At 40.3% G+C, this 259,135-nt stretch overlaps 11 protein-coding genes and 1 long non-coding RNA gene across 23 annotated transcripts; 9 read left to right on the top strand and 3 right to left on the bottom strand.

Moving 5' to 3' along the window:
- Positions 1-3,332: 3,332 nt before the first annotated feature.
- On the bottom strand, positions 3,333-20,865 carry mfsd11 (major facilitator superfamily domain containing 11). 2 transcript variants are annotated; one of them, XM_066704802.1, is made up of 14 exons: positions 20,131-20,865; positions 19,678-19,818; positions 17,287-17,342; positions 15,197-15,304; positions 14,577-14,656; positions 13,776-13,872; positions 13,058-13,116; positions 12,541-12,700; positions 11,701-11,741; positions 11,368-11,433; positions 10,014-10,139; positions 8,838-9,012; positions 7,385-7,520; positions 3,333-6,956 (listed from the first exon to the last, which is right to left on the bottom strand). In XM_066704802.1, exons 2-14 carry the CDS (start codon positions 19,771-19,773, stop codon positions 6,795-6,797), a joined length of 1,362 nt encoding a protein of 453 aa, XP_066560899.1. In that variant the 5' UTR covers positions 19,774-19,818; positions 20,131-20,865; the 3' UTR covers positions 3,333-6,794. The 2 variants fall into 2 exon arrangements, with proteins under 2 accessions (XP_066560899.1, XP_066560898.1); XM_066704801.1 differs by having other exon boundaries at positions 19,678-19,821; positions 20,131-20,861.
- Positions 20,866-21,086: 221 nt separating this feature from the next.
- Positions 21,087-25,024, top strand: srsf2b (serine and arginine rich splicing factor 2b). Of its 4 annotated transcripts, XM_066704807.1 has the most exons (5): positions 21,087-21,677; positions 22,037-22,335; positions 22,886-23,122; positions 23,653-23,775; positions 24,433-25,024. In XM_066704807.1, exons 1-2 carry the CDS (start codon positions 21,322-21,324, stop codon positions 22,326-22,328), a joined length of 648 nt encoding a protein of 215 aa, XP_066560904.1. In that variant the 5' UTR covers positions 21,087-21,321; the 3' UTR covers positions 22,329-22,335; positions 22,886-23,122; positions 23,653-23,775; positions 24,433-25,024. The 4 variants fall into 4 exon arrangements, with proteins under 4 accessions (XP_066560904.1, XP_066560903.1, XP_066560902.1 ...); XM_066704806.1 differs by having other exon boundaries at positions 22,886-23,775; XM_066704805.1 differs by lacking the exon at positions 22,886-23,122 and having other exon boundaries at positions 21,088-21,677.
- mettl23 (methyltransferase 23, arginine) lies at positions 24,642-30,982 on the bottom strand. Of its 2 annotated transcripts, none has more exons than XM_066704803.1 (5): positions 30,583-30,976; positions 29,210-29,314; positions 28,508-28,745; positions 27,607-27,691; positions 24,642-26,766 (listed from the first exon to the last, which is right to left on the bottom strand). In XM_066704803.1, the coding sequence occupies exons 1-5, from the start codon at positions 30,682-30,684 to the stop codon at positions 26,592-26,594; spliced, it is 705 nt and encodes a 234-aa protein (XP_066560900.1). In that variant the 5' UTR covers positions 30,685-30,976; the 3' UTR covers positions 24,642-26,591. The 2 variants fall into 2 exon arrangements, with proteins under 2 accessions (XP_066560900.1, XP_066560901.1); XM_066704804.1 differs by having other exon boundaries at positions 26,676-26,761; positions 30,583-30,982.
- A 468-nt stretch (positions 30,983-31,450) lies between these two features.
- On the top strand, positions 31,451-43,633 carry jmjd6 (jumonji domain containing 6, arginine demethylase and lysine hydroxylase). Its single transcript, XM_066704809.1, has 6 exons — positions 31,451-31,827; positions 33,784-34,172; positions 34,986-35,272; positions 36,006-36,141; positions 36,893-37,031; positions 41,250-43,633. The coding sequence occupies exons 1-6, from the start codon at positions 31,699-31,701 to the stop codon at positions 41,379-41,381; spliced, it is 1,212 nt and encodes a 403-aa protein (XP_066560906.1). The 5' UTR covers positions 31,451-31,698; the 3' UTR covers positions 41,382-43,633.
- Positions 43,634-46,893: 3,260 nt separating this feature from the next.
- On the top strand, positions 46,894-94,481 carry mxra7 (matrix-remodelling associated 7). 5 transcript variants are annotated; one of them, XM_066704813.1, is made up of 5 exons: positions 46,896-47,527; positions 72,168-72,228; positions 75,472-75,589; positions 78,440-78,510; positions 79,461-80,575. In XM_066704813.1, the coding sequence occupies exons 1-4, from the start codon at positions 47,114-47,116 to the stop codon at positions 78,471-78,473; spliced, it is 627 nt and encodes a 208-aa protein (XP_066560910.1). In that variant the 5' UTR covers positions 46,896-47,113; the 3' UTR covers positions 78,474-78,510; positions 79,461-80,575. The 5 variants fall into 5 exon arrangements, with proteins under 5 accessions (XP_066560908.1, XP_066560910.1, XP_066560909.1 ...); XM_066704812.1 differs by lacking the exon at positions 79,461-80,575 and adding an exon at positions 86,339-86,903 and having other exon boundaries at positions 46,897-47,527; XM_066704811.1 differs by lacking the exons at positions 78,440-78,510; positions 79,461-80,575 and adding an exon at positions 93,642-94,481 and having other exon boundaries at positions 46,894-47,527.
- Positions 94,482-96,304: 1,823 nt separating this feature from the next.
- On the top strand, positions 96,305-128,358 carry LOC136750058 (alpha-N-acetylgalactosaminide alpha-2,6-sialyltransferase 2). The gene is made up of 9 exons (XM_066704816.1): positions 96,305-96,537; positions 110,497-110,986; positions 121,379-121,541; positions 121,783-121,951; positions 123,395-123,533; positions 124,943-125,046; positions 126,558-126,641; positions 126,740-126,839; positions 127,416-128,358. Exons 1-9 carry the CDS (start codon positions 96,428-96,430, stop codon positions 127,611-127,613), a joined length of 1,557 nt encoding a protein of 518 aa, XP_066560913.1. The 5' UTR covers positions 96,305-96,427; the 3' UTR covers positions 127,614-128,358.
- A 4,339-nt stretch (positions 128,359-132,697) lies between these two features.
- Positions 132,698-157,680, top strand: LOC136750059 (alpha-N-acetylgalactosaminide alpha-2,6-sialyltransferase 2). Its single transcript, XM_066704817.1, has 9 exons — positions 132,698-132,850; positions 136,941-137,442; positions 143,792-143,954; positions 144,196-144,364; positions 148,414-148,552; positions 149,974-150,077; positions 155,797-155,880; positions 156,000-156,099; positions 156,273-157,680. The coding sequence occupies exons 1-9, from the start codon at positions 132,741-132,743 to the stop codon at positions 156,483-156,485; spliced, it is 1,584 nt and encodes a 527-aa protein (XP_066560914.1). The 5' UTR covers positions 132,698-132,740; the 3' UTR covers positions 156,486-157,680.
- A 16,083-nt stretch (positions 157,681-173,763) lies between these two features.
- st6galnac2 (ST6 (alpha-N-acetyl-neuraminyl-2,3-beta-galactosyl-1,3)-N-acetylgalactosaminide alpha-2,6-sialyltransferase 2) lies at positions 173,764-206,354 on the top strand. Of its 2 annotated transcripts, none has more exons than XM_066704818.1 (9): positions 173,764-174,253; positions 189,059-189,122; positions 192,072-192,240; positions 193,776-193,938; positions 194,546-194,684; positions 195,919-196,022; positions 203,289-203,372; positions 203,880-203,976; positions 205,139-206,354. In XM_066704818.1, the coding sequence occupies exons 1-9, from the start codon at positions 174,129-174,131 to the stop codon at positions 205,334-205,336; spliced, it is 1,143 nt and encodes a 380-aa protein (XP_066560915.1). In that variant the 5' UTR covers positions 173,764-174,128; the 3' UTR covers positions 205,337-206,354. The 2 variants fall into 2 exon arrangements, with proteins under 2 accessions (XP_066560915.1, XP_066560918.1); XM_066704821.1 differs by lacking the exon at positions 173,764-174,253 and adding an exon at positions 174,551-174,653.
- Positions 206,355-228,046: 21,692 nt separating this feature from the next.
- Positions 228,047-236,001, bottom strand: LOC136750061 (uncharacterized). 2 transcript variants are annotated; one of them, XM_066704822.1, is made up of 8 exons: positions 235,761-236,001; positions 234,519-234,626; positions 233,915-234,022; positions 233,311-233,418; positions 232,706-232,813; positions 232,107-232,214; positions 231,504-231,611; positions 228,047-230,439 (listed from the first exon to the last, which is right to left on the bottom strand). In XM_066704822.1, the coding sequence occupies exons 1-8, from the start codon at positions 235,831-235,833 to the stop codon at positions 230,423-230,425; spliced, it is 738 nt and encodes a 245-aa protein (XP_066560919.1). In that variant the 5' UTR covers positions 235,834-236,001; the 3' UTR covers positions 228,047-230,422. The 2 variants fall into 2 exon arrangements, with proteins under 2 accessions (XP_066560919.1, XP_066560920.1); XM_066704823.1 differs by lacking the exon at positions 234,519-234,626 and having other exon boundaries at positions 235,761-236,000.
- Positions 236,002-238,418: 2,417 nt separating this feature from the next.
- Positions 238,419-242,464, top strand: LOC136750580 (uncharacterized). Its single transcript, XR_010816897.1, has 3 exons — positions 238,419-239,514; positions 241,428-241,517; positions 241,779-242,464. It is a non-coding gene; the product is annotated as an uncharacterized LOC136750580 (long non-coding RNA).
- A 5,932-nt stretch (positions 242,465-248,396) lies between these two features.
- Positions 248,397-251,644, top strand: LOC136750063 (ficolin-1-like). The gene is made up of 5 exons (XM_066704825.1): positions 248,397-248,483; positions 248,607-248,738; positions 249,494-249,547; positions 251,078-251,107; positions 251,558-251,644. Exons 1-5 carry the CDS (start codon positions 248,402-248,404, stop codon positions 251,620-251,622), a joined length of 363 nt encoding a protein of 120 aa, XP_066560922.1. The 5' UTR covers positions 248,397-248,401; the 3' UTR covers positions 251,623-251,644.
- LOC136750062 (ficolin-1-like) lies at positions 251,603-255,272 on the top strand. Its single transcript, XM_066704824.1, is given in 5 exon segments — positions 251,603-251,685; positions 252,512-252,632; positions 253,152-253,261; positions 253,263-253,293; positions 254,708-255,272. Coding segments are annotated over 5 exon segments (537 nt in total). The 5' UTR covers positions 251,603-251,658; the 3' UTR covers positions 254,956-255,272.
- The last annotated feature ends 3,863 nt before the right edge of the window (positions 255,273-259,135 follow it).

Genomic DNA, 259,135 nt, shown 5'->3' on the forward strand with positions numbered 1-259,135 from the left:
CATTTCGTGACAGAGACAATGTGGAAACTATGCACAAGCAAATGCTCACTGAAATGCAAGAAGTCCATCAGCCCACTGCAGTCACACCGCCAGGCTCTACCTCAGCAAGCTCTGCCTCTGAATTTTTTCAAAGGCAGGAGAGTTAGTGAGCCAAAGAAGAAACAGACTGAAGGGGAAAAATATCAACATGCTGTTGTATCTAAACAAAAACCTATAAATGGGGAAAGAATCAAGGTAGAGGTTGACAATTACTTTATGTAGCCTACATTTCAAGTGTTAACCTCAAGTGTATCCTGTCTGGTGCTGTAAGAAGTTTATATGTTAAAAATTAAAAGCTAAATTAAAAGATAAAGATAAATTTATGTGTTCCTAGAAATCAGAGCAGCACTTATTCTTCTTAAGAGATTTTTATTTTATGTTGATAGCCTACCCTGTAGTGAAATCTGATTAGCCCAAATTTTCAGTTGAAGTGATGTGAAGAATAACACCTGAAAAGGGTAATAATATAATTGAACATTTGTTGAATGTTATTGAACATTATATGCTTTATAATTGTTACTGTTATTAAACAGAAACAAAAAGAGAAGTCTGATCATTGGCAGTTTATTTAATACTAATGCAAAGGCTTCCAAATATAATTTTTGATATCTGCAGTTACCCATTTTCACTGTAGAAATCACAAAGATTTCCCCTTTTTATGTACATAAGAAGACTTTTAAAAGTATCGGTATTGGGATACTAGCCTTTGTATTACTTGATACCAGATCGAAAAGAAAATCAGTGGTATCGCCCATCCCTAGCCCTCTCTCATTTGATTGGTTCATTTACTTTCAAAACGAAACAAACCTTATCTACTGCAGAACAATGCACAATACTTCATATTTGATTTCATAAAACCTATTGCTTTAATATTAAAATGGAATACAATAGAAATTATGTTTTGAATGTCAATTACTGTGAAGAAATTGATTAACAACATAATTTTATCAAGTGTGCAAAGCAAATAAAGAGTTAATCAGTTAATTATCATAATGTTGATGTCTTTATTGTTGTTAATTGCTTATGCATATTCTTTTATTAATATTTCTATGCAGACACTTTATTAAGGGTGATTTACAATTGTTTCAAGATATCACATTATTTTACATGCAGTTTACATTTACAGTTTATTTTTTCAGATAACGTTGAACTTGCAGTGTACATAAATGTAGATGAGAGAAATATATACTGTATATTATATGTACAGGCAGTCAAACCTATTTGTGCTATGTTTTCAGTACGTTTTCGATATTCCACGCCTGTCATTCCATAGAAAGCAGCTGTCATTTCATGTCATTCCATTTTTATGTTTTATATGAGGTTATTTTAAAGAAAGCACATTTAGGATTTTAGGATTCCTGCATGGGATTTGGAGATATAGACCACCCTTGTAGTCTATGGGCATTCTGTTTTGTCATTCGTTTTAGTCTGTCCCAAATGTGGCCTCCGTCCTGACCAGTGATGTTCCCCACAATAAACTAACAATAAAGTTACATCAACATTTATTTGTGTTCTAGGTAAGTTGGTATTGTGATTTTATTTTTATTTAATTATTTAAATATCAGCTACAGCCATTTAGAAATAATAATAACACAAGCTTTTAAATCAATAGAACTGTTACTTTATTGTTACATACTGCACTCTGGCCATAAATAAATAATTACAAATAATAATATACATATATATATATACACACACATTATATATATATATATATATATATATATGTGTGTTTGCTTGGAGATTGTAGAACCTGCCTCTGAAATAACTGGAAAAGTCATTGAGATAGCAATTAGAACTTTAATCAAGCCGGCTTGGAAGCACCACGGCAAGGAAATTCCTTCAGTGAGAACTTAATGTTTACAAACATGAGTGCAGCTTTATAGGAAAATTATGTAGAATCTTGTGGCCGTTCATCCAATCAAAGGCTTCAAAAGATGCAAGCTCTGGGAAGTTTGTAGGCTGCCCTTCCCAAGGGAGGAGGTCATCATGGAGGCAGATGTCTGGTCCTGTTACAGCATACAAACGGTACGATCTTGTGGTTTTCTTAACAACGAGGTAACATCTTTAGCTTTGAGAGGAGAAACAGGAAATCCACATACAGACAAATCCATGGGTGGATACATTTGGAAAACCCCATGGGCGATACATTCAGACAAACCCATTTCTCTTATCATACAAAAACAGAAGTCAAATTGGAAAGGAGAATAACTTCAATAGGATGCATCTTTAACAACCACTTTGTTGGTTTTGCTAGGCTATATAAAGCTAATTTGCTCAGTCTGTATACACGCCATTTCTAATGCTAACATCAATATAAAACATTATATAATTACCACAAAACACTTTCTTCAACTTTCCTATACAGAACATAGTACATAACTTGTACATAGTACATAACTTGTACTCCAAGTACTTTTTAAATGAGCTACTTTTTACTTTTACTTGAGTAGTTTTTTATACCAGTACTTTTACTTCTACTTGAGTAAAATATCATCAAAGTAACAGTACTTCTACTTGAGTAGGATTTTTCAGTACTCTTTCCACCTCTGTGTAAGGGTACATCTCAGAGCACATCTTTCAAAAGACTAGTCTTGTAACAGATAGTCCAGTCTACCAACTATTATTCTGTTTCCATTTCTATTCACTGGTATGTTAACATTTGGTACCAGTCTTTATAGATAGGCTTCAAAAGGATTTGTGTGACTGCCAAAGATAGGTATACCTGAAGAACAAGTTCCCTAAAACAAACACAAAAAACACAAAAAAGGGAATTGGTCTTGATTAAGATGAAGCATTACTCTGCCTGAAACTCTCATGTAAATAAAAGCGATGCACTGTCAGTTCAAATCATAAGCGTGATTTATTTGTACTAAAATATATTTGTAGCCACAAAAAAGATAAAACACTCAATACAATAATTAAAAAAATACTAAAATCTAGGACAGTGACACTCATATACAGTACATTCAGGTATCATATCAGATGCATACCAATATAAAAAGACAAGTCGCAGTTCACAATATTCCCCGTGTCCAATACTTTCCAAAGTGATGTACATTCTTTACTAAAGCACTGTGAGCCTGTACTCAGATTAAGACTGTTGGAAATTGAATGAAAGCTTGCTTTTGCATTCAAACTTTCCAAGTCTAGTAATTCACTAGGATGGAAAAAATGAAGAAAAAAGTAGGCTACAAATTACTAAGGGTGTAAAATCATTTAAAAAATAAGGGAATTAATCAAATAAAAAAAGGCAGTAGGCGCAACAACAGATGGAGAAACAAACAAATGAGAAAAGTATTTCATATTTTATTTGCTGTATATTACTCTGTTCCATTTTTACAAACGCATAGATCCTTAGTTTGATTTAGCTTTTCTCCCACTTCCTGAATCACCAGTACAACACAACATGAAAAGACAATGGATTGCATCGATTGAATCCCATGGAGATGCTGACCCCATCTTAAAAAAATAAAAATAACTCTTACGCTGTTGATCATTGACAATATCACAGTGGGCTTAATAGCAACAACACTAGTATTCTTTTACAGCTTCTCTCCATGTATGGCTGAACTTTTTGTTGTGTGCTGATAATGGACTTTGTGAAAGCCAAAAACCTTTCAGAATCTAAACATCTGCAACTCCTTGCCAAACCAAAGGAAACTGTTGTATCACCATCACTCTCTTCTTCAATGATCACAATTTATACAACTATTAACATTTATTTTTTTAGGGGGGAGTTTTCACTCAATGTGATCCATGCTCAGTGGGTACAAGAGTCATAATTTCCCCATCACCTCCACACTTTGGCTCAATCGTACAATTAGTATAATATAGGGTCCCTAGCAGGTCATATAATATGCACACCATGTCCTGCAATACACACAGTCACTGTCTACTCCAGGGGAAGGGGGAGGGTCTCATTCAGACGGTCACAGATCATCACAGATCACTCAGTTTCAGTTTCAATCAGATTTCTTTGCAAATAGGCTTGTTTTGTTCAGAACAACCTACAGTATATATTATTAGTTAAGATCCAATTATGTGAAATCGTTGTGTATTAGTACACTGTAAACAGTTTTCCATCTTGACATTTTGAGCTCTTTTGACATTTTGTTGCTTTACCAAAGGGTGTATGGTCTTGTTTTGATCAGTAGACTGTCTGGTTCCAGAATATATCATAATTGTCAATATTTTCTGAGATTTTGTATTCCTACTCAGACCAAGAATCCTCCACCCCCATTTCAGAATGCGGAAGAGAGGTATAAAAACAAAAATGTTCACATCGTTGAAAGCCGAGAGTCTCAGCTTTCACGGGATACCAAACACTTGGCAAACAACACAACAATGAAGAGTACACATGAGATTAAAGTACACGGATTTGATGCCCTTTTAAAAGGTACCAGATGGGCTTTTCAGCTTAAGGGGTTACATTTTGATAAACAAAACAATTCCATGATTTTTTTATCTCCAATTGTTTATTTGTTCTATGCTTTAATTTCAGAGTACATTAAGACATTAAACTGTGTAAATTTAAATAAAAACTGGAAAAATTGAGTTGTTCTAAAACTTTTGACAGGTAGTGTAGTTCTAAATTGAAGTGGCACTTTTCTCCCTCCCCCCCACACACACAATGAAGGCATGTTAAAACCATGGGCATTAGCAAATAGCCATAGTAAAACTGTTAAAAGTGCAAAGATCATAATTTGGTACATTTTCCAAAGGAGATAAATGGCCACCAGTGTTTTCACCATCAAAACCCTCAATGGCTCAATTCAGAAGCAGCATTCGTTCAAAGTTCACATCCTTCATAGTTAAAATAATAATATAAAAATTCAACTATATTTCAGATCTGATCCAAGATACAACTAACAGCAAAAATAAGCAATCTGCTTTCATCTGTCAGACTAGCTGTCGATATTCCAAAGCTATATTACCCCTTTTTGACTTTTTGACATAAATCAATCATGCAGCAAAACTACACTTATCAAATTGTGAAGCTCTTCTGCTCACTGACAAATTCTTATTGAAATTGGCAACTTTATGCATCCCTTGAATTTATACTAAGCCATGACATCATTTTGTTTTCATCAAATGGGAGCACTAAAAGATATGAAAAAGCAGCACTTGGACCCATGAGAACAGAGACCAGCTTGGATGACCTCTGACCTCTGCCTTGGCTGTCCAGGGACTGGTCTGAATGGGAATGGAAGGGGAGGAGGTGGTGGAGGGATCTGTGAGTTTAGGCAATTGAATTAAAATAGATTTTCCTCATATTTACCATTTGGAATAACTGAGGCCTAAGATCCACAGCTACCTATCAAGATCAGACATTCAGAACAAGTAGAGTCTGGATTCTAGAATGAACGAATGTTACGGTTGTATTCTAACTTCCTAATGAATTAATCTGTGAATTTGGCTATATTGCTAGTGTTAGTCCACAGCAATTGCATCAGCTATTGGATAAATATAGAATTAATAGTGAGAGACACCAGTGACCATTCTGTTCTTGGCACATTCATCTTAAGTACAACTGACATTTAATCTCCCCAAAACTGAAAGACTGAATGTTTTTGGAGCCTTATAGAAAATCAATGATTTTTGTTGTTGGTCTGTGGATAAGCTTTAGATAAAAAATAAAACAATGAACAGGAACAGCAGGTGTGATGATTACTAAGCAACTGTTCTTACATCCTATTGTGGTTTCCAACTGAAAACACAGTGAGCAGATGAAAATCATGAACACTGAACACTGAACTGAACACTTGTAAACCCCCAAACTTGGGAATAAAACCATGAAAACAAACAAATAAAAATCCCTTCTCTTTTTCACTTTCGCAGTTCCCCTCCAACAACTGCTAAAATCTCAATTACCCGTATTGAGAACGTGCATCAAAACTGGCTCAGATTACATATGCGGATGAAAAGAACATCATCCAAGATTTTCATATGAATGATATAGATGTGTATATATATATATATATATATATATATATATATATATATATCGGTTCCTCTATTTGGGTGTGCACGTTTCAAATGTGAGCCCAGAAATTTGAGAAATCTGTACTTTAAGTGCAAAATTCGCATTAATTTGTGAAATCGGTTTTCATTTACTGTACAAGCAGATGCGATGACAAATCAGTCTGTATTTACATGTTTGGAATCCAGTTTCATTCCCTTTCAGTTTTGCCTGTTTGGGTTTGATTCTGAGCTGGGTAGAATTGTGATAAAAGTTGACTACCTCCAGAACTAACATTCTCTAACGGCCTAGCAATTTCAGTCAAACAAGGAAACTGTAAATGATTTCGCTGTGAAAGCATGAAAGCGAATCAGTCACTTGGGCAAGATTTGACTCTGCGACCAAAGTGAAACAAACAAACAAAACAAAAAGAAAACAACCACATATTCCATCTTGACCCACTGTGAGTTAGTCTGTGATGCATGGACAAACTCTGGTTTGGTGATTTGTGTTTTTAGTGAAGCTGATGTCTACTTTTAGGTAGCTCTGGGTTCCAGTGTGCGTTTTTGCTGGCCGTGTGTGCAAACAATTGCTAGGGGAACTTGGAAGGGTGAATGGCGGTGAGATGGTGGGAAGGGAGAAGGAGGGGGGGTTGGGGAACTCCACAACCCCGAGTGCTGTGTCAGTCATGAGCAGTGGGGACGCATGGGCGAACTCCCTGCCCACCCCTGGAACACTCAGTTAATGTTCTCCACTCCCAGCGAGCGGGGATCTCTGTGGCCACTCCCTCTAGTCAGATGCTGTCGTAGTCGGAGTCTCGCCTAATTGACACAGCCAGCCGTTCAGCCAGGAAGAAGTTCAGGGTCCCGAAGAAGCCTGTGATTACCATGATGAGGAGCTGCCACTGCAAGAGGAGGTAGTTGCTGTAGAAGAAGGCCACCGCCGCACTGATGGACTGCAAATACATCAAAACAGGCCTGCGTTTAGAACAGGGCAGCCAATGCCACCTTCCTTGGTGTATGATTCACCTACAGCCTGCAGATAACTTTCCCTAAATTACTATTTACACTTCAAAAGCAATAATTTTTTTTTTAGGTGGGGAAAAGTAATTAACAGATAAATCTGATTTCAAGCCCAGGCTGAGGTAATTGCCTGCATCCTTATTTATGCTGTGTATTAAAAAGCAAACTTGTTAAAATTGAGCATTGTAGTTTTAGCAGAGATCCCCTATCCAAGACAAACAAATACACTGCAGGTTATTTTTGTGTGCGTGTCTTTTTCCTTCCTTCTGTGGGGGTACACACACCTCAAAAACACCAAATAAATACAATTTGACCCGTTTAAAAGTGCAGCACTGAACCCTGTTTAGTGTGAGAGGATCACCTGGATGAATTTGAAAATGGCGAAGGCTGGGGCGCTGTCTTCCGGGAACATGAATCCCACAATGCTCAGCAGTTGGGTGTTGAAGCAGCTGTCTCCCAAGCCCAGCAGGAAACTGCACAGCAGAGCTACCTGCACACTGAAGCACAGCACACAACACCACTGACTTCCCTCAGCAAAACCAGAGCATAATGACGGACGCTTCAATAAAGGTGGGAAAGTTCCACAAGTCCCAGTGAGGAGGAGAGCAAACACCATTGATATTGCGAATCCAGGCTTCATCAAGAGGGATGAGAGGAGCCTTGGTTTAAACATGGTTTAACTGTTGTTGTATCATAGAATTACAGTGGTTTCCTATGGTTTTAACATGCCTTCACTGTACTTTGGCTCACTCTACCATGAGTAAACCAGGGTCTACCATAGTAAAAGTGCCTTAGAAAAAAAGATTATGGTAATAACTAGGTATTCCCATGGCCCACTAGTAAAGCACAGTGAAGGCAGGGGAAACCCATAGGAAACCACTGTTAAACTATGGCAAAATCACAAGTATACAGTTCCCAGGGTAAACCTGCATGGAAAAGCCTCTGAAACACAGTCAAAACCAGGCACTAACTGTAACTCAAGCCCAGAATCCCCCACAGCCTCAAGTGTAACACCCATCAGATGATTTGATACAGCTGGATCTGCTAAGATCTGAACCTGCAGGACCATGGGAGGACACAGGGAGCACTACTGTATGGTGCCTGCAGGAAAACCGAAACACACTTTGCTCCACTTGCTTAAAACTGGCAAAAGCAGAGCCAGGACTGGAGACCAGTGGGCTCCTGGTTGCAGGACAGTGGTTCCCAGCCTTGGTCCTGGAAGGCCCCTTCATCTGGTGGTTTTGCCTTCCAGCTCTAAATGGGACACTTAACTGAACCAGTACATGTCTCATCTCAAGCTACTCCATTGTTTTCAGCTTTTAAACAGGTGGTGGTCATTCAGGTCAGTAGGTGACAACGGGGCAGGAACGAAAACCAGCAAACACAGGGAGTCCAGGATCAGGGCTAGGAACCAATTCTATAGTGTGGAGACTTTTACTGGATGTGCCACTCAAGAGCGTTTTACTATTATTATGTTTTTTGCTGATTCTTGGAATATGGGTGATTTCGCATTATAAACTTCAAGGGAACTTTGACAATCTGAAATGAAATGTGGAATACGCACACTTACACACACACTACCTGACAAAATTTAAATTGGAATCTCGAATGCTGGATAAGCAGACATCCTTACCCAGGGCAGCTTACAGCTGACACAGGAATACACATTTTACAAAACAGTTTACAATCAGTTAACCTCAGCGGAGAAGCAAGGAGAGTGAAGGCGATTGAACATACAAGAGTAAGCAAAGATGAAGAAAGGGAGCAGCAAGTGAAAGTTAGAATACACATTTACTGGAGGAAACGTCAGTTACCTGGGTGTAATGAAGGCCTGCAACTGGGTTCCCTCCTCAGGGGCGATCGGCGCGTCACTGGCAATGTTCAGGAAGATCAGGTAAAATGCCAGGTAGTGGGTGACCAGTCCCAGTAGTACCACGGGATTCCTTCCGAAACGGTTACGCTTATTGAGCATGCCGAAGAAGCCCCCTCCTGATTGCACAAAGACACAGGTCAGGGAGGGAGGTGGAGGTTTACCACCAAGGATAGGTTAAAATATTTATTTTATATATAGAAGGCAAAGCAACAGGGATCATAAGAGAGGAGGTTATATTATTATTATTTTTTTTATTTCTTGGCAGACACCCTTATCCAGGGAGACTTACAACATAAGTGCAATACAAAGTGCAAGAATACAGTTAAGTACAAGGCATCAAATATTACAAATTCAAATTTACATTAAACAAAGCAATTCAAGATATAGTACATTTTACAACTTCCAATTTATACAGTTAAGTACCGTCCTACATCTTGGAAAGTAAAGCTAAGTGCCGTCAAGATGTAGGGTCACAGTCAAGGGTTATGGGAAAGGGAGCAAGGAGGAAATCAATCAATAACGCAAGAAACATGATAAAATGCTATGAAGTGCTATCTAACGGGGATTAACAGGACTAATATTACAAGTACTGTCTGAAAAGATGAGTCTTGAGTAAGCGCTATATCCCAGTTTAGAACCCAGCGACACCCTACACAAATTGCTGTGGTCCGGTTTATCTCTGGGCTACTCTATTTTAGGTTGTATACTATAATTAAAGTTTTTTGTCATCAGGAGAGGGTCCCTTCTCAGACTAAGGGCTAGACCAAATCAAAACTTTGTCTCACCCACGTATTGCAAATTACTAAATCATACCCCAGTGCATTATGATTTATAAACAGCATAAAGTGACTTCTAACAATAAATAAATGAAACCACAAGAGGATACAGATTTACAACTTTGTACTTCTCAGGTAGGTTAAATTTCTGATTTGGTCTAGCCCTAAGTCTGAGAAGGGACCCTCTCCTGATGACAAAAAACTTCAATGGTACCCCATGAACTGCCTAATCACCTCTGTAGTGATAAACACTTGAATCTATTCCCAACACTGGATTGTGGTAATTCCAGTTTCCCATAGGCCACCCTCAAATAGTTTAACAGCAGTCTCCCCTCACTTACCTAGGATCTCTCCAATGCCAATGAAAATGCCAGACAGCCCAATCAGACCCTTGGCATCGTCACCAAAGCGGGTCATGGCACCAATGCAGGTGCCATAGACACCACTGTAGAACGTCAGCTCCAGGCCTGTAGGGGTCAGAGTGGAAGAGTCTCTGATCAGGACCCTACAGAGCAGTGATCCAAGATCATGCAGGTTTTACAGGTCTAAATCAGCAGTTCCCAATCCTTGTCCTTGGTTTGTGTTCCAATACAGGAAATCCTCCAGGAAACCACTTCTCACAATCATTCATTACTGAAGACCTTGACCACTTGTGTCATGTTACTAATTGAGTCAAATATATGGATCGATTTAGCAGAGGGTTTTTTAAAACAAAACATGAAGACAAGACGACACTGTGGCTTTTCAGAGTATATATGGGGTGTGTGTGTGTGTGTGTGTGTGTGTGTGTGTGTTTCTCCACCCAAACACCCACGCCTGTGGAGAAAATAGGCATTTGTCTAGTCTTATCGGATACAGTCCCTTAACTATACAATCCACACTCTCTCAGTCTTACATCACAGATATCACAGCCATATTGCACATTTCTTTTTGTTATGCAGTTTGATTCTTTGTCTCTTTTTCTAACCAATGATGAACATACAGAATGTTAACACACAAAGCCATTCTTTGCTTATCTACCAGACTGTTTTCACTAAAGCTATACGAAAATAGCTAGTCTGTAATGAGCCTGATGGGAAGGAAGGGCTCTGTTCTTTGTGGTTGAACAGCGAAACTGAAACAACAGTTTGTCTGGTGTGTGCGAGAGCTGCCAGCGGATTAATTTCTGCAGTCTGTGGGGCATTCAGGGGTAGCAAAATATGGGAAAATCTAAACTGTACTCAGGCTGGAAAGAATACCGAATAGCATTTCGGAGGAGAAAAACAATCTCCACCTTCTCCTGTGAAGGGAATATTGAAGCGGTGTAAACTGCTGAAGCCAATCGTAAATAAAACAGTGCAATGATATTGTAGGTCCTGCTGTCAACACAGATGTCATCTCCACAGTAGTCAAGACAGAAAGGTCAGTTAGGATTGAAGCAGAGGGATTTACGTTCTTGAGAAAATGATATATACTATGAAATATAAGTTTGGATTAAAAAAAAAATGGAATTAGATGCACGATTTAATTAATAGTTTAGTGTCATATTCAATCATGTTTAATTTCCTGGGCTGCTTATCATTAAGTACAGTATATTACTGCTGTGCCAGAATCAGATTCAGCACTATATTCCATGCGGCACATTATGGTACATCTGCAAAAAGAAAGGGGTTTAAACAGGGAAATCAAGAGAGCTCCTGGTGCCCAGTATCTCACCTGTGTATGCAATGGAGATACTAAGGAGCATCATCTCTTTGGTGAAGCACAGCTGAAGGGCTTTCTCTGGAAAAGGGAGAAAAGGACAGGCATTGACAATTGCCAAAGCACACCACTGGTACAGTGATGATTACAGGTGCTGCAGTTCAAGAGCAGTATCAAAATCATTACCAAGATACCGAGTTCCAGCAGCAAAAATAAATAAATCTACAGGATTCCTTCAATCTATTTAGTAGTGTCACTTCATTCCGAAACTGACGATTTAAGGAAAACCTATATATACCAAATCTATATATTTCACCATAGTGATCAATACAATTAGAGATTACTCACTGAATGCCTCCAGGGCTGGGGAGCGTACTCCTGGTGGTGTCCTAAGGAGAGAAATCTCAGTGTTATTTTGTACTGATAATGTTGTCTTCTTTTCTGAATTAAATGTGGGGTTACATTCAATTTTATTTTAAATGGGTGAAGTATATCTCCCTCTAAATATATAAACCCTCAAATCAAATCAGTGAAGAATCTGGAATATCTGATGCCTGGATCTAGCCAGAGTTGATTCATTTTACTAATGCGATCCCATAGTTTGCACAACATATACCTGAAGATTGCAAATTCACCCTTATATATAGAATTAAAATAGTGTAATTTATAATTAGTGTAATGGATCAGTCAAATTTAAATTATAGTCTAGGTATAAGTGGTGTAATGCTTTCCAAATTCCATAAACATATGATCCTTTGGAGCAGGGGTGGCCAACTCTGTTCCTGGAGGTTCCTGCAGGTTTTCCAGGTCTCTCTAAATTACCAATCATTGGATACTTTGAACCCAGGGACATTTTGCAGAGTTAAGACCCACAATTGGTTCAATTAAGTTAACAATCTGGACAGAACAAAAACCTGTAGACCCTGAGGTTCTCCAGGACCAGGGTTAGCCACCCCTGCTCTAGACTAGTACAGGCTAATTTTGCTTACTGACAATTACAATATACCATATCCTGGTTTACATTACTTTTTTTTATTACCCATCACGTCATTGTAAATCTACCATGCAATCATAACTGAACAAAATAGCATGAGAATCATCAGTCGGACTCAAAATTGATGGAGTAATTGGGTTCCTATTACAAGTGCAGTGTCAGGAAGTTGTGGCGGCCATCTCTTTGGGACTCACGGTGCAGTGCTCTGGATATCGGCAGACTCTGCCTGCAGGAGAGATTCAGATGCTTCAGAAGGAGTGGCCTCAGGTTCGGGACTCCTGATGAGGAAGAAGAGGAAGCTGCCAACCAGGCTGATCACCGTCAGGGAGATGAAGACTGTTCGCCGGTCCCTGTCTGAGTCACAGCGGGAAGAGGTGGAGAAAGGGAGGGGAGACAGTGAGAAGTGCGCCCAATCCCAAACTGGGAATGAGACTGTGCTTGACCAAAATCTTTAACCTATTTGCAATTCCTAAATTACTTGTTCTTCTCTCTTAAATACTTTAGTTTGATCTACTTCACTGGGATTTGACCTGGAAAAAAAATATACATCATGTCAGCTGGTTTCCATCAGTAATTAAATTAAACATTAAATTGGATCAAAACTAGAATACAATATGCTCCAGTTGCCCTGGATAAGGATGTCTGCCAAGAAATAAATACATAATAATAACAATAATGATCATTAAATGCAAAAGATAGGCAAAAACTCACCTGAAATGTGAACTTTGCCGTGCCAAGCAAAATATATATACAAATTCCCAAAGAATAAGCTGCAAAAAGAAGGTGGAATTTACTTTTTTTTTAAGCAAGTTCATTATTGGGGTATAGGTTTAACAGAAGTCACTGTGGAAATATTCCACTGAAAAACATCTGACTATGGGAATTTTAGAACGCATTAGAAAAGGCACTCTTGCAGCAGTGGGTACAATCGATATACATTGGAGAAAAGATGATAATTGTCCAGTACATTTGTTTTATTTTTATGTACTTGATATGCATGTTGCATCAGCCTTCTTTTCACTATATAAATAGATTGTACCATATTTCAAATTATACATGTATGTGAGCCCATTTCTATTGCACTGTAATTGTTAAATGGGGGTGGGGTGGGGACAAGAAATCCCCCCGTCTTGTTAAGTGACTACTGTACAATGTCCCCCATTATGATAAAATGCAAAAAGATACATTAAGCCTGTGATTATTTAAAATAGTGAGTTATGTACAAATTTGTACACATACTTAAATTAAACAGTTTATTGCATGCTCGAGATTCAGGTTGATTCAAAATAAGCAGTTTTCAGTAACACTGTAGTGCTACATTGTAAATACTGTCCCTAGAGGTCATTAAGGGTATGCAAGTGCTCTGTAGCCACGTATGAGTTGGAACTTTGTATAGTGATCAGGGAATGGAGGCAGGTTCTGGGTTTACCTGAACTGCAACAAAGCCCAGAAGATCCCACTGTTTCTGCCAATGGTGTCATCTGTAGAGTTGATGGTCAGAAGGTTGCCCTGGGCTGTCCATAAGACTGAATCAGATAGGGAGGGAAAGAGAGAGAGAGAGAGAGAAAGAGAGAGTGTGTGTGAGAGGTACTGGTTTGCTACTGTAGATTTAAATCACACACACACATACTGTAACTGCTTTACACAGCAAACTACAGCAGTTAAAAACACAAGCATACCCTCAAACCGTACTCTGATCTAGTCCTTAATTCGCTACATCATCTACTAGATTTTGCTGCCCTGTATACAGTAATTCTGTTTTCTAGATTTCTGCTTATTCTGCCTTGGATAAGGTTTTCAGCAAGAGTAAATGTTTAAAAAACAACTGACCCTAATTTGGAAACAAAGTACACCCAAAAAACAGAATTTTCCTATACTTAAAAGCAGAAAATGCAGTCTGTTTAATATTATTAAAGCTATGCAGCCAATATTATAAGGTGGGGCACTGAACCTTTATAATTTGTTCATAACCAGTTAGTTCAGTCGCTTATTAAAACATTAGTAGAACAAACCAGGTAATACCAACATCCCTCTTACATACAGAGAGAGATATCAACAGTTACCCTTGGTTAGATAATTAGGCCTCAGAGTATCAACCAAGCCTGGGGTTAGATTTTGATGTGGCATGTATGTGGAATCCCTCTTCTACAGGTCAGAACTCAGGAATACAATGATTCAGATCTAACCCCTGCAGAAGACTTGGGCATAAACATTTGTTGCCTTCCCCTACCTGCTGCTGCTATGCCAACCACTACAGAGGCCGTGTAGAAAGACCAGGTCAAAGGATAGATGAACACTGCAATATAACCACTGATGAGAGAAGAGAACAAGCACAGTCAGGATATACCCATTACAAGGCTGCTTATCTTCTAGGGAAGAGATAAATGGGGTCATGGGTGGAGGCACTATACTAAACAGATTAGCAATAATGCTGGGGACTCAAGGAAATTTAAGAGAGATACAGTGTAATAGTGTTTTTTAATTGTGCCATAAACTGAAGTCATGTTAAACCCATAGGAAACCACTCAACAAACTTAGGTACAACCACATTAAAACAATGGGAAAAGTAAATAAAATCTGTGGGAAATTTACCAGGGAAACTTGCATGAAGGTATACAAACATACACTGCTGTGGCATCTCCAGATGACTATCGATTCATTTCATAAAAAAGATGGCAGTTCCTGGTCACCTGAGAGTGAAAGAAATCCTGCAGCCCAGCACTTATCGCGATCAGCAAATCTGAACAGGAGGATTCATCTGCATTTCATATTGGCTTATTCAAGGGAACATTCAAACCCTGGAAAAGAGAAGGTCTGTAGACAGCACAGACACCGCACAGTACTGCTCACCTGTACACCAGACCGCTTATGAACATCGACAGTTGTGGTCCAATTACAGCCACTACAGACGGTGCAATGAGGTTCGAGGCCGAGAACACCCCATATATAATGGCCATGCTGTTAAAAGACAAAGAGACCAGAAAATAATTACTAATTACATTCAGTTATTAGGCAGGCAGTTACCCAAAGCCACTTATAGAAAATAAGAATATGGGTTAAGTATATCAGAAACTGCTCCTGCAAAGTAATTTACCGTAAACACTAATTATTGTACCTCTAATAGTTAAAGCAGTTAACTCTCACAGATTGAAGCCAGAGCCTCCTGATTTACAAGCCCCTTAAACAAAAGTACTGGGCCACCACAGCCTGGTACACCAAGTCTCAGTTGTTGTGTTGTTTCAGTGACTCACAAATGTCATCTGAAAAGCAGGAATTCTACATGAATAGTTTCAGTTCCCCAGTAGGAAATACAGTGCCACACCAAAATGAAACCAGAACAAGTCTAGGTCTTTGTCTAAGGGCTAGACCAAATCAAGTCCATTTAAACTGCAATCTCTCAATTTATAATTGGGTGAAACACATATGGTTTTGATTAAAGAATAATTTGAGAATATACTGCAATTTTAAATGTTTTTATTTGGATGCAATACATACAGCTTTAAACTGAATATATTATCACGGTATATCTCCATACACACATGCATTTTCCCTTTAGCACTAACAGCGCAAGACTGTACTTTGCAATTGGCTGGTAAGTCAAAATTTGATTTTGTCTGGCCAAGTCTATGACATGACGTCTAAATCTGTCCAAATTCCTGGACAGTCCACTACTCTAGGGTTTTTACTTTTTTCCAAAGCTGTCTCAAGATTGAAGAGGCAGTTCCATTGCTACATGTTAGACTGATATATAGAGCATGTATAGATGCATTGATATGGAGAGTTTTTACCGACTGAAAGCATGTGACCTTCACATAAATACATAAGGCTGTGTAGAATACTGCAATTTCTTAACTCGTGGCTTTTAAATGAAATAAAAGCCTGCTGTGAAGGACAGACCTGTCCTGGCTCAGCTGCTGGTGGGTGTGGAGTTGCTGCCAGTGCTACTGGCAGCTGGGTCTCAGCCAATATCCTAAACTGGTTGGTCATGTGTTGCTGTTAGTGAATCAGACTGCACTCACACTATTTAATCATCTCCTTCTTTTGCAGACAATCACACCTGCAACACAACCAACCAGGTTACGGTTTCATTTCTTTCATTTGGAATGCTGTCGGTTGAAGACTGCCTCGCTAGTGGGGTGTTCTCTGGTTGGTGTTGATTTTTTTTTTTTTCCTTTTTGCATATTGCAAAACCTTGTAGTAATCGAATAATAAAGTGCATGTTTTCATGCATGTCGTGTGTTGGTTTAATTTTCCGTTTTGAACAGCTCGCCTAACATATGCACTCTTGTACCATAGGCTGATTTAATGAAGACATACAAGACCCCTTTTCAAAAGAGTGGAATATCTCCATTAAGTTCATTTAATAAAGGGAATTGTGGGGAATTTCTTTAAACAGATTAATACAAAGTCTAAGCATAATTCAAAGAGTTTCCTACACACTTCAATATTGACTGAACTCTCATAACTTTTATTAAATTAAGTTTTTTGTTCCTCTGACACTAAAATGGCCCCCAAAATCCCATAACATTTGGGCTCCCACAGTGTGAGCTGCGATAACATCAAGTTCAGATATATATTTCTTACTGGAGTTAACAATTACCCGGTTTAATAATATCACTTTAAAGGGGATATATGGGTCACAGCACGTGTTTTTGCTTGCTCCATTTTGTGCTTGGTGGTTGCTCACATGAATATGATAGTATGCCATAGGACATATAAAGAGAAAAGATGAAGCCTTTACCTAGGATGGTATCGGGGATTGCCTTAAAGACGTCCTGTCCTGTGCACTTCCTTTAACACACAACTGTCTTCCTAATCTTTAAAATCACAATGGCAGGCTGGGCTATACCGGCATAGAAAGATAAAAAGAAGTCCAAGGTCCTGTTTAAAATGTCTTGTCTCGACACTTGAATGGGAACAAAGTATACTGAAATGCATACCTTGTATATCCACTGCCATGGAAGTCAGTGCTGTTAAAATTCTTTATCACGGTTTGCTGCAAAGATAAGATGAACAACATCACACACACAAACAAAGGAATAAAAACTAGGATTCAGTTGTACTTAAAAGTGCAGAAAGCTATCCTTTTGAAGAAATGTCAAGAGCAATTCTGAACTTTTTCAAAATTAACAGAAAACAAACTTAGAATAAACTTAAAAAAGCACTGCTTAAGAAGACAAGGATATTGGCAACTGATAAAAGGACAATGTATTGATATATTCCAGCTCCACCACCAAGTGAGATGTGCAAACGATCTATACTGTACTGGCACGTCAAACGTAGGGGGCCCAGACAAAACAACAGTTCGTGATTAAAAGGGATAGATACTAATGGTTTACTTTTACATTGTGTATATTCTTCTTTAAATCTGAAGCGCTCAATTGGTTAATTGATTGATTGAATGAATGAGATCCAGACAGTTATTCAAGAGTAAACTAGACCCCCTGCAACATACAAAGTTTTTTCTGGCTTCATACCACCCCATGCACCAATTTCCCTTCATTATTGTTATTATATTTCTTAGCAGAGGCCCTTATCCAGGGCATATTTGACATACAATTTCCCATTTATACAGACGGGTTTTCACTGGAACAATCTAAGTAAAGTATCTTGCTCAACAAAGAAACAACAGGGACTGGACCCAAAATCCTCCACTCAGGAGTCCAGAGCCCTAACCACTACTCCACACTGCTGCACTGTTCATGCAGTACAGCGGATAAACTATGCTGGATTAAATCAAAACTTTGACCCTAATAGAAAACTACAAACCTGTATATCATAGCGGTTACATTTATGATTAGAACAATGTGCCATCTAACTAAAAATGAAGCCACAACTGAGTACAGTTCTGTAGTTTTCTATTAGCGGATGGGTCAAAGTTTTGATTTAATCCGGCCCTATGTCAGGAGAAAGATAGTTATGCTTCCAAAACAGACAAACTTTAAAACAGTAGCAAGTTTTTCTCCTTTACAGCTATCATACATAGCCTTACTAAAGTAAACTCACAAATCAGCTTTGCCTTCAGCACAAAGAAAACCACAGGGGGCCTAATCAGCCCCCTATTGACAAACAAAAGGTGAAACCACAGAACCAGTCCAGTCTGCCTCCTTCTGTTTCTGTCATGCAAATTCAATTATGGATAACTCTTTACCAATTTACATATGACTGGGCACAACAATTATCCAGACTATGCCCTGTGGTAAAACCTGGTTGGAAAGGATGCAAGTCATCATTAGAAGCATCATCTGAACATTAAACCTCTCTGCAGTGGTTAGTGTCCAGACCCAATTTAGCTCGCAGTGGAAAAATGACACATTAGACCTGCACTGCCTAATGAGGAATGAAGTCTATCGAAGCAGTGGAAAATATAACATGTGGGAACAACTTCCCAAAAAATGTGAAGCAATATCATAGCCCCAATAATGGATTTTTATATGTGTTAATACATAAAAGGTAACAGGGTCATATGAAACATTTGCTGAAACCCCAATAAGAAGTAAATCCTTTTTCAGAAAATAAATTAAATTGGAGCAGAAGATTCATTCCTATAAGCAATTATAGTCCTTTGAGAGTAGCAGAGTATGGTGACTAGTATGGTTCCAATGAAGAGATAAAATATAATGATTACCTCACAATGTACAGACTACAATCAATGCCATTGTTAAATTTAAGGTATATGTCCCAAAGACCCATTCATGTTGATCACTATTGTGCAAACTGAATGCGTTTGACACAAAGTTAATGTGAAGATGACATCCAACCTCAGAGACCGAAAAGACTACAAAAAGTCAACCCTGGCAAATTATTGATAGTGTCATTTTCCTGAGGACTGTAATACAGTGTATACCCCAAATTCAGCTGAGTAAAGAGATAAGGCATTGAGGCCTGATTTCACAAAGTAGGTAAAAGATGTTGCCTACTTATGAAGAGAAGCAGCAGTTTTAACAGTTTCTTACATGTTACAGTTTATTCAAAATATGGTACTTTATTTATTTATAGTAAAATAAACAGGTTGTGAGACTGTTACAGAAATCAAAATACACTCATATTCTGGCTTTACTCATTGGTAAATCTAATTTGGGAAAATCATGCCCTTACTCACAGAATGAGTAAAACATACATGGAAACAGGATTCATTATAAATACCTCTTAAGTTAGCTCGCCATTCTTTCCTATCTGAGAAGAACTTGAACTCCCAGCACATTTTGAGGAGTGTTTTCATCATCACTAGATTTTATATAATATAATATAATATAATAATATTTTGAGATCCCATCTTTCTTCACATTAAAAAAATATATAATAAAAAAATAAAATGGTCCAAAGCTTACCTCTACATTCCCGCAGGTCTGAAAGGCAGTAAACATAAACATAAACCCGAAACCTAGGATTATAATGTTTAGGAGGGTTTTGCCTTCAGGAGACATGTCTGCGGTTGTCCTTGTACCCAACACGAAGGCGTTTCACAAAACCTACTAAATAAAAACAAAAAGAGGAAAGTAAAGTGTTTTTTTCCCCCCTGGTTACATTATAAGTTTGCAATTGTACTACTAATCATTATGAAATGTATCTAGCAGGAAACATGAATTAGAGAAAGACCAAGTTATTCAGCATACACTAATTAATAACGTACATTACCTTAATACTTAGGATCGTGTGTATTAGTCAGTAAACGAAATATGAATCTCTTCCTATAATTAACCTCTACAATTAAGACTGAAGTATCAAATGGCTAAATCGCCTTCGTCATTTTGAAGATGGTATGCGGCTGCGGAAAGGCTTACCTTGTGATGAACTCTTGAGTGAATATGAATGTGCGTTTTATTGACGGTTAGTTTCTCGTACTGCTGGTAACCATACTGAAGTCCCAGCCACAGTCCAAAGTCAACAATACAAAAAAAAAAAAAATCAGATGATGAAGCTTTATTTACAGTTCTCCGTCCAACATTGAAGCGGTAACTCCCCAGCAATAAAGTATTTCATTCGGGGTATGACTGAGCCTGGCGTGTCATGTGAGCTGGTCAGCTGACCTCGCAGGCAGCACAGCAGCGCGGCTTTCGGGATATGAAGTTTTGACTCGGTCATGTTGTGTCCAATGCACAATAAATAAAAGATATGGAAAAGCGCTTGTTTAACCATTACACTATCTGCCGAATTGCGTTAGGCAGAACTCTCTGACACAATGCGGTATATTAATGGATGTTTCATAGTCCAAACCTCTCGAAAGGTGATGCAATTTCTTACAAGATATGTCATATGCTTTGCTTAGTGCTTTGGGATATTTTAAAACGAATATGCCCACTCTAGTACAAAACTGAGTACTGTGGATTATGAAAACATCAAGTTCGACTAAAATACCACGCGTAGCAGATAAACAAAGAGGAATTATATATAATGGCTTTTTAAAATGGCATGTTTATTGGATAAACTAATTTTAACTCATACTGATAGATTACAAAATATTTATAAAGACAATATGCTGCTACAAAAGCAATACAATTGCGATTACTTCCATGATACTGTTTCTGGCGTAAACAACTATTCATTTCCGGGGTCACATCAACGATATATTGGGTCACATCCGGGTTAGTCTTTACACATTTTGTAAAACTCGTTAAAAAACATGTATTTTTATTTTTAAAATATTTTGCACCGTGCAGTACATACTCTTTGTCATACTGTATGAATATTGGTTTATTTGGGTAGAAATATTATTTTTAAACGTTGAAGGAATCTCTATAAATAGCAGCTTTTAGGCGCTCACTCCGCCATTTTGTGTGGAGAGGCAGCCGTGTGCTGCATTGTTGATTTGTGCGCAGCGTGCATTTAGAATGTTATACTGTGTATGTAATTAAAATTTAAATTAAGTAACTAGAGTGAAGGGATTGCTTAGTAGATTAATTAAACATTCTGAGATTTACTGATAGTTGAAGTTTTATTTTTTCTTTGTTTGGTTTACACCGTCTGACGAGAAAATGAGTTACGGTAGGCCGCCACCCGATGTTGAGGGCATGACTTCACTCAAAGTGGACAACTTGACTTATCGGACATCGCCAGAGACGCTGCGGAGGGTCTTCGAGAAGTACGGCCGCGTCGGAGACGTGTACATCCCCCGTGACCGGTACACGAAGGAGAGCCGAGGGTTCGCCTTTGTTCGCTTCCACGACAAGCGGGATGCCGAAGACGCGATGGATGCCATGGACGGAGCTGTGCTGGACGGGCGGGAACTGAGGGTGCAGATGGCCCGCTACGGGCGTCCCCCGGAGTCTCATCACGGGCGCCGCGGAGGCCCACCCCGGAGGTACGGGGGATACGGCAGGCGAAGCAGAAGGTAATGCTGCTGCTGCTGAGATAGTTAGGGGGTTTAATAAATAGATTATGGTAGGGACTCGTGGCTAGAACAGAAACTAAAAGCAGGCGGAGCCGCGCTGGCGCTGAGAGTCGGTGTAAACGCGTAAAATAAACCCGTCGTGTTTCTTCTGACTTCAGTTGAAACTTTAACGCTGCGCGCTGTTAGTGCGCCAGCCCTCTGTCCGCCGGAGCCGCCGCGGATCTTGTTGCCTGGTGGCCGCCCTGCGCTAATAAGATAAGTGATCTCGGCAGCGTCTTCCTGCGCTCCCCGGTGCCCGAATGAACGGAGAGGGAGCCGAGGCCGCGGTTGGGTAGGTTAATATTCTCCCGTTTCCACAGCCCTCGACGACGACGACGCAGCCGCTCTAGGAGCCGGAGCCGATCCAGGTCCCGCAGCCGTTCCCGCTACAGCAGGTCGAGGTCCCGCTCCTACTCCCGGTCCCGCTCCCGTTCCAAGTCCAGGACCCCCAGAAGGAGCAAGTCCAAGTCTGTGTCCAGGTCCCGCTCCAGGTCGAAGTCCCGCTCCCGGTCCAGAAGCCGCACGCCGCCCTCCAACAGAGAGTCCAAGTCCAGATCGAGGTCGAAGAGTCTCCCCAAGTCCCCGGAGGAGGAAGGCGCGGTGTCTTCGTGAATGCACGGTAAATACTGCTGCGGGACTCCCGCCGGCACAGCCAGGAGGGGATGTTTGAGTTTTAATTATAGTGAAGGATCAGCATTAACAAATGTTCCACGCTCAGTAAGTAGCATGATGAAAGGGGGTAGCATTGGCAAAACTTTAATGTTTTAAGCATGACTGACAGTCACAACTTGCAGCAAACCTCTCCAACCTTTTGCACTCAAGTATTTTTCATAGTTACGCAACGGAAATTGAACTGACAAGTAACTTGTGGAATCGGGCCGTTTGTTTCCTCCCGAGATTGATGCAGGGTTGATCGGATGGCTGTTTGCCCAGTGAGCAACAGGTTGGAGAAAAGCTGATTATAGCAACTTTAGTGTTTTTAAATTAGACTTTGGGATATAATGGAATTTACATCAGGTCTGATGTAAATTTGAGGTTTGAAAGTGTTCCATTTCAGAAGACTAGTGGGGGGAGGGGGAAATTGTTAATTGCAGGAGTGATATTTTGCAGTATAAAGACTGGTTCGGAAGTAAAATATTCACCAAAAATGTGGAATTTTCTCCTCCAAGCTGCTGTTTCCTGTTTGCAAAAAAGGAGTTTGGGGCAGTTTGTGCAGTTAGAGGTTGTGTGATCCGCCCAGGGGCCGCCTCCTGCTGTTGGGGTATGCTTTGGAGCAGGTCGGTCACAGTCAGTAATGAGGTGGTGTTGAGGTACGTCTGCAGGACAATGGACAGAAGCCTTGCATTGTCCTCCAGGTCATGCGCTCATGACTGTGGGCTCACAGAATAAAGCAGGAGAGAAAAAAGGTTTGTCTGCCTACTTGTTCATGTCAGGGATGAATAATAGGTCAAATGAAGAGTTCTTGTGTGCCTTAAAGGTAGCACTAGGACTTCTTCAAACTAATTTAGCTGTTATATCAACCCCCATGCTCTTTCCAATGGCAAGCTCTTCATGTAACTCCCCATAAAGGAGATTACATAAGGAGCTACAAATCCTGTCTTTTAAGACTGCCCTCGTCATCTATCCTACAAATGTAGGATTGCTTGTGACAGTTTGACACCATGACAATTGTCATTAATGCAGTTTGCAGGAAATCCCAGTTAGATGTAGTTTATACCACATGTGGCATGACTAATCGCTCATTTGTGCACATGGAGGTAATTCAAGCTTTCAGTCTTTTGCCTCTTTTTGTCAATGTATCTTGGGCCCTAAGAGCATTTTAACTTGTATATTGTACATTAGTAACTTTTAATGCATCAAAATAAAGGTAGCTTAGCTGGAGGCTTTTCTATTGCTGTTGTCTTTTGCTCACGCTCTTCTCTCTCTCACTCTCTAGATTTTTCAGATGAGTGACAGACCCAACTGAGGACACCCCGTCGAAAGTATAGGCCTCAAAGACTGAGGACCACACACACACACCCCCCCTTCCCCCCCACAAGAGAAATTTGCTGGCTAAAAGGTTATTATTGTAACTTAGTCCCAAGGTTTTTAAATGCTTTTCTTTTGATTTAAGTTGCCTAGAAAATAAGGCTGATTTTTATTTTGTGCCATCTTTTCCAATTTCTTGTAATTCATTGAATAGGAAGAACTTCAGATACTTTATGGGCTTGTGTAAGTGAGGTAAAGCAAATTGTTTTTCTGTTTTAACATGATGTGGTGCTGAGGGTTTTGTTTTCCTCCATTTTGTATAGAATTTTTTCTTTGTAAAATTTTCACCTACAATTTTGGGGGATTTATCAAACTATAATTGGAAGTATAGCCCAGAGTATATAAAATGGTCTGGAAATTGCAAGTTTTGACATTGCAAAATTTCAATTGGTTCATATACAGAAATGAAATGTGCTAAACTCGGCAGGGTATTTTAGGGCAGAATTTAAATTAAATGCAATAAAGGACTAGTAATCTGGAACAAGTGCTTGACTAACTTTTTTTTTTTTTTTTTTTTTTTTTAATAAAACCAGTTTAAATTTACGATTAGCCCTGTTAAGCTAACATTTAAAAAGGCTGACCCAGCACTGATTTTGTTTTCATTTACTTGCAAGTTTTTTTTTTGTAAATGACAGTTTCATCTTATTGTGATTCTAATCTTTTCTCTTGTGTATTTTTTGTGCACTAGGCGCAGTTGTGTAGCAGTTGAGTATTGCTGGTTAGCTGTTAAGGTGGCGTGTTGCAGTGCAGAGTGCTTGGCTGTTTCCAGTTTTCTCCTGATTGCTCCTGTGTAACGATGCCTTGGCGTGCCGATGCATAAAATGGCTGCCGCAGATTTTCCTTTTGTAAAATGCCGGTCTGCTGCATTTCCTGACATGAAGGCCACACAATTACATGTTTTTCTTTTTCTTTTTTAATTGGAGCATACAGTGAGCACATCTTGCCGTTCTTATACACACCTTATGGGTTTTCAGTAATTGTAACTTCTGTTAAACTGAGAATGTAATTGCATTCTGTAGATCGCTCTTGGTGCATTCCTTTGCAATTCTTTCGCTTTAAACATTCTGTACTTATAACCACTGTTATGTGAATGCTATTAAAGTTTTTTTTTTTTTTGGTGTAACCCTCGTTTACCTGCTTTTTTTCAAGTTGCCTATTTTGAAATTCAGCTCTTCAGAACACCAAATTTTAAATGTTTCTGCATGTTTAAATCAAAATGGATGCTATATCGAAACTAGTATACCAGGAATACAATGATTTTAATAAAGGGGGTGGCTACATTTGCAGTTTGACTGGGTATAATTTGGATCTGGTGTACTAATTTATAAATCAAAAGTATCAATTTAGTGTGTAAAGCTTTCAATCTGTACTTAAAAGTAGAAATTGAATGCAGTTTCAGAGGTGTCCCAACTTTTTCTGAAAATTGGAGATGACCTAACTGAACAGTCCCACACATCTACAAAAAGCAATTGTAAGTCTAATCTTGGGTGGAGATTCACATCTTCACAGATAAAATACAATCAAAAACTTGGGTTTTCAGAAGGGTCTGCTTTCAGTCTGAGCCACTAAACTTTTAAAATGTATCCAACTTTAAAGCCATTGGAAAGGTTTAATGGTTTGTTAATTTCTGTAACTCAAGGATACAGCCTACCCTATAACAAAGCAAGTCCTGTGCCTAAGGTTTTGGTTTTTAGCATTTAATCTAAAATCTTACAAGTAGGCTAATTCATCTTTGGTACTTTGGAATAGTGTTTGTTTCCATGGTTTGTACCTTAACTGGAAGCTCCTCTTGAAATGAAAACTAGGAGCTATAAGTGTATTCCACAACCTGGAAAACCAAAGTCCTTAAAATTGAAATGTAGGCACCTATAATACTGCAGCATTCCAATATTAATACATTGTGCATTACATTAAGCTCTTTTAATTCCTTAGCAGAAGTAGAATTCCAAAGATGAGTTTCATAATAAAGGCAAATCCTCACACAGCTTCATTTAACTTCAAGGAGTATAGCCCTGAAAAGAAAGTCCAAACCTGGAATTTTAAAGTTGTTTACACAATCAGATATGTAGTTTTAAAACAAACTGGTTCACTGGTTAAAAAAATAACTTCTAAAGCTGTCCAATAGGACTATGAAAGTAAGGAAAAACACTGAGAGGAACAAAGACTTGAGGAACAGTAGGACATAACATGCTTGTAGCATTCAAATGGAAAGTGAAAGTTGAATTGCCAAGTTTTTTTTCTTTTCTTAATATACAGCAACACCTCATTCTGTTATCTGGAAAATGCTGTTGTATCCTTGGTCACTGTACCAGTCTTATGCTGGTAGGATAATATTCCAAATGGTAAGAGTGAAGAGTGAATACCCCTGTATTTCCAGAAAATTCAAAACACCTGTAAACGTTTGTATCAGAACATATACATATACAAGTCTGGTTTCCCATTTTATACCTGGTCAGGAAGTGGCAGTGAAATGTAATGTGACCAGTTACTGTCAACCTGAATTGAACTAGGGTAGCCATAGAGGGACATGTATACTGAGACTGGTTGCTTTTTTTTTTTTTTTAGATCTGTATAGAATCTTGAGGGCAGGCATGTGTATTTTTTGAAAGTTCAAAGTCAATTTTGCACATTTAACCTATTCACCCAACTTTCTACATCCCTGGTTTATATATAGCCCATCCACAGTCTCCTAAAAGTTGATAATTGCTGTGAAAATATTGTTATAGCCTTGCACATCAACAATACAGACCTTTACTTACACTTAGAAAATAGAGGTATTTGCTTACTCTTACAAGATACATTATACATTTTTGTTGTTAATATAGATATATACACATGTAAATGTCTTTACACTGTCCCCCCCGCACTCTCCTTCATTGTGATGATCATCATTTGAACAGTGTGACTGCCAGGCAGGGCCGATCCAGCCAGGCCCCCTTTATCAGCGGAGAATGTGTCTAGAGGAATGTGAACACACTGCATGTTCCACTTGTGCAGAAGGGCTTCTATGGACCAGTCTGCACTACAATATGGAGAAGAGAAGACTAAGTCCATATTCTTAAGTACAATGTAGGCATTAGTTATTAAATGATCCCTGCAGCCCTACAAGGCAATGAATGCAGCATGTAATCGATCACAAGCCTAGCTGTAATGTGAAGATATTGTATAATCATTAGTGTGACCATTTGGTACTACAGTCAGTTGTTCAGCAAGTAAGGATGGGGTTTTAAAACTTGCCCTTAAACTGAAATAAATGTCAATTGAGCATTACACCTTTGCTGAAGTAACTGGTGCCAAATTACTGCGTACAACAAACGGGTAGTACCGATCAAATTTTCTTTACCAATACTAGCCTGAGTGAACAACTGAATGTTGTTACAGGTTTGAGAGGTACTGAGGACTTCTATACAATTCATTTTAATAAAACAAAATGAATTGTGATGTGGGCATGGTACCCTTATTAAGTCATTTAGCATGAATAACTGCAAATACAAAATAATACAAGTGAATATTCAACAATACAGACACTGCATGGTGCAAGTTAAGTCATTATTATTGCTATGCTGGGTGATTTAGAAGGCCATTAAAAAGTGTCAAATTGTCATCCTAGGTATAAATGGTAAGTGACCAGGAAAAGATGCCTGGGGAGGTGCAGTGTTCCTCTTCCCAGTAGAAAGTTTTATAATGTGTTATACTAATATCACAAGGGTCTGACAGGAGTCGTGGACAGAATGCCATTGAGATCTTCTTTTGCTTTCCCTGCAGAATTGAGATCTGCATACTGGAGCTTACTAGCAATTGCAGTATTTGGCAAAATAATGTGTGTAGACAGTTTCTGTCTGTGTCTTACATCAATACTCACCTTCTCTCCTGGTAGGTTGTCCAGAATTGTACTTGAGGGTTTTTCCTCAGGAAGAAGGAGATGGTCACAAGGATATCTTCAAAATCTGCCCCACAAACAAACACACACACTGTTAATAAAGGAGTGGAGTTAGCTTGGCTTTTACTCTTCCTTAATAATGATAAATTACTAGGGGCTAAAACTGCTATACAGCCATTCAGTTCACACTACATGTCCTATATGGGGAAAAAGCAATGACAAATTCCGATAGTGTGAAATGTATTGCTGCTTGGCATTGAGGAAGTGATGTAATATACCATGTAAATAGTGATTAGGGATTTTTCATGTTAAGCCTTAAATGGAAAATCTGTCCTGCACATAGATTATTATTATTATTATTATTATTATTATTATTGTTATTTATTTATTAGCAAACACCCTTGTCCTTACAAAATACAAGAGCAATGCAAAGTGCAATACAGTGCAGTTCAAGGCATAATGCAATTTACAAATTCCAATTTACACAAGTGTATACGAGATATACAGTAAATAATATATAAGTCTTACATCCTAGATTGTAAAAGATGTTAAGTCACAGGTAAGAGCTAAGGGAAAGGGGGCATAGGGGAAATCAAAATAAACAATGCAAATAATCCATGCAAATGTAAAAATTCCCCTCAGTTATGTTTGTGTATTACTTATATATATATACAAAATAAACTGTTGGCATATATGTATTTTATGCATTTGATTATGTAGCACATATATATATAAAAAAGTATACATGCTAATGGTATTTTAATATGTTCTTACCTAGACATTTAACAGTTTAAAACATCTTTTAAAAAGCATTTTTTTCCATGAAAGAAAAAAAAAGAAATTTAAAAAAGAAGAGATGTTCCTATTTAAAAGCGAGGCTTGCCTTCTGGTTCATAGAAGACATCCGACCCGAGAATGAAGTGGAGTGTGGGAAGGAGCAGCATGTTGGGGGAGATCCTGCCCCAGGTGAGCCCCAGGACAGGGATGGAGGACAGGCCATTGACCTCACAGCTTCGCTGGCAGTTCTCCAGGCACTTTGGCAGCTCCGCGCTGTCTGAGAGAAGCACCTGAGCTCCACATTTGGCCGCCACCACACCAGGCAAGCTCACCCCAGCGCCTATCTACAAAAACACATCTTTAATTTTCCTTTTCTGCCGGTGTAAACATGTTTAGTGCTGGTCTGATGTACGTCGTTCATTAACGGTGCCACTTGAAGCATATTCTAAGAACAATCCATATGGCAACCACAGTGCTTGGATACAACACAGTCTTAATAATATAGCAAGCAGGACACAAATGGCAAGTTCTTGTCTATGGAACAGTGCCGTTGTAATTTAGCCTTACCCATTTAAATTAGTAACTTAAAGCATAGCATTTGGCATGACTGAAACTGGAAAAGCTGCAGCTCTGAGAGAAAGCCCCAAAGCCCAACAAGCCTAATTGGTTCAATTAATAAATTGGTTCAAATTAGTACTTGAGAGTTTAGGTGGAACCAAAATCAGAAGACACTGCAAGAGCAAGGCTGACCACCCATGACGGGGTTTCTAATGTGATCTTCCTAATGGGAACTTTCAGTTGCGTTCACCTCCAGGATAGTCTTTCCTCTGAGCTCCTCCCAGTGCCACCACACATACTGAGCCAGGACTACCGCACAGGGCCACACGTACATGCCATACTGGCCATCCAACACCTGGAACACACAAGCAGGTAGAAAGAGCAGCTATTAAAACAAAAAGAGCACCTAATGGCAACATAGGCCCTTTCCCACACAGCTTCCGTTGTAGTCACTGTGTGCTGTACAAGCTGACCTACATGCCTCAAACTGACTCAAATCACTGGCATAATTACTGGCATAAATCACCTACAGCCTAACAGGTTTGGATGCTAAATTTAGACAGTTTTTCATCAATCGCAGCTTGTATCTTGTAGCACACACAGTGCATCATGAAATTTGACGAAAAAGATTATTAAGTGAAATATAGTGACATATACATACAAAAAAGTGGTATAACATTAGTGCTGTCTACAGTTCCCTAGTTTTGATCATTTTTAGATAGGGTAATACATTTTAGGAATTCTCATAAAAAGAAAGATGGAAAAGTATTTGGAGGTAAAAACTATCTGGGCCTGGAGGGGGCAATAACTTGTTTGTATCAAGTACTTAATTGTACCATTATTTGCTCAATTAAATCAATTAAACATTGTTTGGAGCTTTAAGGAGGTGTGGGGGTTAAAGAGACTGACACATGTTTTGGAACATCTTGTCTCAGCCTATAAATATAATTCGGGCGTGACGTTTATAATCAGGTACATACATTATTTATTTCACGCCAGACATTTCATTAATTCCGTCGTGTAATTACCCGGGACTCGTCGATACAGAACGGGATTTGAAAATGTTCTTGTAATTGAAACTATATTGCAACGGCCGTTTAATTACCGTGTGGGCCAATTTGAAAAGATAAAAAGAACCCCCAAATATCGTCATTGTCCCTTCATCACTTGCCCATCATTCGCATCTATCCGTATTTTTTAAAGTAGCCATTTATCTCATCATTACAATACTTTGAATGGACTGCGTGTCGGAGTAATCAAGCTGCTCAAGGTTCCTTTAAGAATTGGATCAGAAATGATTCTAAGTTAGGATCATGCATGATTAAGACGTGATCAATCACAACGTTTAAAATACAAAAAACTGCAAATGATACATTTAAATGAAAAGGTAATCCAAATACCATGGCCTTTATTCCCACACATCCTCATGGGCTACTTTATATTATGATCACAGTCCTGGCAAGGTTATCAAGCCTCACAATGATTTATGTCGGTTGCTGGAGAACTTTAAAATCCCTGTATGTCCCAACGCGTCCCGGAATTACCGAACCAGGTGGCACCCTATCAGTTTTGCAAGGGACACTTAAAATAGGATTTAAAAGGGGAAAAGCTTAACACAGAAACCTCTGGTATGGAAACGGTCAATGCTTGGCGTTCGCTTTTGCCTTCTTCCTCTTCAAACGTAAATTCTTTCAGAGCAATGTTGAGATCCTCGGTCTCACTCATTTTATTGCACTTAAATCTAACATTCACCAAATCCAACAGGCTATAACACCCTCGGCGAATCGGGCTTGGGTGTTAGCGCTGAGCACCGCCATTGCAGATACTTAAAAACTGCAACTTGCGCTGAAGTCCATGTGCCGCTGGTGGTTAAAGTTCACTTCCGCGATCTGTTAACTCCGCCCACTGCCGTCGTCATAGCACGGGCGCGTGGAGCACGTGGGCTGCGAAAATATACTTAAACCTAACAAATCTGTAACTAAATCAATCTTGCTATATTTAATAATACAGTTACGTGTAACATTTAAGTTAATTGCCTTCCGGATGAGATTATATGAACACTATAATTCAGATTAGAAAATACTGTTATGAACTTGTAGCACACCCTGTTTTCACATTACATATACTGATATATAAGCTATAAATGTTATGATTAAATAGTTGTTGGTAGGAACTTTAGCTAAATAAATGATTAACGACGCAAACATCTAGTACTTCTGAGGTGTGTGTTCCTCAAGAAAACACACCACCGACGCCGAAATAAATACTTTTGCTTCTCCCAATATGGCGAGACCAAGCGCTGCACATTTAGCCGACTCTTATTCTGTTAAAGGGCATTTCCGTGACAACCAACCTTCAAACAGAAGGCAGGGCGAGCGCCCTCCAGACAGACCGGGTGCGATGGTCGACAGCCAATCATGTTTGCCGAACGGGGTACACACTAGCCGGTATCGACCAATCAGCGTCGTTGTGTAGTGCGGAAGGCGGGGAAAGAGCAGTAGTTTGGTTTCAACACAGAACCCGAGAGCAGTGGCGTGAAATTTCTAGAAATGAAATCTCTCCCGTTTTAACAGTAGTGCGATATCACAGCCGAGCAACTGTGTTAGTTAAACACCACAGAAAAGTGTCCATAAATACTGTAACTTCACGAAAGACTGTTCGGTCACCATTGTTTTCTTCCCAACACTGCGTCACTGAAACATTACTTGCCTTAGCCTACCTATTTTGGCGGTGCGAAGAATGAACCATAAAAGTAAGAAGCGGATTAAAGAAGCGAAAAGAAGCGCCAGACCCGAACTGAAGGACTCAGTAGACTGGACGAAACATGACTACTCCGAGCATTTCGATTTGTCACACCGGACAGTCAAGGTAACCCCCCCTGCCATGCTGTTTCTGCATTGGGATGTAACCACCTACTATACACACAGACTTGAGCTCTTTTTTTTGGGCAACACTTTCTCCGGACACATACAACCAGACACAGTAGTAATATCGTCATCTGGCCTGAGTTTTACTAGCATACCCTTATTTTTGAAGTTCACATGTACCCTACTGTATTGCATTGCGGATAAAAAAATGAATAAAAAAAGTTTCTTGCCGCGTCCTCTAGCTATATCGTGTTGCATCCTGCGATTGCTTTTCCAGTCCCACACATGAGAGGGTCTGTCTGATGTGGCAGGAGCGCCGTGTCTGCACTTGACCATCAAATTACTACAGCCGCCTAATTGACATACGTAACCAATCCATTCTCAGTTAACTGTGGTGTGTGATACGCAACTCTGTTTGGTGTAATGTATACACATGTCATCGGAAGCATGGGAAGACAAATGTCTGTGGTAATTGTTTCAGATCAAATAATCCGGAAAGTTATTGCGCATGTGAACATTTGCGTTTTACGTGGGTCAATCACAGACCTCCACTAGCAGAAACGTGGCCTAGAAATCAACGTTTCACGGGTTGGCTTTGTCAAAGATTTAACTGTAATAGGCCCGTTTATTTATTTCATTGAAGAGTTTATTACCTGCAATCTAGATCCATGCACGTAGAATTTCAACCTGTTCATTATCACAATATGAATTAATATTAATATTAAGTAGACCATTTAATGTATACTTTAAACCTATTTATTATTATTATTGTTGTTATTGTTAATAGTAGTAGTACTAATAGTAGTAGTAGTAGCAGCAGCAGCAATAGATAAGTGTCATGCTGTCTATTTTTTTAGGAAGAAGATTAGGTTTAGATGTGGAGTAATTCACCTCTTAGCTTATTTAACTTCTAGGTGAAAGAAACCACTCCACTGTTTTTACAGTACCAGTATTAACTTTATTGGTAGTTCAGACAGCATTATTAACTTATGAGCAATCATTCAGGATACGTATCCAGGATACAGGATGCTTATATGCAGTGTTTCTTAAATAATAAAGCTTTGTCATTTTATTTTATAGTTTATTTATTTTTGTAACTTAAATCTGCACAGTGTGCAACCTTCTTCCTGATGCTGTGCTGTGCAACAGGGCTTTTCTGACAGAGGGAGAGTTTCCTGTGAAGAGTCTTGTGAGAGCTTGCTCACGTTTTGCACGTACACTTGCCAGTCTCCTTGTGGGGGCGGCTATTAATACACTACAGCAGAAGAGCTGAAGCTTTGGGAGCAGAGCAGCACAGCACTTATTTTTATATTACATTGTTTATTTTTTGAAAAACACTTACTCTTAATAATTTTTGCTGCTGACTTTCAGAAATCAACATGCATTCATACGCGTTTAGATTAAACAATCAAATTAGGGCCTAGACCAAATAAAAAACGTGGACCAACAGGCGAAGTTGAAATTACAAAACTGATGGGGTACTGGTTCTAGTCAAGGTCTACGATTAGTTTTTTTCCCCCAGTTGGGTTTGCTTATTCCCATTTCCTTGCAGTGATACAGCCCCTAGGTGAACAAAGTGAGGGCAGATGAAATGTTCTCTGACCCTACTGTCTATCATGATCCTCAATTCACACCTGAGCTCTTCATCAGCAGACATTAGCTAGTCTGGCTGTTGCAGGACTGAGCTGTACCGGAATAATTTCTGCTGAGACACAACTTTAAAGTGACCTGTGTTCTCTGGGCCTGAGAGTCCATGTAGGCCTAGCGTTTCTTCCACTAACTCATAAATCATCTGGCACTGCTATGGTGTCTCCTGCCTCATTTAGCAACACACAATATTAAAAGACTGTATGACTGTGTTTTTCAATTCGGACCAATGTAGTCATATTTTTAAAAAGTACGTCACTCCTAGTGCCCTCCTAATGACACCGCTCTAACTGTAATGCATTGATTCCAGGACAATGTGGAGCGGTCTGATAGCCTGCAGCTGAGCCCGGAGGACTTCATTGAGCGCTATGAGAAGCCTTACAAACCAGTCGTGCTGCTCAATTGCCAGCACAACTGGCCCGCCCGGGAGAAGTGGACCCTGGAGAGACTGAAGCGCAAATACCGCAACCAGAAGTTCAAGTGCGGCGAGGACAATGACGGCTACTCAGTCAAGATGAAGATGAAGTACTACGTGGAGTATCTGGAGAGCACGCGCGACGACAGCCCCCTCTACATCTTCGACAGCAGCTTCGGGGAGCACGCCAAGCGCCGCAAGTTGCTGGAGGACTATGAGGTGCCTATCTTCTTCCAAGATGACCTTTTCCAGTATGCGGGGGAGAAACGCAGGCCTCCTTACAGGTAAGATCAGTCGCAGTGATCACATGTGAAGTTTTAGGTGTTAAATGAGGTTGAGATATTTTTGCTGGAGCATGGTGGTGGTATTTTCCAAGATGTTGTTCACGGTTTAAGAAACCCTAACATATAGTGCTCTACATATAACATACACTGCTCTACAACATTAATAGGGTAACAGCATCAGTGCAACACTTAATCTATGCATTACAATTAAAAGCAACTAAAGGTATAGGAGAAGATCAGAAATGGTCAGAAAGGTGGTATTCACCTTCAAAAGTCGATACTCACAGGAAGCTCCTTCTATCACTGTTGGGCAAGAGAGGAGAGAGAGCGCTAAAATGGTTCCATCATTCCATCCATTGTTCACTTCTGCCTTTAATGTTATTGTCTTAATTCATTCCCACTGCATGGCTGTGTTAGTCTCTTATCTATACCCCCTTTCACACTAGCATCCTCTTCCTGGGTCGAGCATCCCTACCCAGGTTACCACACAGTGTCAAGGGGGTTGGCCATGCGGCTTTCACACTACAATTTTAATAAGCAGGTAAGATCTACGATCACTGAAGAAAGGACACAGTGTGCTCTGTCCAAGTCATCGCTGGCTGACCCTCCTCCTGAGTCAATCCACTCACCCGTGTGTGTGCTTTCGGAAAATCAGAACCTTGGTGGCCCAAATTATGTCAATGACCCAAGTTGGTGTGCTAGTGTGAAAGGTACTGGTGGTGAGGCTGCCCTCTAAACGCTGTTCGAGAGCGTGCAGTAAACTGTCCTGCCCAAGCTCCCGCAGCTACAGCCTGTGTTGTGTCCATCCGGCAGGTGGTTCGTGATGGGCCCAGCACGCTCTGGCACCGGCATCCACATTGATCCCCTGGGCACCAGCGCCTGGAACGCCCTGGTCCACGGCCACAAACGCTGGTGCCTGTTCCCCACCCACACGCCCCGTGAGCTCATCAAGGTCACCCGCGAAGATGGAGGCAACCAGCAGGACGAGGCCATCACCTGGTTCACTGTCATCTACCCCCGCACACAGCAATCCAACTGGCCACCTGAGTTCAAACCGCTGGAGATTCTACAGAAGCCCGGGGAGACGGTCTTCGTCCCAGGTCAGCTCTGCTTCTCACTTGTCCTATTTTCTGTTGATGCCTGGCTATGTCCCTCACTGTATTATTTCAGTGTTAATCCAGAAGCTATGACCAAAGAGCATACAGTGCAATAAATCCCCCTGAGCTTGATTAAGTCTGTCTGTCTTAAATCTTTTCCTGCAGTCAGGCTGCCACATAGCACTACATAGGTATTCAGATTGGCCACAGCACACCTCAGGTTGTCTACCATTCAGAGGGCAGTTGTTGCTGTGAATGGGGTTTTATGCTAAATCACTGCCTTGCTTGTGATGTGAAGTGCTATTCAATGCCAGTATTGTGAGTGTGTAGAATATATGTTAAGTTTGTTGTTAACGTGGGTGGAAGTGTCTTAGCTGCTGGAGCTGTGTGGAATTTAACCTCATATCTTAGCTGCTCAGTCTTATTGTCTGCTAGGAACTTAGGCCAATAATTTGAAGTATGCTTTGACAGGTATTGAATGGGCTGGATGTGCTGCTGTGCATATCTTAAGAAAATGAGAGGATAATCACCAATCACCTAAAATAAGTCCCAAGGTCATGCATTTCATATCAGTTTCACATATTTATTTTTCACTTAGAAATTTATATAAAGTCAGTTTTCTGCCTGTTTTCAGTCATGTCTTATGGGAAATGCCACTCATAGCCTAATCAATTATAATATTATACTGACTGAGTAATAATATGTTATACCTCTTCTCATTGCCTTTGACATACAGGTGGTTGGTGGCATGTGGTTCTCAATCTGGACACAACTATCGCTGTCACTCAGAACTTCGCCAGCACCACTAATTTCCCCATCGTGTGGCACAAGACCGTGAGAGGCAGGCCCAAACTCTCCAGAAAGTGGTACAGGTACAGATCATCTTTCACTTTAAAGATGTTTCCAGCAAGGAAGGTTGTACTATTAAACTAATAAACTTGCCACTGGTATGAGTGCTACAGTTGTGGGTAGGGCATGTGGCGTGAAGTGTTATTATCATCATGATCATGTGGTAGTAGTTGGATATTCAAAATTTTTGCTGTCCGTGGGGATGTCTGGAACCTGTCCCTCACAGAAAACAGGGGATAAGTGTATGTTCAACCGTATCATGTGGGGATTCTGAAAAGCAATTCAATTTTATATTATATTTAAACTTGGTAGATTATTTATAATTCTGCATTCCCTACCCATCTTATCTCTTAAGTTGGTGAGTTTAAAATGTATTTATTATTTTTAAAATACAACAATCCAACTAACCAGGATTGTTCTGAAGAGGTTTTGTTTTCATTCAAAAAGTTACACACATGCAGGCATGCTGCAAGTTAATTCCTCAATCAAGCCACTTGCTCTGCATCTCTGCAGAGTGCAATTTAAAGAGCAATCCCTCTCAATGAGAAGTAGTTATTAATACAATAATTTGCCATCAGTTCTCTGCGAATATACTGTGAAATGGATGTGGATTCACAATATGCAACATAGCTTTCCGGGCAGGTGGGGACCGCAGAAATAACTGTTGAAATCTACCAAACTAACTTATTTTATTGGCTTTATATGAGACATTTGCCACAAGTAGACATTCAATGTAGCAGCTTCCTGAGTCTCCCCTGTGTTGCTATGACCCAGGATTCTGAAGCAAGAGCATCCTGAGCTGGCGGCACTGGCAGATGCCGTAGACCTGCAGGAGTCGACGGGCATCGCTTCAGACAGCTCGAGCGACTCGTCTTCCTCATCATCCTCCAGCTCCTCGGACTCGGACTCGGAGGTCAGTCTGCACGGTGCCCCGCCCACCATCACCCAGTTTGTCTCTGCCCAGTGCCGAATGGCAGGCACAGTAGGGTAGTATTGCATGTTATAGCGAACATTCGATACTTTTTGGATATTAAAAAAAACTAAATGGTTCGATACTTCTGCCTAATGTATGAAACGTCATCATGATTGATAGAATCTAGTCAGTTTAGTAGTTTCTCTGAATTAGCTGGAGCTTTTTATTCAGGTGCTTAACTTTTCTATGCATATTATTATTTATATTGTAGACATTTAGTTTATAGTGTTTATACAATCATATAAGTGTAGATAACAGTATAATAATATGTGTGCTTATATGTATTTAAACATTACTGTAAACATTTATTCAACATAGATAGACAACAGTGTTAAAATCCATATCAAAGTTAGAAATCACAGCAGACTCCTTCCATAACTCTGCTGAGCTAATGACAACTGGAAAATAAATGAAAAAATACCACCTAGTTTTCTAGCACAATTCCTCAGTAGTCGACCACCAATACAATGGGGACCAGGACTTTACCTGAGAAATGTGTACACCTTAGCCTCATCAACCTTAAACTTACAATCTGAGACCCTTTTCCTATACACACAGAGTTCTTCTGTAAAATCAGAACTGTTAAACCTTGAATAAAATGTATTTAGTTACTCTGCAAGATTAATATCGGCTTTATCAATTTTCCTAATTTTCTGCATCCCTACCAGAGACTTACCCCCTATTCACACTCTGTTTGTTTCAAACAAACTCGCTTCAGTTCGTTGCTGTGATACAATGTATCAGTGTGCTTGTGTTCACATTGCAGTAATCAAGTGAGCTTGGTTTATTTTGTATAGATAAAACATTGGAACCAAACAAACCTAGTGTGAATAAGCCCTTAATCCCCTTCCCAGACCACATGTGAATTACCTTTATTCAACTCACTCTCCACTTTCTTTCTTAGTTCTGCCACCTGTATCCCTCTTTTTACACTTTTGTGGACCACCTGACTGAATATTGTCCCCCTGATAAAAAGTAATCATCTTCTGGTTAAGAACACTTTATATTTAAGATATTTAGTAATCCAGGGTTTATTCATGGGGTATCGCCATATTTTCACAGAAAGTAATATAACCTGTAACTGTATCAATCAGATCATCTAAATCAGCACAAAGAGTCTTTAAAAATGTCCCAGTCCGTGCATTCGGTCCAGACCAGAACGCTGATGCTAGCATGCAGCTCAACCATTTAATTTTTTAGAGACTGAACATTAGTGAGTGAAGTGTCAGAAATAAAAAATACTTATTGCCATAAGAGAACTTCAGACTTCAAACCAAATAATCAAAGACCACGTGGAACGTTACCTGACTTGTCAAACCACGTAATAGTGTTATATTAGTAGTTCAGTATATAATGAAGGATGTGTAAGGGGTTTCTAAAATTCTTAGCAGACACCAGTCAATATGTAATAAGTTGATAAAAGCAAGTACAGTATTCCCAGTACAGAATTTTAGTACCCCCCCAGAGATGAACAATGGGGCGTAAGTAAGTGGGTAAACCATGTTGAAATCAAATCATACATATGGAATTAACAGATGCGTGAGTTTATTTATTGCTATTGTAGTTGCGTGTGGTTTGTGACTGGAAAGTTATCACCCTTTATTGGTGATTGGTGGTCAATCAATTCCCTGTGACCACATTTCTTCTTTTTTCACTGATTTATAGATACTCAAAAAAAGCAAATAACCATACACATCACCAACTAAAATAATTATGAAGTATCCCACTAATACAAAGAAAATGGTATGAACTCATCCATTACATTATAAAGGAATTAAAAACATATAGACAGTAACAATATAGTATAAAGAGAGGAATAAAAGCAAAATACGAGAGTTGATTATCTGATCTAATCTTGTGTTTTCTTCTGGAGGCTATAAGCTACTGTAGACTCTCTAATCATTTTTTTTTATGAAGCTGTGGAGGTGAGCTGGTGCCATATACACCATATGCAAGACTTAATCTGTATTAACACTAGAAGCACTGAGCCGGTCAATTTGACCTATTTGCATATTAAAATTTGAATTACTCTGTGTTCCTAAATACACTGCGCATACCCGTTCGTGACTTTTCCTAAATATATGTATTAAACATGCCTACAGTGTTTTTGCTGGATAAACGCGAAAATAAATAAGTTATAGACACATTTACCTAGAATAGCCAAAACTGGGTTATTTTGACTGGTCATTTACATAATAATTCAAATATAACGCATAATCCTGCCTTCCCTTTACAATAGAGTCAGTCTGGCGCTCAAGTGGTGATCTCTACCTGTCTACAGTCTTTCATGTGCTTGAAAAACACATGCATTGTACAGCATTACAGGTGTTTTCTTACAAATGTAGACAGATTGAGTGGATACAGTGATTACCCACAAATAAACATGGATTGGAAACGGAGATTGAGGAGAGCTCGTTTAGACATGCCGTGATGTGAACATGACTGATTCAGGGGCATCAGTGATACTGGCAATGACAGATCAGTTGTGGGTTTGTGCCAGTGCTGTGAAAACACTGCGAGTGAAATGCAGGTCCAAATGGCACCGAGTGCTTTTACTCCACTGATCAATACGCGATGCTACTGCACAGTACAGAGTGCAATAGCGCAGCACATCACACGCAAAATAATGATTCATGGACATTATCAGCAGAGGAGCATTTATTGTGAAGCTATATATTCGTGGAGTAAAAGTGTTGACCTGGAGAGGCTGTCAAAATGCAGTGTGAGGTACGAGCTCATGCAGGGAAAGTGGAGAAACTGTCCTGTGTGGACTGTACGAGCTCAGGTATGCAGCCTAAATATAGTAAATTGCTTCTTGAAATACAAAGCTACAGTGAATAAAAGCAGTGTATGTTGAAAACGTTTACTTTAGTGTACAATTATGTTTTGATAAATGCAATAGTTATTTGTGAACTATAAAATATTGCTTTTGAGTATTATTCCAATATTTAAGTTTCATTCTCTTATTGTATGCCATTTTTGAGCTTTTTGCTCATTGTAGGCTATATAGTTATTCATGTTTTGACTGCAGTGTGTGAGTTTAGTGCGTTGTTATTTATAGCAATATTAATGTTTTATGATCAAATTTCAATTTAAATACTACATTTGTGCTATGTAAATGTTGGATTTGAAGTTCATGAATAAAACTTCTGAGTTATATACGATGGTTTGCCTTTGATTGTCATATTGCAGCTGTTAAAGAGCTATCGGTGACCGGTACAGTGACTGGCTATGGCGCTTGAAGGTACTTCTAATTGAAATGTCGTCAATTCTAGAGTTAAGGAGCAACTTTCATATGAATGCCAGTACTGCCACAGCTCTGTGTACTGTGTTGACTAGGAAAAAGTCATCAGTAGCGGTGTGTGTTTAATGACATCTTGTGGCTTTAAGTGTGCTCTTCATAAAACAGAGGCTGTGTTGTATGGTCTTCTGAAGAGATGTCAATAAGATTGTTGTGCACAGTGTAAGAAAGGCACCTCTTTATCCTGCTAAATCAACCCATTGGCTTCTGGGTTATTGCATCAGATTTAAACATTGATTGAAACTTGTAATGCAATTAAGATTTCTAAATGGAATTTCAGCATTTAGAAAATTAATTAATTTATTTGTTTATCCTCAAGTTATGGAAAATTAGTATCCGCATAATGGCGAGATTTGCCTATTAGAAACTAAGTCAAAGGGAGTCATAAATCAATGCTATGGTTTGGTACTCTCAAGAAGCACCCAGGGATCTAGATGGTACCCAAGTAAATTAGAGTTCTAGCTGAGTGTCAGTGTATTACTCTAATAGGACAAACTAGGATATTATACAAGCTCCAGTCTGCTTGACAGGAAGTAAAACTTAATCCCTTTATCTGTCTTACACTCTCTCTGTTGAGGTTCTGTACTACCTTAACCTGATTGGTTTCATGAAATGTATTCCATTAGCATATAAGAAGTGCATTACCACTCATGTATAAAGAAAATGATTATTGCTTTTGATGCAGTTTATTGTTTACATGTTTAAGCAGTGTCCGCTTTCATTCTAGTTTCAAATGTATTTTGTTCTTCAAAATGAAGTCAGCCTCCAGTAGGTTTCCACTGCAGCAGGAGTGTCAGGGGAAATGTTTGTACAGCAGCAGCAATGCTGAGTGACTGACGGCCGGTTTGTTTTTGCAGTGTGAGTCGGGCTCAGAGGGAGATGCCATGACACACCGCAGAAAAAAGAGGAGAACCTGCAGCATGATGGGAAACGGCGACTCCACCACTCAGGACGACTGCGTGAACAAAGAGCGCAGCTCGTCCCGGTGACACCCCCCCGCTACCACCAGGAGGCACAGTGAGAGCGGGATGTGTCGTCTCTGTCTCCCTGAGAGAAAGCAGTCTCAACCTGCTGCTCACTGCAGACTGCAAAGCACACGGTTTTAAACTTTTGCTTCTTAGTCTTTTAATGAGAGGTTTGCCTAGAAACTATGGTCCTGTTTGTATGACAGAACCCACGGTTTGTTGGTGTTTCAGCCCTGATGATGATTCAAATCAGTGCTTTTTTTTTTTTTTTTTCTTGACACAATTTTTTATATTGAAAACAAAACAAAAAATGTGAGTGATATCTTTTTTTTTTTTTTTTTTTTTTTTCTCCCACAAAACAAACTTCCAACCTGAACATGTTGAGGATGAATTGTTAGTGGCTTTTACAAAGCTATTTACGAACGTAGCGCATGTTGCTCTAAGAGTGAGTAGTGTCTTTGAAGGACATGTCTCCTGTCAGTGTTCCTGTGGTGAATATCTTACAAGTACGACTGAAACGGATGGCAGATAATCCTGGGGTTAAGCCGCCTGCTCTGTACTATAGTGCCATCTAATCTCCACAAGATGAGCTTCTAGGATTCGTGGGGGGTTAGCAAGATGCATAGAAAAAATACATTATCAAATCACAGCCATTTGTTTAGGCCAATGGTTTTCAGTCCTTTCCTGGAGTACCCCCTGCCCTGCTGGTTTTTGTTCCAACAGAGGTCTTAATTGCTTAATTGAATCATTAATTGACCTAACAAAGCAATATACCATTCAATTAAGTTATTAAGACGTAGGTTGGAACAAAAACCAGCAGAGCAGGGTGTACTCCAGGACCGGTTTGAAAACCCCTGGTTTAGGCAATTATTTGAAATGGGATGATTTAGCAAGGTTTGCCCCCATGCAGAACTTGCCAAGTTACTCTGCAAATTGAAAAATTACAGATGGATCAGTAATTCTGTGAATGACTTTTTGGAAGGGAGGGATGCAATTGTAGCTGATAAACAAGCAATGAGTTTTCTCTTCAAGTGTTTGCTTTGCATATCATTTTTGTTTGTTGGCTTTTTTAAATATTTTCAAAGCATTTTTCTTGAATGCACTTGGAGTGGTTAAGTCTAAATTGTCAGCAATTTTAAAATACCAACTCTGTAGACATCCTGCAAGCTTGAACCTAAATATTTTTTGCAGAGACCTGGAACATTTTCTTCATATGTAACTGAACTAAACTGCTGCCATCCATTCAGTTTGCTTGTCCTCTGAGCAGATAAAGCACTGGTGATTTGGCAATGTAATGCCAACCGTCTGTCCACAGTTATCCTCCTGCATTTCCATTCAAAGCACATTTGGAATTCCTCAGTTTTCTGGATATGAGTATTCTAAATAAGTATTCTGAAGTATGTGTATACAAGAATACACATGTGATTCTTGTATACATTATAGTGGGACATATTGGGAACATTCTTCATGTTTGTTGGACATTACAGTTGCCCCAGTCTCATTCTGGCCACACAATGCAAGTTTATTGTTAAGTAAAAGTCACTTAAGATGCATGAGATGGTATGGTTACAAAAATCTCAACTGGTGGATTTCAGTTTTGTATCATAGAAGAGTTGTAGCCAGCTATACAATACAAATGCATGCCTCAATAGTAGTAATTGTATTCCGTTTCCAGTTGCAATACTGTATATGTGAAAGTGAAAGGTCATTCAAAACTGAATTAATTACAGGGTTCGAAGATCTGGAGCACCTGTTCGTGATGTCTTTGGCCAATCACGTTGGAAAGACAAGTTCACACCACCCCCACTCGTAGCCAGGTGTTAATTTAACCTAGTTTCATTTGCTGATTCAAAGCTATCTTAACATTCCTCATTTTATTCAGAATACTAAAATTAAGAAGACTGGGGATTCTATTCCCAATACTGTAATGCATATTTAAAATGCTGAGTAATGATGATTAATTTGGGAACACAAGCTTGTGTGTAACCATACTGAATATGCAGAGTTATCAGTGCTGACTACACAGGAGGGCAGCAGGCACACTGGTCCACATCTGAAAATCAGTTCTTAAGCCAAACCCTTTTCCTATACGAATAACCAAAACTGTGGACTTCTTTACCCAGGTGTGACTGGTTGATGTGCAGATCATGACTGAATTAAGTCACGTTTTCTCACATTGATCAGTATGTAAAAGACTCTTATGAAATTAATCATGAAATTAAGTTAAATTTAAATATTCAATACTAATAATTTAATTTAAAAAAAGTATATATATATATATATTTTACTTTGGTTAGTTGTAGCCATTTGTAATTATATATATATATATATATATATATATATATATATATATATATATATATATATATACGTCTTTAGTGGTCTGTAAAAATCGGTTTGCAGAAAAGGTTTCCAGTTTCAAGCCAGGATTTTGTCTAAATCAAGGACTAGAACACTTAAAGGAAAGTGAATGCAGATGCTTTCTATGTAGTTGTGCTGCACTATTAGCCATAAACCATACATTTGTATACTTCCCCCCTCACATCTTAAAGTTTCACATTTCATAATTTAAATATATTTTTTGTTTGTGTTCATTAAGTAACTTTTGAAGGCAAAAATCAGAACTGTCTTGAGGAAATGAATACTTAACATTGAGAGAGAACTCTTGTGACTTGCATATATTTTTGGTTAGCCCCATTACGGCATTGGATGGCATCTGTGTAGTATAGTGCACTGCAAGTGGTTTAGTATTCTTATCAACTGTAAAAGATGTAGCAACATCATGAACATAATGTGTAGAATCCACCATTTTAGAGATACTTGCTAGACTCACTCACAACATCACAAAGTAAAGACCTTGAATTATTTGATAAGATGTTTTGGCATCCTTGTGCTTGGGAGCAATGTGTGAGGAATGTATTGAAGTACCTTGACTTGCCTGAGGCTGGGAACAATATCAGGACAATATTCCATCTGTCAATAAGGACACAAGTTTTCTCAGCCTTTGCAAAGAATGAGAGAGTCTTTGCCCTTAATCTACAAGTATACTTATGCATATTCAAGTATGACTTCATAAATACTGTTGAATTTTGCTAAAAGGACAAGAAGCACAAAGGCATGCAATCCTTTGTCTAGCACAGTTAAAGTTGAACTGTAATTTTTATTATTTTGTAATAATCGTTCTGAAAAGATCCTTCCCCACGCAACAGATTTTATAATGGTGGAATTACCTCACACACAGGGTGAAATGTGACATTCCTTGATCGTATTCAGTTCGCATAAAGAATAAAAGTCTGAAGGTGGATCATGTAATCATGTGATACATTTGTAAGAGCCCACATTCGTTTAATGTTCTTTCTGGAAAAGGAGGGATACATAGAAGTGTGTTTATTCCTGAACTTATCTCTCAGTTTTTTGAGAGCTGTAATCTCTTTGCATTGCAGAATCTGTCAGCTCTTAACTTCAGTCACAACCCTTAACAATAATGTTTGCTTACTCTGCATATCAAAAAGGATTAGTTCCTTTCAAGAAATGTTGTGTGTTTATTAGCTGAATCAAAAAAAAAATCGAACCTTAACATGACTGTTCGGAAATCAGTCTCAGTAAATACTTATTAAATGATTTGAAATTATGCTATAATGAGGACCTGCAGCACACCCAATTAGGTTTCTTTATCCCTGATTTATTATTTCTTTCTTCCTTTCTGGAATTTGAGCTGCACATTCACTTGTTGGTATAGGGTTTAATGAGTGATAAGAGGGAAGTATTGTCTAATGAAATTCTAAGTATTCCAAAAAGGAACGAATTCTGCTAGAAAACAATTAATTAAACCAGTCTGCCTATTTTATTATCAGTGAAAAACATTTGATGCATTTCTCGATTGTTTGTTGGTTTGTTTGTTTGTTTTGTATGATGTAAACTCTGATCTATTTAAAGTGAATTTACCTTTTTCACCAGTCTTGACCCTTTATGTATTACTCCTGAATGAAAATGCACAGTGTCATTTCCCAGGCTTCAGAGTAGTTTGCTTTTTCAGTTCAGCACTCTTCTCACCTAATATAGCCAAATCTGAAATGTTAAAGAAAATTTAACTTTCTTCTAGGATGGTGGGGTTAAATGTTTTACTCTTCACTATGATTTGATGACTTTTAAGAGCATTTATTACTTTGTTAAATACTGTATAACAAAGAAAACACTGACAGTTTGTCCCATGTAGAATTGTGTGTTCTGGTTAAAAGTTCTGCCTCTCCCCTTTGGAAATAAGTGCCTGTTTGATGTTGAACCTGTGGAAATTCCTCCTTAAAGAAGCGGTATGGAGAGAGGGGAAATTAAAAAAAAAAAAAAGTCAAACTGATTTCTATGATGCCGATTGAGTTAAAGCAATATTCTCTAAACATGTACTCATTTTTTTTGAGAGAACTGATAACAAATACTACTACAAATGACAGGGGCAGGTATGTTCAAAATAAATATTTTGTATTCATTGATGTGGGAGCTCTATTGGGGGGGGGGTGCATGTGTGTGCCCGTGAGTGAGTGAGTATGTGTGTGTGTGTTTGTGTGTGTTGAGAGTGGGGTTCATTCTGCCAAAAGGTCTTGGAGTAACGGGCTGGAGTGAATGGACAAGTGGGCCCAGATTAAACTTTTCTCATGCTGTAGTAGGACAGATGGTGAGACAGTGACATGGACATGTGTAAATGGTTTGAGATTAAAGCATCAGAGTTTTGGTGTAGCAGAGTGCCATTTTGTTTTCTGTGACAGGTCAGCCATCTTGTAGGTATTGCACTGTAGGTGGTTTTGGGTCATGGCGCTGCATACACAACCATACATGCCTGGCACTGGAGTGTGTAAGTTGTGATCTGCCTTGGGTACCTGTTTCCTGGTATAAATGAGTTGTCAAATGTAGACCTTGGAAGTTGTATATGATTGTTGATAGGAACTGGAGTAAATTAATCAATAAATATTGTAATTGACAAATAAAGCTTTTTTAATAAATATATATATTTGCAATAATTTATTTCTCCAAATTTAAAGGAAACAATTACCCTTTTTTCATGTGGGACATATCAGCACAAATTAACACCTTCAACTGCCTGAAGGTTTCTTTTTTTATGTATATACTTTCAGATTCAGAAGACTTTTCAAACAAATACTACATATACCTGCATACTACTTCCTCAAATCAAAAGATAACACCTGACCTTTCCAACTGGAAAAGCTACTTTACTTATTTTGGGAGCTGACCTCTATCATTAGAAAATAAGTGAAATACACACAATTTAAAGCACACATGAACCACCACATCGTTTATTTCCACACGGATGGGGTTACGTCATGTTGTATCGGTTCCGTTACACTACCTGGAGTCGTGGTGCAAGTGGGAAAGGCAAGGGCTCTTTAAAAGAAAGGTCTTGTTCGTGTAGCGCACATTGTCGCAGTTCTGCGCGGCTCCAACAGTGGGATCTGCGCAGAACTGCGGACATCTGCGCTAGAGAAGGCGACCATGGCCATGTCCATCTGGGAGAGGGCGGGGCTTAGGCGATGACGCGGTGCTGTGGAAGCGGCGCGGGTCGGAGGGAGCGCGTCGGTGCGCGGAGTCGGGGGATGCGGCGCACAGTCGGCACTGACCGCTACGCACAGCCCGCCTGAGCACCGGGACACTGCACAGGGTGCTGCGCGGAGAGGAAAAGGGCGTGAAAACAAGCAAACGCAATTCGGAAGAACTGACTAAATCGCATTGAACTACTGAAAATAACCATGGATGTAGACCTGGGCATAGACATGTACTTAGCAGTGCCTGCAATCTTTTTCACGCTTCTGGCCGTAATTGTCGCCTCTGCGTTGGTTAAAATGTGGTCTGCCGCTCCAGCCGCCGACAGAGGAATGACCACACCGGGAGACGCGGCGGCGGCGCAGGCGACGGAGGGCGAGAAAAGCGGAGACCCGGGGGAGTCCACACGGGGAGAAGAGGAACCGGTGGAGTTAAGCCAAGAGACCGACACAAAGGCAGAAGAGTTTAAAATGAAGCAAGAGCAGGGAAAAGAGCAGGTAGAGGCGGCCGCGGCTCCGGTGGTGGAGGAGATCGGAGCCGCGGATGGAGAGACGGTGGAGGAGGACGAAGAGCCGAGCCCCCCGGAGAGGGAGGACAACCCCGAGATAACGGACAGACAGGTAAGGGGAATGAGCACAAGACCTAACGTGGCAGGTGGACATGATTGTTTATTGGTCGTTTAATTAAAGATTGCCTACGTATATTATGCGTAAAAAGTTGATAAAACACAGTCGTACTTTAAAACCTCTATTTGATCAGTCTAAGACTTAACCAGAGCCTAATTACAAGCTGTTGATACATTGGTGGGTGTTATTTCTGCATCTGCCGTCTCCGTAAGCAGTGCACCAGTATGTTGCACACAGCATAACAATGCACCCTTCATCAATGATTTATACCCGTTTGATAACACTTGGCAATGCGCATATTGTAACATTGACACGACAAGTGGGAGCAGCGGAAATTCACACTGCTTCCAGAATAATCCGCCTTGTGCTGCGTTTAAATACAGTACATTGACTAATTGTTTCCAGTCGTGGGCAAGAGAGGTGACCTTGCACAGCATGCCATGTTTTCAATGTGTATCATCTCTAATGTAAGATTCAGGAAAAGCGCATTATCCGTTTTTTCCCCACTGTGATTTAATGCACTTTTTTGGTAGATATTTGATGCGCTTGGATCACACTCGCTGCATCTGACACAAAGAGGCGCATGTATTGGCACAACTGTTGTTTTGAAGATGTGGAATAGTTTTAGTAATATAATTTAGAATTGCATTTCGTTTTTTACTGGTATTGTTGTTTATTTAGAAAATATCAGTAGCAGTTCAATCTTAATGCAAGTCATTGTCTTCATGAGATGCGCGTATAGCAGCAGCGATCTGCGTGTTTCATGAAGTTTATCTGGCCGAGCATTTAGAAACTCCTTTGTACCGCAATGGTCGGTGTATTATTTCTAAATCACCCTTAAGAGTCGTCCGGATTTCACAGTCCTCTACATATTTTAACCCAGAGATAAATGCATGGTAAAGACAATGACCTGGCAAACGAAACGTCCCGTTTTATACTTACTGACTCAGCTATACCTTGATATCAGTGAATCTTAAAATTAGATGCATTTTTCCAATTCAGGAAACACCACCATGTGCTGAAATATATGGTTTTAAAATCGGATTTAGGTGTCCCTGGTGTTAGTATTTATAACATTAGTAGTTTGCCCACCCCCCAGATAAACAAACAAAAAATCCCACAGGCCAATGTTATTTGAATGCTGCCCCTTTATTAACCAGGGCACTGTGATCCTGCAGCCCAGACACAAGGATTACACTGACTGTTCACACCAGGGAATCTGAGAACTGTCTCTAGTTGTCACAGTGTTTATGGAGCAATCGGGCACTGCTGTGTCCTGTACATCATTATGAATGTACTTTCAGTGTTTATCAGCCAATCTGCCTTAGGGCTGCCCGTCTGTGCTAGGCTGAGGACATTCTCAGCTGGCGATGAGAGAGGCCAGAGGCTCTGTGATTGCCCTACTTAGCACAGTGCCCTCAGTGGGAGCAATGTGAGACATGAAGGGTGGAATGGGGTGCATTTCTGCAGCTGCTCCGCATGACAGCATCACAAACGGAGACACTGTGAAGAGGTATCACAGGCCCAGTGGACAGCTGGCTGCATTTAATCTCTCCAGAGATCTCCAGGTGCGAGTTTAGGGCTTTAACATCCCTTGACGAGAGTCTCTATTTTCTCGGCTGCATTAGCTTGGAGCATTTGGACGCCTGTATGAGTCTACCCCGACAAAATAACGAAGAAGAATAAATTTATAAAAATGAACGTGGTCCAAACATTTTAGCAATCGGAGATTATTAACAATTTGCATTTTGCTCAAGTCCCTTACTGTATTTACCTGTATCAGAAATAGGCTCTGTTTTCAAACAATCCCCTTGACAAATGCACACTGGTACAGCCAGGGAAACTTGGCATTCTATTCACTGTTCAGCCTATACGAGTGGGGCAACTGGAGTACCTGAATAGTTACAGTCAGTCAGGTATTGGAATATACAGGTACAGTGCCTTGTGAAATGCCCGTTGGCATTTTTCCTATTTTGTTCCCTTACAACCTGGAATTAAAATTGTTTTTTTGGGGGTTTGTATAATTTGATTTACACAACATGCCTACCACTTTGAAGATGCAAAATATTTTTTATTGTGATACAAACAAGAAATAAGACAAGAAAAACAGAAAACTTGAGCGTGCATAACTATTCACCCCCCAAAGTCAATACTTTGTAGAGCCACCTTTTGCAGCAATTACAGCTGCAAGTCTCTTGGGGTATGTCTCTATAAGCTTGGCACATCTAGCCACTGGGATTTTTGCCCATTCTCCAGAAATGCTCCAACTCCTTCAAGTTGGATGGGCTCCGCTGGTGTACAGCAATCTTTAAGTCATACCACAGATTCTCAATTGGATTGAGGTCTGGGCTTTGACTAGGCCATTCCAAGACATTTAAATGTTTCCCCTTAAAACCATTGCTTTTGCAGTATGCTTAGGGTCATTGTCCTGCTGGAAGGTGAACCTCCGTCCCAGTCTCAAATCTCTGGAAGACTGAAATGGGTTTCGTTCAAGAATTTCCCTGTATTTAGCGCCAGTTTCCCAGTCCCTGCCGATTTAAAGAAAAAAAAAAAAAACATCCCCACAGCATGATGCGGCGTTCTCAGGGTAATGATAGAGTTTTCCTTGATGACCAAAAAGCTCAATTTTAGTACCAGAATACCTTCTTCCATATGTTTGGGGAGTCTCCCACTTGCCTTTTGGTGAGCAGCAAACGTGTTTGCTTTTTTTTCTTTAAGCAATGGCTTTTTTCTGGCCACTATTCCGTAAAGCCCAGCTCTGTGGAGTGTACGGCTTAAAGTGGTCCTATGGACAGATACTCCAATCTGCTGCTCCTTCAGGGTTATCTTTGTTGAAAAACCCTGCGGTGCTGTGATGCTTTCAGTGATAGTGTTCTCAGTAATCTAGAACTCTTGCGTCTTACCTGCCAAAGCCTAAGCAATGATTAGTAGACAATGACTTGGATGTGATAATATCTTGAAGCTGCAGAGCCACATCATTTACTGATTCTGTTACATATATTCTGGTACTTTCTAGTCCTGACCTGCACTGTAGTTTAGTCAAGAGGTTGTTTTCATTTTCCACAATCATTGAGGGTGGGAATATGTGTCAATAATGGTTCAGAAATACTGCTAGTTGAACACTAAATCCTGTTGCTTTGCCCATGAAGAGGTGAATTCCATTATTATTAATTCTTGTAACTAAGCCTGTAGCATTGGGTTTACTGGATAAACCATCAAAACAGTTACATTCAAAATATATTGAAAAGCCCTTTCATTCAGGGCAGCCAGGGTCTTGCACTGATCTTCCAAAATCTATTGCTTACTATGTAAAATAATAAATGCTGTAAAGCATTTAGATCTATGCCATGCATTTAAGTTTTTGCATTTTTGTAAGCCATGAAAAAGCACTGTTTTTGCATTTTTTTCGCTCCTTTTATTTGATCAGCTTTGCAAGTCAAAATTAAAACCTGAGAAGTACCATAAACTTTGCTGGAAGTCAGTGTAATGAATCCCAGGACTGGAGTGATATAACAAAAATGTGATTCTCATCAGAATTCCAAAATCAACATTAATTTATTTTGGTCCTGAATACAGCAAATGCACATATTCTAACAGCACATCACCATACAGAAGTGGACTTTGCAGGAGTGTGTGTATTGTATGGTTTTATAGAACTGCGTTTAACTTTGTATACCATTTTTGGCCAACGCCTGAGTGTCAAAACAGATGATGTCTTCATAGTACAGTTGTGTGGCATTGATGTATACATGACCCCTGACTTCTAATACCCAGGGGTTAATATGTGCATGTAGAGTGCTCCCCCCTGGAACAGAGACAGCACAGTTTTTATTCCTTAAGCCTCCACAGTTTTGTGGTGTGTAATGAGAACCACATTTCCTGCTTTCCTTTTCTGCTGAGTTGCAGAAGAGGACTCTGCCAAGCTGTGGAGCCCTGGGGCATAGAGCACACTGGCAAACACACGTCACCAAATTCCACAGGTCAAGGCGATGGCGAAAACCGCTCTACCGGCCCAGTAATACCGATTGTGTGCAGGGTTTTGTCTGTTGTGTAGATCCTAGTGCCACAAAACAGTACTGGGGATAAATCTGTGAAATTCTTTTCCCTCCATACAGGGTTAATTTTTGTCATTTGTTTTACATGACGTTAAATGTAGCCCGCTAATATCATCCATCTACATGACAGTCCTGTGTCTTGGATGTGAATAGCAGTGTTTTTCGTGTTGTTCAAGTGAATTTTTCAGGTGGTGCCGTGGATATGTTTAAAAGAGTCTGTTTTTGTGACCCATGAAAATCCCAAAGGCTGAAGGAATATCACAGCTCAGGCAGGTCTGTGGAGCAGGGCTGTTACCTATCCTGAAATGGGCCCCTGTAGAAAGGGTAAATCTTATGAATATCAATTATACTAGAATTTAGCCATATCATTATCAACATGTCTCTAGATTTATTTTAGGTTTTCATATATTTGGTTCATGTTGCTGGCTGTTCAGTTTTTTGGCGTGTGACCCTGAATAGGGTACTGTGGGCTGTGGTTAAACCCTGTGACTTTTAAACACAACCTCAAACACTCTGGGGTCTTCTGTATATCAGTAGAGAGTTATTTGTCACCGGGAGCAATGGGATCTTGTGAAGGCCTGGGATGAATTCCAGCACCTGCTCCTCCAGTAATAACAGGCCTCTGAGCCTTGTCCCATGGAATGCTGGGTATCTGTGCACACTTTCATGAGCAAACTCTTTATCTAACTTCTAAAGTGGTAAACTATGCGTTGTGCATCTGTGCTCTGTCATGTTTTGAAGCTGGTTATCTTTGCCTCCACAAACCTACAAGAACGCATAAGCTTTCAAAAATGTAAACCATGCGGACAGCACTTTCCAAACCATTTTGAGACCGTCCTGGTAAGAGAGCACAGTCAGGATTAAATAGTATTTGCACCTGACTTGAATTAATGGGATTCACTGATAATGTGCTTTTTTTTTTTTTTTCAAATCTAGACAGGAATATAAGAAGTGTGTATATGTATTAATATACATTCCACAGCAGGAAAAAACATTTGCGTTCTACTGCCCTTCTTTGAGGAAGTAATAAAAGACCACATGAATGCAGATTTTTACATGGATGGATATTTTCAGTGTATATAGTAAATTTGTTTACACTCTTAGTTTCAGATATTTTCCTGTTTAGTCTGTACTGAGTCACAGTGAAATATTGAAATATTTGGAGTTTGAAATTAAATACAGTATAAAAACGTGGCTTCATCTTCTAACATCCAGCATAGTAGATGGCCCCTTCGATCCCCTTTCATTCCCCCCTCTAACCAAAGAAGAAAAGTACTTTCTTAATGACTATCTCCCAATCAATCATACTGCTCAGTGCTCTGTTTAGGTCTTTCACAATCATATTTTAAGAGGTGGAACACTCAGGAAATAGCAACTGATACTTATTCATTTAGGTGCAAGTGACTAGATTGTCTTTATAAGGTCAGTAATATAACAGAGCTCTATACCTGTGTGTAAAAGTCTATTAAACAGAGCATTAAATCACTTGGGAATAGACACCTTACCTTCCTAGCTTCAATGTAATATTTTCAGCAGTCCACATCCCCCCCTTCCCCAAGTCAATTTTCTAAATTATGACTGCTCTTTAAAGGGGATCGACAAAGCCTGCCTGAATGATTAGTGTACTTTCTGTTATGCCAGTTAAGTAATTGAAGATGGCTGGAAAATTGGAGACCATTTATTTCAGTTCTGCTTTTCTCCCTTTCCATGTCCCCAGCATGTTATGACTGTCCTCCATCTCCATAAAATGCTCCGCAGGGACTTCAAGACTATTTTGTGATCCATTTTTCAAGCTGAGCAGTCTAGCCTGCTCAATTCACTGCAGCATCTGTCAGGATCCAATTTATGGCTTTGCTTTTTTCATCGTGCAAATGCCTAGTCTGGGTTTTTGAACTCTGGACTTGCATACTGACGGCTCAGATGGGCTTGCTGGCTTGGCTGTGGTGCACAATTTGCTAGGGATATTGACTGTAGACTGGTTTTTGTCACCTCACACTGAGGGCTCTGGGTCTCCATTTGCTTCACACAGGATTATACTGCACATTCTTTGGATTGTTGATCGAATTGCTGCCGCATGAAATCAATCCATCAGATAGTGAGCCCAATCTATATTTGGTCGTCTGTCAGAGCAAGAAGCAGGGTTTTGGAAAAAAAAAAAGCCCAACAAGTCAACTACCAGTCCTGTTCCCCTGCCAAGAATTTGGCACAATTGGCCCTTTTTAAGTGCTTCAACACTTAACACACAATGGAAGAACTGCTAGCCCAATTTTGTCTTCATTTTATCCCACTTATGTCCAGTCTTTCCTTTTTTTATTTTTAAGGTTTAGCATTTGAGGGTGGTCGTGGTACCCATATGTATCTTTACATTCTGACATCTTTCAGAAAACCAGGTGCAAATTTTGTGCATTGCATCCGTCTGTGGAAGTCTGAAAAAAGTATGGAGTTTTGATGTTGACAGTGTATGGACCCTGCATATTACACACACACACACGCACACACACACAAACTTTAAAAGGATCTCACTGACAGGCTAAAGTGTTGTGCCCTAACCCCCCTCCCAGGAAGCTGTATTAACTTATTGCATTCTGTTGCATCATTTCAGGAATGGAATGGGAGGCAGGCCATAAATGGTAATGCATTTTCGGTTAAAAAAAAAAAAAAAAATTCTGCCAAACCTCCCTGCTCTCCTCCAGGGCACATCATAAAATTCAGCAAGTCTAGTATACTTAATGTGTTTTTTCCTGAGACAGGATTTAAAATAATTTACATTGCATCATATGTTGGTTACACTGGTATCTGACCAGTGTGCATGTAGTACTGTTTTATTTATGTATTGATTTAATGTATTGATTTAACCTTAGCTAAAATAATACACACCGGCCAACTCAATTCTTCAAACTGTGCTATGCATTCCTTAAGAATGTACACACAAGAAATTGATCTCCGTTTGTTCCTAAGTCTATCTTCATCCCAAGACTCGCATCTGCATCAGCGATACCTGCTCCAGATGTTAAATGAAATGCTCTTCTAAAACGGTTGGAGGCACACCTGCAGGAAAAATAAGCACATTTCTTAAACCCACCAGAATGTGTGTTTAATATGTTTCCTGGCATTTTTTTCTCCCGCTTGAAAGTTAACTTTGGTAGATTGAGTACATAACAGAAGCAATAAGTTAATTAAACCAAAAATAATTCCCATGGAGATTTTTCAGTGCTTAAAATAACACACATAAAAAATGATAATTCGCCACTTGGCCCCATGACAAGTTAAGGGGTAGTTTAGGTTTTAAAGTTGACATGATGTTCAGGAACTCGTAACCTATATGGGTGCCTTGGTTCTTTAGTTTGCTTGTGTTCAGTGGCAGAGTGTACAGCTCTAGCTGCAGTTTATTTTTGTTGTGGTTTATACATATCTGTATACATGGGCACTAACAGGAAAACCACGGCAAATTCCTGTTCCTTTAATTCTCCCAAGATTAAACTTCAATGTTTGCTCTTTTGGGGTTTTTATTTATTATTTCCTCTCCCATTCAGCTTTCCTTCCCCCATTTAATTTAATCTGGGAACAGGACATTTTTGTCTTTGGTGGGCTTCCAATTTGAAACGGACAACCAGAGCTCACTGCTATAGCTCTTGCACTATCATGAGGACAGACGCACACCTTCCGAATTGTGTTACACCGATTTACCAGTTTTCTTTTCACACTTTGAGCCCACTGTATCAACAGAGCAATAGCTTCTTGGGATTGGATGGGGGGGGGGACTAATACAGTAGTCACTGATAACAATGTAGCCTTGCACACCCAGGCTAAGTGATAGAGGTCGCAGTTGTGTACTAAGATGAGCAGTCCCTGGCCAATGTAAAGCCCACCCAGTACAGACAGCACTTGGCCTGTTGCTCAAGTGAAGAATCCAAATCCCAAACAGTGGTGACACTGCCCTGGAACCAGCTCTGTCTGGAGCATAGGGCCCAATCTGCTCTCCGAGCGGAGGCTTTTGCTGGTTGTGTCACTCGATGAAGTTTGGAGCTGCACTAGATCATTCGACTGCTTCCCAGAAAATAGGCTCTGTTTATGCAAATCTATCTGTGTCTGTTATCTGAGGTCTGGCTCCTAGTTATCTGTGTAGTGTATGTAGAGTAGGTATATCTGTGAGAGGAGCAATGAGGGGCTGAGCATTTCCATAACTATCCAGAGAATATAGTTCAGTGAAGATGATATAAAGAGATCCTGGTTTGATCCTGATAATAGTGGAAGCAACAATGTAAACATAATCGTCAAAGGCAACAGTCAGGGGGACTTCCATCTTCTATGGTTTTCTAAAACCCAAAAGATCATGTTTTGGTACCGACTGACTGCTCATGTTTTTCTGTTCACTTAGGTGAAGTATTAAAATGAGAGCATATATAAAGAGTATAGGAATTTTGGAGAAAAGATGCCAATTTCTGTATTTCCCTGTCCTACTACTCTCTGTAATGGAATCTGCGTATCTCTGTGCTGTTTGCTCCCGTTGCTGTTGACCTCTTGCCGTTGGAATTTCCCTTTGGAGCAGTGTGCTGGCCTCTACTGTTAGTGTTCTCAAGGCTGGAGCTCCTAGAGAAGGAGGGAGAGGGAAATGGACTCACAGCTCCCTCTACACAGACTGCCTTAACCCTGGCCTGCCCAAGATTGTGTGACCATGATTCACCCTGTGCATTGTAGTAGTTACTGAGGTTGAACGTTGGGAGCTGGACTGGCTACAGCTACCCTTCTGCCACCTCTGTGAAAGAGGGCATCCCATGAGTTGGACAGCTCAGGGGTCCACATTGGAGTAGTCACGACAGGATAATATGAGACTGTAATTTAGAAGATGGTGAGGAGATGCTTGTACGAGAGAACTTTCCCAATCTCCTTAGAAAAAAACCATGCAGATTCCTTTTCTAGATAATGTGTTGGTTCTGCAGGTTTTCCAAATAGGAGGTTAATGGTAACACCATTTTCCACCTCAGGCAAATGCAGAAATTAAGTCTTAAGCAAGTAGGTACACCGCTGTAACTACAGGCTTACTTATTCTCTGTTATGGGGCTTCAGCCTCTTATCACAGAAACAGATGTCAGAAAGATAAATGCAGCTGCTTTACTCTTCACGGAGCAAAACAACAAGCAAAAAGCGAACTGTAAATGTCCCATCACTGAACTCGCAGCCTCAATGATGATGTTGGTTTATTTTTTTTGACAGAATGCACAGATCCAGGGCAAGACTTCTGACTTTAAGTTTTGTCATATAAAAGTGTTGCACAAACTACGACAAAATCTTGAAATCAATAGACAAGTAAAAGGAAAAGCTGCTGTATTTTGTAATTAAGCCATTCAATACTTCAGATGTCTTATGCACCTTAATTAACCCTGAATTGCTCAAACCCACTATGAAGGTCAGTTAAAGGGAAGCCTAGAAAATGTAACTTTCATTGGAATGGATTGGGAACTCCTGTAAGTCCAGTAGGTTGCCATGCCTTAAAGGTGCCTGATGCATGAATACATAAAATGTGCCTGTTACTGATCCAATACAGTCTTCCTCTGGGGAACTTGCCCAACCCAGGATCAGGCTTTCTGCTATATTAGGTCTGAGACCAGAGATGGAAAAACTTTTTTTTACCATGAGTCAGTGAAGTGTACCCCAGGTGCCTGTGCCAGGGTGGCTGTGTTTCCTTTTTTGAAAGGTTACCCTTCCCTCTAGTGACACCAGAAAAACAAAAAACAACAGGAGCTCTTTGTGCTCATGTTACATAAGGCTATGTTGTCTGCACGCACTTCATAACATGAACTGACGCACTGTGGGCTTCTCCGAGAGTCAGACTGTTTTCCTGCTGTGCCTGTGCCTGTGCTGTGTTCCTGCAGTTCCTCCAGAGAGCTGTCTGGGGCAGTGTGAGTTGGCAAGCCTGACAACCATATTTCCAAACCCGCCAGCTGATTTACAGACATTTAACTGAAGACAACAATCAGAAATGATGGTAACCGCTTCAGTTTAGGGCTTGCTAATGCCACTTATTTGTAATTATTTGAAGCTATTTGTATACATGTCTTGTCAGTGCAGAACTATACATTGATAAAGTTGAAGACTGTTTTTTTGTTTCTGCCACAGTAGTTAAAGAGCATGGAGAAGTAACTGAAGGCTTAATGGAGAACTTGGCAGGACCACCAGAGAGTAAAGAAACTTCAGGAAATGCCAACGATGTGATTTAGGGATAAAATACCCATATTTTAAATTCAGCCATCTCAAAATATGCTCTGCAGTCTATTTTTTAATGTATACTAAGTTTGTTTATATTTCTCTCTTATCTTCCAAAAAATGTAAAAATAAATATATTCAGTGTCGCCAAGTACTCTTTCACAATAGTATGATGGCTGTTTTGGCTGGCTTCCTTCAGGGGCAGGGAATCATAAGCTGTTACTAATACATTGTCTGCAGCAATAGTGGGTTGTGGAGAGCAAGCAAACCAATTTTGTTTTGAGAGAGAGATGATCAGATCAGTACAAGGAAAATATTTTTAATTTGCTGTTGCTGTTGTTGAGTGACACGGAATCCCACGATTCCCAGTGATTAATAAAGCAATGACAAGGCCACAATTAAGCTCCTTTTGCATTCACTTAGTGATCACTTAATGCCAGCCTCTTGGATGTCTGCACAGGTCTGCACAAGGACAGGCTACCAGATACTGAAGTGTTAGTGTCTGCTCGGTTTTGTGCATGTCCTAGACGACCTAGGCATTGAAGAAGATGGCATTGAGCTCCTATAGGGGACTAAGTTTACATTCTGGCACCTGAATGGCTTTCTAATGCTGAACAAATTCTATGACTGTAAATTCACACCTGTGCTGCAGATATTACATTTTGGAGCCCATTGCTTTGAGGGTATAAAACTGGGGAGTCATTGAACTACAGAGCCATGGGTAGTGGCCTTCTGAGGCCTCTGGAGTGATGGTAGGTATTTCTCCACAGCAGAAGTGACTTCTGCGTTTCTAATTCTTTAAACATTTGAGCTCTAAAATGAAATGAAGCAAATAAACACTTCAGGGTCTTAATACTAACAAGGAAATTGGGTTGGGAATGTCACTTTCTTCTCTGGAAAGCTTGTAAGACTCACTTGATCGCCCTGTGATAGAAGGGACCCTGTTTTGCCAGTTGTTTATGGATGTCGGTGACCATCACAGCTGCTGGAGAAGATGCAGTGTGAGATAAACCGATGCCTTGGAGATTTCTAACCCCATCCCATTGACATACACCACACACTGCAAAAATGCACTGTATGCCAGTTTTGTGTACTGTGCCTTCGTGCCATGGCTGCTGACTCTGCCCTTGACAGAGATACCTCGCTGTAGCCATTGTAGTACCCTGTCACTGGGACAGCTTAGCAGAGGGCTGACGCCACACACATGGTTCTCAGATGTGCATTCAGGAGCCTGCAGACCGAGGCAGGCAGACAGCCCCTCAAGGCTGAGCCCATGTGGAATTCAATTAACTGTAAGGAAGCGCATTGAGTGGCTACATTTATACTGTTAAATGTTCTGGAAAGCCCATGTATTGAAAGAACAGGGTTTACTGTTTAAGTGCCATAAACAAAGTAAAATGTCTTTGGCCTCTTGCCTCCTGGTCTCATGAAAATGATCTCGGGTTCAGTTATTTTATTTATTTATTTATTTATTTATTTATTTACCAAGTAGATAATTTAGTAGTAAAAACAAAAGGTTTTTTGGAACAAAACCAGAAGATCCTGTACATCCTCCCAAGAATTCCCATCAAGAGTTCTGCCGTAAAACTGATAATTTTAGTGGCCCTTGTTTTTCAGACATCTTTCTAAAGAATGTGGGGACCTGAGATGCAGTGCTAATGCAGCTTTTCTTGGCTCTGCTCTTGCCCTTGTGCTCCTCCATGGCAGCAGCAGAGAAGTTGTCTTTGCAGCAGGAGAGTTCCAGACTCTTGTCAGACGCCAGTGTGGGAAGCAGGCCAAGCTGTCCAGCTGTTCTGCACTGGCAGGGCTGATTTCTGTGATCAACACGCAAGTAAAAACATCAGAAATAACCCGTTTCTAATGGGACTCCAAAATAATTATTGTCCCTAAAATAAGGTAACCCTAAAACAAGCCTGCTCTAATCACTATCATTGTACACCCACACATGGCTTTTGATACAAGCCAAACACACTGACCTAACGAGTTCTTGGCATAACAGAAAAGAATAGCAAGAAAGCGAGTGACTTGGATGACGATGATGTTAATGAAGAAATGGGTAAGAAGTGAAATAAATAGAAAAAGCAGCTGATTTAAAATAGCCCTTTAGTTGTGTGCAACAGACTTGTTTTTCTTGTTTTTTCAATCCTGCTGATTCAACTGTAGGCAATACCTCTGAGGCATACAGCTCCTAAGTGCAATGGGGGTTGCTGAAAGACGCAAAGTGTGCAGCAGTGCTACAGGGGCAGTGAAGGATGGTATGCCAACTCAGCCCATTTCTCAGCCGCTGATGTTTCGCAGAGCCAGGGCAGAGGGAACAAGCTTAAGTAATTTCTTTCCTCAAAAGGTGGACATCCACAGTGCAGGGAGTCTGAGTCTCTTCAGTCGTGGATAGAGGAGTTGAGGAGCAGGAGGTTAAATACATGCATTTCAAATGAAAAGAAGGACTCATTCTTTTAATAAGATGTCACTGCAAGAGACTGAACCTGACTCTCTGGCCTCCCCCAAGAATCTGTCTGCTTTTATTCTGACAGATTAGTTACTAGGAACCCAATGAATAGGGACAAAATGCATTTCACTTGTTAGTTACCTTTATTGTGATCTTACAAATTATATACACAATTTGTGTCCAGACTTAATACATTTTCTCACCTTCACTTTGTGGTTGCTATGCTCATTCGCTATTCTGTCATAAACAACCTTTTGAAAAGGCTTTTCACAAGTGATTAAGTGCGCTAAAATCTAATACCTGTTTTTTTAATGTAGTACCCTTCATGCTGTAGCATCCCAGAGCTTCAAACTCTAGTTAACAGCAAGGTATTTCGGCACATTAAAAAAAACGGAATAACGGAAGGAAATCAATTCCTTTAAAAAAAATCCACATGACTAATCTGTAGAAAAATGTAAATGGACTCTAAGACCAATTTAGGAAATCTTAAGGATGTGGAGTCACTGCAAGATAATTAATCATAATCAACCCTGTGTAAGCTGATTTAATGGTTTGAATCATGTCCTTTTTAAAGTCCATTACATAGTAGTAGTTTTTATGCTGCTATGGCTGTCCCTGGGATGAATACCAGGACAAAGGCACATTTTAAATTACTTTTAACTGTAAGTCACAAATAGTTGGGCATTACAGGCAATGTTTGTTGAGGATGGGCTGTTTTTGATGCTTGCACTATTTTATTCAGTTGACCAGTTCAGTTTTATTTAATATTTTATTCAGTGTGATGCACTGATGGACAGTGTATCCATCCAGACATCCCTGCTTCCATTTGGTATTTTACCCTGTGAAAATAGTATTTGAAACATTCCTACCAATACCAGCTAGGTCCTTAGGTGTAGAGCACATGAGGTGAATGACTGGCTAATTAAATTGCAATTATATTCTGTTTTTTATAATTAGACATGGAAGAAAACTTTGATCTTCGTTTCCCTAATCAAATAAATCCACAGTAACTAAAGTTTTACCAACCAGGGACAAATGCCCATGAATAGGAGTGCCATTCTACATGTCCGACAGTTATTTACTTATAAATCTATAAACTAAACTATAAGTACAAAAGCTATTACTAAACACGTAAAAAATCTATATGCAAAAAGAATAAAAATGCAAGACATCACTTACTAAAAAAAAATTAACACAAAATGTATGTATACAACATTTATAATTGACTGTTAAAAAGCTGTCATATTTAACAGCTGTTTATGTTTTAGGAGGAACGTATTAGTACTATTCACCATTCTTAATGGGAGGAGGACATGTAAAAGATGGTGAGGTTCATATCCATCCAGTGCTTATATAAGCAAAAAGCTGCTAAAACAATCTAATTAAAAACGTCTAAATAAATTAGTGCGTGTAATTTTCGTCACTTATTTTTATATTAAATGCAACAGAGTTTCGTCCAGGCATGTTCGTTTATGGTTGAATTGAAGATGCTTGGACATCCCTGCATGTTTTGACATATTTGTGATTCTTGCATGAAATGGATGTGCATCGTGGTTGACTATTCCCTTGAAGGATGGGCCTAGTGTGCTTGTTGAATGGCCAGCTCCTTACTAGGCTGACGCATGCTTGTCTGAACTGGTCATCTGATATCAAAGGCACTCCTGTTGGATGAGGCTAGATAACCGAGTGGCTGTTCTGGTCTGCTGGTTCCATGGTCATAGTCTTGGCAGCAGGTCTTGACATTTCTCTCTGAAGGCCTTTTCTTCCCCCAACGAAGAGATGAGGCATTCGTTCAGTATCTCCCTGGTGCAATGCTGTTGTAACAAGTTTCTCCGCTCTCAAAGACGATGTTGGTTCTCCCAGCAGAGCCTGGGGAAGCCAGACAGCTGCCCGCCTCCGTGTTGATCTTGTGACTGGCTCTGTGACGTCAGTGGTGCATGCAGGGCTAACGCTCCCATGTCCCTTAACCTTACACTACGAAAGGGAAATTACTTTTAAAATGTTTTAAAACATTGCTGTCCCAATCACATGCCACGCTGCCATGCCAACTTACAGATATAGAGGAAATCTGGCCACACTATTCAAGTCTCAACCTCTCCTGCTCCTCCTTAATCTTCATATTTGTTTTCTATTTTTAAGTGTCCAAAAGTTGGCTTTCCCCAGGCTTTTATGCCACTATTGAGCCCCTTCCCTTCCACTTTCTTCTCCAAACTAGAGAACTGGAGAAGCCAGCACTTTACATAGTCTCCACACTACTACCTGATCTGGTTACAATAATTTGTTATAATACTAGTTTATTGTAACAATACACTACAAGTTACAATATTTTGCTGCAAATCTGAGTAATGATGGATCTCAGCTTTTAAATACACTTGTGTATTCCTCAATAACACCAGGGCAGGAATAGCTTACTGAAGCTGGAACCACTTAGTGCAGTACAGTGTCTTAGGCACTGCTTCAAAGATCACAGCAGGCAAGCCAGACACACTTCAGAGATTCACCAGCAAGAAATTAATTTTATATATATATACAGTACTGTGTAAAAGTTTTAGGCAGGTGTGAAAAAATGCTGTAAAGTTAGAATGCTTTCAAAAAGACATGTTAATAGATTGTTTACCAATTAACTAAATGCAAAGTGAGTGAACAGAAGGAAAATCTACATCAAATCAATATTTGGTGTGACCACCTTTTGCCTTCAAAACAGCATCAATTCTTCTAGGTACAGTTGCACACAGTTTCTGAAGGAACTCAGCAGGTAGGTTGGCCCAAACATCTTGGAGAACTAACCACAGTTCTTCTGTGGATTTAGGCAGCCTCAGTTGCTTCTCTCTCTTCATGTAATCCCAGACAGACTCGATGATGTTGAGATCAGGGCTCTGTGGGGGCCATACCATCACTTCCAGGACTCCTAGTTCTTCTTTATGCTGAAGATAGTTCTTAGTGACTGTCCCTGTATGTTTGGGGTCGTTGTCATGCTGCAGGATAAATTTGGGGCCAATCAGTTGCCTCACTGATGGTATTGCATGATGGATAAGTATCTGCCTGTACTTCTCAGCATTGAGACCATTCATTCTGACCAATTCCCCAACTTCATTTGCAGAAATGCAGCCCCAGACTTGCAAGGAACCTCCACCATGCTTCACTGCTGCCTTCAGAAACTCATGTACTGCTCTCCAGCCCTTTGGCTGGAACTGCCTTCTGCTACAGCCAAATATTTCACATTTTGACTCATCAGTCCAGACCACCTGCTGCCATTTTTCTGCACCCCAGTTCCTGTGTTTTTGTGCATAGTTGAGTCGCTTGGCCTCTGGAGGAGGTATGGCTTTTTGGCCGCATGTCTTCCATGAAGGACACTTCTGACCAGACTTCTCTAGACAGTAGGATGAGTGTACCAGGGTCCCACTGTTTTCTGCCAATTCTGAGGTGATGGCACTGCTGGACATCTTCCGATTGCAAAGGGAAGTAAGCATGACGTGTCCTTCATCTTCTGCAGTAAGTTTCCTTGGCCAACCACTGCATGTACGGTCTTCAGCAACCTCACCTTGTTAGATGTTAGCCAAACGGCTGTTCCTCACCTAGTTTTATTCCTCCTACACAGCTGTTTCTGTTTCAGTTAATGATTGTTTTTCAACCTACATATTGAATTGATGATCATTAGCACCTGTTTGGTATAATTGTTTAATCATACACCTGACTGTATGCCCACAAAATCCCTGACCTTGTGCAAGTGTACCTAGAAGAATTGATGCTGTTTTGAAGGCAAAGGGTGATCACACCAAATATGGATTTGATTTAGATTTTTATTCTGTTCACTCATTTGGTCAATTTATAAATATAATCTATTTTTGAAAGCATTCTTACTTTACAGCATTTTTTCACACCTTCCTAAAATCTTTGCACAGTACTGTGTATATGTGTGTGTGTATATATAATATACACACACGCATATACACATACAGTGCATCCGGAAAGTATTCACAGCGCTTCAGTTTTTCCACATTGTTATGTTACAGGCTTATTCCAAAATAGATTTTAAATTCATTATTTTCCTCAAAATTCTACAAACAATACCCCATAATGACAATGTGAAAGAAGTTTGTTTGAAATCTTTGCAAATTTATTAAAAATAAAAAACAAAAAAAGTAGTGTATAAGTATTCACAGCCTTTGCCATGAAACTCAAAATTGAGCTCAGGTGCATCCTGTTTCCACTGATCATCCTTGAGATGTTTCTACTTGATGGAGTCCATCTGTGGTAAATTCAGTTGATTGGACATGATTTGGAAAGGCACATCTGTCTATATAAGGTCCCACAGTTAACAGTGCATGTCGGAGCACAAACCAAGCCATGAAGTCCAAGGAATTGTCTGTAGACCTCCGAGACAGGATTGTATCGAGACACAGATCTGGGGAAGGGTACAGAAAAATGTCTGCAGCATTGAAGGTCCCAATGAGCACAGTGGCCTCCATCATCCATAAATGGAAGAAGTTTGGAACCACTAGGACTCTTCCTAGAGCTGGCCGCCTGGCCAAACTGAGCGATCGGGGGAGAAGGGCCTTAGTCAGGGAGGTGACCAAGAACCCCATGAAACTCTGACAGAGCTCCAGCGTGTCTCTGTGGAGAGAGGAGAACCTTCCAGAAGAACAACCATCTCTGCAGCACTCCACCAATCAGGCCTGTATGGTAGAGTGGCCAGACGGAAGCCACTCCTCAGTAGAAGGCACATGAGTTTGCCAAAAGGCACCTGAAGGACTCTCGGACCATGAGGAACAAAACTCTCTGTTCTGATGAAACAAAGATTGAACTCATGTCTGGAGGAAACCAGGCACCGCTCATCACCTGGCCAATACCATCCCTACAGTGAAGCTGGTGGTGGCAGCATCATGCTGTGGGGATGTTTTTCAGCGGCAGGAACTGGGAGACTAGTCAGGATCGAGGGAAAGATGAATGCAGCAATGTACAGATCCTTGATGAAAACCTGCTCCAGAGTGCTCTGGACCTCAGACTGGGGCGAAGGTTCATCTTCCAACAGGACAACGACCCTAAGCGCACAGCCAAGATAACAAAGGAGTGGCTACAGGACAGGACAACTCTGTGAATGTCCTTGAGTGGCCCAGCCAGAGCCCAGATTTGAACCCGATTGAACATCTCTGGAGAGATCTGAAAATGGCTGTGCACCGACGCTCCTCATCCAACCTGATGGAGCTTGAGAGGTCCTGCAAAGAAGAATGGGAGAAACTGCCCAAAAATAGGTGTGCCAAGCTTGTAGCATCATACTCAAAAAGACTTGAGGCTGTAATTGGTGCCAAAGGTGCTTCAACAAAGTATTGAGCAAAGGCTGTGAATACTTGTGTAAATGTGCTTTTTTTGTTTTTTATTTTTAATAAATTTGCAAAGATTTCAAACAAACTTCTTTCACGTTGTCATTATGAGGTATTGTTTGTAGAATTTTGAGGAAAATAATTAATCAATTTTGGAATAAGGCTGTAACATAACAAAATGTGGAAAAAGTGAAGCGCTGTTAATACTTTCCGGATGCACTGTATATATACACGTATGTATGTATGTATGTGTGTATGTGTGTGTGTGTATATACACTCGCCTAAAGGATTATTAGGAACACCTGTTCAATTTCTCATTAATGCAATTATCTAACCAACCAATCACATGGCAGTTGCTTCAATGCATTTAGGGGTGTGGTCCTGGTCAAGACAATCTCCTGAACTCCAAACTGAATGTCTGAATGGGAAAGAAAGGTGATTTAAGCAATTTTGAGCATGGCATGGTTGTTGGTGCCAGACGGGCCGGTCTGAGTATTTCACAATCTGCTCAGTTACTGGGATTTTCACGCACAACCATTTCTAGGGTTTACAAAGAATGGTGTGAAAAGGGAAAAACATCCAGTATGCGGCAGTCCTGTGGGCGAAAATGCCTTGTTGATGCTAGAGGTCAGAGGAGAATGGGCCGACTGATTCAAGCTGATAGAAGAGCAACTTTGACTGAAATAACCACTCGTTACAACCGAGGTATGCAGCAAAGCATTTGTGAAGCCACAACACGTACAACCTTGAGGCGGATGGGCTACAACAGCAGAAGACCCCACCGGGTACCACTCATCTCCACTACAAATAGGAAAAAGAGGCTACAATTTGCACAAGCTCACCAAAACTGGACAGTTGAAGACTGGAAAAATGTTGCCTGGTCTGATGAGTCTCGATTTCTGTTGAGACATTCAGATGGTAGAGTCAGAATTTGGCGTAAACAGAATGAGAACATGGATCCATCATGCCTTGTTACCACTGTGCAGGCTGGTGGTGGTGGTGTAATGGTGTGGGGGATGTTTTCTTGGCACACTTTAGGCCCCTTAGTGCCAATTGGGCATCGTTTAAATGCCACGGCCTACCTGAGCATTGTTTCTGACCATGTCCATCCCTTTATGACCACCATGTACCCATCCTCTGATGGCTACTTCCAGCAGGATAATGCACCATGTCACAAAGGTCGAATCATTTCAAATTGGTTTCTTGAATATGACAATGAGTTCACTGTACTAAACTGGCCCCCACAGTCACCAGATCTCAACCCAATAGAGCATCTTTGGGATGTGGTGGAACGGGAGCTTCGTGCCCTGGATGTGCATCCCACAAATCTCCATCAACTGCAAGATGCTATCCTATCAATATGGGCCAACATTTCTAAAGAATGCTTTCAGCACCTTGTTGAATCAATGCCACGTAGCATTAAGGCAGTTCTGAAGGCGAAAGGGGGTCAAACACAGTATTAGTATGGTGTTCCTAATAATCCTTTAGGTGAGTGTGTATGTGTGTGTATATGTACATATATATATATATATGTGTATATATATATATATATATATATATATATATATATATATATATATATATGTATGTATGTATGTATGTGTGTGTGTGTGTGTGTATATATACATACATACATACAGCTCTGGCAAGTGCAGAAATCAATGTGAAGTTGTCTCAATTTTTTCTAGAGCTATAGATAGATAGATAGATAGGTAGTCATTCATTTAATTTATTAGTATTATTTATTTATTATTTATTCTGGTCATTAGAGGTAAAAGGTGTAAATGGCTGTTATGCCTGTGAGTAGGGGCTTCAGCACACACGTGAGAGATTCTGATCCACTCGGACGTGGAGTTAACAGAGCATAGGGCTCTCCAGAATAAGAGAAGGCTGCAGTCCGTTTTCACCCTCCACAAATGTGGCTGTGTTGTGTATTTGGCTATGGATTGGTGTCTGCAGCATTTTGCGGGGTCTGAGCCTTTACTGTATCTGTACACTGCAGTTCAGAATTGAGTTGAAACTCCTTTGCCATGCCGGAACAGTCGTACGCCCGCAAACCTCATTGGCATCGGATTCCTGGTTAACTGGGCTTTCAGCTCAGCTTGATCAAGACCAGCTTAACTATTTCACAACCCTTTATGCTTCATGTACAGTCTCGATTTTAGAAGGGATAGAGTGCCCACACAACCCCCCCTCCCAATATCTTCTACTCCTGTACAGTAAAACTACTTTAACAGTCCGACAACCTCCCAACCACATGGCAACAATTTGTTAGTTTTGTAATCCACTTTCCAGGATGCAGAAAACACTAGGGCTAAAGTCAAGGCCTTTGTTTCTGAATTTTACTTGTGAAAGTCCTTGTTGAATGGGTTTACTGTCTGTGACTGTTTCAGTCTTCTGTCTTTTGGGAAAATGTATTAAAGCCCATGCAATCTCTGAACTTAACATTTGTTTCATTTTAAAATATTGGTGTATATTTCTTCTTCTCTGTAAATATTTGGTCTCAAGATGCTCCATTTTTATTAACATCCCAGTTTTTGTTTTTCTTCATACAAACACAGCAATATTCCACCTTCAGAATAAGCCATATAGCTCTGCAAGAGAGAGACAAAGCGTCTCTCTGTGTGTCTCGGGTGTCCCAGGGGAGTGGTATCGCTTATCTAAACTGCTGTCTTAATAAAGAGGAAGGAGCAGAAGATAGTAATTCTGAGAAGAGATCAGAGATCAGAGATCAGAGATTCGGTGTTGCATTTCGCTGAGAACTGAAGAAGTTGTCCAACAGACTCGTGCCTTATTCTGTTTTGCCTCCACTAGGAAATGGTGTTTGATTTTTACTCCAACCCCTGGGATATAAAAACCTGCACACATGCTCAAAAAACATATGCATGTCACCAGAGTGTTTTGTTCTGTTTTTCTTTCTTGACCTCAGAGAAAACAATGTTGACACTTTTATAGGTTTAAAAAGTCTGTTTATAAAGTTGATGACAAACAAATCTATTGGCGCACATTTACAAATTTGAAAGTATAGGTGCAATGTACCATTTCTTAATAGCATGCAGTTAATTTGTGATAATGTTAATGTTTTTAATGTTTATACTTCATTCAATGTTCCAAATTATTAAGCATTTCAAAATGAAACCCGTACAGTGTTATCAAAACTAATATTGGAGAATGTGTACTTATTGTGGGATTTTGATGTAATATTCTGTTTATGGGAGATTGTCAGTGGGGCTTTGGTATGTGGAGACGTTACTGTGTGATATTGTTCTAGATTCCTTAAAACAACCATCCTGAAAGACTGGAAACTGTTTTAAGTACAGTGAGGAAACCCTGTAGTAGGTTTGCTTATGGATGTCTAAAAGAGTTTCAGATGTCCACTTTAAAACATATCTAAACCAAGACCTTGACTTAAGGCCTAGTTTTTGGATCCTGGACACCGGATTATAAAACTGCAGCAAACTGTTACTTATTGGTTGGTAGCATTACAGTATTGATGTCGTCTCTTACTAATAGTGTGTGTTTCTCCCTCCTTGTGGTATTATGTCAACATTGATTGTAGGGTTGGGCGATATGACTTAAAAATAATATCTCGATTTTTAGAAGTTTGGGCGATACACGATATATATCTCTATTTCTTGTTTTTATCCAATCAAGCCACAAAATAAGACCAAAGACATTCAAACTACAAGTATTTCGTTAATCCTTCAATAAGCAAAACTAACAAATACTACATGCAGGCTGTCATGGTAAATAAATGCAGAATGCAACACATTATTGGGCAAGTGTTGTGTGATTACTATTACATGTGTTATGTTGTTATGGGATATATATACACACATGCATATACATAAGTTTAAAAATAGCTGGCGTTACAATAGTGTTAATAAATCTGAAATGCGGGTGCCTTATCCCAGGGATTTTATATAGAACAATTATCCGGTCAAGGAAGGAAGGACAGCAGCTCCCGTCTAAAAACTGTCCATATTCACCGATGTCTCCAAAATGATTTATTAGAGAAAGTGAACATCATAATGCTTACGCGTTTCGACTTCTCTTCCTCAGAGCACATGTATACACACACACAGCATGATTTACTGTCGCATAACAGTAACACGTCATGTGATCACGCAACACATGCGCAGTAAAGGTACCGATTCAGGGAGATTCACCACAGCCGGGTCTATAGCGGCGCATTAACATCTGCTGGACAGACATTTCTCCTGTGACTGTCGCGTCTCGATTCTACTTACAAATACAGCACGATGTTAATACAAAATAGTTATAATACAACTGTTGAACCACTTCACCATCTTAATAAAAATACAATTATACTTTCTGCATGTGTGCATTGCTTTCCAATTCATTAAAATGCAAACAAACGTTTATTAATTTTATACAAATGATATCAGTCTAAATTAGCGGGGGTGGCGGTGCCTGCAGATCGAGTTCAGCCCGGCGACGAGAGCGGGACGGAGCGTGTGCGCTTGCGCATTAAAGTGTCTCTTGGTTGTGCTGGTTATTGAGTCACTTCTCTCTCCTCATGTCTGTCTGTTTCTGATGCTCATTTCTTCCCGCATCCGACACGTGTGCAAGAACCGAGAAGAACGCAAAGCGTCCTAATGACGAAAAATACTGCCGTAAAGATTTGCGACACCACGATATAAGCGATATAGCATAATATGAAACGATAGACGTTTTTCTATCGTCATAAGATATATATCGTGATATCGCACAGCCCTAATTGATTGTGTACCTTGAGATTTTGTCGCTGATTTAGATCTCACACCTCAGATTCTTTGATCAATGTCTTTTTTCACAGTAGGGGCCACTAGTACTTCCACAATTTTTCCACATCATCAATGGGAATCAAAGCCAGCTTCTGTCCACAGTCCTCGGTGTCTCGGGCTAACCCTCTGAAACCCAGGCTGCTGTTGTGTTCGAACAAATGTCTAATTAGGTAATCGGCCTATTGTCTTATTTAAGCACGGCATTCTTTCCATACTGTACTCATTTACTGGATATTGTTTTAGGCCAGCATGTCACAAAGAGATGGTCTGATGGGAGTTGGGTATGTCTGTCTTTTTTTCTTTCAATATTATTTTGTCCAATTGTGTTGGATTCTTCCCCACCCTGAGCTCGACGTTGGTGTTTTTCTCAGTGCCCATATCCTGCTGATAACATGGCCTCATAAATCTGTATGGGGATGTTTGGCAAACACTCTTCTCTTTAATGGGGCGGGGCGTGCACTTGTTCTCATTGTACATAGTTTCTTAGCAACATGGAAAGTAGTGTGTAAAAATGTATGTGTGTATCAAAGAAAATGGTCATGATTCAGCAAAAACAGCTTGGTTTCCAACAGACCAAACTGAGGTGTTATTTTGTTTTTTTGCTCTCACTTACTAGAAGTTCTCATTCAACCGAACAAACTGTGGAAGGAAGCTAGAGCTGGAAGTCTTGTGTGTTGTCACAGTGCCTTGTCTTGTGGTTTGAAGTCATTTGGTTTGTGTCAGGGTCAGGTTGTTGCAGAATTGCCGGGGGGGGGAGTGCTTGCTCTTTGTCTGGGTGTCAGAGACAGGCAGGACGTGGAGAGGGTGTGAGGGGTGAAGTGTGTGTGCATGTGTGCTAGAACAGATGGCTGCATGTGTCATCTGTCTGTCACAAGTCTTGCCTCAGGGACAAAGACCTTATTTAAGTTAATTTCATCAGGAAGTACTGGCTGAGATTAACCATGTGTGTTGTGCAGGAAACTGACATTTATCCTAATTAAAAACTGTGTTTGTGTTGAGAGAGGCCAGACTTTTGGATTTAGCAATGACTAGTGTCACAGGTGCTTGCTTCTGTAATAGTCATGACAACTGCTCACCATTGGGCTAGAAATAAAATGAGCCACAAAGAAAATGATCAGTATTTGTAGTAAATGGCCAGTCTTACACTGTGTTTCAAATCAAGAAACCTCACACATTTGTTTATCAAACAAGTTAGGGCTCAGGTAACTGTTAATCACTTAAGTATTTTGAAGAGGATCTTGAAAACTGAGAACAAACAGAGTTGGGTAATACCAGCTGCAATTGGCACTGTGGAAACCAGAAAATGCATTGAATTTGGTACAGCATTCAAAACAGGTAAGAAATTATTCAATACAAATGAATAAAAAGTCTGTCATCTCAAGGCACTTTCATTGCAATTTTTTTTTTTTTTTTTTTTAATTGAGTTTTCAGATTTTGAAGTAATAATATACAGCTCTGGAAAAAATTGAGACCACTTAACATTGATTTCTGAACTTGGAGTGGTCTCTTAATATTTTCCAGAACTGTGTATCTATTTTTTATGCTGAACTATTTGGTAACCTCGCTTGTGGTAGTGCTGACTTAAAAATTGATGCATAGATGCAACCCTGTGATTAAGTGAAAGGTCCAGCCACAACCGAAATGTTTAATCCTGGCAGTGAACTTCTAGTGGCCAATGCACCTCCGGTATATCATTATATCCTTGTGCTCCTTATACCCACTTCTGTCATCCCTGGCAACTGAGAAAGTTGAGAGCTCACCTGGCAGACATCCCCCCCCTTCCCCGATGCCCTCTGACCCACTGCTGCTGTTCTGTTTCAGGGATTCCCCACTGAGGCAGAGAAGACTGTGCCCCACAAAACTGAACAGGAGTTTGACTACGGTATGTATTCTCACACCACAGTCTGTCCATAATAATCATAATAAGAATACTCGTTCATGTTAAAGCAGGCAAGCTAAACAGTTGTCACTCCAGGCACAAAGTAAAGTCACTTTAATTTCACATCGCCATTGCTCTGCTGCAAAGACAACATTAACAAGCATCTCTCAGGTTGAGATCTTGCAGGCAGGTGCTATGGTTTGTGCTTGACCTTTTGTTCAGCTCACAGAAGTCTTTCGGAGCTCATTTGTGCCCTCGCACAGCTTGTAACCTGGGCTACAAGGTGTAACACAATTTAGAACACGTCAATAACCAATAAAATGCAGATGGCCTGATTTTCATTACAGTTCTTTGCACCCATGTCATAATTTATGCCTGCTCTCTATGTTCCCAGGGCTTGCGTCTGTCTGAAATCGTGCATGTACACTTCATCAATCTCAGTTAGTCATATCTCGTTTTAACAAATTGTCATTTCTCTAATACTGATCTGGGATATTGTGAGCAGCCACTTGGAGGGGCTTTATCGTTGCCATGGTTGCTGGAGCTAATTTTCATCCGTCTAATGCAGATGTTGCTCACTAGACAGAACATTTTGGAAATCCAACACTGGAGCGATATGTTGCTTGTTACTTTTTATGACAAACATGTAATCCGTGGTTACAAAACCCCAAGTTTAAAATGCTTCCATACATTTTGATTTCAACTTAAGAGCTTTGTTCATGATTGCTACCCCTGGAGAGGTCTGTTTCTTCCATTTCCCTATACACTTTTTTTTGTGTGCAGTCATTCTAATTCCAACTGAACAAACCTAGTTGCCTGGGGGTGACAATTTAAAGACCTTTTCATACAATAAAATGAATCAACCAGCACGGAAGGGTTCATTGTACCACAGGGGCTGTTTTTACTGCACTGTTACCTACATTTAGTTCAGTTTTTTATTAATGTGAAGCCTCCTTCATCTCTGCCATGTGACTCTATATGAAGTATAATTGAATGTTTTTTTTAAGTGTCTTTGCTTTTTATAGTCTGATGAAAAGCGCAAAATCCAAGTACTACAGTTTTATGTTTCAGACAGTTTAGGAAAATGTCTGTACTTGTTCTGTGCATCAGTGTCGGCTTAGATAAGAACATCCTAATTTCGATGTTGTATGGTTTCCATTCAATTAACCAAAAAAGTAAACTCGCACACTGATGGTTGGATCCTAAGTAAGTCCCATCCAAAACAATGTAATTATTCCTTTCTGACCCAAAGCAATCTTCCTGCTTTTATATTAGGGCCATCGGACTTCTGTCTTGCTATAATGGAGATCACTGATCACCTTCTAAAATCAGTTTGATTTAAAAAGCACGGTTATGAAACTACAGCAGTTGTTACCCTTTAATGAATCTTTGCTTAATTTGTTTAGCACAATCCTAAAGCAAAAATTCACTCAAGTAAAAAAAATAATAATAATAACTTTTAATTTCTACAAACATACAGAACAGTTCCACTTCTTGTCAGCACAGAATGAATGGCAAAGAAAAGTCCAATCTTCTATTGCTTGAATATTTTTCTCTTACTGAAACAGATCCACACCCATATCCTAGGAAGACTTTGCATACTGAATAGTACAGAGCAGGAGATGCTTGTTTTCATAGCAGACAGTTAATGTGTATTCAGTAATCATGACCTCAGGAAGCAGATTGGAAACAGATTGTCTTTAAAGACCCATCACTGCCCTGGTCAATGGCAGCAGGCAGATACTGTTAAAGCTGTGCCTTCAGATTAATTCATTCTTACAGCTAACCTGTGGTCAGACTTAACCTGTTCAGCACATGTTTGAGACCCCTCATGAGGAAAACGTCTGCACCACAGTGTATACAAAGTAAATACTTGTACAGTAGAACCAGTAGAGTCCAATTTAATTATCATATGAAGACCCAACAACTTAGAAAACATTGCTTTCCTAATGACCAAGAACTACCGGTGGTTACAAGTACTCTACAGGTTTCTCTGCGATTCTGCCACTAGATTTGGGTCCTTTCAAAAGATGTCAGTACTATGTCCAGTTATCGATTAATTGTCTATAGGTTTAAATGCTAGACTTATTCAGGATAATGCAGTAGGTAATGTGTTGACAGGCAAGCAGTTTTTAGTGTTCCATTGTGATTCGGCAGACTGTAATATCCTGAACACTGCCCTCAAACGTGCTATAGAAATTACTGTAATTAATATTAGAGGAAGCAGCAGTAATGTTTACAAGTTGAGTGCAAATTTGTTAGATTCGATCAACATTTAATGGATTAATCATACACTTATGTTGTTTGCCTCATGGTTTTCATTTCAGTTGTTATACTCCTCCTTAAATATAAAGGTCATGCTGCATTTTGTGGTGGACTACATTTGTTTTTAAAGACTAACTATTATTAAATCGTATAGTATTTGCGTTATTGGCATTCTGTGTGTTTGTTCAATAACATTTTAATTGTCCCCATTTTATTCTGGGTGCACAAAATCAACATAAGTGAAAATGTAATGCATTTCTGTATTAATTTCTGAAATGACAGTTTTTAACTCAGTTAATAGATTTTAGTTTAGTTGGACATGAGTTGCAACCAGCCATATGACCCAGGTATGGAATGATTCATAGAATTTTACACCTTTTAATAGCAGTAATAAAATCAGAAACCTTTGTATTTATTTATTTTCTCCCTCTTCCCAAAACAGCACTACATATGTAGGAAATGTTTATTTAACTCCCTGAAAATCCTACATCCTACTATGATAAGATCTTTAGCATCTCACTTAAAACAAATGATATACGTCTTCATTGCTCTGACCAGTCAATGCATTCTGCATGATGTTCAAATGTGACAAAATTAGAAGCTGGTGGCAAAGCACTTTCTAAAACCTTTCATATCTTTTAAAATATTTCCATGAAAGGGTAAATGTAAGATGAAGGCTGTATCTGTCACATCTTAGTTTGCCTCTTTTGATGAACCACACCTTTTAAAAAATAAACTATATTAATGGAACACAAATATGTGGATCCCCCAGAAAAGGGTAACATACCCAGTTGAGAATTCAGGGCAGTAGTTTGCAGAAAACAATATTTCATAAAAAATCCACAATGCCTTAAAATGTCTTATTTGGAAAGCCATGTACTCTGAATTCTGCTGGTTATACTACAGATACTATGTCAGTACAGTACAGTCTCTTTTGAGTGGTAGTACATGGTTTACATTGTGTATTGGCCTGCTCACCAGATGCTGTAACTGCAGATGTGGAGGAGATGGACATGTCTCTGAAGTACAGCCCAGGGAAGCTAAGAGCCAGCCAGTATGAAACCATGATGACCAAAGAGGAGCTGGAGGAGGAACAGAGGTATGTAGAGCAACACCGCTGCTCAGATGCTGCCCCAGCCCCAGCTTGCATTACACTAGAGATCAGTGTATTTATTGATCTAGAAAAACTCAACTCAACTACACACTAAAGCAGTGAACAATTATGCCAGTAAAACCCACTGCACCCAAGCTCTTATGAAGGAGAGCCTTATGGCAGCTCTCCCCATCCCCTGAATCAAGAAGGAGACCCAAGGCATTTTATAAGGATGTCTCAAGGGCATGTTGATTATGGGGGAACGAATAAGAAGTGCCATTGAAACGAGGGAACCATCTAAGTCACAAGGAATGAGGTGGGGATATACTGAGCTTTTCTACAGGGCACTCTGAGCAGGAGGGGGGTATTGGTTCATGTTTGACCCTCTTACCACTTCATTGGCCGTATTGTTAAAGCTATTCAATCCCAGCTCCCAGCTTTCATTGGACAACCAAAAAGACTCCTTCAAAGTGCCAAATGGGATTCTTATATTCTGAAATATGATTTGTGATTTCTTTATAATTTAAGGATGTTATATATAGTAAAATAGAAACATTTGTAGAGAGAGAAAATGAAGGTAATTGCCAACTGTGCTTAATAGTCTGATATAAGATGGAAATAATAGCCACCAGTGCATGTTGAATTCTGTAAAAGATCTATCCACCATTGTATTTTTATTAATAGGGACAAGCACAGGCACACCATATAGTTTCTAGTGTGCAGACATGAGCTCGTGCTTCGTGAGTCACAGACGTGCTTCTCTAGAACTGGCAAAAACAGGGTGTCACAAGACTTAAGAGATTTTCTGCAGGATGTTACAGACCACACTGCGATCGGAACTGATCATGTGTGCTTATTCAAGGTTGTGTCTGAAGAATGATTTATCTTCCATCTCCAGTATCGTTTGCAACAAAACTAAATCATTTCTCTTTCCAGCGAAATACATACACGGTTTCATTTAGATATGACAATATACAATGACAGTCTGAAAACACAGTTCAGTGCAGTGACCCATATCTTGGCTAATTTGGCCTTTCGCACTGTAATATTTCAGTTGTCTTAATTCACTTGGAACTAGTTTAGCCATCCACCCAGCCTAATATGAGGTACTTTGTACAAGGGTGGGGGAGATTTGCAGGTTGTAGCCTTTTTCATGTTTCAGATTACTCCAGTAATTTCTCTGTTTTAGATTAAATCGTTATGGGGGGACTGTTTTTTTTTTAGCTGTCCAGTAGGTGGCCCCAGACCACCTACCCAGGGTGCTGGAGAGGCGGTGCGGTGTGCAGTATGGTTGTGAGCAGGTCATATTGAAAAGTTCGTCCAGCAGAAGCATCATCTTAAGGGGATTGTACAGAGTGCTCTCACTGGAGCTCTGTGGCTTCAACAGAACCCCCTAACTGAACTGAGAACTAGAACTGAGTCAAGCCTAAAAATGCACTGTTTCAGAATGGAAAAGCTGGGACTATGTTTACTGTGTTCCCATGGAGAGAAAGTGAGCCAGCAGAGTCACTTGTTTTTTTTTTTTTTAGTTGCACATCTTTCAACACGTGATCAGGAACTCTGTCTTGTTCTCTGTTTCTTTGTGGATGAGCCCCACAAAGGCTACAATGAAAATTAAATGGCATCATTAGGGCATGTAATCAGGCAACGAGTTCAGAGCCCCACTATTGCCTGCTTTCCTTCTGTAGAAATCGCCAAATACTCAGCACATGGCTCTGAATGAGTTGACACCAATAGACATGCATGTTGACCTGTATGAAGCTTGGCCATGCAACTGTCAAGAAATGAGGTGACATGAGTTGTGTTCTTGCTGTTGTCTTAAAATTTTGATGGCAGTCATTCACTGCTGAGTTTGTTCTTAATTCTTTTTTTTTCTGGTTTCTTCTTCCTTGTCCAATTTGTGAGTATCACGAAAAGATCATATTATAAAAGCTTGAAAGCTACCCTCTCTAATACATTCTTAATGATTTCCTTCTTGATTTCCTGATTTGTTCTGCACCCCCGACCCCCTGAGTCAATTTTGCTACATATTGTGTAAAAGGGCACTGCTCTCATTTAATAAATATGCAAGTGCATCTGTCTCGAACCGTCCTTGTATGCACTTTGCGTGGGCAGCCCAATCGCAGCCACAGAAGCCACTTTGTTTTTAACCATACTCCTGAAGACACGCATAAATGTTAAACCGTGCTGGTGTGGCACTGCCAGTCGAAAAAACACAGGAGGGTGAGGGAGTGTCATCTGAATGCGTTTTATTGTCATAGGACAGAAAGTATTAAGATGTTTCAAAATAAAATACTTAAAGTGGGTTAAATAAGTATGGGTTATCTTCAATATAGCCACATTTGTAGAGTGTAATGGCACCCCTGCTGTGGCCTGCGTTGTCAGAGTGGGTGGCCAGCATCACCACTTCTCTCCGGAGGAGTCGTGCGTCTTGATATTGGAATATTGGTGGCCTTGGAACTTGGTACCAAGTTACTGCCTTGCCAGATGGCCCTGACCTTTTTGCAAGGTGGTAGCTTACATAACTGGGGAATGGGAGATCAGAATTAAATTCCCAAAGCCCAGGGCCAACCCTCTCTGTGTCCCCATCTTGCAGATATTTTTCAAAATTGCACCCCAGGACATGATATTTAGCAAAACTGACACGAGATAAAATATATTTTCGATGTGTGTGTTTTAAACATATATATTGTTTTTTTTTAAACACTCCAAAACAGGCTTGTTTTATGCATCATGCAACTGCCTTCCCAGAGAATGACCAAAGATAGGCAACCCCTCCCACACTTCTCTCCTGATCCTCCCCACACCTCCCTACGCTGACTGTGTAATGGCTTTTCCGTGCCTTTATCGTTGCAGGATAGAGTTCACAACTGATTTTACCTCTCTTTAAACAACAAGGACATGCAGTGTCTGTTAGAGAGCCCTTGGTAAGGTATACATTTCACTTTACCCCCCCACCACACACACCACCCCACCATAATTCCCTAACAGATCCAGCCTAACACCTCCCCCTTATGCACCGATCTCATTTCCATATTGACCACTGTTACTGTGCTGACTGATCTCCCAGGGGTATTACCCTGAGGTGTCACCATCTAACTGGATTGTGTGGGAATCGATTACACTGGTGTGCTTGAGCACTTCCACTTCGTACATACTCTGTACATGAGTAGAAATTGTTCAGTGATGAATCTGGTCTTCATCCAGGTTCCTGCCACCCCTATATCCACCTCCTATTTCAATTACAGTTGATCACTTAGGCTTATTAAATGCTTACATTTTCTTAATGATATATTTTAACTCTTAAAGGGTTCATTTGCAGTATTATATTAAATATGATTCGATCTTTTTATTTTTATTTTATAAATTGCATTCTGGAGGGGAATTTGAAATGATTTATAAATGTACCATGTATATAAATGAGTCCTGAATGTACTAAACTCATCACAGCAAATAACCATGTGACTGCCAGTGCAGATGCCAGCATTCAACTCAAAACAGCCCTTTAAGAAAGTATACCTTCTCTATTATTATTAATAATATTATATTATTGCTGTGAAGCTGAAGGAAATTTGAAAAAAGATATGCTTGAATCAAAACGATTGCTGCATCTGCAAATCGAGTCGGTCAGTTTCCTGTGATGCTTTTGGTACTGTCAGGGGGAGAAAGTTTCAAGAGCCTCCGAACTGACGGGCATGTTTTACATTTAATGTGTTCATTTAAAAGTCGATTAATGTTCAGTCATGTGCATGATCCTGACAAGTCCTCAGTAATTTCATATTATAGTGATAGGTTTAGGTGACTCCTTTTAATCAGAATTAGTATAGGGTTAAGAAGTGTAAGTGTACTGCCAGTGAATGGGGTTTATTTTTTTCAGGATCTCTCGGTTATAGGCTTCACAGTGTGCTGGCCAGATGCCTCCGGATCCAACAGGCTTGAATGATTTGAGATGTAGGCCTACACACACAATCTGATTGACTACTCATGGACTCATGCCTATGTATCTATTTTTAAATTAGCCTCCTTTTTCCCCATGGTTTCATCAGGAAGAATGTCTCTTTTGTTACATTATCTATTTTACTGCCCACTTACTTGCCAAACCTCACTCGGACCCCTTGTCCCAAAACAAAACCAAGAAGGCTCCAGGCAGATGTTACTTGAATGACACAGGACTTGATTCCGCACATAAAACTGCTAAATAAATGTAGCAATAAATTCTTCATTGTGAACTACTGTACCATGGGGTGCATTTAACAATGGGTAGTTATAGAAAGGGCTATAACCATTTATCAACGGAGCAAAAGCAGCACAATAAGAATTATTTGAACTTTAGAAAGCTACTATTTTGGTATTCCTAACAGATAGAAATATATTCTGCCTGTGTATGGTATACCACTGTATAGCTGGACCCTTTCTTATGAATTTGTCAAATGCCCCATTCAGTAGTTTAAGCTGGTGTGGAACACTGCTGAAGTCATTTTACTGTCATACTGGAATACTCAGTTAGACAGCACCTGAACTGACCGCGTTAACCTAATGCTCCCTCAAGTGGCTGCTGCCAGAGATGACATCAGAACTAAAACCTGCAGAGTAGCAGCATCATTGGCTTCAGCACCAGCTTCTGTAATCTTGATTTAAAGTTAATGTGCAAAGGGGAAGAAATCCAGGAGAGCTGGTGACTCATCAATTCATTGTCATTCTAATAAAGCAACTGCAACAAAGCAACAATTATTTAATGTTGTGTAACACTACTGAAAAATCATGACTTTTTTTTTTTCTGCACCCTTTAACATTTTTCTTAGTTTTCGGTTTATTAGTTGAATCCATTGAAAATATGACCTGTACTGATAGTTGTTCTATAGGTCTTGCAATGATGAGTTAGTTTTGTTTGTTTTAAATTCTAATAAGGAATTCATTGTATTTATAATGTTGGATTGTGTTTTGTTTCTGTATAACGTTAAATACTCAAAATACAGAAAAGATTTCAGGCAACTTGGGAATGGTGTATGATTTAAGTAAAAGAACATGATTGGATAGATAAATACCTCTGACAAGAAACTGGTTTGTCTGCTGCTTTGAGGAAGAAGAGCCATTGATTTCAATCAAGACTGATACTATGCTTAACCTCCAGAGGGCACAATTGGATTGAGATTACACTGTTACTGGTTCATTATACCTACAGAAACCACAAACATTACTGACATGAGCTAAAGACACAGTCATCCTGTACATTAAACTGGCACTGTTCCGGTTCAGCACCCACACGAGAATGACTACATTTTGTGTTTAGTTTGTGTCCAAAATGTATATAACACTTGCACACGATGGCAATAAAGGTTGATATCTTGGGTCACTTGTATTAAACTGTCTGAAAAATAGCTGTCAGATTCTCCAGGCGTGCTCTTTTTAACCACGAGAAGCCTGATCTGCTTTGTTTTGCTACGTGTATTCCATGATGCAGCTGATATTCGATCTCATGCAGTTTCATCTTCATGGGAGTTTCTTGCCTTACTGTTGGTTTGGTTTGTTTCAAAGCCAATATCAACACTGTTTGTAAATCCTGCTATCATAGCATCTAAATGGGGTGAGTAATGCCTCAAAAAGACAACCACCTTTCCTGGAAATGTTGTCCGAGGGATACAAAGCTTTCATAACAACTCCTTGATATCTCAAACATTGAGCAAGACTCCTACAACCTGCTTTAGGTTGTCAAGCATTCAGAGAATGAATTACCTCTTTCTTTTGATGTGCTGTGACATTCTTAGTGTTATTTTTAGTCTGTCTTATTGAAGCAAACATGAAGAGAACAAAACGTATGAATATAGATAGTAATAATATTAATGATAAAAACAGAACCAAACGGAAAACCATTGGAAAACGAGAAGTGTTCAGTACTTGCACTATGCCGACATACAGAATTATGAATGATGTTATTGTTGCAGAACATCTGTGTAAATCAGTATGAACACACTGGATCCACTGAACTAAGGAGTCGCAGTCAGTGATCTAATTGCTGATTGGAATAATGGAAAAAGTAAACCATGTTTATACAATATTTAAAGATGCAGTCAACGCTCTAAGGTAAACTGAACAGTATTTCATGAAAACCTAATTATCAACATAAAATATACCAGACATAGTATGGTTTTAGTCAACATTATGAAATAGCCTTTTTCACCACCATGGCCCCAGAAGGAGTCCGCTCCGGGTCCAAGTATCTTGCCCATCACTCTCCTAGTTTCACTACTGTTGTCCGGAATTATCCCTTTAGAATTGCATCCGGCTTAAGTTTTAGCATGGAGACAATATAAAACAATGCGTCACAAACTTTCCAAACAGTAGACATTTTTCTGCAGGATATGTGCATAAACTCATTGAGGACTCTCCCCTCCCCTGGTGATCATTAGGGATGGTATAGCTATGGATAACTTGCTAGCGTCTCGGTATACACTCACCTAAAGGATTATTAGGAACACCTGTTCAATTTCTCATTAATGCAATTATCTAACCAACCAATCACATGGCAGTTGCTTCAATGCATTTAGGGGTGTGGTCCTGGTCAAGACAATCTTCTGAACTCCAAACTGAATGTCTGAATGGGAAAGAAAGGTGATTTAAGCAATTTTGAGCGTGGCATGGTTGTTGGTGCCAGACGGGCCGGTCTGAGTATTTCACAATCTGCTCAGTTACTGGGATTTTCACGCACAACCATGTCTAGGGTTTACAAAGAATGGTGTGAAAAGGGAAAAACATCCAGTATGCGGCAGTCCTGTGGGCGAAAATGCCTTGTTGATGCTAGAGGTCAGAGGAGAATGGGCCGACTGATTCAAGCTGATAGAAGAGCAACTTTGACTGAAATAACCACTCGTTACAACCGAGGTATGCAGCAAAGCATTTGTGAAGCCACAACACGTACAACCTTGAGGCGGATGGGCTACAACAGCAGAAGACCCCACCGGGTACCACTCATCTCCACTACAAATAGGAAAAAGAGGCTACAATTTGCACAAGCTCACCAAAATTGGACAGTTGAAGACTGGAAAAATGTTGCCTGGTCTGATGAGTCTCGATTTCTGTTGAGACATTCAGATGGTAGAGTCAGAATTTGGTGTAAACAGAATGAGAACATGGATCCATCATGCCTTGTTACCACTGTGAGGGCTGGTGGTGGTGGTGTAATGGTGTGGGGGATGTTTTCTTGGCACACTTTAGGCTCCTTAGTGCCAATTGGGCATTGTTTAAATGCCACGGCCTTCTTGAGCATTGTTTCTGACCATGTCCATCCCTTTATGACCACCATGTACCCATCCTCTGATGGCTACTTCCAGCAGGATAATGCACCATGTCACAAAGGTCGAATCATTTCAAATTGGTTTCTTGAACATGACAATGAATTCACTGTACTAAACTGGCCCCCACAGTCACCAGATCTCAACCCAATAGAGCATCTTTGGGATGTGGTGGAACGGGAGCTTCATGCCCTGGATGTGCATCCCACAAATCTCCATCAACTGCAAGATGCTATCCTATCAATATGGGCCAACATTTCTAAAGAATGCTTTCAGCACCTTGTTGAATCAATGCCACGTAGAATTAAGGCAGTTCTGAAGGCGAAAGGGGGTCAAACACAGTATTAGTATGGTGTTCCTAATAATCCTTTAGGTGAGTGTAGAATTAACTCGGTGAAGTCTGGGAGCATGCATAAGAAGAGGGTTGGGAGTGGCCACCTATGGTATTGGTAGGTAATTGTTTATTATGGAAATGTGTGTATATGTAAGTTACATATTGAAGTAATTATTACTGTGGTTTGATTTCATATGCATAATTAATTAAAACCTTTTTCTAAATGGCACACTTCTCTAGAACACCATGCTAATAAAACAGCTTTGTATAACACTATCTACTGCAATGTCACTCATTTTGTTGGATTCAGTCTTTGCTCATATATGGCATATGCATTTGTAGTGGGTAAATAGAGCTGGGTTTGCTATGAGCAGGATTTTATCAAACAAACAAACTGATTTATTTTATTCCATCAAAATATCATCCAATGCTGTGAGCTGGTCTGGCTACCATTACATTGTGTGTGGAAATTGCAATTAACCCTCAGTAGTGAAATGTTTTACCTGAATTTTGTTAACTTAACAGCTCCTCTAATTAAGGTTTTTCTTTTAAATTATTATTTGTATTTCCTATTTTTACTTATCAGTTGTGTTCTGTAATATATTCTCTTTTGTTGATTTGGTTTACTGAAATATTCAAGGGGTGGTGGGGGGGTTGTACAGGGGAAGGATTTGAGTGTTGTGCAGGGATTAGGCATTCAAGCCTGTGCTGCACTGAATTGCTCCCCTGGTTCACAAGCTATTGTTCATTTTTTCCTGGAATAAAGAAACTAATATGGTTCATGACAATCCAACTCAACAGCATTCACAATGGCTGTGGGGCAAAAAAAAACATGTTAAAAAAATTCCAGAATGTGAAATCCGGACATCACAGACTATACAGATCTTCTCTTGTGAGGCTGTGGTGCTTTCTCCCTATACATTTTCTTCATTCGTACTGGACTATCCTACCAGCTTTGGGGAAACTAACATACTCTGCTAACCCTTTTGGTTCCTTACGCTCCCCATCCCCCCACCCCCATGCTAACTCTTCTGTCTAACTCAGCCGGGAGCAAAGGGAAGTGCCTGATCTGAACACTTCTCAAACGCACACACACAGAGCTGCAGACTGGCATTAGCGTTTCTCCATTAACCTCTTCCTTGGTGCCACTCTGCATTGCTGGTCTTCAATGGTTTTTGCTTGGCTGCTGCTTCCCCTGCATGATTATTGATTGCCAGCTGCCTCGTGTGCAGAAGCTTTCTCATGGTAAGTTGGCTTTCGTTATTTTTGTACTTATGGAGTGGTTTAAAAGGCATTTCCCTGCTATTTCATCCATGGCCATTTTTGTTGTTTTTATTTAGACCAGCATGACTTGAGGTTTCAATGATTCCGTTCTGTTCTGATTTTAAGTTTTGGTATGCTGATTGTGTTTTGGCCACGCGCTAACAAGTGCGGCCTGGGGATTGGGGGGTTGGGTACACTCTGGCAAAGGGGGGGAGTTGGGGGAAGCACTATCAAAGTGGCCAATTGGCTAAGTGCGATCCATGGGGGATGGAGAAGGTGGGGAGAGGTGCTGGTAAACTGCAGTCCTTGGAGGAGCGCTGGCAAAGTGTGGTCCTAGCAGGGCGGGTGGGGGAATGCTGGCAAGGTGTGGTAATTTTTTTTTTTTTTAAGTAAATTTCAGGCATTCTCTTGCTACCTCATTTGCATTTAAAGTGACCCCAAGTTTGAGAATCGCTGCCTTAGCCTATATTATCCGCTACTGGACACCTATCCAAGATGCTTTAATCTATAGCTTATTTTTTTCCATATCAAGCCTGCAAAATGTAAGATTCAATTCTGACATCTTTTCTATGGTCGACTACTTGGTCTTTTTTCATCTTTTGGTATCCCTTCAATAAATTCCTTTGTCCATCTTTGATCTGTTTTTCTTGCAGTGTGTCCAGCCCATTGCCATTTTAATATTTGTACTCTTTCAATTGTCACATTTTGGTTTATTCTCATATCCATTGATTTATTGTTCTATTCTTGTTATTCCAAGCATTTTTCCAACAGTATACTACTCAGCCATCCACTAGCACAAAATCGTAAGATTTAGGTATGTGTTTTACATTTGACAAAAATAAACCCACCACAGAGTACAAGGTTTGTAGTTTTCTAATAGCAGATGGGTCAAAGTTTTGTTATCTGTCCCAAGGAATCCTACCAGCTTTTGTCAGTAATAAAAATCTAAAATTATCACAATTTGGTCTTGGTTTAATTGTTTATTTGAAAGTGTTCTAGAATAATTTCAACTCTAATTATATTGTAAACAAATGCTGCCTAGTGCTAATCAAGGAACAATATAAATTCAGACAAAGCTTAAACATTGCATTGTCTGAATAAATTATTTTAACATTCTATTCTCGCGTAGCAACCATTGATTTATTTGTATTTGTGTTCTAATGTTCTAATTTCTCACCAGGTTGTAAGCAATGAACATGATGGATGGGTTTTCACTCACTTTACTGTCCTTATATTAAAAGGCTTTAGTGCTGTCTCGCGTGACTGATGTAAGCTATTAAACAGCACTGCATTGCGGCCTCAGCACTTAAAGGACTCTTTAAGGCTCACTTGTTGTGCTCGTGTTAGGAAAAAGTATTTTTGTCAACCTTCTCTAAATTTTTTGTTTAGTTTTAAAATAACATTGTATTTCACACTTTGACTACACAGAGTAAGCCCACATAAAATTGCAGTGAGGGTGAATGCAGATTGAAAATGTACAAATGGAGGTCAAGAATGTGAATGCAAATTTTAGAGTAACAGTTCTATAAAGGGTGTGAATACTTCTGACCAGAACTGTACATATTTATTGATCCTTTGTATAAGTTGTCTTTATTTTCTGGTTTCTTTTAAAGTAGCATTTAAGGGTTTATCCTTACTAGCAGGACAATGAAGCATTCATTCGTTCAAGCTGGCCGGGCCAATATTCTTTTTGCCCACAAACTGGTTCCAATACTCTTTTAAAACAATACCTGAAAAGTAAGAACTTTTGGATAAAATTAATTGGTAATATTGCTGTTTTAATTTGGAATGATTGTAGTGCAGGAAGATTGTTTAAAACATGAGTACATAGTTGGTGTGTTTCAACAAGTTTTGTGTTTTGTTTTTCAGAGCAGAGGAGTAAAATGAAGAACGCCACCCTTTTTTTTGTAAAGAGCAAAGCGAAAACCCTAAGAAGAAGCCGAAGACCTCCACTACGCAATATTCTCCATACCTCTTCCATTTGTTTTGGGCTCAATTGATGGAAATGTTACTGACTTCCTCTGAGGGACAGAAACACAAGACCCTGATTCACACTTTCTGAAAAAAAAAAGAAAAAATAGCAAACCCCCCATGAAGGGATCAACTCACCTGGCCTTTTGGATGTTTCAAAAGTCCAGTCTGTGTTAGTAAATATATGCATGTCTTCCCATCAGGCTAGCTTGTGATTTCTTACTTTCTCGTAATCCCCGCTGCTTTCCCCCAGTTAACACTTCCTGTAGCATGCAGAAGCATAGACGAAGCTCTGAGCACATCGGGGCATGCTTTGCCATGCTTTTATCATTCTGTGTATTGTTAAATAGGATAGAGTGAAATAGGATATTTGTATGATAACAGAAAAGCTGAGATATATATATTTTTTTTTTTTTTCTAGAAACTTTTGCAAGTGTTCTGAATAAAGACATTTAAAAATTAATCTGTGTTTTGTAAACTTTTGAACTAATGTCCTGGATCTTTTGTTTTCCTTCAATGTTTTTTTCTTACTATTATCATATGTCTGCTTTAAGAGTAATGTTGGCTGCATTTTCCACAAACAATGTTCTTTACTCACTACAAAACCGCATTTGTGTAAGAGTAAATGTAATCATTGTGCCATTATATAGACTTTGCACTCTTGAAGAAGGCGGACAGTTTTTCCTTTGTGGGGGGGGTGGACACACAGGCTGTGTGGTGGCGTTCAGCAGTGTTACAGGTTTAACTTTGTGTACAATTTGTCAATCAACATTGTTAGATTTGTAGAGGCCTTTGTTTTCAGATAGTGTGCACAAAAAACTCCCAAAGAAAGAAGGCTATGCTAGGATTTTTTTAAAATAGCTCATGAGAAATAAATTGTTAATGAATCATTGAACATGACTGGTGAAACTCGTTTTGAACCCTTTACACAGTAGGAATGTCATTCTCTTACTGAATCCTAAGTGACCTAAGTGTGCAGTTTGGAACTCTTTTGTAAACTGTAGTGTTTTTTGGAACAGTTGTAGGGGGGGAGAGGACACCTGTGTTTTTCATTATTATTTGTTATTTATTTCTTAGCAGACACCCTTATCCCTTATGTGGGTTACCATAAGGCCCTGTGGGATGTGGTGAGCAAGAGTGAAAACCACTGGTCTGGGTTACTGTCATATCTAGATCAAAATGAATTGTGAAATGCATTTATAACACAGAAGAGCCCAGGGCAAAATGTCCCACCTTATTTGACAATCATTGTGTGGTGAAGCAGGGAATTGCCCTGACCACAAAACAAACAACTAACACCCTTAACCCAAACATAATTTTCTAATTATATCCTGTTCCAAGTTGTTGTCAGAGCAATTCTTTAACAGGCTGCTGTTGATTTTTGGGGCCTGCTTTTCATTCTTGTGATAATAATGAGAAGCCTCATTACACACACATGTCCAGGTCACCCATAACTAACTGGAATGATAGAGGGCCTGTTTGTGCTCATCTGCAGGGTTTTAACTTCAACCTAGCAGTCCACGTGTGGCAGTTGAGTGTAAATAGTTACTATTGCCACTGAAATTAAGTTCAGGGTGATGTGGTTTGTGCTTGGGGTTTACATTTGTAATCGATTTCGACTTTGCCAGGAAGTGTACAGGGCTACAGGGCTAAACGCTGTTCAGTTGTCAGTTGCAGCAGCATGAAGAACGTGGAGGTAACCGGCCCAATCTTTAGCACTATCACCACATTAGGCTTTGAAATGTCTTTGTGGATGCGCTAATGATCAAAGTGAATGACTGCAAAGAAGATAAACATAGTATTGCCTGAATGTGTGTGTTTAAGACCAAGATCTTCTGTATCAAGTTTATAAAAGCCAATGGTAATGACCTTTCATCGGCTTAGTGTCACATCTAAAGGTTGGGATCGTTACAAATCTTAAAAGTGATTGCCCTGAAGCAGATTTGGAACTAACAACGGCATTCAGTTGGCTAAGTTGTTTATTACTTTTACAACATACCACGTTTTTCTTCTTTATTTTATGGTTGTTTAATCAAGGTTAAATGATAAATGTTCAGATTATCATCTGTGATATAAGTGTAAATTGCAATGTAAAGCATGTACTAGTTTCATTTAAACGGGACTTTTAACTAAATAAGGGATCCGTTTCTGGAGTCTTGTGCTTTTTTGGACTGAGTTAAAGGAAACTTCACTCATCCAGTCATTTTATTGTTTTATTTATGATAGTTTTTTTGTGTTAAACGTTTATGTAGAGCATGTCCACTCTTATCATGATTCCTCTGCATTTTACAGTGATTCGCCTTGTTTCCCATCCAAGTGCAGCGAATTCATTATAAAAGCATGGCAAAGCGACTGAAAGACAGAGTTGAGGGACATTAGTGGAAAATATCAAGGAAGACTAATGGTGGGGTGATCAATGAAGTCTGTGTGTACACTTGTACACTGTAACTTCAATAGTTAATCCTGTTGAAACCCTCCTTACTTGTCCATCCTGCAGCAGGTGAAATATTGGGAAATCTTATCTTGGGGTTTGATTATATCACCCACACCAAATGTAACCCAGTATAGGAAGAGAAAAGGGATTGTGGATGGTGAACTTCTAAAGCTGTAGACACAGAGTTGAAAATTAAACCTGTGCAGATCTTGAGGAGGTACACGTTGCTGTTATTGCTGAGAATGGGTGGCTCAAATAAGCCAGTTTAAGACCCATTCAAACAGATTTGCTTACCATGTAATGGAAGAGAAGTTAACGTCCTTGGTTGTGCGTAAAGGTCAGTAATTACACATGTTTTGTGTTAAATATTTGCTCCCAAGTATGGATATAATTTAAATTGTCATACGTTGCGTTTGTCTATAAGTAAAGCTTATAATGAAGCCATGATATTTTACATTGTTTTTGTAGTCTGAAGGTGGGTTTTGTTAGCTAAGTTAGAACTGTTTGTTCCCTTTAGTGTAAGTTGATGGGTTTTTTGAGAATGCTTCAAGCATTTTTGAGATCTCTAAATGTGAAAAGGGAGTGATATACTGGTTTGCTTCTGATACGTATTTTGTTTCCCTTCAGTTCCCAAATTATATTGAACACCGCTGCAAAATGTTGCTCACGGTGAATGAAATCTTGTGCACATTACATCAGCAACATTTAAGCATGTATGAAAGCAAGTGGTCCCTGGGACTTCCTAACTCTGCCTTCATTTTCTTCTGAGTGGATGTGGTGCCTGAAAATGCAGCTTCTGCAGAGGGATTTTTTTTTTCTTCCATTACCATGAAACATTGTTTTTATACACTCACCTAAAGGATTATTAGGAACACCATACTAATACTGTGTTTGACCCCCTTTCGCCTTCAGAACTGCCTTAATTCTACGTGGCATTGATTCAACAAGGTGCTGAAAGCATTCTTTAGAAATGTTGGCCCATATTGATAGGATAGCATCTTGCAGTTGATGGAGATTTGTGGGATGCACATCCAGGGCACGAAGCTCCCGTTCCACCACATCCCAAAGATGCTCTATTGGGTTGAGATCTGGTGACTGTGGGGGCCAGTTTAGTACAGTGAACTCATTGTCATGTTCAAGAAACCAATTTGAAATGATTCGACCTTTGTGACATGGTGCATTATCCTGCTGGAAGTAGCCATCAGAGGATGGGTACATGGTGGTCATAAAGGGATGGACATGGTCAGAAACAATGCTCAGGTAGGCCGTGGCATTTAAACGATGCCCAATTGGCACTAAGGGGCCTAAAGTGTGCCAAGAAAACATCCCCCACACCATTACACCACCACCACCAGCCTGCACAGTGGTAACAAGGCATGATGGATCCATGTTCTCATTCTGTTTACGCCAAATTCTGACTCTACCATCTGAATGTCTCAACAGAAATCGAGACTCATCAGACCAGGCAACATTTTTCCAGTCTTCAACTGTCCAATTTTGGTGAGCTTGTGCAAATTGTAGCCTCTTTTTCCTATTTGTAGTGGAGATGAGTGGTACCCGGTGGGGTCTTCTGCTGTTGTAGCCCATCCGCCTCAAGGTTGTACATGTTGTGGCTTCACGAATGCTTTGCTGCATACCTCGGTTGTAACGAGTGGTTATTTCAGTCAAAGTTGCTCTTCTATCAGCTTGAATCAGTCGGCCCATTCTCCTCTGACCTCTAGCATCAACAAGGCATTTTCGCCCACAGGACTGCCGCATACTGGATGTTTTTCCCTTTTCACACCATTCTTTGTAAACCCTAGAAATGGTTGTGCGTGAAAATCCCAGTAACTGAGCAGATTGTGAAATACTCAGACCGGCCCGTCTGGCACCAACAACCATGCCACGCTCAAAATTGCTTAAATCACCTTTCTTTCCCATTCAGACATTCATTGGCTTTGTGGTTGTGTTTTGTGTGGCCACACACTACAATATCTCATTCAGAGTGTTAAAAATGTATATTAAAATCACAAAAGCTACCATAAAAATAAATGTTTTAGATAATCTGAAGACTTAAAATCAAAATAAACTGTGCTCGTGGTTTCTCCAGTAATAATTCCAGCCTGAATACATTTTGGTCCTTAAAGATCATTTTTACATTTTGCCTTGTTCTTATTTCCATTAGTATCGGGAGTTATTCATCCCAATTCTCCCTTTACTGATCCTGTTAGACTGGCATGCTATTCATACTTACAGTGGGGGGAAAAAGTATTTGATCCCCTGCTGATTTTGTACGTTTCCCCACTGACAAAGAAATGATCAGTCTATAATTTTAATGGTAGGTGTATTTTAACAGTGAGAGACAGAATAACAACAAAAAAATCCAGAAAAATGCATTTAAAAAAAGTTATAAATTGATTTGCATGTTAATGAGGGAAATAAGTATTTGACCCCTTCGACTTAGTACTTGGTGGCAAAACCCTTGTTGGCAATCACAGAGGTCAGACGTTTCTTGTAGTTGGCCACCAGGTTTGCACACATCTCAGGAGGGATTTTGTCCCACTCCTCTTTGCAGATCCTCTCCAAGTCATTAAGGTTTCGAGGCTGACGTTTGGCAACTCAAACCTTCAGCTCCCTCCACAGATTTTCTATGGGATTAAGGTCTGGAGACTGGCTAGGCCACTCCAGGACCTTAATGTGCTTCTTCTTGAGCCACTCCTTTGTTGCCTTGGCTGTGTGTTTTGGGTCATTGTCATGCTGGAATACCCATCCACGACCCATTTTCAATGCCCTGGCTGAGGGAAGGAGGTTCTCACCCAAGATTTGACGGTACATGGCCCCGTCCATCGTCCCTTTGATGCGGTGCAGTTGTCCTGTCCCCTTAGCAGAAAAACACCCCCAAAGCATAATGTTTCCACCTCCATGTTTGACGGTGGGGATGGTGTTCTTGGGGTCATTCCTCCTCCTCCAAACACAGCGAGTTGAGTTGATGCCAAAGAGCTCGATTTTGGTCTCATCTGACCACAACACTTTCACCCAGTTCTCCTCTGAATCATTCAGATGTTCATTGGCAAACTTCAGATGGGCCTGTACATGTGCTTTCTTGAGCAGGGGGACCTTGCAGGCGCTGCAGGATTTCAGTCCTTCACGGCGTAGTGTGTTACCAATTGTTTTCTTGGTGACTATGGTCCCAGCTGCCTTGAGATCATTAACAAGATCCTCCCGTGTAGTTCTGGGCTGATTCCTCACCGTTCTCATGATCATTGACACTCCACGAGGTGAGATCTTGCATGGAGCCCCAGACCGAGGGAGACTGACAGTTATTTTGTGTTTCTTCCATTTGCGAATAATCGCACCAACTGTTGTCACCTTCTCACCAAGCTGCTTGGCGATGGTCTTGTAGCCCATTCCAGCCTTGAGTAGGTCTACAATCTTGTCCCTGACATCCTTGGACAGCTCTTTGGTCTTGGCCATGGTGGAGAGTTTGGAATCTGATTGATTGATTGATTCTGTGGACAGGTGTCTTTTATACAGGTAAGGAGCTGAGATTAGGAGCACTCCCTTTAAGAGAGTGCTCCTAATCTCAGCTCGTTACCTGTATAAAAGACACCTGGGAGCCAGAAATCTTGCTGATTGATAGGGGATCAAATACTTATTTCCCTCATTAACATGCAAATCAATGTATAACTTTTTTGAAATGCGTTTTTCTGGATTTATTTGTTGTTATTCTGTCTCTCACTGTTAAAAGACACCTACCATTAAAATTATAGACTGATCATTTCTTTGTCAGTGGGCAAACATACAAAATCAGCAGGGGATCAAATCCCCTCACTGTATGTGCTTAATGTCTTTAATAAAAATAATTATGGTAATCCTTACAACTGGGCCATACCCAAAGGATTACAATTAACAGCACAATTTAATTAAATGATGCATGATCCTTAACTTTCAATGACTGGCAGCTATCCTTTAAAAAAAAAACATTTTCGAGATGCATAGTGAAGGGTCAGGAAATGTCCTTGTGCAGGTTTACCTTGATCAGTTTACCCTAGGAGTTCTGCTCTTTAACTATGCTTGTTCCATAGTTGTGCCGTGGTGCAGCTTGTTACCGAAGAGATTTGTAACAAGATGTTATTCTCACAACTACCCGCTAGGTTAAGGAATTGGGATCATATCCACTCCCATCGTGTACAAGGCTGTATTCAGATGTGTTAACCCGTGTTTTCAACATGGAAATGTATGAAATAACTTATGTTGTGGGGGACATATTTGCCTTTTGTTAAAGGTCACTGTTCACATTGCCTTTAGTTCATTTTTGCAGAGCTGGCTGAATCAAATAGAGTTGTGCAACCCTCAATCCTCACCAATTACCCGGAAACACAGCCTCGATGTTGTTGAAGAGAAAACAATACTATCAAATGTAAACTGAGAGAAAAAGAGGAAATCACTAAGAAATCATGTTAATCATGTTAGGCAGGGTAGGAATTCTAAAATGCTGGCACTGCTGTGCAAATAAGGCATTCAAGACATCTATTCCAATGGAGTGGAATTTCTCACTGAAACGGGTTTTCTTAACCGCAAATACCCAGATTCCCCTCCTTGTGATGCTGTAAATTCTCCTTGATTGAAACCATCAAACAGAGCCTGTGGAAATGTATGTGTAGGACCACATCTGCCTGCTCCGTAATCTGGAGAATGAATCGCCATGACTCCATTCCCAGCTGACTCAATGTAAGGGTTTACAGTGGAGCTTGAAGTGGCTCAGGTTGCTGGTGTGTGTGTTTTCAGAGTTCAGCGGGAGCAGCTGGCAGCCATCTTCAGGCTGCTCAAGGAGAACCAGGACACCTTCGGGGAGATGACCGAGGGAGATGTGGAGGAACAGCTGAAGCTCTACTCCATTTAGAAGTCATCATGGTGCTCGGCTTCTGCTTTAACCATGGGGATGATACAGGCTAGGGAACACTGCGAACTCCTTCCAGTCCACGTTGAGCATTCTCAACCAGCCTAAACCCCCAAATTCTGTGTCTTGACATCAGGATGCTGATTACAGTCTGCTGTGCTAAAGGTCTGTGCTTTTTGATTGGATTGAAATTGAATCTTGTCTGCTTTTTCACAAACCCCCCCCCCCGCAGGTTAGAGCAGTGATGAATAATAAAAGTATGACAAAGCTACAGAGGTGAGGTAAATTAGTGTAAAGTGTAGAGGGAAGATGTCTGATCTGTGCTCAGACCACAATGGATGCTGAAAATAAGATGAAACAAAGACAAACTTTGACCCAAATGAAATCATATGCATGCATGCATCCTGATTTTGTTTTATTTATTTTTTATAAAAAAATCAACAAAAGGTAAATGGGTAAAAAGTATCAAAGCAGTCTTTTGATTTGACCAGTTAAGATCCTCAGAAGCAGGAACAAGCAGAGTATCCTTTTATTAGTTCTGAGTGCTGTTCCATGAATTAAGACTTTTCTCTGCTCACACTAAACTTCACTGCATCGTGAAGCATCTGCAAGGGGTGTCTGTACTGAGGCAGAATTAGAAAAAAAAAAAAAAAAAACTAAATGTGGGCTACACTTTATTTTTAATTACCTATAAGTTTTTGACAAAAGTTGTTATTTTTTTCATTAACTGATACAATAAAGAGAATAATTGCACAAAGGTCTTGCTTGTAGTTTTAATTTGTTAATTTAATTTGTTTTTCTGAATGTTCTCCCTAAAGTAAAATACTGATCTGTATGGGCCTTCCCACATTTATTATGATAGAATGAGTAAAAATAACAACTAGGGTGCTAAATTAATGGTTGGTTGTTTTGTTGTATTTCCATATAACTGCAACGCATGTATTTACGTTGCAGAGGCCTGTGGCCGATTCAAAAGCTCATCTTATCTTTCACATAGATACTGAGACTCTGAATCTCAGCCAGATCATTAAGCTTTTCTAGGTATCTGTTCAAGGCACATGGCTTAAGACCAAAAGTCCTGGGATCCTTTGTGAAAGGAAGTTGCCCTTCAACTGAAACAATGAGCATGTTAATTCATTAAGCATTACCCTGTTGCTTAGTTGAATATGGACACAGTAAAAGGGTAATCCTGTTCAATATTCATTTTTATGATTAAACCCAACAAACTGCTGGTCAATATTTTATTTGCCAATTATTATTAATTTGTGTCGGATCAAATCAGTAAGACATAAATATCTCTAATAATCTACTATGGTATAAGTCTTCATTGAATGTTATAAGAATTAATGTTTATCATTGGAATTAAGAAACAGTATTTAGTTTTGCAAAACTGTCATGCTTCATTTAAACATCCACGTTTTTATTTTAAAAGAGGATTTTGAATCCCATCCTTTGTCCCAGTGATGGTCACCCAGACAAAAGGAAACTCAAAACTGCAGAACCTGAAAAGATGAAGATTGAAAGAAAAAAACTAAAAACATGAGTTGATTTAATTTAATAATCGTTGCACATTAAAAACTTGTAACATTTTTAATATTTGCCCATGCATTAATACAGCATGTACACACATTAACTGTGCCCACAAATAAGTCTCATGTTTTATGGTTTAAAGATATTCTGCCTCTTCCATTCTGATGGATGTTTATTTTGATTTTTTGTATTTGATTAACACAACAGCAACCACGGGTGCAAACAGCACAAAATGCAACACACACACACACACAAACTGCAAACCAGCTGACCAAAATACTTTTAAAAGCAGAGTTCATGGGACAAATATAAATGATGACATTGCATTATTCACTTGACTAGTAATCTCGTTGCTCGTTTATTTTCACTATGCGTGCATTGTAGCCTTTGAAATACACTCTGAGATGCATAGAAAAGTGAGCACCCTTAATTAGCGTCCTGTTAGTTAACATAATTTCGCACTCCCTTATCACAATGTAACTGAAATGACGTGATGTTGCTGTCATGCCTGGCACTTCTGATTGATGAAATGGAGCAGGAGTGCGGACACTACTGCGTGCGCAGCACAGCGAAGTCACAGAAACACTTGGGCTGCGGTTGTGAGCAGATTGATAGCGCCGTGTTAGTTAAGAAGCCACAGTGATTATTGAAATCATCTTAATGTATAACATTGTAATTGTCAGGTTTGAAATATAGATATTATACAAATATTTTTAATGTGACCGTTTTGCAAATGGTCCATGTCTGCTTTGCAGTTTTATTTTTCCATAATAGGTTTATTTTTCATTTCTAAAAGTATTATTTTGTACTTGCTCACCACACACACACACACACACACACACACAGGCTTTGCTCTGGTGGCCCTAGCGCTTCCTCTATATTCGGCTGTATTGGACAGTATATATTGGCTAATTTGCCTAGTATGAAGATCAAAGCGTGCTTGTGTAGCAGGTCTCTGCGAATTGTTAATTATTAAAGAGTTATGGTAGCAACGGTGTTTCCCTCCTCCGACTGGGCGTTTATTTCACGTCGGAGCAAAGGTGACCTCGCCTCTTGAGTAGTCAGTGTTATCTAAACCTACTGATCCTACTGATATCTAAGCCCCGCTGATCATTGACATTTTGCTGTCGTTTTTTATATTTTAATGATGGATCTGTCCTTAAAGAAACTTTTCTTCCTCGTCGTGGTGGGAACAATGTCCTGCATTTTCTGCTATGGCTTCTTCTCCACAGAGCCGGTGCTTAAGATCATTAGGTGAGTTATGATTTAGGCTGCTGAATAGATGGTAGACCAATTAACGGCATTGTAACAAAGGGTAATGGGAATATCTGATGGGATACATTCAACGACATGAAGTAAATGCCGTTTAAAGTTTTTAAAACATTTAAATATCTATTACTTGTATTACTCCAAACTAAATAAATGTCACTTTTAAAATTTGTTAGTACACAGTAAATTCGCCAGTGTTGAAACAACTCCAACAGTGTTAATTTTAACACTGAAAAATTGTTAATATAATCTTCACTCCCCAGAGTCAAATGAACGCTTTCATCAGAGTAGGAGTGAAGAGTTAGAAACAAACTAAAACCACTCTTATATGTGTTTTTGTATTTATTATTTTATGTAAAATTGCACTACTCTCACCAGTGTTAATTACACTTAACAGTATGGGCTATTCAACACTTACAGTGTTTACTCTAAAATGTAACTCTCCTCGGTGTTAAAACATCGTCATTTTGTTTCTACATTAAATTGTACCCCTGTTGACTCTGCTTTTATAGATGGCGTTACCACAGGATTTGCTTCTATACACTCTGGATGATCAGATGCGTTCATGCCCAGCAGGCAAAATACATTAGAAACAACGTTGTTTCAACGTCATATTTCAACGTTGAATATACATTGAAAATTGATTGGATTTGCAAATGGAATCGACGTGGAATTTTCAACGGTGAATCGACGTAGGATCAACTTCGAATAATCTACATTAATTCCAGGTTAGATAGGCAACGTTGAAATTTCATTGAAAATTGATTGTATTTGCAAATGGAATCGACGTTGAATCATCAATTTTCAATGCATATTCAACGTTGTTTCTAATGTAATCTAATGTATACAACATTTAGTTGCAAATTGGTTGGATTTGCAAATAGAATCAATGTCGAATTGTCAACGTTCCTTCAACACCAATTTAATCAGCAAATGCAAACAACCACAGAAAGAGAGAGTGATGACAGAGAGTTAATCTGGGGGGAGTAGATAAGAAACCAACTAAAATACACTTTCTTTGTGTTAACTATACAAAAACAGTAGAAGAAAAAAAATTGTACAACTCCAAACATCGTTTTTTTGTTGGCTGAAATTACTTTATTTTCATGTACCCTGCACATATTGTGTAGAAAATAACACAAAATGTGTCATAGTACTATTAATACATTATTTATGTAGAATTTCTACACTGTATATTAAACCTGAAAAACAGATTTTAAAAATGCTATAAAAAATCATTTTTATACACACCTACAGCTTATCCAATATGTTTTATACAGGTCTCCAGTTTAATTAAAGTTGAAGTAAAAAAAAAAAAAAAAAAAAAATACTATGCACCGACATTTTTCAAATTTCATCAACGGTCACTGATAAAATATTTTAATTGTAGTTACTATTTTGATAATACATTTGATTAATGAAGGTTGGCTTTGGGGGGCCGCACCAAACATCCTTGAGGGCTGCATTTGGCCCCTGAGCCGCACTTTGGGATCCCTTGGCTGTGAAGCGCCACCACAAACAGATCATCAGACAAAGATTTAGGTGGGGGGTTAAGTTAGGGTAGAACATTCGGACAACACAATTATATTCGTGGGTAAAGACACATTTTACCCACAAACAGTAATTCCTTTACAATAATTAACATGTATACAATTATTAAGAAAAAACTATTTCAGGAAACTACCACAGTGCATTGTGGGTTTGGTAAGTTATTTGGTTTTACACCAGTACAGTAAAATCAACACTCTTTAGACACCCAGCATTAACACTGACTCTCAAGATGGTTTAACGCTCAAAGTATCAATAAAAATATAATCTTTTTAGTGTTGAACCAACACTATTATTAACACTGGGATTTCAACACAACATAAGTATCAAACAAATAACAAAACAGTAACAATACTAAGGAGAAATAAAAGAAAAGAAAAGCAAGTGTCTTATTAATATGATGCGGGTTGGTCTGTATTGTTGAAATATTAACGCTCAGCTTGTGAAGTATATGATTATATTAAGGTACAAGAAACAGTTACACTAGTTTACGTTGTAGTTATTAGCTTGGGCATTGATCACGGTTCGTGTATTGACGGAAATAAAACTGCATAGTAAACAACATGTATAAGCCTATTTATTTGCATCTCAAATACATAAAAACATACATACATAGTTACATATCCTACATACATGCATACATCAGCGTAAAGCACAGAGCTATTGTAATCTCTGTAATTTAAGTATATCTTTTCAAACCAAACCCTGTGTTTTTCAGCATCTTCCAGTGCAGAAGAAAAAACACCTGTTAACTGCAATGATCTCAGCGATGTCACGACTTTCCGCTCGATTTTATGACAGGCGAGTCGGCTACTGTCAGTACACAAAGAACACACGAAACAATTAATGTGAACTGATAGACAAATAAGCCATTAACTAAAATAAATAAATTAAACTAACCGACAGATTAAAGCACTGCACTAAACACACAAATCCTGTAACTGCGGCAGAACTCTTCCTGCGACGTCGTGCTCGTGTTTCTGCACTCACTGATGCCAGTCTCTGGAAATCAATATTACAATCTTGATCGGTACTTGACCATCTCATTTTAACAACTGTGTATTGTTCTAGTGTAAAATGTCATAGATAAATCTATAGATTTGAACATGTTTGTCTGAATGTAAAAAAGGCTGCTAGTTCGTCACTGTAATGTTATCATCATTATTTATTCCCTTCCTAAACTAAGAATTATTAACAAATCACATTATTCAATTTAGCTGACCACTTTTTCCACAAACGAAGTTAGAAACCCCATTCAACTGACACAATGCGCAGGAAAATAATTGCCTACAAATGACAGGTCCTTGCGTGTGGACGCAGAGCCTCAGCTCAGAAAAGCGGCGCATTTTTCCAGCACAACACGAGGTTGAGCCGCCTTTGAACAGGAACTTGTGACCGAAACGAGAAACGCACCGGCTTGAAAATAATATAGTCGCAGCAATTCTGAGTGTTACTGATGAACCAACAGGTCGGCGTATGTAATGCTAACTATTGTCACACATGTCAGATGTTATATACCAATAAATCATGCGAAATATAATATCTATATAGAGGCAAACGTGTTACCCCTCACACTGGGTTCGTTTCAAACGCAATCGGCTCGCTGTTTGCTGTGACACAGTGTATCCGTCTGCGCTGCTGCTCGCTGTCTTGTGTACAAACTGCGCAGCTCGTCACTCGGACTCGTGTTCTTGATTCACCTTTACATTTACATTTTACATGATTAGTGCATATAAGAAATGGCAGCATGACGCGACAATAACATACATATGACTACATTGTATTGTTTACTTTATATTTCCTATACACGTGTGTAAATTTGATGTTGTAAATTGCATTATGCTTAGAACTGTAGTGTAGTTTTGCACTTTGTATTGCCCTGGATAAGGGCGTCTGCCAATAAAAAATTAAAATAATAAAGACGGCAATACTACATGTAGTCTAACACATTTGACTACTTCTGATACAACCAAATAATACACGGGTGTGTTCACGTTGTGCAGAATGTGTGCAGATCTGACCAGCAAAGCAATTCATTAATTCAACAGTGTGAATAGTGAGGCATCCAGCTGTCTATTAAACACACTGTATGCAGTAATACAGACACAACAATAGGCTGCTATACTTGTGAAAATTATAATCAGTGTTGCGCTGCCGAATGGTGATTGTTTTGCCTATATAAAATTATAGACATTCAAAATGTGCCCATCTGCTGCAAATGTCACATTGTACCTTAAGTTAACCATTTTTAGTCATCTGAGCCAGTACTGTATGTTTTCAGAATGATCTTACTTGATATCAGGATTGTAGATTACCAGAACTTCCACACTGGACACATTTCCTGAGGGTAGACTAATACACAGAAATAGATGCAATATTTTCGTTGAAATGTAATACACACAAGTGTAAATGTAATGATAACGTGCAATTGAGTGTCTTATAGTGTTAAATTTAAATTTAAAAAATTGTACAAACGATCAAAAGTAAGGACAATGTGTGGTGTAGCCATCAGTAAGGTCTTAGTAAATAGTTTACCAATGGGCACAACACGTGTATAGACGAATGAAGCCAATGTTACACATTAGACTAGTAATGATAGAAACGTCTCCCCTCAGTGAAAATAGTTTGTAAATCTGCCTCTTTTAACAACGTCAAAAATTAGGACGAATCAATTCAATTATAGGCATTTCTGCAGCAAGTCATCAGTGTTTATATAGACCTATCGCTAGCGCCTAGCAATAACGGTATAACTAAGACCTAAACGTGTACTGGTATCACCAAAGTTTGGCTACTTGGACAACCCGACCCAAAACAACTAAATAACAATGACAGAATTTAAATATCATGCTTTTGCAATTATAAATATATGCTTTAAAAATTAAGTTTAAATATATTAACCGTTTAACAAAAACAAATGCAGCAAACCAATGCTGTCCAGGTAGCACGGATATATGGGCGTTCTCCAAAATCCTAACAAAAATGACGCAAATACCATGTGCGCATTAGCATTAAGTAGGAAAACTTGACGGGTAGGATGTTTCGACTGAACACCGGCAGTCTGTTTTCTGTGTGAATGCATCCTTGCCGGCAATTCAAACCCAGTGTGAATGGGGGGCAATGGGGGGGAAAAATCAGGCAAAAGTTCCAGCATTTCAGTGTGAATAGGGCTATACAAAGAGGACTAAAATGCAATGCTGTATTCAATTTAATATGCGCGCTGTTGATATGGGTCTGCTCCTCAGTGTCCACACCGGAATTCTGTTCACAGCATCCTGGGAGGATCGGCTCTCCTGTCGGGCTGGGTTGGCTCATTACAACATTATGAAAAGCTGCAGCCGGAGCTGGCAAACATCCTTATCCAGGGCGGCTTACAGTTATCTTTCAAGTCAGAAGCACTGCCCAAGGGGCAGGGGTTTCTGCGCACTTCCGTAGGAACCCGATCGAAAACGTCATTCTATCAAAGCTGCCATTGGCCCCTGCGCTCGTCACTCAGAACAGATCCCTTGCACGTCCTGTTCTATAAAACGTAACGTCAGCGCAGGTTCGTCCTTGTCACGGTCTCCCTTGTTTCTACCTTAGTTCACCACCAGAGGTCTCCCTCTCCCGAATACTAGTTTAGTGCTTCTCCTTTCCTTTATCCAGTCAAACCAGTCTTTCCACATTCTTCCCTACCAGGTGCACCTGTTCTGTCCTCCTCTCCTATCATTGGTCAATCCTTCATTCACCTCGTTCAATCCCTCTCTCCTTCACAGTACTTAAACCCCTCTGTTTCCTAGATTCATCGCGAAGTCTTGCATTCTCTCCTGGATCATTTCTAAGCCTTGTTTCTTGATTGCCTTCCTGTGTATTTTTGACCTCTTGCTTCCTTCTCTCATTTAGCCCTTTCGGATCTCCCTACTAGCCTGTTCGTTTGATCGTTTGACCTGGACTGTCCCTGTTTATGCTCTCTCGTTTTGCCCTTATTGTATTATCTGCTTCAACTATAAAAGCCTGCACTTGGATCCTTTCCTTTTGGTCCTAGAGGACGTCACAGTCCTCTTTTGCCATTTCGCTGGACCTGAGGACGCGAGCTCTCAGTGTCTGTGTTTGCAATAGACATTCAAACTGCGTATTTAATCTTGCTGGCTTCAATTCATAGTGTTGTTGTTCTTCCACTGTCTTTCGCTACACATCATCATCAGTCTGTTTAATTATTAATCCCGATTATGTTCCGTTTTGGTTTTGGTTCACAAGAAGAGCCTTTTAAAAATAATAGTCTTATCTATATAGTGCCATATATATTCTGACTGCTTGCTGTGTTGGTTTTTTGTCCATAGGGTTTTTTCCTCCACAGCAGGAGCACTAGCAGCGGCAGTAAAATCTGAGGCCTGGCTGCCCAACCTAAGCCTCAGTGTGTCATAATAGATCTTGTCTGCGTGACGGCACTACAGCCCGCGGCTGCAGCTGTAGGAGATCTCGCTCTCTCAGCTTGCAGGAATTGAGCTCTGCTATGCCTCCTTGTCCGTGTGTGCAGGCCTCAGTTTTAGACCCCGCTTCGGCTTGTGGCCTACAACCCTCAGCCCCCTCCGCCCCCTCGGCCCCCATACCCTGCATCACCTGGTGTCCCCAGAAACCTCAGCACACATGGAGACTACAGGCCTGCGTGGCACATGCATCCTACACCTGGTGTTTTGAATATACAGGGTTCTGTCCAGCAACAACAAAGTTGCGTCTGGTTGGTGTTGCAGTGCCCTCGTGTTAATAAACATTGCCATAAACAAGTGGAGATGCACTTACAGTGGCGAGCCCGCTAGGCGTTCCACTTGTCGCTGTGCCTTGCGATCTCCCACTATGGCTAGGGACTGCACCTGCCTTGGCCAAGTATGTATTGCTGCAGACCCGGAGACATTGGAATGTGGAAGGAGTAACTGTCAATCATTTTGTATGCAGCCAATCACTTCACTGGAAATGCTTGTCAATCACGTTTTATGCGGCTAATCATCTGCAGAAGATATTTGTGAGTCATTTTTGATGCAAGAAGATGCTTTTCTGTCATTTTGTATGCGGCCAATCGTCTTTCTCGTATATAAATATAAGGCTGCAGGAAAAACAAAGAGGAGGGAGGAAACAAATATGTCATGGGCCCCATTCCTCCTACCTGGTTTAAGTAATTCAGGCTAATCAGCCGGATTCGGTTAATATGATAATTTAAGTCAAACTATCTCCTATGATAATTTACTCAGCTGGACATTAAACTTGCTTTGAGGAAAGGAAAAAGACACTTCTGTCAAATGATACTGAAAGTTATCTGGCTAACTTGGTTAGCATCTATGAGGAACGGGGTCCTGGTGTGTTTCTAAGAATTGCGTTGTTGGGGTAAAATTGCCCCCTATGTATTGTACATACACTTTCCAGTAAGTTACTAGTTAAAACTTGCTCTTATAAGGGTTTCTTTGTTCTTATTAGGATTTCTCTGCTCAGACTTATCTCTTTGGCAGATAGAGATCATTTCTACTGCCGTGGACATTCTTTAGTTTTAACGAACCGAAACTATATAACGTGTTCTTATCAGCATAGTGTGTGCTGTGTCCTTGGTACCAGTGCTTCCATGTCTGGATTAAATATTGTCTCCCTAATTATAAAGAATACCTCATGAATTATTGCTTCACGTGTCTCGGAACTGCCCCTGGACATATGCCAAGAAAATATTATCCAGGTTCGGGACGGCCCCGAAACTCCTTTGAAATATTGCTTGTAAAAGGCTGTGTGAAACTTTCAATAAACGAAGATAAACAAACACATTTTATGTCAGTGACTTTACTTCCCGGGACTGTCTCCTGCTGAGAGTCTACACTGTTACTGGAAGTGCTCGGGGTGCCTGATTCACTAGGATCCAAAGGGTTGCTTCAACTGAAGCATTGTAACTTAACATGCGTTGATGTTAGTAGATGGGTTTTAATAACTTGTATATTATTTTTCCAATAATTTGCAATATATATATTCTTAAAAGCAATCGAAGTTAGCTTTAAGCAAGGCTAGTTTGATAGGACAAACAAAACGATGTGACGTTATGGTTAAAATTACATTTTGACGAGTTGAGTTTTGAAAAGCATATTGACCCTCACTGTAAACACTTTACATGAAAGTAAAATTATCTAAGTATAAGTACACTCTAGAGAGCTCCAAGTGTAGGTCCTGTAGGCTAATCTCGCATCCCAAACCAGACCTACTTGTTAATATATAATGCAAACATGTCAGCCCTTGTGCCAAATCACTTCTGACATCAGAAATAAACACTGTGCAAACAGAGAGCTTAACTCGCATTAATGGTAATGGTAATGAGTTTGAATTGTATACTGTAACTAATAATAAATGTAAATATAGAAAATAGTTTTTGCAAACTATAAACCCAGATGGCCAATATTAACACAGAAATTAGAGGACTGATTTCACATTAATGAAGAACGTCATACTTTTATTAACTGAAGATTAAAACATTACAGTTCACATAATACTGTATATGTAAAGTGAATCTGGCACATGAGCTAAACTTAATACGTTCACGTATATTAACCATAAGGTTTAATTTGGAATAGACAATTTGCCTAAAACCCAGCTAATACAGGGAACATATGTAATGATGTGCATTTACATGATGTATTTCCATGCTAAACTCATCAAAGTAACATTCACATAATACATAATACAAAACGAATTTTTAAAAAGTGAGTCATGTAATGTGCATCTTTACCATAATTGTATATCATATTACATTAAATATTATCAAGTTACATACATCACTGGCAACTGACATTCAATTTCACGGAGTGTAAACATGTCATTTGATCTGACACGAGGAAGATTATTTATCTCCCTCTTCCTTGAAGCGCTTACAAAGAAATTAAGAAGGTGATTGTCCACATAAAAAATGACAAGCATTTTCTGCAGGTGATTGGTCGCATAAAAAGTGACAAGCATTTTCTGCAAAGAGATTGGCTGCATACAAAATGATTGACAGTTACTCCTCCCACATTGTAATGTCTCTGGGTCTGCAGCAATACCCTACTCGCCTTGGCAGCTGCTCCCCCTGTGGTGCGCACCCCCGCCCAAGCACATGAACAACAGGAAAGAGCAGCAGAGCGAAGCCCACAGGCTCTGCCCAACCTCCCACCAGCGCAACAGGTGCCGACCCCCCCCACACCATGACGCTCCACCGCCAGCCAACAACACGCTGCTGGAGTCTGAGGGGAGTCTGTCTACCCCATCCCTGAATGAGGGCAGTAGACATGTCACCTGGGAGGAGGACCGCCTGACTCTGGGTCCGCATGCAGACTCAGAGCTTGAGGCAGAGCTCATGGAGGAGGAGCTGGTCTCACCCACCCATCCTCCTCCGTTGAGCAAGGACATTCCTCCTGCGGGACAGGACTGGGAGTTCTGGGTGGTGATTCAGAGGGCTGTGGAGTGTCTCCAACTCCCCTGTCCCTCTGATCCTGCCCCACACGGGCCCTCCCGCTGCTGCCTGACCTCCTCGATGAACTGAAGGCCACCTGGGACCATCTGGCAACAGCCCCCGCCCTAGGCAGGAGAGGGGAGGCTTATGCCAGGACCCAGGGTGCGGCAGAAGTGGGACTTCCAGCGGGTCAACTCCACCATCACATTGCTCGTCTCCCTACCTCCCTGTCTGTGGAGCCACGCGACCTGGCCTGCCCCAAGAGGCAGTGTCGCTTCATGGAGACGCTGCTCCAAAGGGCAGGAGCCCAAGCAGCTCGCCTCAGGAACTGTATTTGGCCCAGCTGGCTGAGCCCTCGGAGCATGATGACACATCATCAACCCTACCCCCTATCTCGGAGATAGCGATGGCGGATGACCAGCTGGTGACGGTGTTGCGTCAAGGGGCAAGGGTGACTGGGTGCGCTTTTCCACCGACCAAAGAGCCGGTGCTAGTTCGGAGCCGGTGCCTAATTTGGAACCATTTTTTGCTTTTCCACCGCAAAAGAACTGGCTCGGTGCCGCACGAAGCCACTTTTTCTGGCACCAAAAACTTGCTGGTCTGGAACCTAAGAACCAGTGACATCAGGGGCCGGGGGCGGGTAAAGACGTCTCCACAAAAAGTGATTTGCCGGAGTGCAGCCGCTATGTTTAAAATGCCAGCAGAGACGCGAGCAGTCAGGAGAGTTTTGATTAAAAATGAGCAAAATCAGCAGCAAACAGCGGTCTGTCAGAGAGACACTACAGTAACAATATGGTCTCACCAGGTCAATAACTAGTTAGGAGTCGGCAAATGGCAGCAATGAGAGATGACTGAGCGCAGCTTCCGTGACAGGAAAGACGTGTTACAGCGATATTATTATCATGATGAGAGTTAATGCGATGATATAGATTGAACAGAAATGTTGTTTGTTAATTAACTGGTCATTAACTGGTCCGGTGTGACGCCGAATCCAGCGCCCCTACGAGTCACGTGTCCTGGGTTGGTTTGCGCATGATTAATAATGTATGAATAAATTAATTTTCTTAGCACAGGGCAAATTACAAAAAACATACATATTGTACAGTAAGAGAAGATCAAATACACAGTAAGATCTGTTACAGTGATGCGCTTTGTGCTCACACGCCAGCAGTGCTGACAATGGATTATTATTATTATTATTATAATTATTATTATTATTATTGTGTATTTGTTAGCAGACGCTCTTATCCAGGGCGACTTTCAACACATAAGAGCATTGCTGCATGTCTGGCAACAGGGACAATGCAACAATGATTTGGGACCATCATCACAGACTTCATCAATAAGCACAATTTCCCATCAAACCATTAACATCACCTGAGATCATCCGACAGTTTATTGATCTGCCACGACTGCGCCGCAAATACCCGAAAACAGCCACATCCATAATCAATAGGCTAGCCTATAATCATTGTGTTTTAAACAAGAATAAAAGTAAAAATACGCCACAAAAATGAATGAAAATGTATCCACTCATACAAAGTATATTCATAATGAACTGTGTGCGCGGTGACGAATGCATGTTAACTCTAACTTGTATTTTATTCAATACAGTAAAAGTGTTTGAAATAGCGAATCGGTGTAAATCCCTTAATGCATGATTAAAAATCAATACAATATCTTAGCATATTCGTATAGTTTGCTTGTCTACATGTGATCTCGCGTTTTTTATTTTGCTTTTGACAATGAGTTTGATTGTGAGGTTAAATAGGGTTTAAAGTCGTAGTCCTCGGTGCTGATTATTATTGCTGTGTTTCTCCACTTCTACTCCACGCTTGGGAACACCCACACCAGTGACGTCAGCGTTCGGTTCCCAAACCGGTGGAAAAGCGGGCTGGTTCCCAAAAACATCAGCTGGTTCCCAGGCCGAGCACCGGCTCCGGCTCCAGCACCAACTCCTTGTCGGTGGAAAAGTGCTATGGGTGATCTCTGGCAGTCATTGTGGCGGTGCGCCGCCAGCTCTGGCTATCCCAGACACGATGGATTCTTGAGGCAGACAGGACCTGCCTCATGGACGCCCCCATCTTGCCCGACTTCGCTTTTGGCCCCTCTGTGGAGGAGATGCTCTCACACACCCTCCAAAAGAGAGAGCAGTCCCTGCAGCTGGCCCGGGTTTACCCCATTGCACCCCAGGCCCAGCAGTATAGGCAGCCTGCGGTAGTTCACCGATGTGGAGGCCCCCACGATCACGGCTCCCAGGCCACAGCCCCGCCCTCCTGCCAACCTCCGCCAGTGTCTCTCTGATAGGCAAGCACCCCCCCAGGCTCCGCCTCCTCCCCCGCCTCCCCCACCACCTGAGCCGCGAAGCGGCCAGCAAACTCTGACCCACCCTTACACCCCCCAGCAACTCTCAAATTGGCAACTCTGCACCCAAAACTCTTGGGTGCTCCAAATTATATCAGCTACTCCCTAAAGTTTCGAACACATCCACCCCCCTTCCAAGTGAGGGACCAGTTGCAGTGTGTGGTGCTTTGCGTCAAAATCACCACTCACCTGGAGAACTGAGCAATCCATGAAGTGCCCCCGCCGGGGCAGCACGAGGGATTCTATTTCCCATACTTCCTAGTGCCCAAGAAAGATAGCAGTTTCTGTCCCATCTTGGATCTGAGGCACCTGAACCACCACCTCAAGGTGTTGTGCTTCAAGATGCTCAACCTGCATACCATGTCCCAGGCCATCAAGCCCGGCGACTGGTTCACCACGGTGGATCTGAAAGATGCATACTTTCACATACCAATTGCTAAGGTACAAAGAAAGTTTCTCTGCTTCGCCTTCAAAGGACGAGCATTTGAGTTTGCTGTTCTCCCCTTCGGCCTGCTGCTAGCCCCACGCACTTTTGCCAAGTGCATGGACGTCATGTTAGCCCCCTAACATGGCTGGTTTGTTCTCACTCGAGGGAACAGGTTCAGAGCCACACGAACCTGATTCTAGGCTGCTTCTCCGAATTGGGCCTCCAGGTCAATCAAGAGAAGAGCCACTTGACGCCAACTCTGACTGCTCCTTGATTCTGTTGCAATGCTTGCCACGTTGGTGCCAGAGAGAGTTGCCTCCATACACACGTGTCTCTCCCTCGTCTGACTGAGAGCTTGTGTCAGGGTATCCCTTTGCCAGAAGCTGCTGGGCCTCCTAGCGGCTGCATCACAGACCCTACCCTTTCGGCCTCCTCCAATTGAGGCTGCTGCAGTGTTGGTTCAGGTCTCTCAGGATACACCCTTGCCGTGATCGAGCACGCAGAGTCACAGTCACTCCGGCGTGCTGGAAGGCGCTCCGTTGGTGGCAGAAACCTCACAATTTGACCCTTGGTGTGCCCCTGGGCCCAGTCTGTCAATGAGCAGTCATGAAAACAGATGCCTCCAAACAAGGTTGGGGAGTAGTCTGCAATGGATGTGTGGATGTGGTGTCCAAGGCAGGTGGATGGAGCTAGCACGGGCCCTCCATATCAATGTCCTGGAGTTACAAGCAGTGCTCCTTGGACAGTGTTATTTCCTGCCAGTCCTATGGGACAGACGTGCTGGTTCAGATGGACAACACAGTGGTGGTTGCCTAAATCAACAGGCAAGGAGGTCTCCGGTTGCGCATACTATACTGTCTAGCACCCTGTCTGCTTCTGTGAGCTCAGCCATGGTTCCGCTCCATCAGAGCAGTTCACCTCCCCGGCCTGTCCAGCACGGTGGCGGACCTCCTCTCTTGGGGAGGCCCTCTGGTTTCTGAATGGTGCCTCCACCCGCATATGATACAGCAACTGTGTAGCTGGTTCGGCAGAGCGGAAGTGGATCTCTTAGCTTCAACTAAGCTTAAGTGAGTCCACTCACTGCCCACTAGAGTTCTCCATCCAAGATCGGTCAGAAACCCTTAGGGAATCAATGCACTATCCCACGTGTGGTCACGCTGTCTCTTTTACATGTTCCCCCTTCTCCTGGTGGTCCTGTGCCCCGCGGTGTATATAGTTAGTTTGTGTGACATTTTAAGTTGTCAGCACAGTGGAGCTCTCCACTCTGTACTGTTCAGTTGAGTAGGATGCTCCTGTGCTCCAGACTGACAGCATGAATGTTCCTGCTGCCATGAAATACTGTACATATTGTTGGCTGTGTATTATTGTTGTTTTTCAGTGGGTCTGTGGCCCCGCTCCTGTTGGATTGGATCAGGGGTCCAATGCCATGATAATGCGCGGAGGCCACACAAGTTGCTTGATTGCCTGTGCCAAATATTGTGCAAGTAGATTACAGCCTCGCTCCTAGCTGCACTAGTAGAGCAGCTGGCCTCGCAATTGTAAGCGGAGGGCGTAAGAGTTAACCTGTGTAGCCCCGCTTTGTATATGCTGATTCTAGACCAGTGGTTTTCAAACCGGTCCTGGTGTACCCCCTGCCCTGCTGTTTTTTGTTCCAACCAAGGTCTTAATTGCTTAATTGAATCCTTAATTGAACTAACAACACGATATACTGTTAAATTAATTAATTAAGTAATTAAGTTCCTCGGGTGGAACAAAAACCAGCAGGGCACCAGGACCGGTTTCAAAACCACTGTTCTAGACAGATCCCAGTAAGAGCTTGACTGTGGTCCTCGCTCCTGGGTGGCCCAGGTGTGGCCTTGTGGGGCCCCTGGGATTACTTTCTGGAGTTGTTGCAAGGCCCCCTAGCAGTCACCTCAGGACAGGCTCCCTTATCACTTTAAAACAGAATTTTACTGTAAAGATACATGTAGTAATATAATCCTTATCTATGGGGATCTTAGGACAGGTAGTTATAAAGTTTGTGTTGCCAGCTAACAAGCACAGAAATCTTATGAAGTATTTTGATTTAGCTTTGGGATAGATCCTATAGCATGCAAATATTCATGGATCTTTCCAGTGGGAGAAAACCTAATTAATAAATGTAACCTTTCACTTTTTTCCCTTCCTTCAACACAAGGGACCGAGTTTCCCTGACTTGGTCAGCAGTTTCTTCCACAGAAAAGACAGGTGAACCAGCTCCTGTTATAAAGAACCAGGATGCTGCACAGAAAGGCCAGGAACACAAGCAGGACACACAGCCTGGCATGTTGTCACAAGCAAATGAGAAGCCCAATCATGGTCCTAATGCAAAGCTCCAAGATAACCCTCCTAAAGTGGTAACAACTTTAACTGCAAAGGACAAACCAAGTACACCAGCAAAGCCCAAACCTAAAACAACCAAAGCCTCTACTGCCTCTCCTAGGACCACCAAAGCCAAAACCACTAAAGCTGCCACAACAACAAATTCCAAAAATAAACCAAAAACAACTGCAAACACCATTCAGAAAGTGCTTCCTGTGCTCGTGACCCCTACACTTGTGCCGCCCATGAATAAAAATGACTTTAAGAAGATGCCAGAATGGGATTTTGAGGATATCTACCTTAGGGAACCCCAGCCAAGACAGACGGTGAGAAACCTCCCTTCAATTTTTAAAATTACACAACTGTACTCCATGATGGAGACAGGCACACTGCTACTTGTGCTATGTGATTGCGTCCCAGTGCACAAAAGAGCATTGCAGTTGATAAAAGGCAAAACAGTTATTAAAAAAAAAAAATACATATTCACAAAGATTTAGACATTACTGCTTGAGGAAACTGATAACAAACATGCTTCCTCTATATTGCATAAAGTCAGTGTGTTTCTTCTGCTATAAGCAAAATTCAGGGTCTTTAAGTGTCCAGTCTACAGGCTGCTGCAGTGTTAGCCTGTCTCCTCAGCAGAAGACACTTTGTCATTTTGTCACTTCCAGGCTGCTGTCTGTCTGGAGTTATGGCATCATCATCATGGAGTTAATGTGTTGCAAATTAAATACAGTCATTACTGTTATATTACAGGAATCAAATGGGAGTTATTGGCTGGATCTAGTTTGTTTGAAAACTGGTCTCCATTATGCAACTGGAATTGTTGATCTTGGATCAAAACTCTTTAAAACAGCAGAGGTGTGATGCCATCCTGGTTGTTAAATTTAAGAAATTTAGTGGAATTTTACTGTAAAGATACATGTAGTAATATAATCCTTATCTCTGGGGATGTTAGGACAGGTAGTTGCCAGAAACACTCCCATCTTCACCTTCTGCTTATAATGCTCAACTTGTATATCTTGGCAACTTGAAATAAGACAACCGTTAAATGACCAGTGTTGTCAAAAGTAAAAATGCACTAGTAACCCAAAATCAATACAAAGTTTAATTAAATAATTGTATAATAAATTATACATAGTTTTATTTTATTGATATTTCATGCAATTATCACCCCCTATGAAGCAATGTGCAACTTGTTAAACTACAGAGCACGAGGTAGGTCTTGTACACCAGTGATTCAGTCAAACCGATTGAGCCACGTGTTCACAGACATGTTTCATCTAACCACCCACATCTCACACCTGTCAAATTCAGTACATTTTCCCAACACATACAGTACTGTGCAAATGTTTTAGGCAGATGTGAAAAAATGCTGTAAAATAAGAATGCTTTCATAAATAGACATGCTAATATATTTTGTTAATTGATAAATATAAAGTGAGAGAACAAAAGAAAAATCTATATCAAATCCATATTTGGTGTGACCACCCTTTGCCTTCAAAACAGCATCAATTCTTCTAGGTACACTTGCACACAGTTTTTGAAGGAACTCGGCAGGTAGGTTGGCCCAAACATCTTGGAGAACTAACTACAGTTCTTCTGTGGATTTAGGCAGCCTCAGTTGCTTCTCTTTCTTCATGTTATCCCAGACAGACTCGATGATGTTGAGATCAGTGCTCTGTGGGGGCCATACCATCACTTCCAGGACTCCTAGTTTTTGATGTAGATTTTTCTTCTGTTCACTCATTTGCATTGATAAATATAATCTATTAACATGTCTATTTTTGAAAGCATTCTTACTTTACAGCATTTTTTCACACCTGCCTAAAACTATTGCACAGTACTGTATATAACCACTGCTATACGAATGTGCACATTAATTTGAGATTCACAGTCACATGTAGTCTGCTGCAATTCTTTACAATCTGATTTTGTTTAGCTTTAACGTCAACCTACCATTACATTGATAGATACCAACAGTTTTTAACACATTGGTGTCACTACATTGCATACAGTGTCCTTTTACAATTTTGACTTGTATATTTATTACTATCACATTCATTTAATTTGTTGTCCAATATCATAAAGTGGTTCTCCAGTGTATTAGCTGCGCATAGATTTTAATGCTTACAATGCAGAATGAAAGCTAGAACATTTCCAACAAATTCAAAGACATCTACATCTAACACTTAACCTGAACCCATCATTGGTGACAGTGAGGCAAAGGGACATAGTGACTATTCTCTCAGGGATCAGTCCCTGTAAGACGCCTGGGCCAGATGGCCTAAAGGGAAGAGTCCTCAAAGAATGTGATGCACAGCTTGGACATGTATTCGCCCAACTTTTTCAATTGGTTTTAAATACATGACTTGTTCCTCGAACATGGAGATCTTCTACCATAATACCTGTTCCAAAAAAACAAGTGCTAAATGTTTGAATGAGTATAGACCTGTAGCTTTAATTTCTATGCTATGCAAATGCATGGAAATAGTTATTTGTAATCAGCTGACCATAAATGTAGCTGATAAGATGGATCCATTACAATTTGCCTATGAATCAAAACGTAGAATAGAGGATGCTACTTTGACATTCTTAGATTTAACTTTTCACCATTTAGATAACTCAGGCACTTCTGCGCAATCGGTCACAGGCTGTTAAGGTGAATGTCTTTTTATCAGATGAATATGTTGTAAATACAGGGGTTCCTCAGGGATGTGTCTTGTCTCCGGTTCTCTTCTCAATCTACATAAATGAGATGATGTGTAATAATAGTGAATGTACCATGATTAAATATGCAGATGATATGGCACTAGTGGCTTGTCTCAAATATGCATCTTCATTATTGCAGTAACTTCAGTGGGTTGATACTTTGAGTGCTTGGTGTGCTGAAAGATTTCTAGAATTAAATGTTTAGAAAACAAAATAATTGTGCTGCTGTGGATGGAGGAAAATGTTAGGCTCATCACATCAGGCATTAACATGTGTCCATTTACAAGTTAAATTAATTAATAAATAAATACAGCAGATCTGGGTTTCCCTCTAAAACATTAAGGACTGGTTTAATAAAAGTCCATTGCATATTGTATCTGGATGATTAATCGTGAAACGTGTGTATTTTGTTTCAACTGTAACTTGCCCTAGTTAAGGACGTCTACTAAATAAATTATAAATAATACGGCAAAAAGTATTGTTTGCAGTTACAAATCTGCAGAAAGAGTACTACATTAAGGGAGTCACGCTGTGCCGTTTAAAATGCATATATACTAGCACAAATGATGACGATAATAATAACAATACATATTTGCTATTTAGTATTATTGTTGCACATGGAAACGTATTCTTATGGGGACGTGTCTGAATATAATGTTGTCTATATTCGTTTAGCTCTTCCTAATATCTCTTAACAGAAACGTATATTTATTACGCTGTTTACAATCATGTAAAGCAGAAAGAATAAAACAGACACAGAAGTCCTCTCCACATCAGGCTGTGTCGCTCGTAGTGTTGTTCTCTGTGTGTGTTTTTAAAACGAAACCCAAACGAAACCCACAATCGCTGCTCCTCCATAAGAGGGACGGACTTCACAGCGGCCTGCTTTTACAGAAACAGCTCTGGGACGTGTCCGGCACGGCACGGCACGGACGCTTAAGCCAGGGGAACCGAGGCATTGGTACTGTGCTGGACCAAAACCTTCTGTTCACTGAAAATTTAGATTTTGTTTTAATATACACTCACCTAAAGGATTATTAGGAACACCATACTAATACTGTGTTTGACCCCCTTTTGCCTTCAGAACTGCCTTAATGCTACGTGGCATTGATTCAACAAGGTGCTGAAAGCATTCTTTAGAAATGTTGGCCCATATTGATAGGATAGCATCTTGCAGTTGATGGAGATTTGTGGGATGCACATCCAGGGCACGAAGCTCCCGTTCCACCACATCCCAAAGATGCTCTATTGGGTTGAGATCTGGTGACTGTGGGGGCCAGTTTAGTACAGTGAACTCATTGTCATGTTCAAGAAACCAATTTGAAATGATTCGACCTTTGTGACATGGTGCATTATCCTGCTGGAAGTAGCCATCAGAGGATGGGTACATGGTGGTCATAAAGGGATGGACATGGTCAGAAACAATGCTCAGGTAGGCCGTGGCATTTAAACGATGCCCAATTGGCACTAAGGGGCCTAAAGTGTGCCAAGTAAACATCCCCCACACCATTACACCACCACCACCAGCCTGCACAGTGGTAACAAGGCATGATGGATCCATGTTCTCATTCTGTTTACGCCAAATTCTGACTCTACCATCTGAATGTCTCAACAGAAATCGAGACTCATCAGACCAGGCAACATTTTTCCAGTCTTCAACTGTCCAATTTTGGTGAGCTTATGCAAATTGTAGCCTCTTTTTCCTATTTGTAGTGGAGATGAGTGGTACCCGGTGGGGTCTTCTGCTGTTGTAGCCCATCCGCCTCAAGGTTGTACGTGTTGTGGCTTCACGAATGCTTTGCTGCATACCTCGGTTGTAACGAGTGGTTATTTCAGTCAAAGTTGCTCTTCTATCAGCTTGAATCAGTCGGCCCATTCTCCTCTGACCTCTAGCATCAACAAGGAATTTTCGCCCACAGGACTGCCGCATACTGGATGTTTTTCCCTTTTCACACCATTCTTTGTAAACCCTAGAAATGGTTGTGCGTGAAAATCCCAGTAACTGAGCAGATTGTGAAATACTCAGACTGGCCCGTCTGGCACCAACAACCATGCCACGCTCAAAATTGCTTAAATCACCTTTCTTTCCCATTCAGACATCCAGTTTGGAGTTCAGGAGATTGTCTTGACCAGGACCACACCCCTAAATGCATTGAAGCAACTGCCATGTGATTGGTTGGTTAGATAATTGCATTAATGAGAAATTGAATAGGTGTTCCTAATAATCCTTTAGGTGAGTGTATATTATATAAGAACGCACAACAGCGACTCTTTCTACTTTCTACTAGGAAATTAAGAAGTTTTGATGTTGGCAAGGACCTTTTTAAAGTCTGTCTATAGATCTCTAATTGAGAGTATTCAAACCTTTAACATAGTATCATGGTATGGCAACCTTTCCGCTATAAAACAAAATTGGAAAGAGTTGTCAAACCAGGCAAGTCAAATAATAGGTATTACAGAGCTACAATTAGCAGATCTGTATCATCAAGCAGTCAGAAGGAAAGCTATTCACATTTCTAATGACAATACACATCCTATTAACTCATCATTTCAATTACTGTGATCAGGTCAACAATATGAAGTTCTTCTTGGATGAAAAATATGTTCAAAAAAATAGTTTATTCCATCTGCAATTTTAATCCTTAATGAGGAAAAAGAGATGAGAACCTGAGAAGTGTGGGGATACTCTGTGTGGGAATTTGTGTGTGTATGTGTCCTGTAGGGGTGAATATATGTGTAGGTGTGTGTTGTTTGTATGGTAGAGTATGTGTACAGGTATGTGCCTCCTGTATGGGAGAATATATGTAGGGGTGTACTGCTTGTATGTGAGTAAAGGATGTTGCTGGTTAACAATGAGTTACTGCTGTGCTTTTAGCTTGTAACATGGTGTATTATGTTTTTATTTATTAATCCTGTGTGACTACTGTTGTGTGTTTTTTGGTGTTATTGTGCCAAGGTGTAAGCTAAAAAATTAATTTCCGTTTTTATGTATTATTAAATGGACAATTAAGTTTTATTATTATTATTATTATTATTATTGATTGGAAACACAAAAGTGTAATGCAAGAACATTTACAACAACTATAAAGACCTGTACCATACTGCTTTTGAACATGGGTTTCATCAAGTTACCAAACATAAGTAGTAAACTATCTATGTCACTACAAGAGTTTACAGATCCAAATCTACCAGGCCAAATTTGTGGAGTGCTTGGGATATTGTTGTCACATATACACTTTGACCAGGCCTGGCCATAAAAGCCTGCAGGTTTCACAAAATTGCCATTGGCCTCTTGGTAGTCTCTCAGATCAGTCTGCTTCTTGCTCAGTCATCCAGTTTGGAAGGACAGCCTGGCCTGAACTAGGCAGAGTTTTGGTGGTGATATGCACCTTCCACTTCTTAATAATCAGCTCGACCATACTCCAAGGGATAATCCTATACCTATCCCCGATGTGTGCCTTTCAACAACTTTGTCCCAGAGTTCTTTTGAATGCCCTTTGGTGCTCACCATTGAGTCTTTGCTTTGAAATGCACTGCCCAACAGAGGGAACCTACAGGAACTGCTGATTGTATCCTGATGAACTGCTGAATTTATCCTGAAATCATGTGAATCACTAGAATGTAACGCAAGTTACAGGCCACTTAACGTGGGGTGTCAATTTCAAGGCAATTGGTTATACCTGAGCTAATTCAATCAATCAATCAATCAATCAATCAATCAATCAATCAATTTTTATGTGTATAGCGCCCTTTGCACGGTAACCACAGAGCGCTTTACAGACTGGTAAACCTACAACAAATGTACAGCAAAATAAAATAATACATAAATACAATAAAGTAAAATAAATATAGACCTGCAAACAGTTTACATGATCTAAAATAAAGTAAGTGAACATTTAAATAAATAAACCATTTATGTAGGCATGTAGGAGAAAATGAATCTCTGGGGGTCCACGGCTTAGGGCCTAGGCCTAATGGTTGCCTCCCCTCCAGGCAGTATAGTTATTACAGCAGCAAGGAGATGAGAAAGTTATTGATCGGTACTGCTGGCTGTGGTCTTCCCTCTGGAGGGGGCCTCTCACCGGCCATTGGGGGTGAGGGGGTTGGATCATCAACATCCTTTGGTTGATGGTCCCGGAGGAGGGTTGTGCCTCGTCAGACTTCCATGGTGGGGAATGAGGTGCCTCATTGGACCCTCAGAGGGGGCTGTTGCTGGAAGACAAGAAGACAGTTGTGCTCAGATACTGGTCATGCAGTGCAGGACATTTCCAAAGACAGTTGTGCAATTGCATGTCCATGGCACACTGGCGGCACTATGGGCTAGAAAAAACAGAGACTAAAGAGATGAGTCTTCAGTCACGATTTAAAGGCTAAGACAGAGGGGACAATATAATTGTGTGTCGTCTGTGTAACTGTGAAAGTTAGTATTATGTAGTTGAATGATATGACCTAAAGGGAGCATGTACAATGAAAAAAGTATAAGTCCGAGGACTGAGCCATGTGGGACTCCGTACTTAACCTCAGTTATGTTTGAGTGGTTCTCGTTAATCTGTACATATTGGAGTCTGTTTAACAGATATGATTTAAACCATGACAGTAAATTGTGAGACAGGCCAACAAGTGGTGTATCAAGATTTTGTGGTCGATTATGTCAAAAGCCGCACTTAAGTCTAATAAAATAATAACACTGGCGTGCCCTAAGTCGGAGGACTGAAACACGTCATTCAATACTTTTAACAGGGCCATTTCTGTGCTATGGCCGGAATAGAAGCCTGATTTAATTTTTTCATAAAGATGATTCTCAGTTAAAAAAGCTTGCAATTGGTTTGCAACTACTTTCTCTAGAACCTTAAAAAGGAAGGGAAGGTTTGAGATAGGTCGATAGTGTTTAGGCTGATTAGGGTCGGCGCTGGATTTCTTAAGAAGTGGTTTAATTACAGCTATTTTAAACAATTCAGGAACAGATTCTGAGAATAAAGAGACATTAATAATATTATGTATTATGTGAATAATTAATTGCAGAGATTGTTTTAGCAGTTTAGTGGGTATAGGGTCTAGTGCGCAGGTTGTAGTTTTCATTTTAGTAATTACAGATACCAATTCCTGGTGATTCACTGCGTTAAATGAGTCCAAGGTAGGTAGGGGCTGTGAAGGACTGCATGCGTCGGCTATAGTATCTGTGTATGTTTCCTGTTCTATCTGTTTTCTAATGCCGTTAACTTTGCTATTGAAATGATCCATGAAGTCATTGCTGATGATTGTCTGATTCTACTCCAGGCAGCTCAAATGTAATAAGGCAGTGGTCAGAAATTGTCTGGTTTTGGGGTGATATTATTAGGTTGTGAGGGGGTCATCTTTAATGTTAATATGTATGTTATAGTCCCCCAAAATAATGAGTTTATCATAGTGTATGGCTAAGTCCGATAAGAGATCGCTAAATTCGGTCATAAAAAGAAATAGGGGCCTGGTGGCCTATAAACAGCTATAAACTGAAGAGGTGGATTAAGCCTAAATTCTACCAGGTGAATTTCAAAAGATGTGAAGCTGTGTAATGTGGCTCAGTAGAGATGCAGGTCTGTGCGGTAGATGGTGGCTAGGCCTCCCCCACAGCCTTTTGTACGGGCCTTCTGGCAGTAAGAGAAGTCAATAGGAGAGGCTTCTACTAATGGAATAGTGTCGTCTGGTCTTAGTCATGGTGAGCACATCTATGTGTGTCAGTTATGGTGTCATTTATTAAGGCTGCTTTGCTAGGTAGTGAGCAGATGTTTAAGACAGCAAGCTTATACATGGGAGGAGTAATGTTAACAGGGAATTTCTGTTGTGTAGTTTTAACTTTTATTAGATTGTTGAAACGAGGGCCCCGAGAGGAAGGAATACATCTAAACCTATGAAAAATTATTGTTTTAATAGGATAACTATTTATTTTGTTTGTATAAGATTTAATTTCAGGATTATGTACTTTATTGGATGCCCCCAGGCAGGGATCTAGGATCGGGGTCAGGCTATGCTGGAAGTTACAGGCAGACTGCAGTGTAGGACGGCGAGCCTGCAGCCTGAGCGGTACTCTGAAGAGTTATGTTTTTAAACAACTAGCTAAATTATTAGATAACATTAGCGCTCCTCTCCAGCTCGGATGGAGCCCATCTCTTCTGTATAAGCCATGCCAATCCCAATTGTTCACAAAAGCTAAATTATTTGATGCACACCAGCTTGTCAACCAGCTAAATACAGAGGGCCTCATCCCCTCTGTGTAATGTTGGTAGCGGGCCAGAGACAATTATATTCTGACGTCGTGTTTTCGCTGTCTTGCATAGTGATGCAAAGTTTCTTTTTAAAATCTCTGATTGTCTAAGTCTAATATCGTTAGTGCCAGAAACTTCACTGCTGGGCAGTTAGTTTAATTTAGCTTCGATGTCAGAGACTCTGGCTCCCGGGAGGCATTTTACTTCTACTACTGGTGACACAATCTTTATATTTCTATGCTGTCTCAATAATGAGCCCCTTCTCCGCAGACGCGCCGCCGAGGGTTCAAATCTGTTCGCGGCCCGGATGGGAGACCAGTGCGCCTGAGCGCTAGCTCTTGATTTCGCGCTTCCAGAGCCACTCTTTACCGAGACCCAGCAGCCTGCTGAGACTGCGCAGCCGCCGGTGTGGCCTCTCGCTGCTACAGAGCATGGATCCGTGTTTCTACAGACCAAGTCCAGACAATTTTCGCCCTCTTTTATTTTTCTAAGAGTATCTACGTGCCCCTCCAACACGTGTACTCATTCCACCAACTCCTTATTAACTACGCATTTTGTGCAAGTAAAATTATCATTATGGTCGGTGGATCTAACCATGGTAAACATGCTGCACGACAAACAGTAAATGGCGTTAGAAAAAGACATATTAGCAGTGCTGCCCTTCTGTGTGCGCTGTTGTTTTTGCTGCCCTTGAGTGCGGTACATCCACGGCACAGGCGCTCTGCACGGCGCTGTCGATGTTGCTCTTGCTTCACTTCAGACGTGCAGTGGGCTACACCGGTCACGTCCGCTTGCTCGCTCTCTCAGGATTGCTATTATATGGGATGTGGATACTTATACAACCAGGCTTTTTCAGTTTTTCAATGTTTTACTAGAATATTTTTTCACTTGGAAGTTGTGGGGGGGAAAAAACGAAATTATTTATTGCAGTTTAATATGTATAGTCGATGAGTAATCATGATTATGGCTTACACAACTGGAGTGTTGGGACAGCATAGTACTGGAATATAAAAGTTACTCTTTAACTTCACAAAGTGAATTCGCCTATTCATACAAACCAGCACAGGCAAGTGGTGCGATTCAGATGAAGCAAATTATAATAATGACTCGAGTTGATGTGGGGAAGAGAGATCTGGTGCTTTTGTAGTTTTTCCACTGTGTTTCCGGGAAGTAATGACAATACATGCTATAACCCTGAAAGAGCATACATGCCGGCTATTGACATCCACCATTATTTGGTGAGTCTTCAATCTTTAAATGTAAAAATGTGCTTATATGAATATGAATCAAACTGGAAAAGTGCTTTATATCTTACTCATGCACAATATGTAAGTAGGGGAAAACTACCAAATCAGTTCAGGGCTGGCTATGCATTTCTCTATACAGATTCCAGAGCTCTAACAAATTATGTCTTCATGAAATCTTGGTGCGGTGCCACTTAAATGTCAGAAGCATTGAAGGGGAGGTAAACAATCTAAACAAATTGTTAATGTAAACTGTGTGTGGGATTTCTGTAATTTATAGATATCAAACCCCAGATCTCCAAGCTGTGCATTTCAAATCTATTATGCCACCTTTCAGAGAGTGACATTGAATAGATTTTGTTTCTGTTTGAAATGATTTTCAGCTGGGGGCTCAATGGAGGTGTAACTTTAATTGTGTTGGAAGAGTCCACCAGTCCAGAAGGATGTGCCAGTGTAGAATGGGCCTTTAATCACTATTTGTACTCACCTCAGTTGCCCTATATGTCCTGCTCTGTTTCAGACCTGCCCAGAGTCAATCATGGCCTCCGAAGACCCTGAGTTTAAGAAGGCTTTTGTTCCAGACATTCAAATCTTTATGCAAAAGGAGCACTTCAGCAGGAGTGAATGGAACCGGTTGGTCCACTTCAACAATCCCTTCGGCTTCATGGGAGGGAACTATACCCGTAAGTGAGCAGAGGCCTCCTCTGATACTGTACACCCTCCTGCTAATTATTATTTTATTTTAGACATATCCTCCACTCAATTAAACTGCAAGAAAACCAAGATCATTGGGGAAAGTGCCGTGTGAAAGCAGATTAATTCTGGTCTGCTGCAAACGGAATACACACACATTCCACAGTGCATCGTTTGAGAAGGCAAATCTACAACATTTGTCCTTTTCTTCTCTTTTGAATTACCCTGCAGAAGTGAAGGAGGCCATAGAACTGATCCCCAAACTGAAAGACTATCAGCTCCTGCCTGTTCCCAAAACCGACCCCCAAGGCTGTATCCGCTGCGCCGTCGTCGGGAATGGAGGGATTCTCAATGGCTCCAGGAAGGGTGAAGAAATCGATTCTCATGATTATGTATTTCGGTGAGTTGTTTATTCTCCCTGAGCTCCTCCCAGATGAAGAGTCAATACTTTAACATTGTTGGCTCCAGTGGCAACCCCTTTCCTGACTTTCCTCAGCCATTTTTAAATAGAAGGATTGGTCTCTGCCCTACCAATAATCTCTTTCCAGATTTTAACCCTTTAATCTCCTACAGTGACTGCTATAAAAAGGTACAAAAGAGATTTGGGTGATCATTACTTGTATATAGACAACGATTGTAATGTATGGAATGGAATGGGGTCACAAACTGCTCATACTATTAATATTGAGATCAAATGATCTTGGTATGCTTACAAATCAATTATTAATAAAAGCACAGACTAGTTAATGAGAAGCATAAGAATGTGAGAGAGGTTGTGAACACATGGAGACCATTGGGCCCATCTGGATTGTATGGTTTTCACTGGCCAATTGACACCTTGCAGAAATTCAGTTTCAAATACATGGTTGGGAAACAACCTGTTTTTCTAAAGAAAGGCCTCCTATTAATTAGATTAGGCCTCCAATGCCAATATTTGCCAATCGTGGGTCTATCTGTTGGCTCTTTTGCTTTGAGACCTGAAACATACGAGCTGGATATCTTAGTTGGTTTGAATGTGAAAGTGTTTAAGAGCACCAGTGTATTTCACTGTATGTGCCATCAAAATCAGGCTCTTCCATAATGCCAGCTGTATGCCAGCTGCACACCAGCTTTCCCAAGGGAAGTGAGAAGACAGAGTCACAGGAATAAGCTGGAGGCAGGATCTGTAACTACTGTGAAGCCCGGACTCTCCCGTTACTGTTACCTCTACTTTTGTCCGAAGGGAGGCAGAAAAACCAGGCTGTACTCCACGGGTTCAGGGATTAGTTGGGAAAAGTTTATTTACTTGTTTTCTTCTTCACAGTACTATTTTCTTCTCAGGTCTCCTACTGTGACCTGACAGAACCCAACCTTTACTGCGCCCACTCTTCAGGGCGGGTCCCAACAATCCCAGCTCCTAATATCTTACACTTCACAATTTACAGATCTAATAACCAAACAAAATGTGGCGTGTGGGCCAACCAAAGTTTTATACTAAATAACTACAACACAAAACACCAGCTGGTCCACTGACTACACAGTTAAAACAAACCAAACTGTCAGCTCAAAACAACTTCCTTGCTACCGGCCCAACACTCTCCTTTTGTCCTCTGCCCCACCCCTATTTATATATGTCAGGTTGCTGGGGTTGATTGACCTTAATTGCTCAATCACCCCAACCACCTGCAGTCCATAAGCAGACAGGGAATGACAATTAACCCCCTCCCTGTCACACTCCTCCTTCCCCAGTGTTCCACATCCCAGGTATTTTTTTATTTTTTTTTAATTCTTTATTATTTATTTTTTTTAACCTCCGCTTCTGTCACACTACACTAAGATCACCTGCCTGTTACAATTTTTCCAGGATGAATGGTGCTGTAATCAAAGGCTATGAAGACGACGTTGGAAAGAAAACTTCAGTTTACATCCACACCGCCCACTCCTTGACCACCTCCTTGTATTTATTTAAGAAGGCTGGCTTTGACAGTATACCACATGATGAGGTATTTTTTTGTTGTGGTTCCCCAAATGCTCATGCAGGAAAAACTGTACTTTTTTGCCACAGAAGTGCAATTCAAAGACATTTACCCTGTTTCACAGGTGATTCCATAAAGTGGTTAAAGATCACATTAATCTTGACTCATTAAACACAAAATAGGTTAATTTAGTAAATTGAGAGCTTGGTTCCAGTGTAAGCCAGACCCTGATATTTTCCAGTAAGGATAGACACTGTTTCAGCCAAATGTGTCAGTTTACCAACTGATGGTATAATAATATTGTTGAGTCACATTTAATCTAAATCTGTGGTTCCCAATCCTGGGGTCATGACTCCATTTGAGATTAAAAACAAATGTCGTCCCAAAACCTCTAGGCTAGCTGACTTTATTCATTGATAATTCTTAAATTAATAATACATTAGTGATACTCTAAAATGTTTTTAAATGTTTTAATTTACGAATTTAAACATGCATTATAATGCTACATTTATGATATATATATATATATATATTTATTTATCTGTGGTCCATTTTGGGCTTGCAAAATATTGCCACTATGTAAAACTGGGGTCATGAAAAGGATTAGGTTGTTAAGCCCTGGTCTGAATAAAGATGTTTAAAGGCATTGCTTTATAATGTGTAAGGACCCACAGAGCGCTTCACATATGAGAACAATTAATACAAGGTGTAAAAATAAACCATTAGGCATGGAGGACAGAAAACCAACTAATAAGTCCATGTTTATCACCTAATAATGTAGATTTTCATCAAGGTAAGCATACTGTCATCTGTCTACATGAGCAGGAAGAAATTTTCCACACTCTGTCTTTAATACAATTAATATAATTAATTAATTAAGTAACAGCAGAGTCCCTGACCTCCTTCCGGCGATTACTTAAGATGCACCTTTTCAGACTCTACTTGTAATTTAGTCATTTATTATCCTGTAAGATTACACTTTACAATGTTTTATCATACTACTTGCCTTGCGTTACTAGCACTCATATTGTTTGATTTCCCCTATGCTCCCTTTTCCTTGGCCCTTGACTGTGACCTAACATCTTGTCTGCACTCAGCTTTTACAATCCAGGATGTAAGACCTCATATATTGTACACACTTGTGTAATTTGGAATTCGTAAAATGTATTATTCTTTGAATTGAATCGACCAATTTTTTTGTGTTATTAAGAGCTCATGAACTAGAGATCCCACCCCTGATCAGCTCCATGCCACAAATATGATTGTGTTCCAACATTGAGTTTGACATTCTTAAGGGTCCATCTGACGATTGGCTGAAGTAAAAGACAGTTGAGCTTCACTAAAGTTTCTGTGGAATTTCGGACAGCCTATTTTTGATGCAATAGACATTTCTATTACACTACCACTGACAGTCTTGTGTACTTTCTTTTCTAAAGGGCATCAAGTATGTCATGATCCCAGAGGGCATGCGAGATTTTCAGTGGCTCACAGGCCTGTTACGGAACACATCTGTTGCCTTTGGGCCCTACAGGAATCGGCGGTAAGTTTCCCACTTTCATGTTAACAATAAAAGGTTAAGAGGATGTAAGATATTCAAGTATGTAACATATTCACCAGGATACACAAGTTGCTCAGGTACATTTTTTGGCCCACAGAATGGGTCAGGCAGCTAGAACAATGAAGAGCATACAGCGCCAATTTAAATACAACCTTTGTTAATTTCCTGGTTCCTGAAGATGAGCAATCATTTACCTCATCTTGGACACTCCCAGCAGGATTTTTTTTCCCCATCGTCATCATCATCATTACATAGGCTACATTTACAATGTTTCCATTGTCTAAGTTGGATCGGGTCCCCTCTTTCCTGAACACACAACAAAACGGACAGACAGGTGGATATATACAGACCGAGCAACTGACCAAACAGGTAAACACAGTGGATGGTCATCCTGTTTCCTAAAATCCAAAGCTATGCACACTCGGGTGCGTCATTCCTGCCAATGAGTCCATTGTCGGGTCTAACAAGTATGCTGGGACACACTACACGATTTTAAGCCCGATTTGAGCCCGATTTGGCCCTCATGACAGGCAGCTGGTCGGGTGCGTCCCGCTGCCGCTGGTCATGCAGTGAGAGACGGGCTGGTGCGTCGCTCCTCCGATCCGATCGTAAGCTGGTCGGAGCCGCTGAGTTTTTTAAACCCGTTTCATGTTTACGACTCGATCGGCGCCGATCGTGGAGAGTGACGTCATCAGCAGCCAATGAGCTGAGCTGACTGAAGAAGAGAAAAGAATCAGGAGAATAAACATGACAGAAGAATAAGATTGTCATACGTATTTATTAAAATACTTCAAATACCAATGGTTGTTTCGGCGCAGGTTATTTTAAAATACTCTAATACAGGGAAAATAATATTTTCAAATACCAATTAGTATCTGTAATTGACCAGGTCTGCACTAAATATCGACCCTCCAATGCGCTGCTCACACTGTGGGATGGACAGAGCCGGTGTGTCGCTCAGTGCGGCTCTCACAGTGCGGCTCTCATGGCCATATGTGTCCCTGTAGCGATCGGTGTGCGCTTCTTCACAGCGCAAAATACAGCAATTCGGTGCAAAATAGTCGTTAAGTGTGAGCTGCGCACTGTTCACAAAATCGGGTCCGATTGTAGAAATAATGTAGTATGACCCCAGCATAAGCAAGAGTTGGGAAGCAACAGTAATGTATCAGGAATCTATTTTATCTAAGTGAATAAAACCTGAAAACAACTAATACGTGTGATGAATAACTGTGCATCTCAGCCCCTTCATTTTTATATGCAGCCTGAGATGTTGGTTGTTCAGTAGGAGAATGGGATATACAAGAGTGTTTTTAAACCTCAAACTAGCAGCACATTACAAATCTCCCTTTCAGACCTCTCCAGACTGTACTGTACTTTTTACATTACCAAACACTGACTAAACAAGGTGAATGATTAGAGGGAACATTTTGTTGCTATTGTTGCATTATTGTTGCATTATCAGTTTTGTTTTACTTTGTGGCTTGTCTTTATAGGCCATGGAAAGAATATGCTGGTCAGTTCGATATCAACAGGTTCTATGTGCTACACCCTGATTTCCTCCGATATGTCAAAAACAGGTAAGAATTACAAAGGAGAGCTTTGGAAAAACGTTAGCCGCCAGTGATTCCGATCCCAGGTCAGCGGTCTTAAATCTTTTCTCTGTTTCACACCTCAGGTTCATGAAGTCCAAGCAGCTCGAGGGTCCACACTGGCACATCTTCAGGCCAACCAATGGGGCATTCACCCTGTTCTTAGCCCTGCATGTCTGCGATGTTGTAAGCCACCTTGCTCCTCTACTGCTTTCCAGAAAACTGAAAAATAGTCTATAAACTAGATTAGTGTTTCCCTATGCTGAGCTTTGGACCCATTGTTTTATAGTTCAGTGTTTTTTCTGCTCTCTATTAGAGCTACAGAACCTGATTAAGACCAGAGGCGCAGCTTGTGAACAGGCAAGGCAGGCAACTGCCTGGGGCCCCAGGCCATTAGGGGGCCCCCAAGGTTATTTATAACATAGCCTTATTCATGGTAGAGTGTAGTGACACACACTTAAGTGTATTAAATCCACAATAAACCCACATAAAGGTGTGGTACAACCACAGAAAAAGCATGTTAAAAGTTTCACAGGTTTGCTGTATGGATATTAAATGATGAACATACAGTGGTGTGCTATTGTCACTGTGCTGAAAGTCAAGTTAACCCCTGGTGTGCACAAACACATGTAGTCTACAATTATTTTTGGGTGCACCTTCACCAAGCCAAGCCCTCCCCATGCCATGAAAGTCTATACTGCTCTCCTGCTTGACAACCCATTCTATCAGCCCAGTTTCTCACTGTTTTTTTCTTGCTCTCAGGTGGATGCCTATGGATTCATCACAGAAGACCACAACAAGTATCCCAACTACTATTGTGAAAAGGCAAAAACCAGAGTGATTTTCTACATCAATCATGACTATAATCTGGAAATCAAAACTTGGAAGAAACTGCATGACACCAAGATCTTGAAACTTTACCAGCGGAAAGACGAGCCTCAGCAGCACCAAAAACCTTAAATAAGAAGAGACTTTTATTTATTTAACTAGATAGTGGATAAACTGAACTACCACTTGGATAATTATTTAATTTAATTTTAATCATTATTTATTTTCATGTTGTTAGAGAAGGAAGCATGGTTTGAATATAGGTCTATAGAACCATATAGTACTATATGTACTAAATGGGTAGGTTGAAAAAGTAAAGACGGCTCAACGATTACCTCACCAAACAAACTTGAGAAAGCACAAACCCTTGCTTGACAAAAGCCAAAGCAGTCTTGCTAGTAGCACTTGGTTGTTATTTTTACCACCATTGTACAGAAGGAAACATGCTCCATAAACTATGAAAACCTGTCTGGACCAGCAGGCTCCTTTTCACTCTAGTTGGTAGAACTGAATATTATTCTCCACAGCAAAGTGGTCTGCAAATCTGTGTATTGTGGAGTTAACCTGATATAAATTACCTGCTAATCTCAGATGTGTCACGTGCCTGTTTGTGTGAATACTGACCTTTGTTTCCCCAAATACTCAACTCTTATATTGGTGCAGCCTCAGTTGCCACCAGTGTTTAAGCTTTTTCATCTGTATGAAGTTCAGTGATCGATTCTATGTTCTGTGGTCACCCCTTGACCAGACGTTTGTACATTTCCACCACCTAGTGGCCCAGGTTATTATGTCATGAGCCATGTCCTCTCCTTTGAAATTGCTTTATATTTTCTTATCATATTGTCTGATAAATTAAGTAATAAACTGATTAACTGAATGAATCAAGACCCTAATTTTTAATACATATTTTAAAAATACAGGAAGCTGTAGAAATAACGGAAGGGGTTGACTGAAAGACTGTTCAGCATACTTCAATCTGCCCAATTCAGATCAGATTAACATTGTGACTTAATGTTTTGAATAAATACGATTACTACTACAAATAATAAAACTATAACTGGACATTGTTTTGGTTTACTGACTTCACAGAAGTTCAATTAGAAATTGATTTGGCCTCTTTGACTGACATCAATATCTGTGTCCATCAATTTAGAAAATAAACCTGAAACTTAGATGGTGGAAAAACAAAAGACTGACACAATACAGCAAGCCATCCCACCCAGATTAACTGGGTGGATTGGGGGGGGCTGCCTTCCAGGAAGTGGTTTGTGCTGGTCACAGTGAAGGCCCTAATAGGCTAGAATTCATTTGAAAGGATGATCCCAGCTAACGTTGTAGCAACTTTGCAATGAGGTGAGTACTGAACTTTGTAGCAACACGAATTTGTAGACTCCTGGGTATGATGCCAAAATATTGAAAAGTGTTTTTTGTATACTTACAGCCCTGAGGTGACAAATGGCAAATTTAATATCCAAATTAACAGAATTAAATGAATACAATTCCTTTAATACCAAAATGAAACCAAACTATTACCTCACACTGCTTTACAATCTTAAATGTATGGATATAGGTGGACAGTTGATTTCAGGGCACATAGAGTATACAAGCTGCATGCATAAACCTAACGTTAGTGCCAATGAGGCTGCGAATCATTCACAGGAATAAGTGACTCATTGTGGTTTCTATTATTTCACATGACTAATTAAGCATATGAAGGCTTAGACTTAGACCATTAGGTCTCTTAGTAATAGCCCCGGGTCTTTTGATTCAATTCCGATTATTTCCCATAACGGCATTTCTGCGCGATTATATTATACTGACGTGCGAAAACTTAATACGAAAACACCGTCAGCCCCCCCATCCCCACACACACACTCATACCGGAGAGATCACCGTCAGCCCCCCCATCCCCACACACACACTCATACCGGAGAGATCACCGTCAGCCCCCCCATCCCCACACACACACTCATACCGGAGAGATCACCGTCAGCCCCCCCATCCCCACACACACACTCATACCGGAGAGATCACCGTCAGCCCCCCCATCCCCACACACACACTCATACCGGAGAGATCACCGTCAGCCCCCCCATCCCCACACACACACTCATACCGGAGAGATCACCGTCAGCCCCCCCATCCCCACACACACACTCATACCGGAGAGATCACCGTCAGCCCCCCCATCCCCACACACACACTCATACCGGAGAGATCACCGTCAGCCCCCCCATCCCCACACACACACTCATACCGGAGAGATCACCGTCAGCCCCCCCATCCCCACACACACACTCATACCGGAGAGATCACCGTCAGCCCCCCCATCCCCACACACACACTCATACCGGAGAGATCACCGTCAGCCCCCCCATCCCCACACACACACTCATACCGGAGAGATCACCGTCAGCCCCCCCATCCCCACACACACACTCATACCGGAGAGATCACCGTCAGCCCCCCCATCCCCACACACACACTCATACCGGAGAGATCACCGTCAGCCCCCCCATCCCCAAACACACACTCATACCGGAGAGATCACCGTCAGCCCCCCCATCCCCACACACACACTCATACCGGAGAGATCACCGTCAGCCCCCCCATCCCCACACACACACTCATACCGGAGAGATCACCGTCAGCCCCCCCATCCCCACACACACACTCATACCGGAGAGATCACCGTCAGCCCCCCCATCCCCACACACACACTCATACCGGAGAGATCACCGTCAGCCCCCCCATCCCCACACACACACTCATACCGGAGAGATCACCGTCAGCCCCCCCATCCCCACACACACACTCATACCGGAGAGATCACCGTCAGCCCCCCCATCCCCACACACACACTCATACCGGAGAGATCACCGTCAGCCCCCCCATCCCCACACACACACTCATACCGGAGAGATCACCGTCAGCCCCCCCATCCCCACACACACACTCATACCGGAGAGATCACCGTCAGCCCCCCCATCCCCACACACACACTCATACCGGAGAGATCACCGTCAGCCCCCCCATCCCCACACACACACTCATACCGGAGAGATCACCGTCAGCCCCCCCATCCCCACACACACACTCATACCGGAGAGATCACCGTCAGCCCCCCCATCCCCACACACACACTCATACCGGAGAGATCACCGTCAGCCCCCCCATCCCCACACACACACTCATACCGGAGAGATCACCGTCAGCCCCCCCATCCCCACACACACACTCATACCGGAGAGATCACCGTCAGCCCCCCCATCCCCACACACACACTCATACCGGAGAGATCACCGTCAGCCCCCCCATCCCCACACACACACTCATACCGGAGAGATCACCGTCAGCCCCGGTGACCTGAAGTCTAGCGACGCCCCTGGATTCTCATGATCATCTACTGCTTTACATGAAAACGAACTCCGAAGCATTGCGCGCTGAACCGAGTCCAGACATTAATATGAGACATGTTCCAGGGTAAACAGTGACTGAGCTCAAGGACAGACAATTTTGAAATAGTATTAATTTCAGCAGAGATTCAGCTAAAAACTACAGTAATAATTGTACATAAAAAATAACAAAACTATGGAAGAAACCTGTACAATTGTGCAGAAGCAAGCAAACAAACAAAAAGTTATATGCAAAATGATCACCTTTCGTTTTAAGTCTTGTCGAGATGTGGGAGCGACCTCAAATAATACATATATATATATATATATATATATATATATATATATATATATAATTATTTTTCTTGTATTATAGGGAAAAAACATATAGAATAGCATGTAATTATTTTGAAAATCTACAGGAATAAGCAGACCTATAGTTATGAATAATCACCCAAATACAAGTAAAAACCGATATATTATGCTTTCTGATGTCCTGTACCGATGCGGAAAGTAGTAATGCGGAACCTTCCCTTGGGCAATATTCTTAGTTATATTTCACATAATTTAGGGCAAAAAACACTATTTTTTGTAAATTGAAAGATGTTTCCAAATGTTTTAAATATATTTAATTTCCTTTAACCTTATTGATGTAAACTTCATTTGAATTAACAATTATTACAATAGTTTACCCACATTTTGTAACATTTTTAGAATGTGTTAATTACCTTAATTTGTTCTGGTTATAAAAGTTATAAAACGGACATACAAATGATGAACAGCACTGTGGAGTAGTGGTTAGATCTCTGGACTCCTGAGGAAGGCCGTGCAATTTAAATATTGAAGATTCCTCAGTGGTTCTATTTAGAACCTTTGGGTTCTCCTTGAGTTTATTTTCGTTAAAGGGTTCGTTTAACCACAGCGACGTCCGTCGTCTACACAAGGGATAATTTAAGAACCCTTTTTAAGATACATCATGATTCTTTAACAATCCTTGTTTGCAAGGAATCTTGGTAAAAAGTTCTAATAAGAACCTTTAAGGGTTCCTCCACAGTCAACCACGGGCATCATAAAAGGTTCTTATTAGAACCTTTACTTCTTCGATTGTGGGTTCAGTCCAAACACACTCTGGATACATACATCCATACACAATATATATCAGGAAAAAAAAAAAAAGGAAAAGCGTGGATACAAAACTAACCTCACCTGAACCTCTTAATCTTGTTTTCAATCTCCATAAATACATTGTTGCTATCGAACCAGCCTCGCAAATGAAGTGGAGGGACGCAAGATGATTGCGCAAAATGAAACATTCCTAATGGAAAGAATAACAAATAAATTCCAGTATTGCACAACTGTGTGTTTATTGGGCGTGGATGAACGGTTCAGGTTTTACAATTTACAGCATTGATTAGGTGCTAAAGCTCACGTTCTTCCATAATTAAATCAATGTTTGGTTATTCTAAACCCACCGAAGTGAGCACCCTTGTAAGGAAAATATGAAGACTGTGTCTTTCCACGCAGTAAGAGCAGAGTTTATTCCTCAAATGATGTTTCCATGTATTTGTGTGACAAGATTAGAAGCCAGGTCCACACCCAGTATATTAACCCGAAGAATGGTCCAATAATTTTGGTAAAAGTAGACCTGACCTGCAGTTTAAATAGCATGTCCTGTATTTGAAAGTTTTTATATTAAATGCGTAATGAGATCACTGTGATTGATTTATTGTTTTGACGATAATGACAAAATAGGAAGTCACCATTATGGGCGTTAACTCTCATTTGAACAAACTAACGAGACCTCGGCTCCACAGTAGTCAGTGCAATGCACCATGTCCAGGTGATAATTAATATACTTTTTTGAATGATGGATCGCTGCGTCCGGAAACTTTTCCTCTTCATCGTGGTGGGAGCAGTAGTCTTCATTTTCTGCTATGACTTCTTCTCCACAGAGCCGGTGCATAAAATCATCCGGTAAATTACGGTTTAGGCAGCTGAATAGATGAGATGGACTTTATAAACCAACTAATGGCAGGATGGATGTGTTGAGGGTAATGGGAATATTTAATGGCATACATTCAATGTCATGAAGCAAATGCCATTTAATGTTGTTGGAAAATGAAATGCATTGTAGAAACGTTTGAAAATATGTATTGTATTACTTTTACTTGACACAACGATAATAATAATAATAAAACAGTAACTTTAAAAATTGGTAGTAACAAACGAAACCGTGACAATACTATTGAAATAAAACTTAATAAGATACGGATTGATCGGAAAGTGACGAAATATGAACACTCCGCTTCTGCGGTATTTTATTATTATTATTATTATTATTATTATTATTATTATTATTATTATTATTATTATTATTAAGGTAGGTCTATCTGGGAAGACCTGAGTTTTTCAGCATCTTTCCAAGACAAAGCACCAAATTGGGAACATCCCCACAAGAATGTGTTTTTTATTATGTAGTGTTGAAATCACCAAGCAGTGATTGTTTGTTTTATGGCTGCAACTATTTCAGATACATGATTCAATACATTGTTCTAACTCATATGGTAAAATGAATGGAATATTATTACTCCTTTCCAAAATTATCAATTGAATATAAAATATTGATTTGCTAGATACAGCTGTCATCTGATTGGCTAGGTATAGGATTATGGTTGCTATAGTTTCTTGCGAATTACCCACCTATTTAACCTCGAATTCAGAGAATGATGCCGCGAACTTTTTTATTGTTTAAAAGTGATTCAAATTCTAATAATATTTTCGTTTTACTTGTAGAAACTGTAGGTAAGTTCCTTGTACATCACTTACATATACAGTCCCACGGGCTTAACCCTTCAGTTAATCAGGCTACAATATATAACCAACAATTTAATTTTCAAGTTGGATCAAACAGTGATATTTGGGAATCTAATTCGAAAACGGTTACATTCAAAGTCATGGTAATTTTTTTGTTAAAATAATAACTCGATATATATATAGATGTATATCTCGCTGATGTCATTTAACCAGATAGCTCTCGGTTAGTTAATTTTAATTCCTGACAGATACTGAACTGTACTTTTCTACAGTCGTGTAATAGATTAATTGTATTAGATAAGACATACATTTCACAAATGTTTAAATAACAGTATGTACAACTTGATCGTCAACTTGATGTAGTGTATACAGGAAATCTGTCTTTTGATTTGTATGTGTAGACTACTCAAATGTGGTCGATCATCGATTGATAATGTGCAGAATGACACTAGAGTGAAAAGACTTCCAGCATTAAATACGAAATAAATAAATACAATTAAAAACAAGAGTTGATTTATCATTTTAATTACATTTTTCGGTACAACTTATCCTCCATAGCTGGAAGCCCTGAGGCACAATGACGTTGAAAGTTGTTTTGGCACAGAAGTGAATTGAAGGAGTGGTAATTAGGGGACCAATCAACGAAGTTGCTGGACACCTATTATTATTATTATTATTATTATTATTATTATTATTATTATTATTATTATTATTACACCGTTATATTCAAAAGCCTATACAAACCAAACCGCTTGATGAAAAGTCATGAAACTTCATACAGTGATAGACGGCTATGTAGAGCAGAGGTTTTCAACCTGTGGGGTCCGCCCCCTAGCGGGGCGCCAGCACCTGTTAATTCAGAGGAATAAACTCGAGTGAAACAGCTGCGAATGTGAGCTAGCAAATCTATATTCATCCACTAGAGGGGGCAATGTGATTATTCCCCCAGCTAATCAGGCGATCTTTACATATCATCGTTGGCTACGGTTACTGCACAGTTGCTGTGATGGAGTTCGAGAAAAAATAACTAAAAATGGACGGCTGGCTTGTAAAAACGAATACCAGTGATTGTAAAATTTAAACCGACTGACAAAAAAGAGGAAGAGTTCCCAACTGAGCCCGTACGTCAAACTGATGCCGAACCCTTCACGTCAACAGGGCTATCCACACAGAGGGGATTAATTGCAAAAAACAAAGGCCTGGATGCATCAAAATGACGAAAGTATGACAAACAGTACATCAAATACAGATCCACGTGCATCACATTAAATAACGAACCACGTCCACTGTGTGTTGTATGTTCTGAGGTGCTTGCAAATGACAGTTTGAAACCTGTGAAACTGAGAAGACACTTACAAATCAAACACCCAACATTAAAAGACTTTTTCCGCTGTAAAGAATCAAGCGTAACAAATCAAAAACAAACTATGACCAGCCAAACCACTGTGGCAGTCAAACCGCTTACTGCTTCATATGAGGTGGCGTATTTATTTAGTTGCCAAGGCCAAAAAGCCTCATACAATTGCAGAGAGCCTCATTCGTCCAGCAGCAATGGCCATCTGTAGAACTATGTTTGGTGATAAGTGTGCCAGTGACATTGAACAATATCAGCCGCCGTATCACTGAGATGGCAACCGACGTCAAATGTCAATTAATTGAGAGAATAAAGGACAGAAAAGTTTTTCATTGCAATTAGATGAGTTGACAGACTCTCAAACTCCTCCCAACTACGTGTATTTGTCCGCTACCGCTGTGAGAGAAAATTGCTTGAGGATCTGTTATTTTGCTCAGCACTGGAAAAAACATGCACAGGGAGAGATATTGAAAAACTCAGTGGCAAACTGGATGAACTTGGTCTTTGTTGGGACAATGTGTTAGTGTGTGCACAGCCATGCTAGCTATGAGCCATGTTAGGGAAAAATAAAGGACTCGCTGCTTTGGTTCATGATGTAGCTCCGCATGTTCATTTCACCCACTGCATGATTCACAGGGAGGCACTTGCAGCAAAAACTCTTCCTGCTGAGTTGAATGCAGTGCTTCAAACAGCAACACAAATTGTAAATTTCATCCAGACTTGTCCCATAAAATCGACTGTTTGCCCTGTTGTGCAAAGAAATGGGGTCAGAATATGAATCCTTACTTTTGCATACAGAGATAAGGTGCTACAGCAGATATTTTCATTGCATGATGAACTATGAATTTTTCTGTTTGATTGTGCATCTTCCTTTGATAATTATTTTACTGACCCCAAAGTGGCTTGCAGATCTTGCATACCTGTCTGACATTTTTGATAGACTTAATAGCTTTAATTAGTCTCTGCAGGGCTCGAATTCATACCTACTAACAATGTCTGACAAAATTGTGAGGTTTGTGAGGAAACTGGAGCGATGGAGAGGGCAGGTTGATGGGGGTAATGTGTACATGTTCCCAACCTTGGATGAATGGCGCATGTCCTAAAAGGTTGAAAATCCCTGAAGTAGAGCTGTGCCATATGGAATATGGAGGCCATATGTCACATGGCATGGTGTCCATCTTGGATTTAATGCCAAGTTTGGATAATTTTCAAACATCTTCTTCTCTGAAACCACATGTCCGATTTCTGTGAAATTTTGTACACATGCCCTTGGCTAGGTCCTCCATCACATTTGTTAATGGTAATATGATTGATGAAACAAGACAGCCACCATGAGCCAATCAAATTTCAGCAATGGTTAAATTGCATAAAGTGTCATAAACAGCAGTACTGAAGTACAGTAGAATGTGTTAGTCTCAATGGTACTGTGTAAATGTGTACTTGGCCCCCTGTATTTGGGAGTTGTGATACTGAGAAGGAGAGGAGTGGCATTGTGGGAAAGAGGAGCCAAACTGATTCTTTTCTCATTTGCTATAATTATTGAATGACTAAAATACATAAAACCGCAAACAAAAAAGGTTTTGCACTGTTCTTGGAGTGGCCACACAGGGCTTTATTCAATTATCTAAATGAATTGAACTGCTCTGCACTGCACAAGGACTGAAGAGGGATAACACAAATTAAAAGGTCCAAAGTGCACTTCAATAAAATCTAAAATGAACAAAACTACAATGAATATTTACTATGATTATGATGATGATGATTATTTATTAGCACATGCCTTACACAGAGTGGCTTACAATTTGTAAGAAATATTTTAAAAACCTTACAAAGTGCAGTAAAAACAATCCTAATAATAATGTAATCTTTCATTTTCTTCCCTTCCTTCAACACAAGGGGCCGAGATTCCCAGACTTGGTCTGCTGTTTTTCCCTCAGGAATGAGAGGCAAACCAGTTCCTTTTATTAAGTACCAGGATGCTGCACAGAAAGGTCCAGAACACAAGCAGGACACACAATTGGGAATGTTGGCACAAGGACTCACAGAGGAGAAATCCAGTAATGCAAAGCTCAAAGATAACTCTCCTAAACCGGTCAGAACTGCTATGGGCAAGCCAAGTACCCCAGAAAAGCCCCAACCTAAAATAACCAAAGCCTCTACTGCCAAGAAGGTTACTAATGAGAAGGCCCGACCTGTCTCTCCTAGAACTACTAAAGCTGCCACAACAAAAATAATTTCCAAAAATAAACCAAAGTCAACTGCAAAAGCCAATCAGAAAGAACTTCCTGTGGTCGTGACCCCTACACTTGTGCCACCAATGGATAAACAAGACTTTAAGAAGATGCCAGACTGGGATTTTGAGGATATCTACCTTAGGGAACCCCAGCCAAGACAGACGGTGAGAAACCTCCCATCAGTTTTAAAAATAACACGAGATAGGTACACTGCACAAGAGAGCATTGCAGTCAGTTTAAACACAAAGCATTCCCTTAAATCTAAAATTTGCAAAGCTTCAGACATTAGTGCTTGAGAGAACTGACAACAAACTTGCTTTCTCTCAATTGAAAAACATTTGTCAAAGTTACAAAGTTACAAAGGTACAAATGACTTACAATGATGATATCAGATACTTGGAGTTAACCCAAACCAGAGCTTTGGAATATTATAAAGTGGCATAGGTCAGTGTGTGTTACTTCTGCAATAAGCAAAATGCAGGGTCTATGCCCTTTTGTCACTTCCAGACTGCTGTTTGTCTGCATTTATGGCCTCGTCATTATGGAGTTACAAATGTGTTCGAAATGGACTACTATATTTACTTTTATAATATTTATTTTAAATTCCAAAAATTAAATTCCATTAAAGTTGTTACATTGATGAAGAAATGAAGTGGAATTTTACAGTACAGATGCATGTAGTGCAATCATCCTTATCTGTATATTTTTATTTTTAATTATTATTATTGCAATACATTATTTTACAATGGGTAATTCTAATGAGTATTTCTGGCAACACAAGCATTTGCCCTCTGGTTATAATACTCGTTCTGCATATGATGGCATCTTGAAATAGACACGACTCTTAAATGATAAAATCATGGACAAAGCAGTGTTGTTTTCAGTAGGAAATTCCAGTTAAATGTATGCACATTATGCAATCATGGTAAGGGTTCATAAGGGTTTTGCAGAAATAAATTAGTCTTACTGTTTCTTCTCACCAGTTTTTGATGTAGGCCTACCTAATACAATATATATATATATATATATATATATTGTGAAGCCCGGACTCTCCCGTTACTGTTACCTCTACTTTTGTCCGAAGGGAGGCAGAAAAACCAGGCTGTACTCCACGGGTTCAGGGATTAGTTGGGAAAAGTTTATTTACTTGTTTTCTTCTTCACAGTACTATTTTCTTCTCAGGTCTCCTACTGTGACCTGACAGAACCCAACCTTTACTGCGCCCACTCTTCAGGGCGGGTCCCAACAATCCCAGCTCCTAATATCTTACACTTCACAATTTACAGATCTAATAACCAAAAAAAATGTGGCGTGTGGGCCAACCAAAGTTTTATACTAAATAACTACAACACAAAACACCAGCTGGTCCACTGACTACACAGTTAAAACAAACCAAACCGTCAGCTCAAAACAACTTCCTTGCTACCGGCCCAACACTCTCCCTTTGTCCTCTGCCCCACCCCTATTTATATATGTCAGGTTGCTGGGGTTGATTGACCTTAATTGCTCAATCACCCCAACCACCTGCAGTCCATAAGCAGACAGGGAATGACAATTAACCCCCTCCCTGTCACACTCCTCCTTCCCCAGTGTTCCACATCCCCGGTATTTTTTATTTTTTTATTTATTTTTTTAACCTCCGCTTCTGTCACACATCCTCCTACTCAGCTCCAAAACCACCGGTTTGAGCGACCTACAAACCCCTGAAATGTACCCGCGACAAACCATCCGCATTAGCATTACACCTACCGCTACGGTGTTCAATTGTGAACTTGAAGGGCTGCAATGCCAGAAACCACCTAGTGACCCTAGCATTGCGGTCCTTGTGATCCTTCATCCATATAAGCGGAGAGTGATCAGTAACCAGGGAAAATTCCCGCCCCAGCAAGTAGTATTTCAGGGAGTTCAGCGCCCATTTTATAGCCAGGCATTCCCTTTCTACCACGGCATATCGTGTTTCACTTGGTAGAAGTTTACGACTGAGGTACATTACATTACGTTTAGTGAAATCTGGTACCGTCAACACCGGTTCACTACACAAAATTGTAATGATCATACAGAAGGCTGCTTCCGTTTCCACTGTCCACTGCACCTTAACTGGGGCCATCTTCTTAGTCAGATCCATCAACGGGGCTGCTATGGTCGAAAACTCGTGTGGTTATGTACCAGGCCTTACCAAGCCTCTCGATCAGCTCATCTACCCTTGGCATGGGGTAGGCATCGAATTTTGATACTGCATTTAACTGCCGGAAGTCGTTACAAAATCGCCACATACCATTGGGTTTTGCAACCATCAAATAAGGACTACACCATGGCTATGCGACTCTTCTATAACGTCTAAGGCTTTCATTAATTCTATTTCCTTATAGACTTCAGCTTTCTGAGCGGCCGGAACCCGGTATGGTCTTATTTTTACCCTCACGCCAGGGGCCGTTATAATATCATGTGCTATGGCATTAGTTCTACCAGGTGTCGATGAAAATACATCGCGACGTCGACGTATCAATTCGTGAACTTCTTGGACCTGTTTAGGTGTCAACTCTGGACCAATGTTTACGGGACCGGTCTCCTCTCGATTGTCGCTGCCCCCTTTTATTTGTATCTGGGTGGGACAGCAGTTAACTTGTCCTGACCCCCCTAATAGCCCTTCTCTGTCTATCCATGGTTTTAATAGATTGACATGGTAAAGCTGTTCCTTCTTACGCTTATCAGGTTGTCGGACCTTGTAATTTACTGGCCCCACAGCCTCAATAACTTCGTACGGCCCTTGCCAATGGGCGAAGAGTTTACTTTCTGGCGTGGGGACCAACACCAACACCCTATCTCCTGGCTGAAACTGACGGATTTTAGCAGTTTTATTGTACTGCTGTGCTTGTCGCCCTTGGGCTTGTTTCAAGTGTTTGGTGACTATGGGGGTGATTCTATCAATGCGGTCTTGCATCTGGAGGATGTGGTCTATTAAGTTCTTACCTTCGTTACTTTGCTCCTCCCATGCTTCCCTGGCAATGTCCAAGATACCCCGTGGTTGACGCCCATATAACAACTCAAACGGTGAAAATCCTGTGGAAGATTGGGGAACTTCCCGAACAGCAAACATGAGGTAGGGCAAGAGCAAATCCCAGTCCTTTCCGTCTTTGGATATCACCTTTTTAAGCATTGACTTTAGAGTTTTATTAAAACGTTCAACCAACCCATCCGTCTGCGGATGGTAGACTGAGGTTTTGATGGGTTTGATTTGCAACATTTTGCACAAGTCTTGCATTAGTCTACTCACGAAGGGGGTCCCTTGATCCATCAGGATCTCTTTGGGGATCCCCACTCTAGCGAATACCTGAATGAGTTTTTTGCAATAGCCTTCGAGGCCATAGTCCTCAATGGAATGGCCTCGGGGTACCTAGTGGCATAATCGAGGATTACCAGGACATACTCATGGCCCCTGGCCGATTTATTCAGTGGACCCACTAAATCCATGGCCACCCTTTCAAAAGGGATCTCTATTATGGGCATGGGTTGCAGTGGGGCTCTAAGATGAGGTCTGGGGCTGGCTCTCTGGCATTCCGGACAGGATTTACAGAAATTTTCTACCTCCTTGTTAATCCCCACCCAGTAAAACCGTTGAGTTATGCGTTGCAGTGTTTTCTCGCTTCCCAAATGTGCCCCAAACAGATGATTGTGAGCTAACCTAAGCACCCTTAAACGATATGCCCAAGGTACTAGCAGTTGTTCAACATGACTACCGTTGATTATAGTGACCCGATATAATAAGTCATTTTTAACTATAAAATGTTCATGTGGATTCACAATTGCATTCTCCACCGGTACATCGTTTATGGTTACAACCTTCTCCCGAACATGTACTAAAGTTGGATCCTGTGATTGCTCCCGCCCAAAATTCCTGGTTGAGGGTTGGAAAGTATCATACCAGGTTTCTGTCCCGTTTTCCCCAAGGTCAATCACTTCCTCCCCCGTTTAGTCTAAAATCTCTCTGGGGGAGCACTGGGTGCTTACCCCTTTCCCCGTTCTTTTCCCCATTTCCAGCAACAACACTCTATTACTCAGAGATCCCTTTCGTTTCTCACAACGTCGCTGTCAACGTGTTTTATACACTTTTTTGAGCCGTGGCCCCTCGAATATTGCCTCCATAAATGGAAACACGGTGAACAAGCTCTCCGCAGTAGCTCTTTCTACAATGTCAGTGGAAGCTGGGTCATCTAATTGCCCCATTGACTGCACCACTTCCTTAACGCTTTATGTCCCCATGTATGCAAGTGATCCCTACTGTGAGATGTTTATCTACTTGGTTGGCAGTGACTAGATCCGAAGTTACCAGCGTCATTGAGCTGCCAGTATCTATGAGAGCTGTCACCTTATTTCCATTTACCCCCACTTCTGCTAAACACGGAGGTTCTCCTGGAATGGCAATACTTCCACAAAACTGTTGCCCTGTATTACATTGCATCAACTCCTCAGTTTGGGGGCAATTTCTGGCAATGTGGCCCATATTATTACATTTGTAACATCTGTAATAAGTGTAATCCACCCCTTCCCTCATATGTGTTAACCCTGCCCCTGGTCCCTGCCATTGTCCCTTCACAGCCACCTGCCGCCCGTCATTCCTCTTGGTAAGTGGCTTACCCATCTTCATGTGGGGAGGTTGTCTTCCTCCCGTTGGATCTGGGGTTCTGGGCGTATGACCTGGTGGAGTGGTTGAGCGAACCAATTCCTCAGCCGCTAGTTGCCGCTCCACTAATGAGATAAACTCATCGAGGGTGGCTGGGTTCCCCTGGCCTACCCACTTCCTCAGGCTGGCCGGTAGGGCACGGAGATAGCGATCCATCACCAGGACCTCCACCACCTTGTGACTGCTGTGGACATCTGGAGATAGCCACCTACTGGCTAAATGTATCAAGTCGAACAGCTGAGAACGAGGTGGACGTGCGGTATCATAGGTCCAGGCGTGAAACTTTTGGGCTCTTAACGCAGATGTGACTCCCGCCCGGGCCTGGATCTCCGCCTTTAGGGTGTCGTATTCATCAGCATCCGAAGGTGTCAGGTCGGAGTAGGCCTTCTGGGCATCTCCAACAAGGAAGGGGGCGAGTATGCCAGCCCACTTGTCCCTTCGCCAGGCTTCTCGAGTTGCAGTCCTCTCAAAGGCTAGAAGATAGGCCTCCACATCATCCCCAGCAGTCATTTTATTCAGTACATGTGTTGACCGGATGGAAGTATGCAAAGAAGCTGGGGCAGCGGCCATTTGTTCCAGGCGACGGAACATGGCTTCTCGTTCAGCCTTTGCTGCCTGTAGCTCCTCTGTGTGAATCCGATTGGTCTTCTGTTGCACGGCTGTGGCGTTCGTCAGCGCATGTACCAGGGCCTCAAGGTTCGCCATGTCTTCTTCTGAGCGTTCTAGGCTGGAGGGTACTGTATGGTATATCTACAGTTTTACAGACCCACTTCTGACACCATATGTGAAGCCCGGACTCTCCCGTTACTGTTACCTCTACTTTTGTCCGAAGGGAGGCAGAAAAACCAGGCTGTACTCCACGGGTTCAGGGATTAGTTTATTTACTTGTTTTCTTCTTCACAGTACTATTTTCTTCTCAGGTCTCCTACTGTGACCTGACAGAACCCAACCTTTACTGCGCCCACTCTTCAGGGCGGGTCCCAACAATCCCAGCTCCTAATATCTTACACTTCGCAATTTACAGATCTAATAACCAAAAAAAATGTGGCGTGTGGGCCAACCAAAGTTTTATACTAAATAACTACAACACAAAACACCAGCTGGTCCACTGACTACACAGTTAAAACAAACCAAACCGTCAGCTCAAAACAACTTCCTTGCTACCGGCCCAACACTCTCCCTTTGTCCTCTGCCCCACCCCTATTTATATATGTCAGGTTGCTGGGGTTGATTGACCTTAATTGCTCAATCACCCCAACCACCTGCAGTCCATAAGCAGACAGGGAATGACAATTAACCCCCTCCCTGTCACACTCCTCCTTCCCCAGTGTTCCACATCCCAGGTATTTTTTTTTATTTTTATTTTTTTTAATTATTATTTATTTATTTATTTATTTATTTATTTATTTTAACCTCCGCTTCTGTCACAATATATATATATATATTTGTGGATACTTTAACTAAATTATTGTCACATTGTTTTCCTTTACGTATTTAGACGTGTTCAATGACCCTTATCGAAAAATAAGCTTGAAAGGGTAAAAGAAATGTGGCATGTGAGGGGAGGTAAAAAAAATAAAATAAACACTGTTAAGGAAACGGATTGGGATCTCTGTGATTGATAGAATCACACCCACACACCCAAACACTCTAAGCTGTGTGTGTAATCTCTGTTATGCCACCTCAAAGAGTGACACTGAATTCATGTTTGTTTTAAATTATTTGGTGTAACCTAGAGCCCACCTGTCCAGAAGGATGTGCCAGTGTAGAATGGGCCTTTAATCACTATTTGTACTCACCTCAGTTGCCCTATATGTCCTGCTCTGTTTCAGACCTGCCCAGAGTCAATCATGGCCTCCGAAGACCCTGAGTTTAAGAAGGCTTTTGTTCCAGACATTCAAATCTTTATGCAAAAGGAGCACTTCAGCAGGAGTGAATGGAACCGGTTGGTCCACTTCAACAATCCCTTCGGCTTCATGGGAGGGAACTATACCCGTAAGTGAGCAGAGGCCTCCTCTGATACTGTACACCCTCCTGCTAATTATTATTTTATTTTAGACATATCCTCCACTCAATTAAACTGCAAGAAAACCAAGATCATTGGGGAAAGTGTCGTGTGAAAGCAGATTAATTCTGGTCTGCTGCAAACGGAATACACACACATTCCACAGTGCATCGTTTGAGAAGGCAAATCTACAACATTTGTCCTTTTCTTCTCTTTTGAATTACCCTGCAGAAGTGAAGGAGGCCATAGAACTGATCCCCAAACTGAAAGACTATCAGCTCCTGCCTGTTCCCAAAACCGACCCCCAAGGCTGTATCCGCTGCGCTGTTGTCGGGAATGGAGGGATTCTCAATGGCTCCAGGAAGGGTGAAGAAATTGATTCTCATGATTATGTGTTTCGGTGAGTTGCTTATTCTCCCTGAGCTCCTCCCAGATGAAGAGTCAAGACTTCAACATTGTTGGCTCCAGTGGCAACCCCTTTCCTGACTTTCCTCAGCCATTTTTAAATAGAAGGATTGGTCTCTGCTCTACAAATAATCTCTTTCCAGATTTTAACCCTTTAATCTCCTACAGTGATTGCTATAAAAAGGTACAAAAGAGATTTGGGTGATCATTACTTGTATATAGACAATGATTGTAATGTATGGAATGGAATGGGGTCACATACTGCTCATACTATTAATATTGAGATCAAATGATCTTGGTATGCTTGAAAATCAATTATTAATAAAAGCACAGACTAGTTAATGAGAAGCATAAGAATGTGAGAGAGGTTGTGAACACATTATTATTATTATTATTATTATTTTTATTTCTTGGCAGACGCCCTTATCCAGGGCGACTTACAACATAAGTGCAAAAATACAGAGAAGTACAAGGCATCAATCATTACAAATTCAATTAGGCTAAAACATAGCAATTCAAAATAATACATTTTAAAAATTCCAATTACAATTTACACAAGTACAGTAAGAGACTTCCTACATCCTGGACGGTGAAAACTAAGTGCTGTCAAGATGTAGGGTTACAGGCAAGGGCTACGGAAAAGGGAGCAAGGAGGAAAACAATCAAGAACGCGAGAAGCATAATAAGCTGAAGTGCTATCTAGCAGGGATAGAGGACTAATATTACAAGTGTTGTCAGAAGAGATGCGTCTTGAGTAAGCGCCGGAATGAGGTTAAGGACTCTGCTGTTTTGACTTCGGTGGGCTGGTCGTTCCACCACTTAGGGGCCAGGGATGAGAAGGAGCGGACTCTGGGGGAAGGAGAGTGGAGAGGAGGCAGAGTTAGCCTTCTGGCACTGGAGGAGCGCAGTGCTCTGGAGGGGATGGAGAGACGAGTGACTGAAGGTAGCTTGGTGCAGTGTGGTCAAGACAATGATAGGTGAGGGTCAAAGTCTTGAACTGAATGCGTGCCGCTATCGGGAGCCAGTGGAGGGAGCGGAGCAGTGGAGTAGCGTGTGCGAATCATGGCAGAGAGAATACCAGACGAGCCGCAGAGTTCTGGATGAGCTGGAGCGGTGGGTAGTGGATGCAGGCAAGCTGACCAGGAGGGAGTTGCAGTAGTCCAGGCAGGAGAGGACCAGTGACTGGACTAGCAGCTGAGTCGAGTAGTCGGTGAGGAAGGGACGGATCCGGCGTATGTTGCTCAGGAAGAATCTGCAGGTGCGCATCAGCGTGGTGATGTGCTGGGAGTAGGAGAGCGCAGGATTGAGGGTGACTCCTAGATTTTTAGCAGAAGAAGGAGAGAATGTGGTGGATTCCAAGGGGATCGAGATGGGGAGGTCAGCAGAAGGTGAGGAAGAGTGGGGGAAAAAGAGGAGATCTGATTTGGAGAGGTTGAGCTTGAGGTGGTGCGAGTGCATCCAGGCGAAAATGGCAGACAAGCAGGAAGAGATGCGTGAGGGGATGAGAGGGTCAGAAGAGGGAAAAGACAGGAAGATCTGGGCATCATCAGTGTAGAAGTGGTAGGAAAAACCATGGGAAGCGATGAGGGGGCCCAGGGAGCGAGTGTAGAGAGAGAACAGGAGCAGGCCCAGGACGGAGCCTTAGGGAACACCTGTGAGGAGAGGTTGGGGGGTGGATGAGGAGCCTCGCCATGTCGCTTGGTAGGACCGGTCGCTGAGGTAGGAGGAGAACCAGGTGAGAGCAGTCCCAGAGATCCCAAGGTCAGCGAGGCAGGAGAGGAGGATGGAGTGATCAACGGTGTCAAATGCTGCAGAGAGGTCAAGGAGGATGAGGACTGAGGAGAGGGAGGCCGCCCGAGCATGGCTGAGGGAGTCAGTGACAGCCAGGAGAGCCGTCTCAGTGGAGTGAGCTGTGCGGAAGCTGGATTGCAGAGGATCAAGGAGTGAGTGTTGGGACAGAAAGTCCGAGAGCTGACGGTGGACCACCCGCTCGAGAGTCTTGGAGAGGAAGGGAAGTAGGGCGACAGGACGGTAGTTCTGAGGAGAGGTGGCATCAAGGGTTGGTTTCTTGAGCAGTGGGATGACAGCAGCTTGTTTAAATGCAGAGGGGAAACAGCCAGATAGGAGTGAGGAGTTGAGGAGTGAGGAGATGAAGGGGAGAAGATCAGGAGTGGTCGCTTGGAAGAGACGAGAAGGGAGAGGGTCCAGGTCGCATGTTGTGGGTTTGTGACGTAGGAGGAGAGAAGAAACTTCAGCATCTGAGAGAGGTGAGAATGAAGAAAAGGAATCTTGGTTGGTGGGAGGTTTCGGTGTGATGGGAGATGAGGGTGGAGTATTTAAGAGCCTGCGGATGTCTGCAATCTTGGAGGTGAAGAAGGAGGCAAAATCATCAGCAGTGAGAGATGAGGGAGGAGGGGGGGCAAGGAGGGAGGAGAAGGTGGAGAAGAGTTTGCGGGGGTTGTTGATAGTGGATTCGAAGAGAGATTGGAAGTAAGACTTCTTGGCTGAGGTGAGAGAGGATGAGAATGTGGACAGTAGGGAGCGGTAGAGTTCGAGGGCGGCTGGGAGTTTGGTCCTTTTCCACTTTTGTTAGGCAGCACGCAGACTAGTTCGGGTTGCACGGAGAACAGCAGAGAGCCAAGGCTGAGGAGGGGAGGGACGGGCAGGATGAGACGTGAGAGGACAGAGAGAGTCAAGGGGGGAGGTGAGGGAGGAGAACAAAGAGGAGGTAGCACAGTTGACAGATAGATTTGAAAAACAATCAATGGAAGGAAAGAGAGTGAGGGCAGTGGAGGCAAGGGTGGAGGGGGAGACAGAGCGGAGATTACGGCGGAAGGTGACGGAGGGAGTGGGTGGAGTGGGGAGGGAGGGGAGGGAGAGGGAGAAGGAAATTAAGTTGTGGTCCGAGATGTCCATGGGTGTCACGGAGAGTGTTGAAGGGGAGCAGCCTCTAGAGAAGATGAGGTCAAGCTGGTGGCCTGCCCTGTGAATGGGGGGAGACGGGGAGAGAGAGAAGTTAAAGGAGTGAAGGAGAGGAAGAAATCCGGCACAGTGGGAAGGGTTGGAGAGGTGGATGTTAAAGTTTCCCTGGAGGATGGTAGGTGAGGACAGCAAGGGGAGAGAGGAGAGAAGAAAGTTGAGTTCATCCAGGAAGGAGGTGAGTGGACCAGGTGGACGGTAGAGAACTAGAAGGAAGAGGTGAGAGGGAGAGGTGATTTCCACTGCATGGAATTCAAAGCTGTGGGTTGAGATAGAGGAGAGAGAGGGGGGGACAGAGAAGAGGAGAGAAGGGGAGAGCAGGAGCCCTGTTCCTCCTCCCCGCCCAGTAAGACGAGGGGAGTGGGACAGGACAAAGAGAGAGGATAAGGCAGCAGGGGTGGTAGAGTTGTCTGGGGAGATCCATGTCTCGGTGAGAGCGAGGAAATCCAGAGACTGGTGGGAGGCGAAGGCAGAGATGAAGTCGGCTTTATTGGAAGCTGAGTGGCAGTTCCACAGGCCTCCAGAGAGTGGAGTAGAGGAGAGGGAAGAGGAGGGGGGGAGAGGCAGAGAGATGAGGTTAGAGGGATTAGGGAAACAATGGCGCACAGCCAAAACACATGGAGACCATTGGGCCCATTTGGATTGTATGGTTTTCATTGGCCAATTGACCCCTTGCAGAAATTCAAAGTCAGATTCAAATACATGGTTGGGAAACATCTGGATACCCACAACCTGTTTTTCTAAAGAAAGGCCTCCTATTTATTACATTAGGTCTCCCATGCCAATAAAACAATGCTGAATAATCACAACACATTATGGGTCTCTCTGTTGGCTGTTTTGCTTTGAGACCTGAAACATATGAGCTGGATGTCTTAGTTGGTTTGAATGTGAAAGTGTTTAAGGGCACCAGTGTATTTCACTGTATGTGCCATCAAAATCAGGCTCTTCCATAATGCCAGCTGTATGCCAGCTGTACACCAGCTTTCCCAAGGGAAGTCACAGGAATGAGCTGGAGGCAGGATCTGTAACTACACTAAGATCACCTGCCTGTTACAATTTTTCCAGGATGAATGGTGCTGTAATCAAAGGCTATGAAGACGACGTTGGAAAGAAAACTTCAGTTTACATCCACACCGCCCACTCCTTGACCACCTCCTTGTATTTATTTAAGAAGGCTGGCTTCGACAGTATACCACATGATGAGGTATTTTTTTGTTGTGGTTCCCCAAATGCTCATGCAGGAAAAACTGTACTTTTTTGCCACAGAAGTGCAATTCAAAGACATTTACCCATAGAAAAGCGACATATCTCTGGTCTCCAATCCTGGTCCTTTCTGTTTCACAGGTGATTCAATAAAGTGGTTAAAGATCACATTAATCTTGACTCATTAAACACAAAATAGGTTAATTTAGTAAATAGAGAGCTTGGTTCCAGTGTAAGCCAGACCCTGATATTTTCCAGTAAGGATAGACACTGTTTCAGCCAAATGTGTCAGTTTACCACCTGATGGTATAATAATATTGTTGAGCCACATTTAATCTAAATCTGTGGTTCCCAATCCTGGGGTCATGACTCCATTTGAGATTAAAAACAAATGTCGTCCCAAAACCTCTAGGCTAGCTGCCATTATTCATTAATTATTCTTAAATTAATAATACATTAGTGATACTCTAAAATGCTTTTAAATGTTTTAAATTATGAATTTAAACGTGCATTATAATGCTACATTTATGATGTGTATATATAGATTTATCTGTGGTCCATTTTGGGCTTGCAAAATATTGCCACTATGTAAAACTGGGGTCATGAAAAGGTTTAGGTTGTTAAGCCCTAGTATGAATAAAGAGATATCTGTACCATATTGCATGATAAAGATGTTTAAAGGCATTGCTTTATAATGTATAAGGACCCACAGACCGCTTCACATATGAGAACAATTAATACAATGTTTAAAAATAAACCATTAGGCATGGAGGACAGAAAAACGAACACTCCTACAGGGTGACAGACTGTTTTAGGAGAAAATGAATCGGGGGGTTCATGGCTTTACGTCTCAGCCTAATGGTTACCTCCCCTCCCAGCAGGGAAACTTATCAAACAAGCATCATGAAGATCAGGAAGTTAATTAATGGTGCAACTAATAAGTCCATGTTTATCAGCTAATAATATAGATCTTCATCAAGGTAAGCATACTGTCATCTGTCTACGTGAGCAGGAAGTAATGTTCCACACTTTCTGCCTTTAATACAATTAATAAGTGTTACCGTTGTGTGGAGAACATCATGAAGACTCAGTTTAATACCTCTAAGTATAAAGGGTAAAGCAACAATTCACAAGACGCCACATTTAAATTATCAGTTTCTAAATTGACCAATTAAAAAAAAAAATGTGTTATTAAGAGCTCATGAACTAGAGATCCCACCCCTGATCAGCTCCATGCCACAAATATGATTGTGTTCCAACATTGAGTTTGACATTCTTAAGGGTCCATCTGACGATTGGCTGAAGTAAAAGACAGTTGAGCTTCACTAAAGTTTCTGTGGAATTTCGGACAGCCTATTTTTGATGCAATAGACATTTCTATTACACTACCACTGACAGTCTTGTGTACTTTCTTTTTTAAAGGGCATCAAGTATGTCATGATCCCAGAGGGCATGCGAGATTTTCAGTGGCTCACAGGCCTGTTACGGAACACATCTGTTGCCTTTGGGCCCTACAGGAACTGGCGGTAAGTTTCCCACTTTCATGTTAACAATAAAAGGTTAAGAGGATGTAAGATATTCCAGTATGTAACGTATTCACCAGGATACACAAGTTCCTGAGGTACATTTTTTAATGGACCACACAGAATGGGTCGGGCAGCTAGAATCAGGCAGAAGCATAGAGCACCAGTTTAAATATAGCCTTTGACAGCTGTCTGGATCCTGAAGATGAGCAATCTTTACCTCACACTGGACATTCCCAGCAACACCCTCTTACTCCATGGATTGTGCCAGAACTAATTCATAGTTTTATAGAAGCAGAGTGGTGCCTTACTATCTTATACTACAAAACTGAAGTAAGAATCTCCTTGACAACCCCCAGATTCCTTATCTTTGTATGTGACTTTATCTCATTTAGCTAATCATCTTTAAATCCATCAAAAATCAAAGTATCTAAATGCGCATAAAAACAGAAAACAAACCAATATTTCATTCAAAGAGTCTCAAACACAGGTGTGATAACTAATTATCTCAGCCCCAATATGTCATTGTAATTACAGACTTTGGGCTAGATATTCAATCAATCACATTTATTTGTATAGCACACTTAAAACAACACATGTTGACCAAAGTGCTTTACAATAACAATTTAAAATACAATCATGCACAATAAAAGTCAAGACAATAAGAGTAAATCTACAAACAGTTATAAGCAATAGAATAAAAATGAGTCTTCAACTGAGATTTAAAAGACTCAATACTATCACATAATCTAATATGAATCGGCAGACTATTCCAACAACAACAGAGCAACAGAGAAGGCACGATCCCCTTTCGTTTTCATACGAGATTTAGGGACACTTAAAAGCAAACTCTGTGAAGATCTTAAAAGTCTAACGGTTTGATATTGAAGTAAGAAATCTAACATATAATCTGGTGCAAGTCCATGTAAACCCTTAAAAAACAATAAAAGAATCTTAAATTGAACTCTGTATTTGACTGGAAGCCAATGCAATGAGGCTAAAATTGGAGAAATACTTGTGTACAGGAGTCTAGCCGCTGCATTTTGCACTAGCTGTAAACGTGATAGTGAAGTATTTGATATCCCCACATATAAAGAATTACAATAGTCCAGTCTAGATTAAAAAAACGCCTGAATGATAATCTCCAGATCTCTGAATGAAAAAAAATATTTCATTTTAGCAATGGCCCTGAGTTGAAAAAAGCTACCTTTTACCACTGAATTAATTTGTTTATCACATTTTTATTTTGAATCAAAAATTACACCAAGATTTCTCACATGAGTGTTTAAGTTAGTAGCTAAAGGACCAAGTTAATGAATTAATTATTTAGCTGAATCAGGAGGGCCAAACACTACCACTTCAGATTTTGATTAATTGATCTGGAGAAGGTTAACAGCCATCCATCTTTTGATATCACTCAGACAATCAAACAGAAAAGTTAGAGAAGAATTATCATAAGGCTTCAGAGGGAGATACAGCTGAGTGTCATCAGCGTAGCAATGATATGCAATATTATGTTTTTGACAAATCAAACCCAAAGGAAGCATATATAAAGAAAACAAAATCAGGCCAAGAATAGAGCCTTGAGGAACACCAGAGGAGATGGAAGCTGACATGGAGATATAATTTCCTATTTCAACAGAAAATGTTCTCTCCTTCAAATAGGAAGAAAACCAGTTTAGTGCACACTCCCGAATCCCCACCCATTGACTTAAACTATTTAAAAGAATATTATGATCTATAGTGTCAAAAGCAGCGCTTAGATCAAGAAGCACTAACACAGCACAATTTCCTGAATCTACAGCCATCAACAAGTCATTTGACACTTTAATAAGTGCAGATTGTACTGTTGATGCTGTTTTGAAGGCAAAGGGTGGTCACACCAAATATGGATTTGATTTCGATTTTTCTTCTGTTCACTCACTTTATATTTATCAATTAACAAAATGCAATATATTAACATGTCTATTTTTGAAAGCATTCTTACTTTACAGCATTTTTTCACATCTGCCTAAAACTTTTGCACAGTACTGTATATATATATACACCGATCAGCCATAACATTATGACCACTGACAGGTGAAGTGAATAACACTGATAGTCTCGTTATCATGGCACCTGTCAGTGGGTGGGATATATTAGGCAGCAAGTGAACATTTTGTCCTCAAAGTTGATGTGTTAGAAGCAGGAAAAATGGGCAAGCGTAAGGATCTGAGCGACTTTGACAAGGGCCAAATTGTGATGGCTAGATGACTGGGTCAGAGCATCTCCAAAACTGCAGCTCTTGTGGGGTGTTCCCGGTCTGCAGTGGTCAGTACCTATCAAAAGTGCTCCAAGGAAGGAAAAGTGGTGAACCAGGGACAGGGTCATGGGCGGCTAAGGCTCATTGATGCACGTGGGGAGCGAAGGCTGGCCTGTGTGGTCCGATCCAAAAGATGAGCTACCGTAGCTCAAATTGCTGAAAAAGTGAATGCTGGTTCTGATAGAAAGGTGTCAGAACACACAGTGCATCGCAGTTTGTTGCGTATGGGGCTGCATAGCCGGAGACCAGTCAGGGTGCCCATGCTGACCCCTGTCCACTGCCGAAGGTGCCTACAATGGGCATGTGAGCATCAGAACTGGACCATGGAGCAATGGAGGAAGGTGGCCTGGTCTGATGAATCACGAGTTCAAGGTGTTGACTTGGCCTCCAAATTCCCCAGATCTCAATCCAATCGAGCATCTGTGGGATGTGCTGGCCAAACAAGTCCGATCCATGGAGGCCCCATATCGCAACTTATAGGACTTAAAGGATCTGCTGCTAACGTCTTGGTGCCAGATACCACAGCACACCTTCAGAGGTCTAGTGGAGTCCATGCCTCGATGGGTCAGGGCTGTTCTGGGACCTACACAATATTAGGCAGGTGGACATAATGTTATGGCTGATCGGTGTATATATTATATATATACACACTCACACAGTTAGGTCCATAAATATTTGGACAGTGACACAATTGTCATCATTTTGGCTCTGTACGCCACCACAATGGATTCGAAAGGAAATGTAGCGTAAGGTACACTTATAAATTTCAATTAAAGAAGTGAATTTATAGTATCACCTTATCACGAATCCTGGAATCTTGTAGAAGTCAATTTCTGTAATAATTGGACGCAGACACCAATTCCAAAGATATAAATTGTCAAATTTATTCAAAAACAAAGACTAAATGTAGCACTACACTAATTATACAAAAGGGAAAAACTAATTAAAATTCAACTCTAGATCAACAAATCACTTCCGTGACCAAATCAAAGACCATGGGATCGCATATGATAACACACAAATCGTTAAACAAAAAAGGTTATAAACACATTGACTACAATACCGGTTAGTAAGACGAAGGTGAGTCTCTCATTAGTATTGTTAGTCAGACATTAAATAACTACGCAGGTTAGTATTTAATGTCAGGTAACTTCTCGTTATATATATATCAGTCTCATTTATGTTTAGGTGCCGAGAAAGATCCTATCATTACTTGTTACCACAATTTCCCTTAACTGATTATTATTCAATGATTAAGGATAGGCAGGGCCACCAATAATCTAATGTCTATTAACTTGTGTCAATTTCAGACTAAACAGTTAAACAGGAATGAGAAGATATTTCTCGGCATTGACAGATTTTATTTCTAAAATTTTCAACAAAACAGTTTAATGCAACACACATTTATATTTAAGAAAACTAAATGATATTACACATTCTAGAGTTATGAATCACAGATTAACATTTCTAATTGATTTCTCAAATGTCATGAATCATGAACTCCAAACTGTTAAACTTATCTGAACTTCGTCGCAGAGAGGCCTCTCTGGCTTCGGGCTCAGATAACAGCACACGGCACGAGGTCCGTGTGGTTTGGAACAAAGGCAGTCCGGTTCGGCTTTCTCCAAGAACTTCCACTCAGTTGATGCACCTGGAACTTGGGGTTTCGCGAATGTAGAGTCTTTTCCAAACAGATTTTCCACTGGTTTGAAGGCTCGAAGGTTGTGCACAAAATCTTCTTTGTAAGCAGGGTTTCCACCGTAGTTACTTGAAGACAAAGTCTTTGAGGAAAGCAGGGCCCTGTTTGTTCCAAGGGTCAAGTTTCTTAAGACTCAAATAGCTATTTAAATGACTGACACTTTTGTATACAGTCGACTTAGTCAATTGTCCAGCTGTAAAACTCCACTGATCAGGTGGGCACAGGCGGGCATGCACAGTCTGTAAAGTTCTTTATTTAATAAAGTCCTTTAAAAGAATTCTTTGTACGGCTCAATCTCCTTCTCCCAGTTTAACTCTTCTGTTGCCGGCAAAGACTTGGTTGGTTTCTGGTTCCGGTTCGGGCAACAGAGCTACAGGTTGAGCTGTGGCAGTGAGTTTCTGGTTCAGGTGAGAGAGAGAGAGAAAGAGAGACCATGCGCTTTTCTTTATAGTCTGTCAGATCAATAGATGATTGGTTCTTGAGTTTTTGAGATTGGATTTCGGTTTCAGCCCAAATTGGATGAACGGTTTAGGAATTACACACATTTTTATATGTGTTCCCCCCAATTTCAGGGGCTCAAAAGTATTTGGACAAACTAACATAATCATGAATTAAATTGTGAGTGTCAATGACTGCCTGAAGTCTGGAACCCATAGACATCACCAGAATCTGGGCTTCTTCCCTGGTGATGCTCTGCCAGGCCTGTACTGCAGCTGTCTTTAGTTCCTGCTTGTTCTTTGGGTGGTTTGCCTTAAGTTTTGCCTTCAGCAACTGAAATGCATGCTCAATTCGATTCAGGTCAGGTGATTGCAGAACATTCCACTTCTTTGCCTTAAAATAGTTTGCAGTATGCCAAATGTGATTTTTAATGATATACATATATAGCCGATGCAGGTCGGCGCTCCCCGCCCGGGATTCAAACCGCGCACCACCGGCGCCCCTCCGAGCACACCGCACTGCAGCAGCTCTAGTGCACTATAGTGTTAATCTGTATGCTTAAAGGCAGGGCCTTCTACCACGGGAGGCTTAACACTGTACTACTTTTTACTGAGGGGTTACGTCACTTTTGTAACGGGCTCATTATACATGGATGAGCCCTGTTACATATATATATGTACAAATAACAGAACGTGAAACATGGCACTCGCCTCTGTCCAGCACACTGCCTTCATTCATCCACCTGCAGAGTCCTGTTCCTTTAATGCTGTCGCTTATTAACATATGGTAATGACATTAAACATGCGCATAACATAATCACATTTGAATTGCGTGAAAACCTTAATTAGACTGAATATATCAATTTTTGTGGGATATTTCCATGGCGCATTCATCTAATAGCTGCACAAAGCTGTGTTCAAACAGTGGGGATAACTGTACACTTGGGAGTTGCTCAGGCGGGTTTGCAAGGAAAAAAATGCTATATTCCAATGTCATGCAAAGATTTGCACCATGTTTGAATCTCTCTCCTTTTTTTGTCCAAGTTGCATATTTTTGGCACGAAAATTGTGCGAAGTTTGAATATTGGGCCTTTTGTGCCTTCATATACGTTCTGTAAACCCCAAACTAGCAGCACATTACAGTCTGGAGAGATCTGAAAGGGGGATTTATATTTCCCCCAACACATTACCAAACAGACTGACCCAACAAGGTGAATGATTTGAGTGAACATTTCATTGCTATTGTTGTTTGATTTTGTTTTGCTTCATGGCTTGTGTTTATAGGCCATGGAAAGAATATGCTGGTCAGTTCGATATCAACAGGTTCTATGTGCTACACCCTGATTTCCTCAGATATGTCAAAAACCGGTAAGACTTACAAAGGATTGCCGACCTTTCTGTTTCATGCTTTGGAAAAACATTAGCCATCAGTGATTTCGATCATAGTCCAGCAGTCTTAATCCTTGTCTCCATTTCACACCTCTCAGGTTCCTGAAGTCCAAGCAGCTTGAGGGTCCACACTGGCACATCTTCAGGCCAACTAATGGGGCATTCACCTTGTTCTTAGCCCTGCATGTCTGTGATGTTGTAAGACACTTTGTACTTAAGCTTTCCAAATAATGATAGGTTGCGATTGCAACCCAGCTTATCTGAAAAAGAAAGTACTACCCAAAGGGGTTGGGACATTGTCGCATGCAGGCAGAACCTGCTACAACCCTTTCTCTCAGCCCAGTTTCTCACCGGCTTCTTCTTGCTCTCAGGTGGATGCCTACGGATTCATTACAGAAGACCATGCCAAGTATCCCAGCTACTATTGTGAAAAGACAAAAAACAGTGTGATTTTCTACCTGAATCATGACTATAATTTGGAAATTAAAATGTGGAAGAAACTGCATGACACCAACATCCTGAAACTTTACCAGCGGAAAGAAGAGCCTCAGCAAACAGGAGGCAACCACGTAAACCTTAAATAAAAAGAGACTTATTTAACTGGATAGTGGATGAACTGAAATACCTCTTGGATAACTAATTTGTTTAATTGTATTAATTTGTATTTTAATGTTATTAGAGAAAGAAGCATGGTGTGAAAGGTCTATAAAAGCATATGGAAGTATGTGTACTATATGGGGTCTGTTGAAACTATAGATGGCACATAGTTATTTTACCAAACAAAGTTGAGAAAGCACACACCTTTGCTTGACAAAAGCCAAACTTAGTGGCCCAGATTGCTTTATATTTTCTTGTCATATTGTCTGATAAATTAAGTAATGAACTGATTAACTGAATGAATCAAGACCCTCTTATTAAAAACAAATTTAAAAAAATGCATGGGGCTGTTGAAATAACTGAAGGGCTAGACTGTAAATCTGTTAAACATACCCCTGTCAACATACTTCAGTCTGCCCAATTCAAATCAGATTAACATTGTGACTTCATGCGGTGGCTCTCAGGCATATTTAAGGACTCAAACATGGGGATATGGTGCCAAAGTGTAGATTTATTTACAGGACAGTGCTCTGTGAGCAATCAAAACAAAACCTAACTTGTCTTTGAGCCTAACTAAACATGTAAACAAATCCCTCTCTATAACTTATGGAGGAGGGGAGCCATATTCTTATTTAAATTAACAGAATAAAAATAATATAAATTTAATTCCAGAGATGGACGTATGAAATATGCACACAATGTTAGTGTACAACATTCAGAGACCGTAAATGATGAGTTTCTACAACACTATTCTCATGTCACATTTTTCGATTCCTAAATTAATCTAAACTATGACCTCACACAACAATGCCAGAACAAAATGTGTGAACTGTTTTACAACCTGAAATATATTGTAATGGAGATGGAAAGGCAGTGCTGCCCTGCTTAATTAATATGTGGCCATCTCATCAAGGGCTGCTGGGAGGTGAATTAGGGACTGTAAAAAGTTAATTAAGTGCATGTCAATTGTGTGTTAATTATGTTCTGTACCATTGTGTACTGTTGTTCCCCCGTTCCTGTATATATGTTTTATATTTGGTTTCCCCCCCTGTGATTAAACAATCAGGCTCTGAATAACCCCAACCTTTTCATGCTATAAGTCAGTTATTTCAATGCCTGCTCTACCTTTTTAAAGGCAGGACATAATTGCATATGCGAGTAATAAAGAGCACATTTACTCAATCGGTGTCTGGTGTTTTGGACCTTGTTTTGTTTAACAGTACTGTAAGAAAATGGATCTTCCTGTAGCACCCACCCACCAGAGTATCCAATGGCATCTGCCTATTAGCATACAATGTGACAATGGAGCCCTCACCCCGCTCTCCCACATTCCAGGGTAGTGACTCTGATTCCCCTCACCCATACCTCTCTCAGAGGTGATTAACTCACCCCTCCCAACAGCATGTTAGGCAGGCATATACCTGAACCTTTGTAGGAACTGCGGGGCCGGTCATTTAGCCACAGCCTGCACAGTTATTAAGTGCAAGGTCTGCGGCAGAGAACATCAGACCAGGGCCTGCAAGCAGGAGAGGGCCTGCAACCTGTGCGGTGGGAGAGGGCATGTCTTCAGATGCCGTCTTCTTTTCAGACCACAGGCTCCTGACGACAGAGGTGCTTATTCCGAGCACATGGGAGTCGGGGCCTGGGGTCTGGAAGCTCAATACCTCTCTGTTCGATGACGCTCATGTAATTAAGACCTTTAGCAGACGCCTCGAGGAGTGGAGGACCCTGAGGGACCTTTTTGATTCTCCCATAGAGTGGTGGGAGATGGTGAAGAGCAGAACCAAGGGCTACTTCATTCAGCTAGGGAAACGGAAAGCTCACGAGAGGCGGGCAAGATATTTCCATCTGAACGCCCGTCTCCAGCGCCTTCGACCTGGCTGAGGAGGTAGCCCGGGTGAATCTGAGTCTCTCCACCCTCTATATGGAGGTAAAAAGAGAAGATCAAGGTTCTTTCCAGGGTCCGCATCATGGAGGATGACAAGAAATGCAGCCGCTTCTTCTTCAAGAAAGTGAAGGAGAGGCGGCCTGCAATGTCCTCCATGATCGACTCCTCGGGGCAGGAGGACGCCGGGACGCCCGGGTGACAGGTTTCCATCTCCTGGGTTCCAGCGGAGAGCAACTGAAAGCCCTGGCCTATATGGACAATGTGGCCATGGTCTGCATGGAAGTGCCGTCTGTGGCCAGGGTTGAGGAACTGCTGGACGGCTTCTGCAGCGCGACGGGGGCCGCTGTCAATAAGGACAAGAGCGAGGTCTACCTCTCCAAGGCATGGCCTGTTGGCCAGGGCCTGCCAACTGTGTTCCCTGTGAAGCCGTACATCAAGGTTCTGGGGATCACGATCGACGGGACCAACACGGGCACCCGGAGCTGGAAGGAAGTCTTATCCAAGGTCCAAAGAAAGATCCATGGCTGGAGCACAAGGACCTTGACGATGGCTGGTAAGGTGCTGGTCATAAAGGCCATCCTCTTCCCGATTCTTCTCTACATTTGTATGATCTTCCCCCCAGACAAGGACACTGCAAAACTAGTTACAAGAATTATATTTCGGTTCGTCTGGGGGAGCAAAATGGAGAGGCTGAAAAGAGTCAAATGGTGAAGGGTGCCCTGGATGGAGGTAGGGGGGTCCCGGATGTTGTGCAGCTTATTAAGGCGCAGGGGCTGGCATATGTGGCCAAGAACATCCAGGCTGCTGGCAAGAAAGTGAGTTTCATGAACTGCTTTTATTTTGCCAGCAGCCTGAGACCATTCGGCCTCTGCGCCATGGATAACGCCAGGCCACACTCGTGGGATCCACCACCGTTCTACAGGCCGCCCCGAGCCTTTGCACTTGAAGTAGGCCTCCACAAAGTCAAATAGAAGATTTCCTTCATGTACAGAAGGGGCCTGGCCCTTTTTGACACCTACCCCTACAAGGGTTGCCTGGGAAGGGAGGCAGAGGCTCATATCTTAAGGGATTGCCCCTCTGCTCGCAGGGTCTGGCTCCTGTTTTTCCCATTCCTCCGCAGGTTTGCCGTTCCTGTGCGGGCAACCGCCCAGCAGATCCTTTATGGACCAGCCAAGGGAATGACATCTTCAACCTTGAGGTGCTGGTGGTGTGTCATCTGCGCATGGAAACAGGCCCTGTGGAAGGGACAGAACATCTGTTTCTTCAACAAGCAGGAGCTGGACCCAGTTGTCATCAAGTGGAGGGGCATGGTTCTAGTTAGGGACTAATGTCAATCTGGAGGTCCATCAGAGGGGCAAGGAGGAAGCCTTCAAGAACTGGCATCTTCGAGATCTGGGGGAGCTTAGGATCCCGTGATGGGACCCCACCTCCAGGGATGATCATTTCCCCCTGCTGGAGCCCGAGTCTGCGATATTTTATTCTTTTATTGATTAATTATCATCTTTTAAAAATTAATTTTAAATGCTTTTTATGAAATGTGTTGATTTTAAATCCACTTGCTTTGTTTGGTTGTTTTGGTTTGTTTCTTTATCAAATGCATTAACTGTTATGATTTTAATTTTAAATGCATCAGATTGTTTTGGTTTTGTCTTTATTTTATTGTTTTAAGTGTTTTTTGATTTATCTGGTGCATTTTCTGTTAATTTCAATGCATTTGACTATTTTTGTTGGTTTGGCAGTTTGCCTTTTAAACACATCTTTTGTTGAATGATTTATTGCACATGTATTTTGAGTTCATGTATTCTTTGGTTTAATTTAAATCACTTTAAGATTTAAAAAAAGGTACTTAAAAAAGTTTAAAATGATTTTAGAATTGATTTAAAAAAATAATAATCACAAGTATTAAAATTTTGTATGTTTTCATTTTCGTAATGTAAAATACACTACCAATAATCAGTATTATACCTGAACCTCAACCTCAACCTTACATATATGGATATACTTGGACATTTGATTTCAGGGCACATAGGGCCCAAACTTCGCATAATTTCCACGCAAAATGTGTGCTGCCCAAAAATTATGCGACTTGGACAAAAAAGGAGAGAGATTCAAACATGGCGCAAATTTTTGTGCGACATTGGAATACAACATTTTTTTCCTGTGTTGTGCAAAAACTGTTTGGGCCTCGTAAACCCACCTGAGCCACTCCAAAGTGCACGGTTATCACCACTGTTTGAACACAGTATTGCGCAGTTATTGGATAAATGCACCATGCAAATATTGCACAAAAACTGGTATATTTAGTGTAATTAAGGCTTCACGCAATTCAAATTTGCATCTCATGTTTCCAATTACCGAGGCATTACAATATGTTAATAAGGCATAGTATTAAAGGAGCAGGATTCTGCAGGTGGATGAATGAAGGCAGTGCTGGAAAGAGGCGAGTGTCATATTTCACGTTGTTATTTGTATATACACTCACCTAAAGGATTATTAGGAACACCTGCTCAATTTCTCATTAATGCAATTATGGGCCGACTGATTCAAGCTGATAGAAGAGCAACTTTGACTGAAATAACCACTCGTTACAACCGAGGTATGCAGCAAAGCATTTGTGAAGCCACAACACGTACAACCTTGAGGCGGATGGGCTACAACAGCAGAAGACCCCACCGGGTACCACTCATCTCCACTACAAATAGGAAAAAGAGGCTACAATTTGCACAAGCTCACCAAAACTGGACAGTTGAAGACTGGAAAAATGTTGCCTGGTCTGATGAGTCTCGATTTCTGTTGAGACATCAGATGGTAGAGTCAGAATTTGGCGTAAACAGAATGAGAACATGGATCCATCATGCCTTGTTACCACTGTGCAGGCTGGTGGTGGTGGTGTAATGGTGTGGGGGATGTTTTCTTGGCACACTTTAGGCCCCTTAGTGCCAATTGGGCATCGTTTAAATGCCACGGCCTACCTGAACATTGTTTCTGACCATGTCCATCCCTTTATGACAACCATGTACCCATCCTCTGATGGCTACTTCCAGCAGGATAATGCACCATGTCACAAAGGTCGAATCATTTCAAATTGGTTTCTTGAACATGACAATGAGTTCACTGTACTAAACTGGCCCCCACAGTCACCAGATCTCAACCCAATAGAGCATCTTTGGGATGTGGTGGAACGGGAGCTTCGTGCCCTGGATGTGCATCCCACAAATCTCCATCAACTGCAAGATGCTATCCTATCAATATGGGCCAACATTTCTAAAGAATGCTTTCAGCACCTTGTTGAATCAATGCCACGTAGAATTAAGGCAGTTCTGAAGGCAAAAGGGGGTCAAACACAGTATTAGTATGGTGTTCCTAATAATCCTTTAGGTGAGTGTATATATATATATATATATATGTGTGTGTGTGTGTGTGTGTGTACAAATAACAACGTGTAACATGACACGTAGAAATTACATCTGGCATCAGTCCACACTGCAGTGCACTCTAATCTGGTCCCGAATGCATACCTCTTCGGTTGATATAGTAGTGCACACCTCTATGCCATTGTCCTGATAGGGCAAACAACAAGGCTCATACACGTAGTATTGCAATACAAACACGATATGGTGGACATAGTAGTAATAAATATTACCCAATACCCATAATTGTCTGTATGTATGCAGGTCATCACAGAATCAAACATAATCTTATTATGTGCATTAATGCTGCTGTGTGTCCATAACAGGCGTGTAGCACCTACTGCAGTGCTGTAGCCACCATATCCTTTTTGATTTCCATAAGTAACCTTGTTTTTATCTTTTGAAAATACAGTGCTTACAGTGCACAAATGGGGTAATTTGTTCATTTATTTTACTTAAGCGTTATTCAATTCAGTGCTTATTTGGTTGTCCTATTATTATGATTATTAAGTTGTTTTTTATTTATTTCCGTACTAATAAAATATTTATTTACTTTGTATTATTACAATTGTTAAATGAACTCATACAGAATTCGATTAATGATCCACTCTAACTGGATATCAATGAATTCATTTCCCTCTTATATTTCATAGGAGTTAACATTCCCTGAATCGTGCACTCTTAGAAGTAATGTGTTGAAATTCTGCATAAAAAAACGTTAATAGTACTTTGACACATTTTGTGTTGTTTTCTACACAATATATGCAGGGTACTGTCTTTCTTCTAACACAGCTTAAGTGTGTTCATTATTTAATTTCCAATACACCCTTTGCTCGAGTAACATTTTTTAAAAATTTTATTGTAATCCTTAGTTTGTGTTCTGTATGAGTTCATTTAACAATTGTAATAATACAAAGTAAATAAATATTTTATTAGTACGGAAAAGCGCTGGGGTCATGTGAAAGGAAAAACCCTCAGAATTTCGGCTTTAAAACTTGAAATTTAAACTTCTAATCTCGAAATTACCAGTTTAAAATGAACAATTCTAATATACATTTACATTTACATGGCCCCAAGGCACATCTATATATTAGATTTAACCTAATGTGTAGATTATGAGGATTTTTTTAAGGGTTCTAGTATTACGTGGGCCATTCGAATTTTTTTTGGACAGTATTATTATTATTATTATTATTATTATTATTATTATTATTATTATTATTATTAGTAGTAGTAGTAGTAGTAGTAGTAGTAGTAGTAGTAGTAGTAGCAGTATAGTGATAGTTGTATACCTACTGTTAAAATGGAATATTAGTACAATATGCCGGTAATGTATACAATTGTAGCAATTCTGAAGGCTCGCTAAGAGGTCAGTGTGGCGCAGGAGAATGGGGTTCGAGTCCCCGCCCAGCCGCGGCCCGGAGCGTCTCCCTAGTGCGTTACAATGTATTTTGGTTTGTATTGTGTATCAGCGGGATAATAAAGTAGTAGTGAGGTTTAAATAATCCTTAATTGTTTAATAAAAAATAGATCTGTGTAATTGGGTAACTATATACAATTCCCCCCAGACGTGTGCTCGCAGGACAACAGCAGGCTCTACCATGACCATCAAACCATAACATTGCGCTGTGCAGGAAACCGTTCATGCACTCTTCGCATAACATGGGAGCATTGAACGCTTGCTCCACTAGCCCAGCTGGGAGCAAGGCCACACCAGCTCTAAAATGTTGTACAAATGAACAACAATATATATTGCATGGCAGCAGGAACATTAATGCTGCCTGCGCACAGCACAGGAGCATCCAACTCAACTGAATAGTACAGAGTGGAAGCGCTCTATTGTGCTGACAATTCGATTTCGTACAACGAATTATATACACCATGGGGCGCAGGAGCCTGCTCATGCCCCACACGTGGGACATCAGAGTAATGGCCGCTTGCTCCACTAGCATAGCTAGAAACAAGGCCACACCAGCTTGACCACGTTGTGACAAAACGAACTATATACATCACAGGGCGCAGGAGCCGGCACATGCCAGACGCATGCACCACCGCAACACGGCCTCGTAAGGCAATGTGACAGACATGACAGACCCTGAGAACACATCGACAGCCTGTCAGTAAATCCAGGAGCAGCTTGCTTTTCCACCGACATGGTGCCCGTGCTAGTTCGTAGCTGGTGCCTAATCTGGAACTGTTCCGTGCTTTTCCACCGCCAAAAAAATGGTTCCCGGCCGGCACAGAGCCGCCTTTTCGGGCACCTGGTCTGGAACCAAGGAACCCATGATGTCAGGGGCTGGGGGTTGGTGTAAAGGCTGGAGGTCAACCCCCATTTTTAAAATGCCAGCAGAGACGCGAGCAGTGAGGAGAGTTTTGATTAAAAATGAGCGAAATCAGCAACAAACAGTGGTCTGTCAAGGAGAGAGACACATTGTAACAATATGGTCTCACCAGGTCCACTAACTAGTTAGGAGTTGTCAAATGGCAGCAATGAGAGACGACTGAGCGCACCTTCCGTGACAGGAAAGACGTGTTGCAGCAATATTATGATGATGGACAGTTAATGCAATGATATACACTCACCTAAAGGATTATTAGGAACACCATACTAATACTGTGTTTGACCCCCTTTCGCCTTCAGAACTGCCTTAATTCTACGTGGCATTGATTCAACAAGGTGCTGAAAGCATTCTTTAGAAATGTTGGCCCATATTGATAGGATAGCATCTTGCAGTTGATGGAGATTTGTGGGATGCTCATCCAGGGCACGAAGCTCCCGTTCCACCACATCCCAAAGATGCTCTATTGGGTTGAGATCTGGTGACTGTGGGGGCCATTTTAGTACAGTGAACTCATTGTCATGTTCAAGAAACCAATTTGAAATGATTCGACCTTTGTGACATGGTGCATTATCCTGCTGGAAGTAGCCATCAGAGGATGGGTACATGGTGGTCATAAAGGGATGGACATGGTCAGAAACAATGTTCAGGTAGGCCGTGGCATTTAAACGATGCCCAATTGGCACTAAGGGGCCTAAAGTGTGCCAAGAAAACATCCCCCACACCATTACACCACCACCACCAGCCTGCACAGTGGTAACAAGGCATGATGGATCCATGTTCTCATTCTGTTTACGCCAAAGTCTGACTCTACCATCTGAATGTCTCAACAGAAATCGAGACTCATCAGACCAGGCAACATTTTTCCAGTCTTCAACTGTCCAGTTTTGGTGAGCTTGTGCAAATTGTAGCCTCTTTTTCCTATTTGTAGTGGAGATGAGTGGTACCCGGTGGGGTCTTCTGCTGTTGTAGCCCATCCGCCTCAAGGTTGTACGTGTTGTGGCTTCACAAATGCTTTGCTGCATACCTCGGTTGTAACGAGTGGTTATTTCGGTCAAAGTTGCTCTTCTATCAGCTTCAATCAGTCGGCCCATTCTCCTCTGACCTCTAGCATCAACAAGGCATTTTCGCCCACAGGACTGCCGCATACTGGATGTTTTTCCCTTTTCACACCATTCTTTGTAAACCCTAGAAATGGTTGTGTGTGAAAATCCCAGTAACTGAGCAGATTGTGAAATACTCAGACCGGCCCGTCTGGCACCAACAACCATGCCACGCTCAAAATTGCTTAAATCACCTTTCTTTCCCATTCAGACATTCAGTTTGGAGTTCAGGAGATTGTCTTGACCAGGACCACACCCCTAAATGCATTGAAGCAACTGCCATGTGATTGGTTGGTTAGATAATTGCATTAATGAGAAATTGAACAGGTGTTCCTAATAATCCTTTAGGTGAGTGTAGATTGGACAGAAATTGTTTGTTAATGAGAGAGCTTATGTTCTCGAGTCCAGCGAAATGGCAAAAGAGGACGAACCTGCACTGACGTCACGTTTTATAGAACAGGAAGTGGAAGGGATCTGTTCTGAGTGATGTGCGCAGAGGCCAATGTCAGCTTTGATAGAGTGATGTTTCGATCAGGTTCCTACGGAAGTGTACAGAAACCCCTCCCCCTTGAGCAGTGCTTCCGACTTGAAAGATAACCATGTATACAATCAGACTATGCACTGGAATGTCACTGTCCAGGAGCTGTCCCCTGAAATAGTGCTGTGTGCGGCATTTACGTCGCAAACCTGTTTTTTTGCGCGGTGCACTGCTATGAATATAACAAAAATCAAGCATAATTTAATCCACTCCCCCTATTTTGCACCTTGCATACAATTAAAGGTTGAACGGTGCAGAATGGATTGCGCCGCGCAAAACAGAGTTTTGAATATGGGAAATAACGTGCATTCCTTACGAATATCTAGCCCATACACACCTCAGTGTTAACCATTTACACTCTTTTGTGGACGCGCGTGTATAGGGCCTTCCTAGACTGAGCTGCAAGCTTTCAAAATCACAATTTTCTCAGAGTGTATGGGGCTAACTTGCATATGCTTGTGCTTCTGTTTTTTCACTCGGTCAGCTGAATAACCCTTTTACAATATGAAAGGGCACACATTTTTCTTGCATTTGATATAAGAAATGCATATGGCACAAACTATCAAGGAGCTACACACAAATAAATAAGGAAAATAACAGGAAAAATAGGGTGGGGTGTAAAGGGCTAAAGAGGATACTCCATTTTGTACGCTTTAGTTAAAGGTCTATCGCAAAAGAACATTTAGTAATATGTATTGTCAGTTTTTTTTTTCTTTTTTTTTTTTACCTGTGTTGTGTTTTGCCACCAATCTGTCTCTCTGATCTGCATGTTTAACTGCAGTTTGGTTTCAGTTGGAGGGGGGACCCGTTTTACTGCTGCTGCTTGAAAACAGGTTATAAGCAAAACGTAGAGTGTTTCTCCACACAACAATATCCTGATCTTGGTAGTATTTGATATTTATTTATCCTTATACTTCGGAAGGGAATAATAGTTTATGTTAAATCAAGTAGTAATGATAAAGACTTTTCATGAAAAATGTCCGAGTCACGTTGTACAACGTTGTGACAACGTACATTTTAAACTTTAAACTAATGCCAAATGTATCATGCAAAACATCCTCCTTATATAGGATATAGGCTGAATAGACATCACGCAGTGAGTATGAGCAAAAGTTTTGCAGCACGATATTCATTCGCAGACATGCTGCTAATGCTTCTGCAAGCAACTTGCAGCGCAAACATTTTAATTTCATCCTGCCCTAAGAGCAAGAACATACAATATACCGCATCATTCTTAATAAGAGTAATACAGAACTAGTGCAAAATACATTGCATGATTCTCGTACAATAATTAAGGGACAGTTTAGGGGTAGTTAAGATAAGGGCAGAAATTCGGGTGGTCAGGGACTGGTAGGTCCTGGCAAGGTCTCTCCACCACCTGCTCTGTTTTCACTGGTTCTGTTACATATTTCTCTTAGTGTTCTCTGATTCATGTGCAGTACTGTTCATCTCTGTCACTTTGTTACATATCAAGCACAAATGTGTTATCTAGCATGCATACACAATATATACAGACAAATTAAAGGAAAAAAGATCATAAAGTGTCTCAGTAAGGTGTTGGGCACCATGAGCCACCAGAACAGCTTCAATGCTCTTGGCACAGATTCTACAAGTCTCTGGACTCTACTGGAGGGATGGAACAGTATTCTTCCAAAAGATATTCCCTCACTTGGTGTTTTGATGATGGTGGTGGAGAGCGCTGTCTAACACGTTGGTCCAAAATCTGGTGACTGTGAAGGCCATAGCATATGATTCACATCATTTTCATACTCATCAAACCATTCAATAACCCCTCGTGCACTGTGGATGAGGGCATTGTCATCCTGGAAGAGACCACTCCCATCAGGATAGAAATGTTTCACCATAGGATAAAGGTGACCCTTGCCTCTAAGTTGACCCAAACCATGGCAGGAAAATGCCCTCCCCAGCCCTCTCCGGACCCCCTCACTGTAGGGGTCAAGCAGTCAGGCCTGTACCATTCTCTTGGTGTTGCCACACATGCACTAGCCAGTTGAGCATCTTTGTGACTGAAGCTCCTGCCATTTGTGCCACAATAATGACCCCTTTCAAAGTCACTTTATTCTTTATTCTTGTCATCTTGATCCAAAATCGAGGTCAACTAGGCCTTCTCAGCATTTTTATACATGCCACAGAGCATGATAGGATGTTAATTGCTTTATTGTATCACCCATCAGTATGCATGTGTATATATATTTATAAATATACATTTATAAAATTTACTTTAACTATTCCTGTTCCTTTGCCTACCCCACCCTTTGGCACACACCAGGGACAGAACTCTATTATGTTTACACTTGTTAGCTTATTTGTACTAGAATAGGTATACTTATTGTATTTTTTGCTGATTGTATTTACTGCACTTTGTAATGCTTTGAAAATGTTTTATGGCAAAACTATAAGTCACCCTGGGTGAGGGCTGCACATGTAACTTAATTTTTTTATTTTTCAACCTTTTGAAAACATCCCTTGGAATTTACAAATTGATGTTGCTGCAATGTCTGATTGTTTTTTGTTTTAGGTTTTTGCAATATTGCCAAAATGTTATTTGATTAGCTGGGCATACTCAACAGTGCCGTTTCTATTTTTACCAGAGAAATGTCAATATTCAAACAGAGTTGTGAGTTCAAGTCATAAGTTTCTCACACAATCAAATGTTTTGGCCTTGTGTTTGGAAGGTGTCAATCTCCCCCATACATTCTACAAGTGAATAGCTAGCTAGCTATCTTATCTGAAAACACTTCCAGGTTCTCCATACTTACTTGGTAAAAAAGGTTTATACCTGTATTGACAGTAATTAGATTCTATAGGGAAACCCTGAGTGACAAATAAAACTATGCAATCCAATAACTCAGGACTCTCTCTCCTGACTAAAATATTTTCTTACACATGGACTTAACTTATTAGGTTTCCTGGAGCATGACAGCACTTTTACCAAAGGTCTTAAACAGAATATTAGGAATACATCTGTTTATGTCCACACTGCCTCATACTTTGAATTCCATCAGCTAATTTCTAAAACATTTTAAGCTTAGATGAAATATCAAAATGATAAAGTAAATAATTGTTCTTGATTTGGTTCCCCAGAGCTCAGCATCCTCTGCAAAAGCCTTCGATGGCTGAAACCAATACTGCAAGAGAGCTGCCAAGTCACAGATGAGCTTCTTTTACTTTGCTGCTGATTTTAATGCAACATAATTTTCTTCTTTGAAGGGCATCAAATATGTTTTCCTTGCAGAAGCTTCTCAGTTTCAGCTCCAAGTAGAAAGGTGAAATTAAAGACGAGTTAATACACTGTGTACAGTTGGTATGTTGGTATCTGAGGTCTGAGTGGATGCTTTTTAGGGGTTATGGTGTTGCATATTGTATTGTTTCTCTTTTCCTTTTTCTATCTATTTAGTAACTTTTCCAATTTCAAAGTAGAACTTTCATCACAATCATGGCTGCTGTAATAACTCCAAAGGAGAGCTCTTCAATGTTTCACGATTTGTCACCATTTCAACACTTACCAGTCGGCAGAAAATAAAACATCTAAAGAGCAAGACATCTGTCTTCCCCCAAAGCAGCCTGGGTAATAATTACTTTCAGTGCTAGTGTGACTGTATGGTTTCCTGTTCACCGGGACACTTTGAGATCCGACAGAATTTTAAGTAATGTAGTCAACTACTTGGGGAAAATATTTGCACCTTCTTTAGTGCCATTACTACTATGATAAAGTTGCAGTTTATCACCCATTAATTATTAATACATTATAATTATAAACTATGGATGTAATAGTGAAAATTATGCCTAGTCTACCTACTGCATGCATAATGGAGAAACTCTGCTCTGCATTTTCTTACGGGGAAAAAAAAGTATTTTAAAGTTCTATATGAAGTTACTGTTTTGTGTCTAAACCTGTTGAGTTAATGAGTATTTTGCCAAACAGTATTATATAAAGCATGCATACACACACACCCTCCCCACCCCCCACCCCCGTTGAATCAATTAAGATTAAAGAAAGACTGAAAATCCCACTCCAGTTGCTACTTGTGCATACATTCTTCTTGGCTTGACAGTAGTCACTTGGACACTAGCATCTATTTGCCAGCTCTTTTGCTTTCAATCGGATGACACAACAGGCCAATGGGATGCCAGTGGGTGAACTGACAAGAGTCCCAGCTGACAGGGCCTGAAAGCCCCTTCATTTGTGGGAAATTCAACTGAAAAAATGAAGGGAAATAAATGAACCCACCAGATTCTGGATGGCTGGCTTAATGGTTTTGGACTTCAACTGTAGATCAACGAAAATTAGGTTCTGTCACAATCCAGGGCCATGCTGAGTCACTCCTGTTGCTAGGGAACTCTTAAGGCCTGCTTTTCTTTTGAAGTTGAAAGAGTTTCTTTCACTCAATCTGTGGGTCTCTGAATACGACCCCCCACCCTCACCCCAAACACACACACACACACACACACGATCATAGCTTTTGTCCAACCATTGAAAATGGCCTCTGAATAGTGTTAGAAAAAGGGAAAGAAAGGAAAAGTTTGGCACTCAAGGCCACAAAATCGAGGCTGGCGACAAGCTTTGCATTCCCAGCACTTTTTATAGATTTTGTCAGTTTACGTGTCCAATCCAAAATGTTGGATCAAAGGCCCTGATTTTCTAAAGTTGATAAGGGACTTACTACAGAGTAAGCACAGTACAAATATACTGCAACACACTTAAAGCTTGTATAATCACACACAATAAGTGTGAAAAGACATCATATATTATGCCAATTGGTAAAACATGAAACAATGTAAGTAATTCTATTAAATCAGCTGATCTTTTCCTAACTTTCGAAAATCAGCCTTAAAATTGCTAACTTGGTCAAGCAGTTATGATCAAAACTTACAAAACTTCCCAGGTTTGTTAACATCATTGTATGTTGAACAATTGCTCTGAAAGCAATTTGAACATTGGGACCAAGACTTGAAGCAGCATGGTAAACATCTGTAGCTGTTGATCAGTTTGTAAGTAAGCACCGTAAAAGCATAATGACAGATCACCCCCTCCCTCTACCTTCTTCAATGCAATGGTCTCCAGTCCTGATGTTGGAGAGATTCAATTCTGCTTTCCATCAGTGGAAGAAGATCATGATGAAGACTACTGTCTACTGCCAATTTGCTTAAAGGTCCAGAAAACCTTTCACTCCTCCATCACCTATGCTGTGATTGGCTACAAGACCTGTTTACAGTTGGCCACAGCTGTGTACTTCTCAATCTCAAAACAATTAAGTAATCTTTTATTAATTCCTAAATGAGCACGTTACTGGGTGATTGAACAATTCACAAATTCACTTAACTGAGACAATTTAAACATTTTTTCTTAATCTATGGAAGGTAATAATCTAAACAGAATCCTCCAGCCTGCTTGACTGTGGATCTCGGGGACAAGGGTTGAGGGCCACTATGTTACAGGATAACCCAACTAAACTCAGCAAAAAAATAAACGTCCTCTCACTTTCAACTGCTTTTATTTTCAGCAAACTTAACACGTGTAAATATTTGTATGAACATAAAAAGATTCAACAACTAAGACATAAACTGAACAAGTTTCACAGACATGTGACTAACAGAAATTGAATAATGTGTCCCTGAACAAAGGGGGGGTCAAAATCAAAAGTAACAGACAGTATCTGATGTGGCCACCAGCTGCATTTAGTACTGCAGTGCATCTCCTCCTCATGGACTGCTCCAGATTTGCCAGTTCTTGCTGTGAGATATTACTCCACTCTTCCACCAAGGCACTTGCAAGTTCCCAGACATTTCTTGGGGGAATGGCCCTAGCCCTCTCCCTCCAATCCAACAGGTCCCAGACGTGCTCAATGGGATTAAGATCCAGACTCTTCGCTGGCCATGGCAGAACACTGACATTCCTGTCTTGCAGGAAATCACGTCCAGCGAAGGTGGGTTTGTGCCCATAGGCGACGTTGTTGCTGGTGATGTCTGTTAAGGACCTGCCTTACAACAGGCTTACAGGCCCTCAGTCCAGCCTCTCTCAGCCTATTGTGGACAGTCTGAGCACTGATGGAGGGATTGTGCGTTCCTGGTGTAACTCGGGCAGTTGTTGTTGCCATCCTGTACCTGTTCCACAGGTGTGATATTCGGATGTACTGATCCTGTGCAGGTGTTGTTACACATGGTTGGCCACTGCAAGGATGATCGGCTGTCCTTCCTGTCTCCCTGTAGCACTGTCTTAGGCGTCTCACAGTACGGACATTGCAATTTATTGCCCTGGCCACATCTGCAGTCCTCATGCCTCCTTGCAGCATGCCGAAGGCACGTTCACGCAGGTGAGCAGAGACCCTGGGCATCTTTCTTTTGGTGTTTTTCAGAGTCAGTAGAAAGGTCTCTTTAGTGTCCTAAGTTTGTATAACTGTGACCTTAATTGCCTACCGTCTGTAAGCTGTTAGTGTCTTAACAACCGTTCCACAGGTGCATATTAATTCATTGTTTATGGTTCATTGAACAAGCATGGAAAACATTGTTTAAACCCTTTACAATAAAGATCTGTAAAGTTAATTGGATTTTTACAAAATTATCTTTCAAATACAGTGTCCTGAAAAACGGACATTTCTTTTTTTGCTGAGTATATAAACTACACTATTCTGTGTGGCTTCCCTGCTTAACCTTGTGATATAAGTGCATAATATGCAAAACTGTTTTTTGCAGTTCACGCTCAGTTTCCCACCACTGTGTGAGATTCAGAGAAGATTGCTATACAAGTGCAGTGTTTGGCCCAGTTCTTAAAATGTATAATTCAGCACAACTCTGCCCTCTACTCTTAATGTAGCTGCTTGCAGGAAACCATCAGTGGAGTGGACAACGTAAGTTTTGAAGTTAGTGTTTTATTCCCTGTGCATCTTACTGAAACCTCTAGGGCTCCATGGCCCAAGAAGCCACTGCATAAGGAGTGTCAGACTGCGGTGACCTCATGAGCAGAGCTGCAGTGGCTTCAGCTTTTTGTTCCAACATCAATTACTCAATTAATTTAAATGTTTTCACAGTTTAAGAATTGTTTAAGAATTTCACATTTTATTTAAAATGTTAATTATAGCTGAATAGAATAGTCTTTGTGTATGGTAAACTGGGTACTTCTTGGCCAAGTTGCTACAGTTTGTCTCAGCAGTGAGAGAAAAGAGGAAGAAACTAAGTGACTTTTCATTCTCCTTAGTCATGTGACAGATGAACACCCACAGGCGAATGTTAACTGGGCAACAGGGCAGGTCAAACAAACAAACAAAACAAAAACACAATGGAAAACGTCAATTCATAGCAACTGCTTAAGTCAAGCACATTTCATTTTAAAGGACTCATCTGATGTGATTAAGTTGGCTCTTCATACTAATATCATATCCTTATTTGGATTATTTTTGTTATTGACTTGGGAGTTGTTTTGGCACCATATCACTTATTTTTGTGCTAATTACATCTAATTTGCTATTTTCATGTTTTGAAATGCTAAAAAGCATTATTTTTAAAAAAGGCATGCAATATGTTTTTTTTATATACTTAAAAAAAAAAACAAAACACAAATGTTTATTTGTTCTCACTTCCATACAGATTTTAAAAATCAGTTTGTATTACATTCATCTTCATGATGGCATTTGGTAATAGCACACCATAAACTACTGAAACCAAAACATTTGTGTTGCTCTTTTGGCTTGCAATTTAGTCATACTCTACTATAAGCATTATATTACTTCTCTTTATTGACGTAAAAACATCAATCATTGACGGAAGCTTCGGCCAAAAGTTAATCGCTGCACCCTGTTCCTGGAGAGCCTCAATCCAGCATGTTTTACAGGTCTCTTTAAATCACCAATCACTGGATACATTTAACACAGGGACATTTTTACTAATTAACACGCACATTTGGCTCAATTCAACTGTTAAAAGTCAAGAAACCACGATTAACATTAATACTATCAACAACAACCGTACCCCTTTCAGTTTCAGCTGATATGTTAACTTCAGTATAAGGATAGTCCGGAGACTCAAAAGCGCCCCCCCGGACCGCTATCCAAATAATTGACTCATTATACAGTGGAAACACCAGTGTGTGCGCATTGGGAAAGTGTGCAAATCTCAGCAAGACGCAGGAGTATGGAAGTGAGGTGGACATAATGGCTGTATTTGGCAAGTGTGGAATCTGTGTTCCCTTTCTCTTCATATTGAACTCCAACGTGGATGTGATCAGGGAGTTGGTTTTGCAGATCCAGTGAAGGATTTCTTAGTTTTTTCCTCTGCCCTTGTGCTTTTCGCTTTTTCGCTTTTCTTTTTTGGTTTGTATTCCTTCACTCGGAAGGGATGCCGAACTGTCGCTGGAAAGCTTTTCTTCTTCTGGGCGCTTTTTTGTTCACCCTCACCACTTTGCTCTATGCGCATTACTATGTGCTGGATTTCCTATTCCACGACGGCGACTTACAACAAAGGTACGGAAACGCCCGAGCCATTGCCTTTCTTTGGTTTTGTAAATAATTTGAATATCGCATCTCGGGATCTTGTTGTCAGTAAACATAGTCTACACACCCTACCACAATAGCCTATGACACAACACTAGATAATCAATTATAATGAAAAGGCTGCCTTAAGCGGTTTTGTTGACTTTTTTTTCTTTCTACAATATTATGACAATTCAATGTTGAGGTTGTTTGGTGTGGTTAACAACTATCCAAGAGAACGATTACAGTGAAACCCGGGATGTTTTAAAAGTCCAACATGCACAGCCGGAAAGAGAAAAGCATGTTACGTTGCGCTAAAGTAACAAACAGAACTTTGAGACATTTGGAGTTGCTGTCCGATCGGAGTTCAAATAATGCTACGTAGTTCACAGTAGGTCTCATTTATTATTTTCCGAATTTCATATTTTTATAGATGTATGGTGATTTTCCGCTATTGTACAATTCAAAGTACTGAAAAGGACAATGAATAAGCCTTCTGTGTTGGAGCAGATTCATCCTAACAAGACTGCACTTGTTGAACATTCCTCAGGGTCCACAACTCAACTCGCTCGCATTTATTGATGCTACGTCTTTTCAAAAGAACACTTCAATGGTTTATTTTTAAATTTCTTCCAAGTTAGCTATATGTGTCCATCCATTGCCTTCTGTTTTAGCAGTTATTTGTGTAATTCACACACTAAAACGAACTATTGAGCAAGGGTTGTTTCTTATGTCTAATCCTCTACTGCACGGCGTACTGCACATATTTTTGTCATTTACACCCTCCCCATATGTTTTTTTGTTTTGTTTTTGTGTATCCTTGCACTTGATGATAATTGAGTACGTGTTAGATTGATCCAATGAGATGCAAAAGTGGGTATAATGTTTGATTGTAGGAGGGGCATCCTTTCAGGGCCTAGACTGTTGTGAGCACAGGTGTGTGTGTGTGAAAGGAAAGATAAATGTCATGATAACTAGAAATTAAAATTATATGCATGTGTATGTACCTGTAAGGAAGCATATATGATAGTTATATATATATATAAATATTTCTAAAAATTTGCTTTTCTGTTGCCTCAGGGCAAAGTTGTGCTGTTTATGTTTCTGGGCAGCATGTTTCTCAATGGAAGATATGTGATTACAAATGGTGGTCCTGGTTCCAAAATACAATCCAGTGTTCACAGGCAATGGACATTAGGACATTTCATGGTCAAAAAGAGCATCATAGGACAGTTACTCTGATCGTAAGGACAGTGAGCTTGAATGCAGTGATAGCGAGGATTGGATCCCAAAATCAGGTTTGAGAGGTCGTGGGTCATTTCAACAGAAAATAGCCTGTGTATGTCCATTTCCATGCTGTGAAGTGGTAGGACAATCACTCGGTGTCCCTTTTGATCAATTATGGTGGAGCATATAACATATCACAGAATAAGAAAGGCTATCCAAGTCCCATGTCCTGCTGTTGTAAGAGAATACAGTTGGCATATGGGTGGAGTTGATCTACTCAACTCACTCATTGCATTCTACAGCACACAAATTAGATCCAAAAAATAGTACTGCCAGCATGTTCCACTTCCTGGACATGATAGTGTTGACAGCCTGGCTGTGCTACAGACACAGGATTGTGATGCCAGTGGAATGTTGAAAGAGGGAAAAAATGTGGTTGTACTCCTTCAAAACCTACATTGCACAGGGCCTCTGCAAATGTGGGAAAGATCTTGAAAGGAAGAGAGGTCATCCTAGTGGCAGAACTTCTAGTGAATATGAGGAGAAGAGGATGAGGCAGGGACCCATCACTCCAATCACAATACCAGATGTGTGCTTAGACAATACAACCCACTGGGCCGTCATGAGTGGGCGAAAAAAGGGAGGTGCATGATACTAGGATGCAAGGGCACTCCAAAAGTCATGAGTAGGAAATGTGTTGCCACCAGCAACTGCTTCTTGAAATTTCACACATAGTGAGGTATTTGACGATTTTGAGATTTCTCAATTGTAGTAACACGCCAAACAGAGTAAAGAATTAGCTATTGGGGTTTTAGTACCCCAATGGCGCAGTGTTGCCCTGAGGCAACAACATAATTTCTGGATGGGGTGGAATTAGTGAAACATTTTATGATTGATTTGTTAACAGAGAGCCCCAATCTTCCCCAAAAAATAAGATATTTTTACAATTAAAAATATAAATGTGTAATAGAGCGTTAAATTTTAGTCAGGACCATACTTTTGAAAAAAAAAAACAGCAAATGGTTAAACATTATATAATTATCATGTAAATATCAGCGTCTAATTTGATTAGCAAAGAAGCAGTTGGCCTCTCCGCCCATGTCTGGTAACCGAGATTAATTTATTATTGTGTTTATGGTGCTCAGCTTGTGCCAGTGGTCTATACATTGTCTGGAAATGCCACCACTCAGACTATGTGAAACAGGGTGGCCAGGGGGGTCCAGTATTTATTCTGGTGGCACAGCGTTTGGGCTGGGGGGCAGCCTGGGGGAGGGGCGTGATGATGAAGTGCTGGCTGAGCGAATCTACACTACATTAATGTACTTATAGTTTCTAAATATGTCCTGTAAGTTCTATTCACATCAGTTGCTTATAAGATGGGAAAAAGCACATTTGTTGATAGACCGTTTTAAAAGCAAACTTGGATTCCTCACACCAGGAAATTCAATAGTGTAAATGGGCGTTCAATGGCAGATGACAGTGAAAGTGATGTTACTGGTTCAGATGTTTCTTGTGAAAGTGTTGCTGTGGAGAACAATCAACCCCATAGTCCCTGACATCAGATACAGGAGAGGAAGAAGACATATAAACATTTTTGTTATTATTATTAATAGAGCGAAACTGTTACGTGACAAAGAAACTTGCATTTCCAGATATGAGCAGTTGATTGCAAAATTTGACATGGTAAATTGCCATGAGCTTTTTCCACAGAAATAATTATGAGTTTGAACATATACTTCCATATTTACACACAGAAATGTCTAGGACAAGCACTGATTACATTGTTGAGTTAGTTGAAAAGCACAACAGAATCACACACATTCGTAAGTGCACAGCAAACTAAGACCATTAACCTGCAAATCCCTTCACTTGTCCTCCAACATGGCGGCAACAGGTATTCGTGACATCATACGTGTTCGCGGTGGGGGGCTGTTGTAATTCTGGGATACTTTGAAACGGACTACTTAACTGAGATAAATTAACCTAATAATTACTTAGCTCTTACAACTATGGAGGTAATGTTAATATTATATTCTAACATTCTGCCATTCACTAATAGCCATTTAAGTAAAATAATCGATAACTAATTCTGGGATTGCCACATAAACGTCAAAATAGATGTGATTTATTCTAAAATTGTCTGGCATAGTTTTACAACCTTAGTTTTGAATCACAATTCTACTTTGATTTAATAGAAATAAAAAGTAAATAATATTGCATTTAAAGTGGTAAAAAAATCATGGATTTTCACAGAAAAATTATTGTACATAGTTAATGCAGCATATCATGTCATCTCACCTGATCCTCACAGAGAATTACTAATACAAATATATATAATATATATATTATTGTATTAGTAATTAGAGAAGCAAGCCTCTCTTGCTCATTCCCAGACACGAGTTGTGGTACCATCGCTGGCAGCTAGAACACTGTATCTGCAAAATGAATAACAAACACATAACTGACAGAACATACAGTACGTTATTTTTGAAATTATATCATGTGACATGAAACAATTGTAATAACATGACCATTGAATAACAGATGTGAGAGAAATGTGTAGGTTGCAAATTAGGTGTGACGTCACCTAATGATGTCACCACAGCGATAATTATCATGTACGATAAAGAGTGGTATAATTAGATTAATAATAATGGAAACAGTATTTTACTTGGCATGTATTTCATTATAATTAATAATATTTCCTTTATTCATATGCTGACACTAATACCTTAGTCATTAACTTTCTGTTTGTAAATACTATATTACATTGCCATAACGTGCAATTATTCTCCCAGTCAGAAACATTGCTCAGCGGTTTGGAGGCGGGATGTTGAACTGATCAGAATGACTTGTTTGTTGCAGACATTCAGCAACCGGATTCATTTTAACATAGGTGTAGAGATAATTAACACCTTTATTTATTTCAATTTATCAGCCAATTTTAAATCTTGTTCTGTCTCAATGTCCCGGGATTGCGGGTCACAGAAAGAGGTGCTACAGCTCAGGATTCTGTACAAAATAACTTCTCGTTTCTTCACTGAAAGTGTATGTTTTCATAATATACACCCATTTACCATGGTTTACCCCCGATGCATTTTTTTTTTTTTTTTTTTTGGTAACGGTTTTTCGTTCTCGCTAATGCAGCTAAACCGCCTGATTTGACGTCACACATAAATTAGCCGCAGCTTCGAGTGATGAATTGGACTTTGGGCTAGTTTTGTTTGTATGTCTGCAGCGATATTTTCATATGCAAAATGAGTGCAGGAAACGCCACTTGTGTTTACCTCCCACCGCATACAGAAACATAATTGCCCAGGTTACTGCCTCATCAGAGCACAGTTATAGACATTCATGGTGATATAATGAACCTTAATGGTATAATCATGGTCTTTTAATGTCTTCACTATTAATAAGCGTTACATTTTAAGTGCTGTATGTAACTGAGCCAGCTGGTGCTGTAGAAACACCCAATCAAGCGCAAACAATGTCTGTGTGCATTTGCGATAAGAGCACTGCATTTTGGCCAACACAAATGTGCTCTTGACTGTACAAACTTGTGTGTTGTGAATGTGTGCTATTTAAACAAGGGTAGGACTGGTTAACACGTGGGGTCAGTTGCAATGCACTGAAAGCAGTGTAATAACTGGAGATGATGCCGTGGTTAGTACCCATTGCAATGAACTTGGTAGTTGAAGTTCATCCCCAGCTGCGGACTACAAATGGTCTCCATTGCAACGAACCCCAAAATCATTGCTGCTGCCCTCTAGAGGAAACTAAGTACGGGACTAACCTACTCCAGCTACGGACTAATTATGGATGGTACTGTAAATGGAACAAAATGAGATCACAAAATCTATTGGCAACTTGGTCAACGTGGATAAAATTGAAACCGCACCAAAATAAATAACGTAATGCAATATTGTACGAATAATATGAAGTTATATATAATAGTGGTCTGTATGTAGCCTATGGCCAACTTATAGTACTAATATAGTAAGTATTAAGTATACCGTGTCCGGGCAGGGCTGTGGTTCGGCGCTGAGGGCTCCAGCTCTGGACAGCAGCTCTTGTACAGCGGAGCGGTGGGCTGCGGTGTGGGGGTGCCGGTGTGGCGAACCTCCACCTGTGCTCCCCCATCCAGTATTTTCTTTACAAATATTCAGACCAACGTCACATTTAAATGTTTAGCCTGGATAATACGGTTGGGTCTCGTTTCTGCGGGGAAAAGTGCAATTAAATGCAACGTAGCCATAGCTATGTATTTTTGTGCCATACATATTTTCTTACACGATTGTCTTGAGTTTAAATGTATATAAATTAACAAACAAAAAATATTCAGAAGAAAAAATATTATTGACTCTGCTACTAAACATAAATGTAGAATTATATTGTTCTATGGCATTCGCGTTTTAAAACAATTAGCATTGCCAATAAATAGTACGCATCACCAGCGTTCTGTAAAGACGCTGCAACCAATCGCTCCGATGTCCTAGTGGAGGCTATGGAGTTGCAAAGATGAGGAAATATGTTCTTGCTGTACTCCCCGGGGTTTTGGTATCAAACTGGCCATGGGGCACGTGAATAGAGGATGTCGGCCATTTGTAAGTGTATAGTAAGTGGTTCGGCAGCTATATAGTGAAGCTGTTTGGAATACTGGATTTAAGATGCTGGAGAAAGTGATTTCTATTGTCGGTACAGTGGTGTCTGTTCAGTTTCATATGATTTCCAATGAATGTGCACAATTGACTGTTGCAAGTTCTTGACAGGACTGGTTATAATTCAGGCCTGCTTACATATTGGAACAGAAAGGGTTTATCAAGCATTGCATACTTGATAGAAGAGATTTAAATAAAATAAATAAATAAATGCCAAGGAAGGTGTTTATTTTGTATTGACCATGGTTGTCATTCTGTTTGTGTTCAGCCACCAGTCCTTCCTGGGCCTGTAATTCAAACTATTTTATTATTTTATTACTGTAGTCTTGCCTCTCAGAATTTGGTCTAGGTTACTCCAGTATTAAACCCATAACCATATGGGTTATGTAGTTCTCTCATTTGACTGAAGAATGATGGATTGAGTTGATGCAAAATAGCTTGCGTGATGTCTTTTCTCACCGCCAAGGATCTCAAAGCACATATTCACCAGGGGCTCTGTTGATGACAGTAGTAGTGAATGGGGTTGTACCTTGTTTGCTTTTGCCATTCATTGCATCAGTATCCTGTAGCAAAAAACACTTCAATGTGATAGCATGGGTAGAAGTTTGATAGTTTATACTATCTAGTGTAAACGTATCAATCTTTTTTTGAAAACCTGTGCCAGTTCTGTTCATTTCCTTTATTCAGTTTCAATTACTGTCAAAGCACCTCCTCATTCCCATTCGGCAGACACTCTGCTATTAAAGAAGATTTTAATACTTGTTCATGCTTGTTCCCTTTTAGTCAAAATGCACTTTGTTTAAACTCGCTCCCATTCAAATTTAGAGTTCTCTTGTTGTGTTTGTTGAATGTGCAGCTTTTGATGATGGAAGCTTGGTAAACATAGTTCAGACTGTAAATCTGTAAATGGAGTGTTTTGCTCAACATCTCTGTAATCTTGTAAAACGGCAAATTAGCCTGAAATATCTTGCTGTCTATGATGAACCAGTTAGGGAATTCATTAGGAATTTATAGGCCATGAAGTGTGACCACCTAAAGGCCTGAAATTGTAGTCTTGCAAGATTAGTCTTTTTCGAATTCTGATTTCTTTGGCACTTTATAAACCACTTAGAAGATCTTTTAATTAATCCAAATGATTCAGATCAGCTACAAACTACATCTGTATTTGATTTTTTTTTTTGGGGGGGGGTATGGGGGGTACTTTCTTTCACAAAGAATTTAGAGCCCTTTGTAGTTAATTTTGACTTCGATGTAGCCTCGGAGATTGGGGGTGGGGGTAAATTACAGGAATGGTCTTACACTTCTATATTTATATATTCACACATTTGTGTATATATTGTAACAGTGTGGGGCCAGGTTATTGATGAATGCTATATGTCCTTCTGTATGTTTCATTTTCTTGATGTTAGGCCTATAACACCAGGGATAAAGATGACCGCTCCCAAAAGCCCTGGCACTGCTCACCCATAAACGGGAACATTTGTACCCAGGGCCTGCCTGCATAAAAGAAGGACCCCCAAACTTTTTTTTTTTAATTGTCATCTCATTACCACTTGTGGAAATTGACAAGGAGGGCAGCTAAGAGGTTGTGTGTGCATCGAGAAGGCTTGGGAGAGAAAAGTAAAAATACTGTGCTTTTACTTTTGGATTACAAACTCAATTTGGAATTGAACCTGGACTGCTGGCACTGGACAATTGCTTGGCTTCCCAGTTATAGAGGGAGAACTAAAAAAAATAATAAAGTTTTGTTTGCTCTGTGGTCTTCATTGGAAAGACCACACTATTCAATTAAACATGCAGCCTCTGAGCTGTGCTACCTTGAAATTGTTGTCCACATGCCTCATACTTGTTAAAGACTTAAACCCTCACTGTGTCACAGTATTTATAGTGCATGCGTGTACATGCGTGTGCGTGCGTGTGTGTGCATGTGTTATAGCATCCTTCATATATACAGTGGGGGGAAAAAAAGTATTTGATCCCCTGCTGATTTTGTACGTTTGCCCACTGACAAAGAAATGATCAGTCTATAATTTTAATGGTAGGTGTATTTTAACAGTGAGAGACAGAATAACAACAAAAAAATCCAGAAAAATGCATTTAAAAAAAGTTATAAATTGATTTGCACGTTAATGAGGGAAATAAGTATTTGACCCCTTCGACTTAGTACTTGGTGGCAAAACCCTTGTTGGCAATCACAGAGGTCAGACGTTTCTTGTAGTTGGCCACCAGGTTTGCACACATCTCAGGAGGGATTTTGTCCCACTCCTCTTTGCAGATCCTCTCCAAGTCATTAAGGTTTCGAGGCTGACGTTTGGCAACTCGAACCTTCAGCTCCCTCCACAGATTTTCTATGGGATTAAGGTCTGGAGACTGGCTAGGCCACTCCAGGACCTTAATGTGCTTCTTCTTGGGCCACTCCTTTGTTGCCTTGGCTGTGTGTTTTGGGTCATTGTCATGTTGTCACGACCCATTTTCAATGCCCTGGCTGAGGGAAGGAGGTTCTCACCCAAGATTTGAGGGTACATGGCCCTGTCCATCGTCCCTTTGATGCGGTGCAGTTGTCCTGTCCCCTTAGCAGAAAAACACCCCCAAAGCATAATGTTTCCACCTCCATGTTTGACGGTGGGGATGGTGTTCTTGGGGTCATTCCTCCTCCTCCAAACACGGCGAGTTGAGATGATGCCAAAGAGCTTGATTTTGGTCTCATCTGACCACAACACTTTCACCCAGTTCTCCTCTGAACCATTCAGATGTTGGCAAACTTCAGACGGGCCTGTACATGTGCTTTCTTGAGCAGGGGGACCTTGCTGGCGCTGCAGGATTTCAGTCCTTCATGGCGTAGTGTGTTACCAATTGTTTTCTTGGTGACTATGGTCCCAGCTGCCTTAAGATCATTAACAAGATCCTCCCATGTAGTTCTGGGCTGATTCCTCACCGTTCTCATGATCATTGAGGTGAGATCTTGCATGGAGCCCCAGACCGAGGGAGACTGACAGTTATTTTGTTTCTTCCATTTGCGAATAATTGCACCAACTGTTGTCACCTTCTCACCAAGCTGCTTGGCGATGGTCTTGTAGCCCATTCCAGCCTTGTGTAGGTCTACAATCTTGTCCCTGACATCCTTGGACAGCTCTTTGGTCTTGGCCATGGTTTGGAATCTGATTGACTGATTGCTTCTGTGGACAGGTGTCTTTTATACAAGTAACGAGCTGAGATTAGGAGCACTCCCTTTAAGAGAGTGCTCCTAATCTCAGATTGTTACCTGTATAAAAGACACCTGGGAGCCAGAAATCTTGCTGATTGATATGGGATCAAATACTTATTTCCCTCATTAACATGCAAATCAATTTATAACTTTTTTGAAATGCGTTTTTCTTGATTTTTTTTTTGTTGTTATTCTGTCTCCCACTGTTAAAATACACCTACTATTAAACTTATAGACTGATCATTTCTTTGTCAGTGGGCAAACATACAAAATCAGCAGGGAATCAAATACTTTTTTCCCTCACCGTACAGCCCTGGAAAAAATGTGCAGTGGTCTCTTAATTTTTCTTAAATCAGCATCTCTACATCTATGGCAGCCATTCCATTCCATTCATATTTTTATTTGGAATTTGTTTGTATTATATATATATATTTTTTTTTTGATTAACAAAACTGACTAGATATTTCCTTCATGAGGCATACCTGTCATGTACTGCCATGTCAGGCACTGTACAGCACATTCTGCTTCACTTCCAGTTCTCCGTTTTTTATGACTGACTGCCAATCGGAATGAGCAGGATTAAGCAGTTTTGAGGCTAGACCAAATTACCAAAGCACCAGATTTGTAGTTTAATTTATTGTCAGAAGCCACTTTCAACCATTTAGAACTTAGAATGTTTAAAAGTACCACTTCTTACCATTTGTGATTTGTTGGTGGGTCAAAGTTTTGATGTGGTCTAGCCTGAAGTCATGTTAGATTATCTATGGGAGAAACTGCTTATTCCTCAACTTCTGATTAATTTGATGTGAGCACAGCTCAGCATGACTTTTGTCTACTTGGATTCAGCCTCCAGTCTCACCGACGAAGCATGATGCAAGCCCGTTTCAAACAGACACCTCTTTGTATTTATGGCCTTATGTCATCTTTAATTACAAGGGACTTACTATTTGTGTCAAGTCAGATGGTAGTGGATGACCTTTTAATAATTTCTAGTCTGAAACCAGCTGTCAAAACTTTATAGGAAATACTTTCTCAGGGTTTAATATTGTTCCTCAGCCTTTTTGTAACAGCCTGAATTGCATATTCGTCAGAGTCTCACTGTTAGTACCATTAGATATATATTTTTGTAAGGTTTGGTATAAGGTGTATTAACTACAGCTATAGGGTATCCCAAGTTATTTTAAATGTACTTTAATGTACTGCTCTACATACGCATTCAATAGTTTTGCTCTGTTGTTTTTGTTGTATTTCTGACCGTAGTTACTGTTAAAACATCTTCGCTTGGTTCCAAACAAAGTGTAAAGGTTGGCATCTAACACTGGTTGAGTGGGACCCTCTCTTGCCAGTTGATCTTTTGGCAATATTAAACTTGTCTGTGTTTTTGAGAGAGATAGGGGGGAAAAAAAAAGTCCCTTAAAAATGGTGTGCATACTGTATTGTACAAACTATAAGAACAATCAGGTAAAATAAAAAGATCTTCTGTCACCCTAAAAAAGAGTCACCACTTCCTACCTTTTCTGAACCTCACTGGGGCTGGTACTACTGATACTACAGCTGGCTTCAGGGGAGACTTCAGTTACAGGGGCTTTAAAAAAACACTTGAATATGCTGCTCTGCATCCTCGCGCAACATACTATTTTTGTTTTGAAACTACAGTTTAGTCACATCTACATGCATTTCTGCATCTCCACAGTTGCAAATGACATTGTACTAATTGTAAATGTTCAGTCCCCTCCAGATGTATTGATACTCAATTCAATATAACAAAAAGTGAAATTTGATGGTTTGGATAAATAGTGTTATATCGCAAAACATTAAGTCCAATACTGAATGAATGAAAATGTTGCTGATGTCATTCATTTATTGCAACAAATACTGAATGTACACTTATTTATGTTGCTAAAACCCATTGTAGTCTATAAAGGATGTGAATAATTCTGGAGGCACCATTACCTGTAGTTAGTACTATTACATACAAGATCTAACTTATTTTTCTTCTCTGTTAAGTTTAGGAATTGAAATGCATGAAAGCGCCTGAACACTTAAATAATAATCAAGTACCAAAAGTAAAATGACTGACCGGTATTATGCTGTAGATACACCCCAATTACACACACACACAAAAAACATTTAATAGCTTTACTTTAAATTAACATTTTAGTAAAAACACCTTTTATAGACGCATGTTTTCACTGACTTATAAAACGATAGTAAGAGAGACAAAACAAGATTTAAAAATGAAACATTATCACAAAAAATATGTCTTAAAAAACCCACCAAAATATATGTGCTTCATACTGCCACTGAATATAAGCAAGGTAAAGTATAATACATTAAAAATTGAATTTTGAAGAACCTGTTGTAATAGAGTTGTTCCATGTGTGATGTACTGTACCTGCGGTCTTTCACACAATGTGCAACAGAGATGCAGGCTGCGCCAGGTATACAGTCAATGATACGCAAGCACTGATTTTAAGATGCTGTCGCTAAATTGCTTACTGTAGCTGTAGTGGTGAAGGATCATCTAAGAGAAATTATATTTGTTATTTACAATGTTTCTACGTAGGTTTGACATAAATCTATGAACAATGGAAATAATTTGGAGGGGCCTGTGCCCCAACTATTGATTTAAAACAGGTATTGAATGCTGATTAAGTGAAGTGTCCATTCAGATGTACGGTACAAGCTTGCATCTGTGTTTATCGCTGACCTATTCAGCAGATAACGTTTAGTTCATAGTTTTTTCTCAAAAACTGGCAGTACAGGGACAACTGCACTATAAACTCGCCCTTCCCAAATAGTGCTGTTTGTATGATTTCTGTCCTAATCAGGTTCCTATAAATGTCACCATCAATTATTACGCAGTCTTTGATAAGGTTGTCACCTCTTGTCATGGTTTTGAGATCCAGAATCTTTGCTACACCTCTGTTTAATGCTTCTGTAAAGGGGAATGGCTCAAGCTAATTTGAGAAGCTGTCCTGAAAATCTGTTAGTTATTTGCAGAAGGTGTGTGTTGTGGTTTCTGTGCTTCAGGTGTCTGCTCTTTATATGCTCTGTTCTGAATAATGGCATATGAGGATTCCTTAAGGTGCCACTGAAAATGTCATGGTTTGTGATGCATTGTTGAACTAGGAATGATCCTCTTGTATGTTTACAGCTGGTGTGGCATTAAATTTGCAAGAATTCATGTGTAGCGTGAGTGTTTCAGTTGTGCCTGCCTGTGTGTGTTAATCTATGATGAAGACTCGTGGTTGAGTTATGCAATTCTCATATTTCAAAATTTCATTAACACATGATTTTGTTTTGCATAATGACCATTCAATCCCAAACACCTGAAACCTGAGGTTTGTCAAAAACTGAGGAACGGTGGGCAAGCCAAGTCTTCATCTGCTGGAGGTGAGGTACAGAGTCTTAGAGTACATTCTGGAAAGGTTTTTCTTATAATTGCTAGAAAACTTGACTTCCTGTGTCTAGGCTCTTCTTGAAAGTTTTTCTAGTAGGAATGGATGCAGAAGGTTTTAAGTGGAACTGCTAGGACTTACGGCAAGTGTTGCTAGCAGATATTCAGCTATCTTCTTGGTCATCTTGGTGTTATCTTCGGTCATGAGCCATGGGATCTAAAATACATACACAGTTTGATGTGCTGGAATCACAGATAAAAGGATTACACCATCACGGTGGGCCAAAACATTTTAGTTTTATATTTGATAACCAAAAAAATGTTGATGTAGTCAATATGTTGTCCCCACAAAACATCTTGAATGTTTTGAAGAAAAATGTTAAATTCATTCACTTTAATGATTTTCTTGTACCAGTTAAGGAGTTGATGGCTTGGTTGGAATATAACCAGAAGACCATATGGGCCTCCAGGACTTGACATTCCTGGTTTAGACTATTTGTTAGTGTTTTCTTGTATGAAGAACTGACCAAATTGTTTTGTTATTTTTCCTAATTGGAAGGATAGGTGAACAATGTTGGTATTTTAAGTTCAGTCAGATACTTTGTATCTAAAGCTAAGCTCATAATACATGTTTTTTTTTTTATCCCAAATTTTGCCTGGTTTGGCCATCCTGACAAATCTGCACCAATCGAGACGATAAACAGCATGGTCGGGATGCAAATAATTAGTTTTGGGGCAGGTTATCTAAATGTACTCCAATATAAAGAGAATTTTATATTTTCAAATTCAAATACCAATTAGTATCTGTAATTGACCCAGGTCTGTGCAAAATATTGATGCATACAATGCGATCATACTGTGGGATGGATACTGTTGCACATCTTTTGCTCACCTCCAGCTGTTGCAACAGAGTATACTGGCCATATTGCCCTCCCTTCCGCCATCATATCTTTATTCACATTCTGTTTTCGCTCTGCTTCTGTTTTGTCCGCATTGATGAATGCACAAGCTGCATGGGCGGCGAGCTCATTAGTGTCCAGGTCCATGTTTGTTTTCTTTTTCTCTGGATGGATCACACATGTTTCTGTGAGATTGGGGAATTTCGAGGTTGTCAGAGATCCCCATGACGAAGATTTTCACATCAGTCATTAAGTGTGTCCCCCTGTTCTTAAATGATCATCTAGTGTGCACACCATCATGATGCAAAATACATAAATTCGGTGAAAGCCGGTCATTAACTGTGAGCTACCTACTGTTATCAAAATCGGTTAGCCTAGCTTAAGCCTAAGTTACTAAGTAAGAGTGGAAATTCTCAGAAAGATATCCCCCTTTCTCAAACTTTTGGAAGGGAAGAAAAAATAAAAGCATGAGCACTGTGGATATAGAGCCCAACTCACAGGATATATTTGGCTAAATTGGGGAAAGATTTTGAAAACTGTCTGACTGTCACTTTATTGGGAATACTTTACATATCTTGAACTTGTGCAATCCTTTCTTGGCACGAATGCAGTATTTCACAGAATTCAGTGTGTATGGATTTAAAGTTTTGGCACCAATGTGAGTTTGACAACTAAGAGAGAAGAAGGGACTGGGATGGTATACACTCTGTAAAGGCCACTGCAGAAACTGTTCTCTTATAGGATCTTGTCATGTAACTTTATTGATACTTTATAATTACTATACAGGCAAAGACTTTCTACATTATTGTGCAAGTGAGTACTGGGCCAGTTAAATAATTCTCCAAGATGCCTGCCTTTCAAACTCATACAGGGATGTGGCATGTTTTTCTCTGTTTGGGAGGGATGGGCTGAGATACAGTTATTTAAAAAAGATAACCCTTCACCTGACTTTAAAAAATTGAACAAATTTAACTGACTGACTATTGACTTAATATTCAAACAATACTGGCAGAGATATCAAGTTACTATATAGTTACCTGCTGTAATAGTTCCACTGATGCAGAGTAACCTTATCCCTAATTAGAGATGCTCACCAATAATATAGGCTAGTAAATTGAGCAATTGTTAAATATCGGCCGCTCTGCTTTTCTTTCATGCAAATACATTTTATATTAGTTGTATATATGCGTTTCATATTTCAATTGTTATCAGTAACTTCTAAATCTTGCTAGTTGTATCTCTACATTCTTCATCCTATTGGTACAGAGCTTTTACTCCTTTGCATTTATTTTGGCCTAGACTCCATGACTAATGGAACGATGGCAATGATGACAAGGTCATCAGAACCACCCCACTAGGTGGAGTGTGGTGGTCTTTTGCTTTAAGAATGTCACACATCTCTTTCAGACCTCTGGTCAACCGCAGTGCCTTTCAGGAGCAAGATGAAACTGTAAAGAAGGTTGAAATAGAGGTAAGCAACCTTCTACACTAATTTAATGGCAACCAGCCACAAAATAGTTTTGATTTTGTTTGTTTATTTTTCTGAGGGATTTGACTGCTTAAGTCCTAAAGCTGTCAGGATATACAGTATGATCGAGAAGTCCACAAACTGGCAGACGTGTGCACTTGTCTCATCTTATTTTGTTAATAAAAACAACATTGCTCTTCAAAGTTGAAAGATATTGTGGACAACATTGTTACCTTTGTTTTGCGATTTGAAATCAACTATCTCATGGTGTCACAATGCAGTGCCTGAATGTCAAATGTTTTCTGCCAAACTTTTGCCGAAATTCCACTAAGAACATCCTTGCTTACACGCAGCAATTTTCATCTACAAATTCGTCAATACTGTGGTAAGAGGAAAAAATTAATATCATAAAAAAGGGACTTTTCAAACTAAATCATCAAAATAAGACTAGCAGATACATTCTGCAAGGTGACAGATAATTTCCAATATTGCCATTAAGTAGAACAAGGTAAATGCTGCTTTTTAAAAGGATATTTAATAAAATACACAGTGCACAAGTGCTTTTTAAAACAAATCTTAATGTTATTGTTTTGTTTTTTTAGCTGAATATTAATACAGAATATCTAAATTAAACCAAACCTGGGTTTCTCCCAGAAATTTGCATAGATATGTTTAGATGTGATGTTTCAGTTTCAAAATGCTTATTAATAGCTATATTTAGTCTGTTAAAATGTGATAAGATAGTCTCCATTGCAATGAATCCCAAAATAAACACTGCTGCCCTCTAGAGGAGTATGGGATTAACTTGGTCCTACTCCTGCTGTAGACTAGCTATGGATAATACCATAATATGTGGAACAAAGTATGAAAAATCAATCGCAATGTATTGACAACTTGTGAAACTAAACTATTCTAACTGTATTCATAACCATTTTTTTCTTTTTACAAACAAAATATATTTGTTTTTGATCTTGACAACATATTTGTAATTCATGAAAAATGGCAAATACTCTGATGTACATTTGACACCACAGCTAAAACCAAAAAATAATACAAATTGTCAGTTGAAAGGACCTCTGTCTGTGCATTGCATCCATTATATTCTTTAAAATGATTCAGACCAACATCGCATTACCGACTAACGCTGCTAGTGTGTTGCAATTGACCCACAGGGCTTGACGTAAATGAAAAGATCATGAACTACAATTCATCCCCCATAGACCCAGCCTAGTGACGAGCAAATCACAGCTTTTATTCAATGCAGAACTCGTCCCCATGTGCTTCGCCAATCAAGATGCAAAGCATGTCTATATATAATACTTTTGAGAATCACAGTAGTCCTGTGGGCTTTGTGGCTTATATGGCTTTTTTCATTAAAGTTTGGTAGTCCAGTCCTCATCTTTGGTAGTCCCGGGCGCCCAGACTACTGATTTGTGTTCCCCTGAATATGACTTTCTTGTTAATCATTGCAGATGCACAGGGACAATTTGATCACCCTGTATTACTTTTAATGCAGCACCTCCATAAACTTGGATGGCTACAAGTTTGTACTAAATGTCCAAAAAAAAAAAAAAAGCAAAAGCCGTCGTGTGCTTTTTCAGTGTTTCAGGATGTCTTATCATATCCTCTTGGATAGTGGAAAAACTGCAGAAGCACTTGATTTGGTCTTCCTCGTGGCAACTCAAGTCATTAGGTTTAGTAGTGTTTGTGTTAAAGGGGAACTCCACCGAAAATCCATAATTTCTCATTATTCTAGAAGTAGAAACCTATTCTGTGGAGCAAGCTTACCATGTCCAGCTCATTCTATGTACCAGAAATCAGAAATGGGGAAAAAATAGGCCATGACATCACGCGGGGGTGTAACTCTGGAGCTGCTTTGCTGGAAGTCAATGGGGGGGGGAAAAGTCCAAAAAGTCATGAAAATAATAATAAAAAAACATTTTATGCACGTTTGATAGCCCCATCACCCTCCAAAGGGGAATCCCTGCATGTGTGCAGTTCGCACACCACTGTAGCCTATACAGCAGTCACTTGAATAAAATAATCCTAAAATAATAAGTGACAGTTCTGGGTAGTGAAATACACTTTTTATGACTACAAGCCGATGGTTCTTTCAGGAAAAATAGGGTGATGGAGCAAATGAACGTGCATAAAATTCAAATTTTTAATGATTTCATCATTGACTTCCAACAAAGCAGCTCCAGAGTTAACGCCCATCATGACCTATTTTTCGATCTCTGATTTCTGGTAAATGGAATGAGCTGGACATGGTAAGCTCACTCCACAGACTTTCTTCTTTTCGGTGGAGTTCCCCTTTAACGTCTTACCCGTGGATAGTAATAATAACAATAATATTGTGATTGTTTTCTATTTTCCATTGTAATTGCCCAAACTCAGCACTGTGATAGCATGAAAATATGACATTTAAAAACAACATCAAAATAAACTAATCAATTTATTTTTAGGCATTACTTCCTTAGATTTTCCTCTGTGCCTACTACCTAGTTAAATCTGCTTGGGTGAGATATAGATTACAGCCTTGTACAATCCTCGTGATGAATGGCACAGAGCAAGTTTGTGCAGGAAGAGAAACCTTTCCTGCTTCCTGTTCTAGTGCATCCCAGTGGATTTCTATGGATCTGGGCTGGGGACTATGAGCAGCAGGCAATGATATTAGACTTTCAAAAGTCTTCTCCCTCTCACACCATGTTGCCCTGGCAGCTCTGTGGAGTGACACTGCTAGACACTTGCGGCGCTCGCCATAAAATTCCATCAGTTCCAGACTGATGTGCCGATGTCCAAAATAACCTTTAGCAGCATACTGGCAGTCCGCTGTGCTTCGCAAAAGAAAACCACACTTGTTTAGTATTTGACCTTCAGCACATCCATTACTGAAGTACTGAAATAAAATTAAAGAAGGACAAGAAGTCAGTGATGTGCTTTTCTTTCTAGGCAGGACCGTGTACCCTGCGCCAGACGGTAGAGGCAGATGGCAAGCTGCGGCAGCGCTTCAATTTCACTGTGCCAGTGTTTCTGTGGGCAGAGCACTTCAGCCCTACTGAGTGGCAGCGACTTCAGAGAGACTTCCCTCCCTATGGCTGGAAAGGACTTCCTAAAGAGGGTACAGAGAGAGCCAACATGGTGCACCCAGTTTTGAATATGAATGCATTTGAAGTGTGACCGTTTTGTAATGTACGGTAGCAAATAGCACCCAGTAGAGGACACACAAATAGGTCCCATGTATCAATGCCATACCTGCTCTGTTTGAAATGTTTTTTTTTTATTCCAACCTATAACCAATCAAACCTGTTGGCCTACTTGCATTTGGCAGCTTACAACTTGTACCCCCTTACATTTTTTAATTTATAAGTGCAGTGCTCCCATGCTATACTGCCAACCTCCTTTACGGCCTGCTATTCTTTCTGAACAAATGTCTACCAATATGAAATCTGACCACCAACTACCCAAGCCAAACAAACAGACATATAAGTATTGTAGCTTATTTCGTTATAGCGCCAATTAAATACTGAACCAACATCTCTGCTACAGGCCGTCGGGCTTTGCATACGCTATTTAACTTTTTTTAAAGGGTGACGGCTATGTTCCTGAAGATATACAGCATTTAGACACATTCTAAAATAAGCACAACTTCTTTAAACCACAATAAACAAAGTGCAAAAGACAAAATAAGAATAAAAAGAAATGGAGAGTGAGAGGTTTGTGCAGCTTCTGCTTAACTTAAGCCCAACAAGTTAAGAGTACTGTAGATTTTTAGGTCTGAATGTAGGCTTTCATATTGGGTACAGTACTGTAAATTGTTTATTCTTATTTGTTTGAACTGTACTTAAGTAACAATGCTATGTGCTACTGAAGGTACAGTATTTAGTAAATGCTTTGTGAGAATACAGTATATTTAAACATTCATGATACTGTAAAAACATTTTGTTGTAAATAGTAAAGTTTATAACTTACAGTACTGTAGAAACCTTTCAATTTTGTTTTTCTTTATACAATTTTGCTAGGTTGACATGGTAAGGGATGTTGTCGTGGAAAAATAAACTGCATTAAATATTATATAAGTTTATATACTGTACAAAATCACTATTGCATTACTAGGGCCTAGTGTAGCTTTCTGTAAAATGCCTTATTAAAATATGCATCTTTATTAAAAGACTGAAAATAAGCATCATACTTTAAATAAAACCCTTGAATTTATTGCAAATATCATATAGAAGATGTTTTTGTTTTAATACTTTTGTTATAATACCACCCCTGCTATATCGCCAGTTTTGCACTTAGGGGCAAAATAAAGGTCTCTAGGATACGGGGCTAGTTATTTACTTATAATTAGCTCATCATTTTCTTATAATTTGAAATGTATGGGTTTTAATCTGGTCTAGGCCCAAGTGAATAACTGCTCCGATGAGGGGCGTTTGAAAGGATTCCATTATATATCAAGCAGACTCATTTATATTGCACCGCATTGTGCCATGAATTCGGCCAGTCCACTCAGTCCTTTCAGTTGGCTGCATTCTAATGTCTGGGTTTTCAAGCTGGCTGTGGGTGGCTGTAAATTCCCAGTGTTTTCTATAAGTCTGAGAACCCCTCACTGAGCTGCCTGTCTCTGGTGTGTGTGTGTGTGTCTGTATGTTCCAGTTGTGAATTCCACACTGCACCTCCTCAATGAAACCACAAACAAAGGGCTCTTTGCGGATGGCTGGGATGGGGACTGCATCCGCTGTGCTGTCGTGGGCAACGGGGGCATCCTTAACGGTTCCAAGCAGGGCAAAGCCATCGACGGGCATGACTTAGTTTTCAGGTGTGTAGCACCACATTACTGCTCAATAGCCCAACACTAAGAGGGAGTCAATTTCCATAGAGCAGTGGTCTCCAATGCTGGTCCTGTGGAGCCCCAATTCAATCTTATAGGTCACCTTAAATCACCAATTTCTATATACTGGGTACACGTGGGAGTTAATCAATTCAACTCAACCAAGAAATGTCTTGACCTGAAAGGCTGTAGGTATGCAGGTGATTGCTCCAATGGTTTCTAAATGACTGAAATTAATTTAACAAATAGATTGGTGATAGAAGGGTGACATCCAAAACCTGCTGGATAGGGGCTCTTGAGGACCAGGGTTGGAGATCACTGCCATAGAGGATAAATTCACATTTCTTCATGTTGAATGACCCATTAATTGTCAAAGCAATTAGGGAAATTGTAAAGTAACTATGGTATTTTTCAAAATGAGAATGACAGAGATCTTAGTTTTTTCAATGACTGTACAGGGATGGAGAATTTGTCAACCTTCAATTTCCATACTACATTTTAAAAGCCATGCTTTCAATATGCAAAAATCTATAATATTTTAATATAACTTTCATCGAGTTTCTACTGAACGTTATGTTTTGTGTGTGTGGTTTAGGCTAAATGGGGCTGTGACTAAGGGTTTTGAGGAGGACGTTGGCACTAAAATCTCCTTCTACGGCTTCACTACCAATACCATGAAGAATTCCCTCATTGCCTACAGGAAATTTGGCTTTGAAAGGGTGCCACAACAGCAGGTAGACAAAAAGAACAGCAGGGCCCAGAACAATGTCCTGCAGTTTTTATTAGTGTGTGTAATCCATCATGTTGTGAAAGTTTTACCTGTGAACAATATGACAGATTAACTGTGGACAGACAAAATCAGTTGCATTCTCTGGTTTCTGTGATACCTATGGTTTAGTTCAGACGAGGCAAGCGGGTAATTGTCATTGAAAACCAGCATTTAAATATTTTTTGGCCTATGTGATCACTTTAACCCTTAGGATCCCAGTGTGAACTATAACTAACATTCAGGGGCCTGGTAAATGGGGATGATATATTTTTGTCAAGCCTGTAAAAGTTTGTGATGTGTATATACACATCACCATGGCTTCTTATGGGTTAACTTTCACTTTCAAAGACTTCGAAAATGTATTCCATTTTAAGCCTTGATTCAAAACCAAAACAATCAAACAAAAATTGTGCAAGAAAACCATTGAGAGAGATGTTTGGAAGCAGGTAGCGTATATATTTTTGATGTCAGTTCCTGTGTTGAAAATCCTGAATTCTTAAATTTGATTAAAAAAATAAACTAAATTAAGAGGTTTTATAGCAAACCAAAATGGTTTGTTGTAAAAGTGTATCATCTCAAGATCACAACAAAATTTGTTGCGAGTATCCTGAATGTTCAATCTCCAGTCACTCACCGTTAGGGTGCCAATGTGAAAGGGTTTTCTTATTCTTTCTCCTTAATTTTAAAGATGTACTTTGAAAGATTCTGAATGGCTTTACAAATGAGGAAAACCACCCGTCTGACTGTGCATAGCAACTCCATGGAGCAATCAGAGTCCAGTTTCCTGGACTGATGGGTTTTCCTGCTTATTAAGCCTGTAAAGATGGGAAGTCATTTTAAAGTGATCAAAAGTGATAATTTTGGTACATATCACTTCCCAGTAATCCAGTTTTAGTTTTTTATTCTGTACTATATGTCCAAGCAATTGTTGGCTTTTTAAAATAGTTTTATTATTGATTCTCCAAGGGACAGTAACCCATCGACATACTTACCAACTTATAAGTGGCTCCTTGGAGATAATTTTCCATTATTGGTACTGGCATGTAACTCCCTGCACTAGTCAAATCTTTTTTGCATTTTCATTGCTGCTTGAACTGCATCAGCAGCTCCACTATTTCTGTATCTGCACATCTGACTTCTGCCCAGTTTGCGAACACTTGCAGTCGCTGACCCTTTCCTGTTTGTGTTTTTTCCCCCAGGGTCTCCAATACATCTTCATCCCCTCGGACATCCGTGACTACGTGATGCTAAACTCAGCGATACAGGGTGTCCCTGTTCCCTTGGGTCATGACCAATGGGACATGTAAGCTGTATACGCCTGTATTGTCACGTCTTCTATCCTTTTTCTATACCAGAACCACACCCTCAATCCAGGATCGGTGTTAATTTTGCCAACCAACCATTACACAGTGGCAGTGATACATTCAGCTGTAGTCAGTGTTCACAAATGTTGTCTCCAAATGTTATTCGGTGACTAAGTATTTGTAAAATTATACTAGTTATTTTTTAATTCATTCCTTGGTAGTTTGTTAAACATTCCTTCTGCCTACAGAAGACTAAATATTCAATTTATTGAGTATTGGGTATTGTTTAATTAATAATATTAACTAAATTAATTGCCAAATATACAATTTCCCAGCGCAAGTATGACACTCGAGGCAGAGCTGTTTCTAGGCATAAGTGACATAAGCGGCCGCTAGGGGCCCCCCCAGCAAACAAATATAAATAAATCGAAGATATATTCAATAACTTATTTTCATAAATGATCACCGTTATTGGTTTAAAAAAAAAACAATGTTTTTAATGAGCAAGTTGTGCCCAGGGTATCATGGAATCAAACATCATCATTTATGCCAGCAGTCGGCAACAGGCGGCCCACGGGCCACAACTGGCCCGCCAGCAATAATATCTGGCCTGCCAGATTATTTTGATAATCAGATGTTTTAGCCATTTTGCATACAAAATAAAAATGCAAGAAAGTTCGTTTTTGCATCAATGCTTTATTTCGAGCTGAATTTAGTTTTTATTCTAAAAACAGTTCTGACCGAAGTTCAAAAAATTATGTTGCTTGCTTGACAGACCTCTGAAATAGCTGGCATATGTGGTATGGAAAAAAAGAACACCAGTTCAGTAAATCATTCAAACTGATATTTATTATCATTATACCTATATGTGACTGTGGGCCATGGCGCCACACATGTGAACTGTAACAAAGCAAATTCAGGTTCATTTTATGAAAAACAATGACAACAAAATCAGCACCAAAAAAGATGAATCTGCTTGATCATGAATGCCCAGCGGAGGGGTGGTGGTGCATATGCTCCTGAAATGACAGAGCAAACAGTAGGCTACATTAGGGATAAACAATTACATGAAATTCAGTAACTACATTCAAAATACAATTTGGCTATTAAATACAATAACGACAGGCTTATTACTCACTTAATGTGAAAACTGGCATCTCCCATCGGTCACGATTTTTTGGATGTCTGGTGATATGGATGTCACTTTAATCCGCAGGCAGTTCTCAAGGTTTTTATTCATCAATCGATTCCTCTCGTTCGTCTTTATCACATTCATTGATGAGAAGGTTGACTCACATGTATATGTGGACGGGAACATTGTCAGCACATAAAATGTGAGTCTCTTGATTGTGCTGTACTCCTCTGAGCATGCCACCCAAAAGGCACACACAGATTCCGCACTTCTGAGTGCATCGCTGACCAGGGAGGTTGTTTGGAAATCGATTAATTCCATCTCAAATGCAGCTTCATCCAACGAGGGGATAGTTTTTTTCACCAGGGAGGAGAAGTCTCCAATTGGTCGCACTGTGACGTACAAAAAAAAATATATATTTTGGGATAGAGTAGTCCTCAAACCTAGAAGTGAAGTTGGCCCGTAGCTGTTTGATGAAGTCCACCATCAGCTCTGTCACTTGTTCTGGTGCCAACAACTTCAGGTTCCAAGTGAATGATTCCAGCTTTTCAACCATGTCCACTATGGTTTTGCCTCTACCCTGTAGCTGCAGGTTAAGCTGGTTTAGGTGGTCAAATATATCCACTAAAAATGCTTTATTGGTCATTAACTTTTTGTCTTCCAGAAAGGCAAGGTGGTCAGCTGCTGCCCTAATCTTGCTCAATCTAAGGAACGCCTTGAACTCATCCAGTAGCGCTCACCACTGAGCCTGGTGCAAAGGACACTCTGGTGGATGAGGCAATGCAGTCCATGCATTTGGGGGGCGAGCTCCTTCATTCTGCTCACCAGACCTCTGTGCTTTCCCACCATAGCAGGAGCCCCATCTGTAATTATTAGGCTAACCTTCTCAAATGACAATGAATGCAGCCTAAACAACTCTTCCAGTTTTGAAAATATAATGTCCCCAGTGGTGTGCCCTTCTAATGGAATAAGAGACAACAGCTCTTCCCTGAACTGCTTTCCATCAAAATATCTAACATAGACGCACATCTGGGCTACATCTTTGCTGTCCGTGCTCTCATCAATGGCTAGGGAAAAGTAATTGACCTGACTGAGATCACTGATAATAACTCCTTGCACAGCATCCGACAGCGCCCCTATGCAGTGGGTAGCGGACCCCGCAGAGAGGGACACCTGTTTCACTGAGGCAGTGATACCATCCATCGACGTGTCAGTAGCCAGTTCCTCCAAAACTCACCATAACCTCTTTGAAAACCTGCGTCAGTGAAGGGCCTGTTGTGTCGTGCGAGCACCCAAGACGCTTTTAGGGACGCACTTTCTGTTGAGCTGTGAGGCCTCACACTAGGATCCTGCTGCTGTGTACATAGCTTGCTGTTAGTGCTTCAGTTTTGCGCTTTCGTGCCTCTGTGTGGAGCAGAAATGCCACTTTGAAGGTGCCATGCTTCGTCTAGTGGTGCCGTCTAATATTATATTCCTTGCAAACAGCGACCATTCATTGCAGATAAGACGCACCGGCTTTGCATTAATGAAACCAGGTAGGATGAATGCATAGTTGTCTTTCCATTCTTCTTTGTATGCTCTATTTTTGCTGGTAACTTTCATCTTTAGACTTTTTGGCATTTTTCTCTTGCTAGCTAGCTAAAAGGTACAGTGCGTAGCATCTAGCTAACCTCACTCTGCACACAACGTAATAGTGTACCTCCAGCACCCAAACCATTACAAAAATGCTATGATGTAGGCTATGTGAGGAGGGGGATCACTGATGCCAAGGAATAATTCTAAAAGTATGTAAAGTATGTCAAATTATTATTAGAATAAGTTATGCTGTGAGTGTGTAACAAAGAAGCAGTGATTCCTTAGACATTCTGTAACAGTCTGTCGCAATTTCAAGTGGCATTTTTTAATCAATCAATTTCTTAAATTAGCCTTTGATTATATTATGGCCCGCCATCTAATGGCTTAGAATTTTTTTTTCCGGAGGCCAAACTTACCCCTGATTTATGCCCTACAAACCTTATCATTTTGGGTGTGGCAGAAAATAAGAAAAAAAAAAAAAAATCTTCTAGGATTGGCACGTGACCAAATTATAATGTTGGAATAACCAATAACATGGCAATCTGGTGCAAAAATAGCATTACAAAAAAAAACTGAAACAAAACTCATTTTGACAAAGTTTGAGAACCCCTGGTCTAGATAGACTTATTTAAACTTGCAAAATGTGTAATAAATATCAGTCAGGACCTCTGTTGACTGACAGACTTCAGACTACACATGATGGGGTGCTGCTGACTATGAGTAAGCATGGGGCAAAAAATTGTAAACCACTAAACGTATGTCATTGTAAAACAATTGATTAGGAAAATAAGTGAGGGGAGAGAATCAAATCCTGCCAAATGTAGGGGCCCCAAAAGGCTAGAAATGGCCCTGACTGGAGGTGTTGTAGGCACTTTCAATTTATAAAGGTATTTAAATGAATATGGAGAAACACACTCTTGAGACATAAGCATAAGAACAATTAATATTGATATCAAACCACAATGCTAAGGATCCCTTTTTAATGGTCAAAATGAAGAAGAATACAATCCACCAAAACCTCATCAGCCTGCAGCTTATATGTCCTTTTGGATGATTATGAAATACATCTGTACCTTTTTGATCAGACATTTTAAAACATGCTCTGCTATGAAGAAAGTTGAGTTTTTTATGTGCGATTTAGGGAGGGATTAAATCCAAATTTTGACCCACCTGCTAATGGAAAGCTACAAACCTGTAGATCCTAGCAGTTACATTTATGAGAAAATAGCATCTTCCAAAACACGAATCTGCCACTGACGACAACTTTTGTAGTTTTCTATTAGTGGGTGGGTTAACATTTTAGTTTAATTCCAGCATTAATTAAGGTGAGTATGATTATTATTTATTTCTTGGCAGACACCCTTATCCAGGGCGAATTACAATATAAGCACAATACAGAGTTAAAAAATACAGTTCAGTACAAGTCATAAAACATTACAAATTCAAATTTACATAGTGAAATTCGAAGCATAATACATTTTACAAGTTCCAATTTACACAAGTGAATACAATAGAAGGTCTTACATCCTGGATTATAAAAGCAGAGTGCAGACAAGATGTTAGGTCACAGTCAAAGGCAAAGGGAGCATAGGGGAAGTACTAGTAACGCAAGGCAAGAATTATGATAAAAGAGATAGCAGACAAGCAGGAAGAGATGTGAGAGGGTCAGAAGAGGGAAAAGACAGGAAGATCTGGGCATCATCTGTGTAGAAGTGGTAGGAGAAACCATGAGATATGATGAGGGAGTGAGTGTAGAGAGAGAACAGGAGGGGGCCCAGGACGAAGCCTTGGGGTACGCCTGTGAGGAGAGATGTGGGGGTGGATGAGGAACCTCGCCATGTCACTTGGTCTGGTCGTTGATGTAGGAGGAGAACCAGGTGAGAACAGTTCCAGAGATTCCAAGGTCAGCGAGGCAGAAGAGGAGGATGGAGTGATCAACAGTGTCAAATGCTGTAGAGAGATCGAGGAGGATGAGGACTGAGAGAGCAGTCTCAGTGGAGTGAGCTGTGCGGAAGCCGGATTGCAGAGGATCCAGGAGTGAGTGATGGGAAAGAAATGCACAGAGCTGATGGTGGACAGCATGCTCGAGGGTCTTTGAGAGGAAGGGGAGTAAGGAGATTAAGTGGTGGTCTGAGATGTCCATGGGTGTCGCGGAGAGTGTCGAAGGGGAGCAGCCTCTAGAGTAGATGAGGTCTAGCTGGTGGCCTGCACTGTGAGTGGGGGGAGATGGGGAGAGAGAGAAGTTAAAGGAGTGAAGGAGAGGAAAAAATCTGGCAGAGTGGGAGGGGTTGGAGAGGTGGATGTTGAAGTCTTCCAGGAGGATGGTAGGTGAGGACAGCGAGGGGAGGGAGGAGAGAAGAAAATCAAGTTCATCCAAGAGGGAGGTGAGTGGACTGGGAGGACTGTGGAAAACTAGAAGGAAGAGGTGAGAGGGAGAGGCGATTTCCACTGTGTGGAATTCAAAGTTGTTAGTCATGATGGGGGGGCAGAGAAGGGGAGAGCAGGAGCCCTGTTCCTCCTCCCCACCTGGTAAGACAGGGGGGACAGTGGGACAGGACAGGACAAACAGAGAGGATAGGGTGGCAGGGGTGGTTGAGTTCTCAGGGGAGATCATGTCTCGGTGATAGTGAGGAAATCCAGAGAGTGGCGGGAGGCAAAGGCAGAGATGAAGTCAGCTTTGTTGGAAGCTGAGTGGCACTTCCACAGGCCTCCAGAGAGTGGAGAGGGGAGGGAGGGGGAGGACAGAGGCAGGGAGATGAGGTTAGAGGGATTAGGGAAGCAATGCCGAGAAGAAGGAGAGAGCAGGACAGGAATCGGAGAGATTGTCATGGCTTCTTGCTGTGCGGCGTCTCCTCACTGGATTCCCACAGCTAGAGTCCCTGCCGTTTGTAAGCGTGGCACTGAGGCTGCTGGCACAGAGGTCCAGGGGGTTGTTAAATACTCCACCTGTAGCTAATTAGGACAGTACACACCTGCATTGTGTTAAATGACACAAAGCTATCGTGATGGCACAATCCCTTCCAGGTGGGACTGCTAATAGTACAATTAATGGCTGCTTTGAATGTCAATACAGACTAAGACGTGTCTGTATGATGGATGAAACGTTGCTTTAATAAATGCTTCAAGGTAATGACACCTTACTGGGTATAAAAACAACTTTACACATCCACATGTCAACATGCAAAGACTCAAAGTAAATGAACGAGCTTGAAATATCCTGCACCTGGTTTGACCTAATTTAAAACACTGCAATATTCATCGAGGGTGTTACAAAGTTATTTATTTATTTTAAATGCAATATAAGACAAATTAAAGTTTATCCATCAGAGCGTCACATTTTATCTAAAGATGCTGTGTGTGAACGAGTCATTTTTCAATCATTTTGTGGCTTATTTGTACTTTTGTATGAGAAAGTAAGTGTCAAATAATGAATTGCTATAAAAACCATTGGTTTAATGTATTATGTATATATTTGGTATGGCAGTAGCAGTAAAATACTCCTAGATGGATATTTAGGAGACGTCACACGACTGTGTTATTGTATATTTTTATATAGGCAAAACAATCACCATTTGGCAGCCCAACACTAATTATAGTATTCACAAATATAGCAGCCTATTGTTGTGTTCAATAAACTCCTACGGTATGTTTAAATGTTGGATGCGTTCATGATGCAGGCAATCGTCACAGATTGTGAAAATGAATTGCTTTGCTGGTCAGATCTGCGCACATCATGCACAACGTGAACACACCGTGTATTCTGTTATATCAGCAGTAAACTGTCAAATGAGTTTGCACTACTGCATGTAGTGCAGTCTGGTGTATTTGTTATTGTCGCGTTATGCTGTCATTTCGTATGCATTAATCATGAAATGAAAATGCTTTATTAATACAAAACGAACCGAGCTCACTTGATTTATTATTATTTTTTATTTCTTGGCAGACGCCCTTATCCAGGGCGACTTACAACATAAGTCGATTATTGCAATATGAACACAAAGTGATCGGAGTCCTGAGAAAACACGGAGGTGAATCAAGAACACGAGTCCGAGTGACGAGCTGCGCAGTTTGTACACAAGACAGCGAGCAGCAGCGCAGACGGATACACTGTGTCACAGCAAACAGCGAGCCGATTGCGTTTGAAACGAACCCAGTGTGAGGGGTAACACGTTTGCCTCTATATAGATATTATATTTTGCATGATTTATTGGTATATAACATCTGACATGTGTGACAATAGTTAGCATTACATACGCCGACCTGTTGGTTCATCAGTAACACTCAGAATTGCTGCGACTATATTATTTTCAAGCCGGTGCGTTTCTCGTTTCGGTCACAAGTTCCTGTTCAAAGGCGGCTCAACCTCGTGTTGTGCTGGAAAAATGCGCCGCTTTTCTGAGCTGAGGCTCTGCGTCCACACGCAAGGACCTGTCATTTGTAGGCAATTATTTTCCTGCGCATTCACAGACCCGTTGCCGGCAATTGTGTCAGTTGAATGGGGTTATACATATTGCTTTGTGTGTATGCATGCATCTAACCATCCTATTCTGTCCCCAAGACCCTCCAAGTATTTTGGACCCAACCCTTCTTCTAAAAACTTCAAGATGCTTCACCCAGATTTTCTCCAATACATCAAGGACAGGTAAAGTTATTGTCTTATCCCTGCAGTTAAAAAATGCAGAACTGGAATGCAGGGTTTTGTTTTTAATTATTTGGGCTTGATATTTAAATGAGCCTACTGCAATCTGCCTCACTGTTTTTGGAATGACAAAAGATGCAGAATTGCACCCCTCCACAAGAGCAAGAGTGCAGTGTAGCAGGCGGTGAACTGGGCAGTCAACTTATTTTGGGCCATCCCAAACAGGGGGGACGAGAGAATACGTAAACTATAAAACGTTATTGTCACAAAACGTTCACCACATAATTGTGACCAGTCCTCTGACCCTGGGGGGAGAGAGGTGGAGGGTGGTTGAGCATCCAGGAAGACAGTTTGACTAGGCCATCGCTTACTCTCATGCCAGCCAAGTGGATGAGTTTGAACCAGTATCTGACATATTGTTTTGCTAATTTAAAGTGACCTTTATTTAACAAAATTGTCTTCAACATTCCCTGGTATTCTTATAGAGCAAATGTGCATTGTGTTGTGCAGGTTCCTAAGATCTCGCCTGTTGCAGATGTATGATCACCTCTACATGCCCACAACTGGTGCACTGATGCTTTTTACTGCCCTGCACACTTGTGACCAGGTAAGAGAAAATCCTTTTATTTGCATTACATTTTTTTTTTCTCGTGTATACTTTTTTTGTTTACATGTGTGGGTTCTGTGAGTTTTTCTCATTTGTCCTGGTAACTATTTCTATACAGATGGCTTCTCAAAAATACTTTGGGCGGTTGCTGAAAAGTCTAAAAGAAAAGTCTATGTAGTCTATGTAGCTGAGAGCTTGGAGCTTTCCTGTTTTTTAAAAAAAAATCTGCTGGGGTTGAGAAATTTAAGAAACAATTTTTGCTAGGAACTGCTTCAATTAATTTTGCAGTCCAGATTCCTGAATAATTACAAGACAACTACCAGCAGATGGAAACTGGAAATGTATTAAAAGTGAAGACATATTTCCCTCTATTGGTCATATAAGATAATGCATGGGAGCACATGATTGTTCAAATTAATTTTGTAGTGGAAACTTTTTTTTTTTTGCAGTCTTTTATAGGTTTGTATCTCTGCTGTGGGGATTTATAATCGTGAGTTCACAATATCCTGTTTTTTTTTATATGGAGGCTGGTTAAGACCACCAAAATCTTTTTGGTTCTGACGGATTTTTGGAGGAGGAGGTTTGCATACTCATTTCTGTATTTACAAATACATTTTCCCACCTAGCCTTTGCTGATTGGACTAAATATGGAGATGAGAACTTTAAGCAATGGTTAGAGAATCCGCAAATGCTGTAACAAAAATTCAGGACAAGTTGTCTTTGTTGAAGACTTATTTTATTCAAGCATGCATGGGAGAACGTATTTTGAGGAATTCTCGCAGAAGGTCTCAATGAGTTCAGATCTTGCATGTGGTTATAAACCCAATATGACATCATACATCAGTCAAATCTACCCAACAACAAAGTTAAGTTTACCTTTCTGTAAGGTACATAGGAAATATAAATATGGCAGTTTTAAGGTTAACGGTTAGATTAGTTGAGTCTCAGACAGATTGACAAGCTGACATTTAATACAAAGCAATTATCAGATCTAAATGTCACATACACAAACTGCAAACCTTATTAATGCTTCATGGGGATTCTTCAATATCAGCTGGGTGCTCTCTCCTATATGACCAACTACCTTGCCCCCTGCCACACCCCTAGGCAAAACTTGCAAGCAGTCTCTGAGTGTTTTATTCTGTTTTGCTTTTCTTCTCAGGTGACTGCATATGGCTTTATCACGGACAACTACAGGGACTTCTCGGATCATTACTATGATGTGGTGAAGAAGCCGCTGATCTTCTATGCCAACCATGATATGCAGCTGGAGGCCCAGCTGTGGAAACGGCTAGCCTCCCTAAGGGTGTTGCAGTTATACACTCGAGAAGCGCCAGTCCCTGTGCCTAGGACATACTGAAGGCATCCCACCTCTTCACTGCTGCAAGCCCACATTTGTTTTTGATTTGTTTGCCTCCTAAATGTCTACTTCCCAATGTCAATCAGCCATATGTGTACTCTGTTGGACACCTGCATCTGTGTGGCACCTGCGAAGTGTCTGTGTTTGGCTTCAGAGAAGGTATAACACAGCAGGAACTGAAATGGACACAAAGTAACTGAACACGAAGAAGGACCAAGGGTTGTTCTCTGTAGATGTTAAAGCTTGGGAGATTTTGTATTTATTTATTTTTGTTGCACTGCAATAGCCATGGTTTGACCAATTGCAGGACTATGGCATCCACAAAGTGGTGTAAATGTCACTGACGTGATAAAGCATGGCTGCGGCAAATGCTTACAGCATGATTCTAAAGTATTTTATGGGGTTGACTTATGACAGACATGTTCTTCAGTATTACATTGAAACCAGCCTTTCTTCTTCCCACACATTTGCCTTAAAAGAAAGTGACAAAAAATATGGAGCTTCCAAAAAAGCAGAAGGGAACGATTCAAGATGTTAAACATTCATTCATATTCATGTTTGCAGCGTCTGTACTGCATTGTTGGCAAACTTTTTGTATTGCAAAAAAGCGCCAGATAACTTTTTCTATATGGTGCTGTGTGAGTGTGCATGTTGTGTATACATTTGCACACTGAGAGAGAATTTGAGGTGAAAAAAGTTTTGTTAACTGTTTGTATACCATTTTTGTGTCAATCTTGCATTTTGCAAAGCACTTTTGGGGACTGATTTGGTACAGATAATGCAGCTATGCACCTGATATGGTGTTTTCCACATTGTGACGCAAAGCTGGAGTAGATCATGGTTCAGGCGATGTAACAATCAATTATTTGAATGCAGAATTCTACCTTGAACTGATTTTTGAATTTGCTTAGTGGTTTGCTTCTGTGGTAGTATCAGGAAGTGCCTTGTTTTGTTACAAAATATATAGATATTTGTTTTGTTGTCTTTTCATTAAAGTGAATCCAAGTGTTTAGCTGTATTTATTTTGTGGTTTGTTTGATTTGTTGTGTACTTGTTTTGTCAACATGGGCTGAGCCAACAAATGACTGGAGCCGGAACCTATTTTTACTTGTAAGTAAGTCAATGGAGGATTTCCTTGTTTTACTTCCGGACTTTTTATTTTTACTTTTACTACACAAATTAAATGAGCTCAATGGACAAACAAAGCCATCTCATTGTTTTCTTTCTAGAACCCAAAAATTAGGAACACGGATCATGGACATTCAGAACTTAATGTGGGCTGTTTTTCCAAAACACCTGCAGCCCTTGTCCAACTTGCTCATGTAATCTTCTTGATGCCATCTTCCCAGATGTCCTCTAGTCATCCTTTGTGGCGTCTAGTTCTGTATTTCTATAATTCCACATTTATATAATTTTCCTCCTCCATTTAAGAGACCTGTCTTTTCAACTGCTGGTGTTATTTTGTCCAAAATGCACACAATTGTTGACTCCTTTTTGCTAATACAAATGGTTTGTTCTTCCTCCATGCCACTGAACTGAATTGGTCAGGTGGCATTTGTTAAATCCATTCTACCACTTTTGCAGACCAATTTTAATGTTCATTGCAGCTGGTTTGTGAATATAAAGATCTTACCAATGAGCTGTGTAGATTTTAATAAGTTTCATTTATTGTCCTGCTTCTCATTTATGACAATGAAACCATGAAAGAGTTGGGTACAAAATTAAAAGTATTTAATGTATAATTTATGGTCAGAAAAAGTTTCTTGTAGATTTAAAAGAGGCCCTCTTTAAATTTAAAGTACAACATAATACAAATTCAAACAAAAGTTAAAGAAACGCATCCATCTTCTCTTTTTGCAGCTATGCCTGTGATGTGACTCGGATGAATAGTTGACAAAGAAAACGCAGTGACTACGATTTAGAGAGGTAGTGTCTGATGTTTCCAAACACGAAACCACTCCAATGGTAATAAGCAAACAATGGCAGTATCGCAGGAAAGCACCACCAGGATTGTCGAGGGCATCGGTGGCCTTAGAGGAGAAGTGGTTTATAGTATACAGAACACCATATGTAGAGCAGAGATTTGGGAAAAGGAAAGGTACTGATCTGTGGGTGCATTTAAGATGTAAGGAACTGTGAAAAGGTGTTTGTTTATGATGTACTTATGATGTATCACTATTATTGTTTTCATGCCTGCTTTGTCTTTTCAATTACTTGATTCTACATTTTTCATTTTGTGTTTCTTATATATCAAATCACCTTATATGTTTTCATGTGTTTAAATGGATGAGTGGCTGTATTTTTACATCTTGCTCCGAGAAGTGGTTTAAGGCATTATGCAATCTGGAAAAAGGGAGGGAATCTCCAATTATTTATTTTGACTTAGCTTGATTTTTATATTCCAGACTCCTTCGGCATCATACTACTTTTGTTGTGGAAGAGAAAATAGAAAGGCTAGAGGTTATTGCTGTCTTTCTCTCCCTCGTTTATAACATCTGTTTAAAAACCTATGGGATAGGAGGTGGAATTATCTGATATAAATACAGTTTTTCTCTGTATGAACCCTGATGGTAAGAGAGAGTAAAGTGCACAATGCTTCTCCAGAGACTTCTTAAAACCTTCATCCTGTCCTTGTGCCTCTCTGTGGTTGCTGGCACAAAAAGCACATGTCCTGGTAAGTCTGGTTTATTTATTTATTTATTTTTCTTTTCACAGGCCATACAGTAGAACCAGGGAATCAGAATGATACAGGTGAATTGATAAATTGATAATATGACCTGATGAGAGGATACATTTGAATGACAACACTTTGAACATAAATCACTACTAATATTGATATTGGATGGCATGGTATTTATTTTACGTTATAAGCTATATTAAGTAATAAATAAAATGCATGCATCTGAAGAAAGGGTTATTAAACTAAGCATTAAAATGGTACAAACGAATGACTTTGTTTCACTAAGCTTTTCCATGGACTGTTTCTGCGTTAGTCTGGCTGCATTGTAATAATAAGGAAATACTCTAATGCTGATCTCTTCTGATAATGACAGTAAGGGTTAGTGTAAGATGTCTGTTCTGTCTGTATTGATCGTATTGTGCTGGAATTAATGCAGCTGGGGACACAATTACACTCTATCCTTCCACAAATCCTAGAGGTCATAATATACAAAAAGGCTGGATAGGTTGGTTAAAGTGAACCAACCCCAGCTTTTCCTCAGTGCTCCAGATTCTTGGCTGTTGGAATACCCCCACGTGGTGTTTGAGGTGGATGGGGGACACGAATGAATGAATCCTGGAAAGGTGCGTTTGTTGCCAGATACTTATGCTGGTAAGCTGGAAGTCAGGAGCGATATTAAGGTTGTCCTGCTCCTGAACTTCAGTTTAAAACTCCATGAAGTACAAACCGTATACTGTATATGTTATTACTGAATTAAAACACTGATACTGATCCCTGTGGAACTCCACTAACAACCTCAATCCAGTTAGAAGCAACTCCTCTAATCGACATGCTCTGTTTCCTATACATCAACCAGTTCAGGGCTGATTGACCAGTTCTTCCATATCACTAATAAAGCACGAGCTAAGCCTCAAGATCACGGACCTTGATCTCTAGGATTTCAACATGCTGACAACTTTCACAAATTAAATCTTCTTGAATGAGTTAATCCAGGAAGGCAATCATTTTGCAAACATGACACTGTAGTGGCCACATGCTTATAACTTGTGCAAGTTTTTAATTTCAATTTTTATTTTATTTGGGTTCTTGCATTCTGTCCCCTGGTCAACTGATTGACTTTTTTGTCACTGAGAAACAGCACAGCTCTTTCTCAACAGCAGCTTTAAGTACCCTTTTGTCTACCTGCCCCCAATTCACACCTAACTGGCTCCAACTGGATCCACCTGGCACAACTCACTTAACTGAAATCCTGCTAGTCCTAGACTAAATCACCTTTCCTTCAACCTATTTACTTTCACCAACTCAGCAGCTGTACTGGATTGACTTAAATTAAGGCAAACTACAGACAAGATAAACTTCAACTTTAGTTGTTTATTCAGTCAAGTCCTAGGTCCCCTTGGTGGGCTCTGTCAGCAGTCCTCCCTCACAATTGCTTGAATATTCGGTATCCCATAGTCCCCTTTGGGAGCTATTTGTGAATTGAAAGATAACGCTAGTGTTGCATATGCAACCCTGGTTATCTGAAAAGAAAATATCTCTGCCAGGTTGCTCATGAGCCTTAGAAGGGAAGACTGTCCCTGGGCAGCATAGATAAAGCAGAAAAGGGGGAAGATTTATCTAAGTGACAGCAAGTGACAGAGGCCTATGGGCAGCTTTGTATGTTATTTGTGTGTGCAATGACGCATAGTTCTCTTTGGGAATTTTCTTTTTCACATAACTAAGGTTGCATATGTAAACCTAATGTTCTCTGTTCTCACGTACACTGGTGATGTTTACAATTTTGCTTCAAGCTTTTTAATTGTTTAATTGTGCACCACAGAATATATGCATAATGTGTTTTATGAATTAGAATAACTGAATTGATTAAAATTACAGAAGTTTATCTAATACAAAAATGAACTAGTGTATAATGAATAATAGTTTTCAAAGCAACAATCAAGTTTCAATCAAACAAACACTACATCATATGTTTGAGTGTCCAAAGCAAAAGACAATAGATGAAATAGATCACATGCATGTGTAGCACAACACACTTCATGAGGCACTTGACTGTTTCCGCTCATTACATTTTATGAAGTGATAAAGTGTGAATGTCTTTTTTTTTTATGAACTGTCTGGCAATTTACTCCCTCCCCTGGTCTCCACAAAAACTGTAATGCACTAGCAAACATGCATAGATCGATCTCGGTAAACTTAAGACTGGAAAATAAGATAGGTAGGCTATAATCCCTATATGTGCGGATCTGATTCTGCATTTGTAATAATTTTCAACCCAAAAACATTTTAATACTTTAACATTCATAAATACACTTTACATTTACAGTATAATTGCAGCTTCACACTTACATTTAAAAGTATTTCAGGTAAAACACAATATACTGTAACTATATTTATATATTTATAATTTCATATTGACTTTTATTATTATTATTATTAATAATAATAATAATATAGGTAGCAAGAGTGCTTCCTTCAGAGCAGCATGTGAATAAAATCACCACCTTTTTACTTCTGCAGGAGAACATATGATAGATGCAAATTAAATGCAATGCAAGGACAATGTCTGGTTATCAGATGTGCAGTACAAAGTGCAGAAATCTGCAATCACAACAAATTTAGGTTGACTAATAATCCGACACTCATATCTGATACTGTGAGTGGGAGTGAGCTATATCTAATTCCCCAATAAAGAAACGCAACACAAGAGTGGGAAAGCTGTGCAGAATAACTTAAAGTTAACAATTATAACAAAAAGCATAAATTAAAAATATGGAACTGTTGCTTCGATGTAGAACTCAAATTGTTTTTTAATTAATTAATTAATTAATTAATTAATTAATTAATTAATTTATTTATTTATTTTGGTTTTCAATTAAACTCTTCTGTACTTCAGACAAACTGACAGTGTCTGCAACATGTATACCAAGCTTGTTAGAGCTGGGATTTCCCGAGCTCAGAAATAACACAGATTGTTTTCCTTATTTTGAAAAACTTGTAGATAACACAAAGTCTATTGACTATTTCGAATGAAATAGGGAAATCAAGGTATTGAACTAACAGGAAACTGAATTTGATGTTGCAATTGTCAGGGGACTGATCGATAAGAATGGGTTCCTTACCTGCAGTGGCTCCATAATATGCTCCCAGGAAGAGTCGATGTTTGCCAGATTCATCATTAATCTTAAATGAGTCATATAAGGCATATTTAGACTGATTGTATGTATCCATCATGTCTACCCTTAGCTCATAAGTACCTTCACAACAAGAGAGAAGAAAATCATGGAAAACAATATGGCACAGTAGTAGAAAGTATTGTCCTTAAGGCTTTACAAAGCCAATCTTATCTTATTCATATTTCACTTCTGCTTTCTTGCATACATTGTGTAAAATTTCTGCTCGGATTTCTTTTCAGATTGTTAGAGAAATATAGGTTACACTCTTCCAGGTGTAAAAGGGGAAAAGAGGGTCTGATTGGTATTGGAAGGAATGTTGAACAAGGTGCTGTTTGGTGTATAGGATCCTGAAGGACCCTATAGGATCCTACCGGATTGTCTGTAAGATCTTTGAAATCCTACACAGTATCCTATGAGGTTTTAGGCAACAGAACTTGTAGGATCCTATCAATATACAGTAGGATTACGTAGAGTACCCCTCACTTCTCACTCATACTGCTTCAGATTTATCACAGTTCCGTGGCTTGCAAGATGCACAGGCCTCTGAATATCATTAATATAATTATTTTTAACCTATTTTTTGTTGTAATATACAGTACATAGGTTACTGTTACTTGCAGTGTATGCGGCCTGTGCAATTAGTTACTTTTACCATTTGCCCCTAAACTTCTGTATATAGTGATTATACATTCTTGTCTGTAAAGCAATAGTGCATAATTTAAAAACACAGTACAGTATTACAGTTCCACTTTGCACTGTATTAGCCTCCAATTTCTTTGTTTTAGAAGATCAATTGCTGCCTTATTATCATTTATTTGGCCTTCCTTCACAGTATTTGTGACTTTTTAATTTTTCTTTATTTCTTTGCGATCCTCCATATATTGTGTTTCTTTTTGGCCACAAACACCAGCAATATAATGAGAGGGTGGTGTACTATGATCCCACATCATACATCAAGTGTAATTCAGTTATCCTATAGGCCACACTGTTCAACTAACCTCCATACTAATACATAAACCTCGGTTTAGTGACACAAAGATGATGATTGTTTGTGGTCATTCTAGAAATGGATTGGTTTAAATAAATGCTGGGACCGCTATCTCAGCAGATGCCATGTCAGAAATGCTGTTCTAAGCTCTGTTTTATTTTTATTTTATTTCCTGGGCAAAGAATCATATAGAATGTCATGTAGTGAATCTTATACAAGAACCTGTTCAGGATTTCTAGCAGGGTGATGGATTTCAAATGTACTCCTGACATAATCCTGAAATACCCATATTTCTGATTAAGGTCCTTAGTGCTAATGGTTGATGTATAACTAGTATAAGATTATAATGACTCAATCCTCTAAATGTTCAACATGATGCATAAAGCCTCCACAAGGTGACACCCAAGGTACACTCCTAGGATCCATTTTCTTAATGATTATCTTCCTCATTCTCTCTCGTTCACTTCATAGTTCATTTTTTGTTTTATTATTAACAATTCAATTTCCTGATCAGTACGGTAATCCACCTTTTCTTTTCTTCTAAAGCTTGATGCATTTACATTTCAAGCACAGCATGCAACATCGTGGAGATTGTTAACAATCTGAATGGTTTGTGAAAAAAAAAGCAAATGGGACTGGCTTCATATTTGAGCCAAGTATTGATGTTAACATTGAATGAACAGGACACCTCTCTGGAGTAGGTTTGAATCCTGTGCCGCTAAGCGTGAAAATTAAACAGTTGCATCTTACCGGGTTGAGGAGTTGTTTCAGGCTCTGCATCAAATATGTCTGCACCAAGTAGACAAGTTATGTCCTGAAGGAGGGTCATGTTGTCGTCCTCATTCACAGTGAATACATTCACCACTGCAACACACAAAGGTACAACTTCATCGAGCAGACCTGGGTGAGAGAGCTGGAGGAGGCAGCTCACAAAGGATGAACTCCTTATTTATTGCTGAATGGCAACTGCAATTCATCAGTGATTTGGACCAAGGGAACACTTGTATACATGTTGACAGAGAAGAAATTTAAATGATACACAGCTTACGTTTCATTTGTAGTTGAAGGCTACATTCCAGAGAAACAATATTCCCAAATATAAATATGTAGATAATCAATAAATGAATCAACAAAATATAGTTTATCTAGGTGAGCAAAATAATATTGAACTTGATATGTATTGGAATTTCAGAGACAGATTTATGACACATGATGACAGCATTCATGCATGACAATTGGAGAACATTAATGTAACAGGGTGGTGAAGGGCAGTATGTTTCCGCCACAGTTTTCTCATGTCATATTTGTCTATAAGAAAATACAACCAAACTCCAACTTCACACAACATTGCCAGGACAAAATGTTAAATATTTAATCATTATAAATCCCAACCCAATGCCCTTGGCTTCAGTCTTCGAGCTGCTGACGTGTAGGGTACAGGTTCTGACAGTTCTTTTACTGATGTTTCCTACATATTGGGGTATTCCATTAAATCTATAATATAAACTGCTCTCTAGGGTAAACAAGCAAAACAGCTTCCAAATACATTTGAATATACCGTTTATTAAAAAAACAAAAACAAACCTCAGGATCTGTGAAATATGTACAGTACAACATATACAATGCTTGCCTCAATACTACTACTACTACTACTACTACTACTACTACTACTACTACTATTATAAATTAGTTTTCACTTTCTGTTTGTTGCCTACACATTTTATTCTACCGCCGCATAGCAACCTCTCTTCAAGTTAGGGGACTGCTATGGGTTTAATTAGAAACAGGTCAATGTTAATGTAAAAACAACCAAGACATGTTTTCATCATTGACTGTTTAACAAATGTAGTATATCACACTCACTTCACACACCATATGAACGGTGTACAATCATGTATTATGTTGTAAAGGGTTGTGGTACAGTGGTACACAATGGATTGTCTCACCCCTACCAAGCATGCCTCATACAGCGTATACCTCTTAAGTAATACAATACCTTTGACTTAGACATATTTCTAAGACCATCTAAACTCAGCAAAAAAGAAACGTCCTCTCACTTTCAACTGCTTTTATTTTTAGCAAACTTAACGTGTAAATATTTGTATGAACATAAAAATATTCAACAACTAAGACATAAACTGAACAAGTTTCACAGACATGTGACTAACAGAAATTGAATAATGTGTCCCTGAACAAAGGGGGGTTCAAAATCAAAAGTAACAGTCAGTATCTGGTGTGGTCACCAGCTGCATTTAGTACTGCAGTGCATCTCCTCCTCATGGACTGCTCCAGATTTGCCAGTTCTTGCTGTGAGATGTTACTCCACTCTTCCACCAAGGCACTTGCAAGTTCCCAGACATTTCTGGGGGGAATGGCCCTAGCCCTAACCCTCCAATCCAACAGGTCCCAGATGTGCTCAATGGGATTGAGATCCGGGCTCTTTGCTGGCCATGGCAGAACACTGACATTCCTGTCTTGCAGGAAATCACGTCCAGCGAAGGTGGGTTTGTGCCCATAGGCGACGTTGTTGCCGGTGATGTCTGGTAAGGACCTGCCTTACAACAGGCCTACAAGCCCTCAGTCCAGCCTCTCTCAGCCTATTGCGGTCAGTCTGAGCACTGATGGAGGGACTGTACTTTCCTGGTGTAACTCGGGCAGTTGTTGTTGCCATCCTGTACCTGTCCCACAGGTGTGATATTCGGATGTACCAATCCTGTGCAGGTGTTGTTACAGATGGTCTGCCACTGCGAGGATGATCAGCTGTGCTTCCTGTCTCCCTTAAGTGTCTCATAGTACGGACATTGCAATTTATTGCCCTGGCCACATCTGCAGTCCTCATGCCTCCTTGCAGCATGCCTAAGGCATGTTCACGCAGATGAGCAGGGACCCTGGGCATCTTTCTTTAGGTGTTTTTCAGAGTCAGTAGAAAGGTCTCTTTAGTGTCCTAAGTTTGTATAACTGTGACCTTAATTGCCTACCATCTGTAAGCTGTTAGTGTCTTAACAACCGTTCCACAGGTGCATGTTCATTAATTGTTTATGGTTCATTGAACAAGCATGGAAAACATTGTTTAAACCCTTTACAATAAAGATCTGTAAACTTATTTGGATTTTTACAAAATTATCTTTAAAATACAGGTTCCTGAAAAAGGGACGTTTCTTTATTTGCTGAGTATGTTTTTATACATTTACCCCTTGGGATTTCCTTGGCACCAGAAACCAGAGTGAGGCAGACCAGAATTACAATTCCAAAGATCTTTTGGAGAGCCATTGTGATAAAGATGCTGTCCTCTCTGTGTCTGCCTTGCTGTCAGGTGGAGGGCTTTTTTCAGGCTCCCTGGCATTGGTTTTATAATAAAGCAGTTCCAACTTTTTCATTGCATTGAGGTGGTATTCAGATTGCCAGACAGGTTTCAACCAGAGAAGACCTATACCATCAACAGAGAACTGCAGTATCTTGGTCATTAGTGGTTTTAGCACCATCTCATCTTCCTCCTCCTTGCCACTCTCTCCACTCCAGATCTTCCTCAGTTAAAGTCTCTAAGTGGGATCCAGAGAGTTCCTCTGTCCAATTTGCTAGCATATCCTTAGAAGCCTTCCCCTCCAGCTCCCTCTGCCATGGTCATGTCACAGAAGGGGACTAACAGTGTCCTTCTCAAAAATTAATTTGTACTTATTTTTCTTGTACAAGATGTCGTATAGTTTTTATGGTTTATTTCTGTGTTTTGTTCACTGAATTGCTTTATTGTTGGTTGTATGCCTTAATTACTCACCATGGTGACTAAAAGAGAAACGTCCACCCTCCTGCTGGGCGTTGGTTGCCTTGACTACCTGCTGCTGTGATTTACAACCTCCCAGTCAGGCTACACCCTATTTATGTAATGGAAAACATTGAGTGAGGAGCTGTTGCAGCACTTAACTGGGAGCAGCACTGAGGCAGTCTTTTTGTATTGATTTTTTATAGACCTGGAAACAAGATAGATAGAGACTACGTATGTGAGACTATTTTTTTCTTTTTAACTTTCATGTAGAAAAGTGCTCTCTTCTCTACCTTACTGCCACTGACTCTCTCATAAGGCATATGGTCATGGAGCAGTCACAAAGCAGTTCTGCGTGGCCTTCTAAGTGGCGTCACTCTTGGTCACGCTCTTGCTATCCCTCTCACTGGCGGCAGTCTTCCCTCCAACCTGGGAGCTGTAAGGATGGCGCACCATATAAATTGTTTAATGAAATGAAAGGATGCTGATCTGATAAGATACAGCCTTCTGATTTATCAGGTTTGGGGTAATAAAATTGAAATTCAAATCGAAGCAGTCTTTCCCATTCCTCTCCCTTGATTCCTACAGAATGTGTATGGGGGCTGTGATGGCTTTGATGAATGTGAAAATGATTCAAATGTTACCTAGAGTCTATTTTGTCAAGTTTTAGTTCTATCAAATACATTTTCAAGTCCCTCAAAGCATGACCTTGCAGTTGGTACTAAACTTTCTCAGTGATGTTAAATTTGAGTCTTCTTGGAATTCCAGGGGGGCTGGTCTGATGCCCATGTCAGTGGAGGATAAATTAGGATATGTGATAATTCTCTTATCAAATGTTAATGTTGGATATAAATGGTCCAATGGTTGTTTTAGCTAATGATCTTTCTTTTAAGACAAACATGGCTTAAATTACTTAAGTGTCATAAAGTTAGTATTAAGTCACCTTTTATTGTTTATTATCAAACTGGGGAATGTTACATTATCGTCATTTAGCAGACACCCTTATCCAGGGCGACTTACATTTGTACCCATTTATACAGCTTATGGAGCAATCTAAGTGAAGTACCTTGCTCAAGGGTACAACAGCACTGCCCTACCCAGGATTTGATCCCACACCCTAACCACTACTCCACAGTGCTGTTACCAGGATGTAGTTTGTATTTGGGTTTGTTGCCCTGGTCTATGGAATATATAAAGTACCTTGAATGTATGCGTTTCACAAAATAAATCTTCAGCTGCAATGTGGTGCTGGTCTCTGTGGAGACGGGCATGGCAACCCGTGTGTCAGTTGTGGGGGGGGGTCTCCAGCATGGACGTGTTATCTGTCATTCTTTGGTGAGCACAGGCCTGTCGTAAACACAGAACATCAAAGCTGTCTCCTTAAGTCCTTTACCACAATCCTAAATGTCTCAGTTAGGAAGGTATATGAATTTGTGTACATATTTGCCAAAATAAGGTCATATGATTTACAGCCAGATGTCTGAATTCATGGATTTTATTTGAGGTCATAGCACAATATGCTTTTTGTGTTAGTGTGGCCACACCTTCAGGTGCAGCCTCCTACACTGGTGCAGGTGCCATTTCCTCCTCTAGCCTTTCTGCCACAGTCTCTTACAGAGGAGAGTCCAGACACTCCTCTGTTCCCCCAATGGCACACAGATGTGTCTCACTTGAGACCTCTGGGGTTGAGATGGAGGGGAGGCAAGATGTCCCCACACCCTTTGACCCAGCTAAAACTTAAATGGCTCCAGAGGATGTTTTTTGTTTTTAGTGAGACATCTGGCTGCCTGCCTTGAGGTACTGTGGCTAGTGGATCCCGAATCTGAATGGAACAAATTGCTGGTGGAACATGTTCCCTCCTGTTTTTATGCTTCATGTTTATATGGATCCAGTAATAGTTCCATGTATAAATGTTAGTTAACCTTTATCAAATATAATTTATAATGATTTAAAACAAAATAGTGAAATAATAATAACAACAATATTTTAATTTTAAATAGTGCCTTCTCAAAAAACAAAAGTGCTTTACACAAAAAGCAAACAATAACATAAGGAATAAATAGCTAAAGAACAAAAATAAAACACACACATTAAAAAACTAAAAGTTTAAAATACCAAAGTAAAATGATTAGTTTTTAACATTGATTTAAAAATATCAGGGGATGGAGCTTTCAGCTTTGGAACACCCAGCAGGCCTAATCTTTGGTCCCCAGATCATAATGCATGCATTGAAGATTAAAATAATTTAAATATATAGATGCTGGATTATTCAGTACATTGTAGGTCAATAAAAGTATTTTAAAATCAATTATTTTACTTATCAGTACCAAATAAAGAGTTGCTAAAACAGGAGAGATATGAGCAGAAAGGGGTTCTGGTCAAAACCCCGACTGCTGCATTTTGGACCATCTGGCGCCTCTGCAGGAGCTTACCAGTGACCCCTTCTAACAGTCCCTTGCAATAGTCAATGCGAGAGGTAATCAAATTATCTTAATCGCAGAGGTGTAAAAAGTAGTCAGAAGTCATACTTGAGTAAAAGTAAACATTCTATCAAAAACTTACTGCAGTAAAGGTAAAGTCTCCCATTCAAACAGTACTTGAGTAAATGTAAAAAAGTAGCTACTTTCAAGAGTACTCAAGTACCAAAAGTAAAAGTAAATTGTGATTTTAGTAATAAAGTGAAAGTGCATGTGTTTGTGTGTGAGCCTTATTAAGGGGGCACACAAGAGATTAATTTGATGTTTTAATCTATTATTTCCCAAAAATTATCAAGGTATTTTTTATAGTTCCTTGATTTTAACTTGAAAAAAAACACATACAACAAAAATAAATGTTATTTAGGCACATATCTGGAAATTACTTTAATGTGTATTCAGTATTAACAAAGGGTAACATTGGGGGATTTATATAATAGCCTATTTTGAGTTTTCTTAGAAAACTCCCTGTTCACACATATACACATATATCCCAAAGAGTTGTATAATGAAACACAAAACAAAAAACAATATCAAATATGTACCCCTGTCGTGATCACATTTGTTATAATGTAATCTATTGCACTGTGGCACAGGAGATATATGTGCACTGCAAAGTCTTCACTCCCATGAGGTGCTGGCCCAAATAAGGCAAACATATGTAATGAAAAATTGATTTTGTAGCCGCACTCTCACTTATTAGGTATTTAGACAGGACTCTTGTATTACAAAAGTTTCATTTTATTGAATAACAAGGAGTTTCAACACTACTGTCTCTTTATCAGGGCTATAAATACCTAATAAGTGAGAGTGCGGCTCCAAAAAAAAAAAAAAAAAAAAATATATATATATATATATATATATATATATATATATATATATATACACTCACCTAAAGGATTATTAGGAACACCATACTAATACTGTGTTTGACCCCCTTTCGCCTTCAGAACTGCCTTAATGCTACGTGGCATTGATTCAACAAGGTGCTGAAAGCATTCTTTAGAAATGTTGGCCCATATTGATAGGATAGCATCTTGCAGTTCATGGAGATTTGTGGGATGCACATCCAGGGCACGAAGCTCCCGTTCCACCACATCCCAACGATGCTCTATTGGGTTGAGATCTGGTGACTGTGGGGGCCAGTTTAGTACAGTGAACTCATTGTCATGTTCAAGAAACCAATTTGAAATGATTCGACCTTTGTGACATGGTGCATTATCCTGCTGGAAGTAGCCATCAGAGGATGGGTACATGGTGGTCATAAAGGGATGGACATGGTCAGAAACAATGCTCAGGTAGGCCGTGGCATTTAAACGATGCCCAATTGGCACTAAGGGGCCTAAAGTGTGCCAAGAAAACATCCCCCACACCATTACACCACCACCACCAGCCTGCACAGTGGTAACAAGGCATGATGGATCCATGTTCTCATTCTGTTTACGCCAAATTCTGACTCTACCATCTGAATGTCTCAACAGAAATCGAGACTCATCAGACCAGGCAACATTTTTCCAGTCTTCAACTGTCCAGTTTTGGTGAGCTTGTGCAAATTGTAGCCTCTTTTTCCTATTTGTAGTGGAGATGAGTGGTACCCGGTGGGGTCTTCTGCTGTTGTAGCCCATCCGCCTCAAGGTTGTACGTGTTGTGGCTTCACAAATGCTTTGCTGCATACCTCGGTTGTAACGAGTGGTTATTTCAGTCAAAGTTGCTCTTCTATCAGCTTGAATCAGTCGGCCCATTCTCCTCTGACCTCTAGCATCAACAAGGCATTTTCGCCCACAGGACTGCCGCATACTGGATGTTTTTCCCTTTTCACACCATTCTTTGTAAACCCTAGAAATGGTTGTGCGTGAAAATCCCAGTAACTGAGCAGATTGTGAAATACTCAGACCGGCCCGTCTGGCACCAACAACCATGCCACGCTCAAAATTGCTTAAATCACCTTTCTTTCCCATTCAGACATTCAGTTTGGAGTTCAGGAGATTGTCTTGACCAGGACCACACCCCTAAATGCATTGAAGCAACTGCCATGTGATTGGTTGGTTAGATAATTGCATTAATGAGAAATTGAACAGGTGTTCCTAATAATCCTTTAGGTGAGTGTATAATACATATAAAATTTGATGTCGTTACGCATGCCATCTTAAAAACTTTTATTTTATATAAATCATGGACATGAATTCGGGACCTTTTCTCATATACACTCATAAAGTGAATAATAAAGTTAATATGCAAAATACAAATCATATTATCCATATTATTTATTAATACTGTATCTTTTATGGACAGCTGTCATTAAAATAAAGCTGCTGTGATGTCCACTCACGGATTGTCTTTATAATGGATTTGCTTGTCTTTTAATGTACAATGATACAGTCATGGATATTGCTGTGCCTTATACATTAACTTCTCGTCGTCCACGCGGTTTATTATCGGGCGCATTCGTATACTGTGCGTGTGTCCACGTAGGTTGACGTCACTTCTGATTGGTCAGATTCTTTCCAGTTGCGGTGCAAGAATCTAGAGAGTAGACAGTTTATATATTGGCGATGCTAATTTTCCTTAAAGCAGTGTGGAGATGGAGCTCCTATTGAAATACAGGCAGGTCTATACGATTTTCGTCACTTCCACACTTTATATTCATGTCTGACGCAGGACGATCCTTTAGAAGGATGCGACTTACTAATTTTATGAAACTGTTAGGTCGGAGACATGGACCACATTAGGGCGAGTGTAGCTAATCTCTCTCCAGGCCCGGCGGCAGGATTAACTCGCAAGGGGGCATCAGAAATGACTGAGGGGGCACAACTATGTTCGGTCGATAATAACGGAGGATGTACAATAATTGATAGTACAATTACACACAATGTTTTCGCACAGATCTCAAGTTTTCAAAATGTCAATGCATGAGATTGAAGTAACAATCTGCTTAGATTTTAGATTTACTTTTTAAATTCTGTAAGAAAATAGTTGTTTCTTCAATACGTTTTTTAATATAATTCTATACTTAACTTAAAACATCTACTGTTTAAAATAATTAAAATTCTCTGATTTAGGAAATTATTAGTTCAATTAAGGGTTCAATTAAGTAATTGAGAGCTCGGTTGGAACAAAAACCAGAAGGGTAGGGGGTCCCCCAGGACCGGTTTGGGAACCACTGTTTTAGGGGCAACGCGTGAGACTTGAGAGCTATACCTGTCACAACAGTACAGGTCACTGCACCTCTTTACAACATGGACAATTCATAACTGTGTCGTCCTAAAACCTGCCTGGAGGCGCCCGGAGATCAAAGACAATAACTTTATTTTGATTTAAGTCCAGTTGGCGACAAAACATGATTAAGTCAGGAAATCAGCAGACATGATCAAGGATATATCAAGGCGATTTACAATACAAAGCAGTCACACTGTACTTAAATGTAGTCTGACAATACACAATGCAATCAAAGCCTGTATAGTATTGGAATAAAAACATTATATTTATTATTATTATTATTATTATTATTATTATTATTATTAGTAGTAGTAGTAGTAGTAGTAGTAGTAGTAGTAGTAGTAATAATAATATCCCCTGTGCTGTTGCTGTATATGTCATTTAAGGGGGTAAGCTGTGCACCATATATGAAATAATAGTAATAATAATAATAAAAATCCAATACAATGGATTTCCAATCGCGAAAGCAAACAATACTGTCCACTGCACTACACGACTTATCGGTGCTGCAGCTCGGACGCTGTACGCATGCGCTCTCAGATCAATGTCCGTGTCCTTGTTCCTCACATGACTCGTCAAACTCACCGGCACGTCGCAGTTTTTCCACGCAATTGTGAGCGCTGCTAAAATATTCATTTTGAATAACCATTATTAACGTTAGATATATTTTTTCATGCAGCTGCTCGGTGAAACTTTTTTTTTTCGTTGTGGGCATACGTAACTTTGAAATCAAACCTAAACGGTCAAAATGACCCCGCCTTTCTACTGTGAAGTGAAGGCCAATCAAAATACGTTTTGAAATTGAATGAATTATATGAAGCAGCCATGTGTGAATAGAATGGAGATCGATAGTGCGATGATCATCTAGGATGCCTGATGTGTGAAAACTGTCAAAAAGAACTGCGAGCGTGTAGAGAACCGCACATGCGCAAACTATATTGAACGAGCGCAGAATGGAATTGTAAGCGTAAAATAAAAACCGAAAGTATAGTTTTGCACGTACAAGATGTATTTATGTGCTCGCTAATTTTGCAAGTGAATTCATTCCATAATTAATCTTCATATTAATGACCTACCGGAAGTGAGCTATTTGCCCCAGAAAACATAGGTTGATGTTGTATTCCCCTACACAGCGAAAACCAAACGCAACACGTCGGGTGGGCATGACCGAGGGGGCAAATTGTAGTCAGACAGGTATACAAAACTGAGGTGGCACAATATTCCAACTGAGGGGCATTTCCCCCTTGTAGTGCTGGGCCTGTCTCTTTCAAACCCCCAAAACAGCCTTTGAATGGTCAAAAACAGCCTTTGCTGATTAATGCATTTTTTTATCAGAACAATCAAAAACTCACTTTGCTGGGACCTTCAGAAAATAGAGACCCTGCCTCTGAAAGGTTATAACGTGTCACTCATTGCGGAGTATAAGGTCAGGCTGCGGGTTCGACTCCATCTTTGATCAGGAAAAGAAAGAGATAAAACGTTTAATGCAGAGAGAGGGGGCGGATCTGTGCGCATACGGCTCACTGATTGGCTCATTACAGCGCTGCTCACTATGCTACAGCGTGATTGGTCAAAATTATCTCACAAACCTCAAACGTTAATTCTACGTAGATATATGTACATTATTCCTCTCTACAAATATAATAACAGAAACTGAGATGTAGTGGAGTAAAAAGTACATTCTTTTGTTCATAAATGTAGGGGAATAAAAGTAAAAATAGCCACAAATAAAGTAAAGTACAAATACTCGAAAAACGTACTTAAGTACAGGAACGAAGTATTTGTACTTCGTTACTTTACACCCCTGTTAGATGGAGCAATGTTGCGCAAATGAAAGAATGAAAGCTTAGAGATATTCTTTATATGGGACTCAAAAGATAGTAACGAATCAAAAATAACACCCAGATTTCAAACCTCAGAGGAGCAACAAACTTCAACCCCATTTGAAGACGACACTACCTATTTATGGAAGCTGTTGGGGGATCCAATTAACAACACTTTGTTTTACATCCAACTATCATCATATAGACAATCCTGAATTATGGAAAGATCTAAATTTGATTTGGGATAAGTCTGCAGATACCTTTGCATTTCATCAGCATAAAAATGAAAGTTTAGTCCATGGCTATGCATTATTTGACAGAAAGGCGAAAGATAAGAGTGGTCATATAATGTGCTATGGGTAGAAGTGGCTTAGGAGCAGGTCATCCGCCCTCTCAGCACCCTGATTATTTATCAAAAACTTGGTGCAATACTGGCTGCACTCTCATGTAAGAACATTTTCAAACCTACAAAATTAACCTACAAAACTCTTATAATTACTAATCTCTTAAGGAGCCCTTTAATTTTAAACTGTTCTTAAGTGCAAGCTTTACACTTACAAATTAGTTATTTACAGGGTCAAATTTTGGAAAGCTTAATTTATTCTTTAGCATCCTCACATTTCTTTATAAACAGGTAGTTAGGGGGGCAGTTTTTTGCAATAAATAGTGAACTTAATATTTTAATCACAAACTTTTTCTGGTTTTCTTTCCTTTATCTTACTAATCTTGTAGAGTAATATTACTGTTTATTAAACAGAACCATACAGAAACATGAAAACAACTTCCACAACAATTTATTATAATCATAAAAAGATGCCTTGTACTTTATTTTAATTGTTTTCCTGTGTTTCTGTATGGTCTTAACTGCCTTAATGCTAAGGTGTAATATATTAATACATTGATAGATAGTGTACATTTCTACAGTTTTATGGTTACATTTACATTTCTGTCTTCTCTTAAGGAATCGTTGCATGGTGAAGCATACGGTTTGGATTTGCACCTAAAAAAGCTCAGTTAAGAGACTGTGGTATACCTATAGGGGGGCATATTCCTAGCCGTTTTTAACCTTTTGGTATCAACAGCCTAGTCTCAGTAGATTAAAACAATACTCAGCCCAATGTACAGAAAATCCATCAGAACTGAACTTGTCCGAGTATAACAGCCTAAACCTCACGTTATCAACATACTACAGTTAAAAAGGGGGAACAAATGGCTAAATTTACGAAACAGAGAAGGGAATTAAGAAGTTTCTGAAGACGGTTCTGACCCTAACCCCAGAGGAGCCACTTAAGCTCCTCTTGAGGAAACCTATGAGGAAATATTTAAAATGACTCTGATACAGGCAACAAGCCCACAAAGCATTTTACACAACTAATCAAGTGCAGTAAAATATTACTATAATGTAGTCCCTACTTCTGTTTGCAGTGTATTTTTTGTTCCAGTTGGAAATTATTTAGACAGAGAAGATGTGGTATTACAAATTTAAAATGAAAATAAACAGTTGTTGCATGATACCGTTTTTGACAATCATGCCTATATAATAAAGGCCCTCTTTCTGTTTATGATGCATGTTTCATTACAACTGGAAACCTAGATGTAGACAATAGGTCTTATAAAGCATTTTTCAAAACATTTGACGTGAATACCATTGCATATCTGACCAATATAGGCCCGATTTCTATTTTCTCTGCATGTTTAAGACTTTAATCACATTTTCACACCCTATTTGTAGGTTTGAATAAGTTCTTTATGAAGAATTGTAAAATTAGAAGTGTTTCTCCCACTTGTATTACAAGAGACACTAAGAAAAAGTGAAAAGGATGTGCTACAGTAAAACAGACAGTAAAGAACTTCATAGAATTCATACAGAAAATCTTTTAGAAATGTACTCTGCGGTAGATCAGAGTGACCCCTGTAAGTGTACATGAGTGCAGCCAGTATTGCACCATGTTTTTGATAAATAAGTCTGGGCGCTGGGAGGCTGGATGACCGGTGTCACTGCTTTCGTGGCTCTTGCCTTTTTGTGAAATAAACTTTGTAATATTTGTAAACTTAATTTAATATATATATATATATAAATAAGTATAGATTAAATGTGGGAATTAATGTATACACATTTTGGTGTGAAGTGGTATCTTGTACATATTCGCAAGAAAGTAATTTTGTTCCAGACAATCTAAAACACACCCAACAATGAATATGAATACTACATGTTAGAACAAACACATGGAAAAAGTATGACAAATAGCCTTTTATCCATCCATCTTCAAAACCGGTTATCCTGGGGATAGTCGCGGGGATAGCCTTTTAATATTTGTTAAACATGAAACACATTTATGTAACACAGCCAATTTTACCCGGTTCTTAATGGCATTGACACCAGAGCTCTACAAGAGGGACTACAGGTGACGTGCCAGTTTCATTAACCAATTTATTACATATACTACAGGGACAGGTAATTAGAAACACTAGTTAAAACAATAACAATGCCGTCCGAATGTCTGCCAAGCTCCGCTCTCAGCGAGTGTCTATCAAGTGTCCTGGTTTCCCCGGACGCAGCTACAGTTGAGCTCTGCAGCGATGTGTAAAGAGCCAGGCTGCTGCGCTGCGCTGCGCTGCGCTGCGCTGCGCTGCTCATCGCTATAGACACAGGGGAACTGCGCACACTGCGCACACTGCGACACAGTTGAAAATCCCAGCAGCCCGGCACCGCAGCAGACCTCCGACTGGATTGAGACACCGGGATTCAGACAGCAGCCCCCTGCCTCCATGGTCGGTCAGTATGTATACACAGGTTAGCAAGAGAAAGGGAACAACCACGCCCATACACACCTGCCAGTGACTAACTACAAATCAAATAATAACATGCACAATTAAAATGCCTAACTCACAATTCTCACGCGTGTTAATTAACCCCCACAATCAAGAATAAAACCTAGAATACAAAACTTACAATAATTAAAAAACAAAGCCACCACCTTGTTACAGTTACATGCATATTGATTAAACGTAGGCAGTAATAGCATTTAGGATAGATGAAAAATCATGGTTTGTAGCGAGGTGGGGAAATGTAAGGAGTCGAGTCCCGCAAATAAAGTGTTAAGGGTGGGAATAAGAGCGCAGTTTGCGCCATACGAGCTGCAGTTAAACTATAGCCTATGATGAAGAGAACACAGTCTGAAGCGATATAAGCCGAAATGTCTCCAAATGTTTTGAAATGGGAGCTTGTTTGCATCATTATTATTATTATTATTATTATTATTATTATTATTATTATTATTATTATTATTATTATTCCGTCGTGCAGTTAATAATTTGATCAGTCCTTACGATTTTACACGTAGAACAAGGCGCGGCGCGGAAGGTGGAGCTGAAGCGAGTTTAAGAAAATATTATATTATTCTCCCCTTTAAACACAACTTAACAATTAGATAATTAAAACAATGCAGAATCCGTCAAATTGCAATAATAGATTACCCCATTATATTAGTAACAAAATGATTGCTACTTGACTGGGCCCTTTCTGAATTTTCGGGCTTTTCAAGCAAAGTATATATATATATATATATATATATATATATATATGTTAATGACAGTTTGTCAGATTTGGTTTGCCAAAAAAAAGCACCTTATTAAGATATCTCTAAATGGTTTGCAGATATCCCTAAATCATTTCAAGATACTATAAATGATTTAGAGATATCTCTAAATATTTGAAGATATCTTGAAATGCATTTAGAGATATCTCTAAATGATAATTTGGCTTGCCATACTTTGTCTATCCTTAATATCCAAGACATTTTGTTGGAAAATATGTGGGATACATTTGATAATTTTCTTAATAATACCATTTCCTAATTTTCTTACTGATTCTGCAAAGCTTTATCGGTTTTAATGCTTTTTCTTCAGGTACAGTATTTACAATACTTTATCTGTGTAATAATACCTCAATTAATGATAGTCTGACTACAGTAATGCACAAAATGCATTTTCTATCACAGAAAATAAAGCAAAGAATGTGCTGTTTTGCCAGAATTGAAGACCTTTAACCTGTATGCAGGTTATGTTATGTTAGAACCAGCTATTGGTGTATTTATAAATATAATTATATAATGTATACTTACAAATCATATGATTAAAATATGTTTCAACGTATGTATCAGTTAATTTCTTCTGCATTTAGTCCACTGTCAGAAGCAGAACAGATGTCTAACCTGGAGCAGCAGTTGTTGAATTAATCTTACGTGCAGTGGTGCTCACACCAATTATCCCATCAGACCTTTGTGTAGTAGAGACCTGTTCGCTGTCACTCAAAGTTAAGACATTCACCACTGCAATGCACAAGAGCACAACACCAGCAAGGAGACCTCGGAGAGAGGACTGGAGGTGACAGCTCCAGATTTGTGACAGAAAATGTCACTGCATAGGTTTGGCTCAACTACTAAGTCAACTACTACTACTTACTGTTGTTGCTAGCGTTTACTTTAAGGATAGAACCAACTATTGGTGTATTTATAAATATGTTTATAATATGTATGTGTAGAAATTGTATATAGAAACATTGTATTTGTCTTCCACAAATGCAGTCAGTGTCCGGAGTCAGGAATTAACATTTTATTGTTTAATTATAATGGCCTTTGGAGAGTCAGAACAACACACAGAGGGCAAGCCTCAAGTATGCCACACTATCTCTGAGTTAAGACCATGATTAGACAGCTGTTTATACTCAGGTTCAGCAGGTTTAGAAGATAACATCATATTAGGCAGCATAGTTTAACATACATAATGATAGTTCTGCTTTTGACCATCTTGAGTTTATTATAATATTATTTATTATAATGTTTATTATTATATTATACATTTATATAGTGCTTTTTATCTTAGACACCCAAAGCACTTTACATGTTTACACCTCCATCACCACCAATATATATCACCCATATTATGATTGAGTCATTCTCTGTTCCAGACAGATGCCAGCTTTGCAGATGCTACTATGTTTTGATAAGTTTAACAATAGATGAGCAGCCTGTCTGCTAAGACAATAGAAAGGTATCTGTTTTAGTGTAAATGAGTAATGTGGTTTGCACCGTAAAGCATGCAGTGACCAGGTCGCAGGGGTCTTAGTATAATTCCACAGACACTGACAGTCCTTACTATGAGTAGGGATTAGTAGTGTAAAGCAGGGGTTCCCAGATTGGTCCTCGAGTTCCCCCTGTCCTGTTGTTTTTTGTTCCACCCAAGATCTTAATTGTGTAATTGATTACTTAATTGAACTAACAATGTAATATTAGGCTCAATTATATAATTAAGAGCTTGGCTGGAACAGGACTGGAGGTCCTCCAGGACTGGTTTGGGAACCCATGCTGTAAAGCACAATTAAACTTATTTCTGATTATAGTTTTGAATTTTAGTTCCTCCCCCCTTTTGGTTCTTGGCCAAGCAATTAAAATGGAACAAGGAACATCAAGACCAGAAACTCCAATGCAAATACATTAGGACTTTGCTGCAAGTGAATGGCATAAAAAACGAATAAATTGTTCATAGATTTGATGAGCAGACCCACCAGACACATATTCAAATGTCCATCAAGTACCTTTTAAGAGGCATGCCTTAATAAGTACACCAGCATCTTCATGGAATACATTTCCCATGCAGAGTTCAGTTTAGACCCATGGAGGTCTCCTCTGCAATAGAAAATTCACCCATTTGCAGGGTATCGGTCACTTACTACAAGACACATGACCAGTATAATTAAGGTGTGTTAATCAGATGTGACACACCATTGTGTCGTAGATATATGAATTGCCTGTGCAATTCCCTGCCGGAAATCTATGTTTCGGACAATAAAGTCTGCTACACTATTTCTGATATAATGCTGCATTCCGTGCAACAGTCAGTTGGCCTCAGCAGTGTCATGGTGCCATTATGGGCCATAGAGCTCCAGTTTCCTAACATTAACACTGTATCATATATAGAAATTGCCAAGCTCTCAAATCCGCTTATATGGGGGTAAATATGTGAGTTTGGTATTTCAGTAAGAATTCAATAGTAGTTGTGTTTCCTTGAGCAGTAGGTTTGGTCATGATCAATTTGTTAATTTGTAAATGTATACCTAATATTCTGGCCTCTGTAAATAAACTATTATGTAGTTTCTGACAGCAGCAAACAAATCATTATCATAAGTATCACAGAAACGTGTATAGTTCAACATGTTTTCTGCATTGTACAAGCAAATGTATACACAACACATGTAAAGAAACAAAAATAATGTTGAAAAGCAACAACTTGTCCTTGAGCAACAGACCCACACCCTGTGATGACTGTCAGGCAATCTTCTCAGTGTATGTTTGTGTGTCTTTAATTTTCTATTAACTTAGGGGGCAAATTGGCACTAATGTCTCCAGCCACACGTCTTCCTCATCTACTTCCACTTCATGGTGCTACATGTCAGAAAATGACACTAGGTAAAGAATGTTACAGCTCAGCCAATGCACAGTATGTGTTCATTTTCTCAAGCACTTTTGTGATAAAGAAAATCATTTAACTTGCATCAAAATAAATTCAACATAATGTTTATAAGCTGTGATTGTGATTACCATATTCACATTGTATAACATAATTTAAGTTTTACAGTGTAACTTTCTCTTCAATTAGTTCATCCTTGGGGGTTTTGACTAAGGCAGGGCATGTGATAGGTGGATTACATCTGCAGGTAATTGAATATAACAAAACAAACACTCTCTTTACAGTGTAATCAGTTAACAACATCATATAGGGCTTTAGGTTAAACCATCTCTGATTAATTGTGAACTCCAGTGCCAATGGTCCTCCTCATATTAATGTTTTGATAGCAAAAATATTAAGGTCTCAATGTGATACAGTACATGTAATCCAGATGTGATCTAGTCTCAGTGTCCCAGAAAATGTGCCTGTGTCTTAAGGCATGGCAGTCTGGTCTGGAAGTAGTGACCTCTATGGCTGGATTTTCCCTGTAAAACAAATTAGTTATTTGAGTCCAAGCCGTTAGAAGTGGATAGATTACGGGGACTACACAACTACTAGTTAAAATGCATGTTTACTAAGGCTAAGGGCTCTCAAGTTTTAAATGCATTTATTTTGTCTTATAGTATGTTTTTTATTTTTCTTACTATGGTGACAAAACAAAAAGTCAAAGTCAAAGATGCAAGAAAAAACACAACTGGAACATCATGATCTGCCATGAGAATCTTTCACCATCTCATGCATAATACCTTATTGACTTGCTACTAAGCAAGTTCATTATTCGTGATGTCAATTGCCTTTCTGTACTGTAAATATAAGCCCAACATACCAAGCTGGCACAGTTCCACTCCAGCATGGCTTGGGTACAGTAGGGGTTCACAATCCTGGTCCTGGCGACCTAATGTCCTGCTGGTTTTACAATTACAATTAACTAAAACCTTAATTTAACTAAGAATTTGCTTTATTTGACTTTTATAATTTAAATTAAGTTTCCAGTGGTTTAAAATTCTTAAGCTCTCATTAGGCCAATTATTAGATCAAGGAATTGAAAAACACAAAAACAACAGCAGGACATTAGCTCCCCAGGACCAGGACTGGGAAGCACTGCACTAGTATAAACCCAGAAATAGGAAACCACATTTAGATTGTGACTCTTCCATATCCAAAATCAGTAGTATTTCATCCAATTTAACTTTTTTCCCCCATTCCTTGAATCACCACAATGATATCAGTGTTCATATGGTCATGTACATTTAGGAGCTGAGAGACCTGCGTGTATGAAGGATTTTAACTAAACCAAGTTTCAGTCTCAGGTAGGATTCATTCACAGCATGTACATTACTATTTTTTTTTTAAATATATTTTTTTAAATGGTGGCACTGTCCGTGGAGTAGCTTAAACCATTCACTTGCACTTGCAAACTATTGATGTATTTATACTCATGATTATAACAAGTATGCATACAAATCATATGTTTCGATGTATGTATCATTACAGTCATTGAGGACTCAGTTCAGGTGCAGTGTCAGAAGCTGAAAAAACAAGCTCTTACCTGGAGCAGCAGTTGTTGATTGAATCTTACTTGCAGTGGTGCTCACACTAGCAGCTCCATGTGTGGTAGATGGCAGCTTGCTGCTAGTCGCTGTTGTGACAGTCACCACTACAACATACAAGTGCACAACATCAGCAAGGAGACTTAGAGAGAGGACAGGAGGTGGCTGCTCCAGATCTGTGTCAGAAAACTTGCCCTTTCACCTGTTTGCAGATGTGAGTCTTCTAAAGCAGTCGTTCCCAAACCAGCCTGGAGTACCCCTTGCCCTGCTCGTTGTTGTTCCAGCTGAGCTTTTCATTGCTTAATTGAATGTTTAATTGATCTAGCAATTCAATTTAGGGATCAATAAGGAGCTCATCTTGAAAAAAAAACAGCAAGGCAGGGGGTATATCAGTACAGGTTTGGGAACTTCTGTTCTAAAGTCAAGTCCCACGTACTGCTGTTGGCAGCATTTGCTTTAAGGATAGAGACAACTTTGTTGTATTTATACTGATGATTATAACAAGTATGCATACAAATCATATGTTTTGATAGAGGTATCATTACATTCATTCAGAACTCAGTTCAGGTGCAGTGTCAGAAGCTGAAAAAACAAGCTCTTACCTGGAGCAGCGGTTGTTGATTGAATCTTATTTGCAGTGGTGCTCACACTAGCAGCTCCATGTGTGGTAGATGGCGGCTTGCTGCTAGTCGCTGTTGTGACAGTCACCACTACAACACACAAGTGCACAACATCAGCAAGGAGACTTAGAGAGAGAACAGGAGGTGGCTGCTCCAGATCTGTGTCAGAAAACTTGCCCTTTAACCTGTTTGCAGATGTGTTTCTTCTAAAGCAGTCATTCCCAAAACCAGCCTGGAGCACCCTTTGCCCTGCTGTTTGTTGTTCCAACTGAGCTTTTCATTGCTTAATTGAATGTTTCATTGATCTAGCAAATCTAGGGATCAATAAGGAGCCCATATTGAAAAAAACCCAGCAAGGCAGGGGTACATCAGGACAGATTTGGGAACCTCTGTTCTAAAGTCAAGTCCCGCGTACTGCTGTTGCCAGCATTTGCTTTAAGGATGGAGACAACTTTGTTGTATTTATAATGATGATTATAACAAGTATGCATACAAATCATATGTTTTGATAGAGGTATCATTACAGTGATTCAGGACTCAGTTCAGGTGCAGTGTCAGAAGCTGAAAAAACAAGCTCTTACCTGGAGCAGCGGTTGTTGATTGAATCTTACTTGTAGTGGTGCTCACACTAGCAGCTCCATGTGTGGTAGATGGCGGCTTGCTGCTAGTCGCTGTTGTGACAGTCACCACTACAACACACAAGTGCACAACATCAGCAAGAAGACTTAGAGAGAGGACAGGAGGTGGCTGCTCCAGATCTGTGTCAGAAAACTTGCCCTTTAACCTGTTTGCAGATGTGTGTCTTCTAAAGCAGTCGTTCCCAAAACCAGCCTGGAGCACCCTTTGCCCTGCTGTTTGTTGTTCCAGCTGTGCTCTTCATTGCTTAATTGAATGTTTCATTGATCTAGCAATTCAATTTAGGGATCAGTTAGGAGCTCATCTTGAAATAAAACCAGCAAGGCAGGGTGTACTCCAGGACAGATTTGGGAACCTCTGTTCTAAAGTCAAGTACCACTTACTGCTGTTGCTAGCATTTGCTTTAAGGATGGAGACAATTGTAGTTGTATTTATAATTATGATTATAACAAGTATGCATACAAATCATATGTTTTGATAGAGGTATCATTACAGTCATTCAGGACTCAGTTCAGGTGCAGTGTCAGAAGCTGAAAAAACAAGCCCTTACCTGGAGCAGCGGTTGTTGATTGAATCTTACTTGTAGTGGTGCTCACACTAGCAGCTCCATGTGTGGTAGATGGCGGCTTGCTGCTAGTCGCTGTTGTGACAGTCACCACTACAACACACAAGTGCACAACATCAGCAAAGAGACTTAGAGAGAGGACAGGAGGTGGCTGCTCCAGATCTGTGTCAGAAAACTTGCCCTTTCACCTGTTTGCAGATGTGAGTCTTCTAAAGCAGTCGTTCCCAAACCAGCCTGGAGTACCCCTTGCCCTGCTCGTTGTTGTTCCAACTGAGCTTTTCATTGCTTAATTGAATGTTTAATTGATCTAGCAATTCAATTTAGGGATCAATAAGGAGCCCATATTGAAAACAAACCCAGCAAGGCAGGGGGTACATCAGGACAGGTTTAGGAACCTCTGTTCTAAAGTCAAGTACCACTTACTGCTGTTGTTAGCATTTGCTTTAAGGATGGAGACAACTTTGTTGTATTTATACTGATGATTATAACAAGTATGCATACAAATCATATGTTTCGATGTATGTATCATTACAGTCATTCAGGACTCAGTTCAGGTGCAGTGTCAGAAGCTGAAAAAACAAGCTCTTACCTGGAGCAGCAGTTGTTGATTGAATCTTACTTGCAGTGGTGCTCACACTAGCAGCTCCATGTGTGGTAGATGGCGGCTTGCTGCTAGTCGCTGTTGTGACAGTCACCACTACAACACACAAGTGCACAACATCAGCAAAGAGACTTAGAGAGAGAACAGGAGGTGGCTGCTCCAGATCTGTGTCAGAAAACTTGCCCTTTCACCTGTTTGCAGATGTGAGTCTTCTAAAGCAGTCGTTCCCAAACCAGCCTGGAGTACCCCTTGCCCTGCTCGTTGTTGTTCCAACTGAGCTTTTCATTACTTAATTGAATGTTTAATTGATCTAGCAATTCAATTTAGGGATCAATAAGGAGCCCATATTGAAAAAAAACCCAGCAAGGCAGGGGGTACATCAGGACAGGTTTAGGAACCTCTGTTCTAAAGTCAAGTACCACTTACTGCTGTTGTTAGCATTTGCTTTAAGGATGGAGACAACTTTGTTGTATTTATAATGATGATTATAACAAGTATGCATACAAATCATATGTTTTGATAGAGGTATCATTACATTCATTCAGAACTCAGTTCAGGTGCAGTGTCAGAAGCTGAAAAAACAAGCTCTTACCTGGAGCAGCAGTTGTTGATTGAATCTTACTTGCAGTGGTGCTCACACTAGCAGCTCCATGTGTGGTAGATGGCGGCTTGCTGCTAGTCGATGTTGTGACAATCACCACTACAACATACAAGTGCACAACATCAGCAAGGAGACTTAGAGAGAGGACAGGAGGTGGCTGCTCCAGATCTGTGTCAGAAAACTTGCCCTTTCACCTGTTTGCAGATGTGAGTCTTCTAAAGCAGTCGTTCCCAAACCAGTCTGGAGTACCCCTTGCCCTGCTCGTTGTTGTTCCAACTGAGCTTTTCATTGCTTAATTGAATGTTTCATTGATCTAGCAAATCTAGGGATCAATTAGGAGCTCAGCTGGAAATAAAACCAGCAAGGCAGGGGTACATCAGGACAGGTTTGGGAACCTCTGTTCTAAAGTCAAGTACCACTTACTGCTGTGGTTAGCAATTGGTTTAAGGATGGAGACAGCTATTGGCGTACTTATGATTAGAACATGTATACATACAAATCATATGTTTTTGATGTATGTATCAGTACATGGCTTCAGGACTCAGGTGCAGTGTCAGAAGCTGAACAAACGAGGTCTTACCTGGAGCAGTGGAAGTCATTTTAATATTTTGTGTTGTGGTGTTTGCTACCAAACCCTTGTGTTGTGTTTTTGGAGAAGCAGTTTTGTAATGATTTTTGTGATCAGACATAAATATATTAGATCAAATATTGATGCCTCTGAGACTAAGACTTGGTTATTGGATCTAATGTTTTCATAATGGTGCAGGCAAATAAAGAATACATCAAATTGTGATCACTTGATTCATGATAGGTAATGGCTACTTGATAAGTTTATCCTACATGATTTGCAATACATATTAACATAGTCATCGAATTTAACATGGCTGTATGAGGTTTTATTTTGTATTGCAGTTTCAAATTTGTTTATTTTGGATATCATGAACTTCTGTAAATTACCCAATTTAGCTATCTTTGAATTTAATTCCTTTCCTTTAAACAGCATCTCTGTATTATTGACTTTTTGCAATCACAGAATTCCTTCAGTCTGAAGGCTGGGAAGGAAATTGATCAGTGTCTCAGTGCTAGACCAAACATCAGGGCCCCTGTGCTGCACCCCTGGCTAGAGTGCACCTGAATAAAGTGTGAGTTATCCAATGTAGTAAAAGAAGGCTAACTTAATCTGCCCATATTGATACCAATGACTAGCAAGCCAGATAAAATTATTTTGCTTACCCAAATTTGGCTGCACTACATTAGCTTCCAGTGTGGTGCACAGCATCAGAGTGAGGAACAGTGGGAGAATCATTGTGCTGCAGTTCAACAACGCCGTCTGCTTTCTGTGTATCTCAATGTCAGATTGCTGTCTCTTTCAGGTCTCACAGGCTCAATTTATAGAAGGAGGTTGTCCCACCTTGTTCATTGTCATTTCAGTGACTTATGAGAAATAAATTTTTGGGACAGAAGAACACTGAAGGAGGTATTGCATACCTACATTTAAACATGTGTCTTAATGCCTCAATAAACAAGTTCAAACCTGTTTGTGTGCTATTTGCATCTGGTTTGAAAAGGTTTTCTGATGCCTAATTAAAGATTTATCTGTAAGCCATGTCTTTGTTTTGTTTACTATAGCTGTGACATTTATGTTGACGGATCCATTACCCTGGATCATCACTTCTCATGTGCAAAGCCGCAAAATAATCTTCATATTTCAAATACAACACCAAAACAAACAAAAATAAACCCACCCCCATTGCACTGTCAGTAGAAGTCGAACGATAGTGGATTTTCAAAACCAATAATGATAATTAGGGTGGGGTTTCTGATTAATCACCCGATTATTATTTTTTATCTATAAAATCAACATATTGTCTAAAATATATAGCACTAAATGTAAAATTGCAACAGTTTGAACTTTATTATAAACAGTATGAACTAAAAAAATATGCAATCAATTACATAAAATAGATCAATTCAAAATAAATTACAAAAAAAATTAAATAAGTCAAAATTCTGGAAAATTGTGAAAATTTGAAAAAAATTACTGAAAGAATGAATTTATTGGAAAGTCTTTTATAAAATTACAGCATTAATTTAACATTATGCTTTTTAGATCATTGATGTAAATAAACTACAAATTATGAAATTACAGTCAAGTCAAGTCTATTTGTATAGCACATTTTCATACACAAGGCAACTCAAAGTGCTTTAAATAAGACAAAAAGACATATATAAAAATGTTATTAAAATAAATAATAAAGTTTGTTCCAGCTATAAGTAGCAAAGTAACAAAAGGCTGCCTCTCCATGTTTTGTTTTAACTCTTGAAATGGATAATAAGCTGGCATCTGATGACCTTAGGGCCTATGGCAAGAGCAGCTCAGAGACATATGAAAGCCCTAGCCTATTTAGTGACTTGTACACAAGCAGCAATGCTTTGAAGTTAATTCTTTGATTAATTGAGAGCCAGTGCAAAGACCTAAGAATTGGTGTGATGTGATCAATTTTCCTTGTTTTTCTTAACACTCTAGCGGCAGCATTTTTAATAAGTTTCAGATGGTGAATCGCTTTCTTTGATAGGCCTGTAAATAAGCCATTACAATAATCCAATTTGCTGGAGATAAAGGCGTGAATAAGCTTTTCTAGGTCCTGTTTAGGCATAATGTCTATGAGTATTGCTATATTTTTTAAGTGATAGTAAGCTGATTTTGTTATTGAATTAATATGGATATTGAAATTTAATTCTGAGTCCAAAATTACACCAAGATTTCTGACCTGAGTTTTAGTCTGAAGGGACAGGGAATCAAGGTGAGCACTGACTCTAAGTCTTTCATCGTGAGCGCCAAAAACAATTATCTCAGTTTTATTAATTTAATTGTAAAAAATGTTGGCACATCCAGATATTAATATGTTCAATGCAATGAGAGAGTGAGTGAATTAGACCAAAATCATTTGGTAAGAGACCTATGTAAAAAATTTTTGTAAGATTTGTCCTCCCGGGAGCATGTAAAGACTGAGGCCCAAGGATTGATCCTTGAGGGACACCACAAATTAAGTCATTGTAATCAGCTCAGAAGTAAAAATGCCAATGAAGACAAAATACTTTCTGTCCACTAGATAGGTCTCAAACCAATTTAGGTTATTATAAAATTGGGTTGGACTTTCAGGTACCAACCTAAATTGGTTTGAGACCTAATCCAATACACTGTGTAGTGAGGTTCCTGTGGGGTTTAGTTTGTTTCTGTAGATGATATTATTAAATAACGGAAGCGTATCTATAGGAATAAAAAAGAATACATGTTTTGACTCTTTCGTTCTTTCAAACTCTAAATTTACAATCAAATTGAATCGATCCACACTACACACAGTGTATTGGATTAGCCAATAAGCGCACTGGATCCCACTCACTAGCTGTGATTGACAGAAGGGGCTTTGTCACATAGAAAAAGAAAAAGAAATACAGAACCCTGCATCGCAATGTAAAAGAGCACTGAGAAATGTAAATAGCAAAGCGGCAAATGGGAAATAAATAAATGAATAAATAGATGTTGAAATAAATAATTGAATAAATACATAATCAATAAATGTAGAAATAAATAAATTAATAAATACATGTTGAAATAAATACAGAAATAAATACAGAAATGTCCATTTATTTATTTCAGCATTTATTTATTTATTCATTTATTTCAACATGTATTTCAACATTTATTTATTTCAACATTTATTTATGTATTTATTTATTTATTTATTTATTATTTTCTCTCTGTATTTATTTTAAATTTAGGCATGGATTATCCTCCATATGATGGGGGTGAAATCTGGATTGAAATTTATCATGGCAACCATTAGAAATCAAAAAGTTACTAAGTTGCTGATGTAAATAAAGCTGCAGTCAGCTGTGTGCCTGGGGGCAGAGCTGCCTGGTGACCCTCACTCTCACAGAGGCTCAGTAATGGCTGCTGTGTTGCTGGCTCTGGCAAAACAGAGACACAAAGACAGTATTTCATGCTTTCCATTTGTAGATTTGTTTAGTAGAACTCCATTCTTATTCCTCAAATGTGACTGCACTACTTTTTGTATTACTTTTATTTATAGATTTTTGTGTTGCATTTGCAAATAATAAAGGGGGTGTTTTTTTTACATCAGGATTAGCAAGGAAACAGAACATTCTGGAATCGTATAAGGGCGTCATCATGTACACATACGCCTAATGTTTTTAATCCACGCAATTGATTTACACAAATCAATGTGATTGAAAATAAATACTATAAACAAACAAATATATGAATCTACAAATAAAAGACTGCAAATAACTCAGTAGGAATGAGAAAAGATCCAAATGTAAAAAATGTAATACCCTGATTTAAATGTCCACACTGCTTCGCGTGTACAATAACTTCATATAAAATATTTTTAAACACAGCAATTGTTATTCTTCACTACTACACTGCTTAGGGGACATAATACATAATATTTATTATACTTCCCGATTAAATAAATGGTAAAATCCCCTGGAAAACACAGAAAAAAATAATCTAGTTGGGAAATTTTACTGCCTGAAAGCTCTGGAATGTTCCCACAGTACTGAACTAAATACATACACAAAATTAAGCCAAGACAATACAGTGAACCCTGATACAACAGTATGTATATATAATGAAGATTTTATTGGACAAATTAAAGAATTGAAATAAAAGTGAGAAGAGCACAGTAGAGAGGATGGATGAATGTAATTAATACAATTGCTTTAGGCTTTTTTGATATTTCCATGTATTTATCAGCTAGCTGCTTTTCCCCCAGAATATCTAACTGTCAAACACTGTGTGAAAAGAGTGCTGTCCTTTTTGTCAGTACATACACATGTGAAGCAACCTTTTCAACAATGAACATTGAGAAAAGAAAACAGGAACAGACTGACAAATGAACATTTGGCTGCCTCACAAGGGTCAAGGAGCATCAGACACACTTCCGCTCATCCAGCTTTTAAAGTAAGTTTTGAAAATCTAATGGATTGTATTATTATTATTATTATTATTATTATTATTATTATTATTATTATTATTATTATTATTATTATTATTTTAGTGTTACTAGCATTTCATTAAAGAAAATGTCCTGTGGATAAAATGTTGATATAAGATTTAATCCAGCCATATAGATTAAAGGTTAAATTAAAAGTTAACTGCATAATACATATTTGAAATACATATGGAAGTATCTTGTGTGTAAAGTCTTGGTTTAGCTTTACATAGCAGAATCAATCAAATAGAAAGATGTTAGGGGTTAAAGAGCAATGTAACAGTACATCCATCCATTTTCAAAACCACTTATCCTGGTGAGGGGAACCTGGAGCCGATCCAAGCTGGCATAGGGCGCAAGGCAGGAATACACCCAGGACAGGATGCCAGTCCATCGCTGGGCAACACACACAGACGAACCAACCCCACGCAGACACGAGGAGAACATGCAAACTCCACACAGACAGGGTCCCCCCAGCCAAGACTTGAACCAGGGACCCTGGAGCTGTGAGCTGTGCCGATTCTAAATGACAGTTTGAGCAGTAGTTGTCTGCCATTTCAGAACATGCCATTTCACAACAGCAAGGCCATACTGAAAAAGTGCCTTAATAACATCGACAGGAAAGATCTCACTCTCACAAAGAGTTCTCAGTCATGTGCACAACACTTTTTAAAGTCATTTCACAGAGGATGCATACTTAACCCTGCTCTGGTACCATGAAAAAAGTTACATTGAGAGTACCATTGGGTTGGGGTCACAGAGACCCCATGGTACCACAGCAGGGTTAAAGTGCATTGGCATCCTGATAGGGCAAGAAAGAAATACACTTTGAATGATGCTGCAGTAACATCTGAGTTGGCCCATTGTATGCACAAGGCTCAATCACACTTTTGTCTCAAGGCTTTGAAAACAAATAAAGAAGAGCATTAATGAAAAGTTGTTTAATTAAAAGGAATAGATGAGTAATGAGAAAGCTTGCTGGAGCAGGGCGACGCCTGACACAATGCAGATGTGCCTGTTTGGTGAATACTGAACAAAAGCAGAACTAGTACAAACTGTCAGGGTTGGTAGAAGTACCTAAAGCCCAAATTATTGTATATGCCACCCCCAAAGATGGTATGAGGTGGGGAAACCAGAACCACCCAGTGTACTCCTCGCCAGGCTGGTTCAAAGCTGAGCACACGCAGCCCATGGACATGGCAAGTAAAACGCAAGTAGTTTATTATCCACAAATCTCTGATAGTGTTTTAAAGTGACAGGGCAAGAATTCCACCTACAGATCTCAGCCAAGTTTATCAATACAGTAGTGGAAGTAGTATCTTAAAACTATCTAAACTAATGTACCACGTCTTTAATCATCACTGCTATAAAATACACCTACAAATGCTAAAACTGAATTTCACAATTAATTCCCTAATTACTATAATCTCTACAAAACTAATTTAAATTAAGTGCTTCCCAACCAATTTACTATAACATCTCCTCAGAGTCTCAAAAAAAAAAGAAAAACTATCCACAGTTACAGTCAATGTAATTTCTCACTCCATGTGGACGCGGCTCCAGGTGTCCCTGTGCAGGGCAGCTCTTCAAAACTGGCTTTAGGAAAGAGAAAACAGGAAAGACATTGAACTCCACCGAGTATACAGTGAGTCGCTCAGCACTGTAGTCAGTAGCCATCTCTGCTGAATCACTTCCAATCTGTTTTTTCTGTATCTCTCTCTCTTTGCCTTTCTCCCCAGGGATTTCCACTGGGGTTTCTGGATCCCCAGAGGACTACACCACACCACGAAGTTGCAGTACAGGACTACAAAATACTGGGTGTATATCGAGTGTAATAATTCCTAGTGTTGATTCTATTTCTCTCTCCTTTCTCTATCTCCAGGTTAGGGGGGGTCCCTGACATTGTGCAGCTCATTAAGGCACAGGGGCTGACATATGTGTTCTAGAACATCCAGGCTCACCATCCAAGAAGGTGAGTTATATGAACCACTTTTGCTTTGCCAGCAGCCTGAGACCATTCAGCCTCTGCACCATGAATAACACCAGGCCGCACTCGTGGGATCCCCCGCTGTTCTACAGGGCACTCCGAGCCTTTGCACTCGAAGTAGGCCTCCACAAAGCCTCACTGGTGCATTACCCAGGAGACCAGCAGAATGGAAGATTTTCCTCACGAAACCTGTAGAAAAACCCAGGCTAATGCTATGTCTGGCTTGTTCTGTCTATTCCTCCACAGGTTTGCCATACCTGCACAGACGACCACCCAGCAGATCCTTTACGGACCAGCCAGAGGACTGACAACATCAACTCTGAGGTGCTGGTGGCGTGTCTGCGTGGTAAAGCAGGCCCTGTTGGAGGGAGGGACGGAACTTCTGCTTGTTTAATAAGCAGGAGCTGGACCCAAAGGCAGTCGTAACGAGGGGAATGGTCCTAGTGAAAGACCATGTCAATCTGGAGATCCATCAGAGGGGCAAGGAGGAAGCCTTTGAGAATTGGAATATCAAAGATCTGGGAGAGCTTAAAATCCCATGATGGGATCACACCTCCGGAGATGGATATTCCCCCTGCCGGAGCCTGAGTCCAAGTGCTTTTATTCCTTTAAGAAAATGATTGCTTTTAAAAAATATTTTTAAATTGTTTTTAATGTATTTTGGAATTTGTTGCCTGATTTGGTTTGTTTCTTGGTTTGTCTGTTGCATTGACTGTTATTCTTTCTTCAAAAATGCATTAGAGTGTTTTTGTTTTGGTTCTTTTATTGTTTTGTTATGTTTTTTGTTTGTCTAATGTATTTACTGTTTATTTTTTCAATGCAGTAGATTGATTTTTGATTTTAAAAATTCACTTTTGCACTTGCCTTGTTTAAGGTATTTCTCATTTTATTTCAATGCACTTTTTTGTTTTGTGTTCTTGAATATGATGTATTTTAATGTTTTAGAAATGATTTTAGCATTGCATTTAAATAAAAAAGATTTAATAAAAATAATTACAATTTTGAATGTTTTTTAATTGTAGTGTAAAATACTTTAAACAATAAAACAGTATATCTCCAGGTTAGGGGGGGTCCCTGACATTGTGTGGCTCATTAAGGCACAGGGGCTGGCATATGTGCTCTAGAACATCCAGGCTGCTGGCAAGAAGGTAAGATATATGAACCACATTTAATTTACCAGCAGCCTGAGACCATTTGGCCTCTGTGCCATGGACAACACCAGGCCGCACTCGTGGGAGACCCTGCTGTTCTACAGGGCGCTCCGAGCCTTCACACTCAAAGTAGGCCTCAACAAAGCCTTGCTGGTCTCCTGGGTTTACAAGACCATCTGTAGTCAGATGAGATCTACCCACGAGACCAGCAGAATAGAAGATTTTCCTCCTGAAAGCTTAACATATTACTCAGATTCTTGCACAATGTTCAAAAGTCAAAATGTATGCCTACGCAGGATTGTTTCTGAGGAGTGCTGGGTCTTGTCACACCTCACTGACCGTTACTGAGCAGGTCCTTCAGAATAAGCTGCTGAGATCCTTCCTTACCTGGACATTTATCTTTCTAAGCCTGCAGCCATAGTGAGACATAAGGATGTTTTATGTAAGAATGTTCTAAATAATTTAGCTTTTGCCTTTTCTTTCAAACTGCAACCAATAAGCTTACATACTCACCCACAGCCTGTCAGAAGCAATTATTTTGCCATGGTGACAGAGATAATTTCACAGGTAGTGTTTTTCATAAGAATACAAAAACTAACAAAAAGTAAACTGAGCTGAGTACTTCAGTACCAAGGTATAAATTGTTAGAGTTTAGGGTTACATGAGTTTGCCATCACTGTACAGGTTTCCTCCACAAAGATCTGAAGGTTCCTGATGTCATCTGGTCTTTTATCAGTTTTCCTCCCAGGTTTTGTTTAATCTTTCACCCACCTAACCCCGTGTGGGGAACCTTCCCTACCCGCTTCTCACATGGGTGACCACTTCACCCCTCCCTCTCCACCACTGGCCGGCCACACACTCACCCTGCAATGGTCTCTGCCTCTCTCACCTCTGCTTCTTTTTATTTTGGACATAGTCTGGCTCTGCTTTAAACCACAGGGCCCAATCCACCAGGGGAAAAGTAACAGGTGAGTAATGAGAAAGCTTGCTGGAGCAGGGCGATGCCTGATGCATTGCAGGTGTGCCTGTTTGGTGAATACTGAACAAAAGCAAAACTAGTGCAAACTGTCAGGGTTGGTAGAAGTACCTAAAGCCCAAATTACTGTCTATGCCACCCCTTAAGATGGTATGAGGTGGGGAAACCAGAAAAAAAGAAAAACTGTCCATGGCTACTGTCAATGTATTTTCTCACTCCACGTGGATGCAGCTCCAGGTGTCCACAAATTCGCAGAAAGATGTCTCCTGGATGGTGTCTCCCCACTTGAGTGTTCATGTACAGAAGGGGTTTAGCCCAGGTCGACATCTGCACCTACAAGGGTTGCCTGATAAGGGAGATGGAGGCTCATATTTTTAAAGAATGCCCCTTTGTGTGCAGGGTCTGGCTCTTGTTCTCTCTGTTCCTCCACAGGTTTGCCATTCCTGCGCAGATGACCACCCAGCAGATCCTGTACGGACCATCCAGAGGATTAACAACATCGGCGGCACAGTGAAGCAGGCCCTGTGGGAGGGACGGAACATCTGTTTGCCAGACCTGAAGACCATCACACGAAGGAGCATGAACCTAGTGAAAGATCACATCAGAGGGGCAAGGAGGAAGCCTTGAAAACCTGGAAAATCCAAGATCTGGGGGAGCTCCCCCTGCTGGACATATAGCCCGAGACCAAGTGTTTTTATTCTTTTATTGATGAAAATTATGTCTTAAAAAATATTTTCAACTGTTTTTACGGCATTGAATTTCTAATTTTGTATTTTATACTCTTTCTGTTTTGTTTCTTTCTGTGGTTTTGTTCTGTTGTTGTTTTGTCTGGCGCATTGGCTGTTCATTCCTTTTAAATGCATTAGATTGGTTGTTTGATTTTGGTTTCTTTGATAGTTTTGTTTTGATTTGTCTAATGCATTAACCTTTTTATTTCACAATGCATCAGATTGTTTTGTATTGAATTGTTCTTTTGGTTCTTTTTTTCATTAATTGTTCTATTTTAATGCACTTATTTCACGTTGAGTTTTTTTTTTCTGAATATGATTTATAAACTTTATAAACAGGGAATAAACTTTGCCCTGCAAGTAACCGCTGGCTAAATACAGGCTGTGTAGTGGTAGGGACTACAGTTCCCATGAGGCTGTGTGTGTAACTTTCGGGGGGTTCTAAGTAAAGACGTTCTGTAGTATAATCACAGCTTGCTGTCTCCTGTTTTATACCTGTTATTACAGGGTGGAGTACCACTTGACTCCAGTCATACTATTATGTGATTCTTCAAGTCACAGTAAAGGGTATGCATCATTATGAGTGACCACATTCAGCTTCCGGTAGTCCATGTAGAACCTTCAGGAACCATCCTTCATCGTGACCAGGACCACTGGCACTGCCCTGCATCACTGGGACTGATGCTCTCAGCCACTACTCACTGCTTCACAGCCCCCATAGCTCCTGGTACATTGCTGGAGGCACTGGGTAATAATAAACAGGGTGGTAAATCCTAAACGCTATATCCCTAATCTAATAACACTCAAAAGAAACCAAATTGAAGCACACAATCCAAGGGATGAAGAACGCTTCCCCGCAGCTGGACCAGGAACTGGACTTCATGCTGGACCCTGTCTCTTCTTCCAGAGAAATCTGTGGGTAAGTGCAGTAATTACTGATCTTTAATTTATCAGTGTAGCTCTCATACATCTTTGTCTCTCTAGTTCTAGAGGTCTAGGTGAGGGTTTCGCTCGTTGCAAGTTTCCACCAGGGAGTGAAATAAAGCCATTCAATGCTCAAGTTACTGTGTCGGTTTCTATCTTATCTATATCAGAAACTGAGCACTTATATTTGTGGTGGGGGTCCCTCAGTTCCCCCCACACTCCCATACAGCTCGCACTCATATCGGTACAGGTCTCCCAACTGCTTCTTCAAACTCCAGCTACCGCTGTCATCAGACATGGTCGGGCGCTGCAAGGCTTGTATGTCCTGGTAACTCTGTCTCACACGTGGCACTTCCCTATGCCGCTTCAGTTGCCGTCCAGTCTAAAAGCTGTCCTGGTATTGCACTCTATCTGGCTCCGGCTCCTGCTCTGGCTCCTGCTCCTGCTCCTGTGCTTAATTGTGTAAAGAAAGAATGTGATTAATCAATCAATTTAGTGAAACAAACCAATCAATCAAACAGTGCACAAGTGATTAGAAACATCAAAACCACACTGATAATAAAAAGAAAATCATATGTAATAATAATAATAATAATAATAATAATAATAATAATAATAATAATAATAATAATAATAATAATAAAACCAAAAAAATAAAAATACATTATTAATCAAATGTGATAAAGAGCCTTTTGTGACACATCCCTCGCCAGGGGGCAAAACTCCATACTCTTCTCTTCCCATCATTCTGGTACAAGTTGATCTTTATCTCATCTGTCCATAGGATGTTGTTCCAGAACTGTACAGGGTTCTTCAGATGTCTTTTGGCAAACTCTAATCTGGTCTTCCTGTTTCTGGGGCTTACCAATGGTTTTCATCTTTTGGTAAACCCTCTGTATTTACTCTGGTGGTCTTCTCTTGATTGTTGTCTTTGACAGAGATACGCCTACCTCCTGGAGGGTGTTCTTGATCTGGCCAACTGTTGTGAAGGGGTTTTTCTTTACGAGGGAAAGAATTATTCTGTCATCCAACACTTCTGGGCCTTTTGGTGTTCCTGAGCTCACCAGTGCGTTACTTCTTTTTAAGAATGTACCAAATAGTTGATTTGGCCACACCTAATGTTTTTGCTATCTCTCTGATTGGTTTGTTTAGATTTCTAAGGCAAAACTGAAGGCAACACAACCCAAGAACAAGTAGGAACTAAAGACAGCTGCAGTGCAGGCCTGGCAGAGCATCACCAGAGAAGAAACCCAGCATCTGGTGATGTCTATGGGTTCCAGACTTCAGGCAGTCACAGAAAGAAAACAAATTCTTCATGAAAAAGACTAGTGATTATATTGACCACTACAACACACGAGAGCACAGAAAAGCAAACACCTCCTCCTTTAGTCACTGCGGAAGGGCTTGTAGCCTTGTAAGCTGACGTTCACCCTGAATCCATTCATTGAGGAGGTGGATTACTTTGTACACAGTGATGCATTGCCTTCAGTTCTGGTAATTGTACATCAAATAAAAATCTAATCTTAATGAGAATTTGAATAAATACACTAAACAGGGATCATATGGTTTACCAGAAATATTAAATATAAATCCATCAAACTGCAAAAAAAAAAAAAAAAAAACTTAAAAAAAAACATTTAGAGATATCTCTAAATGAACAGGAAGTATTATTATGTATTTATTAATTTATTAGCAGATGCAGAGGTCCCTTGTTTTGTTACAAAATACTTTGAATCCAAGTGTTCAACTGTATTCTTTTGGGTGTCTCTGTGGTTTGTTTGGTTGCCATTTACTTCGTTAAATCCAGTCTATGTCTTTTGCAGACCTATATTAATTTTTGCAGCAGCTGGTTTGTGAATATAAATATTTTGCAGATGTCAATACATTTAATTTATTTTCCTGCTTCTCGTTTATGACCATGAAACAGTGGTAATTGGGTATGAAACAATAAATATGTAATGTATAAGTTATGGTCTGAAAAATAGTTTTTTGTAGATTTAAAGTAGGTCCATAATAAATAAAAATGAAAACAATGTTTAAAGAAACACATCGATGTTCTCTTTTTGTAGATACCCTTGTGATGTGACTCAGATGCATAGTTGACAAAGAAAATGCAGTGATTGTGATTTAGAGGTTGTGTCTGAGGTTTCCAAACAGGAAACACATCCAAGGGCAATAAGCAAACAATGGCAGTGTCACAGGAAAGCACAGTCAGAATTGTCCAGGGCATCAGTGTCCTGAGAGGAGAAGAGGCTTATAATACACAGAACGCCATGTGCAGAGCAGAGATTTGGGAACAGGAAGAGTAATGATCTCTGGGTGTATTTTAGCTGTAAAGAACTGTGAAGGTGCTTATCTATGATGAAGTTAATGTCATTGCTACTGATTTCATGCCTGATTTGTCCTTCCTGCTTTATCTTTTCAACTATTTTTTTAAGTTCTGTGGTCCTTATCAGTCAAATCCCTTTTTGTATGATTTCTAGTTAGGAGTGTTTAAATAGATGAGAGTGACTGTATTTTTACATTTTGCTGTGAGAAGTGGTTTAAGATATTTTATAATCTGGCTGGGGTGGGGGGGAGGGCGGTAATTCCAGGTATTACAAAATTATCATTAATGGTCAAAATATGTGTTCTGTGATAAAAAATATTCCTTACAGTTCCTTCCTTTTCTGGGGGGCAGTGGGGGATCTCCAATTATTGATTTTGACTTGACAGTTTTATTCTTACATTCCATTATCCTCCAGCATGTTTGGAATTGTTACCACTCATCACTAAAACTGATGCAAATGGATTCACTTTTCAACAATTATGTTTTTAGGACACTAGATTTTTTATTAAATAGGGGGAAAAATAGACACAAATAACACAAATTGTTCCTGCCAAGAGTACAATCTTGTCTTTGTTGGCAAGTTTGATTTCTTTTACGGTAACACTACTGTTACTGTTGTAGAAGAGGAAAAACAAGGCTAGAGGTTATTGATGTCTTTATAAAATCTGTTTAAAAACTATGGAAAAGGAGGCAGGACAAGCCGATGATATAAATATGGCTTTTCTCTGTATGAACCCTGAAAGCGAGAGAGAAAGTACAAAATGCTTCTCCAGAGACTTCCTAAAACCGTCATCCTGTCCTTATGCCTCTCTGTGGTCACTGGAACAGAAAGTACCTGTCCAGGTATGTTCGGTTTTCCTCCGCATCCAGGTGAAAGGGACACAAAAACTATAAATTATTTTAATGTAAATATTTTTGGGGGCTTACCCTTACCTGTTATGTTGGCTGTGCTTCTCTGTGTTTCAGTGGTGAAAGTTGTGGGTGTGAATGACAATGACAGACTGACCCTCCTCCAGGGCTGCCCAGGACACCCAGGGACAGCAGGCAGCCCTGGCACTCCGGGCACCAAGGGAGAACCCGGCCTGCAAGGCCTTCCAGGTGAGACCCAGCAGGTTCTGCCTTGTCCTCCAGACTGCACTGTCCCCTGAACTGACTCGACTCCATTCATTATAAACACAGAATGCACAGATTATATCTATTTTATTAAACGGGGCATACAATTAGGTACATAAATATTTGGACAATGACACAATTGACATTATTTTTACTCTGGATGCCACCATAATGGAATTGAAAGGAAACAATCAAGATGTTCTTTAAGTGTAGACTTTCATCTTTAATTTGAGGGTAGTTACCTCCAAATTGAGTGAACGGTGTAGGAATTACACCCATTTTTATATGTGGTCCCCCCAATTGTAGGGTCTCAAAAGTATTTGGACAAACTAACATAATCATGAATTAAATTGTGAGTTTCAATACTTGGTTGCAAATCCTTTGCAGTCAATGACTGAAGTCTGGAACCCATAGACATCACCAGATGTTGGGTTTCTTCCCTGGTGATGCTCTGCCAGGCTTGTACTGCAGCTGTCTTTAGTTCCTGTTTGTTCTTGGGGCTTTTATTTATGGACCTAACTGTACTTTGCAGTAATTGCCACAATTCCTAATGAATGAAAGTGATCATGATCAACACCAGGCTGTCTCTATGCTCTTCCTCTGTTGTTCTGATGTTGCTCACAGTAACAGTAAAAGTTACAGCAGTTACAGCAGCTGTTGAGGTTTCTCCAATGAAAACTCTCATCAAATCATCAGATGGACTGAAGATAAAAGCTCCCATTGTCATTTCGTCTGTTCAGGTTTGAAAGGGGATTCTGGAGCATTTGGAAAGATGGGACCAACAGGAGCTAAAGGTAAATAACAGGGAATTATAATGTGTCGGAGACTAACAGGTGGATTCAGGTGTGTACTCAACCAGAAGGCTGGCAAAAGTACAATGGGGAGATCCAATAATCGTAGTCAAGGACAGTCAAGAGGTAAATCAATTGGGCGGACAGGCAAAACAGGGAAATCCAAAAGGGAGGTCATAAGGAGCAGGCAAGAAGTCAAGGACACTAAGAGACAGTCAATGTGGGAATGCTTAGAAATTACTTAGTGAAGGGCAACCAGGGGTTTAAGTGCAGGGCAGAGTGAAGTCAGTGGAGCTGGTAGGGAGAGGTAGAACCAATGAGTGCAGAGGGATATTGGGACAAGTGCACATGGTGTTGGAATGTTAATTGGATGATTGGTAATTTAGAGAGGGAGACTGGCTAGTATTCAATTGATGAGGATGACCTCAAGTGCTGAACAGGGGAAGTGCAGTGAGCAGGCCTGACAGGAATGTACTGTCTTTGTCATAGATCATAATATCAACTGAAGAGGGGTATTTTCAACCCAATCAATATAAAGAGCCCTGAGGCAATGCAAGACAAAAAAAATTATCTGCTTAATTTAATATCTTTAAATTAAAGAAAGGAGCAACATTCTCTCTGTATAGGCTGTCCATGTGCAACCCTTATTTATGTATTCATCACTGATCATGTTTAGCACAAATGTTTCATTATTTTGTAAAGAGATATTCTTTCATATAAATACAATGTTTATTGTCATTATTCCTATTCCTGAACACAATCTTTGTCTGGGTCTATTCATTCTTGTAAAAAATGAAAATAAATAATAATTTATAATTTGTAATTGGAAAGATACTGAGCCTAAACTTCTATTATTATTGCAGAACCTGGCACCAAAAGGCTTCACACTGTAATTTTCAATACAATACAATACAGTTCAATACAGTTTTCCAATTTCTGGCATCTTGTGGCCAGTTATCGAAATTCTATTACATGTGTTTTATTATTTTTTAATTTTTGGTCATATGATTAATTAATTACTTAGTTGTAATTTTTATCTACTTTCATTAGTGAAATTTTATGGTAGGAGATAAACACAAAGTGACAGTCTTATTCCCTATTTGTTGGATATCAAGAAAGGAAAAGGGAATAGAAAAAGCTAAATATGTGATGCTTTGGAACAATATAAATAAGATCAAAATATTAAATGGATTAACAAGAGTAAGAAAATACTGACTGGATTCTCAACCTCAGAGATGACAAGGGGGTGTAGATCTATGAAGCTCTTCTGATTCTTGGATTTAATGTTTTTTTTTTTCTATGCACTTATGTATGTATGTGTATATATATATATATATATATATATATATATATATATATATATATATATATGTGTGTGTGTGTGTGTGTGTGTGTGTGTGTGCAAAGGTTTGTACAGGTGTTACATTTTTATTTAAATATAAAACACAATATCATTTTTCTACAGAAACAAATACAGACCTGGATCTATCCAAGGGAGTTGCTTTAATATATACATACTTTTTCTTTTCCCAGGCCAGAAAGGAGAACCAGGGAGTCATACAGGTGAATTGATATTAAAACCTGATGACAGGAAATTATACTGTTAATGTACAGGATGTAAGACATCTTCAGAATTCTTAGAATACCACTTGTATTCTGTCGTATTCTATATTGATATTGGATATTGTGGTATTTATTTGACATTATGAGCTAATGTATATTAAGTAATAGATAAAACACATGCATCTGAAAATCATTATGCTCTTATGATAATCTCTTCTGATAGTGACAGTAAGCATTAGAGTAAGATGTCTGTTCTGTCTGTATTGATCGTATTGTGCTGGAATTAATGCAGTTTGCACTACAATTACACCCCATTCCTCAAAAAATCCTAGAGGTCATAATATACTAAGGGCTTGGCCAGGATGGTTAAAGTGACCCAACCCCAGCTTTTCCTCAGTGCTCCAGGCTCTTGTCCAGTCAGCTGTCAGTGTGCCAGTGTCATCCTCTCAGGCCCTGGGAACTGTAAGGACCTGCTGGACCTGGGGAGCTCCCTGAGCGGCTGGTACACAGTGTAAACAGGGGAAGGCAACCCCATACGTGTCTACTGTGACATGACCACTGATGGAGGCGGCTGGCTGGTGGGTGAACTGATGGAGCTTATCTGTGTAATAATGGAACTGATCTTCTGGAGAAATCACATCTGCTGAAAGATCTGAGGGTTTAATGTCTCAGCTATATTCCTATAGCTGAGACATTAAACCCTCAGATCTTGAGGGTTGTCAGAGCACTGAGTCTGAGGAGGAGATGTGAGGAGAAGCAATGATGATTGACTGAGGGAGGTGTGAGTAATGATCCTGATACCGGAGACTTGAGTGGGTAATGCTTGATACTTGACTTGAGGACGACTGATGTTTGAGGATGTCCTAAAATGGACACCGTACTATGCAGACTCTAGACTCCTCACCTCTCCTCTTTGTTTTAATTGCATGCCTCTGTGTTAGCTGGAAATGGTTTGTATTTGTCGTAATGAACAGCTATATATGTGGTAATTGGAATAAATTAAATACATTCAAAATATGTTATGGCTTAATGAAGTAAAGAATATTCTACAGTTCAGGAGTTTGGACTATGCCAATAGATATATGTCATAGAAGGAAATTGTTTATTTTGGCCTGGACTCACATGACTAAGGCAAAAATGACCTGGCCATGAGGACCAGGCTATTGGTCCCCCCACGTGAAATCCCCCCACGTGGTGTTTGGGCTGGATGAAGGATGTGAAGCAATGAATGCTGTGTTAAGGTACGTTTGTTGCCAAATACTTAGCTTGGTAAGCTAGAGTGAGAGTGGGGTTGTCCTCCTCCTGAACTACAGTTTAAAAATCCATGAAGTATAAACCCTATACTGTATATATTATTAACTCCACTCAGTTTTTTCACTCCTCCCCTGGTTGTTGTGATTGCAGAGGAGGATGGATGGATCAGTGGATTTCTACAGAGATTGGGCCTCCTACAAGAGAGGGTTTGGGAACCAGGAGTCAGAGTTCTGGCTGGGGAATGACTATATTAATTTTCTTACCAGTAAAGGTGAGTCTGAGTTCATAAACATTTGAATTTGGAATAGTTAAGGAACCATACCATTATGCCATTAGTTTGGAGGCACTGCACTTGCACACAAGATCGAATTTCATTTGAAAGGTACCGTATTAGCACACCTTTAACAGAACAAAAGATAATAAAATAAGAAACCATGAACAAGTTTCAAGTTCCACTAAATTCTACGGTAGTCAATGGAGCATGAACCTGCCATGGATGACCATCGACTCTAATGTCTTTGGTAAGATCTGCTAAGTTGAACAGTTGGCCTGTCAAAATAATTATCAGTAAAAAGAAAGTATTCAATGCAATTCAGAGGACTGTACAAGGTACAGTACAAACACAATACCTACAATATAATTATTGGGGAAAAAATGAAATAATAGGAAAACGGAAGTTGATAACATGCTGATTAGATATTATACAGGAGCATCAGGACAATATATATTTTTTTCAAAAGCTAAAATTATCACAATTGCTGAATGTTTTCTTGTCTACTCATTTTCAAAGGGAATTATGAATTGAGGATAGACTTAATGGATTTTGACAATGTTTCTACTTTTGCAAAATACAAGTCCTTCAAGATTCTTGGGGAATCTGAGAACTACAAACTCAAAATCTGAGAACTACAAATTTAAGGCTGGTAATGCAGGTATGTCCCAGGTTGTGATGCTGAGTCCTCTCTTAAACTGTTCCAACAAAACATGTAGAATACAGTGCAGCATAAAGGAGTTTAAATGTATTCACAGAGTGTCTGGTAGTATCATCATGATAATAGAGTTTCAGTCATGTCTTATTACAGGTGGTTATGGCTGGTTACAGTTTTTAATAGTTCTTGTTTATTTGTTCATGCATATAAACAACAATCAGCTCAACAAATCATTATGACTCCAAGCAGGAATGGTAATAATATAGTGTTAAGCAAAACACTGTAAAACTAATTCAGCTGCACTTTCAAAGAAGACATGACAGTCTACAGTCATGACTATTTACCAGCATGTAACAATAACCACTAAAATGTTACTGATCAAATAACAAACTTAACTTATTTACTGTTTGTCAAGAGTATTAAAACAAAATAAGTAAATGTCATGAAATGTGTGAATTCTGCACCTTGTCATACAAGCTGATTTCTTTGTGAAGTTCTAAGAAGTCAATGCATGATTTCGTTAGATGTTCAAAATATCAAAGAACATCCCCTTCATATTGTCACAAATACCTCAGGGAGCATGGCAACAGGGGACCCAAGTGCAGTGCTGGTCGTGAGGTGGTCAGACAGGCATGGGTCGGATAATGGCAAAGCAGGGCAATAAAGGCAAGGCAGGGACGTGGTTGAGGTCAGGGATCAGGCAAACAGGGCAGCAAGGGATAGACAGAGTATATAATATACAAGGCACAAGAAAGTAAATAAGACTTCACAGAGAGGGCGAAAGGCGAAAGGCGAAAGGCGAAAGGCGAAAGGCGAAAGGCGAAAGGCGAAAGGCGAAAGGCAAACAGTAACAACTGGCAAAACTTCACCCAGAGTGAGGGAAGTGAGGGGATTATAAGGAGAACAGGAAACCAAGTTGGGAGGTGCAGGGCGAATAGGATCCGAGGGAGAGAACATGAGTGCACATGGTGTTCTGGAATGTCAATAGACTGATTGACAGATGATAGCAGGAAGAAGTGAAGGAAAAGGCAAGGAAACAGTGGCCTCTAGCGGAGATAGAGGGTGAGTGCGTGGGAACCATGACATATCAGGGAAGAGACTGTCAGTGTATTGGAATTGAAACAAACAGCTGAACATAGATTCTGGTATTTGATACCTGTAAAATGTAATATATACATTAGGTAAAAGTTAGAGGATTGGAGATATGGGGGATTTGTATTGCAATTTATTTTTCCCCATAAAGTCAATCATACTCACTCCAAGAGAAGTAGTTCACTTCATATCAGTGTGTTACCACATAAGGGAACTGAAATGTCATTGTTCACATTATTAGTGAGGGAATGAGGGACCAAAGAGATCTTTATTGATGTCAGAGTCCTCTTCAATTCACTTTATTTATTTTTTAATCTGTCCACAGGTGATTCCTTGACCAGTCACAACAACCTTCTCTTTTCCACCAAAGATCGAGACAATGATGTCTCTTAAAGTAGCTGTAGTAACTTGTACAAAGGGGGCTGGTGGTATGGGAAGTGTCACAATTCAAACCTGAATGGTCTCTATCTGGGAGGAGCTCATGAAAGTTACGCCAATGGAATCAACTGGGAAGCTGGGAAAGGCCACAAATATTCCTATAAGCGCACAGAAATTAAAATAAGACCCCAGTGAGAGATCACATCAGCAGGCAATGCGGCAAGAGAGCTCTTCTATTGTGCTTGCCACTGCATATGCTGACTATACATTTACCACTCACTTGTACTGACTAACATGACTAACTCTTGCACAGTGTGTCAAAAGGTAAAGCAACGTCCATACAAATACTCTGTCTGGAAGCATTTTTGAATCTTAATTTGCTGTTTCTTCAGCCCAGTTGATCAGCAGTAACAGTTTAAACTACAGAGAAATTATGAGGATGCTCACTATCTGGTTGAAACATGATTGTTTTTTGTTCTCTTTAACCTCATTAAAAAAACATGAATAAATTAGCTATTCGTTTGTTTGTTCTTTTTGACGAATGCTGACATCTAAAGCGAAACCAACACAAGTTATCCTCCCACTTAACCAAGTTATACCCAAGACTTCAAGGTGGTTGGAATCTGTAACTGGTTATGGGAGAATGATCCCATGGGTCGTAATCCCTGCAAAGTTCTTCAGAGAAGATGGACTCAAAGTTTCAGGGTGATTTTTTAATTATTTTTGTGAATATAAAACAAAAATAAGTTAAAAAACAAAATTCCAAAGGTTTTACATTGCTAGTGTAAGTAATGTTTGAGTGCATTGTAATGCACAATGTGTGATCAGAAACATGTTGAGCTTGTTTGTGAAGCATTTGGGGATCAGGTCACATTTCACGTTTTCCAGTGTGAAAATGAGGTCTTGTTGAGGAAAAGGTTGGGAACTTAGTTCTTTGATTGTTTCCACTTGTCCTCTATCTTGACAATAGGCACATTTACATTGCCATTTCTGATTATGACCAAATACATCGGTAGCATTTGATCCTGGTCAAAAATGGCAGTGTTAGCAATCGGATCAAATTTACTCCTCAGAGAGATGGTACAGATCCAGATCAAATCCTTTGATAGCTTTTGCACGCTCTCCCAGCTCAAGATCCAGCATGTACTGTGGTGTAATGACGTTGTTTTATTAAAGACAGGCAGCAGATCAACATTCTATGGAGCTAAGAGAACACTTCCCTACTTCCCTTTTTATAAATAAAATATTGTTCAAGTTAACAGTAAATGGTTTGTTAGTTTATGTTAGCAACATTTTATTTAAAATGCTTTAGTTGCGCAAAAATATGCAAGTGTGTTGGTTTTACTAGTTAGAATAATTAGTAATGAGATGAAACAACAGTTATCTTCCAAGAAATTAATCTTTCAACGGTGTGGCGGAAGCAGGCTTGGTGAGTTTCCCCTGGGTAAACTCCACCATAGCCGTGCTGGTCTCACTACCTCCGTCGCCCACAGAGCCACGCGACCTGACCTGCCCCAATAGGCAGTCACGTGACGGAGACGCTGCTCCGGAGGGTGTATGAGGCAGGAGCCCAGAAACACTGAGAGCCTGCTGGCTCTGTATTTGGCCCAGCTGGCAGAATGCCCGGAGCATGATGACACATCATCAACTCCGCCCCCTATCTCAGAGCTAGCGGCGGTTGTGGACCAGTCAAGCCTGGTGACTGGTTCACTATGGTGGATCTGAAAGATGCGTACATTGTGCAGGCACAAAGGAAGTTTCTGTGCTTCGCCTTCGAAGGCCGAGCGTCGGAGTTTGCTGTTATCACCTTTGGCCTGTCACTAGCCCCAAGCACTTTTTCTAAGTGCATGGATGTCATGTTGGCCCCCTTGCATTGCCAGGGGGTCCATTTCCTCAATTATCTAGATGACTGGTTGGTTTGTTCTCACTCGAGGGAGCAGGTTCAGAATCACATGAACCTGATTTTAAGGCACTTTTCTGAATTGGGCCGCCTGACGCCAACTCAGCAGGCAGAGTTCCTCGGACTGTGCCTTGATTCCGTTGCAATGCTCGCCAGAGCCACACTGGCGCCAGAGAGAGCTGCATCAATATGCACGTGTCTCTCCCTCTCCATCAGAGCAGTTCACCTCCCAGGCCTGTCCAACACGGTGGTGGACCTCCTCTCTCAGGGAGGCCCCCCGATTTCAGAATGGCGCCTCCACCTGCTTGTGATACAGCAACTGTGGAGCCGGTTCGGCAGGGCAGACATAGATCTCTTTGCCTCGGCAGAGTCCACACACTGCCCACTATGGTTCTTCATCTGAGACCACTCAGGAACCCTAGGGATTGACGCGCTAGCCCACACATGGCTGTGCTGTCTCCTTTACACGTTCCCACCATTCCCCCTTCTTCCAGTGGTCCTGGAGAGGGTCAGGAGAGAACGAGCAACAGTTCTGCTGATAGCCCCACAGTGGCCTCGCAGATTCTGGTTTGGAACCCCAATCCATGCCTCCTCCAGCTCTGGGACTGGACCCCGGAGCGGGAGCGATCGATTGCTTGGGGTCTGTCTGACGTGGTAGTAGCGACAATTCAGTCTGCGAGAGCTCCCTCTACGAGGTCACAGTATTCCTACCGCTGGCGGACGTTTAGCACCTTGTGCCAAGAAAGTCAAGACCAATTTAATTGCCCCATTGGGGTCATATTAAAATTTCTACATGAGCTGTTGGACTAGGGTAAGTCCCCATCCATGCTCAAAGTGTATCTGATGGCAAGCCCCCTGGGTCTCATTTCCTGGCTGTGCAGTTTCTAAAGGGAGCTCGACGGCTGTGGCCTCCTCGCACCCCTTCACTGTCCACATGGCACCTTGATGTAGTGCTGGATGCACTTTTCCAAGCCCCATTTGAGTGACTGAACTCAGCTGAGCTGAAGCTGGTGTCACCTAAGACTGCGTTTTTGCTGGCAATCACCTCTGCAATACGCATAAGCAAATTACACTCCCAGCATGTGTCCGTTTTGCAGGAGATGGTTCCATGGAATGCTACGGCCTAACTTTGCATTCCTCCCGAAAGTGCTGTCTCCATTCCATGTCACTTCAGAACTTCCTTCACTTCAGAACAAGAGAGTCGGCTTCACCTGCTCTGCCCTGTGCGGACCCTCAGGTGCTATTTGGATCGCCCTAAGGACATTTGGTGCTCAGACCAATTGTTTGTGTCTCATGGAGCGCAGACACAGGGCCAGGTGCTTTCAAAGCAGCACCTCTCGCATTGGATTGTAGACACCATTACCATGGCCTATGAGTCCACTGGTTCCCCGGTTCCTGATCACCTGGTGGCCCACTCGACTCGTGGCGTTGCCACATCGTGGGCCCTTTTTCAAGGCGCCCCCTTGGCAAACATTTGTGCGGCTGCAGCTTGGTCCTCGCCACTTACATTTGCCCGGTTCTACAGGTTGGATGTAACGGGACCGGTCCCATCCATCGGGAACCCGGTGTTGGCTGCAGTCGAGGCCCAGAAGCCTACGGGCTCTAGCTCCTGCCTTTCCTCTCCCAGTCTGCCCCTGTTAAGTGCATCCTGATGGAGCTATTTGAACTGTGTCTTCCCTTCCACCAGACTATGCCTTCCTAACTCTTAGACTTACTGTCAGCCCTGTCGATGTGTTCCCAGGGTCTGTTATGCGGCCTCCATGTGTGTTGCCTTACGAGGCCGGCCTGTGTATAGTTCGTTCATTATGCATTGTGTTGCGGTGGTGCATGCGTCTGGCCTGTACCCCACTCTGTATATATAATATGTGTTAAACAGCAGGACGGACTGTGGCTCCATTCTGGAAAGGTGTAGAATGGAGCTCACTGCCGCTGTTCCCAGCTGTTGGCACTCGAGTTTCGCTGCCTCACTGTGTACATAGTTCCTTGGTCAGCAGGTCTATGGCCCGCTCTGGCTGTGTGCCATAGAGCAAGAGTCCACTGCTGATGCTCTCAGCGGTAAGCACTTAAGTGGGCTCTCATGTTCCGCTGTGTATTTGTCAACACAGTAGAGCTCATGTTGCCTGCGTTAGCTGGTCTAACTAGTAGGTGTCGACTGCTCCTGTATTCCATGAGTGGCGAATGAGTTAGTTCCTGCGCTCCATGGTGTATATAGTTCGTTTGTACAAAATCTTGTTGTCAGCACAGGGGACGCTTCCACTCTGTAGTATTTTATGTGGGGCTATTGAGTAGGATGCTCCTGTGCTGTGTGTCAGCAGCATGAAGGTCTTGCTGTTGCGCGATATGTATGTATTTGTATATTGTTGTTCAGCCCGGCTATTCTGTTGACTAGCTGTGTATTATGTTGTGCTTTTCAGTGGGTCTGTGGCCCCGTTCCTATTGAATCAGGGGTCCACTGCCATGATATGCACGGAGGCC

This window comes from Amia ocellicauda, chromosome 5 (genome assembly GCF_036373705.1).
Source record: "Amia ocellicauda isolate fAmiCal2 chromosome 5, fAmiCal2.hap1, whole genome shotgun sequence".
Taxonomy (NCBI): Eukaryota; Metazoa; Chordata; class Actinopteri; order Amiiformes; family Amiidae; genus Amia; species Amia ocellicauda.

What these genes read in the sequence shown, in the direction of transcription:
- mfsd11 (XM_066704802.1), bottom strand. Translation starts at nt 19,773, where the DNA reads ATGTCTCCTGAAGGCAAAACCCTCCTAAACATTATAATCCTAGGTTTC. An exon ending in CATGGCAGTGGATATACAAG is followed by an intron (nt 15,305 to 17,286) that starts GTATGCATTTCA and finishes GTCTTTTAACAG; the next exon opens with CATGGCCATTATATATGGGG. An exon ending in CCATTTTCAAATTCATCCAG is followed by an intron (nt 6,957 to 7,384) that starts GTGATCCTCTCA and finishes ATGTATTTGCAG; the next exon opens with TCCATCAGTGCGGCGGTGGC.
- srsf2b (XM_066704806.1), top strand. Translation starts at nt 21,322, where the DNA reads ATGAGTTACGGTAGGCCGCCACCCGATGTTGAGGGCATGACTTCACTC. An exon ending in TACGGCAGGCGAAGCAGAAG is followed by an intron (nt 21,678 to 22,036) that starts GTAATGCTGCTG and finishes CCGTTTCCACAG; the next exon opens with CCCTCGACGACGACGACGCA.
- mettl23 (XM_066704803.1), bottom strand. Translation starts at nt 30,684, where the DNA reads ATGAGTGAGACCGAGGATCTCAACATTGCTCTGAAAGAATTTACGTTT. An exon ending in GAGGAAAGACTATCCTGGAG is followed by an intron (nt 28,746 to 29,209) that starts GTGAACGCAACT and finishes GTGTTTTTGTAG; the next exon opens with ATAGGCGCTGGGGTGAGCTT. An exon ending in ACAACCTACCAGGAGAGAAG is followed by an intron (nt 26,767 to 27,606) that starts GTGAGTATTGAT and finishes TCCATATTGTAG; the next exon opens with TGCAGACTGGTCCATAGAAG.
- jmjd6 (XM_066704809.1), top strand. Translation starts at nt 31,699, where the DNA reads ATGAACCATAAAAGTAAGAAGCGGATTAAAGAAGCGAAAAGAAGCGCC. An exon ending in CTCTCCAGAAAGTGGTACAG is followed by an intron (nt 36,142 to 36,892) that starts GTACAGATCATC and finishes GCTATGACCCAG; the next exon opens with GATTCTGAAGCAAGAGCATC. An exon ending in CCTCGGACTCGGACTCGGAG is followed by an intron (nt 37,032 to 41,249) that starts GTCAGTCTGCAC and finishes TTGTTTTTGCAG; the next exon opens with TGTGAGTCGGGCTCAGAGGG.
- mxra7 (XM_066704811.1), top strand. Translation starts at nt 47,114, where the DNA reads ATGGATGTAGACCTGGGCATAGACATGTACTTAGCAGTGCCTGCAATC. An exon ending in TGAACAGGAGTTTGACTACG is followed by an intron (nt 72,229 to 75,471) that starts GTATGTATTCTC and finishes CCTGCTCACCAG; the next exon opens with ATGCTGTAACTGCAGATGTG. An exon ending in GAGCTGGAGGAGGAACAGAG is followed by an intron (nt 75,590 to 93,641) that starts GTATGTAGAGCA and finishes GTGTGTTTTCAG; the next exon opens with AGTTCAGCGGGAGCAGCTGG.
- LOC136750058 (XM_066704816.1), top strand. Translation starts at nt 96,428, where the DNA reads ATGATGGATCTGTCCTTAAAGAAACTTTTCTTCCTCGTCGTGGTGGGA. An exon ending in CCGGTGCTTAAGATCATTAG is followed by an intron (nt 96,538 to 110,496) that starts GTGAGTTATGAT and finishes CTTCAACACAAG; the next exon opens with GGACCGAGTTTCCCTGACTT. An exon ending in ACAGTATACCACATGATGAG is followed by an intron (nt 123,534 to 124,942) that starts GTATTTTTTTGT and finishes TCTTTTCTAAAG; the next exon opens with GGCATCAAGTATGTCATGAT.
- LOC136750059 (XM_066704817.1), top strand. Translation starts at nt 132,741, where the DNA reads ATGATGGATCGCTGCGTCCGGAAACTTTTCCTCTTCATCGTGGTGGGA. An exon ending in CCGGTGCATAAAATCATCCG is followed by an intron (nt 132,851 to 136,940) that starts GTAAATTACGGT and finishes CTTCAACACAAG; the next exon opens with GGGCCGAGATTCCCAGACTT. An exon ending in ACAGTATACCACATGATGAG is followed by an intron (nt 148,553 to 149,973) that starts GTATTTTTTTGT and finishes TCTTTTTTAAAG; the next exon opens with GGCATCAAGTATGTCATGAT.
- st6galnac2 (XM_066704818.1), top strand. Translation starts at nt 174,129, where the DNA reads ATGCCGAACTGTCGCTGGAAAGCTTTTCTTCTTCTGGGCGCTTTTTTG. An exon ending in GGTCATGACCAATGGGACAT is followed by an intron (nt 196,023 to 203,288) that starts GTAAGCTGTATA and finishes TCTGTCCCCAAG; the next exon opens with ACCCTCCAAGTATTTTGGAC. An exon ending in CTCCAATACATCAAGGACAG is followed by an intron (nt 203,373 to 203,879) that starts GTAAAGTTATTG and finishes TGTGTTGTGCAG; the next exon opens with GTTCCTAAGATCTCGCCTGT.
- LOC136750061 (XM_066704822.1), bottom strand. Translation starts at nt 235,833, where the DNA reads ATGATTCTCCCACTGTTCCTCACTCTGATGCTGTGCACCACACTGGAA. An exon ending in ATCAACAACTGCTGCTCCAG is followed by an intron (nt 234,023 to 234,518) that starts GTAAGAGCTTGT and finishes TGTGTGTTGTAG; the next exon opens with TGGTGACTGTCACAACAGCG. An exon ending in ATCAACAACCGCTGCTCCAG is followed by an intron (nt 231,612 to 232,106) that starts GTAAGAGCTTGT and finishes TGTATGTTGTAG; the next exon opens with TGGTGACTGTCACAACAGCG.
- LOC136750063 (XM_066704825.1), top strand. Translation starts at nt 248,402, where the DNA reads ATGCTTCTCCAGAGACTTCCTAAAACCGTCATCCTGTCCTTATGCCTC. An exon ending in CGGCCTGCAAGGCCTTCCAG is followed by an intron (nt 248,739 to 249,493) that starts GTGAGACCCAGC and finishes TCGTCTGTTCAG; the next exon opens with GTTTGAAAGGGGATTCTGGA. An exon ending in AGAACCAGGGAGTCATACAG is followed by an intron (nt 251,108 to 251,557) that starts GTGAATTGATAT and finishes TCATCCTCTCAG; the next exon opens with GCCCTGGGAACTGTAAGGAC.